Source organism: Ixodes scapularis, unplaced genomic scaffold, assembly GCF_016920785.2.
Source record: "Ixodes scapularis isolate PalLabHiFi unplaced genomic scaffold, ASM1692078v2 PGA_scaffold4__175_contigs__length_147842914, whole genome shotgun sequence".
In the NCBI taxonomy this organism is placed as follows: Eukaryota; Metazoa; Arthropoda; class Arachnida; order Ixodida; family Ixodidae; genus Ixodes; species Ixodes scapularis.
In genome coordinates, this window is record NW_024609879.1 from 55,729,892 (window position 1) to 56,002,922 (window position 273,031).

General features: G+C 45.8%; 1 protein-coding gene and 2 pseudogenes across 2 annotated transcripts; 2 read left to right on the forward strand and 1 right to left on the reverse strand.

Moving 5' to 3' along the window:
• The first annotated feature begins 27,381 nt into the window (after positions 1-27,381).
• LOC121045614 lies at positions 27,382-30,349 on the forward strand (annotated as a pseudogene).
• Positions 30,350-30,525: 176 nt separating this feature from the next.
• LOC8031533 (prodigiosin synthesizing transferase PigC) lies at positions 30,526-201,105 on the reverse strand. Of its 2 annotated transcripts, XM_040222874.3 has the most exons (41): positions 201,016-201,105; positions 200,021-200,292; positions 176,588-176,772; positions 174,151-174,401; positions 171,422-171,487; positions 163,755-163,865; positions 159,329-159,441; positions 157,145-157,197; positions 154,955-155,007; positions 145,521-145,636; positions 144,597-144,744; positions 118,724-118,779; positions 112,454-112,584; positions 101,441-101,547; positions 100,726-100,764; positions 100,525-100,649; positions 99,290-99,360; positions 97,189-97,253; positions 93,479-93,626; positions 92,856-92,973; positions 92,016-92,116; positions 90,667-90,738; positions 83,343-83,449; positions 82,358-82,430; positions 81,137-81,241; positions 79,605-79,769; positions 76,241-76,375; positions 69,889-69,973; positions 66,780-66,865; positions 65,139-65,201; positions 61,197-61,289; positions 54,421-54,480; positions 51,794-51,885; positions 47,685-47,748; positions 45,404-45,567; positions 41,482-41,560; positions 38,282-38,327; positions 37,318-37,394; positions 34,369-34,471; positions 33,079-33,153; positions 30,526-31,836 (listed from the first exon to the last, which is right to left on the reverse strand). In XM_040222874.3, the coding sequence occupies exons 2-41, from the start codon at positions 200,229-200,231 to the stop codon at positions 31,763-31,765; spliced, it is 4,086 nt and encodes a 1,361-aa protein (XP_040078808.2). In that variant the 5' UTR covers positions 200,232-200,292; positions 201,016-201,105; the 3' UTR covers positions 30,526-31,762. The 2 variants fall into 2 exon arrangements, with proteins under 2 accessions (XP_040078808.2, XP_040354529.2); XM_040498595.2 differs by lacking the exons at positions 200,021-200,292; positions 201,016-201,105 and adding an exon at positions 189,652-189,749.
• Positions 201,106-255,462: 54,357 nt separating this feature from the next.
• On the forward strand, positions 255,463-272,079 carry LOC115331833 (annotated as a pseudogene).
• The last annotated feature ends 952 nt before the right edge of the window (positions 272,080-273,031 follow it).

Sequence of the window (273,031 nt, forward strand, 5' to 3'; positions counted from 1 at the left end):
ACAGTGCTATTTCTCTTCGTGTCTCCTTCTGGGGCATTTTCCCAGGTGTAAACAGTAGCAAACTCCTTAGCTTCGCAAACACAATTTCGTATGTCAACATAGCCCCTCTTTGACAAGGGGAGAGTTTGCACTTCCTGGATCAACTAGATACGTAGGCTTCGCTTGAATCCCTGCATGATCGTTTGATCTACTTTGACGTTTGTTTGCGCACACTTCATTCCCCAACTGCGTAAACTATCCCTACCGGGTCTGAGTGTTCATCTGCTGCTTGTGCATTGAAAATGTCTAAAAAAAAGAGCAATCGACTGAAGCTAATTATCTGTTTCAAGACTAGTTGCATGCATACTGCCTCGTTAGATACTCGGAACATCAGTCGATGCATTTTTATTTCCTTGGCCAATTTATTGCGTTACAAACCCGATGAAAACACCACTTTACCGTATTACCCCTTCATCTATGTTTTTAAAATCAACCCGGAAGCTATTCACAACATTCAACCTAACAAATACGTAGAATTAAATATAAAATGTATATAATCTTAAGTCCAGATGCAGCCGATGCGCGCCTCTCGTTTATCAGCAAACTGAGTCGCAGTTCTTCGCTTCTTGGGGAGTCTTTCTTATGGCTGGTTCACCATATGTCATCCCGAGCGATATTTTGCATAACCCGATAAAGCAACATTGACGGCCGCTATTTCCAGGGCACCAAGCGTATGATGGGAAGTCGATGCCCCCCCAACAAACGGTGACGGAACAGTTGTTCTTTATACGAGCGGTTGACGTCTGAACTGACGCAACTCGGGTGTTTGTTACATGCCCAGAGTGCACGCCCCAGCAATGGAGGACTCGGTTAATGGCGCGGCAGCTACCTGGTGCCGTCCACTTTCTAGGAGGGCCTCTTGGACCGTACGCGTTTGAAATTAACCCCGCGTTTGCGCGAACCAATATGTTCAAATATTCGCCCCATCTCGACATTTTGGATTGGAACAATCTTTCCTGGAAATTGCATGCAATTTCCAGGAAAGAGAGTGGGCCGTTCCATCTTCCGTTCCATGTTGCGCCACGTGACTAGCTTATTCTGTACGTACTATAGTTAGCGTACCTGAATGCAGAAAGAAGGCAAAGAGCCAAGAAAGTGAGGGAGAGGAGAAGACGAGTGGGAAGGTCAGAACGCCGAAGTCTGATTGGAAGGATTAGCGGGTAGACATAAGGCTAGCTGCCTTCGTCTCCACTGCACTCGTCGAACGCGTTCGAATGCAAAACGCTGGCCTCCGACGTTTGGCTTTCGCATTCGAACGCTTTCGACCAGTGTAGTGGAGACAACGACGGCTAGCTTTAGTCCTACCCACCAATCATTCCAATCAGAGCTCGCCATTCTGACGTCCCCGCTTTCTCCCATGTCCTCCTCTCTCTCACTTTCTTGGCGCATATGTTTCAAAGGTAGGACCCCTAAACCGAGACTGCAGTCAATGCCACAAACACGCTCCTTTGAGGTCGCCCCTTTGGAGAGTTCTTCCGCAGAACGAGAGCTCGCTCTAGAAATGCACGTCTCAAAGCCAGCAGCTTAATCGCGCTCGTTACTTTGGCTGCTGTCTCGGCTCAGCAGTGAACGGAGTAAAGTTACGCTCCTATTCGCGTCTCCAGCTCGTTGCTCGCCCTCTCGCGGCGGAAACGGGAAGCGCTCTATTGGAGGTCCCTCGCTTCTCTGGCTCAGCGGGCACGGCGGAACTGCTCGCGATCATAGCTGGCCAACAATCATTGCTGAATGCAAACATAACTTTTCGCTGTCCCTATTTAGTGCTGGAGGCGGTAAGAAATTGTACCGTATACTATACCCGTTTTCACCTCAGGAAAAAATCAAGTTTTGCACATTGTTCATACGCGGCGCGAAGTAGTTCTCACGAGATTTGGTGGTCGCAGAAAAAAGGGTTGCTTTTGGCGTTCGGAACGTATACGGCTTTATAAGATAAGATATATCTAATCTGCAATTTACCTACATATACCTTAGTTCTCTACATAAAGGAGGAAATCAGTAATGATCCTCGAGTAGCTGAACTTTTTTTACTACGGTTCTTGAGGGGAAAACGGTTGTAGAGAGTTTCAGTGTTGCGTGTAGAAACAAACGCAAGTGGTGTTCGTTTGTGTTAGATTTGCTTGTTCCACGCCGCACATGTGCGTCTTTGCCATGCGCCAAGCCAAACCCGCAATTTTGGGCTCCCCACACTCGCACTGCGAAGCATGCAACCCTAAAGCAAACACAAAGTTCTTGCGTTCGCTCGCATAAGCAATCCTAAACCTCCCTTCTGTTTCAGCGGTTTTCCAACGAAACGTAGTGCAGTGAGCAGACGTGGAAGCCGGTGTGCGCTCCTTCGAATTGGAAAGGCTGAGACTGGCAAAATGGCGTTGCGTAAAATTAAGGAAAATAAATGATCTGGGTTGTTTTGTAATTCAAAAGACAAAAACAGAATCCGTTTTTTTTTTTTTTCGTATTTCGGGGCGTTTCGTATGGAAGAATTGGCGGCAAATTTGGGAGTTTTGCTGAATGTCGGAATCGCAACTTTTATGTCACCATATGCTTTGCTCACTGTTAATATAATTTTACGTGGATTTCTCAGACTAGCTAGAATGTTTTAATTGTTTCAGGCAATTTTTATTTCCTAACTCATTAATTAAAGAATGCTACATTTAGCGCCAGTGATGACTATTTGCCAACTAGGGATTGCCACAGTTATTCGCTTGTTTGAAATGAGATCAGAAGCAACAAATTATATTACAGTTGGAAAAACTATAAAGAAAATATGCTAATTGTATTAATATTAATACGAATTGCCGTAATGTAAAACCCAATAAACGTCACAATCAGAAAAATATGCCACATAACCATAGTCACTGTATAAAGGCCGCATCTTGTTTTCTGTTTAGCGTATGAAAAAGTGACATCGCTATGAACACTGGATGTAATATACCGTAAATGATTTCGTTTTCGCGGGCTCAATATTTGCGATTTAGGTCAAAGCTCAAGTTTTGGAATAATTCGCGGGTTCTAATTATCGCGACGCGGTGGGATCTCAATATAGATTATAATGTGCTTACATTTAACCGGAATTGTCCGCGGGACCTATTTTTCGTCTATTGAAGGCGATCCGAAAAATTCGAAAAAATTACGTCTTCGCGAAAATTAAGTCGTTTACAGTATACAGTCGTAGGCGTCACGCACTGGCATAAAAAATAATCTTGTTGTCGTACTCGGATATCGTTTGAAAGGTTTTGAAAATAGCGGTTTTTTTTTGGTTTTTTCTTAATATGCTCTTTGTGAGCATATTTTGTAAAATTTCGATTGATTCTGTTATTCTTGTGCTAGGAATAAAACTAAAACAATCAGTCATTTGAATGCCTTGAAAATGATTAAAGGGCTTGCAGTTCATTATTTCACATAACAATTATTTGGGTGAGAAAAGGTATCAAGAGCACACAAATATCAGCGCTGAGTTTTTAAACAAGTGCAATACTATGTTACTTCTAAGGTGTATGGAAACAATGTCTTCAAAGGGACACTGTACTCTCCAAAATATTTTTAAGGTCCTGGATTGGACATATATGTCACCATATAAAGTTGCTGCGAACAATTTTATCAGCGAAATAATCACGATGTGAGGCGCATCTTGAGTAAGGAGAGAAGTGGAAATTAGACCCCCGCCCCCTCCCCCGAGACATTAAATCAAAAAGAAAGTAAGCTTCGGTTTCGTTCCTAAATTAAAAAGTGCCTCCTGGCGTAAATCTTAAGCTAAACACCATTTTGCTTTCAGGATAAAAAGGTTACCCTCGCGCGTAACACCCTAGGATCCTCGTGTAAGCGAGAATAATTTGTGTCTTTCAGTGAAGCCAGCACATTATACAGGGCTCAGCAACTGATATACCACCCACGCACCTCCGACCCTCACTTATAACTGCCATTTTTAAAAACGAGTGACTTCACCTATAGGCAGTTCGAGTCGCAACTACCATTGGATCTTGACAGGGGAAGCCCTTTTCAACGTCAGAAGGGCCCTGCTCACTCAGCAACATCTGACAGAGTCACTGTTAGTTTCAGAAAAGCAGGCCGGGGCGAGCCCCATGCATCTCATTATCCCTCCTCAGGAAAACAGATTGCGGCAGTAGCCAATCAGAATGCGCCGAAGAACCAACCAGAAACCAACAAGTGCGAATAGAATAAGCCCCACCCTGCGTTCCTCGAGTGACTCTGTGGAGCGCTAGTTCGTCTGCTTCTTGCGCAGGGTTGGCGGTGACGTCAGAACGCCGAGCTCCGATTGGTTCCGATTGGAAGGATGGCGGGTAGACCGCAAGGCAGCTAGCACCGAGGTCTGCCCACTATCCCTCCAATCAGAGCCCGGGCTTTTGACGTCACCACAACCCTTGGGCAAGAAGCAGACGAACTTGCGCTCCACATTGTGCAAGAGTCTTTGCCATTCTTTGGGAGTCACTGGATAGCAGGCTGAAGCTGAGCTAGTTGGTATATTATGCAAAAGGAGTCGGTCAGCTAGAACTATGGGGACGAAACAGAGACCGGGAGAAACAGAGACATACACACAGCTGTGTATGTCTCTGCTACCCTCTGTCTGTGTTTTGTCCCTATCGCTCTTGCTCACCGTTTCCTTTTTAGCCGCTGTAAAATGACCCGGCCGTTGCCAGGACCAGTGTGAAGTACGGGACAAGATGGAGCCTACCTAGTATTAAGTTGTTCTTAGATATGCTGTTTAATATCTGATCTGTCTGCCGCACACTGTCCTCACTATTACTTTTGCTCACATTCGTTTATAGAACATCGTATAATGTGAGCAACTAGCTATCTTTTTTGTCATGTTTTTTTTTTTTTCTTTTCTCATTGCAGAGTAACTCTATCTTCTCGTCTGTTGTCTTCTTCTTCATTTACGCCGTTTTTAAGGTAATTAATCTACATTTAATCTCCGCTTTTATATTGAATAAGCTATAGGGCGGTTTCACGTAACGTAGTTCCGGTTCGAAATATCGCTGGACACCATGTTGATGAACTTTCTTGCCGGTGTCCTTCTATGCGCGGACGCGGTGTTTTCCCGCTCGCTCGAGTTCTTTCGCGTCGTGATCGACTGCGCCTGCCGGAATTGTCGGGAACGTAACAGACCTTCGGCTGGTGCTTGATTTATATACGTACCGGTTTTGATTCGAACAAGAAGAGCCGGCGATAGAGAAGTCGACCTGCCGACGACCAAGGTGGTCCCTGTATAGATTCTACCAGGGCTACTCCGAAAGAAGAAAAGCGGAATAAACGTAAATTTAGGCGGCCCTTGTTTTTTGTTTTTTTTTGTTTAATTTATTAATATTGGTGGTTTACGCAAGGCTATTGCAAGCGTGTTAATATACTATAAAAATATTTATGTACACACAATCGAATAAAAACATCAGTACGTGCAGACACGTAAGAAATCAGAAATTCATGGCTTATTGTCAAACACTTTGCTTTTTATATTTTTGTTTCCGAAATCATAAATATCTGTTGAAATGAAACTTTCATTAGGAAGTATGTTCCATTTCGTATTTCTCCTGAGAAAGAAACTAAATTTAAAACAGTCATTTTAAACCACTGGTCGCCCAATGTTCATGATTCATAAAATTATTCTTGTCGATTTTAACTAAACCACGGAAGATTTAGAAAATTATTTTTTATCGGCAACTCTACAAAACTCAGTGGGTAAATGTGAACAATTTGTTAAAAATGAACGTGGATGCATTGCACTTCATCGGGTTTCGACGAATTTGTTGCCGTATATGAATCCCATATTATTTTTTTCATATTCGACAAAGTTTCAGCAGCCAGGTTTGTATATACATATATATATATATATATATATATATATATATATATATTTCTGGCTAACCACTTACAATATTTCTTCTTAGCTACCAAAGTGTCTGGTTAGCTTCCGTGGAAACATTTCTGACATGAGTATTTCAAATAAATCACTCCTGAACGTCACTCCTTAACACTTATTTTTGTCTACGCGGACTAGTTTTATATCACCTGTGGAAACGCCATAACTTAAGAATTTTTTTTTTTACAATATTGAAATAAAGACCGATTTCCGAGGATTTAGCAGCATTTGCCATTTCTCACACCAAAAATTGAAGAAAGGAAGAAAACACAAGCGACCTTGTGAACGACATCCATAGTAAGCTTGAAACGTAGGAAAATTAATAAAACGGACAGAACAACGAACACCTCGTTGTTTTGTCCGTCTTTTATTTCCCTGCGTCTCATGGTTGCTATGGACCTCACACCAAAACTTGATTTTTGGGAGATTATCGTTTAGGTTAATTTGATCTTCAGCAGCTTTGATTTTCCTGTACAATACACAATTTAGTATCTTTCTAATTCCCCGGCCACACTTACTGAGCTCCACTGCGAACGAAGTCGTTCATCAATCTTTGACCACAGCCAAAAAGAACACAAAAGCCGTAGCATTCAAAAAATTGCAGACGAACATAACATTAATGGAAGAAGCAAGACGCTGGATATCCGAAAGCATTTTCGAAAGCCGGCGGCTTGTATGTACATTCTCTCCTCACGCAGCGGCTCAACATTTTTTTGTGAACACTCTTATCTCACAAACACACGGAGGACGCCCAAATGGTAAAAGATTTCACCAAGACTAAAAACGGCGCCCATAACTAATCGTCTACATACAAACTAATGCGGAACTTGACGGACGCAAGCTGTTCAGCGGCATGGCGAGACGCGGCTTCCGCCTTTTATAAAACCGCCCTATACTGTAAAGGCATTATGCACGAATACAAAAAAGAACGTAAAATATAGATTAAGCACTTTTTTTACTTTTAACTGCGTTCATTTTATTTATATATACCTGTAATAAAATGGTGGAATTCTATCGAAATAATATTGCTAGAACGCCCTCTCAACCCCCGTAAAACACATGTCGCCTAAGGCAACCTGCGAAAATTCCCGGCACTTTCCTTTTTTTTAAGTTTACAAGTTGCTAAAGCACCCTTTTCGCATAAGCTATATACTAAGACCACCTATGCTATTTTTCAAACCTTGTTAAGCAAAACTCTACCAGAGAAAGTAAACTTAAAATATATTCTGAGTTTTCTAATAGCAATCGTAACATATATTTTGAATATGGTTTCCTAATTTAAGCCCGACCACTTATTCGAGTTCTGTTTTCTTGGAGTAAACCAATTTTTATCTTTTGTTTCAATCCGACACTACTATCGTTTTATTCAAAGCACCATTTTGACTCTTAATCCCAGTCATACAGTCGGACTGAAAACCTTGGCTAAGCCAGAAATCATCAGTTTACCGAACAATTTTGTCTACGTCACCTGCATTCCTCACTTATTAATGTATATGTTTCGTTTAAAGCACATTGCTCGTTTTTTTAACTCTCCGGCGCTGCAAAACAATCTGAAGAATCAGCCTCAATTGATATTGTGAGACACTCGCTGGTATAATCATTAAGCCAGATTCACAAGTAATGTCAGACCGAAACTTTTATACAGACTGAACTAAACCTGGAACAGAAATCACCCACTGAACCTTGAATTTGAATTTAAGCTTTCTTGCAATCCTATCTAACTTGAAACTCTAAGCCGCAGTGAAACTTTCAGTATATCTGAGACATCAACCCTATACTGCGAGTACGATTGAGCTGAACGTTCAAGGAAAATTGAAACGTTCTGCCTAACCAAAACCTCAGCCAAACCACAACACTCAGCTGAATTCAAACTTTTTGTCAACCTGAAAATTTAACCGCACTGGTGCTCCGGCTGAGCTGAACCTACACAGGAGGCACTTTTCGGAGACTGGGCAATGTGCAAGTGACCATCATCATCATCATTATCATCGTTTTGTGCGGTTTCTTTTCTTTGTTCGAGAATTTTAGCTCCATCTCTTGGGGTGCAAAAAAAATTCCTAAACTTAGCTGTTTAATCGCCTGATCCGCGTAATCATCACCGACACATTTATTTTTGTTTTAAATTAGTAACTTGTGTTTGGTGGCATTAACTTCCACATTTAAGAGGAAGCACTTGTGTATTGCGTTTGGTTCCGTCTCTATAGCGAGATGGCAAGATCGTGAGTAAAATCATTAAAAAAATTTGTTGGTGCTGTAGGCTATAAACCAAAAGATATGGAGGTATTTAAGCACCTGTAAGTACCAGCTGCCTGTCTACCTTTTAGTGTGTACGTTCAGTTTACCCGCACCAGCGTACATTTGTGCAAATAACTCAAGCGCTGTGGGTCTACCGAAACTGGTTCTGGGCCAACTTCCCACTGCCCTTAATCAATCATGGTCGCTCGACCCCCTCATCGTGACTGAAGTGAGCCATGACACCAACGACACAACCCAACCGCGTGGGCTTTTCCACCTGAATTGCCCGCGGAAGGTCACCTTGTCTCGCTGGCTGACTCGCTTGGACCTTTCTCGAACTTTCGAGACACGGGGAACGCGGTACTTGCGATGTTCAGAAGGCTGTCTCGTCCTCCCCTTGTACATATCATCCCATAATCACAATCACTATAGTCGCGCTGCCGCGGGCCTCCATGGCTGTTGCCTTTCTGCGGTGACGAGGCTTTACCGAGCTAAATAAAGATTATTAAGTCGAAAGCCTGAAGCCTGGTTCAGACAGTTGCATTTGACTGCGTTTGACTGTGTCGCGGCTTCAAGAAACAAGGACATTGTACGAAGCCGCACGCATCAGCCAGAATGGCGATTCGGAATGAATGCTCTTTATTCTCTCGTGCCCCGTGTCCGTCGTATCTTTCTCTTCTTCCAGTGGTGCCATCGTTGGCTAGCTGCTACATCTCATATGTCAGAAAAAAAAATTTAGTTTAGAGATCTGTGTTAATCTAAATACCGTGGTCATGTCCATATCGTTGTGGTGGCCTTCTATCCCTTGTTCCTCTTCGAATCAGCGGGCGCGGCTCAGACTCAACTTGGCCCTCGTTTACTGGCTCTGTAGCCTCGGAGGTCGTCTTTTGGGGGGATTGTGCCACTGGTCTTAAGTGTTCGCGTGTCCTCCGAAGCACTTGGCCTTCCGGGGTTTGAATGTTGTAGGATCTTGTTGTAGGATCTTGATGTAGAATGGCCCACTACTATTGCAGGTGACCACGTATGCTTGAGGCTGTTGTAGACGGTAGTTTGAGAACCTGTTTCAATATCTGCTAGTGCTCTGGAGGACTTGTCATAGCTAGCCTTCTGTTGTTGCCTTATTTTTGTGAGGCGTTGTGTGACGGCTTTGGGCGGTACGATAACAGGTAGGTAATGTTCAAGCCTGGCGGGCAACAGGGTTCTTGTATGCCGGCTCATCAATCTTTGTACTGGTGATTGGAGGACCTCGTCTCGTGGAGTGTTGCGCCATTCAAGAAGTGCATAGTAAAACTCTTCCGTGTTCGCACTTTTTCTCAGCAATTGTTTCGCCTGCCTCACGGCTCGTTCGGCCATGCCATTTGATCGGGCATGGTAAGGGCTTGAAGTTACTTGCTCGATCTTCAAGTTTTCCAGGAACTGTTTGAAGTCGTGGTTCCCAAACGGCGGGCCATCATCACTTAAAAGTTTTGAAGGGAGTCCGTGTGTTGCGAAGGCCTTCAAGCAAAACTCTTTAACATTGGAAGCTGTGGTGGTTTTCATTTCTTCAACCTCGAAGTAAAATGAGTAGAAGTCCACCATGATTATGAAATCCCGTCCTTGATGAGTAAGGAAATCCACACTAACATACTGCCAAGGCAGTGCTGGCACCGCATGACTCAAGAGTGGCATCTTGACATTTCTTGGCTTGTACTTTTGACATATGCTGCAGTTGTCGTACTTGCCCTCGATGTCACCGTTGATTCCTGGCCAAAACAGGATATCTCGAGCTCTTCTTTTCATCTTCTCCTTGCCTGCGTGTGCTGCGTGCAGCAGGTTGATGATCTTCTGCCTAATAGCTGTAGGTATGACTAGCTTGTTGGATCGGAGTACAAGTCCATCTTCTTCATGGATTTCCTCCCGGTATGACCAAAAAGGCATTCCAAGTTGCGGCACTTGGTCTTTCTCTTCCCGCCATGCAGTCCGCGCATACCGACGCAGCAGTTGCAGTTGTGCGTCACTTGCGGTTGCCTCTCGGATTTCTTGAAGGCGGTCTTGAGTAACTGATATGTGCTCTAGCGCGTTTACTTGGAACTTTTCCTCTTCTTCCAGTGTTTCCTTAGCGGGAAAACGTGAAAGTGCGTCTGCTAGCAGCAGTTCTTTCCCAGGTATATGCTTCACTTGCAACGAGTATTTCTGGAGAGCCATCTTCATTCGTTGTAGTCTCATCGGACACTGATGCAGTGGTTTGGTGAAAATAGCTTGCAACGGCTTGTGATCCGATTCTACTGTTACACACGGCTGTCCGAATATGTAATGGTGAAACTTGGTACATCCGTGAACAATAGCAAGCAACTCCTTCTCGATCTGCGCATACTTTGTCTGTGCTGCTGTCAGGGATCTCGACGAATGCGCTAGTGGCTTTCCTTCCTGGGTGATAACTGCTCCCACGCCGTATTGACTTGCGTCGACTGAGAGCGTTATGGGCTTTTCTGGTGTGTAGTATGCCAACACTGGTGCTTTTGTCAAGGCATCCCGCAGGTCTTCAAAGCTTCTTTGCTGTTGTTCTGTCCATACCCACGCGCTCTCCTTCTTTAGCAGTTCCCGCAGCGGTGCTGCTCGCTCCGAAAGTCCTGGTATGAAGTTAGAGAGGTATGTGATCATTCCAAGGAATGTTCGAAGTTCCTTGTGATCTCTAGGTTCTTTCACTTCCAGGATGTCTTGGATCCTGTCTGGATCCACGGTGATGCCGTCTCCGGTTAGTACCTGCCCGAGATAACGAACTTCTGTCTTGCCAAATTGACACTTTTTTCGGGTTGAGTCGTAGGTTCACATTTCGACAGCGTTGGAGCAGGCGCCTAATGTTTTCATCGTGTTCTTGCTGGGTTTTACCCCAGACTAGTATATCGTCCATCACAACTGCTTTTCCGGGGAGGTCTCCCAAAATCTCGTTCATGACGCGCTGAAAAACTTCAGGAGCTGTGCTTATGCCAAAGGGCATCCTTTTGAACCTGTACCTCCCATAGGGAGTACTCATTGTGCACAACTTCGAACTCTCTTCGTCGAGTTCTATTTGCCAAAACCCAGAAGATGCGTCCAGAGCCGAAAACACTTTCGCTCCGGCAATTCGGGTGGCGATGTCATCCATTGTCGTCATTGGGTAGTGTTCTCTTCTCATAACTTTGTTCAAGTCTACTGGATCCATGCAGATGCGCACTTTGTCTTTCTTTGCGACAACTACCATGAAGCTGGTCCATTCAGTCGGCTCCTTGACTTTCATGATTACCCCTTCGTTCTCCATTCTATGTAGCTCGCGCTTGACCTTCTCCTGGAGAGCCACCGGTACCTTTCTTGCTCGGCGTACAATACCTTTTGTACCAGGATTTACTTTCATGTTGTATGTAAAGCCCCTGACTTTTCCCAGTCCAAGGAAGACATCTGCATATGGTCCCGTAGGATCGCTCAAGCTTGTAGCTGTTTCCTTTGTCGCATCGTTGGGTCCTTCTGTGACTGTAGCTATCCGTCTGATCAATCCGAGCCTCTCACTCAGCTCTCCCGCCAGTGTCACTGGTACATCATCTTCGACCACAAAGAACTCCTCTTGGGTCGTCAAGGCTCCAGTTGACACTGTCAGGGTAACTCTTCCACACGCTTTTTCTTTGTTCCCAAAGAACGATGACAGTGTAGTGTCACACTTGCGGACTTTTTTACTTGAGATCAAGCTGAGTAATCTCCTTGGGATTACGGAGCAATTTGCTCCTGTGTCGAGCTTGCAGCGTAGGCGGTCTTTTTCGATCTGTATTGTCTCACTCCAGCGGTCTTCTTTGTCTATTTTGTTGACTGTTAGGTGACAGAGCAGATAGTCTTCATCGCTTTCGTCAGTGTCCTCGCGCTCAACTTGGCGGACTTTGTGGTCGTATTTTCTTCCTCTTTTTCCTTGGCGCTGCTGTCGGCTGTTAGATGACTGTGGACCTTTGCTGCAGCATTTTGCAAAATGTCCAACTTTGCCACAGCTAAGGCATTGCTTTCCTGTAGCCGGGCATGCGCTCGTGCGGTGTACGAAACCACAACAGCGGCATGTCGCTTGGTCTTTTCGCAGCGCCTGTATTCCTGGTGGGTCCTCACTTCGGTCATCCTCATTTTGGTCATACTCTTTGCGGATTTCGTTGAACTGCTCCTGCGTTCGTTCCCTTGTTCGGCACATTTCGAGTACTTTCGCAAAAGTGGGATTGTCGTTGATAAGCTTTTGCTGTAGCTGTTTGTCTTTAGTCCCGAGTATTATTCGGCTTCTCAACATGCGTTGTTCGACAACACCGTACTCGCAGTTTCGCACGAGGATCCTTAGCTCGGTCAACCACTCATCGAATTTCTCTCCGTCTTTTTGATCTCTCTTTCCAAAAACAAATTCGTGGTACGTTAGGTTTATAGCTGGCTTCATGTGCTGCTCAAACTTGTCCTTCAGAACTTGTATGTTCTCTCTGTCGGCATCGCTTTCGAATGTGAAGGTGCTGTAAATCCGCCTACCTTCCTCTCCGATGCAGACGAGGAGCGTTGCGGCTTGAACATTGCTTGGCTGGTCCTTCAGGTGCGTTGCCACCGCAAAGAGTTCAAATTCCGTGATCCACGTTTTCCATGTATTCCAAGGCTCGCCGGTTAGGTCTAGCTGCTTCGGCGGGGGCAACAGACAGGTCATGATGCTCGCTGTCTGCTCTCGTGGGCGTCCTTCGCGGTCCTCGGTCGCGTTGCCACTGTTGTCAGTTCTGGCTTCCTGCATAGGCTGGTCACTTACGTGCCTCCCTCACGATAAGTTTAGCCGCTGCCACCATGTACGAAGCAGCACGCATCGGCCAGAATGGCGATTCGGAATGAATGCTCTTTATTCTCTCGTGCCCCGTGTCCGTCGTATCTTTCTCTTCTTCCAGTGGTGCCATCGTTGGCTAGCTGCTACAGACATTCCTGCTGATTATATCGCGTGCCAAGATGATTCCTTAAATTGGATTCTACAGTTCATACGAAGCACAGATATGCCGGTGACTCGCTTTCGGTTCTCGACGCAACGCAGTCAAACGCATTCAAACGCAAGTGTCTGAACCGTCCTTTACTTCTCTATTACGCCAAAAAGCGGCGTCCTTGTACCCGAAAGATGAGCATAAAAACACGTCATCAGGCACGCGCCGCTCACGCTCACGCTCGAGTGCGGGAGCGTGATGTCACCGCCGGAGCGCCGCGGGCAAAAGGTGCGCTTCAGACTTCATCTATGCTCGTTGTGAGGTTCGTAGGGGGGCTGTGAGGCAACAGCGTTTACACTACGGCCTCGACATCGGAAGCAGCGTCTACATCTACGGTGGTTTCCTTAGGCAAACGGGGCCGCCCACGCAAATACGGCACAGCCTCCTTACGTGTCCTCCTCTTGGCGTCGTTCACAACGTAATCATAGGCGACGTCCTCCAGGCGTAGTTCTCGACGTCGTCCAAGACGTCTTCCTGGGCCCGTTGCTCGAAGCGCCAACCGCGGCTAAAGTTAGCCGCAGTACCTAGGAGAGGGATTTTGGAATCACGTGACTGGTTAGGTATAGGGATGCGGGGAAACATGGCGGTGCTCCGGTGAGTGATCGCCGCACGCTTTGGAACTAATATGTCGTTGTAGCTGCAATATCGGGCGCGTTAGTCAGCAACGAATGGCGCAGGAGGCTTTCGCCTTTGCCTTACCTCACTTATCTCACTTAAATCGCAAAGCATGAGCAATGACCTCGCCTCATTTTTTAGATAGTCTTCCGATTCTGGTAATTCCTAAGCATAAATAAACGCGATATTTGTCGGCATGGCAACGTCTCTGGAAAGTGGATTGCCTTGACTCAATCGGCCGGGTATTGATAGCACACAAAACCTGACAGCGTCCCAATAGGCGTTTTTCTAAATTACCCAAGCATCGAGGAGAACGCTGGAAGTGTAATTCTACGGTCCGCGCGCGCTGGCCTTCCTCTTATAATAGATTCCAAGTAAATAATCATAACAAGGCTTTGACGAACGCGCGCGCAAAGCAAAATTTGTTTTAGACTTTTTGCTTTAGAACAATTACAACTGCAGACGCCAGCACGTGCAACGCGTGTAATTACATTCGTAGCATGCACCTCGGTGCCTGGGAAATTTAGAAAAAAATTACACCATCTTCCTGAGGGAAACCGTGGGGTGATGCGGAGCATCGCGGATCGTTATTAACGATGTTATTAACGGTTTTAGTAACGTTGTTGAACTTCACGGTCCCGAACCTCAGGTTCTGCTGCTCGACGTTCACGAACCAACGCGGCTTCCCGTTCTCGAAGGTCGGGTTCCGCCGCTCGCTTCGTACGTTTACGTTGAACTTCACGGTCCCGAACATCAGGTTCTGCTGCTCGACGTTCTCGAACCGCCGCTGCTTCACGTTGTCGTAGTTCAGCATCCGCCGCTCGACGTTGACGAATGGACGCCGCTTCTCGTTGCCGTAGTTCAGTGTCTGGCGCTCGCTTCAAGCGTTTGCGCTCAGCGTCGCGTGCCCTTCGCTGCGCAGCTTTGTCTTCAATGCACGTAGCGTTGCTGTAAGTTTGTGGGGTGGTGCTGACGCTTGCTTGCGCCAACCCACTAACTGACGGGACTGTTGCTTCCGTCACACCTCATCGGAAGAACGGAGTGAAGTGGAGTCAACAGCGGGTGAACTGAACGTGCGCAGCGCGCTACCGCTGCTTATATTCACACTTGAAGGAGAGGAGACTAGAGGAGGAGAATTGCGCATGCGCGCGCGGTGTGAGTAGAAGCGAACGCACGCGAAGTGCACGCAGCTGGTAGAGAGAGAGAGCGGAGAGAGAAACCAACAGAGTAACGCGCAGCTGTTGGAGAGAGGGAAGGAGGAGAGTTGCGCATGCGTAGTGTGAGTGCGGACTACGATGCCGCGGGACATAGACACGAGCAAGAGATGCTCCGCATCTAAAAGGTCGATAGACCTATTGCAATGTTACCCAAGCATCAAGGAGAATGCAGGGATTAATGTTCCACGTGCCGCACGTGCTGGCTTCAGCAGTAGACACTTTTGTAAAGGAAATACCTAAAACAAACGGGATCTTGCACGCGCGTTCGTCAACGCTTTATTTTGGTTATATATTTCGAATCTTTTATATGGGGAAGGCGTGCGCGTGTGGAACACCAATCCCTGCGTTCTCCTTGATGCTTGGGTAATATAGCAAATGGTGTGTTGGGACGCTGCCTGCTTTTGTGTGCTATCAATACTCGGCCGATTGAGTCAAGGCAATCCACTTTCCAAAAACGTTGCCATGCCGACAATTATCGCGTTCATTTAGGCTTAGAAATGACCAGAATCGAAAGACTATTTGAAAAGTGCTTTGAGCTCATTGCTCATTCTTTGCGATTTAAGTGAGCTAAAGCAAAGCGAAAGCCTCCTGCACCATTCGTTGCTGACTAACGCACCCGACGTTGCAGCTACAACGACATGTTAGTTTCAAAGCGAGCTGCGCTCGCTCACCGGGGCACCTCCATGTTTCCCCGCATCCCTACCAAGCTAGTCACGTGATTACAAAATCTCTTTCCTAGGTACTGCGGCTAACTTTAGCCGCGGTTAGCGCTTCGAGCAAACAGGCTCTGAAGGTCGTCCTACAGGTCGTACTAGAAGCCTTCCTGGACGTCGTTCTTAATGTCATCCTCGATGAAGTCCTAGACGCCGTTCTTGACGTCGTCCTAAACATCGTCTTTGAGGTCGTCTGAGAGGTCGTCCTCGGCATCGTCTTAGATGCCGTCCTTGACGTCGTGCTCAACGTCGTCCTACAGGTCGTCCTAGACGCCGTACTTGTGGTTGATCTCACGGACGTCGTCCTCGACACAGCCTTATACGTCGTCCTAAGCTTTAATACCTGTGGAAACATTACTCGAAAACATTTCACCCGCGAGACTATAATGGTTCTGCATTTTTACACGTAGGCAGTCTTAAAGGGGCGATGGAACCATTTTTGTACTTTGCACAAATACCACTTAAAACGGTTCCCTGACGTTAATGACCTATGAAACACCCGTTCGTTTTTCACCCCACGCAATAAAAGTCCCAGAAAAAAAATAAAACAAAAACGAGCACTTCCCCCCCCCCCCCCCCCCCCCCCCCTCAACTCGCAGCCAGAACAAGCGGCCGCGTAGTCTGGAGCCGATTATAGGCCGCCAATGTTCATCATAGCCACGCGCTTGGATTGGCAAAGCACAGGACACGCGCTGGGTTCCAGACGTTGTTAAGGCTCTCCTATTGTCGTCAGAGCCGTTTATGTAGAGAGTTTGGCCATTCGTTGGGAAGTATAGGAAACAAATGAGGAGGCGCCATTGGCCGAAAGCGGGCTGGGCGTGTTCCAGGGCGTCTTCAGAAATTCGAATGTGACCAACCAGAAGCCGGAAATAATACCCTGGCGGTGGTCGCGAGAAACAAACCTGATAACTGCATTGGAGTAATTCTCGATGGCTGAAAATATGGTACACATGATGTTTCAATCAAGCTCATCCAAAATGATAGTGGAAGAGTGCGACCAGCGGAACGATCGACATAATCCGTACGCCAAGCGCCGAGGGCCGGGAATCTGCCTTCCGAGCGGTCACACTCTGTCCGAGCAAAACAGAGTTGAGCGGCGCATTCGTTTCTTACATCTTTCTGCATGATCATGATCAAAACAACATGTGCACCCTGTTTTCAACCGCAAAGAGTTACTGCACTTCACTCTTACGCGCTTATTAAAACCATATGGAACATAGACTTTTGATCAGTACTGTCTCTCGCTACCACCGCTAGGGGATTCTTTTTGGCTTCTAGTTGGTCATGAGAGCATGCCAAGCCGAGTCTGCCGCACGCCCTGGCTCTGCCCGCGCCTCCCATTGACCAAACTCTACATATACGGCTCTGGACGTCGCTGCAGCGATTGGACACGGGCCAATACCCGAATGCTTCTCGAGCTAGTAATTATCACGAGCCCAAATCGAGTGCCCACGCAATGCTCCGTCCAATTCATGAACCGCATGCAAATATCGTCATTGGTGTGTATTGCGATCCGCACGTTACGTCATCAAATTTTGCAAAGGAGAGATTGACTGAAAATGATCGCTTTTGTCATTGAAATTACATCGCAACAAAGGAGTTTCTTGGCCAGTGGCTTTGCGTGTGAGTATCCTTGAGTCCCACTGGTGCCAGTAAGCTCGTGTAAAGTGAAAAACATTTCAAGTGAATCGCGTTGCTCCGCTCCTTTAACTGCCATCCTGTAATTTTATTATTAATAATATTTTTTTATTATTATTATAAGAGGATACACTTTATTACGGAGTATCTGCTGCTTTGTCGTCTTGAGGATGAATCTTTTAGTCTCTAGCGCAGGAGATTAACAGTTTTTACATTTAGCTGCTGTCACAAAAAATGATACTTTTGTCAAAAGAAAAAAAAAAAACGCGACAGTTGGTAACGTGGTTAAACCATCGAGTTTCGGAACATAGTATTGTTTTTCTCCAAGAGATTGGGATCAAACACCGAAGAGAAAAGAAACAAGCCAAAACGATGATGATGATGGTCACGTGGTACATGTTGCCCAGCCTCCGATAAGTGTCTCCCAACCTACACGTCGAATTCAAACATTTCGTCACAGAGAAACTCAAGCCAAACCTGAACTCAGTCGAAATAAACTTGTCGGTTGGGTTGGAGCGGATTCACGCATACATTGCAGCGCTAAATCAATAATGAAACAGCACTTGTACAGCGCTGATTTAGACGTAACAGCCCTGATTCGATACTGTATCAGCGTTGTATCACTAATATTGCAGCGCGAAGTCAGCGCGCTATCAGCAAGATCAGGGCTATTTCCAGCACTGACTAACACCGCTGAAATAGCACCATGTTTTGAGTGTGTGAACAGGCCTCGAATTTGAGGTTTCGGCTGCATTTAGACTTTTGGCAAACTGTACTCGCATTGCACACAAAAACCTAAAAAAACCACGAAACAGTTGAATACAATTAAACGTTCAGTCAATTTAAAACTTCGGTCGTACTGATACTTCCGCCGTGTCGAGACTCCAGCTGTAGTGAGACTTCCGCCGAACTGGGACGATTTTGCCCTTTTCTCCCTCTTTTTAGTCCCTGGTGCTCATCGTCCTGTTCAAGTTCTACTACCATCACTTGCGCAAGGTGAAGAACGGCCAGCCGCTGTACACGCCGTACGACCTTGGCGTGCACAGGCAACACCGCCACATGTACGCCAGCCCGGAGAAGCCCTTCGTGTCGAAGTTCCTCATACCGTCCAAGCACAGCGCAGAAACCGCCCCCACCGGGCCCCGATATCCGACGAGCGGAGGCTCGTTTCACGCCGAGTGATAGCGAGCGCCCTCGCTTCACGTCCCCGTTCACAATAACTTCTAGCTGCATTGTTGATTTCTAATGTTAATTTTGGAAGGAACCGCGCTTGTCCTCGCTACACAAGACTAGTGCCTAGGGTTCTGCATTTTTTAGATTAATTCGGAAAAATCTTAAAAAGCACGAGTAGGTAGAAACTTTGAGGATTCGAATTTAACCGACAAACTAGGAATTCAGGGACTGCGTGATGTTAAGATCTCACTGCTTTGTGTTTTTTCTTGGAATCTTGAGACAACTTTGGCGATTGTCTGTTCTTCTTTCCCTTTTTGTTATTAGTTCCACGAAAAAATGGATTTTGCTTCCTTGGTACAAGAAAGGAGTGACCTCCCCACGAAAATATGCGAGCACGTCTGGCATTTCCAGTCGTTTAAGTTTGAGCCTTCCTTCTCCTTGGTAAAGGTTCAGCCCTTTTTGTTTTGTCCATGCAAATTCGGGTTGAATAAATGTGTTCGTCCTAATAAAAAACGCTTTTTCGTGCACAAGGAGCGAATGTGTTTTTAAAACGCAGATATTGAGCTAAAACAGAAACTTCACATAACTCCCTTCGATTTCCTAAAAAAAAGCGTTCTGCGCATGCGTGACGCCGCCATAACTTTAGTTCGCAGGAGGCAGGCCGCAGTGCAGAAGACGGCTCTTGCCGCCTCATGCTCCACACGCGCAGAGCTCCAGCGAGGTTGTCGCACGTGCAGAAAAACTAAAGCTCCCTCGATGCATTGCGGTAGCGGTGGCGTAGTCGAACTGGCTGGTGAGATCGGTCTATTATGCCCGGGTCCAACTAAAGCGACAAACAAAAAAACGACAGACAAGTGACAAACAGGTGCAGCGTGCACGTGAAGGTACTTTTGGCAAGCTTGCAGTGTCTCGGTGCTCGTGAAGTAAGAACTAACTGATTGGAAGCCCCGCCAATAAAGCCTTCACGTCCATGCTCATGTGTTTAGGGCTTATTGGTGTCGGTTTGTTTCTGTTTGTCGCTCTAGTGGTACTCGGACAGTACCAGTGTTTCAAATTAGTTGGTTGTCGGTCTACACTTAACTTGCAGTGTTAAATCTACAGAAACATACAATGACCGAATATTATTGTGTCTTCTACCGAACGAACTCTAAATACACTCCGAATGAATATTAACGACTAACCAAATCTAAAACTTCCGTACTGTGCAATAAATAGAAGCTGCATGTGGGCTTTCAAAATGTTAATTCTAGAAACGAACGACGTCCAAGCATTGGTGTTTCTTCTATTGAACAAACCCTAAACACAAGCCGAATTAATTTACTGATCGTGCTTATCGAAATTTCCCAAATAAGATGTTTGCTTTTACAACCATCTCGCTTCATGTGATACTTTGAATATACGTGGTAAAACTTTCCATTCAATACTGTCGATGGATAAAGCGCACTCATGACTCGTGGATACGAACTCATTAATAGCGCAACAAAGCACTTCCGCACTGCAAGCGCGTCTTTTTCCTTTCGCTCTGGTGTTAGGCGCTCTGTGGTGCTTTTTACGTACAGTTGTTACGATTATTAGAATGGCGATTCGGGCTATTTGGTTAATTAATTAACACGTTCAAAGCTCCGAAACCGCACAAGGAGAACACCCTGTTTTCGTCCTTTTTCTCATTGTCTTTGTGTATAGTTTCGGCGCTTTAAACGTGATGTCATGATTAAGTCTGATTAAACCTATGAGTTTGCACGCACCGGATATTAGGGATCAAAACGAATCTTCTGAGTTTGAATGATCGTCTTCGACACGCGCAGACAGCTCTTTCTCCGTACTGTTTGTTAGAAAGAAAAATGGTTCTGCGAGCCAAACATAATGAACGTTTACCCACCGGTTACTAAAGACAAATTCGTGCACACTGCTGGTATAAATGCAAATAATATTTGCATTTATACCAGCAGTGTGCGAAGGATTTCTTTTCGTGGGAAACCTTTATTTTGCATCATGCGTCATTGCTGCCTCTGTACCTCCCTTCAAAGTAATTAGGCTCCTACGTTCTCTAACAACTCGGAGAGAATGAAGGAAGCGGTTTAACGCAGCTAAATATTGAAAAAGTGCGAAGCAAAGAACTGCAAAAGTTTGGATTACCTTTAACATCAAACGTACTTTGGCTAAGTGTTCCGCACTCCGTGAAGCCCGAAAGTAAAGCCTGCATAAAAGCGTGGCTGTGAGGCTTGGCGCTGATTGGTTTTAAAGGACGGGTAAGGGGTCATCACAGTAAAAAAAGCGTTTGCGCCAGGCGGGAATCGAATCCAAACCACTTACATTATTAAGGGATTGTCTTTCCAGCATGTCGCGACAGATTTTTTAATAGCTTTATTACACGGAAATTACAAGTTTGAAACAAATTTACAAGCAATCGGGTGAGCATGTCACTGGATACACTCAAGAAATTGAGATATTGTAATACAACACACAAAAACAAAAAGGTGCAGTTTAAAAATCAGGCAACATAATACACCTGTCCAGCAATTGCAGCCAGTGAGGATTTTCGTTCATGTACTCGTAAACGTTTCTAACTTTCTGAACCGCCTCAATAAATAGAGATTTAGCAGCTCGAAGGTATTCAGCAATGCGGTCAATTTTACTACACCGCCAAAGGTTGTGTAAGCACAGCAAAAATAAAAGGACAAACGCACAGCGTCTTTGGAAACAACTGGCAGAACGCGAATTTCATACTGGCTAAGGAGGAGGTCTTTCTTAATTCTCCGTTGAAGCACGTCCAGGAAAAGGTAAGCGTCGGTACAAAATAGGAAACAATGATCAAATATAACCGTGTCATATTATAACAGTGTCCAGCTATAACAGAACGGCGAGCATGACCACAATGAAATCTAGTCTTGACTTACGGTCTTTGGCATCTCGTCGCAAAAACGTTTGTCTTTGCCTCTTTCACAAGTTATTTTTTTACCCCCCTCTCCGCGCTCAACTTAGTTAACCTCCCCACCACGTTTCACTTCGATCAGATAGCGTTCATAAGTTCGGTATTCCATCGTGCAGGACTAATACTTTGTTTCAGTCATTTCCCCCACGCACATCAGAAGAGTGGAATCGCCCTCCCGTACCAACAGCTTCGATAGCCGACCTCCAACTTTTCAAGAATGCCTTAGCTAATTTTGTATAGGTACGTGCCAATTTTTTTATTTTTAGGAACTTTTTTTTTTTTTTACTTCAACGTCATTTATTTTTGTAACCACTCCCTTCTCCAATGCCGAAGGCCCTGAGGGTACATGTAATAAATAAAAAAAATGAATAGTTTCAGGCTAGTTACACAGCCTACAGTTTGAGGTCCATGGCACAAATACCCCTTGGTCTTTGAGCCAGGTTTTAAGACGCAGTGTATATGCATAAAATTAAAAAAAAAAAGTTTTGGCTGTTGGCGATATTCTTATGCTTTTAACATATCTGAATAAGTCTGTTCCTGGTTGAGCGGTTAGCAATGTAGGATAAATTGGGAGTGGTAACAGATATTCGATGAGGTCTTTGTAGACGCGTTTCCGTTTGTTTTCACGCAAGTATTCAAAACAAAAACGTTCGCCAAGGAAATTAACTGCATTCACAACTTCCTTTGAAAATCCCCAAAGAGAAAATTGCTCCGGGAACGTTGAAGCAACCCAATGTGCCAAATACGCAGATATATGAACCTGAAAAAAATGTCCGTAAGAAAGGATGACGTGTGTCTATGAAGTAGATAAACCTAGATATCACTTGTCAAACAAAAATATGCACGAGGCAGAGACCTCCCGTTTCAAAGGGTCAGAACAAATTGTGGTTACGCATCGGATCGCAGGACGAGCTCCGTGTGAATGTGGCAAAATATGATGAGCCACCTGAAGGTGACGACGTGCGCACTGTAACACTTGTAGGACGTATTAGAGCTTGGCAACGTGGAGAAGGTTGCCGGCTGCAGCAATTCGAAAAATGAACATGCCACATCCGTTGAAGAGGTTGGCTCAACACTTGACTTGTTTGTGTAACATTCCTCAAATCGTTATTACTGTTTTGAATGCACATCAAATGAGTTCCTAGGTACTTGGCACACCGCCGTCAGTTGTGGTGCTTATTGGGGAAAGCCCTGCGGCCATCCGGTCATGGTCCGGCAGATAACAATTTGAAAACCTAGTCACTTGTTGTTAAAACTCGGCCTAGCGCCAGTATCTCGATTCCAGAAATCGCTATTCAGTGTACATGCCACGCGTTAGGCCAGTCGCTAAATTAACTGATGGAGAACGCTGAAAGCGTAAACGCCATATGTTTTTATTTTGTTTTTTCTCTTGTAGTCGATGCAACGTTTTTAGTGTTTTCCGGTACAGTTGGTGCGTGGAGTTAAACACAAACGCATGTTTATGTATTATGAACATCAGATATTACGTTTAAAAATAATTTAGTGAAATGAAGGAAAACGGTTTCAGGGTTTCATTAGGCTATATATAAGTGAACTTATGTTTTATCACGCTTGTGCTGTTTCCCTTTGGAATACATGCAGAGAAAATACGCAGCCGATCAGGTTTCTCGCGCTGGGTTCTTTTTGGTGAGCCTATTTCCTGCGTCTGTGGTGTCTCCAGTCTTAAATGGGTTTAGCCTTTGTGTCTGGATTCAGCGAAACGTTTCATTGAGGTTGATTTTCCTGGGAGTAACTCAATATACACACATGTGCGTGTGAGTGTGCCAATTTTGAACCAACTGGGGCTTTTTGGTGAAAGATCAGTGCGGCATTCGTATGCGATTACGAAAACCCTAAAAAAAATGTAATTTTTCTTTCATTTCTTCTTTTTTTTTTTACGCCGGAGTTCTTTAGGGCGAGTTTCCCCAGTTTCATCTCCGTGGACAAATAAATCTCGACACAGCCCTCTGGACAGCTTCTGCCATCTATGAGCGACGGCAGCCACCAGACGATCGGCTTGTCGGTTGTCTGGTTGCCGCCGTTGCTCATAGATGGCGGCACATAGTACATCTCCGCTGCTCTTCCATCTTCATCGGAGTGGAAAGGCTGGAAGTTTTTCGTTCTTATACTCAATAACATTAGTAAATATTCTCTAAAACTTAAATCAATCTTTCATATTTATATTCTAACAACTAAAACGTTAGTGTGGAAGCAGCTTTGAAAGTAAAGCGTCGCGAGTTACGCGTCACTTGTAATTAGCTACTATTTTCAGGTATGAAGTAACGGCCTGCTAGTTACTTCTTAAAAAAAGGAACGAGCAACGCTTTTTCGTTACATTTTTTATGAAGTAAGACTAAGTTATTTAGTTAATTTTGAAGGGGAATGTGTACAATTCAAGCAGACAACTTACACCTCTCCTCTGCTCGTGCCTGTAACTTTCGCGATTATAAAACGCAAGGTAGAGCATAAACAGATGTGCACAAGCTATATCTCTCTATAGTCGAAGTTATTCCTGAGCAAGCTCCCTAGAAAGCAAGGAATAATTAACGACGACAAATATTGGAAGCGGCTTCATATAACCGATATATTCAGAGTAAAGGCACAAGCTTGCGTGGAAGTCACCGGGTCTTCGGTGTTCATAGTAAGTGTGGAAAGCAGTTTAAGGAAGTCCTGGCACCCGACATTCCAGACACGGATGTTTCAGTGACTTATACGTAACGTAAGAAAATGTAAGAAAATTGTGCTGTGCTATTTTCAAGCTCTTCGAATCGTAGTAACGAGTAAAGTGATTAGTGTATTTTTGCTGGCTAGAACCAGAACCGTGTATACAGAAAGTTTGGTCAATGGGACTTGCAGGCAGAGCCAGGGCGTGCACCACATGCAGAAAGAGGGCTTGACATGCTCTCTTGGCCAACCAGAAGCCTAAAAGACTCCCCTAGCGGTGGTAGCGAGAAACTCTTTTAATCAGAGGTATATGTTGGTATATGGTTTTGATAAGCGCGTAAGAGTAAAGTGCAGTAACCCTTCGTGGTTGAAAATAGAGTGCACGTGATGTTTCGATCATGATCATGCAGAAGTACGTAAGAAACGAATGCGCCGCTCAACTCTGTTTTCCTCGGACAGATTGTGACCACTTGGACAGCAGATTCCCGGTTCTCGGCGCTTGGCGTATGGATTATGTCAACCGTTCCGCTAGTCCCACTCTTCCACCGTGATTTTGGATGACCGTGATGGAAAAATCACGTGCGCCATATTTCAGTCACCGAGAGTTACTCCAACGCACTTATCAAGTTTGTTTCTCGCGACCACCGCCAGGGTATTATTTCCGGCTTCTGGTTGGCCACATTTGAATTTGTGAAGACGCCCTGGAACACGCCCAGCCCTCTTTCGGCCAATGACGCCTCCTCATTTGTCTCCTATACTTCCCAACGAATGACCAAACTCTCTACATATACGGCTCTGGGTAAAGCACAACGCCATTTGGTTAATTTACTTAAGTAACGTCAATGAAAGTCGCAAAATAATGTCCAAGAAGTCGTACTTGATGGTCGAAGTTTTACCTAACCAGTCGGTTCGGTATCGAACCTCTGGTTCGACAAACTTTAAAGACAGCCAGTTGCCGTGCGGTGCCAAAGGGGTCTGTGCTTCCAAAGCCGCTCGATCATCCCTGTTGGTGAGGCCTGTCGATTTTGTCCGAAAACAAAAGAGCGCGCCTGAGAGGAGAACTTTTTCCACCTGCCTTGGGGGCGCTGCACTTCCGCGAGTGATCTTGTGAGCTGAAAGCAACCCCCGGTCACAGTCCGACTTTCGCGGCGTTGACATTAGCGTCGCCACCATCGGCGACGCTGTGAATAGCGTCGCCACTGGCAGCCGATGGGACACCGCCAGTAAGTTGGCCAACATTATTTTTATATTTTACCGGTGTCGCCAAAACGTGGTATTCAAACCACGAGACAGAATGGCAGGCATAGGACGACTTTACCAACCGCGCCCAAGGTGTGCGGCGCCGCATGTAATAATGAAGTAAGGAGATCGTGCAGAGATGACAGAGGTCTGGCGATCCATAAATGGGGCTTGTGGGGGAGGGTAGCGAGGGATTTTTTCAATATTTTATTTTTGCTTGTATGCAAGTGCAGTGCTGTACTTAGTTCGTTTGTGTATGACTAATGTGCAACCAATGCGCCTCGAAAGATTTCGGTCGCAGCTCTCCATTCCTTACTAGACGGCTGGACATCTCAAAACAGAAGAACAACGAACACACACGACTACGCACCTTATACCTTTGAAAGCGCAATCGTACATCGTACGCATATACAAAAACCATCCTACAAAAATAGAAGGGCGCCACGTAGGATTGTTTATTGCTTGGCAAAGAAATGGCTTCAAAGTAGGCTACTACGTTCCAAACAGGTTATAAAAAAGCCGTTTTGAAATGTTAGCGAGGTATTTTATTAACAGCATGATTAGTTGTCAATCTAATTTTATAGTCTACTGAATATAAAATAATATGTTGACTCTTTCAAGTAATGAGAGCCCCCCGCCACGGACGAGGAATTCGGCGCTACTGTACATAGGTCGACACTTGCTCCGCGACCCAGATCAAATATCTGCCCGTCATTGGCTTCGCCGATACCGAGGTGCTTCCGCGGTTGCAGAAGGCTGCAGAACTCGCTTGCCCCACACCCTTGCACCGCTTTGCGCGGAGAAAATATCGTAGTGTCACCCTGTGCTCGCGTGTGGTTTGTGTTTTCGATCGTTTTCTCGCGCGTTTGTATAGTATTGTGGCGAGAGTCACTGATGAATGAGAAAGAAAAAGAGATGTACACACCCGCTTTTTGTTTGTCTCTCCACAGTTTTGAAGTGTACAGATGGGTTACGGAGCACGTGATGCCTAAAAACTGTTGCGTGCTGCGTTTTACGTCAAATGCTGCGAGAAATCCGGAACTCTGCCATCACGAGCTGCCGTCTCGAGGAACTTCCGGGATGCCTAGTTGAAGAACATTTCGCGACAAGGCACCGGAATGGCAGCCAAAGGCCACCAAGCTCCAGAAGCGTCGTATGCTCCCTTCATTTTAAGGAGGAGGACTACAAGGTGGGGGTCAAGCGGAAGTTTCTGCCATTGACCGCGGTGCCCATTCAAATCCCATTGTATCTGTTGTACATGAAACCAACAGGTTCAAAGAAGAGCAGAACGCTCGTTCGTGTGCCACCTAAAGCCTAGTTCACATGCAGCGGTTTTGGCCCTAGAGCGGCGCGATTCCTGCCGTCGCGGCGCTCTGGCCAGCACCAGCAATTCAGTGGCACGAGCGCCGCGACGGCAGAAATCGCGCCGCTTTAGGGCCAAAATCGCTGCATGTGAAACCCGCTTAACGCGTCCACGTCGCATGCGGGCGGTAAAAGCGAACAACGCAGCTGTTGATGAGTGCGAGGCTATTGAACCTTGCCTGCAAAGAGTTTAAAGTGGAAGAATTTCAGACGTCATTCAAATTGACAGGCTTCATGGAAGATGTCAAGAAAAACGCGCAACGCTTTCAAACGCAAGTCAAACGACTGAACGAGTGAATGCAAAAACTGCGACAAACCTGCGACGAATTTTATGAGAGATTGAAGCAGTATGAAAAGACAGAGCTGTGCAGGCCTTGATGAATGTTTCAAAAGCCACATCGGAAGGTGACAAGACGGCGAAATTTGTCATGGAGCAGATAGTGAATATTGACAAGGCACGAGCAGTACGGCAAGAACCAACGTTAAGAGAATGCGTACTATGGAAAGCGACATCATGTAAAGGCTATGACCACGTACGCGCAAGAAAATTCCTTAAACTGCCCTGCCAAAGTACGCGCAGAAATTTGTCGGGACGTCCACGGGACAGACCGAAGTCACGAGCCTCATCAAAGAACGGCTGCAGGTGGAAAGAAAAGGTCTGCGCTAAGAGAAGGAGCCCTACTGCAGCCTCATCATTGACGAAATGTGAATACAGCAGAAAGCGATTTATGATCGACAAGTTGATAGAATTTGCGGGCTTGATGAAATCAGATGCGAAACTCGATCAAGAGCCACTGAAGCAGGCAACAGGCTCCTTTGCTTCGTGCTACTTGGGCTTTCCACAGCTTACGTGATTCCAGTCGGCTGCTTCTTTACAAACAAATCTGAAGCACGGCCAGCTCCGAATTATATTACGCTCAGTGTCATCAAGGCGGTTGAAGAGGAAGGATTTCGGATAGTTCGCATCGTCACTGACAACCCCCAGACCAACACCGCGATGTTTCGACAGATGTCTGACGACAACACGCTCCAGCATTTTGTGCCGCACTCGGTACGTGAAGGTGAACCAATGCTCATCTTTTTTGACCCCAATCACCTTATAAAAAAACATCAGGACGAATGTGCTAGAGCTTTTTTTCAAAAAGCCCTCTACAACATTCAAGAACATCTGTTGGTCAAACCAGTGCTACTTCTAAGAAGTAGAAGGAAAACGTTATTCAAAAGCTCAAGTCCGAGTCGTTTTAATCTTCCGCATTGGATGTGGACTTGTCCTCTCTAACTTGGGTTAGGATTGTTCATGGCGGAAGGTCTAGGACCTCCCGCACATGAAGAAGCTCATTTTGTAGGTCAAGAGGAGGAGCGGCCCAATTTACCCAGGATTAGGGGAGGGGGGCAGGGAAGTTCAGAGGACTGGGGTGAGTAGGGGAGCTTGTGGCTCTTGCCGAGCTCATGTGAAACCAAACGATCTAGAGAAGATGAGAGTGTTCCGCGCAACGTTAATACTTTCACCTGTTTTAATTGGCACCTTTGAGTACCTGTACAAGAATCCTCAGTCTCACGAAAAGGCTCCAGAAGTCCACGATTGTAGCTCAACCATCACATTCATGAAAACGGTTGGAATGGGGTACAACCTCCATGATATCTCTAACTGGAAATCCAGACAAACGTCTCTTGTCAAAACAGAAGACGATCGGCTCTCGTGGCTTGAGGTTGATTTCATCAGCTACCTCAAGGATATTAAACTCGAAAGTACGAAGTCTCGGATCAAGTCCCTCACGAAAGAGACCTATGAGGCAACCGCAATGATAACCAGGTCAACGGTCGCCGTCACTGAGTATGTCCTGACGGACCTCAAGTGATCACAAACTTTGGCCAAAATGGTGTATTTGTGAGACAAAAAACTTGCTTCTAGAATGTATTATTTTGCTCACTTCTTTTTTTTTTTCAAAATTTCAGATTCAAGTGCGTGCTGACGGGACCTCTCAACAGCGACCCGGTTGAGTCTCTGTTCAGCTGCTTCCGCCAATTCAGCGGTGGTAACGACCGAGTTGATGCCAGAACATAAGTCTTCATGGCAGAAAATTTGTTCAAGTTTTCTTTCTTATATTGCAACCTTACTGACCTTACGTCCGGCGCCCAGTTTCTCGAAAACAGTATCAGTGCACACCAATCAAGTTTCTTATATAGTTTCAATTTCGTCGTGCATGTTGGCATTTTGGAGACTGCCAGAAATGGAAATACGCCCTCTAGTTCTTAATGCCAGACGGCGATTAAATGTGCCAGCTCCACTCGTGAAGCAGGAAATCCTGCAGCTCCTGAGGCAGCTCTTGGTGGGCTTTGGAAAATTCAGCAGTTGATGAAGTACAATAAGTCCCATCCGAACTTAAGTTCGCACCGCTGATCGACTTACATGGCTGGCTACTTGGCCTTTGTTTGCGAACGAAAGGTGACAATTTTTGTTTGTAGAAATTGTCGTAGTTTCAAAGCTACTATCTGAAACATTCCGCCTAGCAAAGCAATAGAAATGTTAGTGAAAGCGAGGAAGGCTAATATAAAGAACCCACTCAACTTTGCAGGTGACGTGTCCTGAATGCAAGCTATAACTTAAGGGAAATGCATCACGTGACGGAGCATAGGAATTCGTGGTTAGCCTTGACCAAGGAGGACGCAACTATCCAAGACCTGAAGATGTCTGGCTGTGCCAGCTCGTCTGCACCTTTGTCGAGAGGGCTCTACAGTCGGCAGAGATTCGTCGTTGTGGAGTGATTTGCAAGGTCCTCTCAAGCGCTGCGCTTTGACATCTTATGGACTGCCCGCTGATGTGGCGTACTAACTGCAGAGACCCGTACCACAGCGAAGAGCTCTGCGAGCTCTTTCTCGGGAAGCTCCTCAGACCTCTTTTGACTGGGCAGGTGACTTAAACAGCTCTCTTGACAATATATTGACGCTTTCGCGGAAGCCTCTTTCCCGACAGGTACTCCTTTGTGAACTATATCACTCTCTTGCTCTGTTTATGAACAATGAAGTTTATATTGCTGAAGTTATACACAAGGAATCTAATTTTATTTTTTTTTCACAGATGAACCAAAGGCACAGCTCCAGCGTCGGTTAAAACCGGAAATTATACGGTCTAGCTATATCCAACTATAACTCCTATATTACAGTGGTAGTCGACACGGGGAATCACTTACAACAAGAAGAAAACGACAATTTGCTCATACTGCCAGCTGGATGCGGCTCTAACCCGCAGCCTGCAACTGAGTGAGCTCCTCGCAGAAAGAATCGTGTTTTTATTCTACACAGATTTGTCACATCATTTACGCAATCAGGCATTCGTTTCAATTGAGACTTGCCGCTTCACGAAAAAACAATCTAAGTAGCAACACCGGGCCGGGCCGGGCGGACCGCTCCTCTCGCGCATAACGAGCGCCACGGCTGGCGCTGCAGGGTAAAGTAGAATTATCCCTCTCACCGGCGCAGTGAGGCATTGGGCAGGCCGCTCCAAGGTGCTTTCAAGCGTTTGCATGCTCATCTGGAACCGACGCTGCAGAATATAACGAGTTCTTCGAATCGAGGAAACTCTCGAAACTCAGGACCACACTTTGCAGAATAAGTTAGGGCAGTCTACGAAAGAAGCCTGGATAATGGGAGGCGTGGATAATGACATTTAAATAGTATGCGGCTCCAGACTCTAACTTTGAGAATGTATTTGAAGAGGTGCAGTACCAACGTGAAGAGGCCATTTCGAGGTTGTGCGACGGCTGTTGGCGGTGACTGTACGCCGACTTTTCACTCAATTGAGCTAGAGTGCGATATAACTAGGCATCAATCACAAAAGAAGATTGGGAGAGAAGTATAAAAAAAGTATCTTTATTGCTATTTATACCGTATTTTCGAGTATAAAACAACATTTTGCACGTCTTGTCAGTGACTTTATTTCCCCGTGTTTGAGCGTTTAGATTACGAGAATACTCCATTCAAACGTGAATCCCGGATGGCCGGTGCCTCAGAGTAAATAAAAAAATATGAAATTCAGAAAGACGCGATGATCATTATAATATATTAACTTTTTATAATGGCGCGTTTCCTGGAAGGGTAATGAATTGTAAGGAAAATCATGCAAACCTCACAGACACTTAAAGGCAATGCTCGCCCGATTTCATTTAAAAAAGCCATCAAATATCGAACACACCCAGACCATCTGCGACGGTTGTAGGGGTGTTGTTTTGGCAGCGAAGACGACATCTAAATAATGAGAGCGCGACTTTTTGTTGAGATTGCAAACGCTGTTAATACAAAATGTGTACATTTGTAAAAATAATAAAAACAAATAAGAGTAGTAAAAAAAAACTTTCACGGTAGAGGGAACATAATGCTGTAATACAGTATTAAAAACAAAGCACTCTTTTTTTTTTTCGTCTTTGATGTGTTCGGTTGTTAGCTCTCGGGGTTGTGTAGTAGTCCGGGATGTATGGGCAACGAACCGCGCGCATACGAGATATCACTCCGTGACTCCATTGGTCGACTGTGCGAGGATTCTTCGCTTGCTATTGGCTGACAGTGGCCCTGGTTTCAGAACATGCTTCTCCCATCGGCGGAGATGATCTCGGTGTGTTGCGATCTTTAATTGCTTTTCTTTAATAGGGAAATCGGTCGCGTATCGTGATGATATATGGATTTCTAGGATGCTTAGAGTCAGCAGAGTCAGTTAAAGTCATATTTACGCGATCTCAAAAACCTCTTCAGGGCACCTTTAACGGATGCATCACGCCCACTGAGAACATGAAAACGCGGAAAACAGAAGTTCGAGAACACGATGTTTTTCGGTGACGAAAGTATTTCCAAGGTAGGCATTCTCAAAAAACTAGAGGGTAACTGCACTCACTTCCGGTCTAACCTTATCGGTCACAGCCGCCAAATCAATGCCCCTAGAAAGGTCAGAAACAGGCACATCTTACAATGAAGTGTGTGTGTGTGTGTTAGGGGAGGGAGGTGAATTTTCCCAATGCCGTCGTGGTGTTCTCTATAGCTCCCGCAGTTAATGGCGCCCATGTTAAATCAATGTAAAGTGGCGACGAACTTCGTCAGGGATCTTCGTCTGCAGGCTGGGCCAGTTTTCTGAGTATGCCAGTGTTCCCGTCCAAAAGGATGTAGTCGCCTAGCAAGACATAGGAAGAAGCAAACCAAAATTAGAACCTGTGAGTTTGATAGACGCATTATCAAAATGAAAACAAGCCTTCATTTTCACTCTACGCAGTGCGATCAATGCGGAGCGCGAGTTCGCCTGCTTCTTGCGCAGGCGTTGCGGTAACGTCGGAAAGACGCCGAACTCTTACTGGTTCTTATTGAAGGATAGTGGGTTGACTTCAGGGCAGCTTTCTTTGAGGTCTATTTACTATCCTTCAATCAGAGTCGATCAGAGCTCCGCGCTCTGTCGTCCCCACAACCCCTGCGAAAGAAGCAGGCGACCTTGCGCTCCGTATAGCAATACCACCTAGAAGCCAACGCTTGCGCCATTCCTCTCCAAACGTCATTACTGATCATAATGAATTTGATAATATTAATAATAATAATGATTGCGCGGCTTTTCCCTTTGCAGCGGGGCCACAAAGCGCCGCCTAGATTGTGTCTGTGAAACTTTCCAGCGTGTCTCGCAGCGTCTCACAACGAGCGCGACGTTAGCACACGGCGTTGCCAAGACGGACGCGTCTGTCAATTCGCGGGCACTCTCGTGGAGCTTCAGCATGTTTGCCGCTTGTGGCGAGTCAGCGATCCACAAACAATGAAATCATACGCAGGCGTCGTCTTCCATGTGGTATACGGAGGGCAAGTTCGTCTTTTTCTTGCACAGGGGTTGCACTGACGTCAGAACGCCGAACTCTGATTTGCTCTGATGGAGGGATGGTGGGTAGACCTCAATGCTAGCTACCTTCACATCTACCCACTATCCTTTCAGTTAACAACAAACATAGCTCGGCGTTCTGACGTCACCGCAACCCCGGCTCAAGAAGCAGGCAGGGCATCTGAAAGAGACGCCCTGCCGTTCTCCTTAAAGTTCCTTGCTAAAATTCACGCTTCGTGTTTCTTACGAGTACCGACAATCTTTTTTGTTTAAACACGCAAAGAACGTGCCACAAGCGATTGCTCCGAAGCCGTTCGCTTTCGAGGGCTGTGTATTTCAGTGCTGTGCTGCCATCTGCCTCTAAGGTACATCGTGCCTCGGAGCATTGACGCTACTGGAAAGACAAACGGAAACATACAAAGAAGCTCTAGTTCTCACCCTGTCGGTGACTACAGTTCCTTAACTGCAGCTAAACGACACACAAAATTATGCGGTGTCTTTTTTGGGAAACGTCCAACGGTCTACCCGCGCGTTGCGAGGGCACAGTGCAGGCCTTACCGGTCCTGAGCATCGATGTGATCCCGTCCGCTCCCACGACACAGGGCAGGCCGTACTCTCGAGCCACAACGGCGCCTGCAAAGAACGCAATTCAAATATCGCCTCCCCACGCGCCATGACCGTTTCTCTAACGAAGATACGAATCGCCTACTATTAAGTCAATTCGGATCTTACTTCTGCGCCGAGCACATGCAAAGTCAATCACCTCGATCCACTGAGAATGTGTTTCGACTAAAAATGCTCGCAAAGTAAGTTTCATTTTTTATTTGGTTTTTTATGAGCAGTCTTGTGCCGCTTTGAAATACAGTCGGAACGATAGCTTCGACGCTTCAGCGGACTCTCATCTGTACTTATGCATATTGCACTTATGTGTCTTGCACCTTAAGTGAGCGAACTCTTCCAAATGCCCGCTTTGGAGAGTGAAGCCCTCATCTATAAATATAAAACTATCTATCACGGGACACTCTTATCATTCTACGCGCTCTGCGAAGAGCAAATATTCTAAAATATGCAGATGAATGACCCGTACCGATCGAACAGATTAAAGGTAGCCACCGAAAGACAAAGTCTTGGGCGGCACCGCGATATGAACGCCGGGGCTCCGAATATCCGACCAGATATTGGGAAACCCGGAGTTCAAACCCCCGCGCTGCCAAATTTTTTTTATTTTTTTTTCAATTCGGCGGCTACCTTTGTTCTGTTCGATTAAAATGGGCCCCTCATTTGCATATTATCCAATATGAAAACTATCTAGATAGAAGGCGCTACGTGACACCGTAGTCACGGGACATCATGACGTTGTGCGACACCATTATGTCACGTGACACTCTGACGTCATGTGACGCCGTTACTTCACGTCATGTCAAGGCTTCATGGGAGATGTCACGACACGGCACACGTCTACGTTTACCTTTGTTTAGCGATGCCCGCCAACATCAACATGCCTACTCGATTGTGCATCACAACACACGAAAAAGAAACTTAAGCACACAAACATCAAACGCTCTAACATAATACAGTATACACAAAATTACCAAAGCTAAAAAACATCATGACATGACATATGAAATAACAGGACTCTGTGATGGACGTCACGTAACGATATCGACGATGCACGCTCTACAACCCGCCACATCTACATCATTTAGAGTAGCGAGAAAAGCCAGTAACAGCCATTGCTGTAAAAACGTCATCAGTCCAGGAGCAATAAACATGTTGTATTGAACGTTCATTGTCCCATCGCAGGTTGCAAACTCAGAAAACATTCAGGTTACGGTCTCGCACGCGTACCGTGTGAAAGAGGTCCGCCCATCTCCGTGATCACGCCGGACAGAAGAGGGAAATACGGCGTCCATCCAGTGTCGGTGGCAGTCGTCACAAGAATGTCTCCTTTCTAGAGACACGCGACAAAGCAATGCATCAGGAAACCTGTCCCAAGTTTGCATCTCCAGAAAGATGATCGAAGCGTCGGGCAGACAACAAAAACATTAGCCGCGACAGACAGCGCAATATTTCACTTCGTATTACAAATTTTTTCAACTCTACATCAGCAACAGGCAACCAGTCGGGGGTGGCGATCCCATGTTGTACACAATCTCGTAGACTACAAGGTGGTAGTGCTCAAGTCTGAAAAAACCCAGTTTCTTAAAACTGTGTTTAAGGCTAATACCCCAGTCTGTTAATACTTCAATCTCTTGTACTAGACTCATATGGTTCGATTTCGCTTGCGTATTCGGAACTGTGACTTAAAGCACCGCAGCTTCCCCAAGACTATTGTTGCCGCACGACCGATGTCGAGACTACTAATAATTCAAAGTAAGATAATTACTTGTGGACTGGGCTTAAAGGTGCCCCGAGAAGGTTCCTGAGATCGCCTACATATGGCGACAACTCACTCTGCGTGATCTAAGCATCATAGAAATTCAAGATCATAACAATGCGTGACTGATTTCTATATTTAAAAAAAAAAATCAAAGATCGAACACACCGAGGTCATCTCCGATGATAAAAGGCGTATTGTTCCAGCGGCAAGAATGACACGTGACCAAGGAAAACGCAAAGTTTCATTGAGATTGCAAACGCTATTATAACATAATGTATATGTATACTTTTGTAGATGATAAAAGCAAATAAGAGTAGTAACAAAATTTCAATTTGTCGCGGAGAGGCGGCATAATAGTGCGATACTGCATAATACTGTCTTAAACACAGTTCACTCTATTGTTGTTATTGTATTTGTTTTTTTTTTTTTTTTTTTTTACGGCAGTGATATGTTTCGTTGTCGGCTTTTCAGCGCACAGTGGGGAGGAAGCGGCCGAGTGGGCGAACGCGTTTCAGCTCGGAGCGTGAAGCGAAAGCCTGCGCTGGGAACCTCCCGGGCTCGATCCCCACCGCCACCGCCCTTTTAGATTTGGATGAGTTTCGTACCGGCACGCGTTCGTGTAATCACTACTGCGTGATGCACGTTAAAAACCCAAGGTTAGTGGTTCTACTGCACTGGCTAAATTTCTCATCTCATCTACAATGGTCACCCGTTGAGACGTACCAACATCAAGACTGTATAAACTTACAAAGCAAGCCAATTTTCTCCAGCGCGCGATAGCCGCGGTGAGTCGTAGTCCGGCCTGCATGGGCAACGGGCCGCGCGCGTTCGAGGTATCACCCCGCGGTACCATCGGTCGGAGGCGCGAAGACCCTTTGCTTGATATTGGCTGACAGTGGTCTTGGTTTCGGAACATGCTCCTCGCATCACCGGAGATCACTTCAAACCAATCTTCGATTGCTTTTTTAATATGGAAATCAGCCGCGTGTCGTCGTGATCTAGGGATTTCTAGGATGCTTAGAGCCGGCACAGTGAGTTATCGACATGTTTAGGTGACCTCGGAAACCTCTTCAGGGCGTCAAATAAGAAAGGTAGCGATATCTTCTTCCTTGTCTTCTTGCTCGCGCACGTTTTATATTTGTTTCTTGTTCTTTCGGACTCGCGTGCGTCCGTAGTAGCGCAGCCCGCTCCGCTTCAAGATCGCATGCGACGTTCAAATACTCGGTTTTAGCTTGATTCAGAGCAAGGCTAAGACACACGTAAACACATTCACAGACACTAAAAGCGCACTGTCACGGTGTATCTTGTGTGTTTTACTGAATGAGCCGAAAAGAATATGCTCAATTACAGACGATGACAGCAGGGATGTTGCGCTTTCAGCGTAACTTCGTAGGCGACGTAGGCTTCTAAAGCAGAATGCGCCTTGAGAGCATTCCTCCTAAATCCTCCTTGCTTTTTTTTTAATTTTTGTTCTCTCTCGCGTTGACGGTAGCGCCGCCTGGGTCGCTTTAAAGTAGTAGGTGGCATTCTTCAGAGAACGTCCTTACCTGTGCGTATAGAAAGGCTTAAAGGGATTTAAGGCGCCTACATTAAACGGGTAGACTATTCTTTAGATATGTTGCTAATAGCTTACTTAGTATAACACCAAGTTTTACCATATTTTGGAGCTCTGGTAAACCCACGCATTAGTTTACAAATGTTGATTTTTTTTCTTCTGACGACCGGGCTACAATGCCCAAATTTGTCACCACCATGGTGCCCATAAACTGCGTAATCATCATATTTAGCGGAACACTCTAGCATTATAGGCGCCTCGATGTTCGACCAAGCTCGTCCTGACTTGCTACGATCGTGTACACTCTTACGCTACTCTGTCTCTTGCTATCGACCTCTTATAACCTTCCACTCTGCATGCACGTGAAAGAACGTCACGGACGATGGCGAGTTCGTTCGTAATGACCTGGTTGTCGTCGCTGGAGCTGGTCGCTAGGTTAAAATGGCCAGCTTTCAACATATCTTGATAACGATCACTCTCATTGTTGCTGCACTCTGTGTCGAAGACTCTGACAAAGCGAGCAATGCCGTAGATGTGATCGTCTCGAAACTTGTATTCAAAACACAAAAGGTAAAAGAGATAGGTGCAGCGCGAGACGCGGAAAGAGCCAAGTCTGCTAGTGCGTGCAAAGGGACGCCTCGCGTTGGGCGAGTGACATCACCAACCCAACAAACATGGCTACCAACCCGAATCGGGTGGATCCGAGGGTTTCGTATATAAGCAGAGTTATCCACAAAACTATCCCGCCATTTTCAAAAAAATATATTAGCAAAAATACTATAGGAACTTAGCAGAATACTTATCACATATTTGATTTTTGACTCGGTACACCCTTCGTTCTCTACAAGACACTCGTGCTTACGCGAATCAGGTGAGCCTCTTCGAAGGTCGGTACTACCCGTGCGTAGCCTTCTGCGACACCTTGAGACATCGGGTTACCTGTGAACGTGAGAAGCAGCGACTGATTAGAAGAGATGCATGTTTATCAGTACCCAGTATCCACGCTGACGGCATGAGCCGCAAAACCCAACCCGTAATTTTTCTGCGTCGGCCTCCCGAGGTGTTGAAGAGCTCCGTGAATGTGTCCGCACCTTTGCGTGCCATCACTATATATTCACGGACAGAGTGAGAACGGCAAGGCGTCCCTAGGGAGAGATCTATTCCGGGGTCCAGCGTGAACTCGCTGCCTTTCGCCGTGCTTTGGCTGAGCATGCAGGCTTGCGAGACACCGAAATGTCATCGAAGGTAAGAATCTCGCCCTCAAAGCGGGACAAGTAAAGGACCTTCTTGCAGTTCTCATCCTGTCAATGACCATGGTAAGAACCACAGCTTTTTCAGGAACCTGTAGGTATTCTACAGATGCGTGAGTGACTGTTTAAGCTTATCTGGAGCGGAAGTTCGTCTGCTTCTTTTGCAGTTGTTGTGACGTCAGAACAACGGGCTCTGATTGCCTCTTATTGAAGGATAGTGGGTAGAGCTGGAATCCAAGCTGCCTTGAGGGCTACCCACGATCTTCAATCAGAGCCAACCAGAGCTCGGCGTTCTGACGTCAAAACCCTTGCAAAAAGAAGCAGGCGAATTAGAGCTCTGGATATTGTGCGCGATAGTACAAGGCCTCCGTGCACCGTCGCTTGTTGTGCTCCTGCGTTACCTCGGTGAAGCGCCAACCAATGACACGACGTTTGCGCTCAACAGAAGAAGACTGTAACCAAAAGCAGCAAGTACCTCAATCTCCCATAACGTATTAAAAGATGCCGATAGCTTAACAAAGGTAAACAGTTATTCCTCTCTATTCGCATAGTGTGCATTGGGAAACGTTGACCCACCTTTCATTTCAAAGTCCCCTTCGATGCGTTTGGCGGCGGTCATAATCTGTAAGATGATATTTTATAAATTTACGCGCGGAATAAAACTTAGTAAATGACGAGGGCGAATTCTCTGCGGGGTAAAACACTAAAACGTAATTTCACTCGGGCATATCTTTGTCAACTAAACTGCATGAAAGTAATGAACACTCAACATTGCTACCCAAAAACCATGCACGAATACAAAGAAATACTATATTATGCTAATAGTATCCTTAGCATTTGCGGCAATAGTACATGCTCTGTAACTGGATGCTTGGCAGAATGTTAAAAATAGGGGCCTGTTAAGGTTCGAACATGTGTTTTGGCTGGCTGAGGCTGACCTGTTGATCGATTAAGCCTCGAACTATTCTATTAATGCTTTAATCGCGGTCAACTTCTTTAACTGGTTTATTGGTTGGGTAGGTGTTACAAAAGGACTGTTTTATTAGTTGTTACTCATATTTTTAAATTAGGAGATAGCACTTTAATCTTTTACGGTACATCTCTCCAGAATTTTGTATGATTGTTAGCAAGAGCGATTGTAAGGTTAAATTAGTACTAAAACGAATTTAATAAACCTGAGTAAAAAATTGGAGCTCTTACGCTTTTTAGATATGCTTGGAACTCGAGACAACCGATTAATCGATAAAATGGCATCGATTAATTTTGTTCACAATTCTAATTGACGCCCAAATTGACCGATTGTTCCTTCGCTACTTAAATTATGATATATTTATGTCGGTGATCGTTATACGTCTTTGTTCATCACGGTTTTGTTTGAATACATGAGCAGCTTTAATCTGTCGAAAATCGCGTGACCCAAAAAATCGGCACCATGCATCATGTAACAAGGCGAAGGTAGGTCACCTAGGCATATATACGTTTTGAAGACAGTTGTTTTTAGAACCGGCGGTATTATCTGTTGAGAAACAAACCGCCATTACAAAGAAAAATCATATCTCTAGCAATTTTTCTGTCCTTTAGCAAGCACGCATTTTGTTGAGTTCCAATTTTCACTATAGTCACTCAGAGCCTTGTATACAAAGAGTTTGATCAATAGGAGGCGCGGGTAGAGCCAGGGTGTGGACCAGGCACAGAAAGAGGGCTTGGCATGCTCTCTTGGCCAACCAGAAGCCGAAAAGAATCCCCTAGTGGTGGTAGCAAGAAACAGTTTTGGTCGTTTTAATAAGCCCGAAAAGGTTAAATGTCGTAGCCCTTCATGGTTGAAAATACAGTGCACGTGATGTTTCGGACATGATCATGCAGAAAGGTGTAAGAAACGAATGTGCCGCTCGAACTCTGTGTTTCTCGGACAGAGTCTGACCGCTCGGACGGCACATTCCCGGCCCTCGGCGCTTGACGTACGGATTATGTCGATCGTTCCGCGAGTCTAACCCTTCCACAATGATTCTGGATGACCGTGATTAAAACATCACCTTAACCATATTTTCAGTCACCGAGAGTTGCTCCGACCCACGTATTAAGTTTGTTTCTCGCGACCACCGCCAGGGTATTATTTCCGGTTTCTGGTTGATCACATTCGAATTTGTGAAGACGCCCTGGAACAGGCCAGCCCGCTTTCGGCCAATGACGCCTCCTCATTGGTCTCCTATACTTCCCAACGAATGGCCAAACTCTCTAGACATACGGCTCTGTAGTCACTTATAGCATTATACTGATGTGCATTGTATTATCGCTCATCAACCAAAAAATTAACAGCATTAGTCAATAAAAATGCCGGAGGACCAATCACAAAGCAAGAAGCGTAAATGATAACAAGTCACGCGTGACGTCATGACCAAAAGTATTCCCCCGGGATGTCGCGGTTTATAATCTTTCGCCACTTATCCTCAGTTGCGAGCCACAAGTTCGATGGCATCTGGGAGAATAACAATGGAAGCTCAGAGCCATCGGCACTCTTAAACCAACGTCGTCACAGTTGACACTTCGGCTACAGTGGGACAGAATGGGGTAGTGACCTCGCCGCCCTCTCTCGCTCATGATTCGAGGTGAGGCGGTCTATGTCGGTTTCCTCGTAGGCCGACCGGGGTGCTACTATCAACTCCGCCTGTCACCGCCCAATCCAAAGGGAACAGCCGCCATCCATCCACCCATGCATCCATCCTGAAACGTCCTGGATTGAGGCTACGCCCGGCCGCGTGTGTTTACGTTCGACTTCGGTGTTGCAAAGCTTGTTCCCTCAGAACCGTTTTCTTACGTTTTATTACGTTACGCATAAGTCATCAAAACAACCGTGTCTCGAATCTCGCGTGTCATACCGTGTCCTTGAACTGGTAGCCAAGCTCAATGTGAAGCACAGGTGTCCCGATGACTTGTACGTAAGCTCGCTTGACGTAACGTAACGTAAGAAAACGGGGCTGCATCAACCAGCATGTGTGACTACGGTTCGCGTGTGCTTGTCTGTGTGCCTTCGCCGTGAGGTCACTGTGATTACTGATGTCCTGCAGTTTTGTTCTTCGACTCAAATGCAAGAATGCCTAATCGCCGGCGAAACTACTGTTTTGCGCCTGGCTGTGAACAGGATACTCTCGCATGAAGGACGCGAAAAAGCTGCCTTTGTTCGATATACCCGAAGACAAGAAGCGGTGAAAGCTGTGGGATAAGAACTTGCATCGAGCGGACAATACGCTGCATGAGACCTTTCCTGTGTACGAATTGCATTTTGTACTACAGTAAGTAATTAGAGATTACATGCACGTCTTCGGTGGTAAAGAGGTACGCGTTCAGCGTGGGAAACCAATGCTTTCGGCCGACGCAAGTTCCTGCGATTCTTCCGAAAATTCCCACCTATCTGACGATGAAAACACCGAAACTAACACACGGAACTCACGCGATCACAAAGCGCGCGGGAAAGCTTCAAGAGGAGTAAAGTCCATTGATAAAATTCACCCAAACACATCGAGAGACTTTAAAAAGGAGTCAACCAGAGCGCCATTTCTTGATTGAGACATAAACCGCCTCAGCAAGCGGGCGCAGTGAGCCGATTACCCCATTCTAGGCCACTGCACTTTGATATTGCGCTGATTTTCGTTGATGAAGGAGAAATTAATCCAGATGAAGACATCAAAATGACCATTTTAGTCCATTGCGAATAGCGACAGCAACGTTTTTGGTCAAGCACGTCGCTAGTGGAACACGTCGACAAGAGCGGTGCTTACCGGCTTGGGTACGCCCACGAAAAGGCTGGGGTACTTGACTTTGTCCAGCTCGGGATGAAGCCGTAGCCTCCGTTGAGCTCTGAAATGTGAAAGACATAAATTTTGGTAAGCCTGCCATATTGTCCACGCGGTGCTCATGATAGCAGTTGATGCCTTCAAAAGTTAAGTAGAAAATATTTTAAAAAGGTTTTTTCCGATATTTGTTGAAAAACAAATCCTTGCATGCGTTGCTTTTGTTGTTTCTGCGAACGGCTTAGTTTAGTTACCTCACTATGATTAAAAGGTAAGGTCCTTTGAAGTGTTTCTCAGTGAACAGTATGCACCGTTCTAATGTTTACCAAATTACGGCCCAGATCGTGCATCTTTGTCACTTTAGAGAGCCAGCAAAACCAACACCACCAAGAAAAAATTGTAAACACTTATTCCCGAGTCCCACTAGATCGACAAACAGAAACAAATGACAGCGACAAGCCTCAAACCAGAGTCTTTTGCGATTACACAGGCTTTGTAGAATAAAGGAGACTATGCTCAAACACGAGCACCATGCAGGCGATGGTATCTTTGGCAGGGGTGCAATCACTCGTGCTTACTTCACGAGCACCGAACGACTAAACGCCTGCCGAAGCTACCATCGCGAGCATGCTACATCTGTATGAGGCTTGTCGCCGTCGTTCGTCTCTGTTTGTCGCTCTAGTGGTGCTCGATAATTACGCAGCCCGCAAGCCGGAACACAGCGACAGCTGAGGTGCGAAGTCGTAGCCGTTAACGTAATATATCGGAGCAGATGGACTGAATGAACGGTAAAGGTCCGTGCGCGCACCATGGAGTCCGCATAGGCGTTTCGTAATAAACCGAGTTACACACCGGACGAAAATTTCATAGAGCTTTGGAACTAATAAGGGTGCATTAAGTACAGAGCATTCAGAGCTGTCTGTGTAAGAGGAAAGTGTGTTTTTGTATGTCACCTTGGTACAAAGAGTCACACGTGGTAAACGTAAAGCGGAGAATAAACAAGGATACGCAAATAGACAAGAAGACGCGCACTTTTATATGAAGGTTTATTGAAACAAAGACACTATTAATATCATAATTCGGGCTATTCGTTTAGAAAATAAAACTTCGTCTTCGTCAGGTGCAGTTGCTTTCCCCTTGCTTTCTGACACCGAATGCATCGTAAAATTCTGAGGCAGTTTTCTCTGCGTATCTCCTGATAATTGTTGCTTGTGTTGATTCTGGGTCACCTGGGCATTTATCTCAATGCACTGCATAACATGCGCCATGTATGAGCATGCATGTTATCTCGCTTTCTTTTTACCTTGTTTTCAGCGGTCCGATGAATGTTTTGGCGGAGTGCCAAAAATGGCCCGCGTCGATATGGAACCCGGTAGACGGCTCGAAAACGCGCAGTATCCCATTAGCAGCTATCGCTGGAAAATTAAGGCCAGTGAACTGCGATTTTGATGCGATCACCGTGAGACCAAGTGCAGAAACAAACTAAACGCGAATGCTACGTGATTGCTTGGATAGGTCTTGTGTCTAATCAATACTTGGAAAAACGCTCGGAGGCGTACTCGGGCCCAGCTGTGCAGATGCTGCCATCCTCATGAGGTTTCATGGAGGTATAGAGCGGTCTGCTGACGCGCTTAGATAATTCTAGGTGATTTTGGCAAATAGTGAATCATACGCACAAACTCTAAGATACTGGTCAGAAACACGTTCAGGTAATGGTCTGTACACTGTGCCTCCACATCACAGTCCCATTTAGCTAGTATGGACAGCTCCCTTCCCCCATAGCGTCGTCCATAGCATGAGTCGACCATAATAGGGAGTTTTTTAATAGGTTCCTTGATGCTTCGGGTCCCTCAAGCTGCTCGAGGGAACTTCTGCGCATGCTCAGTGTTTACCCACACCCTATAAAAAAGGTATATTCTTACACCCCTTGTCACATATACGACACCCCACAATTTCAGTACGACGTACACCGCGCTGACGTCGAACTGACTTCCCCAACTTCTGCGATAGGGTTGATGACGATGCGATATAACATATCAAACAGCTAAAGTGCATACGTAGAAAAGTCTACAGAAAAAAAAAAACGCAGAGGTTTTGCAGTGGAGCCAAGAAAACCCCGATAACTTTTTTGTAGTCAGTCACACTTACATTAGCTATTTTAATAAGTTATACGCCTCGCAAGTAGGCTCATTTTCGTTTTCTGCGCATGACAAAATAAGTAGCGGTGACGTCAGAACGCCGAGCTCTGATTGGCTGATCGCGACCCCCTATCTGAGCGTCGTCTGCTCCTTTGCAACGTCGTCTGCTCGCAACGTCGTCTGCGTCTGTCTTACGTTTCCTGCGACTTTCGGAAGCCGAGCGAGCTCGACTTCGCCTTTCAGAGAGGGCAGACGAAATAACTCGAGCCGTACGTTGTTTTTGTCTAACAACTAGCAGACGCGTATTAAGGAGGGAAGTCAAAGGACTCACTGGCGAGGTGTCCCGAGGCGCCGAGGTTTGTTTGCTAAAAACCAAGAGTGAGCGTGTTAGTGGGGAGCTTGTAGTAGATCGTTTTTCTCCTCCGCTACGCCGAAGAATCCCCGAAGAAAACGTCGCAGCTGCGCATGCGCGCCGCCAGCCTTTTCTGCATTGTTCAAGGTCTTGTGGCGGATTACAAAGCGCTATCCGGGTGCTTAGCGGACTGCGGGAACGGCCTACTACAATTCCCTAGTGTCCGCAAGTTCCCTCTCAAATACTTTTTCCCTCCCTTCGTGTGCGGCGAGACTCCTCACTCTTTAACGGCGTCGGCGGGTTGGCGCAGTTAACGTCGTCTGCTTTACGTCTCAAAGCGATGGCTGCTTTACCTTTCCTGCGTCTGTCGGAGATTCGCCGCTTTTTTACCGGCGAAAGTCACCGTTGCCTCGGAAAACAAGGAGATGACAAGAGGAAGAGATTGACCTCTTAATCTAAAATTGAGGGCAGCGATCAAAGTATAATACGGGAAGGGTTCACAAGGGTCGCGCGGCCATATTCCATTCAGCACGCCAGCCGGTCGTGGGCATACGGTCGCCGAGTCGGAGTGCCTGCTAGGCCTATCAGCAGAGCTCGCTTGGTCGTTGTCGGCGCAATCGGGGCCGTTGGAGCTTTTCCCGGGTGTTTGTGGATCCAGCGTTCTTGTTCATCGTGGTCTGTTTCAAGTACTTTTTACTTTTTTCTTGCTGCTTGAAGTCGGGACGCGTGAGAAGTGCACGTCGAAAAATAAACGTCCGTTGGTCGTCGCGACTGCGACGCTGTCGGCCATGCTGATTTGATCGTAAGAAGTGCGTAAGACAGCTTCGGAGCTGTCGTAGGATTTCGTCGTAACCAGCGCAAAACTTACGAAAATTTTGTTTCGTGAATACGAATTTGTTCTCAAGTTTTGTCTTACGCATATTTTTGGCGTAAGATCGTTTTGTGAACCTGGCCTCTGCACTTTCGAAAGTCGCAGGAAAGGCAAGACAGACGCAGACGACGTAGCGAGCAGACGACGTTGCAAAGGAGCAGACGATGCTCAGATAGGGGGTCGCGGTTAGCCAATCAGGACTCGACGTTCTGACGTCACCGCTACCCCCTGCGCAACAAGCAGATAAACTTGCCCTCCGCATACAACTGGGCTATCATGCCGCTCGTGAGATTCGGTCGCGTTGGTACAAACTCAGGTTTTGGGGTGTGGTAGAATTGGCAATTGGTGTAAGAATATATTTTTTTTCTTCCTTTAAAGTTCAGTCTACCCACTTCAAAAATGTGGCTCCTATCACGGGATAGTCATATTAACGGGGTTTATGTTAACAAGACACGATTCATTACGCGTTTTAAATTATGGAGTTTTGAACTTGATGGCAATTGCGGTCGATCAACGCGAATAAAAGGCGAGCACAGAAGGACCGCTCACTTGAGCACGAGGCTGGGCGACCTCGTCTTGAGAAGGATGCCGATCTCCTCGAAGGTGAGGAAGTAGAGCAGGTCGGGCGTCGGGATGCGACCTTCGAGCACCATCTGGTCCGCCAGGCGGATGCACACCGTCCGCAGCTTGTGGATGGTTCGGACCAGACCGGACTGCAGAAAACGGGGCAGAAGCGGTCTTAAAGGGTGCGATCGGTTTTTCTTGTTGCATACCCGACCCGGAAGAATAGCACCAAGCCATCGATTTAATCGATAAAAAGCTACATCTCATTGGACATGGACGAGATGGATAACGAAGTGAGATTGAGGCTTGACCGTTAGCCGTTCTGCAAGCCGCTTCCGCTCTGGCTCATAATGGAGCCGCGCGCGAGGTGTGCCAGGTGTGCTGCTCTCGCTCATCACGCAGTATACAAAACCTCAAAGCTGTTCCAGGCGTCGAACAAACTTGAACAACCGGGAACATGGGGGCCGCCAAAGTTCCCAAAAGGGACCGTGCAATGATTTTTAAAGATTGGTCCATTGATTGTTGAAACTCAGTCTCTGTCACTTATACAATAAAGAACAGAAAGTAATTTTTGCTCGCGTGCGCTACTTTAAAAATAAGCAAATTCGAATGCATCGCACCCGCTTACCAACTCACACGTCCGCGCCGCGGGTGAGATCAGCAGTGCAGCGCAAGAGCAGAGCCGAGGGATCGACGTCAGGATCGCTCTTCGCCGGCTTAGTTTTGTTTACAAGCTTTTCAAGGATGATATTTTCCCAGCGTAGCGCCCACTACGGTTTTTGTTCAGAATGTTACGTCAGTGCTAGGTCATGATCAGGTCGAGCGCCAACTCTCAAGAATATTTCTTCCCCGAGAATAAAAAATTTAGGAAGTTATTTTAAAACACAGAGTCAATCAGCAATCTAATTAATCGATATCGCTGTTCTTCGAATGAAACTGTAATTAACTGCTTAGCCCCAGAAATAAAAAAAAAAACTCTAATGCAAATTTCATACCATTACATGCTTTTAATGGAACCCCCAATCCTAAACGTTTGACCGTCCGTCCATCCGCACGTTCGTATATTTACCGATAAATATAGCGGGGAAGTTAATTTCACGTGACCTGACGTTACGAGAACTATCTACATCAATTCAATTTCCCCATCAACTTTAGCGGCAAAATTAATGTTAAGTGACCTGAAATCACGTGACCTATATAAAAATTAAATTTTCTCGCTAAATACGACGGGGAAATTGATATCAGGTGACACCGCTGTCAAGAGGCCTATACATAAATTCAGTCTTATCGCTGTGGGGAGATGAATGTCAGGTGAGCTAGCGCCACGTAACTTTTCCACCAATTCAGTTTCCCCGCTAAATATGCCGGGTAAATTGATGTTACGTTACCTCCTGTTAAAGAAATCTATACACCAATTCTATTTTCCGGCCAAATTCGGAGGGAAGACGGATGCCCGGCGACCTGTCGTCACGTGACCTATGCACCCAATTCAATTTCCAAGGCAAATTCGGCATGAAATTTGACGTCACGTGACCCGGCGTCATATAATGTGTGTATAGGTCATGGGGCCTGATGTCGCACGACCTCTACATCAATTTATACTTCCTCACTAAATGTGGCGGAAAAACTGACGCCAAGTGACCTATACATTTTCCTCGATAAATTTGGCGGGGAAATGGATATCACTTCACCTATGCATCGAGCCAGTTTTAAAAACTGATAAAAATATAAGATATGCACTCCCCGAAACGACTATGAAATGTCTTCTGAACAAATCAAAATAATCCCTCTTAAATACGCCATTCGAAGCATTATAAGACTTTAAAAAAAAAAGTATTAATATCGCTATAATTTTGTTTTGTGTGCGCCCTCGAAAAAAAAAAAAACGCATTGTGTAAGACTTTCAAATATAATGCTCCAATGCAAAACCGTGCCGATCTTTGGGATTCTCGAAACACGTAAACAGCGCTCAAAAAGGTGACGTTAATTTACATCCGTAATCTACGAGTGACTGGCAAATGCCCACGCCGCTGGAACGAAGAACCGACAACCCCCGTGCGATAACGCTCTCAACGGTGGCTAAAAGGACCTGCGTACGTGTCGTATCGAACGTGTTTCTTGGTCCCTGGCACAACGTGTAGAAGGCTAAGGTCCTCCAGAACTTGAATCGAGATACCGAATTAAAGTTTTATAGATACGAACGTGTAAACATTTTTTTCTTATATCCGTTTCTTGTTCCAAAAGCGCAATCCTTGGCAATGCTTACCTTGGACGTTTCGCGGGCAGCAACCGCGAGTCGCGCCCGAGGGATCAGGAACTTGAGCAGGAGCCTGCGATATTACGCGAAAAATAGAAACACGCTCGGCGTCGGGACCAAGTATGTCTTTTCGTGCTTCAAACTGTGGGGATGAGCAACGGAAGGAAGACCACACCCGGTTTCAATTCAAGTCCAACTGCAGTCTGCACGTTACAAACCCATGTAGCCAGTAAAGCAGTGCCAAACGAGCATCGTCAAGGCGCTTGTTGCTTCCCTAGTCCCCACTAGGGGCCCTAAACTCGTCGAACACAAAGTTCGAGCCCAAAAGTTCGCGGAGCAAGCCGACTGCACGCCGGCGAAAGAAACGCGAGGTCATCGTCGGGATAAGTCCAATCGGTGAACTTCGGCCCAACTTTGTGTTTGGCGAGTTTAGAGCCCTAGGACTGGAGACCTTTTCCGCTGTCCAAACGTACGGACAACCTAATTGACCACGTAAGTGTGGCGTCACCTCTCCAGACAAACCGTTGCTAGGGGCGTTATTATGGACGAATGCATGGGACTGGATTCCACTAAAAAAAAAAAAAAAAGACGATTGGTGAAAAACCGGACGTGCAATTTAAACGTCTAAAAGGAATAGATAGAGGAATCTTAAATTTCACACTTACTATGACAGAAGTTAGCCAAAAAACTGAGCGTTCCTGAAATATTTGCGGCGGCAACTTCCGGTCCTCGAGACGTCTCGAGATGCATGTTACAGACGACGAACGCATGGCGAACGTACACGAAATTACTAAAGTATGTCATCTGCAGCAGTTCGAATCGTTTACCAAACTAACAAAACCTAACCCAACCTAACTTAACCTAACCTAACCTAATCGAACCTAACCTAACCTAAAATAACTCACCAGGATAATAAAAACGACAAGAATCATCACATGTATGGAGATCTGCTAAAAATACAGCGAAAAAAAGCACCTGTTTAGAACATATGATATCAAAGAGCATCGGCCGGGCCCTCTTTCTCATCTTTTACTTAGCGTGCATTGCAATAAAAGAGCAATTATTTTCACTCCAACATGAGCGGTTCGAGACCTCTAACTTGGTTTTTAGAACGCAGCTCCTAGGCGCCCGTTTCCGGGATTTGCAGCGTCGGTGTCGGTGTTGGCTTAACTGCGCTAAATTTAGCGGGAAAATTGACGCCACGTGACGTCAACACCAGTTCCATTGCTAAATTAGCGGGTAATTGAATTTGTGTTGAGGTTAACTGCATTTTTCGGCTAAATTTAGCCGGGAAACTAGGGGAGGAAGGGAGGGTATGGAGGAGAAGAGGAGGAAAAGGAGGGGAGTGGGAAGGGATGGAGGAGGAGGAGGAGGAGGAGAAGACCAGGGGAAAAGGAGGGGGTACGGAGGAGGAGCAGGGGCATCCCCCTCCTCCGTACCCTCCCCTCCTTTTTCTCGAGAGCTGCACTCTAATTTCTCATTACAGGAATTTGTACACGTCTTTCTTCTTTTTTTTCAGCGAGAATCTTGTAGTTCCTCGTCGATAAGCAGATTGATCAGATTTTGTATGCACTCGTGAAGTTGGAGGGTCGCGTTTTTCTGTGGAATGAGAACGCCTTCTAATAATCAAACTGAGAAAAAAATCCTACTGATTTTTTAATTTTAAGTAAGACCCCAAGCGTACATCACGGAACGCTTCCCCGTGCTTTTAGAAGAATCGAGTCAACTGTAGCCTCGAGTGTAAAGCATAACGAGGCCAGAATGACCTTGCCTAGTCTGCCTCGTTTTAGCTCACGTACGAACATTCCAGGTCGAATGCTCGAGATTCCGTTTGTGGCAGACAAAGAGCCGAACGCGGCTTTGTGGACTCACAGCCAGCTGTCGCGCCGACCCATCGTTGCTCGCTGCCGCCACCGTCGACGACCATCCTTTCATTTGCTTCTACGCACAGTTTCGCCGAATAAATCTTTATTTTCTGTTTTACGCTCGTTGATTCGTTTCCATCAGCGACGATATATATCTGCTACGGACAGTTCGTTTGATCACACAGATGTGCACTGAGGCAACTGTGCTGTCAAAAACCTTTGAAACGTGTGCTGGATTGCACTTCGACCTTGATACACTTCACGTCGTCGTCGTCGTCGTCGTACGTGATTCTGCTTTATACTGTTATCACTTTCTGGAATATTGTGGACGCGAGCTCCACGGGAAAGCGTTCGTGCGCTCGCGCACCTGGAGCGTCAATCAAATTGTGCAAAAGCACTCTTTGCTTTTAAAATCCCACAGAGAGTTGTTATGGAGATTACAAGTTTCGTCGATCGTCACCAACCTCATTCAAGGCGGTCGTGTACTCCCTCAGAAAGAACCACTGAGCCCGCGAATCCATTGTGTCGTCTGCTAGCAAGGCAAAACGGGTTGTGAAACTTTATTACGGGCTTTTCTCGTCGCTTTGTGGTGCTGAGACGATAGAAAAAGTCCGTATGATTCGAAATTGAAAAGACACAAAACGTACCAAAAAAAATCATTTACTTTTTTTTTTTTTATCCGACAATTTCTGACCTCACGTCGAGCTCCAATGCATTTGAACATAACAACGGTCCTAGCAACGGTTTGTTTGGAGCTGAGTGCCACGTTGGCACGTCATCACTTGCGGGATCAATGACACTTTTACTTCCTTTATGCCGAGAAGGCTAGTTCGATAGGCGGAGCCAGGCTCAACTCGATACCTAGGCACCCACGCGTTTATACAAAAAGGGCGGACACGCTATTTAAGTTGTTGGGCGCTGTACCCGCGTATGACTCGTGTGCGACTATGGCCGCTGCCTATAACTTAGGCGGCAAACGTGCCGATCTGGGGAGCGCGGGTCCACCACATACTCTTCTCGTTGCACCCTTTATGCTCCAATGAGCATTAAGTCCGGATAAATGTTATCTCGAGAATTTCTTTCTGTCGATAATGCAGTATTAGTAAACACGGACATAACCTAAAAAGGAAACAAAGCGTTTTCAGAAAGTGGCGACTTATAAACTTCTTTTCTTTTTTTTTTAACTGCCGTGCGTTTAATCTTTTTTTTTTTTACTTTATTTTTCTGAGCACTCGAAGTGCCAATCACTCATTTACACGATCTGGATAAGAAGCACAACTGTTCAACAAGGGTGCCGCCATATTGAGTGTCTTATCTTCCAATATGGGCAAAATATAGTTTTGCCGTCGCCACGCCAATAGAATACATTTAGGATATAAGCGCAACCGTTACCCAATGCCGTTTTGCCTTTCCTCTATTTTTTCACTATTTGCAGGATGATATTACGTATTATCTTTTACGTCACCCATACAGCATATGCCTACCAAATGGCTAAGACGAAAGTAAAGAAAAAAAGGTATATAGTTAACGACAGGCTGAAATATATTAAGACCTTGAAAACGGTCCGCTTTGTGAAACTGAACATGGTGAAGCGTCGTACCCAGTTCCACAGGGCACACTGCTTGTTTAAGTTTCAACAGAATATAAGCCCAGTCATTCTCAGACCTCCCTCCTCAAATGACAGCAACTGGCTCTTTCGAGTCCTTTCCGGGAAAGCGGACGAATTAGACTCCTCAGAGTATAAGTTATATTGATAGAGGTTTCTCTTCCGCAGGGGGGCTGGCAACGGTTGGCTCTCAAAGTTATGGTGTCCCGATGTGCCTGTCCCAGCGTGGGGTCACCTTTTGTCTCGTCGAGAATCGCCAGCGCGTGACGCAGCATAGTTAGAAAGAAACCTTTTGTCCGTAACGTGGCGTTAAAACCATTGGCATGCGCTACGTGTTCAGTAACGCTGCAGACTGTGTTCTTTTCGAAAAAGAAACAAACGATTGGGCGGTGACGTGACTAAGATCTCATTTTAGAACATGCGTACGCACTATAGTCATCGACATCTTCAGAAACACAAGGCGTAGTGAGTCCTGAGCACTGAACCACTGCTTCGCAGCCAATAGGAATACGGCATTAGCCGACAAGAACGCCGAAGAGCCATTCACAAACCTCGCAAATAAAAAGCCAGGCCCCCTTTTCTGAAACTCTCCGAGACTATGGGAAATTCATGCGAGTGGTTACGCAGTTTGTTTCGCGCGTGCTTACTTTTGGACAAATGTCAGTTTGTAGGGAAGGTCGCTGAGGTCCCACGCGGGTGCTTCCTTCTGGGTCGCGGATTTCGGAGCCATCGCCGCGGCCTGGGAACGGTATTGAGAAGGAACATAACAGCTTGGCAACCAAGTTCATGGTCGATGAAGACTCGACACAGAAATAAACTGAAGGAGAAAAGATGAGAGCATTCGGTGGCGACATACCATAGCAAGAGCGTCGTCTCTTTCTATGCAGCTATACGTTGCTTCAGCTTAATTCCAGACGCAGCCGACACTACGAGCTAATAGGTCTAATAAAGCAGCGTCAAAAGTGCAAGTCCCTGGGCCTTTTCTGTTTATCATTGGTTCAGCGATGCTAGAACTGGTACAGAGGCATGACGAACACTACGATGGCGCGCCTCTGATGCTGACAGATTGGCACCATCAGCTGGTAGCGTCGGCTCCGTTTGCGCTTCAAGTGAAACGAGGTATAGGTTGCGCTTATCCACCCTTCTTCCAATGAGAGCTCGGCACTCGGAAGCAAGTGCACGTTCTCGTGTTCTCCTATCCCTCACTCTTTTTCCTTATAACGGCACATCGTGTTTAGTCACTATCATATCCTTATCACTTGTAAGCCTATCCAAAGCCCCCATCAATTGGTAAAAAAAAAAATAATGAAGCAATCGCGAAATGGCAAATTGAAGCAGGATTTACGATATCATAAAGCAGCGAAGAAGTTGAGCGTTAATATACAGGAAAGGGGATGTGGTTCCCTATTTTACGAGGGAATGATGGTACTCCGAAGCGTTTCCGCGAAAGGACCCGGACCGTATTAGTGAGAAAAAAAAATTTCCGAGTAATTGAATTACTTTAAACCAAAACTTTCAGCAATAAATAGGATAGAGACCCTATTTAAAAATATTTTAGTGTGATTTGCTATATTACTATTCCAGATCTTACAAAACTATAAAAGTCGTAAGGTGGAGTATTTAAGTTTTATACCCCTTCCACATTTAGTACACAAGTGAGTATACTTATTTTTTACTAGAAAATCATCTGACAGCAGTGTTAAAATACGCTCTCTAGGAACAAAAATATCGGGTCCTCGTGGAAACCAAGCAACCTATTTAACGTGTCATTTGAGAGCAATATCGTGATTTATTGCAAACGCTGGCTTTAGCAAAATAGTAAGCTGGGCGAGTTGGTAAAAGTTGAACATGATGAAAAATCGCGCCTCTCTGTCTTCTGCGTTCTCTCCTCGTTTGTCCTTGTATTTTTGTGCGCGAATTTTCATCATGTGCAGCTGGTTTTAGCAGCATTGCTATGGAAAATATACAGCTTCAATGGTCACATTTTATGAAACCGTAACTGTGTCAACTGCGACAGATATGCAAGTATGATCTCCAACACGCCCCAATCGCTCCCTCAATATATGTATATGACTGGGGAGGGTAGCGGAGTCGTCAGGCAGTAGAAGTGATCAAAATCAAGGCCCGTTCACACACTTGCGCTTGACTACGATCGATTAAGACGAGGCCGGTTTTTAAGCCTTTTGTGATGGCTTAGGACCGGCCGCGCAGCAGTCAAGCCGGAAGTCCCGTATTTACTCGAGTAATAGCCGCACTGTTCATGAAGAAAACCTGAGCGTTCGCTTTTCCGCGGAGCACGCGGATTGCCAATCACCGCGATCGACAGCATGATTCCAGCTGTTGACAGGACAGAGATAACGTCTTCGTGCGAAGATACCATCTGTGAAGATTGTATTTGTATGGAGAATCGTGCTCTCCATCTGGTTATTTGTTACGTTATTTATGAGCAACGAAATGATTGGCTGTATATGTGCTCTGTGAGAAAGTTGACGCGAGGGCCTTCTTCATAAATAGTGCGGCTATTACTCGAGTAAATATGGTAAGCCGTCACAAAAGTCTTAAACACTGGTCTTTTCTCAGTCGGTCTTAGTCAAGCGCAAGTGTGTGAACGGGCCATGTGTTTTCAGTAAATAGGGACTTCTAGCAATACGCTACTGTGTTCCGCTTACCGCACTATACTGCAGCCTTTGAAGCGTGCTTTTAAGCACGCGCCCGGAGTCATACCGTCACAGCTGGGCGCGCGCTTCAAAGCGCTTCAAATGCTGCTGCTGTGGGGTACACGGAACACGGTAAAGGTTTGCTAAAAGTCCCTAATACAAGTAAGCGCCGAAAAGTAAAGCCCTGTACGATTTTATTAAACTAAAAACAAAAAGAAAGTTGAAAAAAGCCAAGCTTGAAGAGAAATAAATATTTATCATTTATCAATTCTATTTTTCGTTAACTCTGGAGAAAGCCCCCCCCTATAACGTTGGCGAGGCAGCTAATTCCTTCGAAACAACAATCTTTACCTCGTTTGCTTCCCTCATCGGTACCGAGACGTTTTTCACGTATTCTAGTCACACACAAGTTGCCCCTGAAGATCGGGGAATCCCGTTTCAGTGTATTATTTTCTTCGACGTAAGCCCAGAGAGATACCAATTTTTGTGTCCGACAATAAAAATTGACATAAAAACCACCGAATTCGTAGAAAAAAATATAACAGTAAGAAACAGAAAAATTCGACCCCTAACACGTGAAATCCTAGTCACGATGCACAAATAGAGTGGAAGCTTACCCTCAGAGATTTGACCAGAGAGGAAGGGTCCATGCACCACGGCTTTGTGTACAGGTCAAACTGAAAGCAGAATACAGTGCATTCGATCATGTACCCTGCACTTACGACTCATGGGAACGATCGCATAGATTATGTGAACACCGATCAGGCTGAAGCTTGGGCGACTCGGTGGAGCCTGCTTTCGAGCACCACAGCGCACAAAAAGTCCGACCCATAAAACAGAACAAAAAATGTCACGCACAGCGTTGTGTGTGGTCTTCTTTCTTGCGTGGCCCTCTTTTGTGCGCGCAGTAATCATTATCAGAAAGGTGTGTCGATCACGTGTCTTCCTTTAAGCCACTACCACTCTGCTCATGCATCATACGAAAGACACGGTTGCAGACATGAGGACATGTGCGGACACGGCTCAAACTTGATCGTAGGATGTTTGCGTTATGCATTCTTTGAACATATCTGCGGACGGCTCATGCATGACCAATGTGACGAAATACCGTCATACAAAAAAAAACACGCTTTAGACAGTCTAGAGATTTAAGGAACCGTTTTAGCCCATCCGATACGAAACGATGGGCCCTCCGGTACGCACTGCGCATATCTGAGACTTCTGCGATAGCGCATGCGCAGTTCATACCGCAGGGCCCATCGTACCATATCGGATGGGCCAAAACCGTTTCCTAAAACTCCCTAGGGCCTGCAGACGGTCCCTTGAACACTGCATTCGCAGTGTAACGGCAGCTTTATAGTGCGCCTAACCGACAGGGAAGGCAGGCAATCCGCTCTGTCTCGCGTGAGTTGAAGCGTGGTGGCGCTAGTGTGCAAAAAAAGGCCCCAACCCCTTTCCGGTCCTCAACTATGACGTCGGGTTCAGCATTATCTGCGAAATCAAATATGCACGTTATATTCTGGAAATGACCGCTGCGAGAAATGGTACTGTCAGACTTAATTCACTATTACGATAAAAGAATGACGAGAAAAAAACAAGAATATATACGTGAAACCCAAGTATGCCGGGGGCTACCCAATAGATGGCGCCACTCAGTTTTTTGCCAAACGAAGCAAAAAGAGCGAATACTCCGATGACCATGCCGACTGAAGACTGAACGACAAAGTGTGCCACGATGTTCAACGAACTGGAAACGCCGCACCCGTTAACCTCGTCGTCGGCTAATCTGATTAAAGTTTGATCAACGATTGCCTTTGCAAGTGTATTGTGAGGCAGTTCAGACTTATGCCGGAATTTCTGGTAGTTTGACATAAAACGAGAACCCGAGAAAACAAAACAAAAAAACTGGTCACTGAATGGATAAGGACGGAAGAGTGCCCTTCTCCGACGCGCGTCTTCCAGCACGCGCTGGTTGTCCTCCGACATGCTTTGGCTGAGCGTGCGGGCTTCGACGCTCACGAGGCGCCGAAGCATGATCGAAGGCAGGAAGCTCGCCCTGGAGGAGAGGAAACCGAAGCTCCATCCTCCCAACCGTTTTCATCTTGTCAGTAACGGCAACACTGATGAAAACCAAAGATTCCTTCGGGTGCCTCGGGCGACATTCGTAACTTGCGCAACATCACAAGCCACAACTTAGGCGATCCCCATGCTACCGTCGGTATCCCACAGAGCAAAATCTGTGTAAAGTTGTCAGACACGCGAAAAAATACCGCCGATTGCAAAAAGATTCCCCTCCCTCCTCCTCCCCTTTCTTTTGTTTTTTTGGCGGGGTATCTTTTTGCAATAGACTTCTTCCCAAACACGAAGCGCCTCACCGTGGCGAGGTTCATGCAATGCATAGAGGGAACTAGTTGGCCATGGGGTTTTGGTTTCAATCCTTCGACATGTCGGGCGGTGTGGCCGTGTGGAGTCGTTGGCGTCGTCGCAACTGCAATCCGTGTGAGGATGGCGTTCTTTTTATTTCATTTTAAATTTTTATTTTCATTACTTGCCGATCGCGTCTGTACTTAGTGTCACTAGAGAGTTTTAGTAGATCGTGTTTTCAAGCAACGCTATGTGCAGGAGCCCGCGCTGTCGTGGGAGCTCGCGCTGCCACTTCGAAGCATGCCCTAGCCCGCGCCCAGAGCGATAGCGGGCCTCTGAAAACGATCTAATAAAGCTCACTATGTTAACATGGTATAAGCTCAAAAGCTACAGGCGCGAGTGGATAGCATTGACAGGTGAACGGCGGCTCGGCCACCCGACCACCTGTCAATAGCATTGACAGGTGGCCAGGTGGCCGAGCCACCGTTCAACTTGAGAAGCTCGCGCTCCTTTGCGCTTATCCACGTTAAGATGACATGTAAAATCGGAATGCATAATTGGAAGTTTTAGTAGATCGTGTTTTTAGGCAACGCTATGTGTAGCGGAGGCTCGAGGTGCCACTCTGAAGCATGCTCTGAAGCGCGCGCCCAGAGCGATAGGGCCACGACAGGGCGCCTCTGAACATGATTTGAAACTCACTATTAAGTGTTTGCACTACGGGGTTTTCAAATAGAGGTTTGCAATGCAACATGCAACGCTCGCGCAGTGTTGCCAGTGTTGCAGGCAGCGATTTTCGGAAGAAGTCTATTGGGGGTATTTTGTTCGCGTGTGTTGCACCTTTACAGATTTTGCTCTGCAGAATACCGGCGGTCGCATTGGGATCGCCTAACTTGTTGTGGCCAATGATCTCTACGGTGTATATCTATGCCGGCAGACCTTGCGGTAAATTACCCAAGCAGCAAGGAGCATGCTTTCGAGTGCAGCTACACGCGCTTCACGTGCTGGTGTCTGCAGCAGTAAGCCTTCTAAAGCAAAATCCTAAAACAACAGGGCATTTCACACGCGCGTTTGTCAACGCTTTATATCGGTTATTGTTTTGGAATTTTTTAAACTGGGAAGGTAAGCACGTGCGGCGCGTAGACCTAGATTTCCAGCATTCTCGTTGATGCTCGGGTAATTTAGCAATAAGTCTATTGCTGGACCGCGCTTCCACGCTTTGCGAATGTGGCCACCGGACGGCCATCTTGTGCCAACAGGAAGTCGACCGGTCGGAACGTTGCATAGGCGGGCGAACTACGTGCTGAAAGACATGTTTTCGGCTCGTTCGCCGTCATTCTCCAAACAACATTTTTTTTTCTTTTTTGCGAACGTTTGTAGTTGTCTTCGAGATTGCGCAAAAGCTTTTTTACGATAGCACAGCGCCGCAGGAAACTGGCACAACTCGTTAAACGCAAGTCTCGTGGCCTGATCAAAGAGCAAGCATTGATACGCCGAAGTGCAGCGTCTCTGCCTTCGCACGCTTGGATACAAAGGAAAAATCTACGCCGTGTGGATGCTTTTGAAGGTGTGTCGTGCGTCAATGCGTATGCCTCTGGAGCAGTATTTTTCTTTTCTCTGAAGACTGTATTTGTAACTTGCGGCACTCGCGGGTCAGAAACGAATTTATTACGTGCCGACGGAATAAAGGGCGGATGGCGCGGCGGTGGGAGCGGCGGCGATCGTTTTTTGCCTTAGAGACATTGCTATCAATGAATGCAGTAAGGCAGACATGGCCGTAACGCGTTACCAGTTACGAGTTACTTCTACCTAGTTACTTTTTTGGTAGTGAGTAACGAATCCAGCTACTTTTTTAGAGACGGAACGAGTAACCTACTTAGTTACTTTAAAGGCATTATGAACCGCAGGCACGTAGCCAAGGGGGGGCGTGCTCCCCCCGAAATTTTTATTTTGCTGGGACCTCCTCCCCCCCTCTCCCACATACAGCATTTTGTCATGGGCGCCACCCCCCCCCCCCCCCCCCCCGTAAACAAAATCCTGGCTACGTGCCTGAATGGAACCGAAATATGAATTTCAAAGAAACAATGCAGGAGATGCAGGCGAAACGCTACAATCCCTGCAGCACTACTAGTAAGGCGATATCTCGAATGGACGGCCGTAGTTTTGGAAAAAGAAGTCGAGATTGAACGACGCCGACGAGTCGCGTGACGTCAAGATATCTTGTCTCCTTCTCTCTTCGCATCGCCTCTCAAGGCGGCGAGGCGGAGAAGACGCGAGGGGAACCTCTCCTTCTCGGAGAAACAAGACGTCAACATATCTGTCAAATGCACCTCCTCCTTTTGAAAAATACGGTCATCCGCTCGAGATATCACCGTATGAGTGATGTTTTGATGTCTGTAGCATAACGTTGCACGCTTTTGCAGCCGTGTTTTGTGGAATCCAGATTTCAGTTCAGCATTGCTTTAAAGGTCAAGTAACGACTAACGGTATTTTGTTATTTCCGAGGAGTAACGTGCACAAAAGCATTTAAGCAGCCTCACCTTAATTCGAACCTGAGTATGCGTCTACGGCGACATAGGCAGATGGGCGACCCGAAAAAAAAACTGAGCAGTATGACAGATAGGAACGTTTATTGTTGAACACGTCCGTCGAACTCTTCAGCTGGGAATGTCCTTCACCCAGCGGACACAAGAGGGATCGTTGGTCTAACCTTCTAGAATTGTGTGCAGACCGAATGTAAACCCGGAGGTTGCCAACGCGGAAAGGCACACAACCCATTGTCAACTTGGAACTTTGGCAGCAGAGAGAACAGAAGAGGGGAATCCCCAATTCACCAGCTCGTAATTCCTGAAGCATAACGCTGCCGTTCCTTCGAGTGCATCAGTAGAACGACTTTTCAGCGTCGCCGGAGATGTGTTCTCAAGGAAGCGGGGAAGCATTACGGATGAAAATTTCGAGAGGCAGCTACTGCTTAAACGCAGCGACTACTAGAAGGAATACAATAAAACACGAAACAAAAGCAGCTGTGTGTTTGGTCGTGAAAGTTACGAGAAAAGTAACTCGCTACTCTTGAGGTAAAGTAACGCGTTCCTTTTGAAATCAGTAAATGAGTAATGTATTTAGTTATTCTAAATCACCGCACGTTCCACGTTGACCCTATAAACTTTATGTTACCATAGAGTCGCATTCCAAGATATTTAAACCATCTAAACTCATCTGATATAGACATTTTCAGTGGAGATTAGTGTCAATTTAAGAAGTGCTTGCGCCATGTATCTGGTTGATGTATATACGTAGTCACTACTGGGCATTTTGTTCTATTTTGTTGCTTGTACTTCTTACCTTTCTTATTCTTTATTTGTTTGTATTCTTGTTTTGCTACTAACGAGTGCACCAGCGCTTAGGCTTCGGCTGATACTGGACACAATAAATAAAAGTATTATTAATATTATAAATACCTTTCTTGGGTAACGTGCAGATGTCTGAGTAGGAAGGAACGGAAATCCATCTTCCTCTATCCCCAAACCTCCCGAACACATCCGACGCTCCTGGTTTTATTTTTCAGAAGCGGCTATATGGTTTGAAATTAACACTTAACAGCGTTACTCTGTGGTTCCATGTGACATTAGTAATTCGGATTTCTTCGAGTAGATTTCGAACATTGTTGACAGTACGCGTGAGAGCGACCACTGATCAGTGCAACTTACCAGAAGAGCTGGGTGATCCAGAACTTTCCGACCGATATGAACGCGGCAAAGATGCCTATGCGCGAAACACCTTTAAATCGGTATCCAAGCGTGCGAAGTAGAAACGCAACATTTCGACGTCCCAAGGCATGTCATTTGATCAGGCCGCGAGATTTGCGTTCGATAAGTTGCGCCATTTTCCTGCGGTGCAGCGTTTTCCTAAATTCTTTCACAAGTTCTTAAAGGAAACTACGACTGCTTACATGGCTTTAAAATTACTTATTTGGCGAATAACGGCGAATGAGCAGAGAATGATTGTTCCAGCACGCCGCCGCCCGGCTTCTGCAACTCTCCAAAAGGTCGACTTTCCGTATGCACAATATGGCCAATACTAAACTTCCAGTGGCCGGATTCGCGCTGCAGTGACCAAGGGAGGAAGCGCAAGACAGCGAATTGTCATAGAGGTCAGCAGTTGGGCCTCGCGCTCTTGCGCATGTCGTCTGAGGGACCCGAAGAAGTCTTCGATACTCATCAATGCCACCCTCCAGCCATTTTGCATTCCACTTTCTTTCTGTTGCATTCCCCTATTCAAAAAGCATGTTTGTTTGTTTTTTTAGCAGGAAGCAGTTCGTCGTCTTGTTCGTCTAACATGTAGCACTGCTGTCATAATCGCATATCGCCAATTCATGTACGCTTCCGTTTTCCTACTATCGCCAGCACCTCCGAGTACCGTTGTCGAGAGTACGACCGCTAAATGTGTCTAATAACACTGACATCCCTCTCGGCGAGATGCTGGGGAGGGAGCCCTTCGGGTTCCGCCGGTTGCTGACGTCACGCTGATCCTTCCCTGAGAGAGCTTACCCATCTGAATACACCTTTAGGTTGTCGAATTAAACAAGTGGGTAATTAAAAGGCAGTTTTTCTATATGGCGTATGCAATATGTGGGGCTGATGGTGCGGATCTCGTAATCATATTGAGGTCACATGTCCCGGCCTATCCACGCGACTTCACGCGCGTGAACAGAACGTTCTTGAACATATGGCGTCTTGCACGAATTATCGTTGTTTCCAAAGTAATTTAGAGAAGGTCAATTTTTAGAGTTTTCGCCTTGAAGCTCCTTTAAGGCAAGCACAGCTATTTAGAGCGCGCAGTTACCGGTGCCGCAAAGAGTAAAAGATATTTACCCATCATATACTTTATAAAGTATTGACTCATGACCAAACACAAGAACATACAGCATGCATTCAAATGTAACTTCATGACGCCCCAAAAAAATACCCCTAGTTAAAATAAGCTATTGAATGTTCACAGGACTGCATTGCCCCGTCTTCAAAGTTTTTCATACCTCTTTGACGTTTCGATGCCCGTGCTTGTGCAGGAAGTCGCGGAACTTCTCCCCGCACAGATTTTCCACGGTCATCAGCCATTCGCACGCTTCCTGCAATTTAGGAGTCAATTGTGCTGAACAAGTTTATGATCGTCGCCACACGTCGTACCTATACAGCTTCAAGTGTTTGGCGGATAGAAAGCACATAATTAAAAAAAGATACCAACTCCAACATTACAATTTGTAAATGCCTGGGTAAAATTCAGGTGTATCAAGTTTAACGTCTTCCTGCCATAAAAGTATCCTTATCCTTTCGCAATATATTCGTCGCAAGACATACGTTAAGTTATAAGCCATTTAGAAACGTGTTGCTATTTCAACTTGTCAACCGCTAATAGAAGATTGTTTTTAGTCGCCCTTTGGTACATTAAGTTGTAAAAAAAACTCCTAAATGCCGGAATAGGACAAGTATCAAAAAGATACCTTTCCTCCCCGAAAACAATTTTGTCCAATATTTAAGTTGCGAGATCGATTTCAATTCAGGAGCGACTCCGCAATATGTTTCTATTTCGAAACGTCTACTCAGATATAGAAGCATGTTTTGGAATCGGTCAATGAGTGTCGCGGAGTAAATATTGCTCTATTTTATATTTTACTCTTTTTTTCATTGATAGTTCATTATGTGAGGGGGGTCTTTTATGCAGGCCCTTAAAAACGTGTTTTCATAGTTCAATGTCCCTTGAAATTTCGAACGCACGACGGTTAGGACTGCGCACGCAGATGAGACGCTCTATGACATGTGAAGATAGATACAAAAAACTCAGGCAAGCTGGTGAATGACCTCCACAGTAATCCTGATAGACACTTCGTTGTTCTGTCCGTTTTTTATTGGTCCTAGATCTCAGGGATATTATAAAAGCTCTGTGACATGTTTGTTTGCTCGAGGCAACAGTTTTCGTAGCCTTGAACCTTATCGATAATATGGCGCTTGCCTTTCATTGCAAGTCCTAGTTATCACATAAAATTCCATGTTATCACAACTTATGTTGTAACTCCTTGTTATCAATTCTATGTTACAGCTTCTTTCCGAAAATGGGCAGAGGTGCTTTAAATGCCGACGAACAACCAGAAAAGAGAAAACTCTCCCTCAGCTCCTTTTTTTTATTCGAGAAAAAGGAATACCCTTCTCTTATCTGCGGGGATTAGCTGCAGAGACCCGTTTTTGTGAGGGGAGGAGGGGAGAAGAGCGCGAGAGGGAGTGGAGAAAAGAAACTGGGGACCGGTTTTCTGCCGGCAGATGCGGATTCTGTAGGTTGGCCTCTAACTGAAGTGGCTAACCGAGGTCATGAGGATCTCTTTAGTTAGAAAACCCTCACTTCCCTATTGACAGACAGTCTCATGCAGTCTTGTACACGTTACTAAAAAAAGTAATCGGTTACAATTACTATTACACTTGGCTAAAAGTATTCGATTAGATTACTTGATTACTCAACGGCAAAAGTAATTGGACATTACTTAAAGAAGTAATCGTTACTTTTCCGATTACTTTATTGTGCGAAGACTCATCTTTAGCGCTCATAACAATGAACTAATTCCAACCTATATTTCACATTTGCAAAAGTATTGAAGAAGAAAAACTGGCTCCCTCTTCGTGGTCGTTGCACCTTCACAATGCGGACACAAGCATAAAATTCGTTTGACGACGTTTAATGATTTGGGCGTTCGCCAGTGTGCGTGTGTGTGTGTGGGGGGGGGGGGGGGGGGGGAAGCGGCGGGGGTTCTAGATCTTGTTAAGCTTGAGCAAGTGTTGTCGCTCAAAGTTTGCGTCGCTCATTTTATTATTCACATGTGGATGAGCTCGCATGGTATATAAAAGTGCAGTAGCTCCAGGATTTGAAACGGATCATGTGTAGTATCCATTAGCGGAAGAGATCGCCCCGACCACTTCTCAACTCCAAACATTGCTTGTCACAAAACCCACGTAGGGGAAATGGGGAAATATTTCAACTGCCTTTGTTATATTTTGCATCCGCTTTAGGCATCCTTCGGTTCTGGTTCTCCTACGGGCTGCGAGTAGGTACCCTAAGCAGGATTTGTTTTCATTTTTTTTTCTCTGTGTGCGTGCGTGAGGGGGCTAGTTTGAACGAAGGACTCACACAGCTACATTCTGCTTCTTCAAACTTTGCCCTGAATGGCCTCTATCACGCACTGTGACTCCCCTGGGGCTTCCCACATCCCAGTCCCAGCTCGAAAAAAAAAAAAAAAAAAAAAAGGACATTTCACAGAAACTGTACATAGAAAGAGATTGACCTCGTTTCCTGCAGCTCCGCAGAAATCTTTCTTTTTTCCGTTCGAAAAAAAAAATTTATTTTTGTCATTTCATAAAAAAGAGGCGTACGTGGCCGGGGGGGGGGGGGGGGGTCGCGTGGACAAATTGTAACGGTTACAAGTAATTTTATTACTTCAAAAAGTAATCAAATTACTCTTCTGATTACTGCCTAATAAAAGTAATCAACTGATTTCAAAATTACTCCAAAAAGTAATCGATTACAAGTAATTTGATTACTCGTAATGCGTACGGTACAAGGCCCACCATGATTTTGAAAGGTCGTCACGTACCCTTCAACAATCTCTGAGAGGTCTCAAATCTCTTTCCAAGTTTTCTAGTCGGCTGCGTAACCTTCAAGGATTTCTGATTAATGTGAGTAACCCGTCATAGTTTTAGGAGAGCACTTTGGGGTCCGTTGCATGTTGATTCAGAAAGCTACGTGACCCAATAAAAACATTTTAACGGATCTGTGGGAGAAATCACGTGACTTTTCAGGATATGTGTGTAAGGGAAGCCGCTATGACATTTTGTACTGGGCGACAGCAGCGAGCGGTCGCTCAGTGTCTGTTTCCTGTACCAAGTGTGGGATCTATTTTCTGGGGCAGCTCAGGGTGCGGATAAGGCAGAAGGTCTCTCGGTGCCCTGTTTCTTGCGCTTCTTTGGACGTCCGGCTTCAGAAGATCGTCCAGGGAGCGAAAACAACGCCGGAGACGCCACCGTGACGGCACCAGCGACAACAGCGTGACCTTGCTTGGGGTTTCGTCAACGGTGACCGATGTGGGTTTCGCGTTCGTGGTTTTTACTGAACGTGTTGCCGATAGTGTATGTGTGTGCGTGCGATGCACATAAGAAGTTTTATAAGTTGAACTACCGTAAATCTTAGGAATTTACCCAGCGGCATTGTAAGTACCTTGAAAGATATTTTAGCAACAAGGAAATAGGCTGCTGCTCTTTGGTCTGACTGCTTCGGTCTACAGCTGCTTGCGCTCGGGTTACAGTAAACGGTGGTTCTTATCGTATTTCTGCGTTTAAACATTCATGTAAAACTCAATCTAAAAAAACATGGAGGACGCTTAAGGGTCGCTTTTAAGAGTACATATAAGCCCGCGCTCGTTCCCAAGCCCTGCAAACGTGTGTGAGTTGCCTAGTCAATATTGTCACGTGTCACGAGACGCCACATGACGTCACACGTGGCTCCGACGTCATGACCCTATGGACTGGCCTAATCTTTTCCCCGAATTTATCCGGTCGATATGGGTGATGACGTTACAGTCACGTGTGACTTCACACGTGACGTCACACATGGCTGCACGCGTTGTATTATCGGACTTTTAAGGTCCCACCGACGCCGTATTTTCTGCGACACAAGCTCCTAAATACCATCGCGTTAACAGACATTAAATCATGTTGTAAACAACGGCATTTTTGGTCTGTGGTTCACAGTCATTTGGGCGTATAAAGGGTTGAAAGGCTGCGCAGATCTAAAGAACTGAAATGTCTAGAGAAATAAAGGGGTTTGAAGGGCTGAAAAGGTTTGAAAGGTTTCAGGATGTGACTGGATGAAGGGGTTTGAAGGGCTGAGAGAATACCATTATACATCAAGGCTGAAGGGTTATTTTCAATAGCCTTACCTCAATGGACATGCTGAGGAAGTTCTCCTTGTCTGTAGATGCCGCCAGGAGGGTTCCCAGTTCCTGTGAAATTTTTTTATCATATAGTGCATTATATATAACACGTGGCTGGGGAACTGTGGAACGCATTCTAGGCATGCGCAGTAGCTCTGCTTTGAGAATATCAGACACCGGGCATGCGTCCGCAGCCAAGTGACTCAGCACTTTTTCGCCTGGGTGATAACCGCTGGAACAGTGTGAAAATGCAAATAAAAGGGACTTTTTTTGTAAACAAAACAATCAGTTCCCATTTCCATTATAACACGTGGACAGCCAATTGTTGCGGCTTGTGGAAAAGACCAACTAATCATAAGGCCTAGCTAATTTGATATCAAAACCGGTTTTCTGTGCTTAAGGGCTGTGTATGAAAGTGACGGCCTCACTAATTCAAGGGATGTTTAAGTGCTCAGATGTAGGAACGTAGTCATTCATGTTCTGTCTATAAATACGCCGCCTTATTTAAATGAGCAACAGCAGGTGACAATTAATAAACAAAGTAAAACGGAATCATATTAGTATGGGTTTCATTTCGGATATGGGCAATCAAATACAAATTCATATCTCTTTTTTGTAGTCTCATGTCAATTGCGACTTGTGTTGTATTGCTACATAAATATATAGCGATTTTAGTTTCGAATTACATTTTGGGGGTTTTTGTTTTTGCAGGCGATTCAAACTATAATTGTATTAGTATAGTATCATATGGAAATATGTTTAGAGATAAGACTGCTATAGTTTAGCTTTACTATAACTTTTACAATTTTGTAAAAAAAAACTAGTATTTTGTTTCACATTTCGTTCCCTATTACCACAGCTGTAGTTCGAAGGAAGTTGATAAGCACGCCAGTTACGCTATAAAAAACGTCAATATGCACAAGGTACATAACAAATCAAAAACAGTTTTTTTTGTTGTTTAAATTGTGGTTGATTCGAACTTCTTACGCCAACCTTTCAAGACATGACACTAGGACGAAAAACGGAACGCAAAAACAGGTTTAAAAGTTGAGTGGCGAATGAGAGAACGAGATCAAATAAAAGACTCCAAACAACCCCGGCTCCGGTAGGGGTAGCCCGCGAAATCAATGATTCTCGGTCGTATTCCTCGACTGCGTCATCTGCTGTCGACCGTTTCACCTCGACACCGCCTCTCGCGATCGCGTGGGCCGCTTTTATTATCATCCTCCATGACCATCCGCGCGAAGCGCGCTTTGCGCGGGTAGGCGTGCTCAGTCGCCCACTTTGATGATGGTAACAGTGACAGATTACGGTGACAACTGTTCCAAAATAGCCGATGAACACGCGTATGGTCGTGACGCAGCGCTGAGTACCGTAAAGGTTCACGGAGGTTACTCACAGATGGTCGATTGTCAACTCGGTAGTCTGTTACACTGTTATGAAGCTGATTGTCTTGAAATAACATTGAATGTATGGGGTACATCACGGTATGCAAAACCAAAAGTCCAACGCGACTTGGCTGTCGCCTTTTCCAACGAGATACGTTTAAAACACTTAAGTATCATCATCCTAACCAGAATCAGCTTTTTTCTTCTTTTTTTTTTAAATACGATTTGACCTTATTATTACAAGCGTCCTGAAACTTGCCTGAATGCTTCTTGGTACTTCAGCACTCTCTACGTCCCCTCCTATAAGCATCTTGGAGAATTCAGCAAACACTTGGGGCGTGAGATCTGAGTAAGCAGAAACAAGCAAGGGTTCGTCTTCAATGAAAAACCATCCACAATGACGTGCAAACTATAATTAAACAAAATACCGCTTTATCTCTCAATGAAGTATTTGGTCTCATGCAACTAACTTTAAACAAAAAAAAAGCATGAGATTTTTTATATTTTATTTTATACTTTTAATTGCCCCTACAAGGGCTTCATCGTATAACACTTCTCCGCACTCATATTACTTTTTTCACAAAATAAAAAGATTTCACGCTAACTCATACTATTCTACGGTTAAAATGGTTATTACTCGAAATAAGGGTGCCCAAAGGGTGTAAGCTTGAGCCTGAACACCCCTTTTTATGCCCTTACGAGTGCCGCTTTTTCTCACGTGTAATACGCTAAAAATAATGGAGGGCAGAGAAAAAACAAGCCAGGGCTTGGCATAATAGGCAACGCGTAAGTTTCTTGTTTGTTTCTTGATTGCTCTCTGCGAACAACAAGCTTCAGCGCCTATTGTAATGAAGAGTGCGAAGAAGCGAATCAATTCGACGGAAAGAAGAAAGAAAACCTGCGCGCCGCTTTTGTACGACACCGCAAGCTCTGCTAAACCCTTCCCGTGATATTACCGATCGATTTCACTTCCGCGTTCCCCTCACGTTCGCTTCAGATTACCAGATACGTAAAAATGTCACGTTTATTTCCGAAAAACAAAAATGTCAACACATTTCTGAGATACGATGTCAGCTTTATATTTTGTTTCTGAAGGTATACTTTCCTATATAGACGTATTGCGTGTTTCAAATTTCCTGCGGCGTTTCGTAATCAGATTTACAGGTTATTTTATTCCTGTTTCGTTAAAAGTGAGACAAACGTATACCTCTACCTTGCTAGAGGAGGTGATATAGGAGTTCTTTCTACGCCATTTTTCTTTTTTTCTTTTTTAAAGCAACACTTTCTATATTTTTTTTCATTGAGGAGATAGTTTCGATTCGCCGTCAGATACAATATATTTTGTTTTTCCAGAAACCGTTTTTTTTTTTTTAATATAGGTTTAGTCAAAAATATTTGTAACGCTAAACAAAAGATTCACCACAAAGTGAAATAAACGGCGAGAATGCGGTTACCCCTAGATGTGACAGAAAACGGACCGAACTAGATTGGAAAACGTTGGTTTTGTTTTCAGCTTTCCAGTCTGGTAAGTTATTCCATTGATACCTTCGCACAACAGAAGTACTTTTGCGGACACTATTAGCTATAACACGGGAGCCGTGGCCGTTCGCCGTGGCCGTTCCGTGCTCCCGGCGCCGCATAAAAGGGGCCCCCTGAAAAACCGCGCCTACCCCGCCTACCCTGTGCGGCGGAAGTACGGTTTCAGGTTGCGACAACCGTCTCTCTTTGACGCCCGCTAGGCGCAAAGCAGACGCCGCCACTGCCCTTGCCGATATTTGCTTCACAGCGCTTCGGGGGTGCCTCTTTCGGTACGGAGATTCTCTGACTTAGGGAAACGAGTCAGCCAAACATCCAACAAAAGGGACATACTAAGTCAAGAATACCCGTTGCCGATGATTGTAAACACGTCTCTCGATATAGTACGTTTATTAATCAGAAATAAACATTTTCGTGTTTTCTTTTTTCTCTTGTGTCAGAATTGCCACCCTAATTATGCTTAGCTCGGTATGTACCCATCGGCGGATCATTTGTCCGACTCGTTACCTTGAGTCAGGGAATCTCCGTACCAAAAAAGGCACAAACAAGCCTGTGAAGCAAACCTCAACAAGTGCAGTGGCGGCGTCTGCTTTGTACCTTGCAGACGACAAGGAGGAAGTGTTATCGCAACATGGGACACTATGCAAGACGGAGGAGGAGAAGCGTTGTAATAGAGGTTGGGGGGGAAAGGAGAGAGCCAATAGTGTGTACTATGCAAGACGGCTTGACTAAGGAACCGGGACATGGCCGCCTGCTGCGATTGGTCAGCGGCGTCGCCAGCGGTCGGCCTTGTTCCTACCTTTTCATCCCGCCGTCTTGCATAGCCCCCTCTAGAAGAGTAATTCCGCCGCTCAGGGTAGGCGGGGTAGGTGCAGTCACAGCCTTATATGGAAAGAGTGTGGTTATACATGCGAAGTGCAGGAGGCAAATGAGGGGGCGCCATTGATCGAAAGTCGGCTGGGAGTGTTCCAGGGCCTCTCCACAAATTCGAACGTGGCGTGCCAGAAGTCGCGAATAATATCCTGGCGGTGGTCGCGAGAAACAAAATTAATAAGTGCGTCGGAGTAACTCTCGGTAATTGAAAATCAGTTGCGCGTGATTTTTCAATCACGGTCATGCAAAATAAAAATCTAGCAGAACGATCGACGTAATCCGTACCCCAGGCGCCGAGGACCGGGAACCTGGCGTCCAAGCGGTCAAACACCGTCCGAGAAAAACAGAGTTTGAGCGGCACATTCCATTCTTACATTTTTTGCATGATCATAATCGAAACATCACGTGCAGCATATTTTCAACCACGAAGAGTTGTATATTTAACACTTACCGCAAATTAAACTGGTTCTCGCTACCACCGCTAGGGGATACTTTTCGGCTTCTGGTTGGCCAAGAGAGCATGCCAAGCGCTTTTTCTGAGTCTGGTGCACGTCCTGACTCTGGCCGCTCCTTCCATTGACCAGTCTCAACGTACATACGGCTCTGGGTGCGGTGTTTCAGAGTGCCCCTGTTATCTAGCGCTGGGGGTACGGAACAAGTCAGCGTTGGCCCCCACCAGGGTCCAGAAACATGATTCGCGCGAAGTGGAGCGTTAGAACAAGCGCCGCTCCGACGCCAGCTCTACAGCAGTGACGTGCCGCCAGAGTCGGATTGGTGCATACACCGTTCCCATAATTCGCCTTCTGTCCTGCGAGCTGCGACCTTTGCCTACCGGGTTCGCAATTACTCGTGCATCGCAGCAGAAAGCCGCGCGAGCGCCAACACCCAGCAACTCCTGTTTTCTTTTCTTGTTTTTTTTTTTTTATTGAGTGATAAGCATTGGAAAGGTGCATACGTACCGCCGCTGGCAGCCGCCAGTATCCTTTGGAGGATGAGGTTGTACATGGAGGAGCTGGCAAACGCGGAGACGAGGACGCCGCTCGGCTGTCAAACGCACGCAAAAAAAAAAAACACATGAACATAGAGTTTACTCGGCACTTACGAGGCTTACAAAATAGTTATATAGTTTTTGTCACATCGTGCGTGACGATGCGGTCTCAAAGTCTAGATGTACAAAAAAAAAATTGGGTTATGGGGTTATTTATACAGCGTGTAGTTCGTCAGCCATTAAAGTAGCGACGAGTCACACGCTGTAGATGAGCAATTTAGCCAGTGCAGTACAACCGCTAGCCTGGGGTCTTTAACGTACACCACGTAGTAGTGATACACGAGCGCACGCCCGCACGATGCTCATCCAGATCGAAACGGGCAGAGGTGGGGGCTTGAATCCAGCATCCGTGGGTTCTGCAGCGCGAGTTTCGCTCCACGCGCGTCGAGCTGGGTGTGCGCTGTAGCCCACTCGGCCACCGATCCCCCCCTTAGAAGATGTACACCCGCAGGCGATATGAAGGTGAACGCCGGACCGTCGACTGGTCCGTGCTATCAGTGCCATGACGGGGCTGCCGTGGTGGCTCGCTTTCTTACCTCGCGCTTCACCGACAGTAAGTGCCTGGATCGAGCGCTGTTCTCAGCTCGTCTGCTACTCTCTGCTGAAAGCGTAGAAGTGGGTTTCGATTTCGGCATCGCTTTTTGTGGTCGCCATGCCATGCCCACGTCATTGACGGTAAATGATTTAGACATTGCACATGAACTAGAGCGGACGTTGTTTTGCATGGTTTATACGTGACTCAACCGCTTTCTTCATTCATGGGCGATCGCTAATAACTGCAACAAATGTGAAATGGGCTGTGATTCAGCAATAAAAAAGTGAAAGCCGTTTACAACTCCCTGTAACGCCGAATTGGAGCGCAGCTCTTGAGGAGGAGGAGGGAAGGGTACTGAGGGGAGGGTAGACCCCTCCTCCTCCTCCTCCTCCCCTCATTCTTCATTATGCTCCGGGGGGGGTCACCTGACCTCGGGGAAAGGGGGTCACATGACCTCGTGGGGGGTGTCACGTGACTCCGGGGGAGGGGGGTCACGTGACCTCGGGGAGGGGGCACGTGACCTCGGGGGTCACGTGGGGCTCACCTTGGAGGGTCACATGACATTGAGGTGACCTTGGGAGGGGTCACGTGACCTGGGGGGGTCACATGACCTGGGGGTCACGTGACCTTGGGGTGACCTTGGTTACGGCGACGCCTCTAAGCCGGAAACGGGCGCCTAAGAGCGGCGCTCTAATATTGCCGCCCGCAGGGCCGAGCAAGCAACGCTCAGTCACGGGCTTTTAGAAGATTCGCGTTTATTCTCGCACCAGACGCAACATTCCCCCTGCTTTCTTGTTCTCGAAAGTGCCAGGTCATCCTCACCACGAGCGCGTGACGCTCGAACTTTCTTTGCCGAACTTCCGAGATAGTGACGCCCTGTTGATAAGCAGCTGCCTGCGACCTCGTCGATTCAGTCTCGCTCTCGCTCTCTGTTACGCCGCCGAATCGCCGACTCCTTTTCTGCTGCCTCCACGCTCTTTCTTTACTTATTTTGTTTGGCACAAATTCGCCTATTAAACCTTTATTTTTCAGTTCACTGTTCGTCTTCGAGCGCTTCAGCAGAAACGCCACCTCGAGTCCTAAAGGATGAGCGCGTCCAGATCACTGTCCTTGCTCAGGAAGGGCTTTCACAGCGGGAAATGTCACACAGAGTTGGAAGGCCCGTCCAAACCGTCCAAAGGATTATTTCAGCATTTCGGGATGACGATGGACGCTTGGACGATGCCGCCCGCCGTCGCCGTCCCCGCGCAACTACAGCAACAAAAGACGGTCCCATCCACGAGGCAGCCTTGGACGACCCTTTCTGCGCTGCCAGGGATATCAGGAACGCACTGGAACTCGAGATCAGCGACACTGCTGTTCGGAGACGCCTCTACGATGCTGGCCTACACAGCCGCGTAGCTTGCCAGTCGCTGCTGCTGACGGAAAGGCACAAGCAGCTGCAGCTTGACTTTGCCCATTCTCTTCAGTATTGGACTGTGGAGGACTGGACCCACGTCATCTTCAGCGACGAATCTACGTTATGCACTCAGTTAGACCAGCAGAGGCGAGTTAGGAGGCCTGACAACTTCCGGTAAGCTTTATCAGACCTTTAAGATAATAGACAGTATAAATTTCTTTCCCCCTCCAACGTCCAAGGCCATTAGTGACCAAGACTTTCTGAGAAATCATCAGTGGTCAGCTATAAGCTTCCCGACCGCCGCTAAAGCCTGAAAACTAAAAATAAATATTAGCCTTACCTGAAGTAATAATAGCTAAGTTCAACGGTAACTAAAAGAGACAACAACGCTTCTATTGCCTTGCAGATACGACCCTCACTTTATCCAGAAAGTGGCCGCCAGTGGTCGTAGGTACGTGAATGTCTGGGGGGGGGGGGGGGGGGGGGGGGGGCATATCCATCTTCAGGATCGACGGGCGCCTGACGTCGGAAGTTTGCTCGGACATAATTGACCACGTCTTGATGCCCTACGTCCTAAACGGGACCTTTCCTGATGGGCACTTTTGGTTTCAACACGACCCGAGTCCCAACCACAACTCCCGTTTCACCAAGACGCTTCTTGCTGAACAATACGGGAGCTGCCATGGCCTCCCAAAGGCGCTGACGTCAATATCGTTGAAAACGTCTGGAGCATCATAAAGTCAAAACTGGCCACTCAAGAGCTTCACAGAGCATCTCCAAATGAACTCTATGGAAGCCGTCCAACGAGAGTGGAACGACCTGCGCGAAAACGACGACCTGGGCCCGTTTGCTCGAAGCGCTAACCGCGGCTAAAGTTAGCCGCAGTACCTAGGAGAGGGATTTTTTTAAATCACGTGACTGGCTCGGTAGGGATGCGGGGAAACATGGCGGTGCACCAGTGAGTGAGCGCCGCTCGCTTTGGAACTAATATATCGTTGTAGCTGCAATACCGGGCGCGTTAGTCAGCAACGAATTGTGCAGGAGGCTTTCGCTTTGCTTTACCTCACTTAAACCACAAAGCATGGGCAATGACATCGCCGCATTTTTTAGATAGTCTTTCGATTCTGGGCATTCCTAAGCCTAAATGAACGCGATAATTGTCGGCATGGCAACCTTTGGAAAGCAGATTGATGATAGCACACAGAAGCAGACCGCGTCCCAACAGACCTTTTTTCTAAATTATCTAAGCACCGAGGTGCATGCTACGACTGTAGTTGCACGCGTCGCACGTGCTGGCGTCTGTAGTAGTAACCGTTCTAAAGCAAAAAGTATAAAACAAATTTTGCATTGCACGCGCAATCGTTAAAGCCTTATTATGATTTTTTACTTCGAATCTTTTATAAGAGGAAGGCCAGCGGGCGTGGACCGTAGAATTACACTTCCAGCGTTCTCCTCGCGATGCTTGGATAATTTAGAAGAAAGTCTGTTGGGACGCTGTCTGCTTTTGTGTGCTATCAGTACCCGGCCGATTGAGTCGAGGCAATCCGCTTTCCAAAGACGTTGCCATGCCGACAATTATCGCGTTCATTTAGGCTTAGGAATGCCCAGAATCGAAACACTATCTAAAAAATGCGCCGATGTCATTGCCCATGCTTTTCGGTTTAATTGAGGTAAGGCAAAGCGAAAGCCTCCTGCACCATTCGCTGCTGACTAACGCGCTCGATATTGCAGCTACAACGACATATTATTTCCAAAGCGAGCGGCGCTCACTCGCTGGGGCGCCGCCATGTTTCCCCGCATCCCTACCGAGCCAGTCACGTGATTTCAAAATCTCTCTCCTAGGTACTGCGGCTAACTTTAGCCGCGGTTAGTGCTTCGAGCAAACGGGCCCTGGTGTTCCACCTCTACGGAAGTCTGCCGCGCAGGATTCAATCTTTGATTCACGGAGAGGGAAACTTTTCAAGATACTAAGGCCCCGCTCAAATACCACAAAGATTGTCGGACGTCAAACCGGAACTGTAAAGAATGAAAAAAAACGGGACAGGCTTCCTGTCTTATGTTTTGCTTAACCGTAAGTCAGAATCCCATTAAAAGAATGACTGAAATTGCGAGCTGCCCTATGTTTAATGGCGTTCGCGATCGACGCGTGATCGTGTGACATCAGCACACGTGCTTTAAAATGAAAAAAAAATCATCGCTCCACGATAGCCCTCAGTATTAAGTAACGTGAATCATATATCTGAAATCATATATAACTAATTGGGGGAGGAGGGGGGGCTTGCATGCACATTTCAGCAGAGCCCTAACTGCTAACAAATTTGTTTTGCGTGCTGTGCAAAGTGTTAAGCATCAAAAGAAATATTAATAATGATGCCCTCTCTGAAATGTGGGTCATATAACATCGTCGCAAGTGCGACGCGGTTGCCTCACATCACACAAATGAAAAAAAAAATCGTGTTCTTTTCAAGAAGTGGAAAGTATAATTTACGTTTTGATTTGTTCCGCAGCCTCCCGGTTTAGCACATATCACAACGAAAAACTGATAAAACACATTGTCTACCGATAGCGTCTGAAAGGCTCCTTCCCCAATCCTCGCGCTTTCTGCGGGGAGTAGCAGCAGAGCTGAGAACAGCGCTCGATCCAGGCACTTCCTCTCGGTGAAGCGCGCGATAAGGAAGCGAGCCGCCACGGCAGCCGCGTCATGGCGCTGATAGCCCGGAACGGTTGACGGACCGGCGTTCACCTTCATGTCGCCTGCGGGTGTACAGTGATGGACGACTTGAACCGAAACGATCGAAATATTAGGGAGTTTTAGAGAACCGTTTTCGCACATCCGCTACGGTACGATGGGCCCTCCGGTACGCACTGCGCATGCGCCACCACAGGAGACTCCCATATGCACAGTTCGTACCGGAGGGCCTATCGTACCGTATCGGATGTGCAAAAGCGGTTCCCTAAAACTCCCTATTAAGGTGGCGCTACCCCCGACGTGACAGGATTCACCTTACCCCGTTTTGAGATTAGGACCGACCACACTAGCGCGTTTTGGGAAGCACTTTATTGTAACTTGCATTCGCTCGTTGCTCTCACGTGCTCAATCTTGTCGCCGCCTTCATTGGGGACTTTTAGCGAACCGTTAGCGTGTTCCGCGTACCGCACTGCGGGAGCCTTTGATGCATGTTTTTAAGCGCGCGCTCGAGGTATACCGTGACCGCGGGGCGCGCGCTGAAAAGCATGCATCAAAGACACCGGTAGTGCGGTACGCGGAACACGGCAACTGTCTGCTAAAAGTTCCTAGTATCTGGGCGCGTTGATTCCGGTGGCGGGTAAATAATTCGTCAAATGTCTGAACCAGCAAAGGTGACAATACCTGCCTGGGCGCGAGGCGGTGCCCATGCTCGGCAACAGAGCGCCGCCCTCGAGCCTGGCCTATTTCTTTATTTGCCCTCGCATTCAACGCAAGTCTTTTAGTCGGTACTTTATTTTCTCCTCCTGTTTCTGGTTTGTTCTTGAACGCTGCGTCTTTCTCTGGTGAGAAGACAACGCTCTTGTTGGACTACCTCAGCGTGGGAGCGCCGCGGCACGCTACCCCCCGCGCCCGCTCGGATCAATCTTCTATTCACAGTGGGGCGCAGTGACGCGAATATATACCCTTTGTGCGAGTAGCACATGAACCTGCCCGCCGTAAAGGATCTGTGCCGATTCATGAATGGCTGAATTTAGCATGGGATAATTGCAGGAAATGGTGTCTTGTTGAAATTATTGAAAAATCGTTTGAACGAAGTGCAATGAAACTTTTCAGACGTGTGTTTTCAAGTGGTGCATTTATTACGCTCAAATTTTATAAGTGCAGGTTTCATTAAAAAAAATAATAAACATAAAAAGATACATTTTTTGTCTACTTGTACACAGGGAGCAAAACGGTAGAAACCGTTTTCTGGACGCTGCGACTCACAGTCGACAAAACGTAAAGCAAAAATGTGAAAGCATTTTTGTTCAGCTGAACCCCCGAAGGCAGTTCTAAGAGATCCGATCGCGTGTGCGCTGTAGCGTCAACCAGATAGTTTATTTTAATTATTCTCCCTCTCATGTGAAAGACAACATATTCTTTTTCCACTCATTTCTTCTTTTTTTTCCGAAACCCGCTATCATGAAGGGTGAGCGGGATAAAGTCAACACTGAAAGAGACTTTTTCGAAAAGCTTCAGTACACTCCGGTCATTGGTTTATATAAACGAACTATGTCACGGCCGAATCACGCTGGGAAACAACCCGTACAATTTCCCAGGATTGATTACCCCGACTAGATACAGATCTTCACGAGGCATACCTCCCGAAGGTGATGGAGGCTGTTGCTCAGGTAGGTGTACATCTGGGAGGCAGACAACATTCCATCCACGGACAGGTGAAGGTCCCGAGTCGCCGCCGAAATTCGTTTCAACCGCTTATTCGTGGTGAAGAGCATCTGAAAACGAGATGGGTTTCAGAGGCCGTACACTAATTGCATAACAACTGACAGAACCAAATTTAACGCTGGGCGAGTACGAAAGTGCTCACTGTATCTTCCTTTAATGTAGAACGACGCAAAGACGAACTCGAGCATGTATTAAAGAACAAAATGAGTTAAAGACTATGTCTGTACCAGTTTATATGTATATACATATTCTTTGCTCCTTGGCTAGAATAAAGCTATTTGCTTAACGTTAGAGAACAATAGCTAGTTATATAGGAAAATTGCTTTGATTGTATTTCTTTAGTAATGTCTAATTGAAAGAGGCTCCACCAGTAACACGCCAACAGTGTCAGCTCAGAGATCCCAAAGCCGCAAGCTGGCATGTATACAGTTGTCATTCACATGCTTCCATTGCATTTGGCAAACTTGTCATGCTGGTTTATCGGTTTGGTTGTACCCTTAAAGTAGATATATTTGGGGGGGGGGGGGGGGGGGGGATATGAGGTCGACGCAAATACAGCACGAAACATCATTTTAAACTTTAGGTGGAAAAGGGTATAACAGGTTGAACATCTTCGTGTTCTTTATAGTATCAATCTCGCCGACAGGCTCCAGTATTTTCTGGAGATATTATAGTAGACAATAAATGAGAGACGGTTGACTACATATTAAGTTCAGAAGCCAACCGTATTGCATAAATCATTTATTCTCAAACCGCCTAAAACTTTTTTTTTATTCTTTTTAGAAAACAAAGGAGCCGTTGAATGAAATGACTGGTAAAAATATTTAAAAACCATTTTATGAATGAAAAAAACGAGGTGAGACCAAATCTACTGAGAGAGGGTGGTTCTGATAAAACCTCGCACATCCAAGGAAAATACCTTAAACCACATTTTCATAAACGGTATATTGTAGTAAACAGAGCGCAGTCAGAAAAAATAAAACCAAGAGCTTCCGTGTAACAAATTATTAATTGGTACTTTGTAGGCCTGGCAGAGTAATCACATGAAGTTAAAATTGTGTGCTCGGCCCGTAATAAGGCTTATTCCCTATGCCGCAGGATCAATCAGACACGAACGAACAGGAAAGACATGTGTGACACCCGACACGGGACAAAATACCTTTCGTGCCAAAAAGGAGTTATTTACAGCATACCGTTAACATCTGGACGATGCTATATTGCACAGACCGGGAGATGCATAAACGAACGTGCACGAGAACATGTGGCCAACGTTAAGAATCTCGCGGGACCAGGACACCTCGTTGCCAATTGTCGAACTTGCAATTGTGCTAACCAAAGCTTGAGCAAACCAGCGCAAACCAGCATCATAGGGCACCATAAAAAACACCTTGCAAGGTAGATGTTGGAGGCCTGGGTTATAGACAACGAAGAAGAAAACTGTGTAAGCTTCGCCTCAATAACCCTGCAACCGCAAGAAAAGCCCTTTCTAAAGGGCGCCCTCTCTGCTAAGGAAAATATAAATGAGGAAAAAATCGATACGCATAAGATTTAGTAGAAGAGGAGGACGATTTATTAAAATAGTTGGTAGTCCAGCGATTGGTTGTCTTTTCTCTTTCTCCTTCCTTGATTGTTCAGCAGGTTCTACTCGTAATGTAACAGACGAACTTGCGCGCCGCATACATAGGGCAGCATTTTTCGGTATACAAGGGTATGCGGCCACAGATTGAGAAAAAAAGGAGTGGCTGAGAGTGCGCGAGGATGTCAAAACACCAAGCTCCGATTAGAATGATTAGTGGGCAGACCCAAGCCTAGCTGCCTTTGTCTTCGCTCCAGTCGTAGAACGCGTTAGAATGCAGAATGCCGGTAACTGGCGTTTGGCGTTCGCGTCCAAACGCATTAGAACAGTGCAGTGGAAACAGACGCAGCCTTTGTCTCCACTGCACTCGTCGAACGTGTTAGGACGCGGAGCTCCGGCGTTCGGTGTTCGCATTCCAGCCGTTCGACGAGTGCAGTCGCATAGCCTGCTCTATACTGACAAAGCCTGGCAGATCCCCACAAGAAGCTGCCGCCGAAACGAAAAAGGTGGAGCAGTAGACAACGAATAAAAGGAGAGCCACGTGACTGGCGCCCCGCTGCGGTGAGACGCTGAAATACACTTCTCCCGAGCGAACAAGTGTTTTTCGGGTCCTCGCCGCTGCAAAAGCTGTGCTCTGACGTCCAGGTTCCCTGAAAAATGGCTTTTTGATGCTCTTAGCTACCAGATCCTCGCGCTCCAAATCTGCGACCGGGCACTCTACGGCTTCGTCGTCGAACTGCCAGGCTTTGTGAGTATAGAGGAGGCTATGGCAGTGGAGACAAAATCAGCTAGCTTTAGGTCTACCGACGAATCATTCCATCCAGAGCTCGGTGTTCTGACGCCCTCACGTGCTGTCGTCTATTCCTCTTCCTCGGTAACATTTCGCTGAATTATTCAATCGCCAAAGAGAATGCTAGGAGTGTAGGTACACGCGCTGCATGGGCTCGCCTCCCTTGTATAAAAGATTCAAAGTAAATAGCCAGAATAAGGCCTATTGGAACGCACGTGAAAAGTTCTTTTTGTTTTCTATTTTTCCTTTTGAACAGTAACTGCTGAAGGCGCTAGCGCGTGCAGTGCGCGTACATACGTTCTCGGAGCTCTCTTTGGTGCTTAGGTAATTGGCAAAAAGTCTCTGCGCCGAGAAATTGAGGGAGGGAGAAGACAACAGAGCACATTGACGTCAGAACGCCGAAGTCTGGTTGAAATTGTTAGTGTATAGACATAGAGCTAGCAGCCTCTGTCTTCACTGAACTCATCGAACGCTTTAGAGCTTTGAACGCCGGCGTCCGGCGATTGGCTTTCGCATTCCAACGTATTCGACGAGTGCAGGGAAGACAAAGGCGGCTAGCTTTAGGTCTACCAAATAATTATTCCAGTCTGAGCTCGGCCGTTCCAGCGTTCTCGCGCGCTCTTGTTTCCTCCTCACACTCAGTTTCACGTCGTATTGGTGTGGCAAGGAAAAGAAATTAGTCCTGAAAAGTAACAATCTGATCAAATATGCGACGTGTGCTGAGCTAGTTGTAATTTCGTCGGGAGGAACGATAGAAGTCTAACAGCAAGGATTCTTTGCGTCAGGAATGGTGAATAAAATATCTCATGGAAGGGCCTCAAGGGCCTCAAAAGTAAACCAAAAATGCAATCTTTTTTTTTTTTTTTTTTGTGGACTTTAAGATTTGTAAAAATATAAAATGCACACTGCGTACCTTGAGCAGGTAGTACATCTGCTGGGGAAGCTTCCATATGTTCGTTTTTTTCTGGCGTTCTACGCAGCCGTTTTCCATAATTTCTCCCGCGATATCTCGTCCTAACGTGTTGTACATCATACTTTTTTCCAGGACGTTGGCGTCCGATCGGAGATTCATCTGGCCCTGGAAGAAAATCCAAAGCGTCACAAAAAGCGTATCGAAGCAGCAAACCCAAGAAAAAAAGGCCTATAGTGCTGTAGTTTCTGCGTCATCTACAGAAATTCAGTGCTCGACGCAGTTTGAAAACTAGCGTTGCGTCAGCATTTAGTTGTGTTTTTTTTTCTGTTTAGGCCCGAAACCAGCCAAACATTGATGAATAACCCGAATACAATTTATTCCCCACACTGGCCTTCGTTAGATGACGTGCAAATCCAGCGCCCCAGACCTTGTCAATTAGAAAGTGTTAATCGGAGTCACTTCAAAATGTTAGCTTTACTACGCGAAGAACCATGCTTGCCAGAACCTGATTTTGCTGAACGTGGACTGGCTTCATACTTGCATTAGTAGCAAAGCGCTTGCGATCGCCTGGATCTTACTCTCCGCAAAAACGACTCCCCTATCCCTGCATGCTATTCTTCCCGAATCAAGAACTTTTTATCAACATCACTACCACCATCGCCCTATCATCACACTTCTGTTCTAACGGCGATAAAGTGACCCGTGTAACGCCCATCCACGTGTAATTAAGAAAACAATTTTATGAGCCACCGCGAGGTATTACCCCTACTTATCGGAGCCAGCAACGACTGGACTCGCTTACGTCACTCCCCTGCGGTGGTGCTGCTGTTGGAACTGCGCATGCACACAAACGCTTTATATGACGGGAATCTGGTTCCGGCCCACGCGCAGTTCGAGTGTCTGGTGTGGACAAACACGGGTTTGTTTGTAAATGGCGTGGTGGTGCGTAGAGAGGTGTGGCCACGGCAACAGTGGCGCCACCACAACCACATATTCCCCGGCGGTCATAGTGCGAACTAAATGTAATAAAACTTTGGCTGGGGCTAGTTCCAATGTAACCCTGACATTTCAATGTTCCCATCACTGACCAACAATAAACATGCGCCGGCTTTTAAGCCACGATGAGTTACACCCTTGAATTGCAGCGACGTTTAAATAGAACGACAAAAAATCGTTTGTTGTTTTGCACGTCACCATGGCAATAGGGTCGCCGTTTGTGGTTCGTCATTTTGAAGAAAAAAAACGGGGACAAGTGTTTGGCCAATGGCGTTCCCTCATTCGCCCTCTGTCAATTCCAAGAAATGGTCGCACTCTCTCAATATATGGCTCTGATCGAGTCAGAGATAACTGGAAATCTGACGTGGTCGATCTTCCCTCCGTGACTATAAGAACAGAATGTGAAAGGTACATGTTTGGCTTTTACTTCTAATTTTATCGATTCAACGTCTGTTTAGAACCGTACGCATGAAAACTACCTTGAATACTCTATTATATAAAAGCATTCATCCCTATATTAGGCGACGCATACTCACGTCTGAAAGCCAGAGAAAGTAGTTGTACCGGTGAATGGGCATCCAGACCGGCATGTAAAACGAAGGGTCATGGGGGTACATCGCTGACATTCCTCTGTGCAGATCCTGAAGATGCCAACACCTGTAAGTTAGTCCCTACCCTTTCCTTTCAGATGTTGTACTTAAATATCGTTTCAAATGAGTATCAACAACCCTCCATAACACGCTAAGATATGGATACCGGAGGTACCCCTCGTAGTAAGCGTGGCCTCCTATTGAGTACGAGTAAAATGCCAACACCGGAGCGCGTGGCCTTGGATGCATACTGCGCCACTCAGAGTAAACAGGAACTAATAAAACTGCGGAGTGGACAGATGGGCTACGACGGTGTGCACCTTGGAGCTGGCGCGCAACCCTTCACCCCCCCCCCCCCCCCCCCCCCTTCCCACCTCCCGTTTTATAAGTTCCTATAGTTGCCTTTATCTAACACCGCATGTATCCAAGGCCAGGCGCTCCACTGTTCGCTTTTCATTCGTAATCGGTAGTACGAATTATAAAATAATTCTGCTTATGTTTACAAATAAATGCCAACTTCTCGTCACTGTTATAATGGATCAAAATTTCAAGATTCCGAGGATGCAGCGGCTAGTATCAGTCTCTTGATATGGTCATACTCAGATATCTATAGAAATATTGTTTAACAAAAACGACAAAAAATATCTTTAAAAGATATTCCCGGATACCCATGCAACTACTCGAAACTCCTCAAAAATAGGTTATAAAACTCAAGTTGATTTAATAAAAAGATTAATTGAAACCTCATAAAAAATTCTCTGACAATCCTTTCTTCTTTCCTGCCATCTCCGTTCACAAGTGAACAGCGGTCCCAATCAACATAAAAAATTATCCTTAATTAATCAGGAACATTTTTTATTAAGAACACAGCAATTTTATTTTCCTTTTTTTTTTTTTGACGTCCTGATAAGGAAATTTCATGAACGACCTCCCTTTTACTTTGCCATTTAGTATCTTGAGGCTATATTTATCACCGCCAAAAACTAAAATCCAGAATAACGCAAAACTGCCGTTTTAGGTATGGAATTAAGAAGTGTCGGCCATTTCGAAACTTATTTCAAGTAACGGGTACAATCCTGCTAAGGCGCTGCAACTTTTTTTTTTCTTTAATTACGCGCTTCAGAAAACAATTTTAACTAAAAAATTGCCAAAATGGGGATATGTTACCCGGCAGTACGTGTCGAAACAGAGGCGAATCACCGACAGGCTCAGAGGGGATGTCGCCCCGGGAAGAACCTCGCTGCGTAAAAGCAAACCGCACGTCAGTATCCTATCAGGTTGTTGCTGCATTCACAATTTATCGGCATGTAAAGCTGGCATAGCGTTTAACTACTTTTGTCCGTTCCCTCCGGGACTGTGTGAAAAAGGAGAGAACCTTAGAGATCAAAATCTTCCTAGCAGTAGTAATACACCACGAAAAGGTAGTTTCGTAGTAATTGATTAATTTTTTGCTAATTAACTGAGCGATTCGTTACAACCTGATCTCTTGGTTGAATGGTTTCATAATTGACTACTTGATCGAGTAATTGATTGATTTACTCATTTACTGATTAATTGGTCGATTGATTGATTGATTGATCGATCGATTACAAAATTTCGATTGATTGAATATGTTATTTTATTCATTATTAACAAATTAGCTCAGAACGATCAAATAAAATGTCAGCTCAAAACTCCAAAAACACTGGTTCGCCTACTGGTACAGTCAATAATGGTATTAAATAGCCAACGGATAATCATACTCTAAGAAATGCCTTCGCCTCCGCTTACCCGCAAAACACTCAAAGAGCCAATCTCTGCGACCTTCAGCTCAGCAAATGATGAGGCGGAACATCCGTTTGCACCTCAAAATTAAGTCTGCGCTGCGGCATTACACGATGCAGAGTGTCATGCTTGCCTTGCGCAACGCCTCAGCGCAGACTTAATTTTGAGGCCTAAACGGATGTTCCGCCTCATCCTTCGCTGAGCTGATTTCCTAGATGACAAAGATTGGCTCTTTGAGTGTTTTGCGGCTAGGTAGACGCCCAGGCATTTCTTCGAGTGCATAACGAGCAGACCAATGTCTATCAATGTCTTTTTGAGAGCATCATTTAGGGGAATAAATTTGACGGCACGGTATAGCAGGTAGAATCAAGTAACGCCCTAAACTCACCATATGTTGGCTTTTGTAAACGCTTCCTTCTCAGATTTGAGGCCCGTGTCCAATTCGTGAATCAGCTCGCAGTCCGATTCTCTGAAGAACGTTGTCACTGGACGGCACTGCACCAAGGAGTGGATTGCATTCACGAGGTTACTTCATCTTCATGATAAGACAAAAACAAGTATCATTCTCGATTATTCGCGTTGAAAAGTGTATGTTAAATCTCGATACATAAAAGCAACTAGAAGTCTGTCTGCTCACTAATCATTCCAATCAGAGATTGGCGTTCCAACGTCCCCATGCGCTCTCGTCTCCTCCCCTCCCTCAGTTTCTAGACGCATAGTCTTCTGTTTTTTAGGTTTTTATTTTACTTTTTCCAGGGCAAATTTTTAATTTATTTTCGCCTCACATGCTGTTACGGTTACGGTTGACATCAAACGAAAATATATTAGTCTCGTTTCGGTCACGGTTACCAACAAATTTTCGATGCTCAACGGTTTTCGGTTTGGGTTACTGTTATGGGTTTAGTTCCTGACTAGGAATATACAATCATGAACTCCGCATGGATAATTGCGTGGCTTTATTCGCCATATTTCAGTAAGTAATTTTTCTTGACGTCAGCCCGAACTCGGTCACGTTTCAGTAGGAAGCTGTGCCGGTGTTCATGCTTACGGTTTAAAACCTAAATTATTTGAATGAGGGAAAACGAGGGGCGAATGAGGGGGCTTAACTATACGTTACGTCGATAGATGTCTGCAAGCTACTGGGACGTTCGTGCCTCGCATGCCGTGTCCCGAGCCACTCGTTGAATTTTTGTCCTCACGAAGTATACGAAGCACGACCGGTAATGCGGTCGTCCCTCGGCGTAAACCTCGGTTACTACTTTTAGAGTCAGTTAAGGAGCGCCTCCTCAAACGCTAACGCTTGTAATTTTATGAAAACGTATTAGCATCCCCTCCTCGCGATATTTTTAGGCGCAACGGGATAACCTGAATACATAAATAAATAAATAATGTACGTCGAAATAAATACTACAAGAGCAAAGCCTTGGCTGATTCAGTTTCAGCATACGAATTCATAGGGGACTATTTTCGATACAGGAAACGGGTCCCATTCTTCACTGTATATTTAGGAAAATCGCTCATTTTTCTCTACCGAATAGCGGGAAGCTCTAAAACATTGGCATCTGGTCCAAATTGCTATCGCTACATTTCGGTGAAAACAATACGTTCGACAATAGAGTATTCTTTTTTCTTGTGGTGAAAAGAAAGAAAAATATTTAGAGACACCCAGTACATACTTGTTTGCAGTTTATCTGTGCCAAGGTTATAGCTCTAAATGGTGATACAAACGTAAAAATCTAGTTCGCCCACATATAAGTACGAAACTTGTTTTTTCACTACTTTGTAAATTAATATTAAAGCGTTTTCCGGTTACAAAATTCATTAATGTCAGAACAGGCGTCTGCTTTTTGATCCTTCCACGTGCTCTACGCCCATGCGGCCCTGGTTCTCTTCTCCCCCCCCCCCCCCCCCCCTATATTATCTCCTTGTCTCTTAAAACTGCGGCCTGCCTTAAGGGAGTCCTTCCTACAGATATAGTCGGTCATGGTGTACCACAAGGACCTGCGATCGAACGGTGTGTCGTATGCTGTATACCACGTAGCTGAGGCGTTTGACGACTGTAAAAGGTCCTTGCCATTGGCGCTTCACCTTCGGCGATAGTGCTTTCTTTCGAATCGGTTATAAATTCATACCCTGTCACCTGGGGAGAATTAATGGCCTTGTTGTAACGTGTGCGTCGTCCCGGGTCTTCATGCCAAAGTGGCCACTTGCCAAATGTTGCCGAGCAAATTCATGCATCCGTTCGAAAGTTTTTCTAAAGTGTCTCACGTGAGACACTGGGTCCGTGGCCGATCCTGCTGTTCGGGGAATGACTATTTCTCGGGGCATTCGAAGGTCGAAACCGAAAAGCATTATGGCGAGTGTTTAGCCAGTCACCTCGTAAGCGGCTGTACAGTACGCGTACAGAAACACAGAACAATGATATCCCAGTCATTTTGGTGATCACTTAAGAGCATCGAGAAATGTAGAATGTTGTAATTCATCCTTTTCACTAAGCCGCTTGACTGCGGGTGGAAAGGCATCGCCCTTGTTTTCTCAATTTTGAAGATCTTGCGGACTTCAAGAAATACTTGGGATTCGAAGCTTCTGCCTTGGTCCAAGTGGATGCTAAGGGGCGCTCCGTACCTGGTTATACTCTTTTTCACCAGAGCGTCAGCAATCTCGGGGGCGGTCTGGTTTGGAATAGGAATGGCCTCTGGCCACTTGGTAAAACGGTTGACCATGACGAGGAGAAACCTGCTTCCCAATTTAGATCCAGAAAACGGCCCCCAGCACGTCAATGCAAACGCGTTCGGAAGGTGCTTCCATTACATGCGGCTGAAGTGGTGCGCGCTCTTTGACGTGTCTCTTTACGCGATGCGCACATGTCACACTGACGGCACCACCGCTTTACATTGTTGTGGCACTGCAGCCAGTAGATGTGTTGACTATCTTCTTTATTGTACAATTGACGCCTTCTTGGCTAAACTGTAGTTGCTGGAATATCTGGGAACACCGTTTACGCGGTAAGACCAGTTACACACGACAGATCCACCGCCATCGGACTCCCAGCGTCTGTAGAGAACATTTATCTGCAGAAACAAAGAGTCCCATTGCACCAGGGAGCTTTTAAGGGTGGGAGGTAAGCTTGACACCCCTTGAGATTTGGGTCCACATTTCTCCATCCTCCATCGATCTAGTGTGCCGATGTCTGGATCATCAAGTTGAGCAGCACGGAGGCTTTCCGACGACCATGCTGCGTTGTTGCAAGGACGAGTTCCCAGAGCGTTGAGCGAGTTATAACTGTGTTTTCTAATACTTAGGAACTCCTTGCACAACTTCTCGTCGCACGTACGACGTGAAGGACAATCGGAATTGGTGCGATGTGAGCCATCACAATGCTGGCTTTCAAAGTCGTATTAATGAAGGTGCTCTAGCCGACGGGCGATCTGTTTCATAAATGCTCATTTTCACATGCTCATTTTCATGGATGCTCATTTTTCACATCACACATTGGATGCTCATCGTTAACATGGACGCTCAGTTTCAAGGCCCATCAGGGGTCCTGAAACTGAGCATCAATGTTATCGTTGCGTGATCGGTTCGGACAACGAATTTCCGGCTCAAAATATAGTGATGGAAATGAGCTACGGACTTGATAATAAACCAAAGTTTGCGTCAGGTAATGCAGTAACTGCTTTCGGGCTTCGTGAGGACTTTGCTGGAATATCCACCGACTAGCTCACATCCGTCCTCTTCTTGTGACGAGACAGCACCGACAGCGGAGGCACTGGCTTCAGTGTCAAGTATAAATGGTGCAGTGTCGTTTGGGTAGGCAAGAGTTGGCAAAGACATGAGTGCTGTCTTGAGGGCATCGAATGCACGTTGGCATTCCGGTTCCCTGGTGACTTGACCTTTTTCTCTGTCAGGAAATAGAAAATTTTGTCAATGTGAGTGAAACACGAGACAAATCTGCCGTAGTAGAATGCCAGCCCAATAAAGCTTTGTACGTCATTGGCAATTTTTGGGGCCGGCCAAATGCTAACAGCAGAAAGTCTACAGGGGTTTGTGGGAACTCCGTCCGTCGAAATTATTTGTCCGATGTAATCCACCTGCCCTGTGAACAACTAGCTTTTCTTTGGCGCTAGTTTCAGATTCGCCTTTTGCAACCGTGAAACCAACAGCTCAAGGTTCGTCAGATGATCGGCGAATGTCTTGCGAAAGACAGAAACAAACTGTGCCCATGATATTGTGCAAGATGGATTTCATTAGTCTTTAAAATGTAGATGGAGCGCTGCGGAGTCCAAGTGGAATCACTCCAAATTGACCTACTACCTGCAGTGAAAGCAGTTTTCTCGCGATCCTCCAGGTGAACTCGGACCTACCAATAACCACTCTTCAGGTCAAGCGTAGAGAACCACGTGCAGCCTGAGCAAGCGTTCAAGATGTCGGTTCGAGGCAAAGAAAACGAGTATTTCTTAGTGACATCATTGAGACGTCGATAATCTACGCAGAAGCCTGTTGACGCGTCCTTTATCCTTACTAGTGTGATTGCTGAAGTCCACGGAGAAATTGTGGCTTAATCATGCCCTTTTGTATTATCGTCTTGACCCTTTCATTGACACATGACCGCTGCGCTAAGGGGACGCGTCTGAGTGGCAACCGTACAGGGCGTGCTTGTCCGGTTACTATTTGGTGTGTTGCTGCTGACCTGAGGCCTAAACCAGTGTCGCCTGCTCTAAAAAGTGCTGTGTATTGTATAGATGTGCAGCTAACTTTGTACACAGCACATGGAGATCCAGGTAAGGAGAAGTAGAATTTACAGGGAGCCCACTGTTGCAGACTACCATGCACGTGGCAGCTCTCAAGGAACACAAGTCGGTTCCTAGATGCAGCAACCCAATATCGAAGTCAAACACGCACTTATGTGTTTTGAGAAAATCGACCTCAAGGTTGCACTGCACCTCAAAAGTCACAACTATAAAAGCCACCTCAACTTGAAGACTTCCCACGGTGCAAGGCATGGCTGTGCAGCCCAGGACAGCTACCCTGTCCCCTGTTTTGGTTTGGAGAACACCGCTTTCGGAGTTTGGTCGGAAGATCCCGTCAGCAAACTGCCGGAGGATTACAAAAGTTGTTGTCCTACTGCAGACAAGTGAGCGCGCTGGCACACCGTCAACGACGCCCATGATTTAGGTGGAAGTCGAAGTCGAAGCCGAATTACGATTTCGCGTCATTATTGCTGTCTAATTTCTGCTTTCATGGCAAATCCCATAGAACACTGTGCCCGCGAATGACCTTGCAGGTGGTCATTCAAGTAAATGAGAGCTGGAGGCATCTGCTTTCCTGCATGCAGACAGACACGTAAATCGAGATGCCTGTCGATCGGCAAAGGCACGAGTGTGTGCTGCCCGTAGAGTTTTCGGGCGTGCTAGACGAAGTGCATCCTGCACCTCGACAGACGAGATGACGTCAAGAAATGCCGTGGGGGTGACTGCCTCAATTGTCTCTTGTGGACAACCAGACAACGCAAGACGTCCGCGGCGTTCGATGTCGTCGGAAAGATGTGAAATTGTCCCTTCTGGAGACTTACGGCGGCTGCAAAGTTTTACGTGATGCAGGCACTGGAGTGGCCCTCCTTCAAAGCGCTGGTCCAATGCTGCAACCAAGCACGCGTAAGATTCTCGAGATTCAGGTGGCCAATGATGCATTCGATTCAACGCCGGCCGAGCTAGATAAGCGGTCAAGACTTCAGCATTTTCAGCCTCTGCCCAATTGTTCGCGAAAGCGATTATGTCGAACTGCGAGATATAAGGCACCCAAGGAGCGTTACCGTCGTATGTGGAGTTTCGGGCGCAGACCTGGAACTTCCGTCAGTTTTTGTACTGGCATGTCAAAGGCACGGAGCTCCTCGGGTCCGTTGAATTTAGCCTCCAGGCGCTGCAGACGTTTGGCGATGGAAGCCATCAAGTCCTCAAAGTGTGACAATACGCTTTGCAGGGGTTGAGTCACCTATGCGTACTCATACCAAAATTTAAAAAAAAAAAAACAATAACCGCTAATTCAAGGGGCGCTTCCGTACCTGCAGACGTAATCCACATGTTCTTCAGAAACTTCGGCCTTGCAATAACTTCAGAAACTTTTGTTTGTGTTTTCTAATGGTAGACGTGACTTTCAGCAACCAAGTCGCAAAGTTCTGTGTTCTATAGCCTCTTTTTGTCTTAAGTGGCTTTAAGAACCAAAACTTAGAGACGTGACTACTGGAAGCTACAAGTGCTGCCATACGAACCAGATACCGCTACTGAAGAGCGGAACCAAACATACGGATTACCATCCAGATGTAATGGCAGCACACCTAGAATTGGCCGATGACTCCGAAGTGTATTGCTCAAACCAAATCCTGATGTAGCACGGGACATTTTTGTGAACAAATAGTCTTACATAAAGAAGGGGACTGTGAGGGCGAACTAATCATTTTGTGTAACAACCAAGACTGTGGTTAAAAAAAGGTAGAAAGTGACAGAAAAGAAAATGTCTCAGTCAAAAAAAAAAAAAAAACAGGGGGGGGGGGGGGGGGGGGTTAATGGTGAAATGGGCGACTAAAAGCGTCTGTTTTGTCGGCATTCCAAAGTTGGGCAAACGCTCGCTTGTTTTGAATTTTGAATTTATTTTGTATAGTTTTGCCTTCATCGATGGACATAAGAGCAATGTGAGGCTGTCAACTTTAATGGTGTTATTTTAGGAATCCGGTGAGTCTAAGCTTCTATCGTACCATTTACACACACCATCGAGCGTCTTATAAATGTAGCGTTTTTTTATTATTATTGAGTTGGCAAAGCTGATCTTAATACTTTGTTTTTATGGCGAAACCAATCTTTGGCTGACATGTTTGCGTATAAACTATTACTGTGTGTTTGTTGAATATGAGTCACTTTTTTGCACAGCATTTCTGGATGAGATAACCTTGGGTTCTGCCTAAAGATCTGGGAACTCTTCACTGACACGCATGTACCTCGACAAAAATGTATTTCTTTGTTTCAAAGCAAAGTGAAAGCCTATGCATTACGCTTTCAATGTTTTCAATTTTATATAAAGGACCATACATTTTTGTTGTATAATTTTTTTTAAGAAACCAAACATAAACAACCGTGTAGAAAAATTAAGCTACACATGAGACATTTAATGTTACTTCTATCCTTAGTGCGCTCTCTAATAAGGAAAACGTTTAAGTGGCATGTGTAGCTCAAGCGGCCTCAACGGCTGTATGTATATGCTCTCCAAAAAAGTTGTTACAACTGAGAAATGTATGACCCTATAAAAAAGAAAAAGAGCATAGCTCCATTAGCTGTGACGCTTTGGGCTCGCGAATTCTAAAGGTTTAGGGATTTAAAAATCGCCCATGGCAAAGGTGTAATACAGATACTTCAAATTTACTCCCAAAAAGGTGCAATGCTGCCACAACTGCTATCAAAAGGTAAGATCTATAAACACTGGGTGAAGGGCCGTTTTCACCCATATAGGTGTTTTGGAGTATGCTGAGCAGGATGCTTGCGGAGACGGCGAGACAACTGAAGCTCCTTCCTGCCGTTCTCATCTTGTCAGAGGCCAAAGTCGTTTAAGCTCACTTTATTGACTCCCATTTCACGTGCCTCAGATTTCACCGGCTACCCCGAGCATATCCGGGCTTTGTTGCGTGCGCTGAGACCGTTTCCGAAGGCATGCTCATTGCTTACCTGAAGCATGTATATCTTGCCTCCGCACAGCGCCCACTCGATGTCTTGCGGCGTTGTGTGGCATTTCTCAATCTAAGAACGAAAAAAGAGAAAGAAAAAGATGAATGTTTCCGCCGTTCAAGTATCCCAGGATTCCTCGAGGTTAGCTAAATTGGATCACGTTATACACACGTAGTCAGGCGTTAGACTTCGACGCGCGCGACGAAGCCCGTGGCAGTGATCTAGTGGGGATGCGTGTGTTTTATAATGCGTTTAAACACAATATATTTTTACTAACTAAAATGTTACAGATTAAAATCAATAGACATCTTGTGCTGATGTAGGGTTTTTAGTGCGTTTACATACAATGGTCTTCTTAAAAACTAAAATGTAACGCATGAAAAACTTCCCTCACCTAAATGAGCAATAAATTTACTTTACTATTTTTTTCTGTAAGATATGTAAATAATTCCAAACAAGATCACTTATAAAAGTAACAGATTGCAGGTCCGTTACTTGTAGCGGATTATGTACAAGTCTACTACACACCTTGTTTTTGCATTGGACTTTCTCTGATATTCTACACAGAAATACATTACAGTAATCGATTCGGTGCTATTTCTTGCCACAGCCGCATTTTGCAGCTTATGAAGGAGCCTGGGGTTATAACGAAAGCTTCGTTTCTACTGCGGCACCTTTACGAACGCCTGGTTCTCTCTTGTACTCCTTATCGTTCTGCTTTCTCCCTTAACAAACGGAGTATGTTTTGTTTATAATTTTGGTTTTTAAAGAGGAGGTCCGGGCCCTCCGCGCTCCCTCTTCGTGGCGACGTCACCTGTGCTGCGTTTGCAAGGTTCGGGATCCCATGAATGTGCCATCAGATGATGATCGCTTCGACTATCTTTTTTCTCCGTATTATTTACAGGACCGTAATGTGACAAAAGTCGATCCTGACCTCTGTTCACGTCTTCCCCACCGCACAATTACTTTAAGATAAAATCTACCCCCTCCCCTTTGATGAAAACCCCCTCATCCCTATCGGAGGATTGCCCATGAGGGTGTCGTGATTCTATTAAGTTTCCAACCACGTGCCACGTTATAACCGCGACCATTAATAGCGAGCTTTAGAATGGCGTACCCGAAGAAATAGCGTCGTCGTCACTGCGTGTGCGCGGGGCCCAAACTTCGACTTGTATTGGCGCATTGCGACGACGCACATGCGCAGTTTGGAGCACGGTTGCGTTTGCTTCTATAAGCAACACTAAAACTCTCCAATGGTTGCGTGTATGGAATAACGAGACGTGAGCCCACCACGTGTACTGCGTTCGAGTTAGAGTAATACCATTTCGGAACAGAATTCTGCTCCTTACCTGGGTGCCTACGAAGACGAGGTTTTCCACTTGGTCGTCCTCCAGACATTTCTCTTTCGTCTTATCTTCGGTCACGGGCAGCATTACCACGCCGTCGGATTCTGCGGGAATATTTCTTCCTACGTCACTTTTTGCTTGTTTTCTGCTATCTTTTTAATGGACAGATATTCTAAGTGTATTTTACAAATAGTATCTCAAAACGCTAATCTGTGCGCCGCGGGTCGATAGAATCTTGGAACTGGAGCTCTTCTCGTTTCGGTTGCAGTGTTAGTCGTGTTCCTGCTACTCTATTTAAACTACTCGTTAAATGCTAAAGATGGTCCACGAAGGCAGGAGCGAAAAGAATGATAGAAGTCGCTCCTTGCACGCAATGGTTTACAGCGCGTTGAACTTATTTTTTTTTTTTTTTTTTTTTAAATGAAAACGTGCGTTTTGTTGTAAAAATCAAAATAGCTTTTTTTTCTTTTGTCATCGATTTTCTAACGGTAATCCATTACATTTGAGGCTGGGTAATTTGTAATTGCAATCTATTTCTTTTTTCAAATAACGAGCACAAGCCTGCTTTAATCTCTTAAGTGGTCCGTCAGAGTGTGAAACGTACTACCTTCCTAGGTGTCACGGAAGTATTAGATTAGCCATGTATCAGTTTGCAAACAGGTGATTCCTGAGTAGACTGGCATTCGTTTCTATAATTGTTGATCCGGAAGGAAATTATTTTGAGAGTTTCTACGACGTCATGAATTTGTGACATCTGGTTGGAACAGCCGACTCGCTGGATCTGGCGCTAATCCGCACAAAGGTATAATTGTGGTACGTGAAACGAGACAAAATCGCACAAACCTGACTGCGTCGTGTACAGAGACTTGTGTCCCACTTGCACAGACTCTAGCACAGGTCGCATGCCTGGTGTCCTTTTCAGGACATACGTGTCTGGCTCTGCGGACGCCGACACAACGGACTGAAAAATAAACAAAATGGCGCAAGAATGCTGTGAGTAGAAGCGTCCGCAGACTCAACTGCTTGGTTATAGCCACCTACTATCATTGCATTCAGGTTTCAAGTTTATTTCAAGTTTATTTACTTTCTATTCGTACAAGAGAGAAGAGGGAGAAGGAGAAAACAGCAGTACACAACTGCCTTGGCAGTGCCCCCCTCTGCCTCAACAGCAACAGCAGAGGCAGCTCTCAAAATATAAAAAAAAACAAAGCTCTCAAGAGTACATAATCAGATTTTGTGCAGACACCAGTAGAAATAGTATGCGTTTGTTAGAAATATTTTCACTTTTATTAATCAGTGAAACATTTTTTACCATTTATATTTTAAAACTTTAAAAGATTTCTCAAGAATATTTTCTTTTAAACTTTAATATTCAGTGATAAGAAAACATGAAGCTAACGAAGGCTGTTCACAGATTGAATATTCTTAGTTGTTTTGGCTAATCCCCAAAGGAACGACGTACTCACCTCCCCAAGGCCGTAGTTAGCCGTGACGGTGATGTAGGCCGGGTTCCCGGTGAGCGGATCGCAGGTGAACATGACTCCAGCGACTTCAGCATTCACCATTTCCTGAATGACCACAGCCATTGGTGACTCCATCGCTTGTCCATACTGCCTGTTCGATGGTTGTGAATGGAAACAAAAACACATATGAAGGCTTCTCAGAACAATACATTTTTTAAACGCCCATAATAATCCCTACAGAGGGGAACAAGTGGGGCAAAGAACAAACACAAATCTTCAAACACAGCTAGGTGACTTGTGAGGGACCGACAGAATCCGCCAGGTCCCGGTATAAAGCCAGGGACCTCTTCATTTCCAGTGGAGAGCTCTACCAACTAAGCTAACCAGGAGTTAGACGCCAGTAGAGCAAACAGGTTTTATCAGCTGCCAACAGCCTAACACCAACAAGGGTGAACGGCCTGCATTTCAATTTTATGATGATAATGCAATTGTCGCAAAGGTGCAAGCGAGCTGGACAATGATGCTGGTAATAATCCCTGAGAAGGGGATCAAGGGGGACAAAGGACAAACACAAACCTCCCAACACAGCTAGATATCACCATAACCTTAAATAGCAGGCCGTTCAGTCATGTCGGTGTTCTACTGACATCCAACTCCTGGTTACCTCAGTTGGCAGAGCGCTCCCCTGAATATGGGGAGGTCCCTGGTTTGATACCAGGACCAGGCGGATTTTTTCGGTCGCGCACCAGTCACCTAGGTGTGTTTGGAGATTTGTGTTTGTCCTTTGCCCCCTCTCCAGGGATTATTATCGACCTTCATGTCAAGCTCGCTTGCAACTTTGCAATAATTTCATTATCATCATATATTTTAAAATAAATGCGATTGAATCAGATGGGATTAAGTTTGACCCAAGCTAGGCCCGAGCTTGACCTCAGTTTGGTTGTAAACTCGCTCTGCCTCGGTTCTGACTTGACAGATCACACGAACGATGTTTTATAGTTTCGTCTAACGTTTCGCCTAGCCGACTCACCCCATCTGTTACGCTGAGCTGCTACATTCATGATTCACCCAACACTCAAATGACATCTTCACGGGGTTCAGTTCGTGTGCGTTTGACTCCTCTTGTCTCCATCGGGTTGAAATATGGCAACACGTTACATGACATCCGTGAGTCGTATGAAGCATGGCAGTCCGTTCAAATGGCACCTTGGCACACGGCATATGGATCACGGGTGTCCGATTCGCACGCGCAGGGAACTGAACAGTCAAAAGCAGTCAATCGCACTTAAAGGCAACTGTTTGTATGGAGCTTAAAAAATGCCTATAGGGCTACATTCTCTCTGAGCACTCAATAACCAATCCACAGGCGGGCGTGAACCAAGCACTGCGATGTGTGAAGCAAGCTCGGCGATTCGCGATGCCGGGAAAACGTTAATACCTAAAAATTATGTCTGTGATTAGACACTGAGCATGACGCAAGCACGTGAAACCCCGTTTCCATACCCAATCTCGTAGATATGTACAGTGCCGCCAAAGGCTCAGGCGTATGAACCTATACACAGCTTGCACGTGAGGGGCCATTTCTGCTTGTCCTTGCCGAAATAAACAAACTTGATGGTGCAAAATGCACGCTGCAGAATGTACGCGCTGACCAGCAGGGCCACAGCAATAGCGGCTGATTTTACATCAAAGCAAACCATGTACAGGGTGTCACAAAAGAAAATTTACACAATCTTTTTTACCGCAAAAATAAACTAGGCATCGCCGAACGCTCATTCTCCGCCCAAAGGTAGAGCTAGAGGTCACAACCAGATGCCAAAGTTTCAGCCCGATCCGATAACTTAATCAAAAGTTATAAAGGATTTTCTGAAAATTTCAATGGGAAAATGGCGGCCGACGGAGTTTTCAAACACATGGGGCTCTATGGCACCAGAAACCGAAAACGGGCAAAAACGGGCTCCATTTTCCCATTGAACTTTTCAGAAAATCACTTATAACTTTTGATTAAGTTATCGGATCGGGCTGAAACTTTGGCATCTGGTTGTGACCTCTAGCTCTACCTTTGGGCGGAGAATGAGCGTTCGGCGATGCCTAGTTTATTTTTGCGGTAAAAAAGAGCGTGTAAATTTTCTTTTGTGACACCCTGTACATTCACTGGTGGCCATCGCTGAGTGCGTAGCTGCTGAGCGCGGCGATCATCCACCAGAGGTTTCCCCAGGAATTGAAATTAGGGGGGGTCTAAATTTTTATGGGGGAAGGGCGGGGGGGGGTGTATACGGGGGGCCGGGGGGGGGGGGGGGGGCATTGAGAATAGGGGAGTCGTTGAGAATTAAGGGGGTGCCTTCAGAAAAACAAGGAGGGGGTGTACACCCCTCCTATTGGGTTAGTAGGGAAATGACTGGCTTCCACAATGCTTTTGCAGCGTGCATTACAAACCAACAAAACTGCTCACCAGTAAGTGTGAGCTTCTTCTAAGCACGCCCAGCGAATAGTGTTCTCAAACATGGCGTCCAATAAATACTCCATCCCAGAGATGTCTCCATCCCAGAGATGCATTCTAAGCACGCCCAGTGAATAGTGTCCTCAAATATGGCGTCCAATAAATACTCCACCCAGCGATGTCCCCAGTGTAGACAAAGGCTTAGGAGCGTGAAGCCTAACTCAAAAGAATGCTTTGTATAGACGGGAACTCGCGTATTGAAGGCGCTTTCGAAAGTCACGCTTTCGCGCCTGCACCTTTGTCAGCACTGCAGAAGTTTGTGGTTTGTTTGTTCGTAATTCGTGCAACAAACATACCTCCCAAAGCCACACTCTCGCGCCCATCCCTCTGTCAACACTGCGGACGTTCTTGAAATAGAGTATTGGAATTTTTATCATTCGACGAACATTCTATATACACCAGGCAGTGATTGGCCCTGAGAGTTCTTTTCGCAAAAACGGACGTACGGACCGTTTCTAGAGTGTAAAATGCCCCAACCTTGTGCATCAAGTTCATGTGGTAAGTACAGCGACATCTCTTTTTTACTCAATAATTTTTTTACAAAGAATGTGTCATTGACTAGGGTTTCACAAGGTGGTGCTTCAAAACGTGTAACAAGCAATTTGATCGCTAAATTTAGTAGTAAAATTTGAATTCGCGCATCGTACGCCAGCTCAGATTCTCCGCTAAATTTAACAAACAAATTAGATGCGGCACTTTTGCATAATTTTTTATATAAAATAAGAGAATACCTCCTCACCTTTTGAGAACCTTAGTTTTATCATAGATATAAATCACCCTCTTTAGTTTTTCTTTTAACCGGACACATTGCTTGGATTAATTTTAGTTCATACATTTCGAATAAACTCGCCTGAACAAACTCGATCGCGTTGTAAAGATTAGAAAATTGCGATTTTAGACTCAACTGATACTGGGTTCGGAACCATTTTTATGTACTTGCGTAGTTATAGCCAAATCTATGGTGGAAGCTATTATCGCTCTAGACCAAAATTATGTGACATGCGATTTATTTAACTACGTTCGCTGAAAGTGCGCCTGAAATATTGAGCCGAAACATTACACAAACAAAAAGACGGTAGACAGAACTGAAAGTTGCGACTTTGTTGCTCGCGCACGTCGCTGCCTTCTTACCGTTCTGTCGGTGGAAACGCGTTTTCAACCATGCGCAGCAACAGTGTTAAAGTTTGTACATGAACAACATTGCAACTGTTACCTTTTGTAGTTTATGCTCGTAAAACTGAATTGAGAAGCCCAGCACTTCACGACACACTCCAGGACCTGAAAAGAAGACCAGATTCATATCATCAATTGTCGGCGCAATGCTACCAATGCCACTTTTATTCAAAAAAGAAAAGTCTGGATTATACTTCTGGTTAAATGCAATGAGCGTGCGGCAGCTCTGAAAAGCAGTTGCTACTCCGCTGCGACACCCCGTTCCTTAGCGGCGGAGGAAGGGGAAGAAATGGGAGTGTTCGCGCACCGCGCACGCTTAACCCTCTCGTCCTCCCTCTTCTCCGTGCAGTGCAACGCTTTTGGTCGCGCGCGCCACGGCATTAAACGAACGGCCGCGCTTCACTGCTGACGTTCACTTCCATGGCCTTGCTACGTTGTGACACACACCAACACGAGCCAGCAAGGTCCGCGAGGGGTTCTTATATCAAGAGATTTTGACTATATAGTGATTTCTCGTTATTATGGGCACCCCTGTTCCTCCCCCCTTCCTCCCCCCCCCCCCCCAAAAAAAAAATAAAAAATAAAAATAAAAGTCTATTTAAGCGATAGTTTTACGGGCGACACTTCGCAGAGATTTTGAGCTCGTGAACTGCCGTCGTGGCTATAAAAAAAAAAAAAAAAAAAAAAAAGAATTTTCTTTTTCTTTTTTTTTTTTTGGCGCGAGGAGAGGAAAGTCGGGTTTTCCCGCCGGCCGCGGACCGCGGAGAGAGAAGAATAAGGGAGCCCCGGCATTCCGCCAGTAACGACGCCGCGAAGGGAGAGTCTTCGTGTCGTGTGCTTCAAACACTTGTTTTCGAACATAACTCGCGTTATGCGAAATCCCCCATTCGGGGTATTCAATTGCTACGCGTAATGTTGGATGACTTTAGAAACTTCAACAATGGTCGTCAGTGGCATCCACGCCGCCAACCACGAAGGCTGTCAGAATTAGCCATGTCGCACCTCCGTCTTCAAAAACGTTAAGGCACTATATAACCCGCATTGCGCGACCGTGTTAGAGCTATCACTTACGTTTCTTCGCACATTGTGAGTGAAAAATATGACTTTTTTTATACTAAAAGACAACAATCAATATATTTAACCAAACTTGGATTGAGCACCGTTAGTAATAAATTCAAAAATATACGAAAGAGTCAAACGAGGAGGACGGACAGGACAAACATCTTTCGGAGATGTTTGTCCTGTCCGTCCTCTTCGTCTGACTCTTTCGTATATTTTTGAATTTATATTTAACCAGTTTGCCCCATTCGTCTCTTCAACGGTGTCCCCATTTACGCGAAGTGACAGTATATCAAAACTTATTTCATAAGTTGTGGCAACTGTAGACGATTACGGGATGAGTAAAAGAAACATAATAATGTTCATGATATGTGAGCGCTGTTCTGATACTTTGTAGCAAAATTAGAACCACCTATAACTGCCCCGCAAAAAAACAGAAACACACGCACGGGGGTATGTGAATGCAAAGTGAGTACGACGTTTATATTTAAACACAGATTAAAATTCCTAAAATAAAGTATATCCGTGTTCACATGCACGCACAAGTAGACACATTTTTATATGCTCTACAAAAGTAATATTTAAACTTTAGTTGGCAGCCGCGTTACGATTAGAAACTATCATGCAACTGCTGACACCAGTTAAGAAGTGATATTAAGCTATTGTGACAGTCGAAACAATAAACTAGGTAATTTTTGACGTTGCTCTCTGCAATCAGACTTTTGCAGGAACTCATAAATATGTTCACAAGGATAATTTCCACGATTAACCTAAACCCACGTAGGAAATTTAACGTTCGTTCTTTTTTTTTCCTTTTTTTTTTGATTCGTACGTTTTCGATGTTTAATTAGGGTGTTCGATCTTTGTTGTAACCTCACAACGTGGGGGACGGTACATACAACCTCTCTTCATCTGATACACACAAATTTGTGTCTCCAAGAGCATGCACCTTGCCAAAAGGGTACACCTCATCACACGTCAGGAGGATAACGTTTTCAAAAGTACACCTTAGCAAATAATACAAACATATGTGATAGACAATCCCATTCGGGCAAGGCTCGTCAAATGCCAAAGAGGCACACCTTGCTCAAGCTCCGCACGCCCAAGAAGGTTGTCATCTGGCCAGCTGCTGACATGTCTTCGGAATCTTCACCTGTATACAGCAGGACGGCAGCGTTCGAGTAAACACACCAAACAATCGGTGGTCTAGGTTGTTGTTTCTTTTCCTTAAAGTGTAAACTACTCCTTCCAAATGCCCCAAGAGTTGTGGTACATTCATGATTAGGTTCCTAATCGCCTTAATAATATGTTTGTGAAGCGTTATCATACGAGTGACTCAGAGCCCATTTGGAGAAATTAATTAAATTACTCAAGCATTACTTTTAACTAGGGATTCATCACCTTTTGGAGCCTTATGTGACGAGTGTCCAGAAATCAAGTAACGCCTTTAAATCGAATGCTACAATAAACATCAGCCGTGAGTCAGATGTTATGAGATGGAGGGCAACAACCTCGGTGCACATACTGCCTCGCGATGAACTCAATAAACCGGTAAACAGCTTAGCCAGTGAACTGGATGAGTGGTATGGGAATTCAGCGATCCTGAAGATTCAAGGGCAATTAAAAATGCGGAACAATCTCCTTTGAGTGACAATTTAAACTGTCTAATCACTGGGGCAAAATACATCCCGCCCACCATTCTTGTTTGATGGAAACCTAAAGGGCCTTCAGAACCATCTCTTTTAAAAAATTGGTGAATCATTCCACAATCCCGACTATGCATGAACATGCCCATCGGCGTGTGCTGGTTGGACACAACCTGAAATAACTAAAGCTTGTGAAAGACCTCCTCTTTTTCCACCAAGCTTCACTAGACTCGAGCGGCACCAACTCAACAACTGTGCCCGCGCTCGCCGCTCAGTGTCCTTTGACACGTTGACTGGTCACGACTGTCAGCCGAGTGCTGACGCAGCGTACGTGTCCGATTTGTGTCTGCGCTAGGGGTCACTGTGATGACGTCTTAAAGTCAAATTCAGGCTTTGATTGCTCTAAAGAATGTTGCGAGGATTGCCAATTTTTTAAAGGAGTTCGTTCAGAAGTTATTTTAGGTGCCCGACAAACACGGGTATAAAAGTGTGGTTACCGTTATGATCTCCGTATTGCAACACGGATCACAATACGCGCAGGCTTTACCGAGAGTACAGCTGCTACGACGAGGTCACCCGCCAATGTAGAAAACACTTGTTATTGATCAGCATGGTTGTGTGCACCTGGTGTGATTATTGGGCTACCCATGGAGCACAAAGATTGGACTCACCGATGGCTGACGATCGAACGGCGAATCTCTTGCCACCCAAGTCATAACCGTACTTCGTCATACAGCGAACAATTTCTTTCTCCACCAAGTCTGGGAGCTGAAGTTTTTCCATGGCTGACACGACGCTGTAAAAAAAGTTGTCGAAATCGCAACGACGTTAATATTTCTTGCACGTGATGTTATCGATATTTCCTGTATCACCTGTTGCACGTTTCCTTCAGAACTGCCTGGGCATCCCCTCTGAAAGCAAAAATTATTCAAGGCGTGTCAAAATTGATGGTCAAACGAGTATTGCACCACAATCGTTTCTAGCTTGCGATTAAAGCACGAAAATATAAATTCAATATTTTATCTCAATAAACCTGTGAATCGAAGGAAACAAAGGCGTTGGTGGATCACTTAATAAGTCGGGAGCATAAAAAACAAAATCGAATGAGCGGAAAGGTCAATTGCTCTGTCTTTTAGAGTTGTGTTCACCGCGTATTTTCCCTCAAGGCTGTTCCCTAATTTCCTGTCTGATGGTGGGCGACTCAATCGCATACAGCCAATTACAGCGACAGAGGACACTGGCACACAGGCGCTAATCATTAGGAAGCCTTGGAAGCACTTATTACCATCTCCGTATTACTACAATGAAGGTTTTGCATTATTTTAGAGATGAAATCTATCCACTGTCCAGGAGAAATAGTTACTTTTAATATTGTCAAAAAGGTCTCAAGACCGCGGTGAAAGAATAATGCGTAAAATATACGCCGATCTGAAAGGTTTCAGAAATGCGCAATAGATGGCCCCAGTGTCTCCTCTCATCGCCAGCCCTCTCAAGCGGTTGCAAGGCAGTCGCTTACACCAGAATGCAAATGCGCTAACCAGCTTTTCCGTTCGCAACCCGCAGAAAGTAAGGAATATCAGACCGTACCTTAGGCCGCACCTCTTTATCTGCTGCACGAGGCGCTGGAATTCTCCTCCAAGCGAGAAGATCTTGTACGAGCTTGTCGTCACCACAAATGCATCTGGCACAGTAAACTGAAAATTAAAAAAAAAGAAACGGAGAATGACAGTTTTGTTTTCGTCATTTATCGTTATGCGACTCAACGAGAAATCGGGAAAATTTAGACTTTGTGTCGAAATGCGATGAAGTGCAGCCGAAGCTATGGGACGTCAGGTTCAGTCACACGAGACGAGAAACCAAGTGATACTATACTTCTCCATGCTTATCTAGCACCACCTAATACGATAAAAAAAACTGTAAACAGCCTCATCTACGTCCATGCAACGTCACCACACTCGACTGGCGCCAACTTAGCAGTTGGGTTCAACCCCGACGCCGAACGTCCTAGAGGTCGTCGACCGCACGCGAAACCAAGCCGAACTCCGACGCAGCATTCGAGTAAAACCTGTTTGCGCTCGATCTTTACCGTGATGACATAAAAATGCTAGAATACGGGTTTTGATTACTCTAGTTTGTCTGCTTCTTGCCACAAAGGTTGCACTGACGTCAGAACACCCAGCTCTGACTGGCTCCGATTAAAAAAATAGCGGATAGAACTCAAGGCTACCAGCCTTAAGGTCTATACGCTATCCTTCCAATCGGGGCCAATCACAGCTCGGCGTTCCGATGTCACCGCAACCCCAGCGCAAGAAGCAGACGAACTTGCGCTCTGCATACGCACTTTCAACTCTGACGTCACGGCGCTGTGGTGGTGCTGCTGTCGGTACTGCGCATGCGCAGACGCTTCCTCTCGTGCCAATCTGATTTCTGGGCACCCGCAGAGCCCACACAAGGTGCGGGCACGCGCGGGCGGCCTTTTCGACCAGAGAAGGAGTTTGCGTGCACAGCCTTAGTCGGCGTTCATGCACACTCTCCCGTACCTCTGACTGTGACACATAGCCTAAGCACATTGTGTGCGGCTATAGACATCTGCAAGTACAACCTGTGGGTGCCACCATCTTGCTGCTTGTGTGGGTAGATGGTCTGATAGTCAAGCATTTCTGAGGCCGTGGGTACGCCTAAGCGATGCCTGACTATCGGACGACCTACCCAGACCTGCAGCCAGATGGCGACGCCCAGAAGCCGTGCTTGCAAACGTCTCTAGGTGATCGCCACCTAGAGAGGTGGCGATCACCTAGAGACGGAGGAGTACGTTGGAGGAGTACGTTATCAGAGGAATACGTTGATGCGCATTTCAAATAATTGAATAACGTGACTTCGAATTGGCTCCTGATTGGACCTTGTGACCTGTAGCTTGGTCCGAAAGACCCGGGATATAAAAAAGTAGCGTGATACAATGTTCAACAAATGTTTCCTTCTCGCCGGTGCCTTCGCTCACAAAATGGCGTCATCTGCAACCAGAGAGAAAGAAGCTTGGGAAAGAAGAGGAAATTACATAGTCTAATATATGATTCACGTGAGTGTACGTTGTGCGCTCATTTGAGGTCAGCGCAGACGCCTTCGCTCAAAAGCGGCGTCGTGCAGATAGGCAGAGAGGCAATCGCGTTATTTTCCCTTCACATGGGCTTTATGCTGTTTCATTTTGAGTTCAGACACAGTCGACATTACAAGCTACCAATCACGCAGCGTAAAAAGCAGGAATCAATGGGCCTTTTCTATTTATGAATGTTTGAGCGACGATGAAACACGTACGCAAAAATGGCGAACACCATGATGGTGCCCTTGAGCGCTCTCTCATTGGTCTCATGACCCCGTAGCGTCGGTTGCGCCTGCACCTAAATGAAACAAACTATAGTCTATACACGTTTCTTACAAAGGCTCAGCCATCTCGAATGTCGTCGCTTCTGGTCTGCGCTAAGACATCGTTTCGACCTCTCCACGCCGTTTGGAGGTGTTGGCGAAAATTTCATGATTGTCACACATTCTTGTTTTGCCTCACCTGGATTGTTTCGCACATTCCAGGTTGAATGTTTTTATCGTTTTTTTCGTCCCGCACGCGAGATATGGAACCCACGGGATTGAGAACGAAAGGAAACGAAAAACCTGTATAGTAGGAGTTGACCAAGTAGAGCAAATAGTGTTTTCGTAAAGCGATACGCTCTAAAAAGTCCGGAGCATCTTCGGGCCCGCAAAGCACCCACGGTGATCAAGGAATTGATGTCATTCTTGGTTTCAAAGTCAGTGTGAATGCGTTCCCAGATTTGCTGTGGATACGTCCACGGATGTAGAGGTACGACCGGAGTGACTGCCTGAACAACTTGGCAGCTTTGAAGCCCCGAACACACTCGTCGTTGTTTTTATCGAGACTCGGCCACCAGACGAATCCTCGTGCTAGCTCCTTTATGCGGCACATGCCGGGATGCTTTTCGTGTAGCAAGGAGAGGACTGTACCTTGTAGTGTCGTCGGTATTATTATGAGTTGCCCCCTTGTCAGGCAGCCCTTACAGCGTGAAGTGTGGTACTTGGTTTTTCCACCAAGGCTTCTTTGCTTATTTCTGTGGCGGTGTCAGGCGTGGCATAAAAAAGCGCCAAGCAGTCTTTCTCTGCATCTACAGCCAACCTAGTCAAAGGAAGATGTGATAGCGCGTCTGCTGCTTCGTTGTCATTTTCATATCGATAATAGAGTTGGTAGTTGTGGCCCGACAGAAAGCAATGCCCATCGTTGCATTCGAGCCGCGGCCAAGGTTTAAGCGGCCTTGTCATGAGCCAGTATATATATTCTCAAGAGAGGCTAGTGTTCAGTGTATATTATGAAGAATCTTGCATAGAGAAAACGGTGAAGCCCTTTAAGGCAAAAAATGATAGCCAGGGCCTCTCTTCTTGTGCGCAGTTATTCTCCGGTTGTGTTGAAGTTCGAGACGCGAAGGCAACGGGCATGTCTGCACCGTCTAACGTCTTGTAAAAGAGGGCAGCTCCAAGACTGTAGCCTGTTGCATCGCAAACCACGCCGATCGGTTTGTCTACGTTATATTATGTCAATGCGGAGCCGTTTTCTAGCAGATCTTTTGTTGCTTGGAAGGCCTTATTACTGGAAATGGGGCAGTTAATGCCCCATTTCCAGTAATATCCTTTCTAACTCGACAAGCATTCCGGTAGTGACCCGTGTCCAATCACTGCAATGACGGTAATAGCCGAACGATAATGATCTCCGGAACTCAGAGCGTCCCTTGTGCTTTGCCAACCCCAACGCGTGGCTATGATCAACATTGGCGGCATATTATCGGCTCGAGATCATGCGGCTGCTTGTTCAGAGTGTGAGTTAAGGTGGTGAACTCTGCTCCTTTTTTTTCTCGTTTGTTGCGACTTAGATTGCGTATGGTGGAAAACTAACGCATCTTTCATAGGTCATTAAAGTCAGGGATTCGTTCTAAGCGGTTCTTGCGCAGGTACAAACATTGTTGCATCGCCCCTTTAAGCGCCAACGGAGTAAAACTAGGGTTCCGTGTTTTCAAATAAATCCGAAAAACTCTGAAAAACGCCCACCGGTAAGGTTTCTCAATTCTGACTTATCCAATCGACTCCGATATTTATGCATCAATGCCTCCCCCCCACCTACCCTCCATCCCCCCATGAAAGGCACGGTATTTTATATTTAAGTTTGATCAGCGTACAGGGTCGATGATCCTGGAAAAGTGTTATATGGTTATCTTCCAACTATCGGACAATTGTCCAAAGGGGTCACACCGCTTATGTGGTCGAGGTTCATTCAGGGCAACAGGTCATTGTACTTTCGGTTCACGACAAAAGCCACTATTTTGCTTTTCAGTTTAGGCCATACTAGTTGTACTTCTTAGAGGAGGAGAGATTGCGTTTTTGTAACAATGAGAGCCATGAACCATAGATATTTCATAATATAGAAAAGAAAGGCAGCTGAAAGTCCCGTATTACATCCTTTACCACTCCCCCTCGCACGACTGTAGGGTAGGTTGATGGTATAAAATGGGATGAATACCAGCTTTCTATCGATTGCCTCCAGGATTTTATTGACCGAAGTTTATTGAGGGAACACTTATGTCTAACTTCTGTTGTTGGACAAATTAGTATTGCCAATAGCAAGGGCAACAACGCCAAATCCAGCTGAAGAAATATTACTTGATACAAGCGGTTCCATCTTTTATTTAGCACACGCTTAAACCCGGATATTACTTATTTATTTTCAACATGAAACACTGAGAAATTCCGAATTTCAGAAAAGTGGGAATCAATCAAGCCTAACCTCCGATATACCCCAAAGTTTTCGAAAAAAAAACTACCTCTGAAAAACAGACTCCGAATTTCACGAAAACTAAACTTCTAAAACACGGAATCCCAACTATGACATAATCGGCCACCAACGAAAAGACACTTAAGACTGTTTACGTGTAAAAATGCGAAAGGCATTCCTACACGCAGCGCGTTCCTACAAGCCGTGCGCGACGTCTTACTTTTTCACACAGCGCTCCGGCGGAGACATCACGCTCACCCACAGCGCATGTGCGGCGAATCGCTTCATGACGGTTTCCGTGATGAAGAGTCTGCGTTGCTGTGCCTTTCTTTGTGTTTTATTTCTGAGGCGCGTGCTTGATGACGTTTCTTTATGGCCATCTTTCGGGCACGAGACCGGCGACGTCTTTTCGCGTAATGGGACAAGTGAGGCTTTCGCCTTGATCCCATGATAGAAGATATGGCGTCCCTCGCGTCATTCTACGACGTGCTTTGCGGGTAAGCGAACACATGGCTGCTAGGAACCGGAATAGTACGTGTGGTTTTATAGACGCTTTCAGGCAGCTGTGCATGGGCGCCGCCATAACCGACCTTCAGTTTTCGTTCCCGCTTATTCCGTTCGCTTCACTTCATCATTACCACAGCAGGATAGGCTATTGCCATTTTAGATTCTACTGCGTTCTTCTCCCCAGCCAAGGCCTTTGTGGAGGCTCGACAACGCCCGCTTCAGTGGCTCGGCATCTCGGTAAGACAAGAGAAGGTCGGCTATGGCGGCTCAATCTGGCGCGCGCTGAAAGCGTCTATAAACTGCCGCAAATCATAACAGCAAGAACGTTTACTTTTTACTAGGGCTGGATAATTTGTTGATTAACCAACCTATTATTAGATCAATGCTTTAATCGAGATTGGTTTGTTTAACCGGGTAATCGGTAAACTTTTGACACACGAAAAGAAAGTACAAATTAAACGCTTTCACTACGCAGACGTGGACGAGCCACGTCTGCTTGAATGGGTATCAAAGGGTGGGTATTAATAGGCTTAAAGTTTTAATTGGCGCCCAGCCCTAGCTTTCACTACGAGGTTTAAGAATTCGTGTCCTGAACGCGGTGTGAACGGGATGCGAACAAGGGGTGAACGCAGTGCGTGATCGTTTTCTCGTGCCGCAGTCAAAGTTCATTTCTCTTATCATTTATTTTGGTCACGCGTTTCGCAACGTCCCGCTAGGACCCAAACGATGCGATCGTGGTGCGAACGCATCATTAGGGCCTAAGGTTTCGTGTGCCGCTGTAGAAGTTTCTTTCATCTAACATTCTAAAGGATCGGTGGCCGAGTGGTCTAGCGCACACCAGCTCGGAGCACGTGGAGCGAAAGCTCGCGCTGCAGAACCCAGGGATCCTGGGTTCGAGCCCCACCCCTGCCCGTTTCGATCTAGATGAGCATCGTACCGGCGTGCGGTCGTGTATCACTACTGCGTGATGCACGTTAAAGACCCCAGGCTAGCGGCTGTACCGCACTGGCTAAATTTCTCATCTACAGCTGGGAGGCTCGTCGCCCCTATGAGGCAGACCAAGTTCTAGGCTGTATAAGCATACACACAACCCAATTTTTTTTTATCTAACATTCTTTTTTCAAAGTCTCTTTTTCTTTTCTTTTTATTCGCATTTATCTCCGTCGAAAGAAAAAGAGGAGCATGTACTTGCACGTGCCACTTTGCGCGCGTAGAAGTTCCAGTAAGCATTTGATTTTAGTCAGCGTGTGTCCTGTGTTCGTTTTCTACTGTGTGTCCCGTCTTTTCTTAGCTGTTCTTTACTCTGAAGTTCGTCCCTTGTGCCGTTCAAAATATCTTCCGAGCAGTGACATTGCTGAGAAAAAAGTGACATACTCGCAACATCATTTGTTGCTTAGGTGATCATCGAGAAAATCCCTACCTTCAAAAAACGACGAGCCGGAAACGCAATGCACAAATTCAGTGATTTGGGTAGTCTGCGTTCATGTTGATTTTTGTGCGCGCTGTGTATGCGTGTGTTCTCGCTGTATGTGAACTGTACTTTATCGTGCGCGAAGTGTATGTGTGTGTATAATTAAGATGTCTAAATCCAGTAGTAGAGAAAAAAAAAAACCATCTTGAGGTTGATGATTTGATGAATTGGTCAGTATCTAGTGCCATCCAACCTAGACATTTGCAATTACTCTGCCTCTGCCTGCCATCTGCTGGCTAGAGATTTAACCTTCTTTCACGCTTCGCGATATTTTTTGAAACGTGCAATAGGCCAAGTAGGGTGCTTTGAACTAGCTTTGTGGAAAACGCCCTTCGGTTTCGCGAATGGTTTTTCACCCCTCTCTGACGTGGGGGAGCTAGCGAAGTAGACCTGTCGCGGGAAATCGCAAACGTGAGACGTGACGTGCGCGCAGTGGCCGGGTTTCGGTTGTCTCCGTTTAACATCTTAATAATGAAAACAAGGAGACTGAGTGACTGCGTTCGAAACGCTTTTCTTTACTTGCGCGGGACGCCCGCTTCGGCAACTAATATAGTTCGTGAAAAGCTCGTGTTATATCTTCATCTGCTACAGCTCTCGCTCCGAAAGCAGAAACTTGCTTGGATGTATGCGAAGCGGTTGATTGCGTTTCTTGCGATAGCTGCTTAGCAGCCATGCATAAAGCTGCCAGTGGTGCCAGGCCTGTCCGAAAACTATGGTAGCTAGCTCTTTTCGTTTGAACCGCGGCACCGCTCCGCTTAAAGAGCGACGCTTTCCGTAGCGTCCTGGCGTCCTCGATAGGGCCTGTCTGAACTCGATTCACTCGATTTGGAGCCACCATAATGCTACGCAGACGAGATAGGAACTTTGCTCCCCCGTTTGCAGGACGGGGGAGCAAAGAAGGCAGAGGGAAAAATTTTCTCTTTATATTGAGGAATATATAAACTCGTTTTTATAAGAGTGTACAGAAGCCTGAGCTGCCAAAGTAGCGCTACGCGTTTTTCCGCGCCGCCTCCTGCCGCGATGAGTTACGCGCGGTATATCATAGCAACCGGACGAGCTTGCTCGATTCCCCTAGCAACCGAAAGAGACGAACAAGACCTACATTTGTCGAAGTAGCGTTAGGGCGTTTCGAGGCGGCGCCGGCGTACCTGTCGTCTGCTTCTTTCGCTTCTCGAATAGCGCGAAGTTCAAATTGCCAGTGTATGTTCCCGCGTGCTTTCAACTTACGGTGAGCTAGGCGGTATTCCAGATATATTCGGGCCTGTACACCGACCAAGCTCTTGCGTGGATTTCACTCCCTTTTACCGACTTTTACTGCGTTTAATCAGCGGATAAAGAGATAATATCAGCCACACCAGCACCATATCCCAAGTAGCACACATCCTCGGCTCAAACTTGGGCTGGACTGGCGCAAGCTAGAGCCAACTTGGCTCTAGCTTGGCACAAGCTTGCGCTAGACTGACCCAAGTGTGAGCCGCGGAAGTGCGCTACTAGTGATGGTGACCTCCAGGCCCAAAATGGAGGTCACTAGGCTCGTTTGATTTACTTGCACCTATAGCACCGGTGCCGAAAAGTGTAGAGCTGTGTACTGCCGGTATCTGTATTGAGATACGATCTGAAGTACACCAGCATATAATTTTCTGCGCCGGTGCAAGAGCTACACAGGTAAATCGAACGAGCCTACAATTGCTGCTTCTGTCCTTTTGCACCCGGGTCTTTTTGGGTGGTATCGCCGCCCTGAAACCTCAACCTGCCATGAGCAGTGGCTCTAGATCATGCTACACTTCAAAACAAATCTGGTCGCGAAAGAAACCCAAGGGGTTCTTCGTTTTTTCCATGTGTTGCACCCTAAAGAGTTATTCTAAGCATTCCCTGAAGGGGTTCTTCGAGAAAAACGCATAAGCGGTTAATTAAAGTTTCTTTTTTTCATGCGCAAGAGTTCTTCCTCGCTCAGTTGTCTTTCTAGTGCGCCAGGTGGCGATGGTGCTTGAGGTGAAACCGTTCTTAGCGAGCTGAAAGAGTTCTTGGGGCGTCATAAAACCCTTCAAAAACAGATGTTTTTTGTTGTTGTTTTTTTGTGTGTAGGGGCTCTGTACTTAAAGTATTATTGTTGTTGAACTTGCTTTATTCGTTTCTGGATTTACTTCCGTACATACGGACTTGAATGCTGGAAAGCACTCTGTGCCTTCAAGCGTTCAAGCTTGGAGGCCCTTAATTCCCGGGAGGGCTTCCATTCCCGAGAGAGCTTGAAGCCGCAGAATGCATTCTGAAGGGTTTGAATGCTTGAGCACAGGCACTCTGTGTATTCAAGCTTTAAAGCCGTCCCCGGCATCCGCGGACATGCATAAAATAGCGTTTTTTTGTTTTTTTTTATCGAGGAGCCATCCACTGGAAATAAATATTTAATACGTTAAAACGCATGCTTCGATAAGTACAGGTATAATATACTCTGTGTTTTCTAATAGTGTCTGTTTTATGTAGACACCTGAATCAATAATTATAAGCAGAATATATGTAGAACCATTTATAAAAAATATGGAGAGGCAACAAGCAAATACTACGCACCTAAGCTTTGTAATGAATCGCGGGAAGATATATCTCAATGCAAATTTCCGCACAGAATAAAGAAACAACTAAAATGAACGACAGAGAAAACAAAAGTGACCAAAAAGGCATCTAAAAAGGCATCATAGGACCACCCATTCTCCGACCCTGTCTAATATAATCAGACTTGTGCCTATCTCAAATACGCTACTCAATATACTGTTTTTAAAACTATTTTGAAGTATCTTGGTATCTTGCGAATCCTTTTGATCGAGAGTATTTGATACTCTATTTTAAGTACATTTCTGAGTATCTTGTACTCATTTTCTCAAATACATTTTTGACATTCTGCAATTTTCTGGGTTTTTCTGTATCAAGTGGCGTGGGCGTGGCACATGCAAACGTGAATATTCTTTCGAGCTACCAAATCCTGTAGCTAGCTCCGATTAGCTACGGTGACTCTGATTAAGCTCTTGAAAACATCGCTTTCTTGCCGATTGTGACTCAGATTTCAGCCCAAAGTTTGTACAACGAAGGTTTTCCCCCTGCCTTCCCAAAGGATCCTTTTGTTTCCTCGAGTTTCCCCCAAAAGCTCCTCAAACAAAAGGTGTGGCTTTACAGAAGTAAAGATTGCCACCCTGAGGTGAAACGCAGACCGGGAAACGACCTACAACAACAATGCACACTTGAGTGTGGAGAAAATAGCAAATGAAAAAAAAAATTAAAAGTAGACACACACAAAAAAAAATGTTTTGTTTTTTGTATATTTGACCCCGCTACGGCAAAACGTCAAGGTTTTCTTTTGTTTATTTCCTTTTTGTCGCCAGTCCGTCACTTATTGCTCTCGCGAACACTGTCTGTAAGCGAACATTGATAGGCAGAAAAGAGGACGGGACACGAGCTACTAACTGGATGACCTCTCAAAATGCCAACAAAGCGTGCCCCAACGTTGAGTGCCTTTCTGAACGCAACCCGCTGGAACAAGGTGTGACCACTGCCGTGGCTATTATGTGGGTTCTCTTTGTTATTCATTCGCTCATATACGTGTTCCAAGTTCGTTTATAGTGAATTATAATCGCCGAATAACAGGCTACCTATCTTCTCAATCCACCAATTTGGGTAGACTATTTTCCTAACGGAGACATCTGGTATTAGAAAGAGGATGGGAAATCGTGAAAGTTAAAAGCAATTTTAGTACATACAATGGTAATCAGATCGATCTTGTGATATCTTCATAATAGAGGTAACGAAATGATTACAAAATTACACGCAAAAGTAATCGACTACAAGTAATTTAATTACTTATAATCAGTACCGTACAAGTCTGAAGTTAGACGCCTAAAAACGCCGACTTTTGTTGCCTACAGCGAAAATAGACACCGAAAAATACCGAACTTATGGGGGAAATAAACCACGGTAAGACGTCCCTATTTTTGAAGAAAAGTAAACCCTGAAAACATGAAACCGTAGCAATAGGTTATACATAGATAGGCCGTAGACTTTCCGGTGTTTATTTATCGTGAAAATCGGTTAATGCCGACGTTTCTTGCCTATAGCAAAAATAGACACCGAAAAACACCGAACTTATGGGGGAAATAAACCACGATAAGACGTCCCTATTTTTGAAAAAAAGTAAACCCCGAAAAAATGAAACCATAGCTATAGGTTATACATAGATAGGCCATAGACTTTTCGGTGTTTATTTATAATGAAAATCGGTTAATGTTTGTCCCTGTTCATTTTTTTAAATATCAGTGTATTTCGCTGATACGATTTGAACAAACGCTAAGAACGGTGATTAGCGGTTAAACAATTTCCTTAACAACTAAATGCATGTCTAAGAAGGGTGGATACAAAGAAAACAGTCTTAGCTGTAACGAACTCGTCCAGAAATCTGTGTTTTTCGGTTTTAACCCAATATCGTATTTTTTTTACGCTAACGTTGTTTATCTCTGTTTTTCAATTCAAGCCTATTCTGCGTTTCGGACACCGACGGATGTTGTTTTTTTTTTTTAATACCAGTGTTCAAAGGCCTAGTTTTAGAGTTTACATTAATCCAGTAGTTTAGCGAAATGGTTAGTTGGTCAAACCACACTTTTTAGTGCGTTGATGTGTTGCCGAATAGTTTATGCTCACATTAAATGACTTGCAAAAATATTTAAATATAGATGACTGGAATATTCATTCCCTTCGAGAAATTCGAACGACCTTCGTGGAGGCACTCCTTCGTATAAAGGCGAAAGATGAACCTTACCGTCTTGAACTGCTCAGCGATCGAGTGAAGGACTGCGAGTGATGAGCCTTTTCCTCCCGTTAAATCGGATGATTTGCAGCAAGCTTGCCCGATGTGGGCCACCAAAGGATCCGTGTCCGTCCAAGGACGCTCTGCAACAAACAAAAATGGTTCAGTTCGCACCCAACGAACATAGCCGCCTTTTCCATCGAGCGAGTAGTCTCATAGCCTGCTCCAAATGACCACGCTCTAAGAAATTTGACGCGTTTGTTTTCCCGCAAAGCACTTGGGAGGGCCAATACTTTTCATTTACGAAGGTGTGTCGGCAAATGACAGCGCTGAAAATATGATTAGACCGAAAACCACTCAGCGCTGTGACACCGAGCGAGACTTTGCACCGTTATCACTGTCAAAGAACAGAATTGTTTTCTTATGTCTCAGCCAGAATCTATTATCTATATATTAGATTCTGGCTGTATATATATATTCGACATTTCGGCCGGAGTCCGGCCGAAACGTCGAAGATTAAACCGTCCGTTATTGCTGTTTTCACTAAGGGTTTTTTTCTTATGTACCCACGCCTTCGGCCCCCCGCCACCATGCCCGTTGTATATATATCTATATATATATATGTGGACACCGCGCACGTTCCAGTTGCGTGATAAAGTCCTCTTTTCGCTTTGGGGTCAAGCGGCGCCGCCAGATGGCTCTTCGATATGCGGCTAATGGCAGACAGCCTGTCGTGGGCCCGGATTTCCATGCTTCTCTCCGGGAAACATGCTTGCTTTTCAAAGTCGTTTTCTATAAGCGCCACGTCATGCAGAACTTAGCGCTTGTGGTACGCGGTACGGTACGCGTGCTGCTTACACGCCGCTTCGTCAGTGACCCTATGTATCGTGCTTTAACGGCGGCAATGAAAGTTTTATCAACACGCTGAAGCGAAGAGATCTCTGACGCGGTGTTCAAGTCAGAGTCCGTCAAGGTCAGACCTGACCACGGTGGACCTGACGCTCCGAGAGGAAAGAGCGCGTATCCGGGTGCCATTGGAACGAGACACCCTTTTTTTTTTTTCGCTCCCATTTTCCTTTTTATTTTCGTAGGTTTTAGTGATGTTGTTTTGCCTTCGACTTCCCGCTGGCATTGTCAACAGAAAGTCTGCACACTTTTTGTTAATATTGTCTATATTTTTTCTAAGATTTCCTGTAGGGCCAATATTTTTTTTCTGTTAACGCCACTTTTTGGATGTTTTGCAGACTTCCTCCGGACAGTGCTGTCAGGAAATCCGGAAACGTTTCATTTCGTGTTTAAAATATTCAGTTCATTTTGTATAGCCAGAGTCAACAGCAAGCTGAAGAGTTTCTGTTCACTTCTTATTAAACAATTGCATTAACTCTGTGCCAATCTTATATACCATGTTCCTCTAGTGATTTTATTGACTCTTTTAGACCGGCAAATTAGCAAAAAAAACTATTATAAAGAGGATCAGCTACCATGGCTCACAGCCTAAACATTTAACTCATTTATCCACGTACAGACATGTTTAGAAAAATATTTTTTTTTTCTCCTCGATACTGAAAGTAAGAATTTATAAGTACGTAGACGTATTTGTTCACTACGACCAGATGAATGTCTGAATGCCAGCGTAGGTTCTTAAACATGTACGTATTATTATGAATTATTTATATAATGCTTATGTATTCGGTTCTTTTTGAATCAAATTAAATCTAATTTGATCGAAAAACTTCTGTAACGGGTGTAACATTTACAACTGAAAGTAGAAATTGACTCCGCGGTTCTTGGGCTTTAACGCATAAGGTTACTGACAGCTTATGAATTGCAAGGTGCGCGACGCCCCGGCATTTCACTCCAGCCCCGCAACCAATGGGAGCGCAGTACTTCTCGGTCTGAGCGGCGAAGAACCAATCGCGAAGCAAGAGCATGTACATGACTGTGCCATGCGTTTCAAAAGGGAAACTGAAACGGTTCTGTATTTCAGGGAGAACACCTGAATCCTTTTCATTTAACCTCCGAAATCAACAATATCCGAACTTGTTTTATTCTTTTTTTATTTGGTGCACGGATGCTGCAAAAAATCATTTTGAAATTATCGCTGAAGCCCCTCCTTAGCGGAGCGTGACTTCATAAATGGAGTTTAGGGAATCTCCCCTATCGAGCATCTTCGGCACCTATCAAAGCTATGAACACACACTCTAGCTATCTTCAGAAAGGTCAGAAAAAACTTCACGACTGGTGTCAGTGCGGGGGAATATAGGAGGTATTCACTCTACGCCATATTTGAGGGCGATGTTTAGAGCGCATGCTCATAACGAGCTCACGCTAATAGCCTGCTAAGAACGGCAACCTTGCTGGTGCTAAATGCACGCTCCAAAAGGACCGCGGAAGCTCGCCGTCAGCACGCGCTCAGCAGCAGCGCACACGGAAGTGGCCGCCAGTGTATACTCCCTATCTGCTCATTCACACTGGAAGCGGATCCGCGTTCGCAAAGCGGTTGCGAACGCCGTTGTATTGGCGACGTGCGCGACCGAAAGCGTCGCTGTGGTCGGCCTTCCACGATTGGCCGAACGCTGACTATGACGTCGGAAAGGGGTTTTATCATCGACGGAAGTAAGAGGAAGGAATGAACTTTAATTTTGACGGTGTTGGCAGTGTTCCTTTGAGAGCGCAATGGTTTCAAGCTTCCACCATGCTATTTACAAACACCATCGAACTTGTTGTTTGCCAGGTAATGACGTCACTAGGGGGAACCGTAGGAGGGCGCCACCAAAACATCTCGCCGCTAATAAAGATCCAGTACAATTGCACGCGCACTCGATGTCATCGAGTGCGCATGCAATAGACCCTTTCCGAAATTCAGTCTGGCCACTTTGATCACTATCATCATCTGTGGAACGGAATTTGTGCCCTACGAATGGCGGCCTTCTAGTGACTGATAAAGGAAGACACTGAAGATGCTCCTAAGCGGATATTGCGAGGCCTGTACGTTCGGGGGTCAGTACGAAGCGAAGTAGGGCTGGAACACAAGAGCTACGTAAGCGTTTATTTCTAATTGCTCAGATTCAGTCAATCTGTCGTGGCACACAATCGGCTTTAAAGCACTTTGGTGTATAGAATTTTCTCGAGGCATCTCAGTGGGTTCGAGCTTTGTTCTGAATGCACGTTCTTGGTCACCATCGACCTGAAAGTGATCGAGAAAGAACTCACACTGAACGATTCCTCGCGTGCCGTCGACTTGCGAAAGTGACGGTGCCGATACAAGTTCATTTCCGCCATTGATAGGGCAAAACCTAAACTGCTTTACGAACCACCAGATGGCACTGAATTTCTGAAAGGGTCTATTGTACTGGATCTTTATACAACTGGGATCGCAACCGCTTTGCAAACGCGGATCCGCTTCCAGTGTGAATGAGCGGTATACCTCGCGAGCTTTTTGCTGTTTTGCAGCACGCACCGCCCACTTCAGCGACACGCGCTCGGCGGCCGAAACATCTGGGTGTGACGTAACGACTGGTAGGAGGTATTACGTGTTTTCTCACGTTTAGTTACGTCTTTGGGAAAGCGTAACGCTATATTCAGATTCACGGGATAAAAATACTCTAAAACTCATCTCTAACAATTTTTGTTTTCAAAAACTCATTTCTTTCTTTTTTTTAAGGGATTCTTTGGTGATATTCGGAATTTTCTTATTTGATGCGCTCGTCACGTAGAGTGGGCCTAAATATTATCAGTTGTGATATTTATTTCACCAAAAAACACCCCAATATGTATTAAATCAACAGACCCTTTCCGAAATTCAGCCTGGACACTTCAATAACTATCATCATCCAAGTGTATATTATCTGTACGTGCTAATGGCGGCCCATAATGGCTGCAGGGCGCGATTCTGGACATTCCAGACGTCAGTTCGCTGTGTCTTAAGCGTGTTTCGCATGCTGCGATTTTAGCCCTAAAGCGGCGCGATTTCTGCCGTCGCGGCGCTCGTGCCGCTCAACCGCTGGTGCTGGCCAGAGCGCCGCGACGGCACAAATCGCGCCGCTCTAGGGCCACTGCATGTGAAACACGCTTTAGTTCGATGTCACCGTGACGAGTCTTATAAGCTCCTATGCACTACGCTTTTGAGGGTGTCATCTAAATTCTTGGAATGCTCAGCTTCGGCACCCTTTCGATGGCTCATGGGAATCATATGTAAAGAATGTTATCAAGAGATCAACGAAGCGTCTCGGACAGAGTGCTTGTTTCTTGTCACCATGGAAACTGAAACAAATAGACAAATAATTGTACAACGACGAACACCGTAACTTTCGTACGTCTGCCATTGACTAATGGGTACTAGATTTTAACCACAGTTAGCATACGCAATTTTATGACCCTGTCAGACGGGCATTTTAAAGACCTTTAGAAGAAGATCCTTTAAAAAATCGGCGAACCGGCGCACGCCGTAGGGCGTGGGCGCACTCAACATCCCGAGCCGATTGGCCGTTTTTATGAAGGAGCTTAGTGAAAAGGGACCTTTAGAACGCCGTCTGTCAGGGGTATTAGACTAATATTTGAGACACTAGATGGCACTGGATTTGTGAAAGGGTCAGGAAAGGGTTTATTATGAACATTACTACGAAACTTCACGCCAAATTTTGCAAGCATGCATGGCTGGTCTCTGGGCTCGTCGTGTCGTGACTTCGCACCAGAGACGGTAACGTCACAGTCGCGGGCGTTGACTTACTTATTTTCGGTTTTGATCAACATGGTTCATGGTGTGTACAGATATTATCGTCGAAAAATTGAGCTTCCCTCAGTGCTGTGAATCTCGTCCTTTTTAGAACCTGGTTGTTTTACTGGGAGAGCAGTCAAAAGCTGTCGTGGCTCTTTTTGCATGATTTTACGTCAGAGCTTCCGCTGTGGACAACGAAAATGCTGTGTGTTTGGAGGGTTACGTTCTGTTTAAGATTGAATTACTTGTGCGGCGGAGGATTAAAAATTTTGATAGTGTGCGGATGATATCCTTAAAAGCAATAACAATAAGAATTAATTGTTTTCCGAAAGACAAATTGTTATCGAATAATACCTGTGACTATAGTCGCGTGGTTATTCCTTCCCCCCGCACCCGCAAACTCCAGCGAATACTACGGCATTTCGCGCTTCTTAGGAGGTTGAACATAATTTTCGCGAGCCGTTCCGGTGATTTTGGACTGACTGCGTAGAAGTAATACGATAATCGGGGCTGACTCCACAGCAACAATGTTACGCCTTTGGAGACACATTGTCTACTGCAAAGTGAGAACAACGAAAGAAACTCCGCCCCCCCCCCCCTACCCCCACCTCCTCCAACCCCTAAAAAAACGCAGACACACCACTTAAAGGGGCACTGACACCCCAAAGGTCGTATTTATTTTTATTGTCTAAAACGATGCAAGTTGCAGCCATAGACACGCAAAAAAAAAAACGCATCGCGAAAAAAAATTTTTTTGCGCGCACGCGCCCCTTTTTATTTTTGGCGTTTGATTTTCCCGCCTCTCGCCTCCTCGCTTCTTTTGATCGGTGACGTCAAAAATCAGGAAATTTAGAAGCTTTGTAGGCGACATCTCTATAACATTTAATTACGGCAATCCTAAAACATGTTTTTTAACGCAATTGCGAACGCACTACGGCCCTTCTTTTTGAAATACCAAAAATCGGGAGTTCGTTGTGGTGCCGTCTCTTGGATTTGTATCCTCCAACGGAAAACAGGCGACACCGCTCAAAACCGGTCCGCCGCAACGCCGGCGCTAGCCGGCGCTCGCTCCTTTCCTCCTCGCTTTGGGTCGCCATGGCAACAGCAGGGAGTGGTGAAAGAAAGTCGACTCTCAGGTCTCCGCAATTTTTGACGTCAAGGCACCGGCGCCGATCGCGCGGGAACGTCGAATTCGGCATTTGGAAATTGTTTTTTTACTTCACGAATACTGAATTCCCAAATTTCAAATTTTGAGGGTAATGTCCCGGCATCGTTTTCGACCGTTTCGGATAATAAAAAAAAATATGATTTTGATGTGTCAGTGCCCCTTTAACGTTTAACTAACCAAGGTACATTGAAGCATTGTTTTGTGGGCGCAAAGCTGCAAAGGAGTGTGCTGACAGGTGTGCATTCCTTTTCGTGAGACATCAGAAAAAGAAATTCTACGTTTTCACTGAGTGGCTTAATGGCGCCATTTCTATATTCAAACTCGGAGGTAGAACCTCCCTTCAGCAGTTCTTATGTTGCCACAGGAAATGGCTCCGACACAGCGTCGATCGTCTTACCTCGAACGCCTTTGTGCTTAAAGTGCTCCGCGATGCGGTACGTTGTCGGTCCTTTCCTGAAAATGGACGTTGGAAAATGCGTATACCAAAATGTAATCTGCACATTGGTCGACGCTCGTGTTTATCGGCACTTCCCGAGAGTAAGGCACAAGTGTTGAATTTTCCACGTCACCTATTGGAGGCCGGGGACAGATTGGACACGACCGCTGCGTCAGCGCTCGGTCGAACTCGGGTCCTATCAAGTACGACACGAACCCCGCCCGAACGCCATCCAATCTGTGTCCCGCGGTGGCATCCAATAGATTACGTGTAGACAATCCACCACTAGAACTTTGCTATTTAGGAAGTATTCAATCAATCAATTCACCAATAAAATGTATTCCAAATAAACACGGAACATACTGCACAAACGCATCTGGATCCATAGCCTTGGCTAGTCTCAAAACCATTCCAAGTGTATATATATATGCTATATATATATATATATATATATATATATATATATATATATATATATATATATATATATATATATATATATATATATATAATGCGGCGCTGATCTGTCACCGGTAAAATATCCATTCGATATAAAACTTTTCAAGTTTACTTTCAAAAGCTTTGTTTTCTTTTCGTTGTATACTTAAAGGGACAATGAAGACGATTTTATTTAATTTTTTTCAATGGTGTTTTTATGCTTCTTGGGAACATAGCATGATGCCCAATTTTTTGTAGCCATTTGTGACGCGTATTTCTGTGCATAAGAAAGAAGTAAAGGAACCGAAACTGAACAATCTCCATTTTCGTTTCTGGGCCTCCAAAAACGGAGGTGACGTAGGAGTGACGTCAAGTGTGAATAGTCGGTATCGGTAGTATTTAGGAGATCGAGATTCTGGTTACCGCGGTGGGTTATAGCGGCGCGGTAGTTTCGTCGAATCTGTCAACATGGACGGCAATGCCGCTTTCGCGAGCGAGTTCGAGCTTCCATTCAGTAACCTAACACACACGGAACGGGAGTACGTGTGTGGCGGCCTCCGCCGTCACCCGAGGGAGACCGCCCAGCCGGTAACGACGGTAACGAGCGGCCCGCATGCCGAAGTGCCCATAGTTGCTCGTTGGCCGTTTCGCAATCGCGTCCAGCGTAGCAAAGAAAAAAACAATTGTGCTGCTTTATTTACGGGCTAGTAATCCTTTCCGGTCCGATTTATACTTTTCATGGTTATTCAAGCGGAAATTAGGACAGTATTCCTCAAAACCGAGAACCAAAACGTGACCGAGGGCGCGTCTCTTGTTTCGACCAATCGCTGAGGCGTCTCTTGTGACGTCGCGCTTCTTGGCCCCGCATCGGTCACGTGAGCTCCGCTTCTCCTGGCTTCTCCCGCAACTCTCGGGGCGTCGCCCCAGTCGATTCCGGTACGATTATTACTGCGACTGTTCAATTGATTTGCGCGGCACACAAGCGCTGGTTTCGGCTGAAATTTGGGCAACGTGGTCCGAGACGTGCCTGGAACCCAGTTCAATCGCCAAAAAGATGTCCGAAATTGCCTTCATTGTCCCTTTACGGAATTATGGAGGTTTCTTCCGGTACACTCTATCATTTTTTGACCGTACATATCATGAGATAATGGAAAATTAAAATTGGCGGCGTAAACATTTCTACGCTCTAAAAAAAGCCCGTGAGTCTGTTTTCCCGCACAACACTCGGAGAGCCAATCACCGCAACTTACGGAGGCAGCTCAGCGGATGACGATGCCGAAACATCCGTTTAGACCAAAAAACACAGTCTGAGTTGTGACATTAAGCAATGCCATAGAGGAGGCTATGGCAATGCAAAACGTCACGCTTGCATTGCTTAATGTCACAACTCAGACTGCGTTTTTTAGTCTAAACAGATGTTTCGGCATTGTCATTCGCTGAGCTGCCTCCGTAAGTTGCGCTGATTGGTTCTCCGAGTGCTGTGCGTGAAAGCAGACGCACAAACATTTTTTAGAGTGTATAGTTACCCTACTTCATTGTGAAAATATCGCGCACCCTAACTACAGCTCTATAATCACGTAACAAGTGCAATGGTAGTATCCGTTGGTTTTGAAATAACGCAGCAGAATGAGCATTATCTAGGTCCAGTCTAAGAAAAGCCCATCCAACTACTTTCCCGCACAATACTCGGAGAGCCAATCACCGCAAATTACGGAAGCAGCTCAGCGAATGACGATGCCGAAAATATGTTTAGACCGAAAAACGCAGTCTGAGTTGTGACAATAAGCAATGCAAAACGTCACGCTTGCATTGCTAAATGCCACAGCTCGGGCTGCGTTTTTTGGTTCAATTATATGTTTCGGCATCGTCATTTGCTGAGCAGCTGCCGTAAGTTGCGGTGATTAGCTCTCCGAGTGTTGTGCGGGAAAGTAGACGCACGGGAATGTTTTAGAGAGTTGGTATCAGTGGACATCGGACAGCGACAAAGATATAAGCTCAGACATCTTCGCTCCATCTACAGAGGGCATTAAGGTTTGTATGATCGCATCATAACGTACAAAATATCAAAGCGTTTTTAGAGCTGTGCAGTTCAAATCTATCGAACAAATCGTCATGTGCTTAAAGGAGCTGTGCAACGATATTCAATTGGAATGTTTTTCTTTCAACACGAGCTTACTGGCACACCTGGGACTCAAGGATACTCACACGCAACGCCACTGGCCAAGAAACTCCTTTGTTGCGGTGTAATTTCAAGGACAAAAGCGATCATTTTCATTCAATCTCTCCTTTGCAAAATTTGATGACGTAACTCGGGGATCGCAGCACACCCAAGTGACGATATTTGAATGCAGTTCATAGATTGGACCCGAGCATTGCGTGGGCACTCGACTTGGGCTCGTGACAATTGCTAGCTCGAGAAGCATTCGGGTTGTGACCCGTGTCCAATCGCTGCAACGACGACAACAGCCGAGCCATAACAATGTCTGGAACTCAGCGCGTGTCCTGCGCTTTGCCAACCCCAGCGCGTGGCTATGATCAACACCGGCGGCATATAATCGGCTCCAGATCACGTGGCCGCTTGTTCTGGCTGCGAGTTGAGGGGGTGAACGCTGCTCGTTGTTCTTAAATTTTTTTCTGGGACTTCTATTGCGTGGGGTGAAAAATGAACGCGTGTTTCATAGGTTATTAACGTTAGGGATCGGTTTTAAGCGGTATTTGCGCAAAGTACAAAAATTGTTGCATCGCTCCTTTAATTTTATTTTATCTGAAACTCAGCCGATGTGCTCAAGTTCAATATCCGTATTCCTCGCACGTCGCCTTTACGACCTTTCTTTTCCTTTTTTTTTTTTTTCCTGCGAAACCTAGGATGCACAGACTGAGTCGATAAAGCGTCACATGAGGTGGCGCTTCACCTATCGACACGCGACGCATGCCGAAATGTGTAGTTGGTTTTCGGCGCAAGTTATTGTCAGGTGGAGCACTCTCACAGCTTTGACTGCACACACAGATATATAAACGCCCAACGAGAGCGCTCAACATTTGAGTAAACTTTTGTAAAGGCCTCTCCAAACCGAACACGTTTTCCGCAGTTACAGGTTTTATGGAGCCGGAAGTGGATGTTTTTCTCTGATTCCAGTCTTCCTTGGCGCTTCTTTTTTTTTTTCTTTTCTTTTTCTTGCGAGGGTAAAATTTTTGTTTTAATGTACCTCCGCTTCTATCCATGAACATAGGTTTGGAGTGTGATCGTCCCGTGGATCCGTACAGCAATTAACACGCTCCCCTGGCGGTCATTAAGGTCTCTGCTGCTGTTATCGCTTATCAGTTTCCAACTTCCCGAAAGCAAGAAAGGGGAGGATACGACAGCGAGGATCCGAAGAGGAAAGTTCTGCTGTTTCCATGATTGATGTGCTCGCCAAAAATGTGCATCCACGCCAAAGCTTTCACGCTTTCTCTCTTTTTTTTTTTTTTTTTTTTTTTTTTTTTTTTTTTGTTAAGCACATCTTTTTGTTGTTTTCGTCCTCGTTGTTGCTTTGTTTTGTTATGCCGTCCACTGCATATTTTTGGGGGTCGTGTTTGGACAGTCCTCAAAAATGCAATCGTTGATTAAACATTCGCAGCTGAGTAAACCCAATATTCCTACATAGACAAGCGGACGAGGCACGCTTCAGACGACAAAGTACAAAAGTTGACAATGGGCATGCGTTATCCGAAGAACACGCTCTTGGTGAGTTTTGACGTAATGTAAATCAGTACAACTACGGGCTACGTCTTCGAGAAAAGTGCCCACAAGAGCAAAAGAAACTAATGTTTTCATCAAATAGCCTAACACTGATTATAATTAGTATTTAACGTAAGTACTTCGTATTGGTGCGTATATCGTCATATCTAAGGTAATTTAATAAACCATTCACAGAGCAGCGGCAAAGAAACCTTTAGCTAGAGGTACCTTTGGTAAAGGGAGCTCTGTATCACATGGTGAATAAACGAAGGCTGAATGTATGGATGGATGGTACTCGACATACCCTTTGTATCGGCCTAATCGTGAACTAGCATGAACAGGGAAGAAAATCCTTCCTAGATGTCCACTGGAGTCATTGACCTCTACTACAGGGATCAGTGGATGGAGCAGGACGATGCTTGAGCGACCGGTGGAACACTCACCTTAGGCGGTTTAATGAAGAAGATGATGATATCCTTTCAAACTTAAAGGCTCGTTTACAAACAGTTTGCCGACGCCTCCACTTATACTGTACTAAAAAAAAGGTTCGCCATCTTCCCTTGCATTTCACACTCTCAGACCGGCGCGTCATTGAGGCCGCAATGACGGGTCCAAGATTTCAAGCCGTGTATTTTAATAAATGCAAATAACTATCTCAATGCTGCTTTGAATGTAATTACCTAATTACCTTGCTTGGCCAACATCCGTGCTGCGTGGGATAGTTTGTTTTAGTTGTTGTTGCTTTGCTCTGTTATACAAGAAAACGCTGTTGGCGGACATTGCACAAGCTAAGGACACCGGATCCTGGGAAAGTAGCGTTATTACGTTTTCTACCTGCTGGCTGGACACAATTAAACGTATACTAACATATAGACAAACATGCAAAATTATCGCAAAGCGATTGGTTCAGCAATATCCGTTGCCATGGCAATCGTCATCTTGCTACTTGCTAGAGTTTGAAGCTTCGTAGGAACAATGTTGGTGGTAACGCGTAACGTACTCATTACATTTTCAGAACAGTAACGGGTAACGCACTTACGTTACTTATTTCGAGTAACAGGCAGCGTAGTTACGTTACTCTTTTTCTTCCCAGGACCTAAAAGAATTACTGTTCAATTTGTTCTGTGTTTCTAGCAGTGTTATGCCCGTTACCAAAAAAAAAAGTAACAAAATTGCGTTACTCGTTAGTTTGGTAAAAAAATTAACGCGTTATTGAGCTACGTTACATTTTTACAAACGTAACGATATACTGTTACCGTAAACTAACGAACGTTACTTTTACATTACTTTTGTGTTCGAGTACATATGTTTGGCAGGGATGTGTTTGCTTACAAACATGCCTTCGGTCTCGTGCAAGAGAGAACTTTCACGACACCAATCGAAAGTCAATCGGCTTTCATAAACTACAGCATGCGAACGGGGACTGCTGGAACACAACCAGCCAACCAACACCCCTCATCTTTACGCCGGTTTTAGTAACAGCCCGGTTCATACTATTACCAGAGACTGATTTACTTCACTATGTGGAACAGGACACCGGTTACCAGCACACTGGTTATAATCACTTGCTGCCTCTTACCAGCAGTAGCTCTCAATTTTTTCTGCTTGTAAGTTTTCTTTTCAGGTTTAAAACTTTCTTATTTTTTTATTATGACCTTAGGGAAGTTAAGACTAATCAAGCGAAAGATCATTCTGTATATAAAAGTGGGTCAGGAACTTTCAGGCGGCGAGGGGGAGAGCGAGAGTAAAAAATTCCACAAAGGGTTTTTTTTCTTTTTTTTTTTTTGTAACTAGAGAAGCGAGCAAATCGCTTCGTCACTAGTTGTCCACTGTTTTAAACGGATGTCTCTCCCCCCCCCCCCTGTCCACCTCTGTTGCTCAAAGCAGAGGGGAAGAGGAGGGAGGGGAGGGGGCTGTAACGCAGTCGTTCGTTCAAGCCTCGTGGGCGGTGACACTATGAAAAAATAAATAATTAAATATATAAAAGGAGGACGAACGGAATTACCTGGTAGCCGAAGGTTTGTTTGGCCTTCGAGAAGCGAGATAATGTCGCCTTTTAAAGGGGCGGTGCAGCAAATTTATGATTAAAAGAATTTGCATCTCATCCTTTTTACGTTGTTTATCGTGTCCCGGAGGATAGAGAAAACACATCCTTCATTAAAAATGTCGCGATTCCGCTGCATAATCGCAAAGCAAAAGTCGAGCTTTTTCCCCCACCTGCAGCCTCAAGTGGCAGCCGAAGGAACTACGGCGGAAAGATTACGTGACCTCGCTCGGCTCTAAGCTGCGGCATAGCGCCCGCTAATGTACGCAGAGAGAGGGAGAGGAAGCGTCCTCCGAGATAGCACACGGGAAGCTACACGGCACTCCGAATGACGTCACTGGGAGTGCGACCAGGTGTGACTCTGAAGACTGGGAGTGAGTTGAGGTGTGCCCGAAATGCCAATATTTATCTTTTTTTTACGCAACAACTAGGACACGCAGGCGAAATCGGTTTTCAGTTCTTTAATTCAGAAGTGTCAGAGGGCAACTTCCACAAATCTTTCACCGAAGTCCGGAAATCGTTGCACCCCCCCTTTAACAATGTCACTTTTAGTCAGAAAGTTTTTTTTTTTTTTTTTTTTTTTTTAAAGTTTATTGTGATGGATGCTGGTTCCGTGCAGCGATAAGCTTGTGCAGGATTTTGAGATGGATGGGTGAATAGATGGACTGATAAGTGGAAAACCCACCGTTTTAGGAAATCGAAGGTTCAGAAGTCTTAGCAGCAAGATACGGCATTGCCTGGGCATTACGTGCTCACGCGCAAGTAGCCCCTCGAGCAGAGAAGCTAGATCCTCCATTGAGCTTAGTGACCTAAATTTAGTTCCCGTAACGTCTCCAGTTTTATGCACAAGATTGTTATTCTAAACGTTATATCAGGCGTCGTGACCTTTTCCAAATATTTAATGTATTTCACCAGTTTTGGTCAAAAGTAACCAGGAACGAGTAACATCATTTGATAGCCGATACCGTAAAAAAAGTTCCGAAAATAGTTTACTCGTTAGTCATTCAGAATACTAACGAGTACGTTACTGCGTTAGCGAAAAGATGTAAAGCGTAACTAGTAATGTCGTTACTAGTAGCGCGTTACCTCCAACACGCGTTTCTAGGCGCCAAGCCATGTGCATTTTTTTGTTGTTTTGTTTACTGTGAGTCTTTAGATGAAACCGTAGAAAAGATAAACTAATTATGTTGCGTTTCACCATGAACATTATGTTTCTTGAAATATGGCGCTTATGCATACCTGTAACATCAAAACAGTAAAGCGTGTTAATTCATAATTATAAAAGTAACGCAAAAGTAACAAGCGTTACTTTTTATCGGTAACGGTAACTGGTTCTTTTTATTTTGAGGAAACGTAAGTCGGTAACAGGTTCCTTTTATTTGCAAGTAACGAGAAACGTATTTCGTTACTTTTTCTTTCGGTAACGCTTTCAAAACTGCGGAGAAGTCATTTTGAACCAGTCATGCCAAAATCGCGATAGAGTGTCACCTTACCAAAGGCGTTCCTGGCCAATATCAGCGTCTTTGACACTGTACATTCAATTAACTTATCAATCTGGCTAACCTTCCCACATCTCTTACAATTATATTTTTCTTTATACTCATTTCGTGACAGAACGAATTTTTTTCAATGGTGCCAAGCACCGACGTCGCATCTGATGGCGGTGCGGGCATGTGCGCTTGCTTCGCCGGTGTGTGGGTATAGTAATGGATTCCGGATCTCACAAAATCTAGGTATACAGGAAATGCCTATATAAAACAACCTGTCGCCGCAAATTTCGATCGGTTAAACAACACTGAAGGGGTCACAGGAAAAAATTCCCCCAAATAGCGACCATACGGGGACCCCGGCGCTACGTTCCAGGATCTAATCTTAAATTGAGGAGCTTCTCTATAAAGCCTCAGAAAATAGACGTCCATCACCGTCAAAAGTGCACTTCGAGAACCAGATGCCAATGCTTGGTAGTGAGTATGATAAAATATAGAATTCTGAGCTCGATGGTGCTCTTCCCGTACCCCGTCTTAGTACCAACCGTTACATCATTCAAAAGTTATCAAACGATTTTTTTTTTTTTTAGATTTCAATAGAAATATAGCGGCCGACGGAGTTCTATGGCGCCAGAAACCGAAAACGGGAGCGAATAAACCCCATTTTCCTACTGAAAAAAAAAAATCACTTGTAACTTTTGAGTAAGGTAATGGCCGGTGCTGAAACTTCGGCATTTTGCATGCTCGATTGGCTGGGTCTATGCTCTGACGGAGTTTGAGCTCCCCGCTACGTTTAGTTTATTTCTGCGGTGCGAAAAACAGTGTTCGGTTTTCTCGCGGACGCCCTGTATTCTGTGAATGCATGCTTCTCCCGCTTCGGTTTGAGACGTTAAGAAACATGGCTGCCGGCGTCTGCGGAGTCCTGAACAAGCGTAGCTCGCTCAGCTCGTCATTGTTTATAAGTGCAGGTCGTTTTGAGTTTACAGAGGTGATAAGAGGAAGATCTCAACAACCGTCATATAGTTCGCAGCAAACAACCGTCGCAAGTACACGCCTCCGGAACTGCTGTGTGGATACCTGTGTTTATAGCGGGATGGCCTGAGCCTAGCGTCCCAGATCAACTATTTTGATCGATCTGGCTTGATTTCTATCTCTTTGAGTGCTCATGTTGAATAAAGTTTTTAGTTTTTGTAAAAGCGGCCCGCTGCTCTGTGAATTGTGGAACCGTCCTGATTGCGACGTACAGAAGATACCCACACAGGTAAGAATTTGCGAGCCGTTTTGCTGGAGGAAATTGACCGTTCGACTCGCATCAGGTATGTCTAGGTAGTTCCCGTCATATCTTTTCGAAAGGCAAGTAGCTTTCAAGATGTGCAGTGCACCTGGCCTACCGAAGTGAACATTTTTACGTCGCGTTCCAATTAGGCGTCATGACGCTCACCCATCTTAATCCGGATGCCATGTAAAAAAATAAAAAAAAAAAACAAGAACAGTAAAGCTGGAAGGACTGCGTTATTATTTTTTTTTTCAGTCCTTTCGGACGCTTATTACCGCACATCAAAAAACGCTGACATACGCTTGTATTGAACCTTGGCTCGTGCGTAATAGAACGATAGAACGCCGCTCTCATGATCGCGTCTTCTGGGTTTTGCAGACGTTTTCAGACGGGGGCGAAATAGAAACACGATGAAAACGAAATTCTAAAAATGCAATAACTTCGTAAAATATTTTTTTTTCGCGCTATACTTGGGGAACTGGTACAACCGTGTATATCGGTGTGCTGAGTAAATTTTTAGACAAATCAGCGACCATGAATATATCGCCGGAGTACCCCCCTACGTAGGGAACAGATGAGTGGCAAAAACGGGCGCTGCGCGCTGATTCCCATAGCAACAGCCCAGAACGCTGTGACTTGGACCTACGCCAAGCCGCCACGGCAGAGCGTGCGCGCAAGTTGTCATGGAAACTGCCACGCGACCCCCGTTTTTGTCGCTCATGTGTTCCCTGCTTCATACATCCAAAGTACACGCACCGGGTTTCGCGAAAGAGAGACACTAGGCTTGTTAGCGTGTTAGGTCAAACAGCCTAGCCAGTCCAGTAGTAATGGCATGGAGGTAGGAAGCTTCTAGAGGCGACATGACGCCACCAGAGGTGAAGCCAGAAGTGGGGAGGGACACACCCCCAAAAATGACCAAAAGCAAGAGACGCTATTGGTTCTTTTTGTCCTATCATGTCCTTTGTTTGGTTTGGATCATCATTGGGGGTACCTTCAAACTTTTGGCTTCAACTCAGGTGGCGTCATGTCGCCTCTACAAGCTTCCTACCTCCATGAGTAAGGGGCGGGGCCACTGATTTGTGAGCGGGGCTTAGAGCAGGCCATGACCTCCACGTAAATTAAGTCTAACGGCGTAAATACTGCGCAAAAAAAAAACTTCGCGACAAAATGTTTTTTTTTTTTTTTTTAGATATGTGTCCCAACTAAGCACTTAAAAAATGTGTCGTAGCCTTTCTTTCCTTTTTTTTTATTGCAGTGTCTCTTTAAACGGGCGGTGCAACGATATTCAATTCGAGTGTTTTTCACTTTACACGAGCTTACTGGCACGAGTGAGACTCAAGATTACTCGCTCGCAACGCCACTGACCAAGAAACTCCTTCGTTGCGCTGTAATTTCGATGACAAAATCGAGTGTTCTCATTCAATCTCTCCTTCGCAAAACTTGATGACGTAGCTGGGCGGTAGCAGTTTCGCCCAGTAACGATATTTGAATGCGGATCATAGATTGAACCCGAGCATGGCGTGGATACTCGGTTCAGGCTCTTGATAATCGATAGCTCGAGAAGCATTGGGGTAGTGTCCTGTGTCCAATTGCTGCAATGACGAAAACAGCCGAACCATAAAAATGTCTGGAACTCAGCGCGTGTCGTCTGCCTTGCCAACCCCAGCGCATTGCTATGATCAACATTGTCGGCATATAATCGGCTCCAGATCCCGTGGCCGCTTCTTCTGGCTGCGAGTTGAGGGGGTGAAGGCTGCTCGTTTCTCTTCATTTTTTTTCTGCAACTTCGATTGCGTGATGGTGAAAAACGAACGGTTATTTCACAGGTCATTAACGTCAGGGATCCGTTCTAAGCGGTATTTGCGCAAAATGCAAAAATCGTTGCATCGCCCCTTTAAGGTGCGCTTTGTTCATTCTTGTTATTAACCGGAAGCTATTTGGGACGTCTAAGACTGGGGAACCGCCTGGTGACGTTTGCTATGAAGAGGGTATACATAAGTATATTCAACGCAGCTGCCGTGGGAACTTTTGCGAAACACGAAAGTTTGGAGATTTATGTTTGTCCTTTGTCCCTCTTGTTCCCCTTCTCCAGGGATTACTTTCGTCATTCTTGCCCAGCTCGCTTGCACCTTTGCATTTAATTGCATTATAATTAAAAGCACCCGTTTGCCGTAACTCGCTTTTCAAGTTCGAATCGTGACGACAAAGTGACTTATGACCACGTATAACCCAAGTATAGGCATCCTGCGTTACCCTGGGGGCGCTGCGAAAAGGGACGTCTTAGGGCTTGTTTTGGGTAGTACAAACCCTTACAAACTTGAGCGTCTCAAACTGTCACAGGTATGGAAGCGGGCCTGCTCTGTTCTGTCACATGAGGAGAGTACGATGAAACAACAAAAATTCGAAAGCCGTCGCAGCACAGGTCAAAGATAACGGCTGCACTCCAAGGGGCGAGTATGCTGGGAAAAATTGACAACTTGTGCCTGGCGGCTTTTGCTCCGCGCGTGGCATGAGCACAGTGGATGCTACGTCGCGCGCAAAGCGAGCGCGCCGTAAGGTCCGTTCGTTAGTTATTCGTCGCATAATTCGCTCCATGGAGTTCAACCTTAACACGCCCTTGAAACGAACAAGAAAATGTTGTTGTCGTGTTTTTTTAACAATCTAACAGGACGCGCGTGTCAAAAAAAAAAAAAAAAATTCACGAGAAACAAATTTAGATTATTATTGACGGCGCGAGACGCGATTTAGTTGGTAGTCACCTCCTTTCCACTTGTTTCTCTCCCGGCATTTCAGGCGCGTGAAGGAGAGGTGGATCGGCTTGGCCATCACGTTGAGGTGGAAAGAGCGAATCACCATCTCGTTTAGCGAATGACCACTCCTTGACGTCATGGACCATGCCTCGCAGAGTTTCAAATAAATCTCTCGCCGTCAATATGGCTCTAAAAATCTTCTTTTGGCGTAAAATTTCTTTCTCGACACGCGTGCCACTGCCAGAATTTAAAAAAAAAAAAAAACTGTTTTTTTTTCAGGAACCTTTTAAGGCTGCGGTCACACGGCAGCCATCTTGAACAAGGCATTAGTTCAACCAATAGATGGCTACACGCACCCGCGGGGGGACCGAAACATTGGTTCACAGTGGGATGGCTCGAGCACCATCACGTTCCCCTCGTGGCCTTGCTCGCGCCGCTGCCAGCTGTGCTCAGCTATAAGCTGAGCATAGCTCAGCTTATAGCTTAAGTAGCGTGGCCCAGCAAACGGATCTATGTGAGAATGTCAGGCTGGGTATAAATTGTTCTCTGATATAGGCCCGTAGCTCTCAAGTTTTGAGCAGCGCTCCAGGCGAGCAAAATAGAATATATGGCTCGCGTTTCGAACATGCGTCAATACGCTTTTGCCACTAGAGTTTTTTTTTCTACTCCGTTCCATTCTAAGTGCTAGCGTAGCAGAGGAAACAAGAGCGACCTGCGAGCTTTCTTCCAAGCACGCGCGCTCGTGCAGTATGAGCATCGTTCAGGGGAACATGATATTGCAAGTAGCTTCAGCTTCGCTATCACGTAAAGTGAAACATACGGGCTCAAGGAAGCGATGAAAGAACGCAATAAAATAATAAAGCTGAATGGGACGCTGAGTCCGCGAGCTGCATAATTCTTTTTTTTTTTATTTTAGTTTTTCTTTTTTTAGACGTTTTGTTATCGCGCGTCTACAGATGCATGCTGACAGATGCTTGCATTCGAACGTTGCACGTGCAAAATCGAACGTTACAGCGCCGCCTGGATTGTGCTGCCAGCATAACATGGTCGCGTCTTGCGGACGCGCTCGCGCCCCCTGCCCGAGAGCAACGGGTCTATAGGGAGATGCGGTTCGGCGGTTGTAACGGGCTTTCCCAATAAATCTTACCAAGAAGGAATCAAATGTTGATTGACGTGTTAATATTCTATCAATAAAAATTTCTTTTGCAGGAATGCACGCTCAGTAGACTCAATCTTCCAAGACACCAGTGGAAGCGGACATCAAGTAAACTGCTTCGCGATTTCCTTTACTTACCTCACCATTTTAATGACGACTAAAATAACGTCACGAAATATTGTGTTTCACGGGTTCCTGAAGATGTTGTAAAGGTTGTTACATTATAGTTCTCAGAAAACAAACGCCGTTGCAATATTTTTGGAAGTACCGACACACATAATGTTGCAAGTACTGCTTAGGAGGAATATGATGAAAACCATCAGAAGAAATTGGAAGACGTCTATTTGCAATGATGACGCTATGAATGAACGGCGTTTGTTATGAGCGTTCGGAAATTTATAAGTTCACGTGATTGCTAACTATGGACATGCGTTTTTGTTGGGAGATGGTGTTGCGGTGATGACCTGATATCGGACGACTCGTGGCAGACGAACAAGCAAGTTTCTTCTCAGCGAATGGTAAGTGTCCAGTGTCAAGCACAACACGTGGCTACCGACGTTGTCAACGTTTCGAACACTTACCGCTTTCGACAAAAGTCCTGGCACCTGGGCTAACTTTCTGGAAAGACTCGAAGTCTTCCTTAAGTCCAACACCATCATGAACAGTAACTGAAAACGATCCACTATTCAATCGGTGGGTGGCGAAACGTATCCGCACATGCGGAGTCATGGGCGATGCGTACTCTAAGTGGCTGGAAGTTTACACGATGCCTGCCACGACGTCCAAACACGTCATTGACGTTTTACGGTCTCTTTTACCTACTTTTGCCCTACCGAAAATAATTTTCTCTGATAACGCGCCAAATCTTTCTTCAAACAAAATAAACAAGTTTTGAAGAAAAAAAAACGCATCAGGCATCACATTAGTGCACCATACCATCCTGCAACCAACGGACATGCAGAACAGATGGTGTGCGAAACAAAAACAGCCCTTTTGAAGCTTACGGACGAAGCAGTTCAGTGAAAAATCGCCAGGTTGTTGTTCCAGCAGCACGCGACGGTCTCTTACACGGTAAAAACACCCGCCGAAGCAATATTCGGCGGACGAAGAGCCACACCCCTCGATCGCATGATACGATATGGCCTACGAACGAAGATCGAGAGATTCCCAGATCGGGGAGTAATTTCAGTTTATTCGGTCGGACAACTCGTCCACGTAAGGAATTTCAGCGGAAGTCGGGCCTTGCATGTAAAACTTGAGTAGAAAAGGCTCTATGTTGGTTGACCAGAAGGTGCCATTTCTCTGAATACATTCGATATCAATGCCCTTCAGTGTAAATATAACTAAATCACGAAACTCTCTTTGTGTATTGTGTAACTGCCCTTGTATTTGATACTAGAAGCTATGGTGGTGATTTGGACCTTTCACACCAGGCTCCTTTTTTTTTATTTTTCGCCTCATACTCCTTTGCGGTTTAAGTATGCTTCAAGAATCTTTTGGAACGGGGACACTTTACGTCAACGAGGCCATTTGTTCCAAGTAGTCAATCAGGGAATCCTGCTAGAAATCCGTCCCTCCTATTAACGAATAAGCGGCACTTTTGCACAGTGCAGTTTTCCTGTTCCACTTACATTTGTAAAGCAGCATCCTCAATGAACACCTTTTGGCGGGCTAGTTGGTTCATGATTTTAGAAATAAATGAACTGCGCAAAGGACGAGGACAGAGGTAGAAACGAGATCTGCGCTCTGTGTGTCGTACTCGTTTCTACCTCTGTCCTCGTCCTTTGCGCAGTTCATTTATTTCTAAAATCCTCAATGATTTTACCATATTCTGTTGCGGGTGAACAAAGTCTTTGGGTACACGATACTTGAAACAAGTCTGGCACTGTATGTTGTGGTTCGACACCCACTAATGTCGTCGTCCTTATAGAGCCTCATCATTTAATCATTACCTCGTCACCTCATATTGCTTTTCATCAGCAGTAAGTACAATAGGCTACCGCCATATTACAATCCAAGAATTGAAAAATTGAGTCGTTCAGTCCTGCAACAAGTTTATTATTTATATATTGTTATTACGTTACATTACCTCGAGACGATCGACGTCCATCGTCGATCTTCAAATACTTATACCTGTATATAAATAAGACTCACAAAAGGGGGGGGGGGGGGGGGGGGGGGGGTTCGGTGGCCGAGTGCATGGTCTAGCACACACCAGCTCGGAGCACTTGGAGCGAAAGCTCGCGCTGCAGAAGCCACCCCGCCCCTGCCCCTTTCGATCTGGAAGAGCAGCGTACCGGCGTGTGGTCGTGTGTATCACTACTGCGTGGTGCACGTTAAAGACCCCAGGTTTGCGGTTGTAACGCACTGGCTAAATTGCTCATCTACAGCTGAGAGTCAGACGCTCACTAAGGCGGACTAACTTCCGGCTGTATAAACATACACAGAACAATTTGCAATTAGACGCATAATAACACAGAGCACAGCGTGCCGCCTCTATTCTTTGGGTGCCTTTTTTTAAACCAGCGCAAGCTCGCGCGTTCTCTCTTTTGAGACGGTCAGAACGGTCGCACATAAAACCCGCGTTTCTCCTACCCGGCCACTTCCTCCTCTCATTATGTGTAGTTGGTGATAACTAAATAAGTTATAAAATGGTGTATTATTCATATTTACTTTCAGTTTCAGTCAGGGAAAAGGATTTTCGCGGGAACTAGAGCAAATAAATTAGCTGCGCTTAGAGTATCGGCACTCTCTTCCCCGACAGTGTTGTGAACGCCGCCATTGTGGTGCTTGTGCAGAGCAGGCGCAACTGCCGATCGTCATGATTCAAGATTGCGACATCCTCAGCATAAGATTCGGTGTTAGGAAGCTCATGTAATGTTGCTTTGCTTTGTCGCACACTGTTTAAAGTAGAGGACGGAAAAGCGTTTCTTGACATTTCAGATAAAGCTTCAAATAACTGACAACCATGATTTTAAGCCACAATATGGCCAAGTGTCCCTACTCTGACGCGTAACTTATTTAATGACACTATTCATGCTCTTGTTCAAGAGGCTTGTAATACCTGGAGGGGCCATGACGTAAGCCCCGTGGGTTCCACAAGCCCCTACCTTTCCACACCTGCCTCTTCCTCATTGTTCCCGCTTGTGTCAGTAAATTAGCTACGGTTCAGAGTAACGACACTTGGCCATATTGTGGCTTAAAATCATGGTTGCCAGTTACCTGAAGCTTTTTCTGAAATCACAGGAAACGCTTTTCCGTCCCCCACAAATGTTTAAACAACCCGCGACAGAGCATTGCAATATTGTATCAGCTTCCTAGCACCGCATCTAATGCTGAGGAAGTTGTACTTTTGGATCATGACGATCGGCAGTCGCGTTTGCTCTGAACAAAACCCAAAATGGCTGCGCCCAAAAAAAATTTTGGGGAACGGAGTGCCGATACTTTAAAGCTCATTTAGTAGGTCTGTTCGATTTGCCTGAACTGGCTGAACTAGTTCAGCAGTGCAGGAACTGGGGCATTCGATTCAACTGGAAGTTGCACGGCCGCTGCACCGGCGCGTTCGATTCATCCCAGTTCTGAACGAGTTCAGACCCAGTTCCTCAAAATCTTGCACCGGCTCCGGAGTCAGTTCAGCGTCGGTGCAGAAGCAGACGACAAGAGCAGACGGCGATAGTAGACGACACTCCTCGTCCGTCTCTGCTTGCGGTACCATTTTTCGCCGCTCTTGCTCAAATGTCTGCGATGTTTAACAATAACGCCGATACGGAGGTTGCATTTCCTCTCATTCATGATAATAACGTACCCTCGGTGGAAGCGGAATTGAGATCATAATCAAGGGTAGGAATTCGCTTGATTATGATATTTTGAAAGCGTTTTAGGCACCTGCTCACGTAGGTTTGGCTTCCTGCGGTAAGTGTCGAAATATTGGATCACGCAAATTGTTTCTTTTTGATGTTATGTGGAGATTAACAGAGTTGATATTTTTCCTTGCAGGCACGGAGAAAGGTATTGCACTCTTGATAGTCCCCGCCTTCAGTTGCTCTTGGATGCATACTGACGACTCCGATACATCGCAGAGGTCTGGGATTTAGTACATTGGCCCTCGCATGCCCCGTAGCTGAGAATAATACTGCATGCTTTGTCCGCTGGTATCTGTGGACGCCCACTCAGCTGGCCTGGGGAAAGCGCCGAGAATAGGCATTGGCTTGGTAGTTCCACGCAGGTCTTTCTTGGGAATCAGGATAAACGCTTCAGCTTGACGCCAAAGTTACGGTCGATAACTGTCGTGGCCCAAACGCTCTCGTTTGGCCTTCGTCTTCGAGGTGACCGCTAACGACCGCGCGCTGCCGCCGGTGACTCCCGACGCAAAATCATCCTGATATCGCGAACCTATCGTCGAAATGCGAAACTCGAAAGACTTGGAATGAATCTACTATTGCTAAATGAATGTGAAGGACACGAACGCTTACGGAAACGACAGGAACCGAACGGCTGTTAAGAATGCAGACAGAAACAAATTTCGTGCAGAAACGTTTTAGTATCCTCGAATAAAATATATTCACAGAAAAGATTCCGTTATTATACTTTAAAACTAAGGAAACACGAATGGTCTCATCAAACCGCGACTAATTAAATGTAGCATACGACGTGGCGTGGAGAAACAAGAGCAAACAAAATGCTGACGACACCCTGCGCTTCCGCTCGAAATGCCGATCACAGCGCCAGTCCTAGCGCGGCGGCTGCACTGGTTCTGCGCCGCCGCTGCACGACTCCTGCACTCGTCTGAACTCGGACAGAACTAGTTCAGAACTTTCTGGCCGAATTGAACAGACCTAGTGACTCTAGGCACGAAGTGAACTCGGCTGTATTATTTTCCTCTTCGTCTCTATTGTTTATTGATTTCAATCATATCGAATAATGAACACATTATATCACGCTACGCGTGTGTAATTATGTGTCTTAGATTTATTAACCTAACCCAGTACTTAAACCATTCATTTATCGATGGTAAAACTTCCAATATATTTTTTAATGTGAAGGTAATAAGTCACGGAGATTGATGATCATACAGACGCCAACGCCGCCCTCGGAAATTTTTTGAACACTAGAAATCAGCAGTTTGTCTGCCATCCGCCAGGTAGCGCAACAAACACCCAAACAGTTTTTAATTTTTTTTTTAATTAACTAAGCTCTACAGCTATTAAGAAACCAAAGCAAGATCATTGTGAAAATTTAATACATCGCAAACACTATAAATTTCTTGCCAGAGCCTACCAAATGAAAGGAAATAGTTGAAATTTAGATTCCGATTTTATGCATTCCGCCGGGCGAATGAGTGAAAATGGCGGCCCTCCCAGCTTGGCTAGGGGCAGCTGGGAGTTCACGCTCACGCCTCTCGCTCTGCGCCGCGGGCTGATTGGCTCACTCGGGAGGGGTGCGTTACGGCAGCGAGATCATAGACTGGCCAAACCCTCCCAATATACCATTCTGACCAAGAGATAAGAGACGCGTGCCCTAGCGGTGGCGGCGTGAATGTGGCACTTTCGATTGTCTTGCGGCGTTGAATCTAGCCGAATTCCGACGTCCAAAGGTGTTTCTTCCTTGTTCGGCAGCACCCGACAGAAAGAAAAAGAACCTCAGTCAACGTGCCAAACGTAGTGCGAGGCACAATCAGGTGAGCTTGTACTACCCAAAATGAGGGCGCCACACTTTGTTCAAAGCTTCAGCGCGGTAGGCCTATGACCTTAAAAAGTTAATATGACCCAACGTTGGTGTGACCAATGATAAATGACGTATGTGGCACATGGTGGAAGTCGCATAGCTAGATTAGAGAGAGAGAGAAAAACAACTTTTTTGAACCGAGCTAATTACGACGTCTTTTTAGACGCCGTCGATGGAAGTGGTTCCCTCTTCACGGGACCCATATGCTTCCCTAGCCGCCTGGCCCCTGGAGATCAGGACGAGCTGGTATTCCAGTACGGGGCTGGTTAGCGAGGTCTCCCATCGCTCGGTAAGGGAGGATGAGGGATGTTTGGGGTAGTGGGGATCCCGGGATGGTAAGAGGTGGGGGGATTGGCTTGGCGAAATCGCATACACCAATGGCGTGTTGGAGCGTGCCTAACTGATTCTTGCAGAAATTACATTCCTTCTCGTACTTTTCCGGGTACATCTTGTTTTGAAGGTAAGGGTGTGGGAAAGATCCTGCCTGTATCTGCTTGTAAATCGCTTACTGTTCTCTGCTAAGCGATTTGTGAGGATCGGGGTAACGTCGCCTGTCCGTCCTGTAATAGTTCGTAATGTCCCTATAAATAATTATGGACTGTGGCTCACCTTCCTCTACCCGGTGTTCCATATCTCGGGCGAACTAATGGGCAAGTTCGTTGCCCTCCAGCCCAGTGTGAGCCGGCGTCCATATCAACTCAACTTTCCGTTCAGGTACGTCACGTTTACTCTCGAGAATATCTAGTGCCGTAAGAGACACCCACCCCTTACTGTAGCTGTTATAGGCCCTTTGCGAGTCAGTGACACTCCTTCCCACTTTGGGCTGCGCGAGTGCTAGCGCTATCGCGGGCTCTTCTGCCACCTCCTGAAAAGACGTCGTTATGGAGGCGCAGGTTACGAGCACATCCCGCGTCGTAACTGCCAGCGTGGCTTTCGATAAAAACTTGGGTAGCTAGGCGTCTATATAGAGACTGACCCTCTCTTTCCCTTCTTCTATTTGATCTAAAGTCTCCATCAAGGCCGCTATACGACCCGCTCTGCGGCCGTCGTTACGACCCGGCTTCATGTTTCGAGGCAGCGGCTTACTGTCGATTTTATGCACCCATAACCTGGGTAGCGGCCCCGTTTCCTTCCGATCGGCCTCTTGCCAGCCCAACTTGGCAGGAACGCGATGTCCCGCCGAAGTTTGACTGAGCCGAAGTCTTTGATGAGACAGATGAGCTTCTATTGACTCTTCAGCGACGTGGTGTTTGGCCATGCCGAGAAGCTTGTCGGTCGACGAATGCTTCGGCATACACAGTGCCATCGTAGTTGCCTTGCGTATAATGACGTTCAACTGCATGGTCCCTGTCTTTCTTGAGTAATTTGAGGTACGGCGCCGCATAAACAGTGCGCGATGTCACAAAGGCCTGGACGAGCGTCAATGCATCGTCCTCTTTCAATCCTCTTCTGTTCGTGACTCTTCTGATCATGTTCGAAGTTAGTTCCGTAGAAACCTTGATCTTGTCGATCAACGCCCCCGCCTTGCCTCTGTTCTGGAAGATGACACCTAGCATACGTGATTGCATTGTTGTCGTTATGTTTATCCCGTCGATGTTGATGCGGACGTTCTCTTGTTCTCCTTTCTATCTTCTTGGCTTGACGACGAGTAACTCCGACTTCTGTGGTGAGCAACTGAGGCCGCACGACTTAGCGAACTCGTGCACGGTCTTGGACACTCTCTGAATGGACTCCTCTATCCAACTCTCCAACCCTTCCCTCGACGTCCACACAGTGATATCGTCTGCGTAGAGAGCGTGATCTATGCCCTCTATGTCTTGAAGCAGGGCCGGGAGCGGTGTGAGCGCCAGATTGAAGAGAAGCAGCGAGAGAACCGACCCTTCAGGGGTGCCTCTGTCTCCAAGGGCTATCGGCTTCTACTTCTCTTCTCCAATTTTGATCGTTGCCGTTCTATTACTTAACTTCTGTACATACTTGAATGTTCGCTTTCCGCACCCCGCTTGGCGCAGGTTATCAAGAATACTTTCATGTGTGACGTTATCGAAGGCCCCCTTGAGATCGAACGCCAGGATAGCTCTTGGCGTATCAGTCTTCCCTTTCTTGATTACCAGCTCGTGTAGTTGCACCAAGGCGTCTTGCGTGCTCAGGTGCCTCCGGTACCCGTACATGGTTGACGGCATCTGATCGGTGACGTCCAAATGTCTCTGTAGTCTCTTGAAAACCATACACTCGACCACCTTCCCCACACAAGACGTGAGGGAGGTGGGGCGCAGGTTGTCGACATGGGGTGGTTTCCCCGGCTTGGGAACGAAACGCACCTCCGCTTCTTTCCACTCTTTTGGTAACAAACCCTTCTCCCAGGATGTTTTGGCGAGGTTCAGCAGTTCCGCTCGGCTTTTGTCACTCATATTTGTAAGCATCTTGTATGTAACGCCGTTAATGCCCGGTGCGCTGCCTTGATTACTTTCATCGATGGCCGCAATCAGGTCCAGTGCGGCGAAGGCTTCGTCCATCTCGAAGTTGTTATCCCCTTCGTACTCGAAAATCGGGTCACCGCTCTTCTCGGTCTTGAGGTATTTACTGGTGAGTTCTCGGATAAGCTTCTCCCCGTCCCCGTCGTAGCTGTTGATCGTTCTTGTGAGGTCTCGATCGCTTGGACTCTTGTTTTTTAACGGATCTATGAGGTGCCGCAACAGCTTCCAAGTCTTCTTCGTAGAGACACTGTGCTTTGCAGGTCTTCACACATCTTCATCCAGTTTTCCCTGGATAGCTGCTCCACATACTCGGCCGCCTGCTTGTTAAGCGCATGTATACGTCTGCAAAGCTTCTTTTTACGTCTTTGCCTCTTCCATCTTCGAGTAAGACCATGCCTGGTTACCCACTTGTGGCTAATCTTGCTGTCTACGAAGAGAACCTGCATAGTCGTAGTAATCTTCCGTGTAAATTTCTTGACAAACACGCGTTCCTTCTTGGCCCACGCCTCATACGTCTTGGTGTCTTGGTCCTCGTCCTCGCCTTCACTGTATGCGCTTCTACGTAACCGGTCCTAGTCTGTAATGTTGGCTTGGCCCAGTTTCGCCTTGATGCCGGTCTCCCCGAGGGTGACACAAATGATGTCGTGATCTGAGCCAAGATTCTCCCTGTGTTACGCCAAGTAACGTCGTGGTTATTCCGAACTAACGTCAAATTAGGAGTGGTGTCTCTGACCGTGCTTGTGCCTGTCCTGGTCGGCACGACCGGTTCGTTTACCACCTCCATGTCGTGATCCTCTATAGCTTTTACCAATTGGTTTCCTCTTTTGGACGAATATTTGTAACCCCACCTCGTACGGGCTGCGTTCAAATTTCCTAGCACTAAAATCGGTCTTCTTCTTGCTTCTGTAATGCAGTCCAATATGGTGTCTTCAAAGTCAATGAACCTGTTAAATGGTCGACAACACTCATTCAGGACGAAAATGTTCTTTTCACCCCCCACTCTACTGCTGTGAATTTCAATGAGTGTATGTTCGCAGCCTCGCTGAGCGGTCACGTGCTGTGTGGCCGCCATGTTGCTGCGGACCAAGATCGCAGTACCCTTTTCGCTAGGGTCCGTATACGTAACGTATCCCTCGAGCTTGACCCGGCCGTTGGTCTTTTGTAACGCTATGATATCCCGTTTCTGGTCCAATATATCGACGTATAGTTGTAACTCCCCTTTTTTGTTTCTAATTCCCCTACAGTTCCATTGAAGTAACGTAGAAGTTTCTTTTTGCTTTCCCTTAGTCTTCTTCATTTTCTATTTTTTTTTGAGCAGTAGAGTTGTGCACGGAGCCAACTTCTCGAGGCCTGACCCGTAGATTAACTTATGATGACTTCATCTTGGCAACCGTGAGATGCTTAATTTTCGCATTCAACGTCATGACTCTAACGGAAAGTTGTCTGCGTTTGGCCTCCACATTATCCATTCTTACCGTTAGGCTGTTCACTTTTTCAGACAGTTGAGAAACTTGTTTGGAGATTTGCGTAAGCATGCTCATGACCGTCTTTATTGTCGGAGGAACGGCGGCCTCGGCCTCCTCTTCCTCCATGGCAACAACTGCCGTTTCTATCTTTGGAGATTGCATCTGTGACTGCGTCAACGCCTGTGGCTTGATCAGCGCCGGTGGCGTGATAAGCGCCGGCGGCGTGATCGCCTTCGGCGGCGCCGGAGCAGCGCAGGTGGTGTCTCTCTTGGCTACTTTCCTTTTAGCTACACAGACGTCAATACCGTTGTTCTTTGCTCTAGTGAGCGCATCGATACGCTCCATCATTGCCTCTATCTGATTGTTTTGGCACTTTATTTGATTGTTCTGCATCTTTGTCATCTCCTTGAGTTCCGAACAGTGTCTACGCTCTTTGTCTTCGGAAGAGGAGGGGGAGCGAAGAGGAGGAAAATTGCTATTGTTGAGAGCGACGGATGACCCCGCTGCCCAGCCCACCTGTTTCTCGGCGCCATCGCCCCACCGGGTCTTCGACCTAGACCTCGAACGAGATTCGCGCCTGCGAGCCCCAGCTGCCGATGGTGACCTGGTAGCGCTCTTGCTTCTCCCTCGCCTTGTCTGGGAGCGGCTTCGACGCTCGTCCGACGACCGCCACATTGTCTGCTGCCACCCTGACCCCCTCGGCTGCTGCTGCTGCTGCTGCTGCTGCACCTCTTCTTCTCGTTGCTGACGTTCTTAACGCCGTTCACGAAGTACGTATGGCGTCTTGAACCTTGCTTTACATTCCTTGTCCGTGGTGAGGTGGTGGTCCCCGCAGAGTTTGCACTCGGGGTTACTGCAGGCGTGGTTTTCTTCGGGATTCTTCATGCCGTGACCACGGCATATCCTGTCTTCGGGGTTAGGGCAAACGTCGATCCGGTGACCGAGGCAACCACACCGGTAGCGCATATCGATCTGCTTGCGATCCAGCGAACACTCGATCAGCAGGTTGCCGACGAATGCGATGACCACCGTCGTCGTCTTGCCGATACGGTTGGCTTGCATAGCAGTGGGATTATAGTCTTTGAATGATGAAGTGGTTGGTTTTTGCAACAGAGTCCGTCAACACAACACCCCTGATGACGCCCTTAACGGTGCCGTGGGGAGCGGTCTCGTGCGCGCCGACTTCGTGTGCCATGCCGTTAATAGTGAGGCTTCTGACTACCGAGTAACGGTCTGCGTTCTCTCGTTTCTGCGTACTAACAGCGACTATGTTTTGCTGCCTGTTCGGGCAGATAACGTCTTGCGTCACGTCCTCGCCACTCACGTTCGCAGCTGCGACGATGGCTCGGCTGTTCTCGAATTTAGAAACTTCTCCAATGTTCAGACCTCCCCTGGGGCGCATGACAATCTTGATATCTTGCGTCGGCGACGCAGGCATCCTCGCTGCCATGAGTAGCTTGCTCTTGTGATTTTTCCGCTGCGGGCGACGATGCACGGCAGCCGCCGGTCCCCCGTTGACCCGCGTAAGACTTAGCCATGCTCTGTTGCCCCTAAATCCTCTTCTGCCCGCGGCGACGCGCCAGCCAAACTTCTTGAAAACTTTTACCGGCATTATTTCTTCACCCTCCACTTCTACGCGCATTGCGGACGCCATTTGTTTTAAAAAAAAACTTCGCCTCTAGGACCCCGGTAAGGTCGATGACCCGCCGGAGCACGCCTAGGCACGGCCGCTAGACCTAACTACTTTTAGGCTTCACTCGCAGCGATATGGTGCTCGTAGAAAAAGTCCTCCGAAATCGGAAAAAACGGTTTCCCACCTGAAATGTTGGTATCCACATGGTCCTTGCAACTTCACGAATGCCGTTGTGTAAAAACTTGCATGGGTTAGGGTGACCTTTTGCCGAAAAATTGATGAGCCGATGGGAGACATTTCCATACTCTACGGTGACTTCTTTTCTTTAGCTAGATTAACTGCGGCACTACTCAATACACCCCATACCAGCTGTTTCACCATAAGTGCGAACAAGTGGGAGTGCGAGCTACAAGAACGTGCTCCGGGCTTTCAACGTCTCTGTCTTGCGAGAGGGCACGCTTGCGCAGTGCAGCATCAATTGGGGCGATGCACTCGTGCTTGTAGCATCTGCTGTGACCGCCCGAAAAGAGACAAAATGCTGTAGGCTGGATTCTGGAGTGTACAAAATGGTGGCGATGCTTGTTGTGCAACGATGAATCGATCGACCAACGCGCACAACGACGGGTTTTTCGCGAGCACGCAGATGCCTTCGTAATGCACGACGACTGTTTCCGAAAAGCGCAGTGCGATGGCTGTGACCAGCTGCGTTACGAGAGACGGCGATCATGATGACCGTCAATCAGCAGGTACTAATGGAGTTTTCTTTCCAGAATGCGTAGTGCGCAAGCACGCAATTCGCGACTCTTCTGCATGGTTTCGAGACTGCGTGCCCAAAAGTGATCCGCCATCTCGTATGTTGGGCACAAGCTTCATTTACTTGGTACTTTTTTGAAGGGAAAAGCCTTTTTTTTTTTTTATTTGCGTGGGCAAATTTGTTTTAAATTCAGCCGTGATCAGCCTCCTCCAAAGTTAACACAAAGTGACACACACAAGTATATTGACGAAAAGAACAGGAGAACGACACTTTTGATCCCGCGGAAAGAATAAATTTCAACGTAACAACAACCGCCATGGCGTCGACGCTTCGTGAGCTTATCTGTTTCAATTCAATGCTTTGTTATTTATTTGATGACATTAAACTATTTTCGTCTGCACGATTGACACGGTGCGGGCTACCAGCTTCTATTGTAACTGTGTTTTTCTCGTGAGGCGAGCGGTATGGAGCTCGTGCCGCAGCAACGTAGTGTTTGTTTGAAAGTACAGCGCTGTCCTGTAAGGTTCGCACGGGTAGGGGTGTGGCGAGTCGGTGGTCTTCCTTATGGCTCGTTCCATCACGCTGAAATTTTCATACATGACGTAACAGTGTCGCGTTATGCTACATGCCTCAGTGACCGCAGTGCCACGGAAACGCCGTCCGCCGCATTTAGAGCGAATTTAGTGTCCCGTGACGTCACAGATTCACATAAACGCCTTCTACTACATTTAGTGAAAATGTATTCTCATGAGACGTGACAGCGTCACATGAACGCCGTCTGCTAACTTTAGCCGGACACAATCTCGCAAAATTTGTATACAGCCATGTAACTGTGTGCAGCGGTGTGCAGCGTCTCGGTTGTTTGCGCAGTACATTTGCGCAACGTGCTGAGGAATCGAGAGTGTTTGCCTTACCTTTGAACGCGAACGGTGAATCCCTTTCCGTGCATTTGGTCGCACTCCAGGTCCGCAGCCGCCACTTGAACCTCGCACGCGCTTTCCTCGTTTCCGAAGGTGAGCGCCGCCGACTTGTGCCGCGCGTGGATTGACAGTTGAATCGAACCTGGAAAAGCGGGTTTGATAGAGACGACAAATAAAAAAACAGTCATACGCCCACGCCACATGTCTCGTATACTAGGACAGAGAATGGACGGTCTGGTACAATCTGGTGCAAAGACACCATATTGTAGGTAAAGATCCTTGATTTCGGGTTCTATTTTAAATGTGTTGGCATTTATTCCCCTGGTGCATGCAGCCGCCTTTCGTTTGGACGGTCATGGCTTGGATATCGACTGGACTGGGCTCGTTTCGTGAATCTGTAGCACGGTTCTCGCCGTGCTCTTTCGCTCCGTTCCTTCGCTCCTTACAGCCACTTTCCCTCTTACAAGGGGGAAAGAGTCTTCTGGAACGCTTCCAATCACGCGCCACGGGAGCGGGAGAGGAGGGGATCGAGCGGCCGTGGAGTTGACACAACGTGCGTGACAGCATAAAACCGAGGCACAGCGACGACGGCGTTTGCGCGAAACCGCCGAAACATGGGAGGAAAGATTGGCTCTTCGAAAGCAGTATATGGACCGTTGCGAGGTTGGAATTCCCATCTTTCGCCAAGTTGGAACCCCTATGCTGAAGGCTAACACATTTCTACGATCAGCGTAGCACAACCGCATCAATTCCGGCATTTTTTTTTCGTTTTTTTTTTTATTTTTTATTTGCGGTTGTCTTTTTGGGCGCCTGTGGTCAAGAGATCTAACGGGTCAATGGTCAAGAAAAGTCAAGAAACAATTAAAAGGGGCGAGTTAAAGTGTGACAGAGTGCAATTCCAAGGCCCAACCAGCTTACCGGATCCGATGTACATCCTGAGGAAACTTCCAGATATAAGGTCCTGCGTCCTAATCAGTCCGTAGTCGATTGGCAGCATTCTCATCTCAGGGGCGTACAGACTTCCGTAGTACAGCCTGCACCCGTGCAAAGACGATGCTATTTATTAGAGGAGGCTCAAATTACGAAATATCGCGTTAATGCAAATGAATATTGCCGCCACAGATACGAGAAAAGGATATAATTTTTCCCATCAGCGTGAGTGTAATATAGCGATGTCCCGTTAATATGGACACCTCTGTTCCACCCTAAAAGCATTCATAATATGAGTTGTTCGTAATAAAAAGAAAATAATGAACGAATTTACGCCGTCTGGCTCCGAAAATATCTTCTATATGTCGGAGTGTACATATCAACGGGGTCAGTAACAATACCTATACTGTACTGCGATTCCTACTACCACTACTACTATAACAACAAACTACTCGTAAAAATAATAACAATAATAATAATATTAGTAGAAGTAGTAGCAGTAGTTCTAGTAGTAGTAGAAGTAGCAGTAAAAGCAGTAGTAGTGGTATTATTTCTGCTTGATTAATTTAAGCAGTCATTGCTATGGAGACTGACATCTTTGGGAAAGCGTACTAAACAAAATCTGCCCGTTCTTTTCCCGCAGGAAACGGAAACAGCCAATCACTGGGAACAACAGGAGGATCCCAGCGTTTTCCGCAGAAATACACGAATATGATTCCTTGGAATTTTGAAGGACAAAGATAACAAAAGATGCTGCATTTTTATCGTGTTTCTTGTAACTTTTATATAAGCGAAATGTCGTCGTGTTCCATTTGAGCGTCATTTATCATCCATTCGCCAAGAAGAGATTGTGTCCGGATCTTCACATCTGCACTAGCTTGTCGTTTTCATTTATCAAATATGTCACAAACACAAACAAAAAAGTCTTACGTCGCGGGATGAGTCCTATGAACACAATCACCGTCATTTCAAGCGCTTCCCGTGTTTTATGGTGTTTCAGAGAACGCAGGCCAAATTGCTCCTGCGAAAACTACTTATCGCAACGAAGAAAGGCTTGTGGCGTTTTGGTCCTGGGGTAGGGGCCCATTTAGGAAAATGATTAAAGTCCGGGATAATTACGTTGTTAAGTATTTTTGCGTAAATAATTTTTTAATATTGTGTTTAAGGGCATGGTCTAAATTAGAAAATTGCTCAGCGTCATCGAAAAACACTAAATCAACAAACTGCAAAACGATAGAAGGCACGCGAAGCATCTTACGGCTTTCTGATTGCTATCGGAGCGCATCTCAGCCCCGGCGGCACCGCGCCCTGTGGAGAGATAGTGCAACCAGCCTCTGCTGCGTCGCGCGATGACAGTTTTAAATTTAGGCTCCGGGCTTCGCTGTTTCCAAAAGAGACAACCTTCGGTGCTATCCGATCTCAGCGGAGAGAGATAGAGCACGGCCGTTTTAAAGAAAGGGCGCTCGAAGCTTGGGCAAATACGCGGTATTGTTTCGCGCGTGCACGCGTGGCTGGTTTCAAAATTTTCCCACATCCCTAAAGAAACCGGCCCATCTTTGTGTGTGCGTCTGCGAGATTTTTGTCCCGCGCCGCCGGTTTCAGCGCGCACGCGGCGTTGTTTTGCCCGGCAGAACTGTTGTTGACCATCGATATTGTGAGGCCGTGGTGTCCTCATCCTCCCAGGCAACAGTTCCTTTGCTTTCCCTTCTGCAATACTCTGACTGACTGACTCCTCCTGGGTGACCGCCACTGTTCACCGTGTCAACTCACACATTCGTACCATTTCAGTCCTCGTGACATAGGTTACGCTGCTCGCTTTATTGTCACGGGCCGTCCTATCTAACACAACGAGCGCGAAAGGTCGTGCTCATCTGCTGGTTTTGAAAGGGCGGTACGTTCATATAGGCCAATGAAGGCCCCGAATCAATACGACGTCTGCCGATTTCTACACATTAAAATGTACGATGCCTGCTGGTCTGTTAAGAAGTGTTGCTTTCTCTTTTAAACTCATCCAATGTAGCTTGCCGCCTATAATAAAATTTATATTATCGATAAATGTAACAAGGTGGAACTACTGTAATTCATTTTTGTATGGGAACGTTGAAAAAAGGCGAAAATATTTCCAAGTTTGTGACGACGCGCAATTCGGAAGTCCGTTTCGAGCCGTAAAAACACGTTTTTGTACGATATTGATGCTTAAATATAGAACATACAAACAAAATACACAATTTCTCGACTTGCTTTTTGAATATGTAACTATCATATCTAAATTTTAACAAAAAACAAAAAATAAATAAAAAATGTTTTTTTTTTTAGAAAATCGATTTTAAAATTGGTACTTCTTGGTTTTAGCATGATATTAACGTAAATGTACCGCAAAGGAAACTTTATACAGCCTGAGTGATTTTATAATATATATAAAGAGCGTGTTTTGACCATTCATAGACATAAAAAGTATCGACGTAACCCAGTAGATCGGAAGTATTTAATTGTCAAAGTTCATCAACAATTAACGGAGGGGGCGTTTTTGACAGTTTTACAGAAACAAGCAAAGCGCTTAAAATTATTTTATGGCATTAGAGCCTTTTACCTGCTCTCGAAGAGTGCTTGAAAAAGGTAATATAATATGGACTCAAAATCCACGGCGGGAGATCGAGCGAAACATCCGACCCACGACGGATGTGGAAAACACGGCTTTCCGCCGCGGCCTCTTTTAAAATTCGTAAATCGAGAACAAAAAATCCCTAGAACATGCGGTTTGTGGCTACTGCGTTTTTTGAAACGACGCCATAACATTTTTTTTTTTTTGCGAAAGTAAAATTTCTATTTTTTTTTGCCGGCAAGATTTGAGATGAAATCACCCCATATATATATATATATATATATATATATATATATTGTGGGGATCCGTCCGGCCGCCTCACCCTGGAGTCCCGTCTTTCCCGCATTTCCCCCGCTCCTTCGCCCGTTCCCCCGCGCCCTGCCAGGGCCGAACATTCCTGCTCACCCGGATCCTTGGAGGGGGGAGCGTCACCGTACGGCTCGTGGATCGTGCGGGACCCGTGGCAGGGGCGTGGGTGTTCACGTGGACGGGTCGTGGTGGGCACGTGGTCGGTGGTGGGGCGAGGATATAAAAAGGGGAACGGAGACAAAGGCAGGCTCTCTCTTGCTGCCGACTCGGGGATCAACGAGTCACGGAGGCGAGCTCGGACGGCGGTGGACGCTGGCGCGGGGAGTGCGGGCACTACGTCGAGTAGCGGACTCGACAAACGCGCCGGACAGCGACTCTGGACGACGACGTCCCCATGACGCGGTGTCGACGACCACCGCTGGGACTCGGAGAAGCTGCTGTGGCCGCGGACTTTCCCCCGGTCTCGGTGATGACCGTCTCCCGATCCCGAAACTCCCCCAAGGAGTGAGTGAATAAACCCTTTTGCCGAGAGCGAAGTATTGCTGTGTCATATTCATCCGGGAACAGGGTCCGTGGGAATCGGAGCTAGAAGCCCGCAATATATATATATATTTCTTGTTCAAGCAAAACTTCAGTGTCGCTCAACTTCTTTAGAACTGCCAAGTATACCCGACCAAGCTAAAACGAAGGAACGTTCAGAAGCACTTCGTTCGCATGAGTGATAGGTACTTCGATCGTTATGTGCGCTATTTTTGTAGGTTTCAGGTGACGGTTCCCTTCAGTTTCAACTTTCGATCAATGGCAATCTCGATATTTTCGTTATCTTTTAACACAAAATTAATTTTATTGCTTATCTTTTTATTAGAAATCGTCACGAACGACCGTCTTAAAGGGACCGATACGCTGAAAGTGTTACAGGGCGTTAGGGTTATGTATAAAGCTTACAAAGGCCTATGTCAAATCGACGCAACAAAGACGCCCCGGCAGGGCTTGAGCCTCAGTCGGTGTGGTGGCAGCGGGGTACGATAACTACTGAACTGCGAGCAGAGCTGCTCTGGGCGTGTAAATAATACTTGAATGCACACGTGCCGGCGAGAGCGGCACGTTTTGAACGAAGCTACGTGATAAAATAAAAGAAGAAATAAAATGGGTGCAAAGATTATTCGGTAATAAAATAATTAGTATCTTACAAAATGAGTAGAAAACTTATAGTATAATATAATAAAATAATAATAAACTCGAATATACAGATTATGAATAAAACAAAAACAAAATAAAGAACTGAAGTAATACTTTCACTAATGAAATAAAAATGTGAATACAAAAAACAAAGATATTAGTTTAACTAATAAGAAAAAATAAAAAAAGTAAAGGGTGGATCCTTAGGGAATGCGTTAGCATGACCCTTTGGAAACGCCACACACGTGCCCCTTTTGGAAACGCTAACGCTGGCCCCTTCACCTTTCTGTTTTGGATTTCTCTTTTGATTAATCTATATCTTGCTGCCTCTTTTTGGCTTCGTTACGAGGTCAGTATTGGTGCTTTCCAAAGAAGGACGCGTGTGGGGTTTGCCATGGGTCATGCTGACGCCATAGAGTTATTATAATGTACGCTAGAGGTTCAACTGGCGCTAGTGTCTATGCGACTTCCGGGAGGCAAATTGAAGCAGACAGCAACCAGCCTACTTTTGCGGTGCTCCTGTGCATTCCTATCGGAAAACGCGCGTGAAATTTGCCTCTTCGCCGGAAAATAACACAAATGGCTTTTATTATTTCGGTTGTACCGGATAGTATGTACACTTATTAATATTGTAAAAGTGTAATTGCTTTAATTACAGCATTTTTCTTTACCACTGAACGATGTTAAGCTTCGCTATATTTCAAGCCCAAACCTATGTTCCATGGCAGGTATGTAAAAACAAGCGACGATTCTAAGCAAACTAACGATCGAAAAGAATGTAGAGTGTGTTCAAGGTTCGCTAGCATTGCGGTGGCGCTTATATATTGCTAATATGCCGGCCTGTCACTCTATGAAAATGACTCCGTCGTGCATCTTTACGACGGTTAAAAAACATTCGAATGTAAGAAATAAAGTACGTGGACTACGAAAGGTGTGCCTTTGTATTATTTCCTATGTCGGGCAGTTTTTATCGGGCCCCTGTTCTCTGACTTCTCCCTATTTGCAAAGATTTGGAGCGTGCGGTTGATGATTTGAACCCAGAACATGCATCTTCGCACATATTCATGAGCAGAAAGAATAAAGCAGTACTTATTTATTGCAAATCGGACTATATTAGGTGGCTTTCAATTTATTTTGATCGCCTGCATGCTCAAGGAGTTACTTATTCAATGTTACTGCGTAGTTCTTGCCGTCTCTCTTGGTTTTCCACATGTCCTTCGTTCGTTTGACACGTATATTCCCATGGCGGAAAGCGCCGATGCCGTGTTCGCGCTAACAGTGTCCGACAGTGCACATAAATACACGTACGAAGCCGTTTTAGCACCGTTTTGAATCCGATGAATTTGAAAGAAAAACGCCGTAACTGACCAATTATTTCGTCGGCCTGACTGAGAAATGTTCCAAGCTTCCTAGTACGTACGAATTATTCGTGATATTTGCTCTTATATTCGAGCGCGGAGACAAAATGTACTCGCTTTTTCCCATAGAAATGCATTACCGGCAGTCAATTTCCGACTGGTTGCTGTCTGCTTCAATTTGCAGCAGCACACTAGCGCCACTTGAACCTCTAGCGTTCATTATAATAACTCTATGGCCGACGCATACCCTAAAGATCCAACAATGGATCTTCCGTTAATTTACTTTTGCCACCTATTTGGACCAGCGCAAGTGCTTGGTTCACATTTCATTTTCTAGCACAAACCAAGGCTCCGTACACCTGCAACTTCAGACTCGCCACAGCATCCGCGCGTGCATTGGCTTCCACCCCGTGACGTGTGCTCCCTCTCGCCCTTGACCCTTCACAACTCTCCTCTCTACGCGGCGCGCCTCCCTTTCAAGTGTTTTGTCCACAGATGGACGCCGTCAGCTTTTTTCTCTCATGTGTGTACTAATGCCTACGATTATTAAGTAAAAATAAAGTAATATCTAAATAAATATATATGTATATAAAATAATTAAAAATCTGGCACTAAAAGCCCTGTCACATTGAGCAAACACAGCGCCGACATCAAAACATGATCTGCCACAGTTGATCAATCTTGTTCTCAGACACCTTGTTGCCCGACAAACCTGTCACCACGCGGGAAAATCAGCACAACATAGGCGACAAGAACAATGTTGCCTCGGTGTGACAGCTTTCGGCAACAAAACCACCAGCAATTATGTTTGACGACGCGTCTTGTTTTGTGCCAAATTTTGTGCCATTAACACGACAATAGAGATAGCGTTGATGGCAGAGTTCCCCGTGAATAACGTTTTTGTTTTTGTTTTTTACAGAGCTTACGGAAATAAAGGCATCTAGAACGCTATTTAACAATAATTGGCTGGCGTGCAGATACAATAATTTTACTAATGTTTTAACTGCGTAATTCCCGAAAGCGATTGCCGACATGGTCGTAGTTACGGTCGTGAAAGTTCAGACAGTTGTTGAAACTACAACTGCCGAGAAAACTGCTCACATTAATGCTAGAGAAATAAAACATGTCTATACTTACCCGTTGATAAAATTTTAAAAGAAATATCTACAAAAGACAATTATTTAACAAATCCCAGCATGAAAACGACAGCTTCTATCATGATTGTTGATGCTTGAAATTTTAAAACAGCCGCTACCAGGCACCTGAATTGTTTCAAAAATACCCAGGACGTTTTGGGGAATGAAATTATTACATAGCAGGTAGTAAAGGCAAATAGACAGTGTTGAAAAAGATTAATTCCACTTATCCTTATGAGAGCCGATCGTGTCGGCGTCGTAGTTCTGAAACACTGTCAGGTCAGCTCAACACCGCGCAACAAAAGAAAGACATTTTCGGGTACTGCCAGTGCTAAGTCAATTTTGCGCTAATAGGAATTTGGTAAGAGATAGAACCAGACAGAACAACCTCTTATAGTGGCGTAAATCATAAACATAGCAGCTATCTCATCTTTCTCACTTAGGACTAGCTGCTTCGTCAGCGATTAAGTAATGTTTTGATAAAGTTAAGAGCGGAAAATACTCCCCTTGTCAAGTTTTCTAATTACAGGCCCTGGTTGATGTAGTCCCGTTGTTACTCCCGGCCCTTCATACGCATTAGCACTCTGTAGATTCACATTTCCTGCGACGCCACGCCGCACACGAATGGAGCTAAATAATCAATATGACAGAGTGCTCCCCGAGTCGCAGCGCGCCGTCATCGCGCTGCGACAGAGTGTTCGACTCTCTGACAATATATCAGCGAACACGGTTGACGAGAGAGCAACTTAATCCATCAACAGGAGAGAAACATGCCTTGGGCATGTTTCCCTCCTGTTGATGGATTAAGCTGTCCTACCAATTCCCCCATCTGACAGCGCCTCAGCCACACAGGGAGAGTGGTTTATGCGGGCCACATTTTGTACACCCAAATGATTGTCACTATGCCTGTATATCTTTAATGTGTTAGCATTAGTGCCCTGTTGCATGCGCTGACCTTGGACGTCGTTGGAGCACGCGTTTATAGTTTTAGATGTCGGCAGCTTCGATAGCAACTAACTGTCTCGATCAATTATGTTACAAGTTCTGTGCAAGTCCTTCAGATCAAACGGCGTGTTTCATATCAACGATCGCGCCTCACTCTGTTATGCCTTTGTGGAGCATAACGCAGACGTCCATTATTTTTCCCAACGTTATTTTTTTTTTCTAAGAACTAAGGTTAGTAACTTGTAGTTTTTACCTGACGTTTGACCTACACATCGTCGTAATGGCTATTAGCCTCCCCTTGTAACCAGAAGGCTCGCGCTAGTGACATTTTGCGCTACTCAGACAGACTCCTCCAGTCTCAGTATCAGCGATGATTCTATACCCGTTTTCACCTCAAGAACCATAGTAAAAAAAGTCCGGCTTCTCGCGGATTATTACTGATTTCCCTCTTTATGCAGAGAATTAAGATATATGTAGGTGAATTATAGATTAGACATACAATATCTTATCAAGATGTACACGTTCCAAACGCCAAAAGTATCGCTTTTTCCTCCGGCAACCAAATCTCGTGAGAACTACTTCGCGCCGCGTATGAATAATGCGCAAAACTTGCTTTTTTCTTGAGGTGAAAACGGGTATAGCGGCTTCAAAACACGTGTCATCACTGCTGCGCAATGCCCGTCTAAAAGTACTCCACGTTTCACTTTATGATGAACCGCCTCGGAGGCTACGAGGCGCCCCAGCCAATGCGGTGCTCCCGCACGCGTCGCTGCGGCCCTTCCCGAAAGTCACGTGATACTAAAGCGGCATTTCATTGGCCCCGAGAGTTCGTAACGTCCGCTGCGCTTTATCGTATACAAAGATACCGAGAATACCCAGGTTAGCGCTCGTAGTGCCATAGCCGAAAAGCCCTCCGCAGCAAGCATGTGTACATTGAGAGTTTAATAACGTGCACATAGAACACTTCGTCTACTTTCCTATAGAGGACACGAATAGCCGATCACCGGTTTCTGCGTAAAAATCGTAGAGAATAGCGATATCAAAAACGATTCCACGTAAAAGAAAAAAAAAAACGCGACCTGCGCGCATAGAATTTTTGCGTGCAAGCGTTATCTCTGTCGCGTAAATCGTATATCAGTCCGTCGATCGCGATGATTGGCTATCCGCCTGTTCCGCGGGAAAGCGGACCCATAGGCCTTGTTCATAGACAGTGCGTCTGTAGACCTTTGCAATCGCCTTCTGCGCGATGCCACCTTCGTCCTCTGGGCTGTGGAACGTTTTCTGAGCATGCGCTGTAGCTCCGTGGTGCGGCATATCGAACGCTGTGCGTGCGTCCACAGTTCAGTGACTCAGCAGTGGTAAACACTTCCATGGCCTTGTATGTTCGCGCCTCTTGCTTCGTAATGATTCCTTCATCGGCGTTCATCGCCCAATACCACAAGCTCATCGACTGCGCAGCGATAAGAATATTCTCGGGGTTACCCACGCCCCGGTTTTCTTTACTTATAGGTCACTTTAGACCTGTTTTTTCCCCTTTTCGTGGCGGACGCCATGTTAAACTTTAACGTGCTGAGTCGGGGCAATATAGCGTATCGCTTTATTTGGCGATCGGAATGCGCTAGAATTACGGGGGATCGTGCCAATTGTTCTACTCTTTTTTTTTTTTTTTTGCTCTGCTTTTTTGTTGTAGTTCTTAAACTATTAACATTAGTTTTTGTCGCCCAACACAATACGTCATGTTTCAACGCGGTATAGCGTCACACGAAAACACTAACACACTGATTTACAAACACGCCCGCATTTGCCCACTCCGGGAAGTTGACAGTACAAAATGGTGGCTCTGAAAGCTGCACAGCAACGACTTTATGTCAAACCTCTTTCTCTCTCCCTTACCCTTCTGCGCCTCCATATTTGTCCGTGTGCACCACGTGGTAGATGTTGCCGTTCTGAAAGTCCAACAAATACAACCTCTCACATTCCCGAAGTCTGTAAGTCTGTCTGCCCATCATCTTTCATTTCGAACATGCACTGTCGAATCCGACAACTCATGTAATGAATAGAGATGTCGTAAACATGGTCAAAAAAGAGTTCGACCATGTTCGACTTTTCCGAACTTTCCCAGCTCAACAAACGTGAGATAAGTTTGACCTTTATGCTTATGCGCGTATATTAAAAACGAGAAAAGTTGCGTCATTCGAATAAACTAACTAAATAATTAGAAGTTCACAGATTTGGTATTACAATGTGTAAGCATTCGTAGTTTGCCTTTATAATGAAAATAAGCTACCAGATCAATAATTGCTCTTCAAATTTTAGATGGTCTGCGTAGAAGTCGAGAAACACTGCTTGAGAAGTCGAGGTTGTCGAGCTCCGTCGAAAATACGAGGGGGTTCCGAAAGTCAACGCACGGAGATTTTGACGCCGCATTCGCACTGGCGACTCAACCGCATCCGCTAAGCGGTTGCGACCGCGGTTGTTTAACGATGCAATACAAATTCACGTGCAGTTGACGATAAAAACGAGCAGATTCGCTTCGCGGTTGCAATTCGAACGCCACTGCGAATGCAGGCTCAGAGGATGCATAATCATTCATGCGCGATGACATCCGTGCCTTTTGTTTACTAAACCGATGAAAGGTACTGGTTGCTTAGGAGAAGGAAGGCCGGCGTTTCGTCCCCACAATAAAGAGCAATACGCATCGCCGAATGCTCACTATCTGCCCAAATGGAGTGCTAACGTTTAGCACCAGACCCAAAAGTCTCAGAGCTTACCGTTAACTAATGAAAAATAAAACTATCAGCCTTTCCACTTTGATGAAGAAGGAAGACCAGCGAAGCTGTATTATGGTGGGAATGAAGTAGTTGCCGGCCGCAAGTCGACAAGGCAGAGTCGAAAGGCTGGAAAGGTCGCCGCCATTTATGAGCGACGACGACAACCAGACAACCGGCAAGCCGGTTGTCTGGTTGCCGCCGTCGCATACAGATGGCGGTAGCTGTCCACAGTTCTGTGTCATCATTTGTTTGTTCATAGACACGATCCTGGGGAAAGTAGCCCTTAACAGCTCCGCTGTAATAAAATTTCAGGCGATTTTCAGGGATGTTTGAAGATAAAATGGATGACCAACGAAGCCGCAAATATAGGGAGATAAGTGGCGTCTAGGAACGCGGCCACCATTTTCTCATTGAAATTTTACGAAAATCGTTTATAACTTGTGGATTAGAGAACGGTAAGGACTGAAAACTTGTCACCTGCTTCCAACCGCTAGCGCTAAGTATTGTCAGAGATTCAAGGTTTGGACATGCGTAGTTTATTTTTCTACAATGACAAAGATAGCGTTTTTTTTTTGTTTGTTTTTTTCTGGCTTAGAAACACCTTTGCCCTAAAAAAAGTCGGTGCGTCTACTTTCCCACACAACGCTTGGAAAGCCAATCACCGCAACTTACGGAGGCAGCTCAGCGAATGACGATGCCGAAACGTATGGTAAGACCGAAAAGCACAGTCTGAGTTGTCACATTAAGCCATTCAAAGCCTCACGCCTGCATTGCGTAATATCACAACTCAGAAAGCGTTATTTGGTCTAAACATACGTTTCGGCATCGTCATTCGCTGAACTGCCTCCGTAAGTTGCGGTGATTGGCTCACCAAGTGTTGTGCGGGAAAGTACACGCACGGGCCTTTTTTGAAGTGTAGATTAATTATTTGTATTTTCTATCGCAATGCTGGGCATTATGCTTTCAAGTTATTCGGAGAAATTAACAGAGGGCACAACCTCCGACAGACGGCCTGTCATAAACCCGGTTAGGCGATGCAAGGCACAAGCTCGTCCACTTCATTTTTTTTTTTTTTCAGGGGCTCTTTGTGACGTCAGAACGCCGAGTCCTGATCGGCTCTAATTGAACGAGACCCCAAGGCAAGCTGCCTCGATGTCTACCCTCTATCCTTCAATCAGAGGCCATTAGAGCTCGGCGTTATAACGTCACCTCACCAGAATCCACGCATAAAGAAGCAGAAGAACTTGCGCTGCGCATTAATTTCCCAAACAAAAAAAAAACAAAAAAAGAAAACTTTCTAGGATAAACATACCTCGAGGAATCCGAAATGATGGTCCTCCGCCCTCGTGTCCTCGACAATTGCACCTGTCGAAATGACATTCGAGACACGTCCAGTGATGTTCAAATCTATATACTCCAGTCTGCATTAAAGCCGACCGCAGCCGACACTACAATCCAATGGAGCCAATCAAGAAGCACCAAAAGTGCACCGTCTCGGTGATCATCGCACGCATTCGTGCGTTTATCACCGACCACATCAATCGCGCACAGGAAATGCGCGCCGCGATTGCGCGCGTTTTTTTGCTCTGCGTGATTGGCTTAGCCAAAAATAGCGAACCCTCGTACACGAACAAACGCCATGACCGTGCACTTTTGGCGCTTTCTGATCGGCTGCATCCGAATGGTAGCGTTATCTGTGGTGGAAAAGCGCAGAAAACTACAGGCAGGAAGACAACAAGACCGGGCGCGCTCTCGACTAAAGTTTATTTCAAAAGTGCACACATATATACCGGACAGGCATACTAATCGTCACGCATCTTTGCTCAGCCCCCCGTTTAAGAAACTCATTTACAGCCGTGGAAAGGGCTAAGGAAGTTTCGCTAATGCAATCCCTCCCCCTACTTTTAATCTCAAAAGCCTCGCGTAATTCCCTCGACAATTTGCTTTTATATTTGACTAGGATCTTAGCACAGAAATAGGTACGTGGAATGTACGACTGGCGTAGTTTATGAAATTCCCCTGACCTGTGGGTCGAGTGATGTGGGGCAATCTGGCAGATGCATGAATGACCGCGCGCGAGAGCACGCTGCGTTAACGAGGACGACACCGTCCAGGCACCTTGCGGTTCAGTGCAGAAGGTGCCCTTGCGCGCCATCATTCCACAACACTAAGCTCCTAGCCAAATATAAAAGCGAAGTGTCGAGGAAATTACGCGAGGCTTTTGAGATTAAAAGTAGGGGGAGTGATTGCATTAGCGAAACTTCCTTAGACCTTTCTACGGATGAATATAAGTTATTGAAATGGGGGCTGGGCAACGATGAGTGACGATTAGTATGCCTGTTGTGTATACAGGGTGTTTCACGAAAAGTGAACCCATTCGATATTGCGAAAACTACGCATCGCAACATAAAAAAGGCTTGTATCGTCTTAGTCCTGGGCCAGGGGCCTTTATAAGAAAATAATTAACGTCCGGGATAATTAGATTGTTAGGTATTTTTTGCGTAATTAACTTTTTTAATATTGTGCTTAAGGGCGTGGTTTCAATTAGAAAATTGCTCACCATCATCAAAACACACTAAATCAACAAATTGCAGAACGATAGAAGGCACACGCAGCCTTTTACAACTTTATAAAAAAACCGCACAAATTCTACGGGTTTTTTAAGTTTCGGTTGTGCAATCGAAGCGCTTCTCGGCCCTGACGGCACCGCGTCTCGTGGAGAAATAGTGCAACGAACCTCTGCTACGCTGTCCTCGCGCAAGGCAGTAGGGGCTGGTTGCACTATCTCTCCACGGGGCACGCTGCCGTCGGGGCCGAGAAAAGCTGCGATTGTATACCGAAACTTAAAAACCCGTCGAAGTTGTGCAGTTTTTCAGAAAGGCATAAGTGCCGCGTGTGCCTCCTTCTATCGTTCTGCAATTAGTTAATTTAGTGCTTTCCGATGATGCTGAGCAATTTGCTAATTAAAACCATACCCTTAAACACAATATAAACAGTTAATTACGCAAAAATACTTAACAATCTAATTATCCCGGACTTTAATCATTTTCCTAAATAGGCCCCAGGCGCAGGACCAAAACGACACAAGCCTTTTTTCGTTGCGACGCGTAGTTTTCGCAATATCGAATCTGTACACTTTTTGTGAAACACCCTGTATTTGTGTGTACTTTTCAAGCAAACTCTAGTTGAGAGTGCGCCCTGTCCTGTTGTCTTTCTGTCTGTCTGTGTATTTTTCGGCGCCTTTCCATTGTAAATAAGTGCCAACTGGCCCATACAAGTACGTTGTCTGTGGTCGGACTCAAAGGCCAGCAACCAGACTCGAGATTCTGCAAGGCAGACGATCCTCCTCACCATGGAGGAGGAGGAACCAGGCAGCGGTGAAGACGGTAGAAGGAGGAGAGGAGGAAGTGGGGGAAAAGTGGAAAGCGCAAACTGGTCGTCGGTCTTTGATGTGAAACGAAGTATGTACAACACCCTGATGTTTCAGGTTTCTCACCTCTAGTTCTGACTTTGGAGCCCCAGAGGTTCCATTCGGCGGAGCTGCCCTCTAGCGTGACCTCTCCACTCATCATGCCACCTTGGTCGTAGGAGTCGGTCTCGAGCAGGAAGCTGTTAACGAAATATATGTAGAGCACTCGAGAGATCTTTTGACAAACAGCAACTCTTCATTTATTCGCTCATTACAGTACATGATCTGGTCCCATGCGGGCGTTACAGAGGGGAGTGGGCAACTGAAGACACTAAAATAGAAACACAAGAATACATTGACTTCCACCTGAAATGGAGAGCAAATTGCGCTTTCTAGGCAGCTGGTGGTCTGCCGCTTAAAAGTCCGCCTGGTCAGTTCATCTATAAGACAAGCTGAGCCCTCTACCAACTGAGCTAATAAAGAGGCAGCCGTTAGTAGAGCAAACGGCCACCAGTCTTGAATAAAACCTCCAAAAGGGTGAGATCAGGCGTTAATGATCTCCCGCATCGGGGACTGAACTCAAAAATCACTCTATACAATATACATGAACAGGAATTCAACACAGCCAAGCGACACATACGCAAAAATAATTATTGTCAGAAGCCTTAAACAATACTAATGAGGATTGGGAGGTGGTTCCACTCTGACGATGTTCATGCCACAAAGTAGTCGTTATAGGCTGATGTATCCGACAATGAGGAATGCCAACTTCGACTGGTGGTCAAAGTGTGAAGGAATGTAAAATGGATCGTGTGTGAGCTTATTTATTTTCGGGAGGTATGATAAGTATGATACAATGTGTGGAAAAGACATACACAAGAGCATCTGCGAGTGCATCTCTTTATATAGTTCCTGAGATGGTATCACTCCCTGCGCATAGGTACCCTCAGGGCTCCCGATATTTTAGCGTGCTAATTTACCATCACAGAACGTTTAATGCGAAATGTATTTGAATTTACGAGCGTACTTATATATCTTTGCTTTATTTTCTGTGTGATGCACGCCTACTCCGACATACATTATAAGTAGGACCTACGCCGGCACACATTATAACTAGGGTTCCTTATTTTCGGACAAATTACAAAAACTCCCCAATATGCCCGCCGGTAAAATGTTCGTCAACTTGGATTTAACCGATAAATTTCCAAATGTCGATGTACCAATGCTGAAAAAGACGGTACATTTTAGTTAAATTTGTTCAGCGCACAGGTTCAATAATCCTAAAAATATGCCACCCCAGATTTATAAGCAGTAAAAGCAGGCTAAAAGCAGGCATTTTTAGCCTGCTTTCACTTCGATTCTTTGCGCATTTTTTTTATTTAAACCCTTAAATAAAGATGATGCTAGAATAAATTCCAAACAATTATTTCAAAGGAAGACATTCTTTTTATGTCTTAAATCTTTGATATCAATAGAATGTAAGCAAGAGGGAAACTACTAGTCACCCATACTGCCGCTTTTATTCGTGCCTATAAAATGTGGACGTGTTTTGTTTAATTTTGTGGTATCGTACCGGAATATGTCACCCCCTGATATTCTATTCCTACTTACGTTTTATTATAGCATTCGTGGCATGCGTGTGTTTATACAGTTGGAGGTTAGTCGTCCTCAATGGGCGTCTGGTGTCTCAGGTGTGGATAGGAAGTTTATCCAAAGCAATACAACCGCTATCCTGTTTTTTTTTTTTTTTTTTAGCGTGTATCACGCAGTAGTGATACACGTCCACACGCTTGTACAATGCTCATCCAGATCGAAACGGACAGGAATGGGAATTGAACCCATGCTCCAGCTGGTTTCTGCAGCGCTCCCTGGTTTCGCTCCTCGCGCTCCGAGCTGAGGTGCGCCAACGCAGTCGGTCACGGATGCCCCACTTATTAGGGAGTTTTCGTAGGTCATTTTCGCCGCGACGCAACACCCTCCGTAACCCTTTACGATACCCGGAACTTTACAGTCGAAAAGGAGTTTTCGTGGACCGTTTTCACCATTCCGCAACGCAATCCGCAACCCGCTACAATACCCGGGACCGCTAACCCTCCGCCACAAAGAAGCCGCTACTGCGCCTGCGCGCCAATGGCCTTGATTGCGACAGTCAATGCCATTGGCAGTTGCGACGACAAGTTCGATGGTACGTTTAAAAACCCCAGTGGAAGCTAGGATCCATCGCATTCCGAAACTAACACCGTTGAAGCTGACACTCTGACAACGCTCTTAGGCCCCGGGTTTGGCGAATCGCGGAAAGCTGACCGCAGCGAAGCTTTTGGTCTTGACTGGGCGTGGGCGTGAACGTTGCCCACACGTGCAGAGACATAATGGCGGCCAGATGCCCTGCTTGCATATAGACCCTTTTGCTGTTTACAAACATGAACTGCCTCCCGCGTCCCAAGCGACTTCCGGTCGCTCCGTCTTTGTTAGTCTGTCGAGCTTGCCTATGTCGCCAGTGCTAGAAAGCATAAACGCTACACGCACATGAAAGTTGGAGATTTAACGAGGACCCTCGGCTGGTCAATTCAACGTCTTGGTGGAGGCAAGTTCGTTTACAAGAGTATTTGAAAATATTTAACATATCTCGGTCTTCGTTTTTTTTTGGCGTTCACCTGGAGAATTGGTGGTTAAACGTTTCATCGACATTTCAAACAGCGGTGTTAGGGTGGACTTTGTTCATACTTTTTATGACCCGGAAGTTCTCTGGGACGTCAAAGACTAGAACACCTCCTGGTGGCATTTGCCATGAAAAGGGTCTATTAGCGGCGAGATGTTTTGGTGGCGCCCTCCTATGGTTCCCCCTTTGTGACGTCATTACCTTGCAAACAAGTTTGATGGTGTTTGTAAATAGCATGGTGGAAGCTTGAAATCATTGCGCTCTCAAAGGAACACTGCCAACACCGTCAAAATTAAAGTTCTTTCATTCCTCTTATTTCCGTCGATGATAAATCCTTTTCTGACGTTATAGTCAGCGTTCGGCCAATCGTGGAAGGCCGACCACAGCGACGCTTTCGGTCGCGCACGTCGCCAATAGGGAGGATTCACTGGCCATAGCTGCATGCGCGACGGCTGAGGGCGTGCTCAGGGTGAGCTTCCGCAGCTCTTTTGCAACGTGCGTTCCACACCATCAACATTGCCGGCCTTAGCAGCCTAATAATGTGAGCTCGTTCTGAGCATGCGGTCTCAACATCGCCCTCAAATAGGGCGTCTGTAGTCTGTTGCAACGTTAAATCTGCAGGAGAAACTCGGACACTATGCGCCGAGAAACTGAGGGAGAGGAGGAGATGAAAGCGCGCGGAAACGTCAGAACGCCGAGCTCTGATTGGAATGGTTAGTGGGTAGACATAAAGCTAGCTGCCTTCGTCTCTACTCCACTCGTCGTACGTTGAACGTCGACGCCCAGCACTTGGCTTTCTCATTCAAATACGTTCGACGAGTGCAAAGGAGATAGAGCCCAGCTTTTGTCTCCCCTACATTCGTCGAATGCGGTAGAACGTAGAACGCCGTCGTCCGGCGTTTGCTTTTCGAATTCGAACGCGCACGACGAGTGCAGCAGAGACGAAGGCAGCTAGCTTCAGGTCTACCTACTAATCACTCGAACCAGAGCTCCGTGGTTTGACCTCCCTTCCCGCTCTCGTCTCCTCCTCTTCCTCAGCTTCTTGCCACATTGCCCTTGAGACCCAGCTTGAATTTAGGGGAAGCGTGCTCTTGGTGTATCTACGGCTCTCTATGTGGCACGTGCTGATTCTCTCTGTCCAAAATGCGGGTGAAAACAAAGCATCGATACCCTCTAAAAAGAGCCCGTGTGTCTACTTTCCCGCACAACACTCGGAGAGCCAATCAGCGCAACTTACAGAGGAAGCTCAGCGAATGACGATGCCAAAACATATGTTTAGACCAAAAAAACGCAGCCCGAGTTGTGACACTATGCAATGCAAAACGTCGCGCTTGCATTGTTTAATGTCGCAACTCCGACTGCGTTTTTGGTCTAAACATATGTTTCGGCCTCGGCATTCGCTCAGCTGCCTCCGTAAGTTGCGGTGATTGGCTCTCCTAGTGTTGTGCGGGAAAGCATACGCACGGGCTTTTTTATTAGAGTGTACCCTGAAGATACTTTTTTTTAGATTGTTTTAGAATAAATTATCTAAATTTATTGTTCATTTGCTTGCTTTCGGTTTAGAAGTCAATTATATCGTTACTGGTGGCCTAAGAATATCAGGGCATGGCTTCGTGCATTTCACGCTTCTTGCTTCGTGATTGACTCCTTGGAGTTTTAACCGGCAATTGGAGCCCTCTCATTGGCTGCGGAGGATTAACGAGATGCTCGGCAAGCGCCGCGCCGCTCGTTTCTTAAAATGTTGGTGCTTAGTGTCGGTATCACACTTCCTGACGCCTTGCAGGACAACTCGAAGACAGCGCACAAATACCGGTGATATAAAAAAACAAGAAAAAACATTGAGGTGAATGTTACCTGTCTATTTGAGCGAGCATCTCCGGCGTCGGCAGTTTGGCAAAACTTTCAGCGAGCAGAGCGCAGCTCAGTTCCACCGGATGCTCCAGCGTGTGAGACACGGTTGACCAACTGCGCAATAATAAGAAATTAAAGAAAATTACACGCGTCATCTCTCACACAATGGGTGCACTGCGCTGCTGCTGCAAAACACGACATCGACACTTTCTCCTGTATCAGGAGAAAGTGTATCAGGAGTCGGGCAAGGTGTTAAATGTGCACTTTGCATCACACTCTAGTCGGATGCAAGTTTCGAATGCGGCATGTAAACGCCACCACGTACCAGCCACGGCACAAAATCGTTGCGCAAACCAACCTTAAAAGGCAGACCCATGGCGAGTCCTCAGGGCGACGTGCACTCTTAGAAAAAAGGGTACGGATAGTCCTCCCTTACGGGACGAACCGTCTTGTAACCTATGTTCCTTTAGAAAGGGAGAAACCTTCGTCCCTGAAGCAGGGGAGCAAAGTTCCTCCGTCGCTTGCATCTCAATATGGCGGCCCCGAATCGAGCAAATCGAGCCCAATAAAGCTTAACGAGAACGCTACGTCTCTTGTACGGGACGAGAGCAGCAGCAAATGAAAGCGTAACACGAACTTTCCGCAAACTGTGTTTATTTCCGAAGCCAGATTCCCCTCACAGGTACAGAAACCTGCGTTTCGAAAGCAGTTACTCAGTCTTCTCGTCGACAGCACTGCGATGTTAAACGGAGATAACCAACACCCAGTTACTTCGCGCACTTTGCGTCTTACCTTTGGTGTTCCTCGAGTCACAATTCCTTCGTCAACCGCACATCACGGAGAAGGGCAAACTCACTCCGCGAAACCAAAAGCCGCCCTCGAAAGAACTAACTCGAAGCCGCTGTTTATCGCGTAGCGTTAAAGAAGGTTAAATCGGTAGCCACCAGATGGCGGGGTCAAGCAGAGTAATTGCAAGTAGCTAGGCTAGGTGGCGCTAGGTACCGCCCAATTCATGTTCTACAAATAATAACTTGCTTCTTTAAGGCCACTTGCGCTTGAGGATCCTCTACTATTCACACATGACACCTATTACACTTAATACAAGCATCAGGTGAACATACATTAAGCACATGCACTGCACACACAAATATCAATACAACGAACGGAACACCACACTAGCCCGAACACTACACCCGTGCTCTGCCTTTCCGTCTTTTATACTGGTCGTTTTGAACGTGCGGAACTTTTCGGTGACTCCCTAAGCAATAAAAATTATTCCCAGCATGTTGATTTTTTCCCAGCAATGTCATACCTCTGAGAGCATTTTGAATGGCTCAGGGGTTGAATCTCTTATTAAAAAGTAAACGCTCAATCATGCCGTAATTATTTGAAAGCCAATAAATCAAGCCGCTCCAATGCGGTTCGAAGCCATGAGTTTGTTTCCCCACACGGCACGTCGTAGCCTGTATTTCTATTTGTTTTTCTATTTGTGCTGTTCGCGCAAAGCTGCAATTGCCGTTTGAATTAATCTCTGTAGAGCGGATATTCAGTCAGCTGGAAGTGATGCTCCACGGACTGAGAAATTGCTTTTCGATCAACTTGAATGCAGTCAAAGCCGCGACTTGCGGCAGGTGTTAAGTGTGCGGAGCTACGCCGTGGCGAGCCCGAAAACTTCTAGCGCTCATCCCAGCGCGCCACGGAGGGCAGTTTCTCCAGCAACCGTAGTATAATTAAACAACAAAATAAAGGGTAGCTTTTTTTTTTTTTTCGATTTTACCTACTATTGTTTTTAATGCCGAAATTCCATACTGTAAATATACGTACTTTACGTCACGATTTTGTACTGTTCAGTCCTTGCCCCTGAGCGCAATCGCTCTCGGGGACGAGACAATTCCGACAGTCACATTGGCCACTGTACGATAGGAGCTTCTACTGTTCAGACCAGCGTTCCAATCCCTCAAGTGGTAATAAACCTTTTTAATGTAAAACGGAATGTCAACCTGCGACACCCCCCCGCCCCCTCCGATCACAACCCGACCAGCGGCATCAATGCCCAACAGTTTACGATCTCATCTTCTTGTTATACCACTGATACCCGAACACATGGTCACATCGGCGATAATTCCAGTCTTCTGTTCACAACCCAACACTGCCATCACGATGTTGCAGCTATGTTGCTGACACGCACAAACACAGAACCACGTTGAACGCCGGTTGCACTCGGCATCGGAAAACACAACCGAACTCAGGGGGGAAGGCACGCAGGCAGCCGGCAGCAAAACCTGCCTGTCTTGAACGCAGTTCCTGCGGTTTCCATAACGTCGAAAACGTCGACACAGCTCCGCGTGCTTTTGCTACTGTAGTCTGTAGTGCTGCAGTGGCTGTAGTTCCGTGCCGCGTGAGTCCCGCAATCCGGAGACGGCCATCCCCCAGTGTACGTGGCGCTGCTGGCACTGCTCCGGAACTTCGCTGTTTCTAGCGGCTTCGTTTGCTCGTTTGATAAAATTAGTGATAAAAACGTCAATGCAACCGAAATGTTTTGCACGTTTAGACTAGAAGACGGAATTACAGGCGGCCTTCGCTGCTGCTGAAGCTCAATCAACTCAACAGCTATTTATTAAACAACGTGCGCGACCTGCTCGAAAAACGAAACCGAAAGACAATGAGTCGGGAGGGCGAAAGCTTTCACCCGTCTGCCTGGAGAAGGAGAAAAACGTTTCTTTCCTCCCCTTTTCTCGCGTCCGCTTGGGGGCGCGTCGGTAGAAGGGAGGAAGGCGCGCAGTTGCTACTTTTTTCCTCCATTTTTTCTTAGAGTGTGCGCCTCGGTAGCGGACTGTTTCCGCATCGCGAGGGGACCGCGGCTGAGCCTGGCGGTGACGAGGTTGCGGAGGGAGGGAGCTATGATGCATTCTTAACTCGGATATGACTATTCGTGACTCGAGCAGAACGGACGGTCCGTAACGGGAAAACACTAAACTTCCCCTGAACGGGTCCTTTCACAATTTCAGGTCCCCTCTTAAGGCTTACGTGATTGGATGTTATTGGCGGTAGGATCTGTTGGAAAGCGAACAAACGCGACTGTTAAACTCGCCAACACGTCCAAGTTAGCAGTCAAGAGCCCGTTTTTTATATGGTGCCTGGAGCGCGTCTCCGACGGGTGTGTTTAGGGTCCTATCTCTCCCATACACCTGAAGGAGTCCCGAAGTGGCACCAGATGACGTCACAGAAGCCGGAGTGTCATGCTGTAGGATAAGGCGATCCTGGCGGTAGGTCGTAAAAACACTGGCAAGAATCACGAGCCAATGCGAGTGTCGCTGTCGTCGTGGCGTTCCAGGCGTCTCAACTTCTTGCTGCTGTAACTTCTGTGAACTTCCACAATGAAGAGCGACCTGCTGCAAATCAGGCTTCTGCCACGTGCACCACAGCTGCTGGGACACCGCCGGGGTCGCAGTCGGCGACAGCATAGACATTTATGACGTCATCACGCGAACGTCGAGGGGCCACGTTTTTGGACGCGCTGAGCGCACCTGACGAAGACGCATTCAAGGCACCATAGTTTGTATGCTTTCATCTACATTTCGAAAATGTTTCTCGAAATGTGAGAGTTATATGACAATAAATGCTACAATTCGTAAAGTACGCGAGCGTTCATCCTCGCATACTTGCGTTTCTGTTGCCTATCTGTTTTGTGTTTAAGATCAGCCGTCAGTCGGGAAAAGAAAAATCACTTGTGTAAAAAAAGATGGGCAAAGCAGTATATTTCAAGTGTGTTGACTGGGCCTCGCCGCTACTCTGTGCGAGCTTGCTACAACGCCAGCCAACATAAAGTTCGAGCTTTATTATGAAGGAATAGATGCTCGCTGATGTTACATTGAAATAAAACGAACCCTTGATGTTACGTAAGCTGTTTTTAATCTTATTTTCTGGTTGGTTACGCAGCGGAAAACTGCAGTCGTGTGATCACAGCGGGCCGCTTTCATAGGTCTCAAACGGCGACAGCGCTTTGCTAGTCCCCTCTAAGATGGCGTCGGAAAGAAATCTGGCGCCGCGTCCGACAGACGATGGGAGAATCCGCACAAGGTCCACTGTCAAGAGTGGCGACTCCTATGGGTCACTGGAGTCGCGAATACTCGTCTTCATGACATGTGCTTCAATTCTAAAAGAAGCACCGAAACAATCGGCAGTCACTTGCTCATTCTAACAAAAGGCAACTCTGTACGCTGTAAAAACAGCTGGTGCGCTAGTTTATCCACATGTCGCGGGAAGGTCAATCATTGCGAAGTGGCAAGAGAGGCGGTCTAAGCGAATGAAACATGTTCGAAAAGCCAATCAGCGCTGGGCTTTTAACCGTGCCATTTTGTATGCCCAGTGTACCACGCGAATCGCATATCGGGTCATAAAGCTTGATTCACATGGTGCGATTTTGCTTCCGATTTCGTGGCTGCTGCGTTCAACACACGTTGGAAGAAATACATTTAGGTGGTGACTCTGGCCGCTCTTCCCGCGGGGAGCGAGCGATCAGATCGTGTTCGGAGCTAGCCTCGAACCAGGAGTATACTCTGTTTCACCTTAGGATGTACCGCAGGAAAGGCTACAAGCGCGACCTCCTTGCTCTGGGGCACATCTCGGCGGCACAAGCTCTCGTGACTTAAAAGCGGCTGCCAACGCTATGAGCTCGCGCTTCTAGCCTTCGCTGTGGTACAACATGAGGTAAAATGAAGCATAGTTAGTTCCGCGCCACCACGGAGGGCGCTGAGGTGCGAGCACCGTGGGTATGAGGTTTCTCCTCGGCGGCCACGGTGTCGGGGGCGTAGCTTGCTCGCTTTTTTCGCGGTGTGGTGGTGGTGTGAGGCCAGTGGCTGGCCTCATGCTTGGCTTTGGTGCCGTGTCGATCACAGGTGCCATCATCGTGCACGAAGGTGAGCCTTAACCCGAAGAAGAAGTTATGCTATAAGGATGGGAAATGCGTGCTTTGTTCCCAACTGCAATTCGCGGTACCGGAACTGCGCAGAGCGAGTGTCCTTGTTTAAAGCTCCATCGAATGACGCTCGCCTGGAGCAGTGGTGTCGTGCAATCCCGAGGGCAGATCGCAAGTTACTACCTAGTCTTCTGATCTTCTTGACCAAGTGAAGATCAAGCTTGACACTCTAATTTCTGTCGAAGATTAGGAATGCGAAGATGTCCGGACAGAAAAGGCTGAAGAAACCAAAACTGTAGACTGCATACTATATTATGTAACTGGGTTTTTGAGTGTGAAAATGAAAAACGCTACGCGCTCCCTGCATGCCGATCCGCTTTCAGCATCGACAAGAACAGCAATAAAATGCTTAGGTGGGCCAGTTGGTACATCATGGGAAATAAGCGCCCAAATAACAGGGACAAAAAGTAGAATAACAACGACACAGGGCGCACTCACAACTGAGTTGTGAGTGCGCCCTGTGTCGTTGTTATTCTACTCTTTGTCCCTGTTATTTCGGCGCTTATTTCCCACGAAAAGAACACTTTTGATGAAGCAGCACTGACAAACATGAAGAACAAGGAGGCATTATACACTCTAGCAAGAAACTTTTCCAGCTACCGAAGAAAGCGGAACAGTTCTTCGTGGAAAATAAAAGCCACCAGACTGTCTACTGGGACACAATCGACAGTGTTATTCACACATGCACAATAACGTTTCCATGCGCTGAACACAAAGAATAAACAATTGCCCAGTTGCTCCACTACTACTTCAGCATGCGAATGCGACAACACTGTAAGCATATTAAAATGAGTAGGAACAAACAAGCTCAAGAATAGAAGAAATCAGCAAAGCAGAACTCGTCTTAGTTTAAGAGCATGGGAGAGAAACGCAGGATGTAGGAGATAGCGTTCTTTGGTAGTATGCAGTGAATTCACCTTTTGTGTACATTTTAAAGCAAAAATACGTGTCAGGTATTTTGTTACCTTAAGACGGGGTGACATCATATTATGAGAGTATAAATGAAAAGGGATTTATGTCCTATAACCGCTACTATTGTTTGACTTTCAGTCATTGTGTCATCATGTCAGTCAGTATGTCATCATACTGTGTCGTCATTTCAGTCACTATGCCATCATAAATAAAAATGTTTCTGCTCACAAGGTTTTTATGTTCCACAGTACAACTTGACATTGTATGTATAAACCATTTGTACTGCTATATTCTTTATGCGCATGTAAAGAATTATTTAGGCCCCACTATGTAACATTATTAGAATTCAATTTTTTTAATAAAAAGGCAGGAATAGGGTGGGAAAAGTCACCCCACGTCCTATAAAGCCACGCAATGTGTAAACAATTTACGGAACTCTTACCAAACATGCTGTTCGACAAAGCATGCGAGCACGACCCAGCTGTTTACTCTAAATTACTCTAAATTAATAAAGGCCCAGTAAATTATGCAGGGAAGTTTTATATTTATACGAGTATTTTTGTCACGTTGAGTCATCATCGGAATGTTCTCGTTTAAAATAACAGAAACCGCACGGGGGGGAAGGCAATCTGTGCCAGTGCGCCAACATAAATCCATCATTTCACTACACAGTATACAGGGACCGAGTAAAAAAACCACAATGTCCTTCACAAGTCCTCTATACAAGCCTTCACAAGCCCCTTTATACTTGAGCGCCATCTATCCCCATGCGAGTGAAGTGCGCTCGGTGCGCCGAACATAATGTGGTCGCCGCGTGAGACAGAGAGTCATCACCTGAATGTATTTCTTCCACCGTGGTTCAACACCGCAACCTCCACCGCAAATTTCGTTCTTTCATTTTGTTCTATTTTCTTTTTTTCTTTTTTTAACGAGCGGCGTCATTTGTGGAATCGCAAGTAGAAGCGCCCCATGTGAATCAGGCTTAGGAAATATGGAACAAACTTCTGGCTGCTATTTGTTATGTTAATTGCAGAGACAGATTCCCCGCGAGCTATGTGGGTAACTGCCGCATGAGCATAATTTAAGCACCAAGGTATCTCTCCAAAAAACATTACAGAGTTTTGTTCACCGTGGAAATGAACTACGGATCGTGGACCACTCGGTTTCCGCTCAAATGTAGCGCTAGAAGTCCGAACCAGGTGCCAAAGTTTAAGGACTGACTGTTATTCTGTTCTAAAAGCTACGTGGTTCTTTCACATTTTCACTGCGAAAGTGGCCGCCGACAGCGCTCTCGAATAAATGAAGCTGCATTGCGTCAGCTACCAAAATGTGCAAAAACGCGCACCATTTTTCCATTGAAATTTTGGGAAAATTGCTTATAAAATTCGAACAAGATAACGGCTAATTCTGAAGCTTTGGCATCTGTTTCGAACCCTCACCGCTATACATTTGAGCTGAGAATGAGTGTTTGGCAATCTGTAGTTTAGTTTTGTGGTGAAAAAGGGACACTGTAAACTTTTTTTGGGACACGCTGCATATACTTTTCCACTGATTACTGCAGACGCATGTGCGGCGTCTGATATTCCGCAGAAGAGAGCTAATGCGCATGCTCAGAACTCACGCCACAGCCCAGGAGACAAAGATGGCAGATCGCAGAAATCAATTAGTGGAATGTTCTATAGTGCGTGATGGACAGAGTGATTCGTATAGCTCACCGAAGCTAACGATGTGTAAATCTGCCAGACATGCTTATGTATTGAACATTATGACGTATACTTACATGAATCCGAATTTGACGTGCGCCTCCGTGGCATCCGCTTTATCGCTGTCCCCTGGAATAGATTTCCTGCGAACGTAAAACGATAAAAAAATAACGCCGCTTGCTACAATGCGCGCAATGTCCAATGCGTTTCCATAACCTGACACTAAGGAAACTTCATGCGTGTAAACCTCTCTACAAAACACGGGTTGGATCCGGAACTGCGTTATACGAAGCGTAACAAACAAATAACAAAATCAATGGCACAGTTTGACTGAAAAACGATTAGGTAACAGTAAAACTGAGAGAATTAGTTTTTTCACCCCATTGTGTAGAAACGTTTTTATTTTATTTTTTATCATAATTGCTAGCATGGTTATTTGAGGGTGTACCTGCTAAAACTTTCTTGTAAGATCGGCAATATGACGCCAACAAAAATTAAAAAGAATAACTATTAAGAGGTAGCTCATTTATAATTATCAAACATTTGTAACAGCGCCATTCAGTATAGACACCGCACAAAAATGTCAATGATTGGCCCACAGCATTTCCAGCGAGGAAGAGGATACGGGTACAGTACTTGCGTGCATCCGGTGATTTTATAGCAACAGTATAGTCAAATCAGTAAGTTGAATTAGCTGATGCAGTGAGAGGATGCTGAAAGCAGTTGTACGCCCTGCCCGTCTCGGTGTGAATGAACAACCTACCGGCTTCCGATCGTGAAATCAATGCAGCGTGACGCACTGCTTCCAAAAGATACCAGGGTAGCAATCGCACTTCACTGGCAAAACATTTCTTACTTACAGCGTTAGCCAGTGTCACCATACCTGAAGGGCATTAAAATGTTCATCACCTAAGGGGCTTTGGCTTTTCAAAACAAGTATTCCAAGTTGGTGAACTCAAATTCACTTTATCGATTGCTGATCTGCAGTAGCGAAACTTGGGCTAGTGTCTGACGTGGATGTAACGTCTGCCCTATAGAGTCATCAGGAAGGATGGATGAATTGATGCTAATGACCAGACTTTTACTATCGGGTGGTAGCGTTCGATACTTCCTTACGCTTTCCATTAAGTTTTGTCGTAAATTCCGTACCTCGTTAAGTCGCTTCTCTAGACCTTTTCCACCGATCTTTTAACTCCTTTTTCTGGGGATCGTATTTTTTTCTCCCCCGTTCTTCCATCTTCGCCAGCTAAAAATATCGGGTGGTAGCATGCGATACTTAGCCTAACGCTCTCCAAAAAAATTTGCCTTAAATTCCGTATCTCGTTAAGCCGCCTCTCTAGACCTTTTCGAATAATCTTCCAACTCCTTTTTTGCGATCGTAATCTTTTCTCCTCCGTTCTTCCAATTTCGCCAGCAAAAACCCGACGCTCCTGACAGATCCATTACCATGCGGCAGCGAAACAATATATTACATTTGTATTCGAAGTACAGCGGGCTTTGGTCTTGGCCCTTTTATTACGGAGGCGGTAATGGATTTCGCAAAAGCACTGTGCTCTGCAGGCGAAAATAAAAGAACGGAGGGGAAAAATGCATAAAGCCCATAATGCGTCTATCTCTGGAACGTTAGCCTTTTAAGTCTTTGTCCATGATACTACAGTTCTAGCCCCATTTGATAATAGCGTTCAATATTGGTCTAATTGGAATACCACCATTAAAGTCTTTCAACGCAGACGAAAAGAACAAAACAGCGGCGAGGAGCACACCACGGCGCTTTCGTGTGTTCGTCTCCAGCTGTTCTTTTTTTTGTTGTTGTTGTTTCTTAGGTTGCTAGTTCCTAATAATGCTGGGGGCGTTGGTACGTCAGTCAGGCAGAATTCGGTCTTTACTAAATAGAGCCCACAGAGCGATAAAACAAGATTGCATTTTGCAACTTTACATCTGGAGAAGAGCTGCCACAGTTTCCGTCTGCGCCGGTAGCATAAAATTAGGGCGAGTCTTTGCGTGGACTGTTATCAGACTCGCCGGCCACGAATACATGACACCAGAAACCCTTCATAAAATGTAATACAATAAAGTATGCTAATGTTGCGCTTTTACAAAACACTTTGCAAGGTATTGTTGAAGTATATTTTAGACTTACTAATAGTATAATAAACGTACAGATTGGTTTGAGGCGCGGACCACACCGCTAAAATAGGAAGTACGCAAAACGTATATCGGTTGTTTAGTCGAAAAACAGAAACTTGTTTTCTCACCTAGTAAAAAAACTACGCGTTACCGGACATTCAATCTCCATCTAAATGTAGCTGTTGCGGCTGGGACTACTCTATACAAGTTTCAAAAGTTATTGTTATCTTATCCAAAAAGCTATTACCGATTTTTGTTTAACTTTAGTGAGAAAACGGCGACCAACGGAGCTCCTGATTACATGAATATAAGTGGTAAACGCAACAGAGAAAACTCATTTTCTCGTCAAAATTTAAAAAAGAATCGTAGATAACCTTATGAATTTTTTAACAGTATGTTCTGAAACTGTGGTATCTGGTCCGGACCGCACGCGCTGCTTTTGGGCGAAGACTGCCCGTTCAGCAATGCGTAGTTAAAGTTTCAAGGGAGAAAAAACACGGTTCTGTTTTCTTCAAAACACGCATTATATTAAAAGTACTCTTGCAACAGTGAAAGTATAGTTTTTAAGTGTATTTTTTCGTTATTAATGGCTCTGGTATATGAAATACCACTTGGCCCAGCCCATATTTCCCCGTCGAGCGTGGCTACTTTGCAGGCGTTTCTACGTGTCCAGCCCGACCTGAGCGTGCCGTTGAAGGCAAGACGCCACCTCCGGTTGGCAGCCAGGCATTCCAGGCGCAGGCCCAGGGCCGTGAACGTGTTTCCGTCGCTCCGGTCCAGCGTGAAGGTGCACGGCAGGCTGTAGGTACAGCCGTCCGCCGTGTACAGGCAAAGCCACAGCTCGGCCACCTGGTTCTTGAACCTCGAGAAGCAGACCACCATCCTCTGGCCGGCCGCGTTGCATCCGTAAAAGAACAGCCTGTCTTGAGCCTGGTGGGAGAAGCGCGTCATTCACTGCACTGCTATACGTGCAGAAACTAAAAGAGAGAGAGAGAGAGACTAGAGCGCGCTCGGACTATTCGCAACTTTCAGCGATGGTGGTGCCGCGGTGTGAGAGTCGCGCTCCCTAACTCCTGGATGATAGGCTTCAGAATAAAGGTGCTTGCTATCCCCTTTCTGGCGTGAAAAAATAATGAAAGGCTCTAATAGAGCTCGTTTATAGCAAAACTAGAATTACTTACGAGTCGTAGACAGAGCCTCGTACCGCTGTTCTACGACGATCATCCAGATGACAGCCATTTTGATGGGCACCAGTGCGCCCCCTATAGGTCGTGAAAGTTGCGAATGGTGCCTGTAACGCGTCTCCAACTGGTGTGTTTACCGCGTCCAAAAAAGTGGTCCCTCGATTTCCGCCTGATGACGTCATAGAAGTGTCATGCTGTCGCCGGTCGTGAACCTGGCGGCGTCCCAACAGTTGTGCTGTGTGTAGCAGACGCCTGTTCTGCTGCACGTCGCTTTCCACTGTGACAGTCCCCAGAATTGGGGGGCGCCTGGGAACGCCGTGACGACAGCGACACTCGCGCTCGCTCGTGCTTTTCGCCAGCATTTCTACGGCCAACCGTCCGGATCGCGACAGCCAACAGCATGACACTCCGGCTTCTGTGACGTCATTTGTTGCCACTTGGGGACCACGTTTGATGTATGGGCAGGATAGGACGCTAAACATACCAGTTGGAGACGCGATCCAGGCACCATACTCGTACGTTAGAACGTAGAACTCTAATTGAATGGATGATTGGGCAGACCAAATGCCAGCTGTCTTTTTATCTACTTATAGTTTGAACGCGTTCTTAGAATGAGTCGAGACAAGGGCAGCTGGTTTTGCGTTGCCTACTAATCCTTACAACCAGAGCTCGGTGCTCTCACATCCTATTCCTGTACATTTCTGACGACCGTGCCGCCTTTTTGTTATCATTTCACAAGGACGAGAACGAAATCAAGCAAACGCTTATTCACGAACAAAATATATACTGGGTGTCAAAATTTCAAACTCTATTGTGATCTCAATCCTTCGCATTGAACATATGCCTGATGCTTTGGGCCCGCACTGAGATTTTTTCATGTTGCAGTAGTTATTTTTATTTGAGTTTTTGTCACTGTCATGTGTATTTTGATAATATTTTGAGCTTCAATTATGAGTTATTCGTATTTATTTGTGAAGAGTTTACCTCTTGAACATGACAACCATTACTTTTTCTCATAATTGTGCAACAATTCTTTATGTCTTGTGATTCTCGAATATTCAATAGAGCTGTCATGACTTTTATTGAGTAGGTTCTAAGGTTTAGATTCTTAAAGACGTGCTTATATTTAGTACGCAGGAATATGTTAGAGATTTTTTTGTATGTTTATGTATTTCTCTAAAATGCTGTAGTTGCTGTAAACTAGAGGGTGGTGAGGGGGGGGGGGGGGGGGAGAGGCCTCAGTTAGGCAGAAATGTCCTTTGTATTTCCTTCCATACAGGGCTTGGTCTGTAAAAATTCAATTAAATTTAAAGCTTCATATATTCACGAACTAAGCAACATGGTTACCAATGAATTCCCTCAAAAAAGACTCGACAGCTTCAGAATGTCAGCCGATGTTTTGCTAAGACATTTTTCATTCTCAGGACCTGAGAAAACTGCATTTTTCTGTCACCAAGGTGATAAGAAGGGCAGGGATGTCCTTCAGTTGTCCAGCGCCAAACGATTGCGCATGGTCGAGGCCGACATCAGAAAGATGCGCTCTGTCGTTCTTATTCTCTCCCTAACGCAAGAGAAACGCAGTTCTGTCACCCTGAGGCTTCCAGGATGCTTTTCATTCCAGGGTATGCTTGTATGTGTGTGTCTGTGTGTGCGTGTGGGGAGGTGTACGTGTGTGTTTGTGTGGGTTTTCCCAGAACCGATTTAATGCTAGAGCTCTATTAAAAAAAATAACAGAAAAGTGCAACGCAATTAAAAGTGCTAACGCGTAAATTCCTCCATATGCATAGCTTATGATCTCAATCGGTGCATAATTATACGGATTTGGCGGAATGTTGCAAGAGTCCGGGGTTAAAAGAATCTCACGACCAAACACCCAGGGTAGCTCGAAACACGGCGCGGATTACATGGAACAAAACGAGGAACGGTGAATACTTGGCCAAGCTCGGACGAAGGTCGGGGACGTTCCATCTCCCACTCCAGCGGGGAGCAGACGGCGTTGATGTGGACGGGGTCATCGCCCTCGCTGGGGTCCGCGGGGAGGAACCGACGGCCACGCCGGGCCAAGGAGTACGAGAGGCTACCCACGGCCACCAGGTACCGGAACAGGTAACCCGCACCTATCGGGAAAAACAAACAAGGTATAAAACTTGGTCCTGTGGTATTAGAGAAGGCTACGCACTCAAACATTTTACGTCCGAAAGTCACCTGTGCACTGCTAATACACCACGCAAGAGACAGTGAGCAGACACCTGCCTGAGGTGTTCTTCTTCCTCGTATAAAGTTCCAATTGGTCATACACAAACTGTCTGCAAACATGTTGGAAGCCTATTTGTGTACGAGGGGAACGTGATTCGACCATGCCCGATAAATCTGTCATCATATCTGCTGCGGACACCCTTCATTTTGTACGATGCATTAGGGTGTGACTGCGGTCTTAGAAGTGTAAACGGATTTATCCAGAGACATAGACCCGCGGTAAAAAGCGATACAGTATACTATTTTTATGCCGCCCTTAACGAAGTATACCCAAGGTAAATTTCTAGTATTACGGACCGTGTATTGAACACATACTTTGAGTAGGTGCACCTTAGTGGCCAGACTGAGTCGACTTTGGACATCACTGCTAATATACGAGGTACTTATCCACGTACGTTAAAAGTGTACTTCAAATATTAAAAGTACGCTCAAATCATACTTCTGGTGTACATTTTTTTTAATAAAAGTATAGGATTTGTATGCTATTTTCGTATTGCTTTTCATCTAGGGCACCCATGGTTACACCCTCTCATAGCCCATATTTTGAGTAAAACGTCCAATTTATTCGGAAAAAAAAACGTGCCGTTGCAAGAAACACCCTCACTCGACAAGGTGTAAAACGGGTGTGGGAAGGGCGCTGCTGCGGGAGAGAGTGGATGTGTTCTTTAGGGAAGATCGTTTTAGCGATTATTTTTAATATTCGTTGCCTATTGCAACGTTTTTTTCTCTTTTTTTATTTTTTTTATTCGGTGATACCATTTTTGATTTGTAAAACGTACTGGTACCAATAAGAAAGGGAGCTAAATCAGGGTGGCGTTACCGAAGAAAAAAAAAAGACTCCGGACTGTTTCGTGGTGGTTGTGCTAGGGGTCAACAAAAGAAAAAGCCGTCCATAAAAATTTCTTCCCGTCAACTATTTTTTTCCAGACGCTAATTGAGCTGCGGTCCCAAGTAAAGCGGCAGTACATTCCTAGCACAGCATATACAAGACAGCCTGCGGTCTCGGTATGAGGACCTTGCTTGTATGACCGTCCCCTCGAATTTATCATACTGTCTTTAGTCACGTTCGAAGCATTCATACCTGGGCAATTTCATTGCGAATCATGAGGGAAAACAATTCGTGTATCAAAAACGTTTAAAGAAAAATATATATGCTTGGCAAATTCTTCTTTAGGACAAAACTGAAAGCCATTTTTGCGTCATATATGTTTTGGCTTTCGAGTACACGGCTGCTAAATGACCGAAGAGGGGTTTTCAGTTTTGGACGTTCGTCACAGGCAGGGATGGGCAAAATACATCCAAATATTATCGAAATACAAATACAAAATACTTCGTCAAAATGTATTTAATTACAAATCTAATTACATTTCCAAAAAAGCATTTAAATACAAGATACAAATACAACCAAATGTATTTGGTCTCCTCCAAATACTTTTCCAAATACATTCCTCAAAATTTGCGTCAGCGACTTGAGGGCACCTGCAACGGGTTTCTGGGTATCTCATTTTAATTTTGCATCGCACACTTGGGAGTTAGTGTGCGAGGCTCTAGTAACGTAATAGAAATATAATCACAAAAAATGTAATCAGCTTGGACGTAATAGGTGAAAAAAGTACAGAGCTTTAAGCAGCTTTTTTTGTCAATTACATTTTGGTATAGACCAACAAAGAACCGAGACGACCAAGACGCGCAGCACTAGCTAGAGAATATTTTATTGTTGCAACTCGCACCAGTTACGAAAATCTGGACAAGCCGCGCATTTAGAATGTTCCCGGCAAAAATATGGATGGAAATCAAGCTGTAAAACATCACAAGTTGTCACAGGCACTTAATTATTTAGGCAGTCTGTCTGTGAACGTCGATTTCGTCACTATTTTTGCTTTGGACTACCACCGTAATCACAAAGTTACTGAACACTTGTGCTTGATTGAGAGACACTGCATTCAGTGCAGAACGTAGTTTTCTTTCTGCTCTGGACAGTGACAATAAATTTGAGGGATGTATTTTTGCCCACAAAATTGTATTTAATTACAATTGTATTTGAAATACCCACATTTTAGTATTTAAATACACACGTCAAATACATTACCTAATTTGTAATTAAATACAAATGCAAAATACACAAAGTATTTAAAATACGTATTTTAAATACTTGTATTTGAAATACTGCCCATCCCTGGTCACAGGTTGCGCCTTTTGCGAGCTTCTTTAAGCTCAACAACCTTCCGCGAAAAAAAAAAATCTTTTTACGTGGCTATTACATTAAAAGCAAGGGCTACTCACAAAAGTGTTTTGTTGTTTTTGTATATTTATTTTTAATCCAGAACTTGGCCACTTTGGCGATAATTTACGAGGTTTGAAAGATGAGAACCTTTTTAACAGTCAGTTTTATGGCATAAATTATATATCAAATAAAAACTTAAACAAATACCTCGTGGCGAAAGCGATTCAACGAGCACAATATGGATATAATATTGGCGAAAACGGCTTGAATAGAAGACGACACCCTAAAAGAACAAATTTCAACATCAATTTTCACAAACATACCATTCTTAAATATTTCAGTGTTTTTCGTATGAAGAGCCCTCGTTATGGTCTAAAACATCTAATAAAAATTATTATATGGTTTGGACATTGAGATGCTTACATCTAAATGGACGAAAATATTCAAATTCTATTTTAAGATGCGAAGTTTGGTCGTCGTCATTTGAATGCATATTAATTAATTAATTATTGGCACCATGGCAGAATACTTGGTGTCTTCGATTTAACACACAGTTAAAGTAAATCTATTCCTAAGCCATATTCTAGATTTATTAAAATATTTTTTTGCAATTTGAATCGCGTTTAGTGACCTTTGAGCCTCGAAGTAAGAAGAATAAGGGTTTCCACTCGGCGGGAGGATGTTGTCAAGCTAAGTTACTATCCTCAATCCAGGTTTGACATCACTCGACGTTTTAACCTTTCAGAGAAAACGTGCTCTTGTTCCCAAAAGAATTGAATTTTCCAGCGTTCGCTGGAGATGGCCTCCTCTACAGCGTTCGCTCTGCTTGAATGGAAATAGGTGAGACGAGTTTCCCCTAAACTCTTCACCTGTCACAGTCTATAGTGATGGTTTGTTACAAGAAATGTACTAGGCGAGGGGCTATGTCACTATCCCGTAACCGGATTTAACATCACTCGGGTTTTAGTCTTTTCGTAAGGCAAACCCGTATGCGCCTAAAAGATAAAATTATTTACAAGTTTGAAATGTTTACTTTTTGGCATTCTGGGCTATGTTCAGTACTTTTCATGAATATGACTCTATTAGTAAGTAAAATGTTACTTTTCATTCGGCGAAAGGCTCTTGTACAGAGACCCGATTTCAATCAATCAATCAATTTTATCTAGTTGGAGCTGCGTGCAACATAGAGTTGCATAAATTTTGTTTCTACTCACGCTGAGGCCATGTCACGTACTACGAAGTATCGCACGAGTCTATCGTCTGCACCGAGGGGAAGAGCAACGGAAGTTGTATTGATTCTTTGTCTGATTGAGATTAATGTGGTACTTCCCGAGAGGCGGTTTTTGGTGTGATGACTAAATATTGTCACAAATATAAAGAAGAGGACAAATATACCGTATTTACTCGAGTAATAGCCGCACTGTTTCAGGAGAAAACCCGAGTGTTCGCTTTTCCGCGGAGCACGCAGATAGCCAATCACCGCGATCTACAGCGTGAGTTCAGCTGTTTAGAGGACAGAGACAACGTTTTCGTGCGAAGATACCATTTGTATAGATTGCATTTGTAGGAAGAATCGTGTTCTCGATCTGGTTATTCATTACGTTATTTATGCGCAACGCAATGATTGGCTGTATTTGTGTCCTGTGGGAAAGCAGACGCAAAATGCCTTGTTCATAAATAGTGCGCCTATTACTCGAGTAAATGCGATAATACTGAAAATAAAAGTTTAATAAGGCAAGCTTGTCGTTGTAAGAAAGTAAACAAAGCTACTCATTATGTGTCGTTCACGGGACTGCGACCAAAACAAAGCAGCGCTCAACGGCTGCTACTACACACGTTGTTGTTTTTTTTTTTTTGTTTTTTTTTAAGAAGAATTTAGACGAGAACATTCAGCGATTACCTAAAAGTACAAGGATCGTTCCAGAACGTCAGTGAAAGGCGAAGTATGAAATAAGTGAAAGATGTTCAAACGCAGTGCCTCCTCGTGAGAGTCGCGTGTGATGCCAAGTCGCCTTTCAGGTGGCAAGATGCAAGGCAGTGATACATATTCATTGTGAAGATGTTGATGGTCTAGTAAAATAACTATCAACCCTAAACACCGGTTTAAACCCCGGGCCCTATGACTGTGATATAGGCCTTATTTATTTATCAGTACTGCTTCAAAACTTGCTGTTTAATACATGTTGACTTTGTGCGTAACGATCATCGGAATGTCAATCGCAAGCCATGACAGAGTTGGCGGCTTTCCCATCAATTATTCGGAGCAGTGTTTTCTTACCTTAAATATAATTTCTTTATATTTACTCCTTTATGTAAAAGATGTTTTACCTTAAATATAAGAAATTTATTCATAAACGTATAACTAATGACTTTCATCAAATATTTACGGCTTCACGGCACGGGTTTATTACGGGAAGGTCAGGTGAAACCAACTTGTGTTCCATTTTAAGTGTCGCTGCACCCGTGGTTACGAACAGAGACAGGTAGATGCCATTTAATTTTATATGTCTAAATCATTCGATAAAGTTGATCATGAGCTATTGCTCCACAAATATGGTTATCCGGTTGTTGTTCTGAACTACTTCGCTGTTTTCAAAGCTATTTGTCATGTCGTACGAATCATGTTCGAATTCCTAGTGTCCATCCTAAACTATTTTACTCAACTTCAGGTGTCCCCCAGGGGTCTATACACGGTATTTTCTGTTTCAGATATTTGTTAATGATATTGCCTCATGTGTCAAAAAAGCTGAACTTCTACTGTTTGCGGATGATATTACGATATTTATGCGCGTTGCTACTCCTCTTGATTGCAATGCTCTTCAGCACGAAGTCAATAACATACTGCAATGGTCTTTCGCGAATAACTTGCTCCTAAAGTCTATCAAAACTAAGGCTGTTTTTTTTTGTTTTTTTTTTTTGATGATACGACACACTGTTTTAGCATTTGTCTCTTTAGAAGGAATTCCAATCGAATGCGCGACTGTAATGAAAGATCTCGGTGTATGCCTTGATAGCGCGTTGTCATTCAATGCTCATGTTCCCTTTATTGTTGGCCGTGCGATGAAAACTCTTGGTGTCATATCTCGTAAAACTCAAAAGTTCGGACGCCCTGTTTGTATGATTCGTTTATTTTGTTCTTTAGTTCATTCACGGCTTGAATTGGCCTCTGTGGTTTGGAATTCTCTAACACGTATGAAGTCTTTAAGCATTGATCGAGTGCAAAAAAAAAAAAAGATACGCATTTTATTTGACAGACACTTTCAACATTGCTTTTATTATGATTATGAATTTCTTCTTAATCGTGTTTTATTTAGGTCTTTGTCAACAGAAGATTTCAGCGTGATCTATTTTTTGCACAGGGTGGTGAATGGTTGAATTGATGCTAACCCACTTCTGAATTCTTTCGCTTTTCATTTATTTATTTATTCATTTACCCTAAGGGACCTTCCGGGCATTACATAGGGGGGAATTCATACAAAAGGAGCACGTTGACAGTAGTGATACACAGAAAACAGGAAAAAAAGAAAAGAAAAGAAAGCCGCGGCACACAAAAAAGCAGTACATATGATCACAAAGTTCAATTGCTGCACTTCAATGGTAACATTATACAAATACAAAAAGAAAACCAAGGACACACTGCAGAACTATGGCTTATCTGCGACGAGGGGCAAACATGATTATGTTTTCTGTGAAATGAAAGGAATCAGGAGATTTAAAAAAGCCTGATAATCCTGTGTCACTGCGATATCATATGGTAAGGCATTCCATTCAGAAACGGCAAGGTTAAAAGGAGAGCATTTGTATAGGTTAGTGCGTGCAAAAATTGGGGTTACTTTGTTGGGGTGGTCTAGCCGTGGGAAGATACGGTTAGCTGGAACAATGTGTTTGACGGAAAGGTGTAGAAGAGTGATATATTTTATGAAATAAAGAAAAACGGGCGATTCGCCTTGTGTTCTCGAGAGATGCTAAACTTAAGGACTCTTTTATACTTGTTATACTACAGGTGGTTGAATAATTGCGTGTTATAAACCGGGATGCTTTATTTTGGAGAGACTCTAATTCATTAACTAGATAGGCTTGGTGGAGATTCCAAATAACTGACGCATATACTATTTTGTTTCTTACAAGGGATGTACATGCCATTAGTTTTGTTTTTGTGTCAGATAAAAACAAGTTTCTTCTCAGGAATCCCAGGGTTTGACTAGCCTTTCGTAATAGTGTTTCAATGTGTAATTTCCAAGATAACTCTACTGTGAGGTGAACACCTAAGTACTTAAATGATTGCACCTTCTCTATATCTACACCATTAATTTGATAAGTATGCTCGGGAGTGTTGGTTTTTGTAGTGAATGTCATATGTTTCGTTTTATCCGTATTTATCTGCATTTGCCAATCAACACATCATACTGAAATTTTGTCTAGATCTGTTTGAAGTAATGCGCTATAAGAGGGGGAAGACATAGTTCGGTAGATGACGCGGTCGTCTGCAAAAAGTCGGATCGTGGGCTGAATGTTTACGTGAATATCATTAATGTATAGTAAGAAGAGGAGTGGCCCAAGTACCGATCCTTGCGGTGCACCAGATTTTACGGCTATTGGGGGAGAGATTATGTTATCGATAACGACACACTGACGTCTATTTGAAAGAAAATCTGAGATCCATTTAATGACACCCGTTTCTATATTAGCATCTGTCCGTTTTTTTATTAACCTTGTGTGCGGGACACGATCAAAGGCTTTAGAAAACTCAATAAAAATTGCGTCAGTTCCGGGGGAGGAGTGAATAAAGATGACATGGGCCAGTTTCCAATCGTCGGGAAGGGTTCCAGTAGAAAGTTAGTTTTTGGAAGAGTGCCCCTAAAAGTTTGCTGGATATGCCTTTTGTTAATCTCAGCAATTTTGTGCTTATTCTGTCCGTCGTATTGCCAGACATGTTACTGTATTTTACGTTCCAATCCAGGTCTAAACTCTCATCAATGTCCCGTATGAAAATTTAATTTAACAGGAACGCATCCTTCAGCTTGGACATTTTCACGGATCTTTCAGTTTTTCGCCGGGACTTGGCAAGTATAGTTGACAGTTGAAACTGTATTACATTTTGTGTGAAGTGTGCATTTGTACATTTGATACTGTGGGTGTGTTGGTTCTTTTTATCTTGTGTGCGTCAATGTGAAGACCCGCTTGGTTGTTTTGGGGCACATAAAATAAACAATATTATTATCATTATTGTGGGGATGTTTTCGGTCAAGAGATAAACCAGGCAGAGGCGTAGATGGGTCTGGCGTATAGAGGCTTTACACATGCGCCAGAATACAGCCGCCATTGTTGACCTTCTCTTGTCTTACGGAGATACCGAGCCACTGGAACGGGTGTTGACGAGCCTCCAGAAAGGCCAATGCTGGGAAGAGGGACACAATAGAATCTAAGATGGCAAAAACCTGGACTGCTATGGTAATGACGAAGTCAAGAAAATGGAATAAGCGGAAACAAAAACTGAAGGTCAGTTATGGCGGAGCTCATGCACAACTGCTGTAAAGCGTCTATAGCGATCTCTTCTACTAGTGCCACTAAATAAGCTACGCTTCAGAGTAACGAAACTTGGCCATAATGTGTCTTAAAATCAAGGTTGCCAGTTATGTGAAGCTTTATCTGTAATCACAGGAAATGCTTTTCCGCCCTCCATAAATGTTTAAACCGTTCGCGACAGAGCAAAGCAATATTACATGACCTTCCTAACACCGAATCTAATGCTGAAGAAGTCGCACTTTTGAATCATGACGATCGGCCGTTGCGTCTGTTCTGCATACGAGCCAAAATGGCAGCGCCCACAACAATGTCGGGGAACGGAGTGCCGATACTCTAAGCGCAGCTTATTTAGTGACTCTATCTTCTACCAGCCAGCTTCCTCGCCCTCCTCGAGCGCGCTAGTCCTCGAGCAGGTTAATGCTTCCGCTCGCGCTCTGGACACCCAACAGTGCCCGCCACAAATGCCCTCCTCGTAGAGAAGGCCATCCTGGCCTGGTCTGGATGTTCAGTCAGAGCAGAGTGCTGATTCGCGGGGGGGGGGGGGGGGGGGGGGGGGGGGTGGGATGGCTTGAGGCGATTGACGTGAACGATGTGTGGACCGTGAAACTGTCGGATTTGGGTCGGCGTCTCAGGCTCCACGAGGGAATTGACGTCCTAAGTAAGGACTCGAAAGGGACCATTATCGTGGTATGGCATTTTTCACACTGGCCGACTTGGCGAGTTGGGAAAATGGTAAAACAAGGTCATCGGGTCTGTAGTGGCGATTCTTGGTGTCGATCATCGTAATCACATTTGGATTGTTGTTGGTGTCGGATTGGGCGTGTGTGGGCGAGTTGCCGGCACGCATCTGTACGATATGTCACTTGTGAAGAATAGTCATTGTCCACGGCGTTTTCTGGGTAAGGCAAAACAGCGTCGAAGATTGGGGATGGTTCACGTCCGTAAACTAAATAAGAAGAGGAGAACCGACGGGTTGATTTGACGGATGCATTATATGCGAATGTCACGAAGGGGAGAATGATGTCCCATTTGGAATGGTTGTCTGAAGTATACATGGAAAGCATGCCTGCGAGAGTATGGTTTAAGCGCTCGGTAAGCCCGTTTGTTCGGGTATGGTAAGGAGAGGTTACGCGACGGTCACTTTGTAGACGCGCAACAAGGTTTCAACAGTGTGGGCCATGAATGATTTCCCGCGATCACTGATAAGTGCGTGTGGGGCACCGTGGCGAAAAACGATCTCATGCAAGATAAAGGGAGCAATTGCTTCAGCAGTGGCATTTCGTAGAGGTGCTGTTTCGACGTACCGCGTTGCATGGTCTATGGCCACATTATTATTATTATTATTATTATTATTATTATTATTATCATTATTGATATTATTATCATTATTATTATTATTATTATTATTATTATTATTATTAATCTCGAAATAAAAGGAACTACCCAATAGCTGGGCTCATTGGCAACATGTTACCGATTAGTACAATTCAATATGAAAGGTCGTTTGCCTTTGGACAAAGAACTTACGAGAAAACTCGATATCTTTTTCGGATCTTGCCATAGGCGCAATGTAATAATATTTTATTGCCTTTTGGCTGTGTATAACGTGATCATAAAATTTTCAGATACCGCTGAAACAAAAAGACACTATACCTAATACGAGTGTCATGAGTGCAAAGCTATTATTGGCATAGAGTTATGGTAAATAAAAGTAAACTAGTTCTCCCATTGAGTACCTGGGGGGGCCCCGCTCTTGGCCGCCGATACATGGCGCAAGTAGCTGGGACGCGCGAGTGTCCAGGAATCTTAGAGGTTGTAGTGATGTCTAGAGAAATGAATCGAACCATGTTGTCAGTAAACTACCCACATTAATATACTGCTTGCTGTGTTCATTCTTTTTTTTTTTGGGGGGGGGGGAGGGGGGGGGGGTTTCCAGGAAATTGCACTCGCGGATGTGTAGCTGCTTGCGACGACCTCTCAATCATACTTAGACCAGGTGGAGTCGTTGCCGCCGTAAGCTTCGATGCGTTCCTGGTGCGACCGTCACGAAGTTTGTAGGTCCACCTTTTTCGACTCTCTCCATGATTTTCGTTGGAGGACAAAATGCTTGGTGACCCTCTTTCTCCTTTCCTGGTTTTCTGACGTGCACCAACCGCAGAACTGAAACTTCGGAACTTTCGCTGCTCGCCGTCTGTGTGTGCAGAGCTCGCTGCGCTCTTGCCCCCGCTCCTGTCGGCACCGCAGACGCTGCAGCTCCCGGAACGGGTTCTGGACGAATTGCGATGGTGAAAGCTCGATGAGGCGAAGCCTTTTTCGTTGCTGACGTCAATGCAACCGAAGCGCGGGAGACAGTCCTGTGGTTGCGTGCGACGTACAGCAATGGACGCACAAGCAATCCAAGACGGCAGAGTGAATCGGTCGCTTCTCAAAGAGAAACACACAGTACAAACGACTTGAAGGCTCTATTGAATCATTCCGCTTACCTATTCGCCTGTGATTAATGCACATAGACGAGATGATAGGTGATACCCCGCTTAACCAGGTAGCTCTCGAAATCTACAGAAAAAAACTGCAGTTCATTGTCGGCAAGAATGCTGTCGAAGTAACCTTCCTGAGAGAGAACGAGATGCTGGAAACCGGTCACCGTGTTGGTCGTGACATTGAATCAATATTGAACTTTGAGCCACATAGAGAAAAGAGGTCACGAGAGGGACACAATACCGATACGCTGGTGTCGAAGCTTCGAATGGGCCAACGATGTCGATGCCGAGCTTCCACCATGGCCGCTCAACCAAGGCACGGGTTGCATGGGTGTTGGCAATGTCTTCGCACTTTTGTCAGCCGACCTAAAACCACCACAGGCTTGGACTGCCATTTTCACCTCCGCATTCACACGGGTCCACCAACACAGTTCTCGACACTTTCCTGACGATGCCGGGGTGGCCCTCGTGTGCTCGGCCGATGAGGGCTTCTCTCATGCTGGTGGAAACGACAAATTTCTTTTCGTGCAGCAGAAGACAGTCGAGCAAAGAAGGTATCTTTTTAGTGTAGAGGAAGATGGCTTCGTAGGAAGACAGAGCCCTGTACGGTGGCCATTCTGAAGTGACAAAACGCATCACAAAAGCCAACTGGGGATCGCCTGCCGTTTTCTGCTGGAGTGGTGCTTTTGATAGGCACTCATCGTCCAGTGCGGTGAAAGACACTATTTCTTCATCAAACGCTGCTCCTCCCTCACCTCCCGCTACCAGAAGTTTGGAGAGGCTACTTCATTGTCGGCTCCACTCTGGTATTGAAGTTTAAAGTTGTACTTCAATAACCTGGTCGACCCCCGAGTGACCGGAGTGGACGACGTCCGGTTCCTCGTACGGCCAAAAGAGCGACGAGGCGTATGGTATGGTGTCGACCCCAGAGATATGTGTGCCACTTTTCACAGGCCCACAGACACGCAAGCGCCTTTCGTTCCCTCGCCGAGCACTTTCTTTCTGCAGTAGTTAGTGTTCGTGACGCGGAAGCGGCTGGGCGAACGTCTTGCCCGCGAAGCTGCTGCAACACTGCCCCGATTCCGTAAGCTGAAGCTTTTGTAGCCACGATGATAAAGAGCGCCGGATCAAACGTCTTCAACGTTTGTGCAGAGCACAGCAGCGTTTTCAACAATTGGAAACTTTGACCTGCTGCCTGGTCCCAGATTAACGGAATGTGCTCCCTCAAGTATTTTTGCAGCGGTTCCACTTCGGAAGCAAGGCGTGGTACAAAACAAGAATAAGATTATACAATCCCTAGAAAGGACCGCAGTTGTGCCAGGTAATTGGGGATAGGTGCCGAATGAAGAGCGTCAACTTTCCTCTGAAGGGGTGAAATCCCAGCAGCACTAACTCTGTGACACAAGAAATAAATGTCTGTGACGTCAAACACACATTTGTTGTTGAGCTTCGGACCGGCCTCAGATATGCGTGCGAGTACTTATCGCAGGCAGTCCAGGTGCTCCTGTTGTGTCCTCCGGAAGACAACCATATCATCCAGGTAAAACAGCACTCCCTAGTAGCCTTGCAAAATCTTAGCCATCATCTGCTGAAAGGTTGCGGGCGCTGAGGCTAATCCGAAACACACTCGCTTGAAGCGAGAGAGTTTTTCGTGCGTAATAAAAGCTGTGAGGTCTCAACTGTCCGGGTGCAGTGGAACTTTATGGTATGCGGCAGCGAGGTCCGATTTCGAAAAACACTTCGATCCGTAAACGGCGTTCAGCAAGTGTTCAATGTGTGGAAGCGAGTAGGTTAGACAACACATACAAGTAGAAAAATAAACTGAATACAACACTACTTTGGGTATGTAGCGCAGTGCAGCGCAATCAACCAAGCACAACACACTCAAAGGCGAACGTACCGCAAAGGTGAATTTTCATTGAAAATATCAGCGACACCACTGATAAAAGAGAGAAAAAAAAAACCAAAGCCATTTCCTGTTTTTTTTTTTTTTCTGCATAATGACTTTATGGTGTTGGGGAGATAATGTGACCAAGTACGGCCACTGTGGATGCTTTGGCCGAGTGCCACTAGTGCTTGAGATAAAAACCCTCAAGCGATTGACTGCAACACAAACTTGGCTAAACGTTTATTTTGGTCTGATTAAAAGAATTTAATGTTAAAGGTTTCACTGGATCTTGAATTACACGTTTTCAAGGGTTCATGAGGGAAAGTTTGAAAAAAAAATCAAGAACATGTTTTTTATTGCGGCAGAATTTTTGTATTTTTATATTTATAAAATTCTTGGGCACAATGCAAAGAACATTTAGGATAGTCGAGCGCAAACTTTTTGTTAAAAGTAAACAAAGCATGAAATGCTACGAACAAAAAGGATCCAGCTTAACAAATTAATTATAATGTGTTTAAAAATTCGCCGAGAAATGCCCAAACATGAAAAACGTTGCGCTGGTGGGCAAGTTTGTGATTTTATATTACTTAAAATATATACCGCAATAAATGTATTTACTTACATTATATCGACGCGTCCGTGTGCTTTATAATATAAATATTTACGTTGTATAAAGCTGCATTTTTGTAGCTTGAGCTACACTGGCCGAGGTTGAGCAGTTTCGCGTGGCTGTCAAAGAGCCGTGCTGCGTAAGCGCGAAGAGCAGTGACGTCACACGGCGCACAGCTGGCGCGCCGCAGCCGCCGCCGCCGCGCGCTCCACCGCCACCGCGCGCGCCTCGCCGGTCTGCGCATTCCAGAGGAGCGACTTCATAGCCTCGGCAGACGCACTGGCGCCGCCGCGTGTCCAGCTCTGCGCCTCCGTTGCGCAGTAGGCAAGTCTGACGCTGCACCGGAGCCGCTTGATAGCGCCTCTCATTTTGTGCACATAAGCTCACGCTACGTATATCCTGGCATAGCCGAGCTAAGCCACCACATCTTTTTTTTTTCTTTATTACTGTGACCCTGAAAATTGCATCTACGCGGAATAGGGAAGATGGGTGTTCCACTTCCTCTCAGATTTATAATTTTTTTTCTTGTTTTTTTTACAAAAACGTGGTAGTTTTTTTGACCGAGTAAGTTTCATTTTGGTGTGTGGACGTGTCTTGCTACCTCATACAAAAACATAATAAAAACAAAACAAATAGTCCTGCCACCCTTATGACCGTCCCTATCTAAACACGGCTAGATACAGTGAATCTGAATGTGTATACACTTTCTTTAGGTGAATGGATTAGTGAGTGAAAGCCAACGTACAAAGACACTGAATGCTGCCGTGACGATGCAACTTTTGGCAATGCTTGATTGGCTCTATCCAGTCGTAGCCTCGGCTGGGGTCGGAGTGAAAGTGAAACGGAGGCGACCGTCGGCGGCGAGTAAGTCTAGTACTTAGACCCCAGGCCACCGTCGACGCGCGCAGCTGGTTCCCGACGAAGACTCGCTGAATCAGAGGGTAAACCATAGCGGACCAAGAGATAGCACAGCGAGACGTATGACGTCACAACTTCGGACAAAAGTCAATTGATAGCGTAAAAGGGCGCGATACGCCTCCTCCTCTCGCGATTACTTCGGTTACCACACTCTGAAAAAATGCATGCGCGTCACCTTACCCGCAAAACACTCAAAGAGCCAATCTCTGCGACCTAGGAAATCAGCTCAGCGAATGATGAGGCGGAACGCCTGTTTAGACCTTAAAATAAGGTCTATGCTGTGGCATTACGCAATGCAAGCATGACGCTTTCCATTGCGTAATGGGACAATGCAGACTTCATTTTTAGCTCTAAACAGATGTTCCGCCTCATCATTCGCTGAGCTGATTTCCTAGATCGCAGAGATTGGCTCTTTGAGTGTTTTGCGGGTAAGGAGCCGCGCAGGCATTTCTTAAAATGCAGAAGGAGCTCTTTTGCGTTCTAAGAGCGCCCAGAATTCAAAAACCCACCAACAACAAAAACAAAACAAAAAAAAACAGTACCCAGAAAGAACTTTTTGTTAAAACATGCTCGTGACACATCCGCTCATTCCAGAAATTTAAACACACCTCGATTATTCTGATGAACCCAGAGTTCACGAGAGTGTGTCGTCTGTGGAGTGCATTCGAAACCACACAAAGCTCCACGCAGCCGAGCATAGCTAATCATAACGCCCGCAAAATAAGCGCACGACACATCCTGTGCGCCCGGCGAGTTTATTAAAAAAAATCAAGGCAACTATTTTCTTTTTCGTTTGATTATTTTTTTGTTTTGTTTTTTGTTCATTTGTTTGCTCGCGTGTCTGTTCGTTTCTTCGCTCGTTTATTATTTTGTTGGTTGGAGGGTTGGTTGGTCGGTTGGCCGGTTTGTTTCTTTCGTCGTGTGTGCCTTTGTTTCGTCGGTAGACGTGAGGAAAGTGGTATCGACCGAATTCCGAATCGACGCGTACGCACAACCGCTATCGTCGGGGTGAAACGCATGACCCAACAATCGCCAGAAAAAAAAAAAGTAAAAAATCCTTGAGCCTTGTGGACAAAACCTTGGCTCGGTTGTTTATCCAGATGCGTATCGCGGGCAGGTATTGACGAGCGCCCGATGAATCTCGACCTCTGACCGAACTTTGCTCTCCCGGGTACTCGGCATCGAGTTGAAATTACGCCACCACAAAAGCGATTCGTTATCTTTTCTTCTATTCTGTCCACGCAGCTAGCACGATAAATATTCCCGGAAAAGGAAAAAAGCACGACAGCCCTTTCAATTGTTCTTAGGAGAGCACACTCTGAGAACTATGCGCTTGCGTCCACTTTAACTCCCACCCAGGGCACTCGAGCAGCCAATAATGACTGCTACCCACGCAGCGCGTCAAATCCGCAGCGGACGGTATAGACGTTTTCTGTTTCCTGTCGTTCTCAGACACGTGGGTTCCGTATCTGGCATGCGCGACGAAAAAAAATCTTCTAACATTGCAACCTTGGAACCCTACCGAAAAAAAAAACAAAAAAACAGTAGAAACTGGATTATGGAACAAAAAATCTAACTGGATTTATATCTGGAAATCGTAAATTAAGTTTGCAGACAATCGTCTGCAAAGAAATCCAGTTAGATTTTCTGTTCTATGATCCAGTTTCTACTGTTGTATTTTTTTTTTTTTTTTGTGTGTAGGGATGTGAGAGACAATATAGGGGAGTCGAAAAAAAAAAAAAGAAAAATCACCCTTTTTTTCGTAAACACCTTCCCGCGCCGTGGAGAGATGAAGCGATGGTTTTACCGCATACCGGAAGTGACGACATTCAAAATGACTGCGCCCTTGTGGAAAAGGTGTATATACGATCGGATGGAGCGAATCAAGCGGCGCCGAAAGTGCACCGTCACGGCACTACTCCTTTATGTACGTTTGCTATCCCCGGCTATAGAAATCACCAACAGTTATTGCGCTATAATTGTGCGATTTTTTTTTTCTCTTTTTTTTTGCATATTGGTATTGGGGATTGCAAACGCACAAGGACGACGTGACAATACGATTTCGGGCGAATTTTAGCGTGGGCCGCAGCAGTCGCTTTTCATGTGAAACTCAGCGTAGGTTATAAAATAAAGGAGGACTGGGAGTCGATGAAAATTTTAACCCGACTCATCGCCACCTTTAAATCGATTAATAAACCGATTACTCGATTAGTGCATGGGCCATTTTAATGCATAATATTGTTTTAAAAAAGTCAAAATTACTTTCTTTTTTTACTTTGCAGAGTAGGTGATAAATGACGTAATGCGCAATTTCGAACTTTTTAAATCTAACTTGACGTGTAGTCGAGAACCCGCAAAGGACAGCCACACTCAGAAATTATTTCTTCCGTCGAAGAGGCAAAGAGGGTCGTCGATATTCTCCGGCCATAACGAACTCCTTTCATTGTTCACCCTAGTATCTGCTACTGCGTTAAACGAACACACGCACATCGTTGAAGTGGCTGCAACGGGTATAACCTTCTTCACTTCCTCGGAGTGGCAAATCTCGCCCCCGCGGTGTAATTTGGGGTCAAAATTTCACCCAAAGTTTGCCATTCGTACGGGTGTACTCGTGCACGTCTGCGTGGTAAAAACTTCAAATTTTTATTTATTTTATTGTTTGTCCAAATTGAACCAATTAACCGGCTCAAAAAATTAATCGCCATTAAAGCATGAGTCGATTATCGGGCACGTTAATAGATCGAGCCCCCATCCCCAGAGTAAAAAAGCGGACTTCGTACCTCTGACAGGGTGCGGCAATGTGAGACACGCCCCAGCGGCGTTCCGGCCCCGGTAAAAAAAGGGGGGGGGGGGGGGGGGGGGGCACAAATGCTTTGCAAGAAGCTCCAGGTACGTGGACTGCCACATTTTACATTGTCGCAATGTGCCAGTTTGATAGCTAAGCGTACCGGAGGCGTCCCGTCCCGTACAGCGTTTGATCTCTTTCAGGGATAGTCTGTAGAAGAACTTGTAGTTGGGCTAGTTGGTAAACGTTGGTATTCATGTTACAAGGCGCAAAAACACGGACACAAGAGAGAAAGAGACAAACAGGTGCCACTCACAACTATATTTGAAAAGTGCAGAAAGAAAGGAATACAATCCTCGTCATCTTCATCTCGTCCACGCACGCGCTTAGCCATGTGACATACGCTTATTGGGCGATAAGTAACATGTAACATGAATACCAACGATAGTCTGTAGCCGCGAATACACGGATGCGACCCTATACCGCGTCGAATCCAGGTGTCACGGCTGTGATTGGACGGAAGGGGAAGAAGTAGAGGGACTGGTCGCGTGCGATTGGTTCTCTCTCGATTCGAAGCGCTACTGTTGTGTCCTTCTTAACCCAGCCACTGACAGCTTAAGAAACATTTATGGTGTGACGGCTCGCCATCTTATTATCATTCCTCAGCCAGCGAGATTGTAACTTTGTCCGGTATGAACGAATTACAAAGCAAGACGCGGGAACATAAAAACCGCTCCTTGCGTTTCTTATAATTTTAGTGACGTGACTACAGTATCGAACTGGAGCAGCTCACATATGGCCGCTGACAGTATATCGACACTCTTCAAGTTGCCAAGTGGCCTACAGCGTGACGGTGCCAGTTTTGGGCAGTGAATGGTTACGCAACAGTTGCAGAACAAACTGAAAGACGCCCTTTTTGCTCTCGCAAAAATTGCTTCGTGATGCGAACTGGTTGTCGTTGCTTTAAAAAAAAAAAAGGTGGTCTTACTTCTTGTACTATTACTTCCCGCCTTCTTGGACAATTGCAGTCGTGGCGAAAGAAAACAAAATGGAAGCTTGACTGCACACCAAATAATATTTGGGATAATATAGCCTGCTTTAGAATAATTTCCACAACTGAGATAATCTCGTAACGTTGATCAAAGCGGGGGGCTAGTAAGGATGACGACATTAGCGAGTTTTAGAATAAGGGGCCCCACAGCTTTGGGCGCCCCAACAGCTTGGGGTGTCCCACTGCGCATGCGCAGAACTTCTGCGCATGCCCTTGGCGATCCCCTGAGATGTTTGGGGCGCCCAAAGCTGTGGCGCCCCCTATTTTAAAACATGCTATTAGCGCCCGCTCCAGTTCGGGTAGTCACGTGGCGTGCTCCTTGATGACGTTATCCAAGCTGATCTTTATGGCGATAGGAATCAGTTTTGCCAATGCAGAACATGTTCAGGTTTGTGCCCATGTTTGCTGCGAAACGTCCCTAGGATTGTTTAGTCAATAAATATGTGCGTTCCTCGTTTATTAAAAAGTATCCCGTTCTGCTCGTGAAAAAAACAACACGAAAACCCGAATCTGTTTTCCTTCACACCTGTATATTACTTTATATTTTATGTGTGTATTTGTATTATTAATAGAGGTGTACCAATATCGGTTCAAATTTAATAGCTCAGTGTAATCTCTACTTTCAACATTTTTAAGAAAACCGTTTGTCTGGACTTTCCCTTCCAATGTAAGGGATATGAATGACGCAGTGCTATTCCACTCCAACCGGTATTCGCACGCCCCTAATTATTATTTTAAATACTGTGCGCGTTCACGTCGTTTTCCTGCCGCCGTGTGTGTGTGTGTTTGGGGCGGGGGGAGGGGGAGCGATAGCCGCCCCCCCCCCCCCCCCAAACACACACACACACACGCGGCGGCAGGTTGTTTCATCTTCCTCTCCTCTCTAAATAATGACAAAAAAAAATGTATCTGAATTTTTCGAGCAACAAGTTACGTAGAATCGTTTAATATTTTACAACTCAGGCTGACGGGCGAACCCTATTTCTCAAATTTTGAAATTAAAAGGAGTGGCCTTATGACGGGGAGCGCGATATCTGATATCTTGCAAACTTATCAAAGACGCATTCCCTCTTTTGTATTATGAAGTAGGTCTAACCCGTAAACTAGTTAAAAATCCGTTCTGTAGATTGAGAAAACCGCTAAGTCTCAATCATCTTGTCCATCACGTAAAAGGACACGGGAGAAAAACCCTTAAAAAGCGAATAAACCCAGCTGCGTTTGAAATTTTGGTGCCGTCCAGTTCTTTAGTTTATTTCACCGTGTCTAGGGATTTAGATTCTTATGCTTCCTAACCAGCTCGCCTCCATGCTTGCGCTTCTCGAAATTCTTTGAAACGTTAACCCAAGCGAAACTTTATTTTCTTCCTTCCTCCACAACTAGTATTACCATATACTGGTACACCTAATTTTCACGCTCTATCGTCCCAAACGTAGAGAAACAAGATCGATGACTCAATCACACCATCTGCTATTTTTATTGATACTTCACCCTTGAGAGAAACTTTGTGGTACATGACTAGGCAACCCGTACACTCGGTTTTTTTTTTTTTTTTTCTTTTTTTTTATCAATTGTTTAAAACATACAAAAACGATCACTCACTCGCACTATATCTTTTCGTTTGATCTTCACCCCTGAAACTTTCTGGAAAACACAAGCGAGATTGTTTTTAGATAGCCTTTTAAAATAAATAAGTTTACGGAGCTCGTTCTGCGGTCACTATATTTTAATAGCCTGCCCCAAACTTTGAAGTAGATTAAAATCTCTAAAATAAACACGGAAACCTGCATATCCAAGAAGGAGGCAACGCGACCGTAGCGTTAAATTAAATCAGGCGAATTAATTTGATATCAGGCGGCCCTTAAACTGCTGAGTCAGCAGTTCACAGTATCGCCAGATCAGATGGAAAAATTGCACCCGCCTTGCCGACGTTAACGTGATTTTACAAAAAAAAAACTGCATAGTTATCTATAATGAGCAAGTTACAAGGCCAAGCGTATTGAGACGTCGAATCCATCAACTCCGCTGCGTCAATGATTATGATGCCCAGCTTTTGTCTTTTATTGAGACAAGCTTCAAACTTACCAAGACGGCTTTAAAAGTTAACAAAATAGAATACAACTTATTCATTAAAAAAAAAATCATCTAGGGCTTTTATTCAGTGTGTGTACAACCTTTTTATATCACGTCATTGGACATTCTGAAAACGAGGCGCTCTTTAATATTCGAGTACAACCCCAACAACCATCGACATTCATGAATGGCGCATCAAGCCCAGTGCGCTTCCCCGCAACAACTCTTCAGTATGCAGAAGACACTGCATTGTGAGAATAACATATTCGCTACAATGCCTACTGCACAACTCTTGCCAGCCAGCACCACGCGAATAGGTTGTTCTTCTTTTTTCTGTTCGTATTATTGCTGTTCTCTATCCTAACGCTTGTTAACTAATCTAAAACGAATGTATCCCTATACATATTTTCAAAAAATTGTCGTCTGCGCGCTCCCGTCTTGTTCTGCCGGGCTCCGGAACGACTTCTGAGCATGCGCTGTTGCTCTGTCGTGCGGTATATCAGACGCTGCGCGTACGTCCACAGCTCAATGGCTCAGCATTTTCTGCCGGAGTGATAAAACACTGGGAAGGTCTCTATACCATATATACGTTGGTGTTTGATTCTACATCGTTCGAATGTTGCTCCATTGTGTTCACGCTTTCGTGACTGACAGCTTAAGGAAACAAGAGCGTGGCGAGCGCCGAGCATCTAATTACCGCTCATCAGCCAATCAGGATGCGGCATTAGCCGATAAGAACACCGAAAAACCAATCACGCAGCAAGAAGCGTTAGCATAATAAGCCACACTCTTTGTTTCTTAACTTGCAAGCGTCTATACAACGATACATATAAATAAGCAGTTACTCACATTTCTTTTTTCATCCAGTTTTACATTTGTTTGTGCCTCTGCTTTCCTCGCGCATAATTTAAATAACCAATAACCACTATATCCGAAGAAAGCGCGGCTAATGAGGAGTCCGAAAGTATGTTTCGACCCAGAACTGAAGTCTGTGTCGTTACACAGTAATGAAGGCGTTTCTTGTTCCCACGTTTTTTTCTGCAGTGTCACATCGCGGGCTTTATTTTCTGGATCTATAGACATTTTCCCAGAGTCGTCATTTGGCGCGCGTTATTCGTAGAGTCCACTGATTTCTGATGTCGCCAGCAATCTGCAAAGGCTTCGCACCAACCCGACCACAGCCTTTGGCGGATTGCAATTTCATTTAGATCGTAAATATGTCACTTAAGTATATATTGCACTCTATTTCTGTTCTTGTGTGCCCTAATACGCTGCATTGTATTCTAATTCAAGTTCCGCACAACGTCCGTGCGGAATGTTCCGACGACATTTCATGACTCGCGGATTCCATCAACTCGGAGCCTAAGTTCGTCTGCTTGTCGCACAGGGGTTGCGATGTTGTCAGAGCGCCGAGCTCTTATTGGCTGATGCAAAAAAAAAGAATGGGTAGACCTCAAGGCATCTACCATTGAGGTATAACTTTCCAATCAAAGCCAATCAAAAGTCGGCGTCGTTATGACGTCACCGCAACCCCGGCGCAAGAAGCAGACGCCTTACTCCCCGAATACAAAGGCTCAGACCGTTGCGTGCGCAATTCAAGCGTGTCAGCTTGGCCGTTTCGACGGGAGGAAAAATCTGATTTTTCTCAAATCCGACGCGAATACACGGAAACAATCATCAAAGGCAAGTACCGCAGCGGTGCAATCATCCATTCCTGGAAAGTCTAAACGTCCAGTGCGTCTACCTCTTGTTCTTAAAGCAATTGGAAGAGCAAATCGCTGCACTCCACGAACGAAGCTTGACGGATGACTAGGGCGTAAAGAAATTTAGACCGTACTGTCCAAAATAGAGCTCTGGGAGTTCACTTTCCTTGAGAAAACGGAGACGGTCAATCATGGCTAAAATTAGGAGAATAGCAGCAGAACGACCAAAATTATATTTCGATTTGGTTTGAAAAATGCGATGGGCATGGTACAATGTAGACTAGGTGGCGCAAGCTACCACCCGTTATAAAAGGTAAGACGTTAGCATCTATCCCTCCATCCGAGCGAAACGTCACGCTCGTAGCTTTTGGGCTCATCAGATTTTTTTGTCTAATCGTATTCTAAATTTTGTCATTTGCTGGGATCATGAATGGAATTCTGGAACTGTTCGCAATGATCGATATCTTGGTGTTCTGCAAAAATAAAACTGACAAAAAAAATGTTTGTTTAATCTGCGCTTTGACATTGAGCACGGCGTTTCAGGTTCTTAGGTGATCAGTGTAACAGCGCAAATTGTTTTGTTTTTTTTGGTGTGTGCGTGTGTGTGTGTTGGGGGGGGGGGGGCGAGGGAGAGGAGGGCGGAGGGGGTTAAACATACTTTTAGTCTCGTTGTTCAACAAGCTCTGGCCGCATATTTCAACGACGGCCCCAGGGCAGTGAACAGGAGGCTCCTTGGTCGGCTGCTAGTCAGCGTTGCTGGTGGCCAAAATGAGCAACTTTGGGAAGGCCTAACAAGGACGCGAACGCTGCGTCAGAGTACGGCAGAACACTCGGACGTGCTAGCAGCTCGAAATCGGGTCCAATGATTGCAGCCGCGGGCCGTTGCAAAGTTGCGAAAATCCCGCATAAGATGGCGCCTCCTGTTCAACCAAATTTTATTGCCCAGGGGGTGTTCGCTGCCATTTTGAGCAACGCTGGCGCCGCGTAACCTTTCTGCCATGTTAGGGTGTGCTAGGGGCACGGCACTGAGGTGCGTGAATGTGGACCAACCAGGAAATGCAGTAGCCACGACCAGTTCTTTCTGTGTCGTGTGGGCATGTTAAAGAGAAAGACGTTGGCGCGTCCAAATGACGCAAGACGGATCGGTCCGGCAGTGGATTGCTGGACTCTCTCGGACAAAGTTGTGTTATATCTGTGTGCAGCCTGACTTCCACTTCTTGCGGGTAAGCAGTATGCACTGATTCCTAAAGACGCCAGTGCAACGTGCATCTTGGTAGCGGATTATTTGACCCTTCGGAGGAGAACTGGCTAGCGGCAGTGGGGTGTGAAAGAAGCTTCTGGCACATTCTCATATGCGCTTTCAAACTTTAGATATATTTGCTAATTTTTCGGTTTGTTGTCGGAAATTTTATTCAATTGTTTGTTCGCTTTCTCGGCCGTAGACAGCACCTGCCTGTATCATAAAGAGCTTTTAACCATCTCTCGACGCTCAGTGGTGTCGATTCCAGCGATGGACGACTGGCAACATTGTACGACAAGCAGCGGACGTCCTGGTTGGAGTGTAGGTCCCCCTCTTCTCGCGGCGCGGTTCGAAGTTAAGCCGGGATCACACTTGCAAAGAAGTATTGGCACACTTGACTTTTGTGATTGCCTAAGTGTCAGAATCAACTCCACGAGTCAAAATCAGAGGTGCGAGAATTATATAGCGCTGCGTCATTCATAACCTTCTTTGCGCTAAGGTTGACCCCCTACACACCGCCTCTCCTCGCAGTGTTGAAGCTATAGGCAGGATGCTGCGCTATTCACTTCGAAGCAGTATCCGCACACCCCTAAAAATAAAACATCGAAACATACCTGCATTGAAGAGAAGGTCACATCCGTTGGAATATAGCTGGGCCAGAATGGCCCAAACGGTCGCGATCACTGCTTTCATGCCGGTGCTTGGATGGATCTCGCGGCGTCCTCTCTGGCCGCCGTTGCGGACCGCTCTGGCAGAACGGAGGAACGTCCCGTCGATCAAGTGGACGGACTCCCCCGCGTATCTTATCGGCCGCAGGGGCAGCATCGCACCCGGCCCGTACCTAGGTGCTGCCGGGTGCGCCCCAAGTTCCAGCGTACCGAGTGTGCTGAAAAACGAGGCCGAGGCCTCCCCTTGGTTAAACATCGAACGCTTTCAATGTCCCACACGCACACGTTACCTCTTCCTGCTTACGGTAATCTACACTTATAAAAGCGTCGGGAGCAAGCCAATTGGGCGTAAACGACATGTCATGCGCAAGATCGTGACATCATGCTGACGGTGATTTCTACTAGTCCATGCCGAGAAAAACAAATTCGGCGGTGCGAAATGAATACTACTGAAGGTACTTGCTCAACAGCAAAGTCTTCACAATGGCAGTTGTTGTAACGTCAGTGCAGCTCACGTATATGATAAAGTTAACGCTGTGAATAGGAGCCGGATTCTTGCTTCGGCAGGCTTCCGGAGGTTTGGTAATATGTCCGTTGCACCTGATATTCTACGTTCACAAGCATTCCGTCCATTGTACTCTACAGAGTTTCGTAAGGAGCCGTGACTGATGTACTTCTACTAGCTTCGCGGAACGTTGCTGTCGCGATTGGTCTTCAGGGTTTACATAAGGTTCCAAACCATCGCCGCCATATATCTCGCCCTTGCTCTCTCGTCTCGTGTACATCAAAATCGCTTCGAAAAGTTTTAAACGTGCTATCCTATAAGAAGAAACGAACTGCGTGTATGGGTAGCGTTCCTCGAAAATCCTGACGCCTGGCCTCAACCTTAGTATATAGCGGCTATAAGTGAAGATGACCGTATGGACTACGATATACCTCACCGTTCGTAGCATAAGCACAAAGGCGATCACGCGCAGTTGTCGGGGAAAATCGCTCGTGACACCCGCAGTAGCACCCGAAGAGCAAACCCAGCCACGCCACGGCCATATTCAACGGACGCGAGCGAGGACGCGAGCACTCCGCACGCGACGTCGTCTTCTCGCCGCGTTCGCGCGTGACCTGACCGGCCATCGGTTTAATTGCGCGCTCGCCGACGTCATCCCATGTTGCTCTCCGGCGCCGGTCGGCCTTCCACCATACGCTTGGGCGCGGCGCAAAACGTGAGGGCCCATTTTCCGCGCCACTAGAAGCTCATGCGCGCTCATTCGGCGTTATTTCTAAAGGCACGACGTCTTTCTCGAGTTTTGTTTGTCTGCTGTCTGCCACTGTGACCTGCCCCCATCCCCTGTTCCGCGAAAAAGAATGGCAAAAACAAAAAAGCGGAAAGGTGGGCTAGTTGGGGCATTCTGCAAAAATAAAAACGCCCGGACAAACAAAGCGCTACTATCAATTAACTTGAATGCAGAAAAACACAGAAATATGTCTACCTTTTACACACACTGATCACGCAATGAAGTCAAAGTTTGTCTGTTTATGTTAGATGTAACCATGGTGCACCGATACATTTTGTTTTGTCTGAAAGCCTGTTGCTGAAAGTGTCTAAAACTCTTGTTTTTTTTGTTTTGTTTTTTTTAGCTTAGGCTGGAAGCAACATTTGCGGCATTGCACCGCCGAGTGGTCTGATGGCGTTCGCTTTGTTAAAATGTCATGCTTTATTGCTCTTTCTTCCGGGCATCTGCCGATTTGGCCAATGTAAACACGCCTACATGTAGTCGGAATCTGATAAACCACCGACGTTGCGCATATTTTTGTTGGCATATGTCTCTTGTTGCATACATCACTTGCTTCTTTTTCGTTATTGATTTTTCGACAAAGGCCCAGCCCCCTAGAAAAGTTTGCTATGGGGCTGAGAACACAAATGGAAAATAGAAATTAGTGGCTACTTTTTTCAAAATGTGGGAGAGCCTATGGATGTAGGGGAAGGCGGCTCTTTGTATTTTTCTTTTGGACAGGAGCAGCATGATCGGTCCTTTTTAGCTTAGTCACAAGGCTATCGGCAACATCCACCTAGAGAATATCTGGATAGCCCGCTGTTTTTAGGCAGTTGATCAGTTCCTGGGAGCTAAAATCTGCGGCATGATAGCAAGATTTGTTCAGAGCTGCTAGCAACAGGGAAGACGTTATTCCTCTTTTCACAGACTTTGAGTGAGTTGAGTTGAAGGGGAAGAGCCCCTGTTTTGAACTTAGATGGTATGCCCATCACACATGGTCTTTTTTGAAAATAAAATTTAAATATAAGAGCTAGAGTTTTCCACATGCCATCTCCTGGTACGTCGACGTCAGTCCCTGTACGTTACTTACAAAGACTTCCATCAAAACTCGTGATACTCTCCTCGATCAAAACCTGGGGAGGGGGAGCAAGAAAAAGAAATTAAAGAAAGATACACTGGTGGATGCTTAGAGAATGCATTAGCATTACTCTTGGGATGCGCCAGACACGTCGCCCTTTGGGAAGCGCTAACGCTGACCCCTTTGCTTTTCTGTTTTGGCTTTCTCTTTTGCTTCTTCTCTTTTTACTGCTCCGGTTGTTTCACCCAGCGGTGGTCCCGCAATCCCTCGCTCACCGCTTCTTGTTGTACCTCACCACCGCCACGCCGACACCAAGGGGGCTATGTTGCGCTTTTTGGACTCCCAGGAGACTTGGAAGAGGGAAGTGACGTCAACAACACAGCAGACGCAGATTGGATGTTGACAGAAGAAAACGAAATCAACACCCAATCTGCGTTTGCTGTGTCGTTGACGTCACTTCCCTCTCCCTAGTCTCCTGGGAGTCCAAAAAGCGCAACATAGCACCCCAAGTCGCCAGAGTCCATAAATCTGTGTTCTCTTCTTTCTTCGTCTTCTTCTGCTTCTTCGGGTTAAGGCTCACATTCATGCACGATAGTGGCACCTGTGATCGGCACAGCACCAAAGCAAAACACGAGGCCAGCCACTGGCCACACACCACCCCCACACCACACCATCGCGAAAAGGCGAGCACGCTAAGCCACCGACCCCGTGGCCGACGAGGAGGGACCTCATACCGCAACGCCCTCCGCGGTGGTGCGGAACTAACTACTCCTGTTTCGAGGCACACTCTCAACACGCTCTGGTCGCTCGCTCCCCGAGAAAGAGCGGCAAGAGTCATCACCTAAATGTGCTTCTTCCACCGTGAATTCGGGCAAGCGCGTCGAGAAATATTTTTCTTTTTGGCAATATACCCCTTTGCAAGTGGGATCCCGGCTTAACCTCGAACCGCGCGCCAAGGTGAGGCGGACCTACTCTCCAGCCAGGACGTTCGCTGGTTGTCGTACAATGTTGCCAAGCGTCTCTCGCCGAAGCGTACACCACTGAGCACAGAAAGAAATTTTAAAAAATAAGTATAAAAAGTACACGTGTTGTCTTCGACAGCGAAATAGCAAGGACAATTAAATAAAATGCCTAAAGCGGTAACAAATCGAAAATTTTCAAAAAGATCGAAAGTCTCAAGGCGCTCTCTTCAGAATGCGCCAAAAGTCGCATGGCCTTTGCATCAACGATGGCTGCGCTCGCGGCAGCTCTGGCTTCCACAACATGCAGGAACAGAGGCTGCGATCGTTATAAAGTCAGCTCCAACCCTGAAAGACGCCCCGTCCTACAATATGTGACGCTACGATTCTGTGTGGATACCTCCTCCTGCGTTCCGAGACAGAAAGTGTGCCGCTAACGTAAGCCATCGGCGATGCAGCAAACGGCACCATCTTGTCATCGCACACCCCAATGACGTGCCCCTGGCGCACCCCAGCATGGCGGAAACGGTACGGGGCGCCAGCATCGCTCAAAATGGCAGCGCACAGGAGCCTTTCTTGCAAACGTGTATTGACGACTAGAGATTTATTTGAAATTCTGCGCGAAGTCCATGACGTCACGGGTCATTCCTAGATGACCATCTCGGTCGTGAAGGCGAAGCCGATCCACGTGCCCGAAATGCCGAGAGAGAAAAAAAAAGGAAAAGGGGTGACTAAAGAATAAACCGCTCCTCGCGCCGTCAATATTGCTCTTTTTTTTTTTTTTTTTTTTTTTTGCGCGCGTCAAATTAGTACTTTGACACGCGTGTCCCAACCAGACTGTTGAAAAAAATGTTTTTGCTTTCCAGGGGCTCTTTAAGGCCACGGTCCCACTGAATGTGGCAGTTTAACTACTTTTTGGCAGGTCATTGCTCATCTCCTTTTCAATACTGTTTTGTGGGATTGATGTCTTTCGAAAGGCAATGCAATCCTCTTTCATTTAATATTATGTACGTATTGGTTTTTACTGTTCATGCGCGTTCGTAGCGTTGCGAATATGATGGTGTGGACCCTCACTTGCTCCGCTAGTTCATGTTTTATGAACGATCCATTAAAGATAGCACGGTTCCAGTATAGCAGTTTTGTTAAGATGATGTCGGAGCAGAATGTAACGATACACTATTTTGGTATTTGCACTACTTTGTTTTTTTATCCCTCCAAATATTGCCCTAAAATCGACATTTTTCAGCACAAATATTTTTTTAATGACAAACACTAGGGCAATGAAATTAGCTGCAGATGTAGTGCTTATAATTGGTAATATGCAGAAAAAATTTATTGTTGTGTAAAATTTTTTTGTTTAGATATTTTATATCAAACGCAGCACTTTTTTGTGCTTCGAGTCATGGTACTTCAAAATGCCGCTGAGGAAATAATTAAACTATGATAAAATCTTTTATAAGATTCAGAGCTACAATGGTTGCCCAAAAGGTGGACGATGGCTTTTTTTAATTTTCAAAGTCATAACGCTCCAGGAGCCCTTCAAACTTACCTGTCTTTGACGCATATCTTTTTTGGACATCAAACAGATTTATTGGCATCTAAAAACATTTATTGTTTGGAATAGATATACATTGCGATGTATTAAATTTTCACAATGATCTTGCTTTGGTTTCTTAATAGGTGTAGAGCTTAGCTAATTTTAACAACAATTAAAAACTGTTTTGGGTGTTTTGTTGCGCTACCTGGCGGATGGCAAACAAACTGCTGATTTCTAGTGTTCAAAAATTTTCCGAGGGCGGCGTTGGCGTCTGTATGATCATCAATCTTCGTGTCTTTTTACCTTCATTATAAAAAATATATTGGAAGATTTACTATCGATAAATGAATGGTTTAAGTACTGGGTCAGGTTAATAAATCTAAGACAAATAATTACACACGCGTGGTGGTGGTGGTGGTGGTGGTGTTTGCCTGACGTGAGGTTTTTCTCACTGGCTGTGGAAAAGTTTCACGGGCTTGGGTTATTGCAGTATTGATGAGAATGAATGCAGGGGAAAGGAGGGGGAACAGATGGTGATGAGAAATATAGGGTGACGCGTAGCGTGATATAATGTGTTCATTATTCGATATGATTGAAATCAATAAACAATAAAGACGAAGAGAAAAATAATACACCCGAGTTCATTTTATGCCTAGAGTCACTAAATGAGCTTTAAAGTATTGGCACTCCGTTCCCAAAAATTGTTTTGGGCGCCGCCATTTTGGGTCTTGTTCAAAGCAAACGCAACTGCCGATCGTCATGATCCAAAAGTACGACTTCCTCGGCATTAGATGCGGTGCTAGGACGCTGATACAATATTGCAATGCTCTGTCGCGGGTTGTTTAAACATTTGTGAGGGACGGAAAAGCGTTTCCTGTGATTTTAGATAAAGCTTCAGGTAACTGACAACCATGGTTTTAAGCCACGATATAGCCAAGTGTCGTTACTATGAACCGTAGCTAATTTACTGGCACAAGCGGGAACAATGAGGAAGAGGCAGGTGTCAAAAGGTAGAGGCTTGTGGAATCCACGGGGCTTACGTCATTACGGTATTACGAGCCTCTTGAACAAGAGGCTCGTAATACCGTAATTACGTCATTACAGGCTTACGTCATTACAGGTATTACAAGCCTCTTGAACAAGAGCATGAATAGTGTCATTAAATAAGCTACGCGTCAGAGTAGCGACACTTGGCCATATTGTGGCTTAAAATCATGGTTGCCAGTTATTTGAAGCTTTATCGAAAATCACAAGAAACGCTTTTCCGTCCTCCACTTTAAACAGTGTGCGACAAAGCAAAGTAACATTACATGAGCTTTCTAACACCGAATCTAATGCTGAGGATGTCGCACTTTTGAATCATGACGATCGGTAGTTGCGCCTGGTCTGCGCAAGCACCAGAATGGCGGCGTTCACAACACTGTCGGGGAAGAGAGTGCCGATACTCTAAGCGCAGCTAATTTATTTGCTCTATTACAATTGAAAACGAGCGTGTTGGTTAATAGATACAAAACTTGAAAGTATAAAACAGAGAGGACGAGGACGAGAACAAAACATCTTTCATTTAGCAACAACATAGAATCTTTCTATGTTGTTGCTAAATGAAAGATGTCTTGTTCTCGTCCTCGTCCTCTCTGTTTTATACTTTCAAGTTTTGTATTTGCTCTAGTTCCCGCGAAACTCCTTTTCCCTGACTGAAACTGAGAGTAAATATGAATAATACACCATTATTATAGCTCATTTAGTTATAACCAATTACACATAATGAGAGGAGGAAGCGGCCGGGTAGGAGAAACGCGGGTTTTATGTGCGACCGTTCTAACCGTCTCAAAACAAAGAACGCGCGAGTTTGCGCTAGTTTAAAAAAAAGGCATCCAAAGAAAAGAGTCGGCACGCTGTGTTCTTTGTTATTATGCGTCTAATTGCAAATTGTTGTGTGTATGTTTATACAGCCGGAATTTAGTCCGCCTTAGTGGGCGTCCGGCTCTCAGCTGTAGATGAGCAATTTAGCCAATGCGGTACAACCGCAAACCCGGGGTCTTTAAGTGCACCACGCAGTAGTGATACACGACCGCACACCGGTACGCTGCTCTTCCAGATGGAAACGGGCAGGGGCGGGGTGGCTTCTGCAGCGCGAGCTTTCGCTCCAAGTGCTCCGAGCTGGTGTGCGCTAGACCATGCACTCGGCCACTGACCCCCCCCCCCCCCCCCCCCCCCCTGGCGCGTCTAATTTCTAATTTATATACAGGTATAAGTATTTGAAGATCGACGATGGACGTCGATCGTTTCGAGGTAATGTAACGTAATAACATTATATAAATAATAAACTTGTTAAAGGACTGAACGACTCACTTTTTCAATTCTTGGATTGTAATATGGCGGTAGCCTGTTGTACTTACTGTTGATGAAGAGTAATATTAGGAGACGAGGTAATGATTAAATGATGAGGCTCTATAAGGACGACGACATTAGTGGGTGTAGAACCACAACGTACAGTGCCAGACTTGTTTCAAGTATCGTGTACCCAAAGACTTTCTTCACCCGCAACAGAATATGGTAAAATCATTGAGGATGCTGCTTTACAACTGTACGTGGAACAGGAAAACTGCACTGTGCAGAAGTGCGGCCTATTCGTTAATAGGAGGGACGGATTTCTAGCAGCATTCCCTGATTGACAACTTGGAACAAATGACTTCGTTGACGTAAAGTGTCCCCGTTACAAAAGATTATTGAAGCATATTAAACCGCAAAGGAGTATGATGCGAAAAATAAGAAAAAGGAGCCTGGTGTGAAAGGTCCAAATCACCACCATAGCTTCTACTATCAAATACAAGGGCATTTACACAATACACAAAGAGATGTTTGTGATTTAGTTATATTTACACTGAAGGGCATTGATATCGAATGTATTCAGAGAGATGACACCTTCTGGTCAATTAACATAGAGCCTTTTCTACTCAAGTTTTACATGGAAGGCCCGACTTCCGCTGAAATTCCTTACGTAGACGAGTTGTCCGACCGAATAAACTGCAATTACTCCTGATCTGGGAATCTCTCGATCTTCGTTGGTAAGCCATAGTATCAAGAGATCGAGGGGTGTGGCTCTTCGTCCGCCGAATATAGCTTCGGCGGGTGTTTTTACTGTGTAAGATGAGACCGTCGCGTGCTGCTGGAACAACAACCTGGCGATTCTTCACTGAACTGCTTCTTCCGTAAGCTTCAAAAGGGTTTTTTGTTTTTGTTTCGCACACCATCTGTTCTGCTTGCCCGTTAGTTGCAGGATGGTATGGCGCACTAATGTGATGCCTGATGCCGTTTGTTTTTTTTTTTTTTTGTTTTTTTTTCAAAAACTTGTTTATTTTGTTTGAAGCAAGATTGGGCCCGTTATCAGAGAGAAGTATTTTCGGTAGGGCGAAAGTAGGTAAAAAAGACCGTAGAACGTCAATGACGTCTTTGGACGTCGTGGCAGGCATCGTGTGAACTTCCAGCCACTTTGAGTACGCATCGCCCATGACTCCGCAGATGCGGATACGTTTCGCCACCCACCGATTGAATAGTGGATCGTTTTCAGTTACTGTTCATGATGGCGTAGGACTCAAGGAAGACTTCGAGTCTTTCCAGAAAGTTAGCCCAGGTGCCAGGACTTTTTTCGAAAGCGGTAAGTGTTCGAAACGTCGACAACGTCGGTAGCCACGTGTTGTGCTTGACACTGGACACTTACCATTCGCTGAGAAGAAACTTGCTTGTTCGTCTGCCACGAGTCGTCCGATATCAGGTCATCACCGCAACACCATCTCCCGACAAAAACGCATGTCCATAGCTAGCAATCACGTGAACTTATAAATTCCCGAACGCTCATAACTTGCCGTCGCTAAACGCCGTTCATTCATTGCGTCATCATTGCAAATAAACGTCTTCTCATTTCTTCTGATGGTTTTCATTATATTCCTCCTAAGCTGTACTTACAACATTATGTGTGTCGGTACTTCCGAAAATATTGCAACGGCGTTTGTTTTCTGGGAACCCCCCCCCCCCCCCCTATAATGTAACAACCTTTACAACATCTTCCGGACCCCGTGAAACACAATATTTCGTGACGTTATTTTAGTTGCCATTAAAATGGTGAGGTAAGTACCGTAAATCGCGAAGCACTTTACTTGACGTACGCTTCCACTGGTGTCTTGGAAGATTGAATCTACTGAGCGTGCATTCCTGCAGAAGAAATTTTCATTGATAGAATATTAACACGTCAATCAACATTTGATTCCTTCTTGGTAAGATTTCTTGCGAAAGCCCGTTACAACCGCCGAACCGCACAGAGAACAATTTATACCCAGCCTGACATTCTCGCATACATCCGTTTGCTGGGCCACGCTACTTGAGCTAGCTCAGCACAGCTGTCAGGGACGCGAGCAAGGCCGAGAGGGGAACGAGATGGTGCTCGAGCCATCCCACTGTGAACCAGTGTTTCGGCCACCCCACGGGTGCGTGTCGCCATCTATTGGTTGAACTAACGCCTTGTTCAAGATGGCTGCTGTGGGACCGCAGCCTTAAAGGGATACTGAACCAAAGAATTTAGTGCCCATAATAAGTGGCGCACGTTCTTTCCACCAGCCAGCAGCCGCCGGTGTGCGCGAGCACACGCAAAAATGACGTCACAGACCTCCATTCGCGGTTGAGATGACAGTGAAATGCATGGGCTTCGGACTAAAGGCTTTTCATCTCTACAAGTGAAAGCTACGTGCTTGTTAGACCAATTCATCGCTTACTTTTTACACCAGGCACCACTGTGTAGATGAAAAACTTGTCTTTATTCTCCTTTGGTCCGAAGCCCATACATTTCACTGTCATCTCAACCACGAATGGAGGTCTGTGACGTCATTTTTGTTGCGTGTGCTCGCGCACACCGGCGGCTGCTGGCTCGTGGAAAGAACGTGCGCCACTTATTGTGGACACCAAATTCCTTGGTTCAGTATCCCTTTAAGGGGAACTTATACGCTCGTCACTCAATGGGCAAATTTCTCTAAACAAACCTGAGTTGGAGGAATGCACCAGAGTATTTAATATTTGTGAGGTTCATTATGAAGATGCAATGAAGGTCCTAAAAACCTTAGATTTTCCCCTGAGAGCGCTAGAGACTTTTAATGAAATCCAGAATTATGACCATCTTGCATGTCTTAAGCGCATTTTGAGGAAAGTTTGAAATTAAAATTACTTAGATCACAAAAGTAACACAATGAATCGTACATACCAGAGGTGTCTTCTATCTTAATTTTAGGACCCTGATGGGGAGTCTAAATGTATTGATTTTTGCGTATTTGTTTAAATAAATTTGACACGGCCGTTTTCGTTAGATTTATTTTCAATGAGCTCAATGAGATGGCGACCCCACCATTAAGGTGCAACCCCACCGTGCATGACGTGTTAGTGCTTTTTTGACGGTTTATAACTTCCTTTCCATGTACCCTACAATTATAAAGTTAATGTCAAATTAAAGAATTTTTTTCAACAATACTTTACTATCTCGATATTACGATTATGTTTATTTGATAGTTAATTATTCAGCTTTTAATATACCACAGTTTCTAATATTGAAAAACAAGTATTTCTTGAGATATAACATCCCTCCGTCCACAATATCTTACGTGAGCGTTCGGTTAGATATAATAAATTTAAAAAAGTGAGGAACGAACTCTACAGATAATGTATAACTTAAAATAAAAAATAAACTTTAAAGCGAGACATTAAATTACGAAGCATGCTTCGATCTTACATTTTCCAGAACTTTCATATTGATATATTACACGTTAAGAATGTTATTAAACCTCAAACTTTTCCAATTCAGTTATGGCAGGCTGCAGTTTCTTAAAGGGACCATGAAGGCAGTTTCGGAGTTTTATTCGACGATTGAAATGGATGTCAGGCACGTCTCAGATACTGTTGACCAAGTTCTAGCCCGAACAGAAGTTTGTATGCCGCACCAATCGAGCAAACAGGCGCGGTAATGATAGCGCCGGGAACGATGCCTGAGATATATCCCACCGAGGCGGCGGCAGACAGGTGAACTAAAGTGCGCCGTCGAAGCGTGACGACCACGGGCTCCTCGTCTGGCGATTGGTTCAAACGATAGACGCGCTCTTGGTTTCGATTTCGGTAGTGAGATGTGATGAAAAAAGTTTATTTGAACTTTGGATAATCTTTTGAAGTTGTAGTTGGGAATTAATAGGTTTCATAGCGTGTATAAAAAAAATTGGGTTGTGTGTGTGTTTATACAGCCTAGAACTTGGTCTGCTTCACAGGGGCGACGAGTCTCCCAGCTGTAGATGAGAAATTTAGCCAGTGCGGTACAACCGCTAGCCTGGGGTCTTTAACGTGCATCACGCAGTAGTGATACACGACCGCACGCCGGTACGCATAGCGTGTATAAAAGCACAATCCGAAGCGATCCCTCCGTTTGTCACTGATTGAACACATCCCGCACTGCTACCTCGGGGGGCGCGTAACAAGCATCGAGCAACCATGGACAAAAAAAAAAGAAACAGAGGTACGAGCGCCGGGGGCGGCGGACCTTTGGTTTTGGTTTCGTGCGTCGTCTCGTGTTCGCTTTGCGAACTGGTGTCTCACCAATCATGCCGCGTTTATGTGCAGTAGTAGGTTGCGCGAAAGGTGGGCTAAAGACGTGCGGTCGATCGGGCGACGTTAGTTTGCATAAACTGCCGACCGATGCAGCAATGCGCAGCATTTGGTTGCGCGCCGTCGTCTTGCGTAGAGCTGTAAACAGCGGTGTCAGGATTTGTTCGTTGCATTTCCGACCAGAAGACTTTGAGCAGCACCTTCACGTCAGCCGGAGTCTGGGTAAATATATGAAGTTCCCGCGTCTGAGGAAAGACGCTATTCCCTCATTTTCCTTGCGCAAGGAGCCCACACCACAGCGACAACGAAGCACGTTCAGTCGGCGTGAGGTCGCTGAACGGGAGCTCAAACTCGTTTGCAAGCGTGGCGTTGTCGTCCATTTCTTCTAGGTTTTCTTCACAGACCGCCGTGCACTAGAGCGAACCACGGGAACCACACTGAGAGTGCACTAAATCCTACCGATGCCGACAGTGCTCCCTGACCTCACTTCTCTTTCCAGAGGCGAAAGAGGGAAGAAATCTTAATATTTGTTTCGGTTTCGCAAATTTATTTGCAGGTACAGAAATAAGAGTCACAACGTTCGACACGTGCTCAAGAATAGCTTGATGTGCATTTTCCGTCGTGTGCCGCAAGGAACGCCACTTTAAAGACAGAAAAAGCGCCAGCTGTTAGGGTGTCCGATGCCTGGATGCCCGCAGTGAGCGAGCCAAAGATGTCAGAACAAGCGCGAGGCTGCGGGTGCACCACAGCTGCTTTTTGCGCGCGTTTTATACCGTGCGTCAGTACACATGCCTGACGCGATCCAAATGAAATGGGTGCCATGAAAGGGATTCCGTCATTTGGGATTCTGCCACGTATGCGAAAACATTTGCATGTTTTTATGACTTGGAAAAATAATTTTCGCGATCAAACTATGCGTGTCGGATTGGTTTGACTGTATTTTCTTTTTCAAAAACCACCTCGGTGGTTTCTAAGTGGCAATGATATTGAAACAAAACATACAATCATCAAAACGTCTCAGTGTTTCAGAGCCAACGCGCTGGCCCATGAATTCATATTTGTCGGGTTTAAATACCGGCCGCACTCTCAGAAAAATGGGTATATTCTTATACCCCTCGTCTCATGTACGACACCCTAAAACTCCAGTTCGACGTTCAGCGCACTGACGTCGAGCAGACGGTCCCGACTTTTACGAGGGGCTTAAGAACAGTGGTATATATCTCATGAAACAGCTAAAGTACGTATCAAAGGCTATAAAAAGAAAACCGGAGGTTTTGCGGTAAGGCCAAGAAAACCCCGATTACCTTTTTTGTGGTCAGTAACACGTCCATTAGGCATTCTAGTAAGTTGAAAAACTCGGCTATCAAGCCGCTCGTGAAAGTTGGTACCGTCGGTTCGTCGTCAGCGCTCTGCACACGTCGAACTGAAATTTTGGGTTGTAGTATATGGGACGAAGGGTGTTTTCTGAGAGTGCGAGGTGCCCGAAATCTGACAGAGGCCAATCTGTGATTTCGGTTGCACGTCAAACGATATCCAACTAGTCAAAATAAACCCGGAATTCTTTATTTTTTTTATTAAGGCGTGTTGGGTGATTTTTGTTTGTTTGGCTTGTAAAACCCTAAGACCTGAATATTTGCTTTGCTTTATCTTAGTTTGGAGCGCAGCCAACGCTACGGGCTAGTGTAGCCACTGAAGCAGCGCAAAGAGCGCGAGGTCAAGCAGTTCGTTCTCTTTCTGTGCCTGTGCGATCGGGTTAAACTACAGCCACTAAATAAGCCACGCTTCATACACATCTTGGTGCTTAAAATTATCATAGAAAATGATCATTTTATAATGATCATTTTAAATTTAGTTTAAAGTGATCATTTTTTCAAAAACCTGTAAAACTGTTTTTGCTTTGTGTGGGTCTCCACGTTAAGGAGGGTCTCCTTAACACAAAGCCCAACTATCGTTTCAGTGTTGTTTTTTTTTTTTTTTTAGAGGGCGTGTTATCATTCAGAAGTGCGAACTGTGTATAGACCTTTGCAAAAAGAGCGCTCTGGCCGCCGCCATTTCGCGAATCGAGCGACCCCTATCAGCCAGAAATTTCTGGCACCCGCCTGAGCCGTGGAAACTCGGTCAGCGTGACTCCCCACCTGCATTTTGCATTCGGAGTTCGCCGGCTTTTCTTGGAAGTTTTTACTTTATTCGCCTGTTTAGTATGCTTACTTTTTGCGTGTTATCTTCCACTGTGAGAACCAGATAATACCAGAACTTGTAGCCTCCTCGGCATTCGCAGGAAACGAACGAAGAGAGCGAACGTCAAGCAGCCCGCGACGCAGGCAGTTCGACGTTCTTGGAGGACTATTTACGTTGAGGTAATCTCCGAAAAGCCTTCCCGGCTGTGTTCCGGGTCTTCGCGAAAAATAGCTGATAGGGTCGGGTCCGGGGTGTGGGGACAGAATAGACATGTTCGTTCATTTGCTTTGAAGCTGTGCAAAAAAGCTGCTCTCTTCTACATGTTCCAAAACGCGCCGGATTCTGTCTGACTATCGTGAGGTGACTATCGTAGACACCTTATATTGAATATGCTGTGTTATTTGAGACCTTTCTCAAATCCTGTTCGGATAACGCTGCACCGTGGGGTACGTACAATATATGGTGTTCGATTGATGAGACTCATTGAATTTCATGTTGTGGGCGGGGAATATCCATGCACTTCGGATATCCTGTATGGTCAAATATTTTGACCTCTATAAATAGACACGGCTGAGTGTACGGTGCCGTAAAACGATGAACATAAAATGAAACAACCATTTCAGTTGCATTTGTTCTGTCGCGCACGGACTCACCAAAACAGCTTTCATTTCTTTGTTTTTGTTCCCAAAAATTGAGCACTGCTTTCTTAAATATCTCTATAAATTATGTTCGCCACAGAACACAAAATAAAAAAGAAAACGCGGCAATTTAGCCTCCACCAGCGTCCGGAATTGCGCCTCCGCAGGCTGCCACAGCCTACTGACGAGAAACTCCACAGCTCAGCGCAGTCGGGCAACACTGACGTACACTCTCAAAACCAGGGACGCGCGCTGTAAATCGCTTCGTTCGAGACTACCGCTGGAAAGGAATAGTAGTAGGGGAAGAGATCCTATTCTTCAAATTTGTTGGTGGATGGATGTTGCCTTATCGCGTTGACCTGTAAACGTTGTCAAATTTCTTGCATTGTGTGATGAAGGCTGTGCCGCTTGATCTGTATAACTTCGTCCATTTGTGTTGGTGGAGATGACCTTGAGATTGCGACTATATAAAGAGGTGGACTAAATAAATGAGTTAGCTGAGTTTGAGACGTCGTCCTGTCTATTTTCTGTCCCTTCTACGTTTTGATGTTTCTTCTCTACCCCAGTCTCAGGTTAATTCAACATGCTTAAAATGATGTTTGTCAGTTATCTGAAGCTTTGCCCGCAATCACAGAAAACGCTTTTCCGTCCTCCACAAATGTTCAAAAAGTTCGCGACAAAGTATATCAATATTACGTGAGCTTCTTAACACCGAAACTGATGCTGAGGAAGTCGCACTTTTGAATAATGACGATTGGCAGTTTCGTTTGTTATGTGCTAGCAAACAAGATGGCGGCGCCCAGAACAATATCGTGGAAAAGATTGCCGACACTCTAAGCGTAGCTCATTTGGTTTAGCTTCCAAGCTAAACCTAGAGCCACTGTATATGGTAGTGTAGCTGCCAGAGTAGCGACACGACGCAAAATTATCTAGATGCACAACGTCAGAAGCGCCGATAGAAATCTCCATTTTGGCCCTGGGAGGTTGCCATGGTAACCGTGCTGCTAGCGACGCCGGGCAGCAATTTTTTGCTCGTTGATATCTCCCTTCGTCCATTGAAAAGTGGTAAAAGACGTTTGGCGTGGCGGTACGGCACGGGCCTCTGGAGGAGCGGTGCCCGTTTCTTCTGTTAAAGGGGCGGTGCAACAATTTGCGGACTTTGGCTAATTAATTGCGGGAATTGATCCCGACCACATATAAAACGAAGGAACGAAAACTATTCTTTCCTGCTTGCCCTAGTTTTCATTAAAAAAAATAAAAGAAATTGGTATCTCTGGCACCCCTCAACTCAACATTGAAGCGGCACCAGCTTCGCCTGTGACGTCATTCGGAGTGGCGTTGGTTTCCGGTTGGGTTCTTCTGGCTTCCGTTTCCCCAGCGCTCGCCGGCTCGCCGGGCGCGCCAGGCTCGCCGCTCTCCCGCCGATTCCCGACCAACATGGCGGCATGGGCGGACGGCCTGAGCGGCGTCGAGCGCAAGATGCTTGCGACGCGGCGGGCAGTCGAAGTCGAAGTCGAGGTCGAGACACCAGGAGCAATAACGATACCACGATACTACGGACCATGACCAACGCACTCCATCGAGCGAGGGAAAGACAAAACGTCCGGATTGCCCGTGTAGCCTGGTGTAGGCGCCTCGGGCGTCGACGGATGACGTCGACGGCAGGTTTTGTTGACTTTCGGTAGATGGCGCCACAAATAATTCATACCCTTTTAGCGGCAATATTAGGCTTTTGAAGCGTTTATGCATGCCTAAAGAACAAGATTTTTTTAAACTTAACCTTAAATCAAGCTTACAATTGCCTAACACTATCACTTACAAAAACCACTCCGAATGACGTCCTACCGCAGGTTCCATTTGCGGCCACCATGTGGCCGCAGGTTGGGAAAAAAAACGTTTTTTATTTTGCGATTACGCAGCGAATTAGAGGTATTTTGGAGTATGGTGGCACTTTTTCTCTTACTTATGCCGAAGTAAACAATACAAAAAATACAAGCTGCACATTCGTTCAGTGTTAAAATCATTGCACCGCCCCTTTAAAGGAGTACTCCACCGTTTTTTTCATTGTCTCCGATTTGCTTGAAATTTTGCTAAACTAACCAACAAACATTGCTAAAATAGTGTCCCAAATATTAGGTCAAAATATTGTTTTTTCGCGAAGTTATTGAATTTACAGTTTTGGTCTTCACTATGTTTTTCAAACTGAAAGTCTCTACTGGCAACAACGAAAAAGTGACGTCAGTGGAAGGCAGGGGTTAACTTTTTGGGCTACAGAAGTTGCTCCCAACGGATTTGAAGCAGTTTCTTGGTGTCAAATGAGTGCTTTGGAAGCTCGCTCCCGTATCCGCGCTCCAGCACGGAACAAATGATTGGCATATTCTATTTTTAGACTACTTGCTCGACCGGCAAGCCTGCCTGCCACTGATGTCACGGCACTGAAAAGTGCGCGAATATTTGAATATTGGTTTTTGCACCATTTTCATTTGCCGATTTCATAATACCTATTATGAATTTCGCGATGCTAAATAGCATACCGGAAAGGCTAAAGGCCGGGGAGTCAGAAAATATAGTTAGTTGAGGTAGCTCAAAAAATCGGTAAAGTACCCCTTTAAGTGAGACGACTTGCAGCCCGGGGACTGTCGGGCGACAACAGCTGCTAAGTATCGTAGGTGCACGGACAAGGCGAGTGGTTTTCCGCGCCGCCGGGATGGCGGCTGCTTCGTGGGACAGTCAGCACGGAATGAAACCCGAACGCCGGAACGCGTGGCCATCGGCACAGGCGTTCATCCTTCAGCTGAGAGAAGAAACTTAGCACGAGCCCGCTGGCTTCCGCAGTGCTTTGGTTGCGCGTGCCTGCGCGGTCACACTTGTGTTAGCATGGGTAGAAAGCTCGCGCTGAAAAGAAGCTTCTAAGATCAGCTTAACGGGGAACGAAGCATCGTGTGCACACGCCCACTCAGCCACCGATCTTTTTATCTTTTCTTTTCCCTTCTTATTTAAAAAGCTTCCTCTTGTACAAGGTTTTTTTTTTTTAAGGGCATTAGTTTTCTAAGACACCAATTTTTCAAACACTGTTAAAAAAGTGTACGACCAGACTTCAAAACCAGTTTCAAGCCCAGTCGCGCTTATACTTAGCGTAGCTTTCAGAATTTCTACTCCAAAAAAAAGGTCAATTTTACCGTGATTTAGTAATTCACCATCGCCGCAACGCAGTTAACGTTCGCCTTTGCTCCCAGAGTTGCCCAACCATCCAACCCTTATTATTCCGTCACCACGATTAGCGAGCTCACGTATATAAACCCGTCGAAACAGTGCTTCCGAGACAAACACAAGCACATCGAGAGACTTTGCTTAGAGCATGTGCCTTATCATTTTGCCCTGGAGCTCGCGGAGTGCGAGATCACTCACGTGGCATGTTCTTATCGCTGGATTGGAAGGCTTAGCTCGTGGCATCGGCAGCGGTCTATTTAAAACTGAAAGCGCTGCGCGCCGCCGTGAGGCATTGCAATTTGCACGTTGCCATGGCACCGTTACGTCATACATCGGTTTCCTCTCATTGGTTTCATATATTGTGTGGCGCAGCCGACACAAATCTAGACGACGGGGAATTGAAAAATCTCGCCGATAAGCAAGATCGATGTTGGTGGTTAACACGAGCCGCCAGCCGCCGTTCGTGGGAACTCAGCTAGGGGGAAAAAAAGCTCTTGTTTGGGGCACTTGATGCTGGTGTCGCCATGTCGTTGAACTTATCGAAAATAAATCTGTCCTCTCAAATTGATTTACACAAATACCGCAAATAGCACAATCTGTAGTCTTCCCGCCATGGGGCATAGGTGGCCCAGTGTGTTAGCGCACACGAGCTTGGAGCACGTGGAGCGGAGGGTGGTTCTCAGTTGAACCCGTTCGCATTTCTACCTTCCCGTTTTTACCTTCTCATTTCAACCCAGCGCAAAACAACTTTCGCGTTTCTCCCTTTCTCATTTGAACCGTTCTCAAAACAAACTTTCGGGTTTCGACCCTTCTCAAAACGACTTTTCTTATTTTAACCTTTCTCATTTCAAATTTTCTCAAAACATACTTTCTGGTTTTGACCATTGTCAAAAAGACTTTTTTTCATTTTAACCTCTCTCATTTCGAACCCAAAATATTCCAACATCGTGATTTCGCAACCTCTCTGCGGTATTTATGGCGAATTCGGGTAATTAAATGCCTTCGAGCCCTTGCCTGTGGCACCGGCGACCAAAAACGCGCCGGCGGCGCATCACGTGACCCTCTCCACCCGAATGCAAAGCACAATGAACTGGCGTTTTTATTTGACTGGGTCGCGAGTGAGCTCTGTTAACTTCTTCTTCGATCATCCTATGGTACCATGAGCACGCTGCATACGCCAACAACATAAATTACGACTCTGAGATGTGTATAAACAGAAGCGGCTTCACAAAACTTTTCAAAATATTGGCATTACCACAGTCCGTACAGCTGACAGAATATTAAAATATAAAATCAATGAAAGGGCAGATGTATAAATCAGTGTGGTGCTGCCCGCACGCGCGTCAAATTTCAATAAACTTCGTTTGGATTTTCGATTAACTGTTGCCACGGAGGCTTGCCAGCGTCGCTTTCCATATTCTGTTTACTGTTAGTAGAGAGTTTTAGTAGTTCGTTCCCATGACTCCAATAACGATACCCGATACTCCGCCACCGCCTCCGTTGCGCATGCATAGTATCGTTATCGGGGCTATCGGGGGTATCGGAACGATCAACTGAAACTCTCTAGTACCTTTTTTGGAATCCTCAGTCTTCTCATTGCACCCACCCTCCTTGAAATTGTAATGCGTGTTCAAGTTTCAAACTGTATCACTATGCATACTTTTTTTTCAGCGGTGTAATAACTTGTTATTACAGAGTTGTAAAATAAAGTGATGTATGATGCAGCCCGTGTCTCAGAGCAAACATACCTTGCTCAGGCTGGATAAATTCTTCCAAAAATGTTGACTTCCTTTGAAACATAAATTATCTTTCTCTTCGTTGTTTTTGCTATCTTGTCTCAGGGCACAAAAGGGTGCCTGTCTCGATGGCATCGTTTGCCACTCGAACCCGCTATTTGCCGCCTCAGCGAGCATTGTTTCGTTTTGCTCCCTATCCCGATTCGGATGTGACGATACCGGATACAGTCTGGCAGACAAGGTGCCCGACCTCCTGGAGCTCGGGAAAACTTCTGCTGGTAAATTGCCGGTACACGCCTGAGAAGCGCAACCCGAAAAGCTTGCACCCGCCAGCCTTTGACCACGCAAACGCCCTTGCCGAAGATATGGGAAAACTTTTTTTCAGGGAAAATGACCACCCGAATTGGCCATTACAAGCAATAACGCACGACTAGCACAATGATCCATCCGCTCCACACGACGACATCTTAACGACATACAGCGACAGAAGAGAAATGAAGTACCGAATCTGCGCTAGCACTTTTGAAACCACGTCACCATGTGACCACGTAGCTACGCCAACAGACTCGGGGTGGCACGCAGGCATAAGGAAAATTGTTTCATGTGCTATGCAAGAGGTGGTGCCGCTTCGCTTCAACTTCAACCTTCATCCTTCATCCTCAACTGTTTTTCCTTCTGTCTATACCTCACTACGGTGTTCAAATGACAACGGGTTCAAATGAGAAAGGGTCGAAACTAGGGCTGGGCAATTAATCGATTAACCTTCCGATTAATCGATTAAATCTTTAATCGCGATCAAATTTCTTAACCGGTTAATCGGTTTTTTTAATCGGTACTCAAAATGAAGTCAATGGGACGCACGCATGGCTCTGTCCTGGACGACCTGCCCGAACTAGGGCTGACTCATGCCCCCCCCCCCCCCCCCCCCCCTGCTCTCGTGCAACCGGTCGTTCTGTCCTGAGCGGTTTTCTGTTCCCAGCCAGTTGCTAGGAGTACGAGCAAGGTTCAGTTCTCGCGCTCGCGAAGCGTCACGTGTTCGAGGATATACATTATAGTTCTACCGAGGCCGGACGAACAAGCCGGGCCCGCAATTGATCCCTTTACGACCGCAAAACTTCACGTGTTGAGGATCTATTACACATCCTGCCCAGGCAAGACAAACAGCAGAAATACAAGCTGGGAAGCTAACAACGCCATGGTTCCTTGTTCCAGTATTCGGCACGTACATATGGACGAGTTCATGAGTATGGAAGGCAATTTCGCTGGAAAGTTCTGGTTAAAAGTAAACTCCAGTGATGAAGTTTTTAACTCGAAGGAAGTCCACTGCATCATCTGCAAAAAGCCGTTTTCATACAGTGGAAGCGTACGTTCGCTTCAGTACCACCTACGAGCGAAGCACCCATGTACGTCGCTGCAGCAAGGGCTATCCGCCAAAACGCAGACAACAATGACAACAATCGAGACCCCTTTCTCTGAAAAAAAAAAAAAAAAAACATCGCCCAATCTCTGACTTCTTGTCTTCCTGTCGGAAAATGTGGACAAACTTCTTTGTCTTCGGAGCTGGAGCAAATATATGCGAGTCTTTGAATCGTTGAACTATATGTATCCTCCATTGTAAATGTCCTTTGCGCCGTGTAACAGAGAATAAAATAAGTCTTCAAAGGCAAGACGAGTTGTTGCATTATGTTTAATATATTAATCATAAAAATCAACGCAACCGATTAATTGATTAATTAATCGATTAAAGGGTGGCGATTAATCGGGTTAAAATTTTTAATCGACGCCCAGCCCTAGTCGAAACGCGAAAGGTTAAAACGCGAAGGGCGTTTTGCGAAGGGGTTTAGACGAGAAGGGTTCAAATGAGAATGGGTTGTTTCGAGATACACCCGGAGTGGAAGCTCGCGCTGCAGAACCCAGGGATCCCGGGTTCAATGCATGGTTCAATAGACCTTTCCGGAAAATCACATGAGACATCTCAGAGAGGGGAATTGGGAGGCTGTTCCGATGTCTAGGCCCGTGCAGGATTCATTTTCTCTTTCACGATTCGTCGGCACGATTAATTTTCTATTATCATTAGGAAATTAGAACGTTAAAAAATAAAGCCAACACAAAAGGAGATAATAATATATCCTTTTTTGCTTTCCTATCTCCGTCTCTGCGTTCTGGAATCACGAAATTCTAAACCAAATTCAACGTCGTTATCAACTCCTGCACAATTTTACGTTCCGAACACCGGAACGTCACAATGCGTCCCGAAGACGGTGGGGCGGCACATTTTTTCAGAAAGATTTACCCCCTCCCCCCCCCCCCCCGTCCCTGCCCGTTTCGATCTGGATGCTGCGTGGTGCACGTTAAAGACCTCAGGCGAGTGGTTGGACTGCACTGGCTAAATTGCTCATCTACAGCTGAGAGACAAGTCGCCCGTTGTGGCAGACTAAGTTCAGGCTGTATATATAAACATACCCACAACCTAGATTCTTCTCGCCATTTTCTTAAATTAAGATTGGAGAAACCTCAGGTACATACTACTTTGCGTTTTTCCACTTTCTTCTTCTAAGCAATGATATTTTTAAAATTGCATTAAAACGCGCTAAAATCAGTCAAAACGGCCATAATTCTGGACTTTATTAAAACTCTATAGCGCTTTCAGGGGAAAATCTAATTACTATATGACCTTACTAATATCTTCATAATAAGCCTCCAAAAGAATTCACATATTTGTGCATTTCTGAAACTCAGGTTCGTGTAGCGAAATTCACCCAATCAGTGGCGAGCGGGTTAATCCCCCTTAAAGGTATTCGCTACTCCAGCAAAACGGACAGCACCAAGCGGGAAAACCGGGAACCAGCCGGAACAGATCGCTTTGCGCCTCTCCGCGTCTCTGGCGGCTTTCGCGGACACGTGTTGTCGGCGCGGTGGCGAACGATGTAATTTGACGAAGGTCCGAATATTTCTTAAGTTTGCCTGTGTGTTCATTAATGTGGTGAAGCCTCAGTAGATTGTTTCCTCACATCACGTGTTTGAAAGCCCGTTTACTCCACAACACACAGTCGCGTGCTTTAGATTTCTTGGATGGGGAGGAATCACGGAAAAACGTTTCGATTTCTTTTCTGTCTCGGATCACATTCAAAGGGACGACGACTTGGTAACTGATAAGTGTTTTGTTATAAGGATGTAGAACAGTGGACTGAGGACGACAGACGAGGTGTTTCACTGGAGGGAACACCAATGTTGCAACCAAGAGAATGGGAAGGTTCGATAGGCTGCTTTTCTTGAGTTTGGTTGTGTTCAATTAGCTTCAAGACTGAGCCACCCACGCCGGTCGGTGCGTTGGCTATTTATCTTGGCTGCTTTTCGCCGAACAGCCTCTGAACCCCACCGAAGGAATTGGGCTGATTTCGTAATTACTTGATTCCAGAAAACCTGCTCGCTGCATACGATTAATGAGGGAAATTGTCTGCTTTCAAAAGGTGGGGGACGCGTTTCGCAAAGTTAGAAGCTGTCACGACATTATAATCTATCGCGCCTCCAATATTTATAATATACTCCCGTCGAAGCCAGCAGCAATATACGTCTACATTGCTCAGGTTGTCCCGCCACAAAAAAATCTGACATGTACAAGTTACTCAAAAAAAGTAATTAAGTTAATTTATTAAGTAATGCCCTCAAAAGTAATTTGAGTAGAGTAGAAATTACTCAAATAGAAAGTAATTGAGAAAATTACTAATTACCGTAAAAAAGTAGCGAATTACTTTTGAAGTTACTTTGAAGTTACTTTTATATGTTTTTAAGGTAAAAAGAAAGTACATAGGTTTTGATCCGTTAGCGAAATCGTGCTAGCCAAATATGGATCGGATTGTTTTTCAAAGGAATGCTTTAATAGCTGGTTATACTTTTACGTGCTTAATTGTTTTGTACTTTCTTGTTTGTTTGTCCAATGATGTACTGCAAATGTGTCATTTCTACTTTGAGGTTTATCACTGCGTGAACTTGAATTTTATACAGTGTTTGCTTGTTTACAATGTTGCGTAAAGTACATCAAAAAGGTATTTGAAGTAAAGTACAGAGTAAATTAGAGGTTATTCACTTCAAGTAAAGCAGGAAGCACACCGGGTGCAATGTAGTTAAAGTAACGTACCATAAATACAATATATTTCAAGGTAAGGTGCCCGTGCTTTTAACAGAATCTTTTATGACGTGTTTTTTTGTTTTTTTAACTGGTACGCATTGCTTCAGAGGTAAGCGGAGGTGCATCAGTTTTTTAAAGAAATGACAGCAAATATAAAGTCTAGTCGCCACAGAGCAGTTGTTTTACTCTCGCTGACGAGCTATTTGACACAATCAACTTATAAGCCACTTATTTGTGTCGGTCTTATAGCCGCCATTACTTCACTCAGAGAAATGACCAGATGACGCCTTGAAAGAGCGCATTTTCACACGACGATACGCCTTTTTTTTTTTTTAAATTCGGGGAACGTACATTGAAGTCGGGAGTTTTACTTTCTTCGGAAAGTACAAGTACATGCCCAGAGATTGTACTTTAAATGAAGTACAAGTTTTCCAAACAGTAGTACTTGAACTACCATGTACTTAGAGTACTTCCCAACAGTGCTTCCCTACCGAAAAATCCGGTAGAACATTTCGCTATCCGGATTATGGAACCGGAAATCTATCTGGATGCTATCTGGACTCTATCTGAAATTTAGGTTTTCAGAAATTATTCCTTTGTCTGCAATCTGGATTTTGGGTTTCCAGAAAGAAATTTCCAGTTCCATAATCTGGATAGTGAAAAATTATACCGGATTTTTCGTTTATTATTTTTAATGTAAAAACTTTGGGGGAATTATTAAGGTTTCTCGAACGATCTTCAAAGATTTGAAGATCGTTCTATGTTTTGAGAGGAAAGGCAACGCAAAAAGGTCCCCTTTCCGTTGCCCTTTAGCACGCGATTCTTCGAGCACAGCACAAACTACGGGAGCACCAGATGAGCTTCAGAGCAGGTTCTGCATTTTGTTGACCCTTTGAGTGAGGATCCAGTGTGTGCACCTCCTGTAGTGGTTGAGAGTTTCCCCATTGGGGAGAAGCGGGAACCAGCCCTTTCTTTGAATGGATCAAGTCTCCTTGACCTTCGGGACACAAAGAAACACAAGTCTTCGGCGCTAATCCCGCAGTTACTCGGCCTCTCTTGCGTCGTGCCTGTTCGCTCCCCGCGCTTCATATCAGCGTTGGTGCAGAGAGGGGGGGGGGGGGCTTGGAAAACTTTTGGGGGTTTCGGACTCTCCAACCCATTTTCTTCCTCCTCCTTTTCCAACGCCACATGCTCCCCCCCCCCCCCCCCCACCCTTTGCAATTATCAGCTGATCTTCCAAAATCTTATCTCCTTTACGCAGGAATGTTTGTTGATAGGCAAATCAAGCGCTAAAATTTGAAAGTAATTTGTAATTTGAGTAGAAATTACTCGGAAAATGTAATTCAAGTAAACTACTAACTGCCGAAATAAAAATGTAATTGAAAGTTACTAAACTACTCAGAAAAGTTGTTAAACTACAGTGGGCAGGGTAGCACGGCAATGAGACGGACGTGCCTGAACCCGCTTCTTTTCCTGCTTCAGGTGCTTGCCTGCGGCTTCGCCCCGGAGTCGGATCGTGGCTCTTGGTACGTGCCAGCGCGTGTGAACTCCACTGGCTACGAGGAAAGATTTCTTGTGCCTGGCTCCGTCTACAGCGCTACCGGATTCGTCAGCGACCAGTGGTTTGCGGCGACGATGACTGCTCCTCGGGCTTTGCCAGCCGCCTTATCGTCATCGACATCACCTGAGACACGAACCCACGCCCCCCGCCGGCTTTTCGTCAGTGGGCAGGGTAGCACGGCAATGAGACGGACGTGCCTGAACCCGCTTCTTTTCCTGCTTCAGGTTGGTGAGCCTTATTGCATTCCCACATTCAAGAGCAATCGTCTATGTCTTGTTGTGCTGCCCTGCCCAAAAGTGTTGTGTGCGAGTGTTACGGGTTACTTTGACACATTCTGTCTCTTAGTCTTACTCCTAAGTGGTGATGTCGAACTAAACCCCGGTCCCTCAATGCAAGAACAGCTCGCTGCAATTCTGGAGAACCAAAAAGGCATTTCCGCTGATATAAGCTCAATGCAAGCAAAGCTTGAGACGCACATGGCCGATTCCAACAGGCGATTGGAGGTGATTGAATCCAGATTGAACGCATTAACGGCGACTTCCCAAAAGGCAGAGCAGTGTGATAAGAACGTAAGGCAACTCCAGGATATTGTAGCGGCATTAACGGAAAAAGTTGACGACCTGGAAAACAGAGGAAGGCGAAATAATATAATCATCCACGGAATTGAAGAGTCTCAAGATGAAAATACAGAATCGCTGAAAGGACTGGTGCTTACCGAAATTTTTGAGAACAAGCTAGGACTTAAGGCTACCAGCGTCGAGCGTATTCACAGGATTGGGAGAGCTGATGGTCGCAGGCCACGACCTGTGATCTTGCGACTCTATGACTTTATTGAAAAACTAAACCTGCTCCGCAATTCACGTAGGCTGAAGGGTACGAGAATATTCCTATCCGAGGATTTTTCCCGTAGGGTTCAGCTTGTGCGTAGGCAACTCTGGGACAGTATAAAGGGCACACGTACATCAGATGATAAAGTCTTCTTACGGTACGACAAGTTATTTATAAATGGTGAAGCATTTACGTGGGATGAAACAACACAAAGCCGAATTAAATTACAAAACTCTGCACCCGCACTACAGGGAAGCGCATAACTAATTCCGCGGAAAAGGCTAAAGTTAAGGGCTAACCAGTCGAATCTCGATGTACTTCTAATCAACTGTCGGAGCATAAAAAACAAAATCGATGAGTTTGCAGAACTTGTATCAACAACAGAACCGTCCATTGTAATAGGTACCGAATCTTGGTTATCAGAGGCTATAAGTGACGCTGAGATCTTCCCTGAGCAGTATGTTGCCTATCGCAAAGATAGAAATACGCATGGAGGCGGCGTCTTTGTTCTGGTCTCCAGTGCCCTTCAGAGCTCGGAATTAAATGTATCCCGCCCAATTTGTGAATCTGTCTGGTGTAAAATTTATCTGTCCTCTGGAGAGACTCTAGCTGTTGGTTCATATTACCGGCCACCTGGATCAAACAATGAGTCACTAATGTACTTATCCGAAATACTATCCTCTATTGCAAGTGATTACCTAGTATTGGGGGGCGATTTTAACCTCCCTGATGTTACCTGGCGTGATGGCCAAGTTAGTGACTGCAACTCTTCAGTATTGTACTCCACATTTCCCCATCTTGTTTCAAGCTTTGGACTGATTCAACACGTTACGGAACCGACCCGAGCTGACTCGAGGCGCTCGAGCACGCTTGACCTTCTTTTTTGTAATTCCCAGACAGCTATATCCTCAGTCACCCACCTTCCAGGAATCAGTGATCATGACATAGTAACTGCAAGAGTGAAGTGCAAGCGTGTTATGGCGGTACGACCATGCCCACGGAAAGTACATTTTTATAACCAGGGCAACTATGCTGATCTTGCAGATGAATTGTTCGACTTTTTTGCCGAATTTGAAATGAGCTCCTACGAGATGGATGTTGACAATTTGTGGAAACTCTTTAGGTTTAAGCTCATAGCTCTAATGGACACTTTTATTCCGAACAAAGCAATTAGACCCAAGAAGCGAAACCACAAACCATGGATAGATAAAAATCTGCGCCGTTTATTACATAAGAAGCAACGTGCATATCTAACACATCGCAGAATGTCTAATGCAGCATCACTGGCAAGGTTACGTAACCTAGGGAAACTATTTAAAGTCAAACTAAAAATCGCTAAGAGGATTTTTCATAGCACTTTAAGTGACCGCCTAAAGAGAAGTCCCAAGGAATTCTGGAAGTTGGAAAGAGCAACAAGAAGGACCAAGTTGGTATCCCGCCGATTGATGTATCTGGTCAGACCCTGCACGATGGCCAGGAGAAGGCAACTTGTTTCAGTAATTACTTCCAGTCGGTATTTTCTCCACCTCCTCGCTCAAATGATTGTCCCGCTATGGCCCCTACCGCCACCCCGTTACACGATATGAAGGAACTTGTGCTTAACTCTGATGGTCTAGTTAAACTTCTACAATTACTTAACCCCAATAAATCAACTGGTCCTGATGGCATACCAAATAGGGTTCTCAGAGAATGTTCAGGTGTGATTGCAATGTTTTTATATGTCTTGTTCACTAAATCACTCTCTGATTGTACTTTGCCTAGCGCTTGGAAAGAAGCATATGTAGTGCCCGTACATAAAAATGGTCCCAGAAACAAAGTAGAAAATTATAGACCTATCTCGCTCCTTAGCACGTCCTCCAAACTGATGGAGCACGTCATTTACACCAGCATTGTACAGCATTTAAACGCTAACAATTTCTTCACCCCTTTCCAACATGGATTTCGCCCGGGATTGTCTTGCACAACCCAGATGGTAGAATTTTTTCACGAATTGGCACAAGCATATGACAAGGGCCTTCAGACAGACTGTATTTTTCTTGACTTTCGGAAGGCCTTTGATCTTGTACCACACAAATTTATTCCTCATAAATTATCAGCCCTCAAAATATCTCCTAACGTTTCTGGATGGCTCGTTGACTATCTTAGATCTAGGACTCAAGCAGTGGTAATTAACGGGAAATTGTCCGATTCTACCCCAGTTACCTCCGGTGTGCCCCAGGGCTCCGTGTTGGGACCGCTTCTATTTTTGATATTTATTAATGACATTGTTGTAAACGTTTCATCTTCTATACGGTTGTATGCAGATGACTGTGTTATTTATCGCGCGGTAAGAGATTCCGATGAATGTGCTGCCCTCCAGGAGGACATCGATCGTATAGCGACCTGGTGCTTCACTTGGGGAATGGAATTGAATGTAGCGAAATGTCACTTTGTGAGGTTCACGAAGAAACAAAAACCTGTAATTACCACGTACAATATAAACAGCATTGTAATCAACTTGTCACTCAAAGTAAAATACCTGGGCGTCTACTTCTCTCATAATCTTTCGTGGAATCACCACATAGAATATATGACAGCTAAGGCAAACCGGATGTTAGGTTTCATCAGGCGTAACTTTAAAGATTGCCCACGCGAAGTAAAAAATACCCTTTACCTCACGAACATCAGGCCGATTCTTGAATATGCCTCCGAGCTATGGGACCCTTACCAACAGTACCTCATCAACGACATAGAAAGTATTCAGAATAGGTCTGCCAGGTTCGTTCTTAACTCCTATAATTGGCGTCAAAGCGTGACCGCCTTAAAAGAGGACCTCAAGTGGGAGCTTCTCCAAACTCGCCGTAAATGCCTTCGATTAAAACTACTACACGCGATCCATTACGAACTCTCTGGAATTGATAAAGGAACATACTTACTTGAACCACATTTCATTTCCCAAAGACGTGATCACTCGAGGAAAATTAGACATTTCTCATCCAAAACTGACATTTTTAAACATTCTTTCTTCCCGAGCACTATTCAGAGCTGGAATGAATTACCGGAGGAATTAGTGTTAGAGAAAAACAACTCAAACATTTTTCAAGCTCTGCTTGGCCTTTAGCACTCAATGTATGCTGTCTTCGTTATGTGTTATTCCTTGTTACGTGTATATTGGTGCAACAATGAGCGCGTTTCTCTGCGTTACATTTTCGCAGGGCTGGTTTCATGTTGTTCTATGCCTTGCTGCAGGCTGCGAGTGCTTTTACTTAATGTTCTGTGACGCCCTTTGTTTTTCTTCTTTTTGCCCCTCCCCCACTATAATGCCTTCACGGGCGCTGTGGGGTACATGTAATAAATAAATAAATAAATAAATAAACTTGAGTAGAGTAGTTGAACTACGTACAAGTCTGCAAAAAATACTCAATTTCTTCGTTCAGGATTTGAAGTCATGTTCCATACAGAGAGGTTCTGCGTGAATCTCCGTTGAAGATTCTCTTCAGTTTGTCCGCATTCCTCTCCATGCTGCCGGCTAAAACCATTTGGCTGAGTTTAAGTAGTATTTCTCTGTCTGTCAAATATACGTTTATTCAGCAGCTTACCTAATAGTTAGTCAGCTAAGCTCGTTATTCTACCCGAAGAATATACTAATATCGCTTTAGTGGGACCATAGTACGTAATATAATACATAACCCGCATATCCGTCAAAATGACTTCTCGATTGCTACTAAAACCTGATTTGAAATACGAGTATCAGCTGCTTATTGGGGCGCCAGCGGGTTAACATGTTTCTTGGATCAAGAAGCGCTTGCTTAATTTTCGTAATTTTTCTGCAGCCTGTGTTGTTGACGGAGGAGACGATGGGAGCTGTTTCTCAAACGCGGATACGCACAGAAGCTCGATTTCGCGGACAGATACGTCGCTTGGTCAAGGCATGCGAGTTAGCTGAAAATTACTCTTGGTGGAACAATTATGTACTCATCGCCGCTTTCCTTGGTTGATCAAAACTAATTAGAGTCTATTACCGTCTCTCCGGAGCCCATAATTTCGGTTTTAATCGAAAGTTCTGAAACAAACCTTTGATGTGAAAAGAACAAAAAGCACCGGGAAAACAAAACTATGCTCTGCAAGTTTATGTGCACCGGCTACATTTAACCGCCGCAGTTCAAATACCTATAAAATAGAGCCTTAAACAAAAAAAAAATATGTTTAATTGAATGCGCCACCCATTCAGGCGCCCGGCCGAGCCAACGCGACCTGTTCCCAGCCGCCATGTTTGTTAGTTGGTGGCTTCCCCTATTGGGCAGGAGATCGAACTATAGGGGGCGCTCTGACCCGTTTGTTTTCCCCACGCTCGGTGTTTACTCAACACAAGGCCTGTACACATGCCAACAGGCCTTATAGGCATGGCCATGTCATCTTCTACAATAGAGCGCGGGGCACAGTTTAATGTAAAAAATACTAACAATCGACGAAGCGACGTTAAGTGCCGGATCTATCTTCTGAGAATGCGAGCTTGACCCACTTCGGCTTTTGTGCTAAGCTGGGATCGTGCATGCTGCATTGTTCATGCAGGCCCTAGTGGAAACAAAAGAGCCCCTCCTCCCCCTCGCCGGAGAACACGAACTCCAGTCGAACGCTGACGCCGCGTTCGGTTATGTCGGCCGAGCGCTGCGTCATTGTATTTGTTGTCCCCATCCGTGTAGTTGATAAGTTAACCGCTTGGGGCGTAACGGTCTGTCCTCCTCCCCAATAGGTCGCTGGAAACGAAATTTCGTGCTCACGAAACAAGGCTGGACGGATAGACGGGACGTTACGAAACGCCAAAAAAAGCACTCATGCAGAGATATCTCTAACGGATCGCCGTATTTTTTTCTTTGCAAAAGAAGTGCGCGATTGAACATGGCCGACGTGGCCGGTGAGACAAGTCACGTCACGATTATCAATCCCTCTCCTCCTCGCTACGCCCCGTGGAGCTGGTGAACCGAAGCGAGGCGGAGAGAATGAGGCCGCTTCCCCTCATTCTCAAATTTTCCAGGAAGACAATGACGTCATAGCCGTCGCTTGATCGCACCCTTCTTTTCCAGAAATACGGCCATCCGTTTGAAATGTCGATGTATGAGTGATGTTATGGAGTTCTTAGCGTCCCGTTCAACGCTTCTGCGGCCTTATGTTGCGAAATCCAAATTTCGGTTCAGTATTAAAGGAACCATGAAATGATTTTCCAGCTTTTTTCCAAATGAACACCCTAATTAATCTTCAATGTTCATATTACCCGAAACAGGAATCTGTTTTCGTCTTATAGCCTCCCAGTTCCCCCCCTTCCCCCAACTCCCCCCCCCCCCTCCCAAAAAAAAAAAAGAAGAAAGAAGCTTACGTCAGCTTTCCTCCTTCATATGAGCGGACTCGGCCGCTAACTTATGAAATCACGTGACCGTGACGTGAGGTATGCCCTTCTATCGGAAACGGAAGTTCTCCCAGCCGAGCGAGGGAGCTGCGATAGAAACACGAGCACTGCACTCACACGGACGTATGCACTCGTCAACAATCATTTCGTCGAGAAATACTGTATCTGGATCCGCGTTCGTGGCCAATGAATGCCGTGACGTCACTATTATCGCTTGCGAATCACAAGTTCCATGGTAGTATTAAAAAGTGTGGTGGAAGCCAGGAGCCATCGTACCGGTGCCCAAGCACTTCACGAACGTGGGATTTCTCATTTCGTTTATGAGTTAAGAGGATATCGCACCTCCCGAGCCCTATGCAATTCCAATGGCAACTTTTTAGTATTTTTTCTCAAGAACCACCGGACGGATTGGCTTGGGATTGGCTTTATTAGAAAGATAATAAAAAAACTGAGTAATATTGTGGCGCTACATTTTTCGATTTGTAAGCTTAAAATGTTTTACAGGAACTTAAAGATGACTGAAAAAGCCTTTTTTTCTCGTTCCGTGCTTCATAAACATTTAAAAATAAACCGGGACCTAAATACAAATTTAGGCTCCACAATATTCAAGACCAGGACTTTTTGAATATATTTCTTACAAGATCTGTTTTCCAGAGATTATGGTTGTAATACATTTTAACTAAGTTTGTAGCCTATCAAAACGTCAAAAAATTCAGCTGTCAGGTGGCGCCATCTATGAGTGAGTCCGCGAAACTTGCTCTTGAAATTGCACAATGTGTTATTGCGCCCCGGACTACTTGCATCTTCAAGGTCGTTGGGTAGACAGTCGGGATTTTGAGGAAGAGTAGTGCCTCTCGAACCTATTCTTCTTCTTTTTTTTTTTTTCTTTTTTGTTTGGGGGCGAAGATATTTCGCTGGTTATCGCGATAGTGAGTAATAGGTTGTACTAGAGTGCCTTCATGTGCGCTTAAAGCGCACATAAAGGCTCCCTAGGTTGTACATCGCCCGGGCGCGTCCTTGGGAGGATGTTCCGTTGTTTGCTGGTGTTTCGGGGTCGCACAAATGCAAGTAAAAAGTTTCTTGTTGTGCTTTTTTCTTTTTTTTTTTTTTTTTTGTTTGGCGGCGGAGATATTTAGCGGGTGGGTAAGAGTCATTAGTTTTCAAGGGGAGGAAGTGGCCGAGTGGGCTAACGCGTCTCAGCTCGGAGCGTGGAGCGAAAGCTTGCGCTGGGAACCTCCTGGGTTCGATCCCCGCCGCCCCCGCCCGTTTCGATTGGATGAGTTTCGTACCGGCACGCGTTCGTGTGATCACTACTGCGTGATGCACGTTAAAAATCCCAGGTTAGCGGTTGTACCGCACTGGCTAAATTTCTCATCTACAGCTGAGAGACCGATTACCCGTTGAGGCGCATCACCATCAAGGCTGTATAAACATAAAGAGCAAGCCAATTTTTTTCATTAGTTTTCAATCGCCAAAGCGCGTTATTGGGAGGATGTTCCATTCTTTGTTGGCATTTCGGGTCAAGAAAATGGGAGTGAAAGATTTTACGCTTCAAGCGGTTCTTGCATGAGGACTGAAGTTAGCAAATGCAGGCAGACAAAAGCTACCGAAGGGTCAAAGAGAAGATACTCTCTTGCCACTTTCTGTTCGAAATAGGATAGGTGATTTGATCTGGCGATTTCAAATATTCTGCAGAGATGCATTTAAAATGTTTACTCATTTTAAATGAGGAAGAGACATACGTGAGTTTGTCGACAATCGCTTTGCATGTCAGCTTATGGAGGCGGATTTCTACCCAAATAAAACAAACATCGCGAAAAAAATTCAGTGAAGCTAAAACAGAACAAGCATTTTGGAAGTAGGCGTGACACGTTGCAATTTGGAAGTTGTGAAAGTCGCGCTGAAGATTCTTTGTTTGACTCGAACCAACACACTCTTGATTCAGTATTTTATGAAATAGAGGCAAATGTATTAGACTAGAACCCGAAAGCCTTGTATTATGGTGTTCGTCGATTGCACTGTCTTGGCTGCGATGAATCCTTGCTCGGCTGTTACTATTGAGCGGCGGACAAAAAATCTCACCGGAGAACGGGCGGCGGAGAAAAGCTCAGCGGAGAGAAGCTCACCAGTGAAATGCTCACTGCAAAATCGACAAATGCAAAGAAAAGCTCATTTACGAAATATTTTATTACTGTTCGTACTGCGGTGTTTATATTTAAATCTCACGTCCGCACTTTGCTCAGCGCTCGCGCGCTTTTTGGGCGTTCGTATATTTGTGAAATTAAGTGTTCTCGTTCAGCTCCAGAAGAACAACTTACTTTCTAAGAAAAATGGGGAAGAGGCAGACGAATCTACAGTTTTGCAGAATGCGAACACATGAAAAAGTGGAGAACGCTTTTTTTTTATAACTTTTACGTGGAGATAGGACATTGCCTCAAAGTTGTGTACTACGAAAAGCAACCATGTGACCCCCGTCTTGGCACCCGACGACTCCTGGCCCCCAAAGAGTATTAGGTTCGTCTTAGGCCTCATAACTAGGGCTCCGTGTTTTCGGATAAATCCGAAAAACTCCGAAAAACACCAGCCGGTAAAATTTTTGGCAATTCGGATTTATCCGATAAACTCCGAATTGTTATGTGCCCCACAACAATTTTCTTTTTTTTTTTTTTTACAATTTGAGCAGCGCAGGAAGAATGGTCCTGGGAAAATAACACCATAATTATCTTTCAAGCGTCGGACCGTTGTCAAAAGGGGGTCTTACGGCTTGTCTCGTCAAGATTGGTTCAGGGTTATATCAGGTCTGTTCTCGAGCACGCGTGTACAGTCTGGGACCCACCAACTGCTGTTGATAGAAATAAACTTGAAAGAGGCCAAACTTTAGCGGCTAGATAAGTTCCCGGGAATTATAACAGGCGACTCAGCATGACGAGTCTGAAGGAATTCTTAGGCTGGGAATCTCTTGAAAAAAGAATTAAAAAACTACGGCTAAAATTAATTCGTACATTTATCACTGCAGAATTGGTATACAGCGCGAAAACTACATTTTCCCCCCGCATTATATCTCTCATCGTGTCGATCACGAACGAAAGGTACCTGAATATAAATGTAACACAAACCAGTTTAAATCTTCGTTTTTCACCAAATCTATTAGCGAATTGAATCAATTGCCTTCGGAGGTTCTTGACATTTTGACAATGACGCTTTCTTTGCTGCATTGTGTGAAGTGTTTTCTTTTTTGTTTCCCGTATAGTGGGTATGCATGTGCGCGTTCTGTTATGCTCCTTTGTATTGCTTAAATGTATCACCATTGATGAAAATTTCCCCCCACTGTAATGCCACCCTGGCGCTGTGGGAAAGTGAATAAATAAAAGGAAACAAGTCATCGTACCGCTCGTGTCACGATAAAAGCCAATCTTTTGGTTTCCAGTTTGGGCCATTGGATTTGGGATTTGTGATTTAGAGAAAGGAGAGGGTATGTTTCTGTAACAGTGAAAGCTATGGACCATAGACATTGTATAAAATAGTCATCCCATCAATCAAGCTCGCGCGGCCGCGGGCTTGATTGATGGGATGACTACGAGCTTCCTTGCGGCTACCTCCGGCAGTTCATTGATTTTAAGGTATCGACGTTTATCGAAGCCACACTTGTGTGCGACTTTTGTCGTGGGACAAAATAGTATTGCCAATGACACCGACGCCAAATTCAACTGAAGAAATCTTAATTGATACAAGCGCGTTTTATTTTTTTTATCTGGCATACGCGTTTGCATCCGGTTATTATTTATTATTTTCTTTTATGGGAAACACTGCAAAACTAATCTCCGAATTTCGGAGAATTCGGGATTTACGAAAAATAAACTCCGATAAACACTGAATTTTTTGCTAAAAAATAAACTCCGAAAAACACCCTCCGAATTTCACGAAAAATAAACTCCGAAAACACGGAGCCCTACTCATAACCGAAGGAAGTCATTGTTTACTACAAAGCAAAAGAAAAACAAGACATAATATTGCCGCGTCCGCGGCTTGCCAACTAGGCAGCGCGCCCGTGGCCTAACGGTTACCGTGCTTATCTTCCACGCTAGTAGCCGAGGTTCGATGCCTGGCCGTGGATACAACTTTTTTAATTGTTTCTGTAATGTTGCGTTCTGGTGAATTCCAGAACCCTGTTGCCTTATTCGAGGTTAGAACGTTCTGCGCGCCGAAACTTCTATACCGGTTGTTCCAGAAGCCCACGCGTGTACGTAACGAGCTCCGCGTGGAGAGCCGGAGTCAGTCCCTATCCTGCTGTTTCGCCGACATCGACGCCTGCGACGCCGACCTTCTATTTTATTCTAAATTGGGTGAATCTAGGAACCGAAATAAGGTATCTTCTGCTGAAACAAGAACTATACCCGTCGGTGCACCGATCTTATGTTTTTAAACTTGAATCGGTCATAGTATGCGACGAAGACCACTGCGGAGGTGGCCGCAGTACATGGCTCACTGATACGCAAACATATGACTGTCTCAGTTTCGCTTGACATAGAATTGGCTCATTACGAAAAAAAAAATATATTTATAATTTTGTAAAAAATGTAATCACATGACCCGAAAATCAACCAGCGCACTTTCACTCTTTTACTATGTGCAACAGCGTTTACTTATTTGAGTGATTTGCGGTGGCGGCGTTTTGTCCAGGCGAACAAAACAAAACAAGAACGAGTGCGGCGCTCGGTAAAACATGCTAGAGCCTTAGTGGCAATTCACTTTTGCGAGGTGATTAATCGGAACACGTAATCATGAAAGTTATTGTTTTAATATTTTTTAAAGCATAGCTTTGTGACTCTAGAACTACTCTTTGATCAGTACGCATATAAGACACAACACTATCTAAACTTGTGGTTATTAATTTTTTTGGCATTTCGGCAGGGCAACATAGTTCTGATACCGTGCCACTTCGAAAATGCACACCGATTTAGGAATCGGGGTGACCGTTGAAATCCGGTGCTCTAGAAAAAACGTTGGGACTCTAATGGCTGCTGATGGTATCGGGAACTGGTTCATTTCGTTTCTTTCTTCACACAAGGAGATCAGACACTTTTTAGAGTAAGTAGCTTTATTTTTCTAAGCACTGCTTCGCAGTAATGAAAAGAAGGCTCTGAGGGGCCGCTATTTAGAACGCAACGCCATTCTGACTTGTGGTAGACTGTTTCGCAAGATTATGACACGACACATGGCGAATTTCGTTTCGTAATGACGATATCAAGAGTCTACATTTTATATGGAAATTGTATCGTACGAAAAATCTCGGAACGCGAAGAACCGAGCCAAATGAATCCAAAGTATCAGGCAGCTAAATGAAGCGTTCTCTAACCGCGTTTTTTTTTGTTTTTTTCTTCCTAATCCGGTAAGAATAGGACAAAGGGCCCCCTTGGCGATGGCCTCGGAGGCCCACAGCACTCCCCGCTATTCTCTTTTTGAACGGACAAAAAACAAAGCCATTCTCGCAGCTCGCAGGGTGGTGGGACAGGATGGGTGGGGTGGGTGGGGTGGGGGGCTTTCAGGGGTCAAGCCGTCCGCTGAGAACCGGAACAAAAATTCGAGCTTTTTCTTTATTTTTATTTGGAAGCAGCACTATATCGCGTAAGCAGTTGAGTGGAAAGGCGTCCTCCCCAGAGCCATCTGGATTCCGAAAAAGTTCCTATCAGAGATGAAATTCTACTGAGATATCCTCTTAACCCGAGACTGGGGTGGAAACAGAAACTTAAAAGTAGAAGGGACAGAGACAAGTGAAGAAGAGAACGTCTCTTCTTCACTTGTCTCTGTCCCTTCTACTTTTACGTTTCTGTTTCTACCCCAGTCTCGGGTTAAGTTCCATCATCGTACCACGTGATGGCCATGTACTTGGCGACCCGAGGCCAATGTTGCCGGGCGGAGCCGAAGTTTCGGTTTCGATTTCCGCTCGTGTTTAAAATCAGATTTAAAAATATATATCCCATTTTTCGCAAAGCAAACGACGTAGTGTGTTTTACTAGGGCTTTTTAATTCGAAATCAATCATTATCCCGAAATCTTCGGAATTGAGCGGAGTTGCCCTTTAAGTTGGCCCTGAAACCTTTCCAGTGTGGGCTATCTGGCCCCGACGCTCAAATCACTTTGAGACCATTGGTCCAATCGGTTAAAGCGTTGTTATGAACGGCCAACGCAAGCCTTTGATGATAATGGGCAATTATCGTCGTCAAGCGGGGTGACACTCGACTTCCTTCCGGCAACAACGTTCAATTATCGTCGGCAAAAGGGCTGACTCCACGACACCTGGACTTCCGTCAAGCAGCAAAGCTGGGCTCGGTGGCTCCAACAGCGTCCCAAGAAGCTGATCCCTTCAATCGAGCGAAGACCTCAGAGTCTTTGGCCTTGTCTGGACTACTTAGTGGTTTACCAGGTAATCTCCGTTCCTGAGTTGGACAAAGCAGTGCTACACCCTGGGAGACGCGGGCGCCAAAGAGTTCGCCTCGTCTCGACCACGCAATGGACTGGCGGTCGGCTCAGCGTCTCGTCACTTCCCCGGACCACGAGAAGTTCGATCCTAGTGGATTAGCGAGTTCGTCCGGCCAGAGGATTTGCGTGGGATCAACGTCACCGTCGGCACCTACGGCCTCAAGCCGTCCTGACGACTCTGACCTTCGTGTATTTCTGTGTGTGTGCGGGGAGGGGCGACGGAGGCGGAGCCTCGTGGTGTGCGAACTTTGGGTGACGAGATTTGGTCATTGGCTGCAGACACAGCTGCTTGGGTTCCTTATCTGGGGAAGTAGGGAAAACGAACCCCTTAAAGGGATTGTCCGGTCGAAACCGGAAGTACTTAGGTTCTTGCGCTCGTTACGTCGAGGGAGCGTTCATATAGACAAACGTCACTTTTATTTTGATATATGATCTCCCGTTATTAATTAAACCTTTCATGAGGATATGTGCGAAACTGCACCCCGAATTTCGCCAGTGTCAATGGCTGACATCCGTAGGTGCTGCGTGACGTCACAAAACGCAAAGGTTTGTCGGATGGTCGGGATAACAAGCGTTGGTCGATGGATGTCTTGTATTTTGTTTCGAATTATATAGCCTCCTAGGCAGTACCCTACTGGAATCCGGTTCTTTTAATGCAGTTCCCAAGCACGTGCAAAAGAAGTCACGCTTTTTAGCAGGATATTACTCGCACACAGCCATGAGCTTCGGGCAAACGTATGCCGTTTCGCGCAAACACAACTGCGACGGACGCCGATCGAACTAGGGGCGCTTGCAAAGCAAAAAATGCAGATTTCGCCTCTGAAGCGGTACACGAAGCGGCATCTGGGTACGCATTTCGGCGGATCCACTGGATCGGTGATGAGGCTGCGGGTCATTGCCTCAGAGGCGATGTCCGCGGGTCGGAGGCAAACGGCGAACTGTTGAAATGCATGTCGCCACTTGACTTGGACGAGTTTGGTGAATCGTAGTCACGCTCCATTTTCACACGCGGGTCACACATATCGGGCTGCACGCGTGCTAAATACAACTTCTGGTATCATTTCGAGATGGCCTAGCCGTTGGTTTCGGTTTCGCTGCATAATCAAGGTCTGTTCGATTCGGCCGGGGAGTTCTGAGCTATAGTCGATTACACGTCTAGAAGGTAGCGGCAAATGCCCCTCAAAGGGAATCTTTGCATTTCGACGATAGGTTCGCGGCATCAGGATGATTTTGCGTCGGGAGTCACTGGCGGCAGCGCGCGATCGGTATACCGGTCACCTCCTAAGACGAAGGCCTGACGATAGCGTCTTGGCCAAGACAGTTATCGACCGTAACTTTGGCGTCACGTTGAAGCGAGAATCGGCAAAAATGACGATTCTCGGCGTTTTCCCCAGGCCCGCTAGTGGTCGTCCACAGATACCAGCGGACAAAGCATGCAGTATTATGCTCAGCTACGGGGACATGCGAGTGCCAACGCACTAAATCCCAAACCTCTGCAATGTATCGGAGTCGTCAGTATGCATCCAAGAGCAACTGAAGGCGGGGACTATCAAGAGGGCAATACCTTTCCCGTGTTTGTAAGTAAGAATATCAACACTGTGGATCCCCAGATAGCATCAAAAAGAAACAATTTACGTGAGCAAATATTTCAATACTCACCGCAGGGAGCCAAACCTACGCGAGGTGCCTAAAACGCTTTCAGAATATCATAATCAAGCAAATTCCTACCCTCGGTTATGATCTCAATTCCGCATCCACCGCGTCCGCGGGTACGTTATTACCATAAATGAGAGGAAATGCAACCTCCGTATCAGCGTTATTGTTAAAGATTGCAGACATTTGAGCAAGAGCTGCGAAAAATGGCACCGCAAGCAGAGACGGACGAGGAGTGTCGTCTGCTATCGCCGTCTGCTCTTGTCGTCTGTTTCTGCACGGAGCCGATGCAAGATTGTTGAGGAACTGGGTCTGAACTCGTTCAGAAACTGGGATGAATCGAACGCGCCAGTGCAGCGGTCGTGCAACTTCCGGTTGAATCGAATGCACCAGTTCCTGCACTGCTGAACAAGTTGAGCCAGTTCAGGCGAATCGAACAGACCTAAATTGATTGATCCGATTTGGGCGAGGAGTAGGTGGACGTACTTCAATATCGTTGGCATAGCATCATACCTCAGCTTACAAGCCTTCTGTCCGCTTAGAGCTCAGCTCGTAGCTTTCTTCTGTGAGACGATTGCTGCAGAAGCGGGATCTCGATCTTGACGGGAACCCAGTCCCTACGCACGACGACGATCCACTTTGCTCGTCACTGCACGTCTCGCGGAAAAGTGCGGAACGTCATGTCTTGGCTCGCATGTGCTGCCCGGTGGTTGTGGCACCCAACCGCGCAACAAAAATCTCACCCAACCACGAAAGAAGTCGAGCACAACAACGAAAACGAAGCACGCTGAGGCGTTCACTCGCAGGCAAACGAGGAGAGAAAAATGCTCGCTTTGTGTTTTGTGACGTCAGAGCTTCAATGTTGCCAACGAAAGCAGCGTTTACGCTAGAATGCGATTGGAGGAGTATAAATTCAATTACTCACGCAGAGGTGCATATAAAATTCAGATATTACACGTACGATGCGTCTCGAGGCAATAACAATGATATTCAATTGTTTTCTCGAATACAAATTTGACCGGACAATCCCTTTAAAAAGGAGAGGCGAGCCCCTTCAAATTGTTCTTTCTGTCTTCTGAATGCTATAAATATGGTTTAAACAGTGTACATATCGGGGAACCCCGGCTACTTTCTGCCTGACCAGGATAGGTGAAGGTTACGGGTTCGATCCCCGCTTCTGGCACAATTTTTCGCCAGCTCTCTTTCCCTTTTCTTTTACCTAACTTTAATGCGAAAATTTTATAATCACTTCCTCCCCCTCCTCGTTCACAATATGACTACAGCTGCACTTGTCAATCTTCACTCAGCCTGTCTCTATGGAGGGGAGTGATTCCCTACAGATCACAATATGACTACAGATCTTCGCATTCGCAAGCTGAAATGACGTGCCACGTCACTGCTGCAACGCAGAACTAGCATGGGCCTGTATTTAGCAACGGCTGTCTTCTAGTCAAGCGAATTCGAAACTAAAAATACACACAGAAAGCTAGTCAAGAATGGAGTACGCCGAAACCAGTGGCCGGCGGATAATCTAAACGCGATGATAATCTTATTATCCGCTTTCCGCCACTGCTAGCTTTGCGCCTGCTTCTCGAGTGGTAACATTGGCGCGCCCTCGAGTTTCCCACGAGCTTCAAGTCGTTCTAAAAAAAGTTGATTTAGTAGTTTTTTATGACGCTCAGTAAGTTGTTTTTTTAACCATGTGTATCCTTTCACTGACTAAAAAGTTAATTAGAAAATTTTAATTAATTAGCCGACTTATTGCTAAGATTAGCCATCCAGATAATGTTCCCCTGGCCGTATAACTCACCTGCACAAACCGCTTCAGTGTAACTCTCGCGGCTTTTTTTAAACAAGTCTGTAAACTTAGAAAACACTCCATATATATATATGGGTGATTTCATCTCAACTCAGGCACGGATTTAGGGTCGAATTTTTAATTTTGACGAAAAAAATATATGTTTTGTGGCAATTCCCATAATAAAAGAAGACGCAAACGGTCATTTCGTCGGATTTTTTGTTCTCAAGTTATGGACCGTTGAAGCGGTCAAGGTGGAAATTGATGTTTTTCCAGCCTATCGGAGGTGCCATATTACACTCCATCCCTTTTCCATACTTTTTACGCTACATCAATATAACTTTTTGGGAACACTCTAGACATAGGCTTTTTCATGCTAATTAAGCGTCTAGGTCATAACATTCTTAATGATTTTTTTTTATTTGTCAAACCGCCTCTCTCTGACGATATTTGACGAAGTTCAGCAAGCTGTGCTGTGTGACCTAATCAACATATTTTTATGAACTTTTATCACCGTAAAGCACCAATTATGCTCTTTCTTTTGAGTATAATTTCTATATATTGCCACAAGTATATAACGCGCTACATGTGCCTGAAAAACGAATATTTCGAAAAACTAGCAAGTTTGGAGTCGATTTTCTAAAAAAACCCACTTTTTATTTTTTTCATTTTTTATTCACAGTTAGTTTATATGGTAGTCTATCAGGAACTACCAACAGAAATTGTAATATATTGTTTGTATAACCGCTATTAAGACTCGAATCTCGTGCTATGAGCGTTTTGAACGGGACTTCGCACAGGCGCTTTTCTGAGCAGAATTTTGGCCAATGTAAAGTTTTCAATTTAATGTTAGTACTTAGCACAATATCTGAGCGTAAAAGCAAGTGAAGTAACAATATTTATCCTTACAATATTTATTTACTTGGCACTGTGGTGATTTGAAAGGTGTGTGAGCTTCGCCTTATGTATTGACGGAGAAGTACGGTAACATCTAAACTCACGGACAAACTTAAGTCACAAGGGAAAAGTCTAAGTAACCTGGCATGAATCACTGCAAATAGAAATGAAACCTAAACACATGACTAACGCATTTGAAGCCTTACACGCCACGAAATGCTCGTTATTTTACGAAAGAGCCCGTATGTGCACAAAATAGACCGTACTTCCTAAGCGTCAGTACTAAATCGCACATATGTATATGCACTGCATATCTGTTTGACATAATAAAATATGACCATTACATATAAAGATCGGAATTTTAAACTCAAGATGCGACACGTAACCAGAGAAGGGAAGTAATATTTCATGTTGTAGCCTAAACATGTTCATTTCATAAAATATATCAAAATGTGTTCACCAAATGTGTCATATACTCCTAATTAACATAAAATACACTCACAAGTTAACACAAATATAAACTTTAAAACGAATTGAACACCGCCAAATTCCGTCTGGTTTACGGATAGACGACGCAGTAATTGATGAAAATAATCCCTGGAGAAGGGGAACAAAGGACAAACATAAACCTCGAAACACAGCTAGGTGACTGGTGAGCGACCGAAAAAATCCGCCTGGTCCGGGTATCGAACCCGGGACCTCTCCATTACAAGTGGAGCGCTCTACCAACTGAGCTAACCAGGGGTTAGACGTCAGTAGAGCAAACGGGTTTTATCAGTTGCCACCAGTCTAACACCAACAAGGGTGAAGCTTGCAAGTTAAAGTTGTAATTATAATGCAATTGCACCTTTGCATTTAATTGCATTATAATTACGACGCAGTACCTTTTTCAATTCTACACGGCGCTGCTCACACAAAAACAGTGATAAACACCTGGGATAAAGTCATCTTTCACCGTAGCACATTTCGAGACAATAGGTTGATGCGATTCTGAGCCAGTTTTCGCTTTGTCCAAATTGCAGTCAGTTCAGTGTCAAAGTGTCTATGGCGCGTCGTCTGTTCACACAGCGCGCACTCACAGGGGGACAAGGGTGAACGCACTGTTGAAACGGTCCGGCCTTTTCACGGTCCCACCATTTAGCCGTCTATTCTGGGGTTTGGTAAACTCCTTCTAGGACCACATCCCCTCCCCCTTCCCCCATTGCTTTGCTCCACACATGAGAAGATTGGATGCCTTTCGATGGGGTTACCTTCTCCCACCCCTTCCTTTTAAGCTCCCGATTACGGGACAGCTCCTCTTGGTCGATGAAGAGAAGCGTTATCCCCTTGATTTTCTGGCCGAGAGCTTCAACGAACGTACGCGCGTTAGTTATGGAGCTCAGCTCAGTTGTTTTCAAGTTATGCAGTGACGCATGATGCTTCAGCACACCACCCACTCCATCGCTTTTGCCGTGCCCTGACGCCGAGTATATCCACCCGCTGACAACAAACTTCTTCTGAAATTCGTGTAATTGGTGCCGATTTTTGAAATGGCTTGGAGCGCCGTCCCAAACATAGATTAGCTCCAAAAAAACGGGCAAGAGTTCCTCGAGCCTGTCTTCAATCATTGTGAGCGCAAAGAGCGCGTGTGCAGAATCATGACAGGTATCGTCACTTACGACGCCGAAACTTAGTGTTCCCTTCGTGGTCGTCGCAACGCAGGTGAAGATTGTCACCATCTTGGTTTTCCAGTGGTATCCCTGCACTGCACGTTGGAGTACAATACTCCAGTTTTCGGAGAACTCAAAGTGGAGGATACGACACGTGGCTTCACATTTGCTTTTTCAAGCCATATTGCTCTCTGTTGTGCGCGCCGGATATAATAGGGGGGTATGCATTTCTTCGTCCACTTGTTGAGTGCGTTAAGAAAAGCAGTGGCCTCCAAATGTTTTTTCACCAACTCGCCACCAGATTCCCACAGTGCCAACTCCAGTTCATCTTCAGCGCTCATCCATAGCATCTCTAGGGATATGTCCTTCCGGTTCGAACAGGCTTCACACCTCAGCAAGAAGCAGTTTTGGGAAGGATTTTCACAAAGAAAAATTTTCTGGACGTCTTCAAAGGTCATGGTCTTCCCCGCCGCATTTGACAGAGATGTCAGACAGAGTATGTAGTTGGCGCAGCATACACACATACACTCTTCATGTACAGGGTGTTTCTTAACCCACTTGGGCCGAAGAGAATAAAATTTTGTTAGGCCCATTTTTGACTCGGTATTGGCCGCCTTGAATTCTTTGTAGGTTTCCCTGATAGATCTCGTCATAAATCGCTTCGTGACCGAAAACTTCCTGACCATCAATAAAAGCCTTACGACATCCTTCTTGTTCGGGCTTTGTCTTGAGCAGTCTTTTGCATCTGATGTGTAGTAAGTCAACGCAAGAGCGACATCGTTTTCGTTGAGAGCATGTCCTTGGTAAGGGTAAGATGACGCCCAGACCCCCATTTTTTTTCAGCTTCCTTGATTGGTCCAAAGCATGCTTCGTCACTTCAGGAATTGCTTTCAGGATATCTTTTTTTTTTTAGGTTAGATGGAAAGAGAGTTAAGAGGCGGTGGCGTTCTAGCTGCGACGCGCTCTTGACGTAGGCTGCTCGTAAATTGCTGACCCAGTCGGAGCACGAGGAGCATGGATCTTCCTTGTCTGTGCCCGTAGGTTCTCCGTACACGTCACTTAGTTTACGACCAATTTTCTTTTTGAAGTCCGCGGTTATCTCGGATTTTTTTTGCTCAATATAGCCGGTACGACTTCGTGGGGTCACGCTAGAAGGGAGTTTAAGTGGTGTCACACTTACTTCGGCAGCATCAATTGCTTCAGACACACCTTGGACCAGGGCTTCCTCGTCAACGAATGATCTGTCCGCTGGTTTCAGGGATGATGACGATGAGCTTGATGACAACATTTCCTGTCCTTGCTTATGTTCTTCAATCTGACCCAAGAACATTGTGTAGCAGTTATTGCACAGAACATCTCCAGGGCTTACGCGCTGGGCGTCCTCAGCCGGTAGAACTTTCTTAAGAAAACTTAGGTTTAGCTCCGAGATTTGACGAAAATGGCGTCCGTAAAACACTCTTCTCTTGTGTCTCCTTGAATAGTCGGCGCACACTTTCCGGTCTGAACTGAGTAATGTATTAGCCATGGCAGTAACGAACACTTCTGGCTTTCTGAAAGCAGGAGCAGTTTTAAGTTCATCCAGCTCAGACAGCACGGAGGTAGAATGAGTACCAGCTTTCCGCCGTGGCTTAGGAATTCAAGTAAGGAGCCAGAAAGGGACCGAGAATGCTATTATCAGTTTGACGACGTGCGAAGATTCGGCTTCCTTTGGGTCCCCAATCTTCCCGTCGATCGATACTTAAACATTTGCTCTCCGCCTCGCGCGTAATCTGAGTGCCACGCAGCTGCGGTGTCCCTTTTAGTGCCCGCGGATTAGTGGCACGGTTGTGCTAGAAGGACGAGGAGGGGTGCTTGGAGAGACAGAGGGGGGCTTGCGACGTAAACTCTAACCTCGAAACGCCTGTTCTCGCGACAATTAGGGTTTCGGTGTCGGTCGCATCCAAAGGCATAATCCTTAGAGGCTCCAGGACCCCGACGAAGATAGAGGCGGTAGCCCCGTGATGTTCAAGATAAAGTATTCTATACACCTTTCCAAAAAACGCTCCTAGGCCGCCGCCATGTTGCTGATGCTGATGCTGATGCGGCTGGTGCGACTCTTGCGCCCTCTATCAGCTAGAAGTTTTCTGCCACTCTCTGGGACTGTGAAGACCCGCTCAGCGCGGTTCTCTACATGCATTTTAGCCGTTTTGCATTTGACGTTTTCTCGCTTTCTTGAAAGTTTCCACTTCATTTTTTTTATGCGTGCTACGAACCCTTTCTGTGTTATCTTCCATTGTGAGAAATAAGGCTGGTAAGTGCCTGTCATTCAAGCTTTTCTACTCGACATTCACGGGAAACGAAGCAGGTGAAGGACGTCGAACGACCCTCGACGCGATTTTGCGAACATTGTTCTCTCCCCTCCCAGAGATAATCCGCGTAGAATCCTCAGTCATAGCCTCCTCTATACGGAGAAAGCCTGGCGCGTCGCGTGAAAAGACGGCCGCCGTAAATGGGAAAGGAGGGGCGGAGAAACGGGAGCGGAGAGAACCTTATCCGCTAGCGCCACAAAAGAGCGAGCGGCCAAACGCAGAAACAATTTTTTTTCTCTCTCTCTTTTCTTGTCGCTATCGTGGAGAGGAGAAACTCAACGTCCACCCTTTCCCGTTTCTCCCTGCGCCCTTTCGAATCGCCGCGCCCGTTTCTCCCGGAGTACAAAAACGACGGTGACGAACACACAAAAACAAGCGTGGTTCGGGGAGCGGCCGCTCATGACCCAAGCGCTCGCTGTCTAGGTCTGCCCTTTCTGCTCTGCGCTACCATATTGGTCACCGTTCGGCGCGCTCCTCCTCTCCTTTTTTCTGCGGCCGCGCGCTCTATGGCTCCGTCGTCGATGTGCCAGGCTTTCTCCGTATAGAGGAGGCTATGCCTCAGTCATCTCCAAAAATAGTTGCCCGGGTTGGGGTGAGAATTGAGAAACGGGTCAGTCGCGTTTGTTTCTTTGGCTTGGTGCGGTTGTGAAAAAAAGGAAGCTCTCCCCGAAACGTGCCCCAAACGAAGTCATCTCGGATTCCGTCTGATCGTCAAGATGTGACTGTCGTCGACTGTGACTGTGTTATTTGAGATCTTTCTCAAATAAATTCTTTTTGGATAACGCTGCATCGTGTGGTATGTACGATATATTGTTCTAATGTTACCACTTCCTCAATTGCACGTCCGTGTCCTGTCCATCGGTAAACACGTTATTTGTGAGCGTGAAAAATGCATGCCTTTCGGCCGTCTTCTGTTGCAATTTATTTTTGACAGCAAAGCGCTTTGTCGCTTCACATGCGGCGAATCCCGCGTCGTCGTCAAAACTGATCGTAAGAAAAAAACAAATAACTAGAACTATACATTCCAGTCACACTCCTTCTGTCGCGCGCGTACCCAACAAAAACAGTTTACAGTTTTCTTTGTTTTTTTTTAGTGTGGCACAATGCTTTCTCAATGCCCTCGGGAAAATACATGTACAATGAAACAAAATATTGCGGGAAAAAACGAGAATTTAGCCGCCAGCAGCGTTTGGAACTGCGCCTACGCAGGCTGCGCCTATTGAAATCACAGTCCACTCGGTTAGGGTTAGGAGGGACGCCGGTGAGAGTCTAGCCTCAAACTCAGTGACTGGGCTCGAAAACGGTTTGTGGCCCCTGGGGTCGAGTGTTTTTTGGAAAGGTGTATACACGCCGCCTGACTGGGGTGGCATCTGTAAAATTTCGGAGCCGAAAGCAAAAGGCCTCAGAGGACTTCTCTAACGATCTGCATTACCCCGTATTGGGAGAAAAAGATGCGCTCGCACTTGTGAATACGGACTTCTAAGTAACATTTTTTTAAGAGCACTACTCAAAATTTTTTTTAATGTTTATGGTTGGATATTAGGTAACTGCTAACGATAAATAGAAAACCTTATATAGGCCAAAATTCTGCTCAGCAGAGCGCCTGTGCGAAGTCCCGTTCAAAACGCTCATAGCACGAGATTCGAGTCTTAATAGCGGCCATACAAACAATATATTACAATTTCTGTTGGTAGTTCCTGATAGGCTCCTATATTAACTAACTGTGAATGAAAAATGAAAAAAATAAAAAGTGGGGTTTTGACTTAGCTTCAATTACTACAACCTCATTCTCAACCGAACAACAGAAAGATCCTTGGATTAGGGGCATTGCTGGGTATTTAGAACGACCAACCAATCTCTTAAATAAGACACTTCGAAAACAAATGCAGTCCTTTTTATTGCGCGATGGAATCCTTTATCGCCACAATTTTTCTCCAGATGGCAATCGATGGCTTCTCGTTGTTCCAACGCACCTCCGGCCTGGCCTTCTTCGCGCTTTCCATGACGACCCTACGGCTGGCCATATGGGATTTGCAAAAACATACGCACGTATCAAACATCGTTATTTTTGGCCGAAACTTTATGACACTGTCTTTAGATACGTACAGTCATGTCTCCAATGTCAGCAACGCAAGCGCCCCACAAGCGGTCCCACAGGATTACTCCAACCCTTAGTTTGCCCTGATCGTCCGTTTGACCGCGTTGGCATTGACCTCTTCGGACCATTCCCAGTCTCTTCCCAAGGGAAACGTTGGATAGTCACCGCGGTCGACTACTTTACCAGGTACGCTGAAACGGCTGCACTCCCAAATGCGTCCGCTGAAGCTGTTGCCAGTTTTTAGAGCGCAGCTCTTAGGGGCCCGTTTCCGGCTTGAGCGGCGTCGCCGTTGGCGTCGCCGTCGCCGTCGGCGTCGGCGTCGGCGTAACCGCGAGGTCACGTGACCCCCCGAGGTCACGTGACCCCCCCCCCCCCCCGAGGTCACGTGACCCACCCAGGTCACGTGACACCCCTAGGTCACGTGACCCCCGAGGTCACGTGAGCCCCTTAGGTCACGTGACCCCTAGAAGTCACGTGACCCCCTGAAGTCACGTGACCCCCTTGAGGTCACGTGACCCCCAGAAGTCACGTGACCGCCTGAGGTCACGTGACCGCCTTGAGGTCACGTGACCCCCTGAGGTCACGTGACCCCCAGAAGTCACGTGACCGCCTTGAGGTCACGTGACTTCTGGGGATCACGTGACCCCCTAAGGTCATGACCCTTCAGGTCACATGACCCCCGAGGTCACGTGACCCCCAAAGGTCACGTGAGCCCCTGAGGTCACGTGACCCCATGAGGTCACGTGACCTCAAGGAGTCACCTATCCCTCAGTACGCTTCCATCTTCCTCCTCAAGAGCTGCGCTCTAACCGGCGTTACAGGGAATTGTAAACGGCTTTCATTTTTTTATTACCAACATCCTGCTACGCCACGGTGCACCGAAATTTCTTTTAAGCGACAGAGGCCGTCAGTTTTTATCCCAAACCGTAGAGGCCATCCTAAAAGCTTGCAACGTCGTACATCACACCACCTCTCCCTACCACCCTCAAACTAACGGACTGACTGAACGCTTCCATAGGACCCTCGCGGATATGATAGCAATGTACATCGCTTCTGATCATAGCAATTGGGACACTATATTGCCCTTCGTCACATTCGCATACAATACCGGACAGCAAGACACGACTGGTTTTCTCCTTTCTTCCTTCTCTATGGACGAGAAGCATCGTGCAACATGGACACTATCTTCCCTTATTCAGCGAGCGATCAGGACGCCCTTCTCATGCAACTGACATGCCGTGCCGAGGAGTGCCGCCAACTGGCCCAACTTCGAACTGCTCAGCAGCAGCATACGGCAAAAACTCGCTATGATTTACGGCATACAGCCGCTACTTACGCACCAGGAGACCTCGTCATGGTGTGGACACCCATCAAACGACAAGGCTTAGCAGACAAGTTCCTACGCAAGAATGTCGGGCCATATCGCGTCATCAAACAAACGACACCAGTCACATGCCATGTCGAACCGCTCTCACCACCAGCCGGTGCCCGCTTCCGAAACGACGACATTATTCATGTAAATCGGCTAAAGAAATACGCTCAGCCCCAGCCAACCCCTCCCAAACACTAATCTCCGAGATGCTCCTCACCATACAACTGCATAACACCCATACCGCCTTCCTGTGCATAAAGACGCTCGCTGCGTCCTACTTCACCCAGACACCGCCCCCAACCACCTCTCCCTTCCCCGGGGGGGGGGGGGGGTAATTGTGACGTGCATACTTCACGATGTCCCCTTCATCGTCTTTCAGCATGTTGGCGGAGGAAGACGAGGCCCGCGTGCGCTTGAACTGAATGCGCGGGCAGAGGCGCGCTGAATGCTTAAACAGTGCGGACATAAAAACGGTCGTCGACTCTTGCTCTTCGTCACAATATATATATAAACGAATATGTGCAAATGAATGAACCGTACTTAATCCAATGAATCAAAGAATTAAAGTTTTCAGGAACCCGCCGAAAGCCAAAAAAACGGCGGAGCCAGGATTTGAACTCTGGGCCTCCCAATGTCCAATATATATATATATATATATATAGAGAGAGAGAGAGAGAGAGAGAGAGAGAGGTTAGTACACCCGACCGGACATTGGGAGGCCCAGAGTTCAAATCCTGGCTCCGCCGTTTTTTGGCTTTCGGCGGGTTCCTGAAATCTTTGATTCTTTGAATCATTAGATTAAGTACGGTTCATTCATCTGCACATATTCGTTTATATATATATATATAGAGAGAGAGAGAGAGAGAGGAGAGAGAGTTTTAACGTTTACATATTTGTTTAAAAAAAGCCGTGAAAGTTACACTTATGCGGTTGGTGCAGGTGAGTTATACGGCCAGGGCGCATAATATAGGGGGCTAATCGTAAGGATCACTCAGATAATTAATTAAAATTCGTTAGTTCACTTCTTAGTGAAAATAGACATATGGTTCCAAATACAAACTTGCTAAGCGTCATCGACAACCCCTAAATCAGTAATTTTCAGAAAGACTTTGAGCGCGTGAGAAGCGCAGTGTGGCGACTAACGTGCCGTACAGATTAGTTTCATTAAATACCAAAAGGTTACATAATAGACCGATCCCACTAAGCGTTCGGCGCATGCGGGACGCCACCATAACGTTAGTTCATAAGAGGCAGACGGCCGTGCATGCAAGAGCTTGTGCCGTCTCGTGCTCTACACGCGCAGAGCTCCAGCGAGGTCGTCGCACGTGTAAAAAGACTAAAGTTCCCTCGATGCATCGCGGCAGCGGTGGCGTAGCCAAACTGACTGGTGAGTTCGGTCTATTAGACGTGTAGTCTCGCAAACATCAGGCTGGCGCGTTGACAAGTCGATAATGCATCTTGCAATGCAAATGCTCTCATCACATCCGTTTTTTTTATATATATATATATATCTATATATATATATATATATATATATATATATATATATATATATATATATATATATATATATTATATAGATATATATATATATATATATATATATATATATTATAAGTTTATTTGTACAACAGGCTTCACTATACGGCCTGATCTTGTGGTGGTGTGCGTTGGTTGGTTCTGCTCTGGTAGAGTAGTTCCACTTGTGGCCTTCGGGTCTTGTGTTGGGCATGAAACACATGTTCGTGGCGGTTCCCATTCTGCTTGTGTTCGACGAATAAAGGAAGTGTTTCGTCGGTACTGTCTACTTCTTGCTCGAACCCAGTATGACCTAGGCATGGATGCACTCTTTACGATAACTCCAGGAGTCCAGTGGCGATTGTCCTTCCACATCCGAACCTTTTCACCAGTTTTCATCTCAAGTGCTCTTTTCGAATGCTGGTTAGCGTAGTGTTTTTGTCGCTGGGCGGTCTCCGCAATGTTTCGGATTAATAACATCTCGCTGAGTGGAATGGTGGTTCTTACGCGGACTGAACAGTCGCTGTGCTGGTGATCCCAAATCTCCATCGCGTGGAACATTCCAGAAGTTTAGGAGAGCTAGTTGTACGTCACGAATTCCGTCTTCGGTACACTTCTCCAGTATATTCTTGACAACTTGCACGGCACGTTCAGCCAAGCCGTTGGATTTCGGATACCTCGGGCTGGAAGTAACGTGGTCAAATCCCTACTTGCTCTTGAACTTTGGAATTCGCGTGCAACGAAGTATGTTCCGTTGTCAGATTCCACAACCCTTGGGATGCCGTGAGTTGAAAGCCGTCGCTTGAGAGCTGTGATGACTTCACTTGATAAGGCATTTTGTAACTCACTGTAGTCAATGAAGCCAGAGTATACCTGTCCACGATAGCTGTGTTTGTCTTCCCATTGAAGTTAAACAGGTCAATAGCAACCCTTTCCCATGGGAGCTTGAGAACTTCTTTCATCATCAGAAGTTCGCTCGGTGGTTTTCTCTGTTTGGACTCGCCGATGTGGCAGGAAAGAACCAGGCGTTTGATATATTCTGACATGCCTGGCCAGTAGAGTGATTCTCTTGCTCGTTTCAGACAGCTAGAAATTTCCATCTGTCCGTTATGACCTTGTTCCATGACTCTCTTGCGCCATGTCTTTGGTATGACGATTTTGTCGCTCCGAAAGAGTAGTCTTTCGTTCACAACGAGTTCATCACGAATTAGCGAGAACAGCTTCATGGTTTCTGCAATATTGTTGTTATTTGGCCATCCATTCGTAATAGCTTGGAGTACGTCTTGCAATGGGTCATCATCTTGTAGGAATTCCCTGAACTCTTCTAGTATGCTTTGCGACATCGGGACGATTGCTAAGACTTCCATGTCTAGTGTGCAGTCTTCGGCTGTCTTGGTTGGGCGACAATTTCGGCTGAGTAAATCCACGATGACGAGGTCTTTGCCCTTCTTGTACCGAATTGATGGAGCGTAAGGTTGGATGCCGAAAAGCAGTCGCTGAAGTCGTGGAGGTGCCTGTCCTAGTGGCTTATTGCTAATGGTTTCCAGGGTTCGATGATCTGTTTCAATCTCCAGCGGTCTTCCGTAGATGTATTGGTAGAACTTCCTTACATCCATATCTAATGGCCAGTGCCTCCTTTTTGGTTTGGGGATAGTTTTGTTGTGCGCTTGTTAGAGTGGAGGATGCGTAAATTACTGGTTTTCCGCTCTGCAGTAGAACTGCTCCTACTGGCTTTGAACTGGCGTCGACAGAAAACGTCATTTTGCCGTTTGTGTCGTAGTAGTCTAGTGTTAGCGCTTGCTTGAAGGCTTGCTTGATCTTTTCTAGAGCGATGCTGTGTTCTTCAGTTCACAACCACTCTTATCTTGGTTTCACGCCTGTTAGCGTTGCTTTTTCTTACAAACATCTGGGAGTTCACCTCACTTCTAACCTCTCATGGATCACCCACGTTAACAACGTAATTGCTAATGCTTCTCGAACCCTCGGATACATTAAGCGTAACCTCAAGGCAGCACATCCTCAACTCCGTAAACTAGCCTACGAAACTTACGTTCGCCCAAAACTTGATTATGCTTCACCAATCTGGAACCCCCACCAAGTCTACTTAACCAAACGTATCGAAGCCGTCCAAAATCTTGCGGCACGTTTTATAACATCGAGTTATTCCTATAGGTGACATTCACTTGACGTCACTCGCTAGGTTCGCTGGCATCGCCCACCACGATCGCCATCTTCGAGGTCTCTTGCTATCGCGAATGCCATCTGGCCGGACCTTTTGAGCGTGGTTTAGCAGTATTTTACAACTTTAAAGGGTCTTTTTGATCGAAACTAGGGGTTATTCTTATACTTTGGTGCTTTTGAAGCGCCGTGGGAGTATTTTTTGTGTGTTTTAGTTCGTTTTTGGCGCTATCGGACTCGTTTACCGCGGCCGCGTTGCTCCCTCGGCTCCATGAAGCGCTCTGTGTCGCCCGCCGTGCCGACGGCGGTAGCTCTTGCAAGAACTAATTTTTCTACTTTGGTGCTTTTGTAGCACGGTGTGATTACTCTGTTTTGTTTTGCTATTTTTTTTATTGTTTTTCTCTAGCGGATTTTCTGTACTACGGCCGTGTAACCGTGTGGCTCCATCGCCGCTGTGTCGTACATACGTCGTGCCTTCGGTGTTCGTTCCTGTGCAGAAACATACCGTGCGGCTCACAGAGTGCGCAGCTTGTGAAAAATGCGGCGCATTTTTTATTAGCCCAAGCGATTTAAAAACCGCATGTAAGCGATTTGGCGAGCAGGAAGACAAGCGACGGCGGCCCGCTTCGCTGCCGCTCGGTCACTCGCGCGACGAGGCAAACCGCATGAAAGCGACGGGAGCACACGACCAAGGCGATGAGCGCTAAGTTTTCTAGAAATCCCAAAACCGAGCTACGCGACGAGTGACAGAGAAGGGTGAACCGTATGTAAGCGATTTAGCGAGCGATGGCGACAGCGACGGGAGTCGGCGAGGAGCGACGGAGATTTCTCGCGGTCGGTCGTCGCGTCGCTCGGTTTTTGGATTTCTAGAAAGGGTAGCTTATCGCCTTGGTCGCTTGCCCCCGTCGCTTTCATGCGGTTTGCCACGTCGCGCGAGTGACCGAGCAACAGCGAAGCGGTTCGTCGTCGCTTGTCTCGTCGCTGTCGCTCGTCTCGTCCCGTCGCTCGCCAAATTGCTTACATGCGGTTCAGCCTTTACACACGGTACTCGGCGGCAACAAAGAAAACGGCCCGCCCCCGAGACCAACTTTTCTTCTCTCTTCTGTTCTACGAAGCTTCAACGATATGAAATTAGCACACACTAGCAGCGGACGACCGCGTAGCGTACCCAAGCCAGTCAAACCGAGACCTCGAAGATGGCGGATCGACGGTGGCGCTCCCTGGCAAAATCGAACCTGCAGGCTCAGTGAATACCACCTATAATATTAGTGTTTCTACTCTAAAAAGTCAGTGTTCTCTCCCTCTACTCGAAAACCGCCGTGAAATTGCTCTTCTGTGCCTCATCCATAAGCTCTACTATCACGATAATAATATACCTTTTCTTGAGCCTCCTAACAGATCTTCCCATCGAACCACTAATAGCAAAAGTTTCAAGCACCTAACCGGTAAAACTAATGCGTTTATTAACTCCGCTGTTCCGCGAGGCATCCGCGATTGGAACGACCTTCCCAATACCATAGTCGACATTAGTGACACCGGCCTGTTCCGTGAGGCGATTTCTACATTGTTTTCATAGTTGGCTACCTTATTTTTATATTTTATTATATATTTATTATTTTATTTTATTATTGTAATATTATTTTTTTGTCGAGTGCTTACATAGACAATATGTTGCTGATTTTTGACCTCATTTGTTTCTGTGTGGATTTTCCCTGCTATTTTTATAGCGTGTACAAATGTATAATTAATGTTTTTTGTGTTTTTTTTTCTTCGTGCGGTGTTCTGTATTTTCGATTTTATATTCCTTGCCCCCCCTTATGTAATGCTCATTGGGCCTTAAGGGGTCGAATAAATGAAATGAAATGTCTTTCTTGAGTAGCTTCCTGAGTGGGCTTGTCTTCTCTGCCACGTTAAAAACAAACTTTTGAAGATATTTTATTTTTTATTTTTTTATTTACAGTACCCTCAGGGCCATAAGGCGTTAGAGAGCGGAGTGGGTGTTAAGTACAATGTTTGATACTGCGTCTCGGAATCTGATGGGGTCCTGAATCCGCCCACATCGACGTCATCAGCGGCTGGGCTATTTAACCATTAACGGGACCTGCACGATATGAGAGGGCTCGGCGTCCACGCAGCGAGCAAGAGGCTCAAATTCACCTTGTTCATCACGCAGGTTAGTTATACAACAAATCTACATGAGTTCCGTAACGATTGTAGATTTTTGTTAGTCCTGCCGAGCCCTCAAAAGTGTCGTGAAATGCTGTATGATTGTTGGTACGTTGTAACGTTGGGCTGTAAATTGCGACTGTTACTCTCAGGAGACTTAGAGGAAAACCCTGGGCCTGACGAAAATGTCGAAGAATTGCTTCGTCAGATATTGGCTAATCAAAGTGGCATTTCCGAGGACATTAAGGAAATTAGATCAAACCAAGAGAATATGAAAGCTAACCAGTCACGTCTCGAGAATAGCATAAAGGAGATTAACAATAAAATCGATACACTTGAAAACACAATGAAAACAATACAAGGCCTGAATGAAAACGTGATAGCAATTAACAAGAAGATTCAACGTTTAGAAGAAATGATAAAACATCAGAACGATCGACTGATTGACTTCGAAAATCGAAGCCGTAGAAACAACCTGATAATATACGGGCTGCCAGAAGAAGATAAAGAGAGCGAAGATGATTTGAAACAGAAGGTGATAAAATAATTGTTTGATGTTAAGCTTGGTGTTCAAGTCATGTCTCTCGAGCGGATCCACAGATTAGGATACAAACTAAACGAATCATGCAGGCCAGTTATCATGAAGCTGTTTAACTACAACGAAAAGCTTCAAAGTACAGGCTAGCTGGTGGAAGTCAACCATTTCGTCGTTTACCCTGAGACTGGGTTTTTTTTTTAAGAGCAGAAGTAACAGAAAAAACAGACTTTGAGACCTGTCTGTTTTTTCTGTTACTTCTGCTCTTCAAAAAAAAACCCAGTCTCAGGGTAAACGACGAAATGGTTAACGAAAAGCTGTCCGTGCTGAAGAACTGCAAAAAAAGTTGAAAGGAACGACTATCAGTCTCAGCAGCGATTATGCTAAGGAAACCTCAGAAAAAAAGAAAAAAAGCTATGGAACGGCGCCTCGACGAACAGGGTGGATGGGGATGACGTGATTCTAGTTCACGATAAACTTAAAATCAATAATAAGACATATGAATGGGACCCGAAGCAGGATCAACGCGTCCTTGTAAGAAACCGCAGTGAACGGGGTATGTGACAAAAAAAAAAAAAAAAAAAACCAAGAATACGCACCGGTCGAACTGCGAGGAATCAATTTAAACGCACGAAGTATATTAAACAAAGTCACTGACTTAGAAAGCGTATTTCTCAGTCACGCACCACATATACTCATTATACCAGAAACATGGCTTACGCCCGACGAAACGAGTGACTGTGTCATCCCACCTAATTACAAATTAATAAGAAAGGGTAGGGTAGGGAGCCTTCATGTGCGCTTTGCTAGGGTGATGCCATCCTTTGTAATACCACTCGCCGACAAACCAGCAGCCATTTTGTTCCTCGGCGATAATCTGTGGGGCTTATAACCCTCCCGGAAACAAGCACCTTGTCTCAGAAGTTCGGAGCAGCGTTGTGGAACCCACGGAGGGAGGATTAGCATTTTCCCCCTCGGATGGGATTACCGATGAACACAAAGGCCACTTTCCGGCGCACGGGGAAACAATGAGAGAAACAAAATGGCGGTGGAAGAGGGTGTGGGAAAGGGAAACAGGCAGTTGGCATCACTCTATGCGAAGCGCACATGAAGGCACTCTAGGGTAGGGGCTCTCGGGGAGGAGGTGTTACATTGTATTATCTTAGAACATTGCTTGGATGAAATGCTCTTTTGTAAAATAAAGTATTGTGACTTATCTTTTCTTGTTGTCGCGGCATATCGTGCCCCGAACAGCCCCGTTAATTTTCTAGAAGATCTCGATCTGATACTGCATAGATACGTTAATGACAACACGAGTGTACTTTTGGCGGGTGATTTTAATTTGCCTTCTGTTAATTGGGAACTTTTGCAAGCTGGAAGTGTGGACAAAGTAAATGGCGAAAAAATGCTCGAGATTGCCTTCAGCCACGGCATTACCCAAATAGTAAAAGAATTCACTAGAGTAACTGACACTAGTCAATCAGTGTTGGACTTAATCTTTGTAAGTGATAATATTAGTGAATACAAAGTGTTTGTGGCTGATGGCATATCTGATCATAAGATGGTTTTTTTTTTATAAATTGTAACAAAAAATCTATGACTTCAGTACCAAGCAAGTTTACGTACAAGGACATGAAGGTGCCGACGACACAAGCATTCTTGATCATTTGGAAATATCATTTAACTCCTTCGAGTTATTGTGTAGTAGTGGTGATATTCAGCGTGCATGGAATTACTTCAAGGACACAGTTTCTCATTGCATCGATAAATACGTACCCAATAGAGTGAAAAAGCCGAGGAGGAATAATCCTTGGATCACAAGAAATATAATACACATTAAACGAAAATTGAAAAGATGTAGAAAACAGAAAAAAATAAGTGTTAGCATACTGCAGCTAAGCCAACACTTAAAGCAATGGTAAAAAAGTCAAAACATAATTACCTTTCAGTGACTCTTCATAACTTCCTAAGTAACAACCCCCAAACATTCTGGCGATACCTGAACCCGAAAAAAGAAAATATTGAACAAATCACCCTGGACGGAAAGGTAGTAACAGATACCACCGTTCTTGCAAATAGCTTTAACCTGTTTTTTCAGTCAGTATTTACACGCGCGACACCACACGGTAACTTGGAAAACATGATTAAAAGAAAGGCAGAACAGAATGTCGGTGATATAGAAACAGGGCCAGAGATAGATCGAATAAGTGATACTGTACCCCCCATGCCACAACTGACAATAACAAAAGAAGGAATTCTGTCAAAACTGTTAGACCTCGACACAAAGAAAGCATGTGGTCCAGATAAGATACCGACTACTTTTTTCAAGAGGTACGCAGAATGAATTTCGTTTTATTTACATTGTTTATTTGTAAGTTCTTTACAGTCATCGCAGCTTCCCTCTGATTGGCGGTGTGGACGGGTTGTCCCGATCTTCAAAACGGGCGATAGACTGGCCATAGGCAACTACAGGCCAATTTCTTTAACAGCTGTAGCATGTAAAGTCATGGAGCACATAATAGCAAAACACATATTTCATCACCTTGAAACTAACAAGTTGCTTTATTCCGATCAGCATGGGTTTCGGTCTGGGCTTTCGACAATAACGCAACTGGTTGAGGTAACCCATGGCATATATCTTCCACACTTAATGATAAACAACAGGTTGATGTTATTTGTATAGACTTTTCTAAAGCTTTTGATCGCGTGCTTCACAGGAAACTAATATTAAAGCTTAAAACAATCGGAATTCACTCAACGATTACCGGATGGATAGAGTCATATCTAACTAATAGAAGCCAGTATGTAGAAATTAACGGCCACGCCTCAAACCTTCTTCCAGTTTACTCGGGCGTGCCCCAGGGCTCTGTCTTGGGGCCGTTGCTGTTCTTAATATATATAAATGACATAGTACATGAGACTCCATCAGACATTCATATTAGGCTCTTCGCCGATGACTGTATTATTTACTCAGCTCTTAATTCAACCGATCGACAGACTTCATTAAATAAATATCTTAAACGCATTAAAGAATGGTGTGACAAATGGGATATGAAAATAAACTATACAAAGTCCGTGTATTGCCATATCACTAAGAAACGAAGCGTTCTACCATTTAAATACTGCATTGCAGACATAAAATTAAGCAATGTAGAGCACTTTAAGTACCTTGGTGTCACGTTTTCTAAAGGCCTAACCTGGACCAAGCATATTGACACCGTCTGCACATCGGCATAAAAAAAGCTTTGTTTTTTGAGACACAAGTTAAAACATACAACTAAAGAGATAAAAACGGTTGCTTATAAAACATACGTTAGGCCCATCTTGGGATATGGTAGTGTCGTCTGGGATCCTTATACAAAAAAAGACATTGATAGGCTAGAAAAGGTCCAGCGACAAGCTGCGCCTTTTATTCACTCTAACTACAGACAGACAGCATCCCCAACGGAAATGCTCAGAGTTAGTAATATAGAACCTCTGCACATAAGGCGAGAAGTCGCACGTCTGAAATTGCTTTATTTAATGATCAACGACAAACTAAATTTAAGCCCGAATAAATACGTTCTCCCATCGAGCTCAAAACGATCAAGTAGATTGAATCATACAAAAACATGTCAAACTTATAAAAGCCGAATAGATACCTTTAAACAGTCTTTCTTTGTAAAAACTATGAGGCTTGGAATTCCTTGCCCAATGATGTTGTAAATTTGGAAACCGTGTCCTCCTTTGAAAATTTTATTGCAAAGCTGTTAACATAATGAGAGCTTAAAGTGATCTCCTTTAAGTGTGCAATTTGTAATAATTATGTCGGTTAACTTGTTCAATTTGTTTATTTGTTTAGAGGGCCAAGGTTGTGCATTGTTGTCATTGCTTGTTCGAACAGCAGTGTCTGCTACATTGACAATTTCTTATGCTTGCGTTTTTTTATGTGTCATCACAACGATGGATACTCTCCCTGTAATAGCCCTCAAGAGAGGGCTGACAGTATTTTCAAATAAATAAATAAATAAATAAACTAGAACCACTAGAAAAGCGGGCAAGGCATGTATAAATATTGCCGCGCGCCAAGTAGGCAGCGCGGCCGTAGCCTAACGATTATCGCGCTTGCCTCCCACGCGAATGGCCAGGGTTCGATTCCTGGCCGTGGCTACGGATGTTTGTTTACATTGTAATGTGATGTTCTAGTGAATTCGAGAACCGTCTAGCTGATTCGAGGTTGGAATGTTCTACGCGTCGAACCTTCTACATCGAATGCTCCAGAAGCCAACGCGTGCACAAAAGCGGCTCCGCCTGGCAAGCAGGAGTCAGTCTCGCCCCTGCGTTCGACTCAGCTGTTACGCCGACTTCCACGCCCGCGACGCTCTGTTATTATCTTTGTTCTCCCTTTATTTTTGGCACAAGTTCGCCACATTAAACGTTTATTTCTTCCTGTTTATTTCCTTTTATTTTGGTCACCACCCGTGACATTTTGGTGGAGGTGCGGGGTACCGCATGCCCGTGCAGCGTTCCCCTCCAAGGACCCGCAGTGCAAGTCCGATTCCCGGCTCGGTGAGAAGACCACTCACCGCAGAACCTGAAACTCGGACCAGCCGCCGCACCAAGGGAGAGGATCCTGAGTACGGCTTGCTGCTGGACAAGCCCAAGCCACAGAAGACGACGATGGCCAACCAGTCGCAAGCCCCCGCCGCTTCTCCCGTCATCTACATGCCCGTCGCACCGCGGACGGCTGCCCCCTTCCACGGTGAACTCTACGAAGACGTCGAAGACTGGATTGACCAGTATGAACGCGTTGCCCGCCACAATGGCTGGGCCGACGAGCAGCGCCTGCACAACGTGTACTTCTCGCTTGAGGGGACCGCCAAGCACTGGTACGAGAACCATGAGTCCTCTTTGACGTCGTGGGACATTTTCAAGTCCGATCTGAAGGGTACGTTCGTCAACCATTACCGCCGAGAGAGAGACGAGGACCTACTGCGAACCAGGACCCAGGGTCCCAATGAAAGCGTCACGAGCTTTGTGGAAGACGTGCTCCGCCTGAGCTCCCGCGCCGACCCTCAGGCCACCGAGGGAAAGAAACTGCGCATTTTGATGCGGGGCGTGAAGGACGACATCTTCGGAGGCCTCGTCCGCAACCCGCCGGCAACCGTCGACGCCTTCGTCAGCGAGGCGACAAACATCGAGCGCGCCCTCCAAGCGCGCGCTTCCCACTACCAGTGGCAGCCAAGCGTCATTGCAACCGCACTGCTTAGCGGCGAAAACGCGCCTGGTACGGACATCCGCGAAATTATCCGGGAGGTTGTCCGGGAGGAACTGCGAAGGTTGCTGCCAACCACCAGCCGTCCGCCAACCATTTCCATCGCCGAGGCTGTCCGAGAAGAAGTGCATCGGGCGCTCCAACCAAAGGTTCCCGTCACCACGGTGGCACCGGAGGAACCGACGTTGAGCTACGCCGCGATGGCCCGACGACCGCCGCAAGCTTCCCGCCAAGCCACGGCGCCGCCCCGAAGAGACGCCCCAACGCCGCATTACCCCCGACGACAGGAAGATCAGGCGCACGTTCCCCCAGAGCGACCTACGCCGAGGAAGACAGACGTCTGGAGGACGGCCGACCGACGCCCGCTGTGTTACCACTGCGGGGAAGCTGACCATGTGTACCGCCGATGCCCATACCGACGACTCGGGCTGCGCGGATTCCACCCAAGCGACCCGCGCCCCCGGTATGGTGAACGCCCTCGGGAGATCGACGAGTACCTGCGACGACCCCAGTCTCCCGAGCCTGCGTCCCGCCGAGAATTCCGGTCGCCGTCACCGCGACGTCCAGCTTCGCCGATGCACCGACCCCGACGTGAAAGCCTATCACCCCTCGCTCTTCGCCGGGGAAACTAGGCGCGGCAACCCCTGGAGGTGGAGTTGCCGAAGACGACCGACGCCAAGATCCTCCACGAACGTCGGAGGGCCCCCACTCGAACGCTACCAGAGATCGAAACGACGCCCCTGCAACGGTGTCCAATAACCTAAATGTCGTCATTGACGGGCACGACGCATCAGCACTCGTGGACACCGGAGCAGACTACTCGGTCTTGAGTGGGAGGCTCTCCCGCCGCCTTCGAAAAGTCACCACGCCGTGGGATGGACCACAAATACGAACCGCCGGAGGGCACCTCATCACACCAGTCGGGAGATGCACTGCTCGCGTCGAGATCCACGGTGAGACGTGCCCTGTGAAGTTCGTCGTTCTGCAAGACTGTTCAAGGGACGTTATCCTTGGAATGGACTTTCTCTGCGAGAATGGCGCCGTCATCGACCTCGGGGCAAACCAGCTGACGCTGCGAAAGCCTGTATTACCGCCGGTGGAGACCAACACGACGTCAACCACAATCCGAGTTATCGCCGACCATGTGAACTTACCGCCGCGGTCAAGTGTTTTCGTCACCGTTATAACCGACGCAGCCATACACGGTGAAGCTCTTCTGGAAGGCAGCGTCCAACTGCTCCTAGCAAAAGGAATTGGCGTCGCAAGAGGCGTAACGGATCTCCAAGAAGGACGTACGACTGTTCTTGTGACAAACTTCCGAGAGGAGCCGCAGCACCTGACGAAGGGTACCACTGTGGGCCACATTGAGGAGCTTCAGGCGCCAGTCATGGTCACCGCAATCTCCGAAGAAACCTCGTCGCAGAACAGCACGCCGCCGCCGCCGATCGACATTGGCTCCCAGCTCCTAAGCGCCGGCTACTGTTTTGCCACGTCGTCGAAAGTTCGCCAAACACCAATGGCGAAACATCGCGTTATTACCGACGACGACGCGCTCCCTGTCCACCAGTCGCCGTATCGAGTCTCCTTAAAGGAAAGGAAGATGATTCAGGATCAAGTCCAAGAAATGCTCGACGACGACATCATTCAACCCTCAAGAAGTCCATGGGCGTCCCCAGTCGTCCTTGTAAAGAAGAAGGACGGAACCCTGCGGTTCTGCGTGGACTATCGTCGACTGAACGCTGTGACGAAGGACGTCTATCCGCTCCCCCGCATCGACGATACGTTATTAGACTGACTGCGCCACTTCCGATATTTTTCGTCGATGGATCTGAAGAGTGGCTACTGGCAGATTGAAGTCGACGAACGCGACCGGGAGAAAACTGCCTTCGTCACTCCCGACGGACTGTACGAATTCAAAGTGATGCCGTTCGGGCTTTGTACTGCGCCAGCCACCTTCCAGCGTGTCATGGACACCGTGCTGGCAGGTCTGAAATGGCAGAGCTGCCTCGTCTACCTCGACGACGTCGTGGTATTTTCACGAGATTTCGACGAGCACCTGAAACGACTTCGAGCCGTGCTTCAAGCCATCAAGACCGCCGGCCTGTCACTCAAGCCGACAAAGTGTCGATTCGCCTATGGTGAGCTTAAGTTCCTTGGCCACGTCGTGAGCAACAAAGGTGTTCTCCCTGACCCTGAGAAGACCCGCGCCGTGGCTGCATTTACGCCGCCGTCTGACAAGAAGGCCGTGAGAAGATTCCTCGGACTTTGTGCCTACTACAGACGATTTGTTCGGGACTTCGCCAAGCTGTCCGCACCGCTGACGCACCTCACGAAGGACGCCGTAAAGTTCGAATGGACAGACGAACACCAGCGGTCATTCGATGAGCTGAAACGAAGACTCCAGACGCCCCCGATTCTCGGTCATTTCGACCAGTTCGCTGATACAGAGATTCACACGGACGCCAGTAACACCGGACTTGGCGCGGTGCTTGTTCAAAGGCAGGATGGGGCAGAGCGAGTCATCGCATACGCGAGTCGGACGCTGTCTAAGGCGGAGAGGAACTACTCTACAACTGAAAAGGAGTGCCTTGCTGTCGTCTGGGCAATAACGAAGTTTCGCCCATATCTGTATGGAAGCCCTTTTCGCGTGGTCACGGACCACCACTCGCTCTGCTGGCTCGCGAATCTGAAAGACCCCTCCGGACGCCTCGCCCGGTGGAGCCTACGACTGCAGGAGTTCGACGTACATGACCGTTGTGTACAAGTCCGGCCGGAAGCACCATGACGCCGACTGTCTGTCAAGAGCTCCTGTCGAGGCCGGTCCTGCCTGTATCGAAGACGACGACGATGAGTGTTTCCTCGGCGCTTTGGACGTCAGCGACATGGCAGCACTCCAACGAGACGACCCTGAACTGCGAGCGCTCATCGAGCACTTAGAGGGACAAGCGAGTTCGGTTCCCCGTGCTTTCTTGAAGATCCTGCATACATTCTCCATGCGGCGAGGGGTGCTGTACAAGGAGAACTTCGTCAACAACAGCACAGCATGGCTGTTGGTTGTTCCAGCCAGCCTTCGAGACGAAATATTCCAAGGATGCCATGACGACCCAACGGCTGGACACCTTGGCTACAGCAGGACGCTCGCCAGGATTCGAGAAAAGTAGTACTGGCCGAGGCTACCGAAGACCGTTCACCTATACATTCGATCATTCCACGAGTGTCAGCGACGCAAGAAACCGCCAACGAAGCCGTCAGGACTTCTGCATCCGATTTCTCCCCCGTTTATGCCGTTCCAGCAGATCGGAATGGATTTACTTGGCCCTTTCCCATCGTCAACGTCGGGTAACCGCTGGATTATCGTCGCCACCGATTATCTCACACGGTACGCCGAGACGAAAGCCCTTCCAGCAGGCACGGCTGTTGAAGTCGCTAAGTTTTTCATTGAGTCCATTGTCCTCCGGCACGGCGCCCCTGAAGTCCTGATCACAGACCGTGGATCTTCGTTCATGGCCCAGCTGACGCAAGAGATCCTTCGTCTCAGTGGCACCGGCCATCGTCGAACCACTGCATACCACCCGCAGACCAACGGGCTGACCGAGCGACTCAACAAGACAATCGCCGATATGATCTCTATGTACGTCGACGTAGAGCACAAGACGTGGGACGAGGTGTTGCCCTACGTCACGTTCACCTACAATACGGCCGTACAGGAGACCACTGGATTCACCCCTTTCCAGCTGGTACATGGTCGGAAGGTAACAACCATGCTGGACGCAATGCTGCCCCATGAGCCATCTGACAATGAGAGCGACGACGCCCAGGCGGTTGCTCAAGGCGCCGAAGAAGCCCGCCAGCTCGCCCGACTCATGATTCAAGACCAGCAACGCGTCGACGCGGGCCGCTACAACCTTCGTCGCAGGGACGTTCACTTCCAGCCCGGAGACAAGGTGTGGGTGTGGACGCCAATCCGCCGCCGAGGCCTCAGTGAGAAACTGCTGAAACGGTACTTTGGACCATACAAGGTACTTCGTCGCCTCGGCGGGCTGAACTACGAGGTGATGCCCGACGGAACAAGAACATCATCACGCCGCCCACCACGACCTGAAGTCGTCCACGTCGTGCGCCTGAAGCCGTACTACGCTCGATAGGACTGTGGATCTTATGTGTTTCAAATGACTCTTTAGTTTGCCGTTCTTTTTATGTGCTTTGTTTTGTTTTGTGTTGCATCGAGGCGATGCACTTTTTAAGGGGGGAGTAATGCCGCGCGCCAAGTAGGCAGCGCGGCTGTAGCCTAACGATTATCGCGCTTGCCTCCCACGCGAATGGCCAGGGTTTGATTCCTGGCCGTGGCTACGGATTTTTGTTTACACTGTAATGTGATGTTCTAGTGAATTCGAGAACCGTCTAGCTGATTCGAGGTTGGAATGTTCTACGCGTCGAACCTTCTACATCGAATGCTCCAGAAGCCAACGCGTGTACAAAAGCGGCTCCGCCTGGCAAGCAGAGTCAGTCTCGCCCCTGCGTTCGACTCAGCTGTTACGCCGACTTCGACGCCCGCGACGATCTGTTATTATCTTTGTTCTCCCTTTATTTTTGGCACAAGTTCGCCACATTAAACGTTTATTTCTTCCTGTTTATTTCCTTTTATTTTGGTCACCACCCGTGACAATATACGAAAGACAAAGATCGAGTAAGACAACGCCGAGTAGGCTCTCCGTCGCCTTCCATCGTGTTTTTCTTCTTCTCCCGGGCAGGAGAAAGTTCTTCGTGTTTATTTGTTTTTGTATTTTACACCGTTTCGCCCTTTCCAATTTCTTCGACATCTCCCGCCACCTACAGACATGAAAGGCAGGTCTGTACCCCTCGATTCCCGCGGGCTCACAGCTCGCGTAACAGACGATGTGACCGCGCACGAGGGGGTCCATTTCTCTTTGTCTGTGATCTGTGCTACCGTATTATAGCACGCTCTTGAGGCACGGCTGAAAACGGCCCGGCGTGAGGCTAAGAGCATTGTCTTCGAGGGTACGGGCGATACTTCTTTTGGTTTACTTGTCTGGGAATTGAGGTTGAGTCCACTCCTTACTTTACAGTCAACTGTCAACATATAGAGGGGGGGGGGGGGGGGGGGCGGAGGAGGGCGGATGGCCATCTAAGATGTGCTGACAGAGAGAGTGGGAAAACGCGTAAAGGCTATGTGATCCTCTATTGTTTTGTGAGGCCGATGGCCTCCGCGTCTCTCGTTCTCAACGCCCTCCACTCCCCTGGCCTCCTCGAATATTAGAATGAAAGTGAGAACCGATGAACAGTCGATAATCCGTAACCGCCATTTTTCCTCTGACTGGTCGAATTTTCGGTCATGGAGTGTCCGTCGTCTCCGGGGCCATCTCTTAATGAGATGTACAAAATTCAAGGCATTAAGGAGGACGAAAACGTAGAGTTTCAGTGCATACTTTGCTTGCCAAAAAACAGACATTGTCATCAGCAAGAACAACAAACTCTGATCTACGGAAACACATCAAGATAACATGGGACACCTGTATTGTGCTTTGGCTATACATTGAAAAATTAGAACCAAGATTTTTTTTTTTTTTTTTTTTGTGAATAATAGGCGAAACATTTGAGTCAAAAAGGATTCTTAAGCTCCAAATCCGCAGCCGCCTCGGTGGCTCCGAGGCGAGAGAGCTGGCCTAGGGATCCCCACGTGGCGGGTTCGAATCCCGGCCGAGGTGCCCGCAATCTGACAGAGGCTTATTGCGGAGGAGGCGCCGTGTAACCGAGCTTTCGGTTGCAGGTCAAAAGATCCCCAGGTGGTCCAAATTAATCCTCAGTCCTCCGCTGGGGCGTGCCAGATGCCCGTCGTTGGTTTGGCACGTAAAACTCCCAAATTTTGATTTAGCTCCAAATCTCGTAGCGGAGGTGGACGCTGCTACTGAGCATGCACACCGCTATCTTTGTGCGTACAATTCCAGGGATCGTTTCCGGAGGCCGTAAGCTAGCAGGATGGCGGGTGTGGTTGCAACTTTCGGTGTCTTGTCAGCTTACGGGTGAACGGAGTGCACCGAAACTCCTTCTCTTAAATAATATATTTTATTTTTAATAAATACCATAAAGGCCCGTTCACACTCTTGCGACCTCTTAAACCTAGGTTCGTTACAACTTCTTAAACCAGAAAACACACTGGTGCCATCTATTGGGAAGCAGTGTAAACTCGGCGGTCCGGCATATTTTTTTTTTATTTCTCGCGCAATATCCTTTCTTTTTTGGCTCGAAAAACTTTTTTCAATGTTATAAACGAGCCTTTCTATGGGTATTACGCACATTTGACCTCGGAAATCCCGCAAAACCTTCGCTCTTGTGAAATGCAGTTCCAGGGTCACCGCATAGATGGCGCCACAATGCCAGTTTGTTCCCTCATTTTAAAAACATTTAGCAAGTTTTAAGAGAACTCGTCTCTCTCAGTCGTACTCGGTCGCACTCGGTCGCAAGAGTGTGAACGGGCCTTAATAGGGGCGAAGGAGAAATGAAAAGTAGTGTTTTGCAAAACATTTTTGAAAAAGATCAAAATTGTTTCTATTCTTTTCTGGATAAGTGTACGGAAAAGTAATGTGAAAGTAATTTGTAACATAACGAGTAAAGTAATCCGTTACTTCTCAGCGAAAGTAATTGGTAACGGTAATCCATTACATTTGAAGCTCGGTAATTTGTAATTGTAATCCATTACATTTTCAAGTAACGAGCACAAGTCTGGTCGCAACTATTAGTCGGCTAATGAAGTAAATAGTGTTACTTGGCTTTTTAATTAGTGCAAATAGACATACAGTTCCAATCGGAAACTTGCTGAGCACCCTCGAAAACCACTAAATCAAATATTTTCAGAAGGATATAACCCTGGGGCAGCATTTTACGGCGTTCTCTAAAAACGGTCTATTTGGGCGCGTTTCTAGATTTCGGTTTCTTATCGGAGCGCATCCTTGCGCCCGCGGACCGCTCGCGGCGCGAAGCCACCTCCTCGCCTCCCTCGTAGAATGGAGGGAACTAGGGCGCACGTGTGTTGCGCGTCTCCTACACTGCGTTGCGAAGCGCGAACACAGCAAAGGCTGGTTGCACTATTTCTCCACGGGGTGCGGTGCCGTCGGTGCCGAGGAGCGCTCCGATTGCAAACCGAAACTTGAAAAACCCGTCGAATTCGCGCGGTTTTCAAGTAAGCTGTAAAATGCAGCTCGAACTTTGTATCGTTCTGAGATTTGTTGATTTATTGTTTTCCGATAATGGTCAGTAAGTTTCCATACGAAACTATGCCCTTGAACTCAATATTTAAAAAAATAATTACGCGAAAATAATTAACAACTTAATTATCCTGAGCTTTAATGATTTTCCTAAATAGGCCCCTTGACTAGGATCAAAATGACACAAGTCTTTTTTTGGTTCGATGGGTACTTTTCGCAATATCGAATTTGTCCACTTTTCGTGAAACACCTAGTATGATTTCATCTCAAATCATGCAGGCAAAAAAGGTAGGTTTTTAATTTGCCTAAAAATAGTATATGTTAAGGAGTCGCCTCTAAAAACACAGTCGACACAAACTGCAAGTTCGTCGGATGCTTTGTTCTCGACTTACGCAGCTTAAAAGAGGCCGCGGCGGAAAGCCGTGTTTTTCACATCCTTCGTGGGTCGCACGTTTCCCCTTAATCTCCCACCGTAGATTTTCAGTTTCAATTATATTAACTCTTTCAACTACTTGGTGTGTACAGTTAAAAGGCTCAAATGCCATAAAATAATTTTAGGCGTTTTGCTTTTTTCCTTAAAAAATGTCAAAACGCTCCTTCGGTGAATTGTTGATGAACTTTGACAATTTGATATTTGTGATCCACTTAGGTTACATCGACATTTTTTCTGTCGATGGGGATCCCAAAACACGCTCTTTATATATGTTTTAAGATCACTTAGCTGTGAATATTTCCCTTTGCGGTACGGTGACGTTAATATTATGCTAAAACCAGAAAGTATCAATTTAAAATTAATTTTCTGAAACAAAAATGCTACTTTTTTTTTCTAAAATTGATATATAACAGTTGTCTACTAAAAAAATAAGTCCAGAAAGTGTGTCATTTGCTTGCAGAAAAACTTGTTTGTACGATTCGAAACAGAGTTTCCAGTAACGCCTCTTTACAAACATGGAAATATTATTGCCTTTTGTCAACGTCTTCAGATAAAAATTAAGTAGTTCCACCTTTTTATATTCATTGCTCATTTAAATTTTATCATAGGTGGACAGCTACATTGAAGGAGTTCAAAATATGAAGCAACAGGTAAATTTTTCATGTGTAGAAATCGGCAGACGTCGTATTGATTCGGGGCCCTGATTGGCCTATATGAACATCCCGCTTTTTCGGAACCAGCAGGGCCCATTTGCTCGAAGCTGGTTAGCTAACCGCGGTTAACCGGATTTCCCTACGATGGGGAATTTTGGGTCACGTGACCGGCAGAGTAAGGACGGCGGGGGAAACATGGCGGTGCCCTCGGTGAGTGAGCGCCGCCAGTTCTAGTACACCATAGCGCCGCTCGCTATGGGTACGAACACCGGCGCGCCGCCGCCGGCGATTTCTGACCACAGGTCTACTCACGGCTGCCGCACTCCGTGTCGCCGGCGCGAGGGGGCGCCACTACAGTATGCAGCCAGAGAGGCTTTCATTCCATTTTCTGCGCGATTAAATACTAATTCGGCATGACATTTCATTGGCAACAAACGACAGCAAACACGGGGTAAAGATCAGTTCAGAATGGGAGCCACTCTGCGCTGCCATACCGCGAAACGGCCAAACCGCAAAACAAAGCTTCTCGCCGAAGGCCTTCGGAACGCCCGGAGCCGGTCGGATCCTCCAGCCCATACGACCGCAGCGCCGCCGCGTACATCCGGGACCTTTCCATGTCGGCGCAGCTGATCCCACTATTCCTTTCTAGTATGCGCCGCCTCACCCGCCGCTTGGTGGCGGGTATGTCGACGGGTCCTTTGTTTGCGTACTTTATGAACTGCATTCGTTTCTTTTCTGATCTAAAATACTGAACAAAAACCACTTTTATAAATAATTTAAACGGTTCGCACCACTTATATTTTACATTTCGTCTAAAAAGAAGCCTTTAGCGGCTCTGACCAGTAGTAAGCTCAGGACCAAAGACGTCACATTTCGCACGCTTTCGGCACCGTGGGGCGGCCCCGTAGGTGGAAGAGGTTTTCGCGTCGTCCGGTTAAAATATGACGCACTGATAAAATTTAGTTACTCTCTTCGTGCCCGCTGGCTTGCCCAAACCCCAAGAGACATTGAAACCGCAAAAAAGGTAGACGCTTAAATATGAAGTACTTTAAAGTACTTCCCAACACTGAATATATAACAGTTACATTATTTATGCTACAAGTGTGTGTCTGCCTTTGTGCATAGCTTTCCTTCACCTGTACAACCCAACCAGTGGCCTGCAGCAGAGCTTTAACATGGGCAACTGTTGTTACTTTTTTTTTTGCTAAAAACACATCTATATGTTCAAGCTCCATCAACTATAAACAATCAACAAACCTGCGAAGTAAAAATAATGACGCACAATTCAATTGAAACCATTTTCTCCGGCGAACACCGTTTACCACAAGCTGCAAGGTTCGTGGAGACGTTGCAGAATTGCAGAGCTATGTGCACTTGTATTGATGCTTCCTCCTCTGTGCGTGACTCGCAAACAGGCTGTCCAAACTTCTAAGTTAAATTATCACCTATACTCCGTTACACCTTGCATCGGACTCTTCGAGTCACTCCAGCCAACCCACTGCAGCGAATGTATCATACGACTTCAATCCCCGCGTCTCACTGCTGCGTCCCTCCAGAAGGTCATGTGACACTCACACGGCACTGAAATGGCTGAAATGGCTCGTAGCATTCGCTCAGTTTGTAGGTACAGGTGCTGCACGTGCAAATCTGCAGCAGTAATTCTAAAGGCAAAAATATAAAGCAAATGGCACTCTGCACATACATTTTTTATCGCCTTAATTTAGTCACTTGCTTCAAATTTCCCTCGCAGAGAGGGCAAGGCAGCACGCGTACAGTCATGCAAACAGTTATCTGCACCACCCCGATTATGTCTGCTCCTACTTCCCGACTTATTTTCTAAGCTACAATGTCGGGAGGCTGTTTAACCGTTAAATTTATTAAATGTCTCATTCATAAGCATCTCAATCCTTAGAGTCGTTCAGGTTCCGCAACTTTTCCGACTTCAGAGAGAGCCCTTTGAGCCAGACGTGTCCACATTCAATGTGGAGTTTTAGCCCTTTGCACGGGTGTACCCCGAGATACCAAATAAGCTACGGTTCAAAGTAACGATGCCTCACTCATAGGATGGATGGATTCTAGTGACTGTACCCATTATAACGAGCGGTAGCTTGCGCCTCTTAGCCTAGAAACCAAAAAAACAAAATTGTGATTCCTTCCCTTGCCCTTTTAAGCCAATTTACTTCCCCCCCTGCACTCTTGTAACTATCACCAGGTAATGTGGGATATCGCCAGCAAGACCTTTGGGGTATTGGGCAAAAAAACTAAAAACGCCACCGCCCGCCTTCTTGCCTAGTCGAGGGAGTTGCCAAGTTTCCCCCGGTCAAACCTAGTCTGCGTTGCCCCAACACCGGGCCCACTGGGAGCCATGCAGGAGGGAGTCGCAATTTTCCTGTCCCGACTGTCCCCAGCTCTGCTGGCGAGTTTTACTTCATTCAATTATCCCTAGATAATTTCCACCAATCCTTTAACTTCCTCGTTGTGACCTTTTTCCTCCATTCTTCCATTTTGGGGGGTCAAAATCATTGTTGCCAGTTCTTGCAGGTGTTATCTTTCTTCATCTTGGCCCAGATCGGAAAGGTTGAAGACTACTCACATGGTAAAAGAAGATAAAAGTGAGATTTAATACTTATAGTGCGAATTGGAGTGGCCATACAGGCTGAGTTTTCGTTCTTCTGTCGCCACACAGGCTGAGGTTCCGTGTCGCCACACAGGCTGAGATTTTCGTTTACCGTCGCCACACAGGCGTTACGGCGCAGCAAGACGCACGCTGCGCCGTAGGTTGAGAGAGTCTGCTCTGCGGAGACCCCGCCCGGTAACAGCCAGCTCCGCGTAACATGATCAGTGGGAGCGGCCTCAGAGCTCGGTGCTTTGCTCGGACTTCGCACGAAAGTTCTTATACGCGTTGTCGCGCCGCCGGATACTAGCAATATATGTGTCGCTTACTTGTGGGAAAAGTCTACACTCGGCCGTTCTGGAGCCTTAACGTCCTCGTTAAGTTTGAAGACACTCGCAAATATTAAAGTGAAAAATGAGCACACACGCAAAGAAAAATTCTCGTAGTCTAGCAGGCAGCGTGTGTTTTCTTTTAGGTCTTCTAGCTGCTGGGAGCTCCTCTTGCTCGGGTCCTCGGTACTTGCGTCTTGGGTGCTGACCGCATCGGTCATGCTCTTCTTGTCACGTGGACCACCAAAACGTTCTTGCCTTTTGCGTTCGATCCTCTCAAATTCTTGGATATCGTGCAGGAGGTCGTCATCGTCGTCATGGGTTTTTCCCAACAGCATCGTACTTAATTGTCTTGATTGCAGGCTCGTGATAACTTGCTCCCGAGTATCGCAGAAGTCAAGTCCCGCCTCCTTACACAAACGAACCTTAGAGTGTAAGTAGGCCGCTGCACTTTTGCTCCGTTGCTGGACGCGATCCTGCATCCTTCTCCAGCGTTCCGATGCACGCGTCTGGCTGACAAAGGTTCGGCGAAAATGGTCTTCGAACTCTTCCCACGAGGTGACGTCAGCGCTGCGTGAGCGCAACCAATCTTTGGCGGCTCCCGTGATGTGGGGCTTGG

What these genes read in the sequence shown, in the direction of transcription:
- LOC8031533 (XM_040222874.3), bottom strand. Translation starts at nt 200,231, where the DNA reads ATGCTGCCCCTGCGGCCGATAAGATACGCGGGGGAGTCCGTCCACTTG. An exon ending in ACGAGCATAAACTACAAAAG is followed by an intron (nt 93,627 to 97,188) that starts GTAACAGTTGCA and finishes ACCATCGAACAG; the next exon opens with GCAGTATGGACAAGCGATGG. An exon ending in GCCTCCATCACCTTCGGGAG is followed by an intron (nt 69,974 to 76,240) that starts GTATGCCTCGTG and finishes TGCGTTTGACAG; the next exon opens with CCGAGCGGCGTCCTCGTCTC.